General features: G+C 37.1%; 4 protein-coding genes across 8 annotated transcripts; 2 read left to right on the top strand and 2 right to left on the bottom strand.

The window, feature by feature from the left end:
• The first annotated feature begins 57,722 nt into the window (after positions 1–57,722).
• Positions 57,723–83,381, top strand: OSGIN2 (oxidative stress induced growth inhibitor family member 2). Its single transcript, XM_080801363.1, has 6 exons — positions 57,723–57,969; positions 65,587–65,741; positions 71,251–71,387; positions 71,966–72,157; positions 78,417–78,508; positions 80,656–83,381. Exons 2-6 carry the CDS (start codon positions 65,675–65,677, stop codon positions 81,686–81,688), a joined length of 1,521 nt encoding a protein of 506 aa, XP_080657489.1. The 5' UTR covers positions 57,723–57,969; positions 65,587–65,674; the 3' UTR covers positions 81,689–83,381.
• Positions 83,382–97,099: 13,718 nt separating this feature from the next.
• On the bottom strand, positions 97,100–147,489 carry NBN (nibrin). Of its 3 annotated transcripts, XM_080800849.1 has the most exons (17): positions 147,343–147,462; positions 146,317–146,378; positions 145,188–145,318; positions 143,881–144,029; positions 143,274–143,433; positions 140,835–140,938; positions 130,952–131,069; positions 129,771–129,964; positions 126,157–126,254; positions 123,174–123,297; positions 121,323–121,598; positions 119,172–119,601; positions 113,016–113,087; positions 111,672–111,827; positions 108,718–108,831; positions 100,187–100,236; positions 97,100–98,890 (listed from the first exon to the last, which is right to left on the bottom strand). In XM_080800849.1, exons 3-17 carry the CDS (start codon positions 145,218–145,220, stop codon positions 98,860–98,862), a joined length of 2,109 nt encoding a protein of 702 aa, XP_080656975.1. In that variant the 5' UTR covers positions 145,221–145,318; positions 146,317–146,378; positions 147,343–147,462; the 3' UTR covers positions 97,100–98,859. The 3 variants fall into 3 exon arrangements, with proteins under 3 accessions (XP_080656975.1, XP_080656973.1, XP_080656974.1); XM_080800847.1 differs by lacking the exon at positions 146,317–146,378 and having other exon boundaries at positions 147,343–147,489; XM_080800848.1 differs by lacking the exon at positions 147,343–147,462 and having other exon boundaries at positions 146,317–147,199.
• A 13,988-nt stretch (positions 147,490–161,477) lies between these two features.
• On the top strand, positions 161,478–200,790 carry DECR1 (2,4-dienoyl-CoA reductase 1). Of its 3 annotated transcripts, XM_080800328.1 has the most exons (11): positions 161,493–161,576; positions 175,119–175,162; positions 177,084–177,286; positions 179,916–179,973; positions 180,099–180,185; positions 181,131–181,278; positions 195,020–195,119; positions 196,644–196,716; positions 199,049–199,195; positions 199,687–199,749; positions 199,849–200,790. In XM_080800328.1, exons 2-11 carry the CDS (start codon positions 175,160–175,162, stop codon positions 199,906–199,908), a joined length of 942 nt encoding a protein of 313 aa, XP_080656454.1. In that variant the 5' UTR covers positions 161,493–161,576; positions 175,119–175,159; the 3' UTR covers positions 199,909–200,790. The 3 variants fall into 3 exon arrangements, with proteins under 3 accessions (XP_080656453.1, XP_080656455.1, XP_080656454.1); XM_080800327.1 differs by lacking the exon at positions 175,119–175,162 and having other exon boundaries at positions 161,478–161,576; XM_080800329.1 differs by lacking the exon at positions 175,119–175,162 and having other exon boundaries at positions 161,481–162,228.
• A 6,875-nt stretch (positions 200,791–207,665) lies between these two features.
• On the bottom strand, positions 207,666–228,499 carry CALB1 (calbindin 1). The gene is made up of 11 exons (XM_080802118.1): positions 228,212–228,499; positions 227,606–227,682; positions 223,548–223,622; positions 215,350–215,433; positions 215,182–215,238; positions 212,185–212,262; positions 209,792–209,847; positions 209,458–209,497; positions 209,276–209,329; positions 208,356–208,427; positions 207,666–208,019 (listed from the first exon to the last, which is right to left on the bottom strand). Exons 1-11 carry the CDS (start codon positions 228,288–228,290, stop codon positions 207,906–207,908), a joined length of 786 nt encoding a protein of 261 aa, XP_080658244.1. The 5' UTR covers positions 228,291–228,499; the 3' UTR covers positions 207,666–207,905.
• Between the last annotated feature and the right edge of the window lie 22,604 nt (positions 228,500–251,103).

The raw sequence follows: 251,103 nt of genomic DNA, 5'->3' as shown, positions 1-251,103 counted from the left end.
GTTAAGCATCCAACTTAGTTTGGGCTTAGGTCGTAATCTCAGGGTCATGAGATCGGCTCCCAGTCATGCGTTGCTTCTGGCATGGAGTCTACTTAAGACTCTCTCCCTCTACCCCACCCCACCCCTTCAAATAACTTACTAAGAAAGTAAGTAAGTAAATAAATAAATCTTTTTAAAGAGATGTTGAACTATTAATAGAGATGAAAGAAGGAAATAATCAGATAGAAGAAAAGAAAGCAAAAGGAGTAAAAGAACTCTGATAAAGAGAGCAGATGCGATGGGTTGTTGAAATGCAGCAATAAATCTGGGTATGCTTTTCACAGATGGCTGTGATTCCAGAAGATGAGATAGGATATCTATGAGCAGCATTTTACTCGGTAGTTTGATTTCAATGCAGCTATTCTAAAATTTAGAAAAGTTGAGGTAATATGGCATACTGTTTCTGGCTCATGAATTTACGCTTAAGGCTGTGATACAAAATACATTACTGAGTGTACTACAATGCCCCCACGCATTAGTGATACAGGCTGTGGTGATCACATTTGGCTAAAAAACTAGCTAGCTTATTGATTTCTGTAATGTTGGCAGCACTCAATGAATATTATAAATACCAAGAGATATTTTTATCTCCTCTTTCATAAGTTTATTAGAAGATTTGTGCTTTTTTACCTAAAGGTGTTTTTGTTTATGATTGGTGTTACCAATTTGAAATAGTGCAGTAATACATCCCGAAGCATTTCAATCCAGAAAATCGGCATTGGGAGTTAATATGTTTCTTAAATGTAAGGCACAGATAAAATAATTTTAGTTTTCCATTCTCTTGATGATTTTCATGACCAAATGAAGGTTGGGTTAAAGTATTAGAGATTACCATGGGCAGTCAAGAGTCATGTATTCCTGTGACTCAAATTTCTTGTGTTCAGGATTATCGCTAATGTCACAGATGGCTCTGAATTTGTCACTATGTTAGCAAAATTAATACTATAATTCTTGACCCACTGTTTTTATTTCTAACATGAGGTGCAGCCATGGGGTAGAGTAGAATATGGGAGACAACATGGCAACAGTTGTAGGCAACTTACACCGGGAAAATAGGGCTGGTGAAATTAAAAGCGAGTGTTAGAGAGGATAGGCCAATTGGTAGTTCCTGTATTTATATACTCATATATTTTTGTTTATATTATATAGTCATATATTTTATAACATATATTTTTGTTTTCTTTTATCTGTAGTTAAGACTCTTCCTCCCTGGGTACCTGGGTGGCTCAGTCGGTTAAGCACCTGCCTTCAGCTCATGTCATGATCCCAGAGCCCTAGGATTGACTCCCATGTCAGTCTCCCTGCTCAGTGAGGACCCTGCTTCTCCTTCTGCCCCTCCCCCAACTTGTGGGCTCTCTCTGTCTCTCAAAAATAAATAAATAAATAAAATTTAAAAAAAAAAAAAAGACTTCTTTCCTGTAGTTTATTGCTTGTGTACACTCTTCCTGGCAATATTCCCTCTCTAGGGGATAAAATCAACTCCTTAATTGAAATTAGAATTTATCTTGAATTCCTGCATATTTCTTGAGAATACATTTAACAGTAAAAAATGGTCTTCAAATTTACAAAGGCTATAGTAAGAAATACAAACTCAACATTCTTTCCATTGCATTCTGACTTGTAATGACACCCATGCAAACGGAATAAAAGTTTGTATGTGTAAAATGCTAGGACTTCCCTCTTTCACTTCCCTCCAAAATACGCTCACATGTATGCATCTAAAAGCATTTAGCAGTGTCTAGCACAAATCAGGCACTTAACAAATGTTACTTTCCCTTTCCTTTGTGTAGAACTGTGTTCATCACCAAGAATTGCCTTGGGGAATAATGGCTAAAGCAAAAAGCAGGGAGTAACTCAGCTGTTAGAAATGTGAGCTTTGGGGGGCACCTGGGTGGCTCAGTGGGTTAAAGCTTCTGCCTTTGGCTCAGGTCATGATCCCAGGGTCCTGGGATCGAGCCCTGCATCGGGCTCTCTGCTCGGCAGGGAGCCTGCTTCCTCCTCTCTTTCTCTGCCTGCCTCTCTGCCTACTTGTGATCTCTATCTGTGAAATAAATTAATTAAAAAAAAAAAAAAAAGAAAGAAATGTGAGCTTTGGTATCAGACCTGGTTTTGAATACTGACTTCACCATTTAGCAGTTCTCTGTCCTTAGGAAAATTAGTCAAACTCTGATTCTTAGTTCCCTCATACACAAAGTAAGGATACCACTAGGCCATAGGATGGTTGTTAAAAGTGATGAGCTATTGCATGCAAAGCATTTAACAGTACACCGAGCGCATAGTATGTACTCAATTATAAAAACAAAACATTTTAAATTTTTAAAACAGTAGTGCATACTTACATACTATTAGAGAAATGGAAAACAAACTAAATTTCTTTAGAAAGAAGGAAATTCTATCACATGCTGTGACACGGATGAACTCTGAGGACATTATGCTAAGTGAAATAAGCCAGTCAGAAAAAAAAAAAAAAAAACTAATTTTGTATGATCACACATATATGAGATGTCTAGAGTAGTCAAAATCATGAAAACAGAAAGTAGAAGGGTAGTTTCCAGGGACTGGGGTGGGCGGGTGAAATGGGGAGTTGTTCATGGGTCTAGGGCTTCAGCTTTGTAAGATAAAACTTCTAGAGGTCCGTTACACAACAATGTGAACATAGTAAAGATACTGTACACTTAAAAATGATTAAGAAGGTGAATTTTACATCATGTGCTTTTTACAATCAATTTTTTTTTTAAAGTCATACTGAAAAAAAAAAAAAAAAGGGTGTGTCTGTAAGGATATGCTCTCCAGTGTTTCTCCAATGCCAGAGGAGACAATAGGAAGTAGAAAGGAGAAACAGAGGTGAAGAAAAGAATGACCTTCAGTGCTATAAATATGTTTGTGGGCTTACTTCAGGTTAAAGGGAGAGGAAAGGCCATGTAACATAGAAAAGGCTGATCAGAAGCAGCCTTTTCCATCAGCTTCGGGGATACTCAAAAGAAGACATTGAAAATAACCCATTATGAGTAAGCAAGTGTCTGTGAATGTATTTGTATAAGTGCTTTGGCTCAGAATTGAAAGTAAGAAGTGTTGTGAGGAAGGACTCAAAGCTTTGAAAAGGAGAGAAGGAAGAAAGCATTGCAGAAAAAGCCTGTAGAGTGGTGTCAGGATGATGAGTTTGAATCTTCTTTCCACTGCTTGCTTATCCTCCCAGGGAATGACTTTATTCATCAGTAAAAATGGGGATGATCTTGCTTTTCTAACAGAAGCATTGTGAGAGTTAACCCATGACACTGTGCCTGAAACACTTTTTATCCCATGAGACAGAATACACATTTTAGTTGTGATTTTTTCAGGTAAGCAAACTCTGGCTAACAACTAGAATGGGGAAAAACAATAAATAATTCCCACATGCCTACTCACAGGACTAATCACTTATTATTTTGACATGTACTATTAGTCTTGTTTACAGATGTCAATATTGATACAGAAGGGAAGGCTGCTTCTTATAGTCAAAGTGACCATGTAACAAGTTGCTCATGTATTTCACAAGTTCCTGTTAAAACAAGGATGCATACCTATATCAAGGATATAACTATTGATCTTAAGGAGTTCATTAAGAGAACATTAATAAGCAGTTTTATAATCATGAAGTAAACAAGTTAACAGAAGTCCAGTGCCCACAAAAATATTGCTTATTCAGCAGCTCACAGCTTAGTCCACAGGGTCAGGGTTTTTTTTTGCCAATATTTCCTGAATGTAAACAATAATAACATTGTTCCACTGGTTTCCACTTCAATGATCTATTCTTGATTTATATCAATTGTGAAATTTTCACTTAGGTATCTCTTTGAACTTGCTCTCAACTTTTCCTCTTTCTGTACAGACAGTAGGAAGAGAAAAACTTGCATGTATATATGAGCAGAAAGAGAAAGATGATGAAATAAAAAGGCTATGAGGAAAAGTAGAAATTTCTATGACAATTCCAGTGCATTTTTAAAAATCATTCTAAACAACCTTCATGAGTCATCTAACCTGAGGGTTAGCTGTTATACAGCAAATTCTTTAAGATGAGGAACTTGAACACTTAAACAGAAATGAATGACAGATGCTTTGTCACATTTCCTTACTTTTCTAAGTAAACCAAGAGTACGTCACGGAGATTGTTCTTTGATGTATATTACATCCCATGATTTATTTATTTTATGACTGTAAGTTTGTATCTCTTGACCCCATAATGCTATTTTATTCATCACATTAATTAACTGTAAAACAAAAACTTTTATCTATAATAAGCAAAGAATTTCAGGATTTATATTCATATAGCTTATTAAGTTATACAGTTTGAAAGTAGTTTTTCATTAGGAAGAACTCACAAGTTTCTTGTATAGCTAATGTAATTGGAAGGATGTGCAAATGTTCTTGAAAAAAATGGGTTCAATGTCTTGGCACAAATATCTTCTTCTCTATGAGGCTTAACCTATCTTTTTTGTTTAATTAACATATAATATATTATTTGTTTCAAGGGTACAGGTCTGTGAATCATCAGTCTTACACAATTCATAGCACTCACGATAGCACATGCCCTCCCCAATGTCCATACCCCAGCAACCCTATTCCTCCCCTGCCTCACCCCCCATCAACCCAGAGTTTGTTTCCTGAGATTAAGAGTCTCTTATGGCTTGTCTAAATCCATGTCCCCATCTTGTTTCATTTTTACCCTCCCTTCCCCTATAACCCCCTGCCCTAACTTTCAAATTCCTCATATTGGAGAGATCATATGATAATTGTCTTTCTCTGATTGACTTATTTTGCTCAGCACAATATCCTCTAGTTCCATCCACATTGTTGCAAATGGCAAGGTTTGGGGCTTTTTGATGGCTGCATAGTATTCCACTGTGTATGTGTGTATGTATGTATATACATACAGATGTATATACATACACACACACACACACATATATATCATATCTTCCTTATCCATTCATCTGTTGATGGACCTCTAGGTTTTTTCCATAGTTTGGCTTTTGTGTACATTGCTACTATAAACATTCAGGTCCACGTGCCCCTTCATATCACTATGTTTGTATCTTTAGGGTAAATACCTAATAGTGCAATTGCTGGGTCGTAGGGTAGCTCTATATTCAACTTTTTGAAGAACCTCCATGCTGTTTCCCAGAGTGGCTACACCAGCTTGCATTCCCACCCACAGTGTGGAAGGGTTCCCCTTTCTCTGCATCCTTGCCAACATCTGTTGTTTCCTGACTGGTTGATTTTAGCCATTCTGACTGATGTGAGGTGGTATCACACTGTGGTTTTGATTTGTATTTCCCTGATACCAAGTGGTGTTGAGCACTTTTTCATGTGTCTGGTGGCCATTTTATGTCTTCTTTGCAGAAATGTCTGTTCATGTCTTTTGTCCATTTCTTGATTGGATTATTTGTTCTTTGGGTGTTGAGTTTGATAAGTTCTTATAGATTTTGGATACTAGCCCTTTATCTGATATGTCATTTGCAAATATCTTCTCCCATTGTGTCAGTTGTCTTTTGGTTTTGTTGACTGTTTCCTTTTCTTGTACAAAAGCTTTTGATCTTGATGAAGTCCCAATAGTTCATTTTTGCCCTTGCTTCCCTTCCCTTTGTCGATATTTCTAGGAAGAAGTTGCTGTGACTGAGGTCGAAGAGGTTGCTCCCTGTGTTCTCCTCAAGGATTTTGATGGATTCCTGTCACACATTGAGGTCTTTAATCCATTTTGAGTCCATTTTTGTGTATGGTATAAGGAAGTGGTCCAGTGTCATTCTTCTGCATGTGGTTGTCCAATTTTCCCAAAACCACTTGTTGAACAGACTCTTTTTTCCACTGGACATTCTTTCCTGCTTTGTCAAAGATTACTTGACCATAGAGTTGAGGGTCTATTTGGGGACTCTCTATTCTGTTCTGTTGATCTATGTGTCTGTTTTTGTGCCAGTACCATACTGTCTTGATGATTATAGCTTTGTAATAAAGCTGCAAGTCTGGAATTGTGATGCCGCCAACTTTGGTTTTCTTTTTCAACATTCCTCTGGCTATTTGGGGTCTTTTCTGGTTCCATATAAATTTTAGGATTATTTGTCCCATTTCTTTGAAAAAAATTGGTATTTTGATAGGGAGCACATTAAATGTGTGGATTGCTTTAGGTAGCATAGACATTTTCACAATATTTGTTCTTCCAATCCATGAGCATGAAACGTTTTTCCATTTCTTTGTGTCTTCCTCAATTGCTTTCATGAGTACTTTATAGTTTTCTGAGTACAAATTCTTTGCCTCTTTGCTTAGGTTTCTTCCTAGGTATCTTATGGTTTTGGGTGCAATTATAAATGGGAACAGCCCTTTAATTCCTCTTTCTTCTGTCTTCTTGTTGCTGTAGAGAAATGCAACTGATTTCTGTGCATTGATTTTATATCCTGACACTTTACTACATTCCTGTACAAGTTCTAACAGTTTTGGAGTGGAGTCTTTTGGGTTTTCCACATAAAGTATCATTTCATCTGCAAAGAGTGAGAGTTTGACTTCTTTGCCAATTCAGATGCCTTTTATTACTTTTTGTTGTCGGATTGCTGAGGCTAGGACTTCTAGAACTATGTTGAATAGCAGTAGTGATAGTGAACAGCCCTGCCATGTTCCTGACTTTAAAGGGAAAGCTCTCAGTTTTTCCCCATTGAGAATGACATTCCCTGTGGGTTTTTCATGATCGCTTTTGTGATATCGAGGTAGGTACCCTTTATCCATACACTGTGAAGAGTTTTGATCAAGAAAGGATGCTGGACTTTGCCAAATGCGTTTTCAGCATCTATTGTGAGTATCATATGGTTCCTGTTCTTTCTTCTATTAATGTATTGTATCACATTGGTTGATTTGTGGATGTCGAACCAACCTTGCAGCCCAGGAATAAATCCCACTTGGTCGTGGTGAATAATCCTTTTAATGTACTGTTGGATCATATTGTCTAGTATTTTGGTGAGAATTTTTGCATTCATGTTCATCAAGGATTTTGGTCGGTAATTCTCCTTTTTGGTGGGGTCCTTGTCTGGTTTTGCAATCAAGGTAATGCCTGACTCATAAAATGAGTTTGGCAGTTTTCCTTCCATTTCTATTTTTTGGAACAGTTTCAGGAGAATAGGTATTATTCTTTAAATGTTTGGTAGAATTCTCCTGGGAAGGCTTCTGGCCCTGAGTTCTTATTTTTTGGGAGATTTTTGATGACTGCTTCAATTTCCTCATGGGTTATGGGGCTGTTCAGGTTTTCTATTTCTTCCTGGTCTGGTTTTGGTAGTTTATATGTCTCTAGGAATGCATCCATTCTTCCAGATTGTCTAATTTGCTGGTATATAGTTGTTCATAATATGTTCTTATAATTGTTTGCATTCTTTGGTGTTGGTTGTGATCTCTCCTCTTTCATTCACGATTTTATTGATTTGGGTCCTTTCTCTTTTCTTTTTGGTAAGTCTGGCCAGGGGTTTATCAGTCTTATTAGTTCTTTCAAAGAACCATCTCCTACTTTCATTGATCTATTCTACTGTTCTTTTGGTTTCTATTTCATTGATTTCTGCTCTGATCACTACTATTTCTCTTCTCCTGCAGGATTTAGGCTTTCTTTGCTCTTGTTTCTCTAGCTCCTTTAGGCGTAGGGTTAGGTTGTGTACTTGAGACCTTTCTTATTTATTGAGAAAGTCTTGTATTGCTATATACTTTCATCTCAGGACCGCTTTTGCTGTGTCCCAAAGGTTTTGAACAGTTGTGTTTTTATTTTCTTTTGTTTCCATGAATTTTTTAATTTTTCTTTAATTTCCTGGTTGACCCATTCATTCTTTAGTAGGATGCTCTTTAGCCTCCATGTATTTGAGTTCTTTCCAACTTTTCTCTGGTGATTGAGTTCTAGTTTCAAAGCATTGTGATCTAAAAATATGCATGGAATGATCCCAATCTTTTGGTACAGTTGAGACCTGATTTGTGACCCAGGATGTGATCTATTCTGGAGAATGTTCCATGTGCACTAGAGAAGAATGTGTATTTTGTTGCTTTGGAATGGAATGTTCTGAATAGTTCTGTGAGCCAGTTCCATCTGGCTCAGTGTGTCATTTATTTTTTTTTAAAGAATTTATTTATTTATTTGACAGACAGAGATCACAAATAGGCAGAGAGGCAGACAGAGAGAGAGAGGAGAGGAAGCAGGCTCCCTGCTGAGCAGAGAACCCAATGTGGGGCTCGATACCAGGACCCTGGGATCATGACCTGAGCTGAAGGCAGAGGCTTTAACCCACTGAGCCACTCAGGCACCCCCAGTGTATCATTTAAAGTCTTTATTTCCTTGTTGATCTTTTGCTTAGATGATCTGTCCATTTCAGTGAGGGGGGTGTTAAAGCACCCTATTATTATTGTATTATTGTCATTGTGTTTCTATGATTTTGTTATTAATTGGCTTATATAATTGGCTGCTCCCATGTTCGGGGCATAGATATTTAAAATTGTTAGATCTTCTTGTTGGACAGACCCTTTAAGTATGATATAGTGTCCTTTCTCATCTCTTATTATTCTCTGGCTTAAAATCTAATTTATCTGGGGCACCTGGGTGGCTCAGTGGGTTAAAGCCTCTGCCTTCGGCTCAGGTCATGATCCCGGGGTCCTGGGATCGAGCCCCACGTTGGGCTCTCTGCTCAGTGGGGAGCCTGCTTCCTCCTTTCTCTCTGCCTGCCTCTCTGCCTACTTGAGATCTCTGTCAAATAAATAAATAAAAATCTTTAAAAAAAAATCTAATTTATCTAATATAAGGATCGTCATCCCAGCTTTCTTTTGATGTCCATTAGCATGGTGAATTGTTTTTCACCCCCTCACTTTCAATCTGGTGGTATCTTTGGGTCTAAAATGAATTTCTTGCAGACAGCATATCGATGAGTCTTGTGGTTTTTTTGTTTTTGTTTCTTTTTAAGATTTTATTTATTTATTTGACAGACAGAGATCACAAGTAGGTGGAGAGGCAGGCAGAGAGAGAGAGAGAGGAGGAGGATGCAGGCTCCCAGCTGAGCAGAGCGCCCAATACGAGGCTCGACTCCAGGACCCTGGGATCATGACCTGAGCTGAAGGCAGAGGCTTTAACCCACTGAGCCACCCAGGCACCCCTGAGTCTTGTTGTTTTGTTTTGTTTTGTTTTGTTTTGTTTTGTTTTAATCTATTCTGATACCCTGTGTCTTTTGATTGGGGCATTTAGCCCATTTACATTCAGGGTAACTATTGAAAGATATGAATTCACTGCCATTGTATTGCCTATAAGGTGACTGTTACTGTATATTGTCTCTGTTCCTTTCTGGTCTATGTTACTTTTAGGCACTCTCTTTCCTTAAAGGACCCCTTTCAATATTTCCTGTAGGGCTGGTTTGGTGTTTGAAAATTCTCTTAGTTTTGTTCGTCCTGGAAGCTTTTTACCTCTCCTTCAATTTTCAATGACAGCATAGCTGGATATGGTATTCTTGGTTGTGTATTCTTCTCATTTATTTCTCTGAATATATCATGCCAGTTCTTTCTGGCTGGCCAGGTCTCTGTGGATAGTTCTGCTGCCAATCTAATATTTCTACCTTTGTGTATTACAGACCTCTTAAACCGAGCTACTTTCAGGATTTTCTCTTTATCACTGAGACTTGTATTAGGTGATGGGGTGTGGACCTATTTTTATTGATTTTGAGGGGGGTTCTCTGTGCCTCCTGGATTTTGATGCTTGTTCCCTTTGCCATATTAGGGAAATTCTCTACTATAATGTGCTCCAATATACCTTCTGCCCCTCTCTCTCCTTCTTCTTCTGGGATCCCAATTGTTCTCATTTTGTTTCATCTTATAGTATCACTTATCTCTCAAATTCTCCCTCATGGTCCAGTAGTTGTTTGTCTCCCTTTTGCTCAGCTTCTTTAATCTCTGTCATTTGGTTTTCTATATCAATAATTCTCTATCCTGCCTCATTTATCTTAGCAGTAAGAGCCTCCACTTTTTATTGCACCTCATTAATAGCTTTTTTTTATTGCAAATTGGTTAGATTTTAGTTCTTTTATTTCTCCAGAAAGGGATTTTATTTCTCCAGAAACGGATTTTATTTCTCCAGAAAGGGATTCTCTAGTATCTTCCATGCTTTTTTTGAGCCCAGCTAGCACCTTGATAATCATCATTCTGAACTCTAGTTCTGACGTCTTACTAATGTCCGTATTGATTAGGTCCGTAGCCATTGGTACTGTCCCTTGTCTTTTTTTTTTTTTTTTTTTGAGGTGTGTTTTTCCACCTTGTCATTTTATCCAGATAAGAGTATATGAATGAGAGAACAAAATATTAAAAGGGTTTCAACAACCCCAGAAATATATACACTAACCAAATCTGAAGAGATCCAAAACTGTGGGGATAGAAGAAAGGAGGGGGAAAAAAAAAAAAAAAAAAATATATATATATATATATATATATATATATATATATATATAAAAGACTGGTGAATAGAATAGAGCCACACACTTGATTTTGGGTATATTTTGGTCTGTTAGAAGAGACTGTCTCCCAAAATTTTAAAGTAAGAAAAACTTATATATATACAAAAATAAGGGTAAAAAGGATGAAGGAATAGAATATGACTGTAAAGATGAAAATTAAAAAAGATTCTAGGGTGCCTGGGTGGCTCAATGGCTTGGGCCTCTGTCTTTGGCTGAGGTCATGGTCTCAGGGTCCTGGGATCAAGTCTCACATCGGGCTCTCTGCTCGGCAGGGAGCCCGCTTCCACCCTCTCTCTGCCTGTCTCTCTGCCTGCTTGTGATCTCTCTCTTCTCTCTGTCAAATAAATAAATAAAATCTTTTTTAAAAGATTCTAAAAAAGGAATTGATAAGATAAGAAGTTGATTGAAAAAGGAAAGAAAAAAAAGAGGAAAGAATGTGATCAGGCTACAGACTAGAACAAAGCCATGGGCTAGATTTAGAGTTTATTTTGAGCTGTTAGAAGAAACTGTAACCCAAAATTTTAAAGAAAGAAAAACCTATATGTATACAAAAAAATAAGGTTAAATATAATGAAGGGCTAGAATATGAGTATAACAATGAAAATTTTAAAATTTTTTTTAAAAATGTAACGATAAGATAAAATCATTTAAAAAGGTTAAAATAGAAAGAGGAAATTTTTTTAACTGAATAAGAAAAATAAAATTTAAAAAACTGTAACTTTGATAGACTAAAGAATCATGGGGAAAAAGACATGAATTCTGTGTTGCTGTCCTCTAGCTCTGGAGTTCTGCAGTTCTCATTGATCAGTGAACTTGGTCTTGGCTGGATGTTCTTGCTGATCTTTTGGGGGTCAGGCCTGTTGCAATGATTCTCAAATGACTTTGCCTGAGGTGGAATTTGCCATCCTTGCCAGGGGCCAGGCTAAGTAATCTGCTCTGTTTTGCTCTTGGTAGCTTTTGTTCCCTGAACGCTTTCCGTAGAGCTTTGGAGGACGGGAATGAAAATGGCGGCCTCCCAATCTCCAGCCCATAGGAGCTGAGAGCTTGGATCCCCACTCCTTAGTGCACCCTCAGAGAAAAGCAATCAGTCCCTCCTGTCTCCCTGGTCTCTGGCCACACTCCAAGCTCACCCATCCTGTGACCCAATGTTTCTATCTCTGATGCACAGCCCTGTTTGGAGTCTCCGAATCCAGCAGATTCCTGCAGTTTACTCCTGCTCCGCTCCTCCCAGAGGAGGAAGAGAGGGTCTTCCCGGATCTGCCACCTGCAGAGTCCCTGCTCAAAGACCAGTGGCCCGACTGTGCCTCAGATCACAATATAAAGTAACCCGAGCTGAAAACCCCCTCCTCAGCTCCAACTCTGCATCCAGCTTCCTTGCTCCAATACCTGGGAGCTCTGCTGCAGTCAGATACCCCCCGGTCTTTCTGTGACTCCTCGGGTCCTGAGACCACACTGTCCCTGCGAGGGCTCTACCACCTGCTTAGCCTCTGGAGTGATGTCCCTCAGTGGAGCAGACTTATAGAAATTCCAATTTTGTGCTCCACTGCTCTACCACTTGCCGGGAGCTGGCCCTTCCCCCCAGTGGTTTATCTTCCTGTATATTGCCTCGGATTCACTTCTCTGCATGTCCTACCTTCTGAAAAGTGGTCACCTTTCTGTTCCTAGAATTCCTGCTCTTCTTCTCTTCAATCTCCTATTGAGTTTGTAGGTGTTCAGAATGGTTTGATAACTATCTATCTGAATTCCTGGGACCAGGCAAAATTTAGGCCTCCTACTCCTCCACCATCTTGCTCCTCCTAACCCATCTTTTTTAACCAGACTTCCTCTCTTTGTCAAATTCTTAATCCCCTTTATCCTCTTCTTTACTGTTTTTCCACAGCACTTATCATTTTATAGCATTTGGCATAATTTACTTATGTTTACTGTCTACCTCCCTCACTGCAGTTAGCTGCAGGAAAGTAAGTCTTTTTCAGTTTTGTTCATTGATGTGTCTCAAGTACCTAGAACAGCATATAGCCCATAATAAATATTCAAAAATATTTGCTGAATGAATGAAAGTGGGAAGGGAAAGGACTCACTACCGGGGACAGATACAAGTTTTGTTAGACTTGATGCTTATAAAATTTGGGAGGGCTCTCTTTAAAAAAAAAAAAAATTAATATCTTTCTTCTGCAAATTTTACAAAAGCATGTTATGATTATGTGAACACAGTTGTAGCCTGTGCCAGTGTGTATAAATGGCCTTGAAGGATAAGTTTCATTAGTTCCACAGTAATGAAACCAGAGTTTTGAGGATTACCAATTTTATGTTTTAGATATTGATAGATTTAGATTCAGATTTAAATACTCTTATCAAAGGATAGTAACAGTACTTCTCTGTGAAAGAAATAAGTTACAAATGGGATGTATACTATGATGCTATTTGGTACAAAATGAATGGAAGAATATACAAAGTATATCTCTGGGTGGTAGGATCATAAGTGTGATTTGTTCCATGCTTGTCTGTATTTTCTAAATTAAATGAATATAGACTTTCATCATGAGAAAAAAGTTATAATTTTTAATTATAAAAACAGACCAAATTACAATTAGAAGGATGTGTTCTAATTCTTTTTAAAGTATTCATGTAGGGTTCCCTAAATTATTTATAGTTTTCCTTTTTCCTGATGAAAAAGTAACATACTTTTTTTAAAGAACTGATCAAGATTTGAGAACCCTTCTTGGTTGTAGCTACAACTTCTGTCTGCCCAACCCTCCTCCCCACCTCCCCCCATATCTGTTCCTACCTCTTATCCCCCCACACACTCTAAAAAGTTAACCCACTAGCTAAGTGACCCATGGGAAGGTAAATAACAACATTCATTTCAAATGAAATTAAAAAGTGTTTATATATATATATGGATATTAGATCTCCCAGATCTGACCCATTTTTGTTATTAATAATGGGGACAAACAGACTTGGCAGGGAGATAATGGTCTACTCTTTGCACATACCCAAGTGGTTCTTAGCATTTCCAATTACACTTCCTAGTTTTACTACAAATGGTTATTATTATACTGAATTGTATCCACTAATTTAATGTGGCAAAAAATTTTTAAATACAATTAGAAATAGGTTTAAGCAGATTTTAAATGGATTAGTAAAAGCAGAGTATTTCTGCCATTTGTTAAGAAACCACTTCTATTCCCAAATTGGGAGGGACTATCTCAGCACATTTTTAACCTACCAGGCTTTGGGTTGCTTTTCTTTTCTTTCCAATTTCAACTTTTATGTCGAATAACCTAAAAGTAAAATGTTTCTCACATGGCAATAATAACATACTGAGTTAAATAAGTTACATAAAAAATATCATTTTGGATGTTTCAAGCTTTTGCCTTTTCAAAAGAATTACAAGTTTTAATGCATGAAAGGAAGTAGAACCAGCAAAGGAGACAGAAGGACTAGAAAGGTAAGAGGAAAATCAAGAGAGTATTAGATTAATGAAGCTGAGGAAAAACTTTCAAAGAGAGGAAAAAGAGGTCATAGAAAAAGAGTCTGGGAAAGAGGGTGCTTACTCTAGTTTCCCAGCACCTTGTTCTGTGCCTGAAAATAGCCAGTTCCTCCCCTGGCTACTAACTTCCTCTTTCCTTTCAAAGAGTTGTTATGAGAATGGCAAGGAAATTGAGGTACAATAGCATGCATGAAAGAGCTTTGTAACCTGTAAAACACTATGTTCATAATTGGGTGAAAAGTCTGCGGGTCTAGATGATTCAGACATGTCTTCTTATGGAAAACCATTATTACAATACAGGTCTGAGGAGACTGATGGGATCCCCTTCTGTGGCAAGGAGCTGTTATATGGGAGATATTTCACCAGCAAGTTCTTCAGAATTCACTATTCATGCTGCCTCTGTTTCATCACCAATGATTCACTCCTTATTCTCTTATGTTTAGTTTCTCCCTTGACCTCGATGCCCCTGAGCTACTAACATTGTGCATAGAGTTCTTCCACTCAGACTTCAAAAGGACAGGTACAAAAAACAGCAGCAGAGGTATGCAATCAAAAGCAAATTCTGAGTTGTGGTCAGACCTCTATGAATAACGCCAGGAATGCTGAACCTTTAAATGAGGTTAGATTTGAGAAGAGAAAAAAAAAAAAAAGAAAGAAAGAAAGAAAGAAAGAAAGAAAGGTCACAGATAATAAAGACAAAAGGGATTCCTTATCCCTACTGATGGTGATGCAATGTTTAACAGGTTCGGAAAAAAAAAAAAAAAGTAGAATACATAACTTTCATCTGACTCTCTTCTTTCCTATCAAGAAAAAGATACTCAATGAAAAGTTCCAAATCCCTGAAAGGATAAACCAAACACATTTAACAGGAAACTGAAGTGTATCTGATAGGTGAGGAATGATAAGACCATTTAGCTATTTTCAATGTTCAAGTGAAATAGTTTCCAAAGCACTGAAAGGAGTTGTCAGTGTCAGCAAAGGACTGCTGTCAGTAATCTTTGAAAAATTGCAAAAAATGGTTGAGATGCAAGAGAACTGGATATAGATATGCCCTAATTTAAGAACAAAGAAAAAATTCTCTCTTCTTAGAAACCACATGCGGGGTGAGTTTGCTGTGATTCCCAGTAGAACTCCCTAAGGATCTGTTATGGGGCGGGGTTGGGTGTGGGGTGGTCAGCAGCTTCCTGCCAAAGCTGGATGACTAGATACATGCATTTACCTCTGTTCCCAAATCCCAAAGAACTGTCAGAAGAGTAAAGTTAAATCAAAATATATCTAAATAAGTTTCAGAAAACTCAGAAGGGGGTGACTAATAGTCCATCAGAACATAAGAAATTTCTGGAATATATAGATGCTGAAATGAAACAGAGCTAGTAATCCACAAGTCCAGACCATGAAAGAGAACTTTAAAAATACAAGTTTTCCCTTAAAGACCTAAATGTGACACCTGAAACCATAAAAATCCTAGAAGAGAACACGGGCTATAATATCTCTGGCATTGAACACAGCAAAAAAATTTTTTTAAAGATATGTCTCCTGAGATAAGGGAAATAGAAGCAAAAATAAATTATTGGGGCTACATCAAGGTAAAAAGCTTCTGCACAGCGAAGGAAACAATCAACAAAATTAAAGGCAGCCTACTGAATGAAAGAAGGTATTTTCAAATGACATATCTAAGAAAGGGTTAGCATCCAAAACCTATAAAGAGCCCAACACCCAAATGTATATACAATTCAACACCCCCCAAAAACAAATAATCCAATTAAAAAATGGGCAGAAGACAGGAACAGATATTTCTCCAAAGAGACGTGCAGGTGGCCAACAGACACATGAAAAGATGCTCAACATTAATGAGCAACAAGGAAATGCAAATCAAACCTACAATTAGATATCACCTCATGTCTGTCAGAATGGCTAAAACCAAAACCACAAGAATCAACAAGTGTTGGCAAGGATGTGGAGAAAAGGGAACCCTCAGGTGAGAATGCAAACTGGTGTAATCACTTTGGAAAACAGTATGGAGTTTTCTCAGAAAGTCAGAAATAGAACTACTGGGGCACCTGGGTGGCTCAGTCATTAAACAGCTGCCTTCGACTCAGGTTATGATCCCAGAGTCCTGGGATCGAGCCCTACATTGGGCTCCCTGCTTGGTGGGAAGCCTGCTTCACCCTCTGCCACTCCCCTTGCTTGTGTTCCCTCTCTCACTGTCTCTCTCTGTCAAATAAATAAATAAAATCTTAAAAAAAAAAATGGAATAGAACTACCCTATGATCCAGGAATCATACTACTAAGTATTAACCCCCAAAATACAAAAACACTAACTCAAAGGGAGACATGCACTCCTATGTTTATTGCAGCATTATTTACAATAGCCAAATTATGGAAGCATCCCAAGCATCCAACAATAGACAAATGGACAAAGAAGAAGTGTTATATATGTATAAAGGAATATCATGTAGCAAAAAAAATAGTATAATCTTGCCATTTGCAACAACATGGATGGAGCTAGAGTACAATGCTAAGCAAAATAAGTCAGAGGAAGAGAAATACAATATGATTTCACTCATATGTGGAATTTAAGAAACAAAACAAATGAACAAAGGGCGGGGGGAGGAAGTGAGGCAAACCAAGAAACAGACTCTTAGCTTTAGAGAGCAAACTGATGGTTACCAGAAGGGAAGTGGTTAGGGGGATGGGTGAAATGGGTGATAGGGATTGACAAGCACACTTTTCTTGGTGAGCACTGAGTAACGTATAGAATTGTTGAATCACTCTTTTGTATACCTGAAACTAATATAATAACATATGTTAACTATACCAGAATTAAAATTAAAAACTTAATAAAAAAAAGTTTTCCCACCAGAATTCTGCCTTACAATGAAAATAAGCAGAAGCTAGCGGGAAGAAGTGAGCCCTGGCCTGGGGGAGAGCTAACTAGTTAAGGCAGAGCTGGTCTTTGTGCCACCTAATGCTGATTCTGGTATCTGCCCCAGGCTATACACAGTCACTTTTCAGGTGAAATTCTCTCCAAATGAACATCAACTCCAGAGAATTAGGACCTTGTTACAGGCAAAGGAGAGCTGCATATTCTTTTTTCTTTTAAGATTTATTTATTTGAGAGAAAGAGAGTGAGACAGAGGTAGGGGAGGGGAGGAGGGAGAGAGAATCTCAAGCAGTCTCCCCATTGAGCACAGAGCTGGACACGAGGCTTGGACCCATACCCTGAGATCGTGACCTGAGCCAGTATCATGAGCCAGTTACTTAACTGCCTTAGCCACCCAGGTGCCCCAAGCTGCATATCCTTAAAACAGACCACACTCACATCTTATTGGAAAACCCACCACCGCTGAGTCAGAGCTGATTTTACTCTAAACTTGAGCTTCCGGCCAGGCAAACAAGAATTCTTACTGACTCCAGCCACCAATAATGTTCAAATTGAGATCTCATTTACAAATATGACCCAAACAACCAAGAATCATCAACCAACCAAGAATATGAGAAGAAAAGCCCTGAACCCAACCAGCAAAAATAACCTCTGGGGAAACACAATATAGAACACAGAATAAAATGCTAAAATAAACATGTCTGAGATCTTCAGAGACATTCTGGAGGCTTCTGATCTATAAAAAGAAATTAAGTACAGAGAGTTACTAAACATTTTGGGAGATGTTTGAGATCACTCAAATACTTAAAATAAGAAAATGAGGAGAAAAAAGGAAACAGCGATCACTCCAAGTCAGCATGAACTCATGAAGCACAAGTTGTCTCAATTGCTTCATTTCCTTCTTTTTGAGGTCATCAGACTGGTAGATCGGGGAATACCAGTGGCATGGTGTGTCTGTTTGGAATCTAACAGGCCATTAAATTGTTTCATGACACAATACCCTGAAAATAAATTATATCCTACCAGTGACTGACAATTCAGCAAGCTAATAGAAGTTCGTATCACCTATTTTTAAAATCCCTAATTTATTTGTATTTCCCTCCAGATTGCAAATTTCTTAAGAAACCATTTTTCTTTATTGCATTCACCCTCTCTCTATTGTCTATGGGATATTTAGTGAATGAAAGATTCTCAATAAATACTTATGGAATGATAATTAAATTTAATATTAACACAGAGCCTCTGTTTAAAAGTTTGTATGAGATGAAAGGGGAATGGCTAGCTTCTCTGAAACAATGTAGGGGTTTTACCTGATTGCTGACTTAATGTTGTCAACATTGTGGCATGGCTGACGAGAGAACCATAAATAAAAGTCTATAGTAATAGACAAATAGGAACAGAGGAGTTGTGGTAGATTGTATTTTGCAAAGATAGCCATAACAACATCTCTTACCCCACATGGTCTATTTACAATGTGACTTTGACTTTTGACACTCCACCCATTGAGTGATAGGGTTTATGTTCCCTCCTCTGGAATCTGAGTGGGTGCCACCATAGGACTTTCTAGGCTACGTCTTAAAAGACAATGTAGCTTCTGCCTGGTCCTCTTGGGACACTTGCTCTTAAAAGCCACGGTGTTCCTTGGAGAGCTCCAGCTGAGGTAGCTGAGGTCTCAGTAGACAGCCAGACATGAGTGAACAAGCTTTCAGGTGATTCTAGTCATAAGCATCAAGTCAGCCCAGTCTTCTTCCCAGCTGAGGTCTCACACATCGTGAAGAAGAGATAAACCATCTGTTTAGGAAAAAGTCAGTTTTCCTCCTTCTGCGTAGGGTAAAACCAAGTTCTTTCCTATGCTGTGTTTCTTCCCTGTATCTCTCCTTTAACACAGAGAACACTTCACTTCTGGTCACCAAATATGTGGAAGTTTTTCCTTATACCAAGCAATTCTCTGTGACACTAGCTGGGTGACTTATAATTTAATTCAATTCTGACTCTATCTACTTGGAGACAGTGGTGGTTTCCACAGGTTAAAGGCTCAGTCCCAACAAACTGCCCCCCGCCTTCTGATACCAGCTATAAGCCCAGGTTATCACCTGTCCTTCGAACCAACAAGCTATAGATCAGAGGTTCCAACAACCCCCTTCTTGGGGTCATTTAATTTGCTAGAGCAGCTCACAGAATGCAGGAAAACACTTATATTTACCAGTTTGTTAAAGGATATGATAAAGGATACAGATGAACAGCCAGATGAAGAGATGCACAGGGACAGCTCTGAGAGGGTCCTGAGCACGGGGGCTTCTGTCTCCATGGAGTTGGAGCTGCATCACCCTCCTAGTGTGGATGTGTTCGCTAACCTGGAAGCTCCCTGAACCCCTTCTTATTGGGATTTTATCAGGTTTATCAGGTTTCCTCATGTAGGCGTGATCAATTATAAATCGCAAATCCAGTCCCTCTCTTTTCTGGAGGATGGGGGACAGGGCTGAAAATTCCAAGGTTTTAATAATGGCTTGACCTTTCTGGTGACCAGCCCCCATTCAGGCGTCTACCTAGAGCTGCCTCATTAGAACAAAAGATGTTCCCTGTGTTCTTAGCACTTAGGAATTTACAGGATTTTGGAAGCCCTGTCAGACACGGTGAAAGATAACTATGAGAACAAGAAATGTTCCGAGGGCTGTTATCACTGAAGGAATTACAAGGGTTTTAGGAGCTCTATGCCAGGAACTGGGAGAAAAGGCATATATTTTTTTTCTATTATCCCACATCATCTTTCGGTATCCGTTTCAAATCTCCGACCCACAGAATCTGTGGGCATAACAAAGTAGTTTTCTGTACCCCTAAATTTGGGATGGTTTGTTATGCTGCTATCAATAACTGGAAAGATAAGAAAATGGATGTGCAATTTGTGATCATTTTACTGGATGGACTACTATGCTGCTTCAGTAAGGAGGCTTTCCTATCGAAACACAAGTAGAATGTATATTATTATTCAGTTATTCATTCAAGAGACATTTTTGAGCTTATTATGTCCTAAGGGCTGTTCTGAGGATACAACACTAAACAAAACAAAGTCTCTATTCAAAGTCTTCTGTCTGGCCTGCGTATTTTGGTGTCCCTATTGTTCAGTCCTTAATTCTCTTGGCTTTAACCTCTGATGATGTCCAGAATTCTATCTTCGGCTCTGATTTCTATCTTGAGCTCCATATTTATGTATATGAATACTTACCTGTTCTTTTCAATTGGATATCCCACAGGCTACCCAAACTGCTAGTTAATGGTGCTAATACCTACACATCCAATCCAGAACCAACAACCTAGAAATCAATAGAGATTTCTCTCTCACTCCTCACCTCCCACCACAGAACAGCCCTTGCCTCCATAGCCAGAGAGGCCACTGAGCCCACCTCCTGTAATCTGAGTTCATCCTTTGTTTCTGTCTTACCACCATTGCCTGGTTCCTGTCAGCATTTCTTCCTTGGGTTCCTTGATCTTTCTGCCACCCTATTACCTCAAGTTTACACTGTACAATGTTGTTGTGTTCTTTCACAATATAAGAATATGATTATGTTACCCTCTTGTTGAAATTCCTTCACTTATTCTCTTCAGAAAAAGGCCCAAGATTCTTATCATTGCCATGTAATGGTGGGAAGTCACAAAACAACATGCATGATATGATCCCACTTATATGTTTACACACATATAACCATATGTTTACATACATATAGAAAGATACTGGATGTTCAATAAAATGTCAATAGTTGTACTCTCAGAGTGGAGAGAGTGCAGGTGGTTTTTACTTTTTTCTTTGTACTTTTATGTATTGTTATAATACATATAATATCAGAATTCTTTTAAAAAAATAAAACATTTCACTTTTACAGAAATAATAGAACATTAAAGATATTAAATACAGAGACTTCATTATTTTGTCTTGAGTTATTCAACTTTCTCGTTTCTCTTCTCTCTTCTCCTAGTAATTACCTGAGCTCCTGCTTCATACTATATTGCTTACTTCTATTCACTCAGCAAACCATGCTTTTTTAAGTGTTCACACATCCAATTTCTTCTGCCCAGAAGGCACTTTCCTCACTCTGTCTTTGCCAATCTGATCTCTACTCTACTCGTTTATCAGGTTCAGACTCTTCTGGGAGGCTTTTCGTAACCAATTCCTAACTAATCTCTTCTCTGAGTTCCCATGCTGACTTCTACTAAAACTCCCCACACTGCCTCATAACTATCTTTGGCCTCCATCTTTGTGGTGAATCCAACTCCAGGTATCCACAGATCCTGTACAAGGCTGACACACTGAAATTATTCTGTACAATGCTTCCCAAGGAAATCCGTGAAGCACTCTTTGGGAAGATAAGAGCTCAAGGGCAAAGTTTTAGTATTTCACTCCCTGGGCTCAAATTTCCAGTTTTGTCACTTGCCAGCTGTGGAGATCTAGACAAGTTACTTAACATTTCTGCGCCTTAGTCGCCAATATCCATGAAGTAAAAATAATACTAACCATATCATAGGATTGTTGTGAAGATTAAGAAATATCAAGTGTAAAAAATTTTCACATAGACTGGGCATTTAAAAAATGGTTATTATAGTTACTATTATTTAATGTCCCTCATTGACCTGTAATCTCCTTGAGAACAGGATTGTGTCCTTCATAACCTTATCCCCTTGGATATAATAGGTGTTGAATGGTTTGATGAACAGCTATATGAACTCATATATTCTTGAATATCCTGAAGAATGTTTCCCCTTTATTTAAAACTTACTTCACAAAAGAAAAAATTAAAAAAAAATAAAAATAAATATTGCTTCACATTATTTTCTGCCTAGAATCAGTCTTCCACCAAGAGTAGCAGGAGAGAGTCTACAGAAATGGGAAACCCTCACCTCTTTCCCAAAGGATTCCTAATGCCCAGAAAACCACACCCAGCTTTGAGGGCTGATTGTGCCCCTTTCTATCCTTCAGAATGTTCTGTGCTCTCACCACTTCTGCGTATTATATTATCCTGAATTATATTATCCTGAATCTGGACATTGTCTCTTCATTCTTATGTCTTTCCTCCTCTGCCCATATTCCTCATCTTTGATGAGAGGTGTTGAAAACTAGCAAAAAGAGTTACATAGGGAAGTGCAGAGACATCTGAGCCAACCCTGGATTTCTGGAATAAGACTTGCCTCAGACCATTCAAAGGAAATAGTGATTCACATAGAGTCCTAATGAAAGGATTCCATTCAGTGGTCCACCAGGACCTTCAGAAAGGAGTTAAATATGCGTCTCCAATTCTCTCCCTGGTCCCTTAAAGCCCATTTGAAAAACAATTTTTGTGAATTTGTAGAAAAGATGAAATCAGATGACAAATGTGAAAGGGCCTTTAAAAGTTTAATGTATTCTTTTTTTTTTTAAGTTTTTTTTATTTATTTATTGGACAGACAGTGATCACAAGTAGGCCAAGAGGCAGGCAGAGAGAGCAGGGGAAGCAGGCTCTCCGCTGAGCAGAGAGCTGGATGCAGGGCTTGATCCCAGGACCCTGGGATCATGACCTGAGCCGAAGACAGAGGCTTTAACCAACTGAACCACCCAGGCGCCTTTTAATGTATTAATTCTTATATTAAATTCTGAGGATAAGTTATCCTGTTTGCATCTTCAGGTAATCAAAGTTGGTGATTTTTACCAATCTTGATCTTGAATGCCAAATTTTCCTAAATTAAACATAAGAAAATCTGAGAATAAGTTTCTTTGTGTCATATTCCTAGAAGTGTCAGGGCCTACTAATTTTGGCAAAATCAGAGACTTGGGAAATATTTAGATGGTAACCAGCAACCTCTGGTGAACAGTGAGCCTGGTGTCCTTTCCCAAACAGGAGTAACCGTAAGGGTGAAAGCGCTGGAATCTTCCCATTCTCCATTAAGGGGCAAGCCCGTAGGCGTGCTCTGCCTGAAATGCCCCAATGTCACACAAGTGTATTACAATATTAATAAGTTAATTACTGAGGGATGAATACAGTGTACTTTATACTCCACAATAATTTTCCTGAGTTAAATGTCTGCCAAGGACGTGGTGTTTTAGCTAATCCTTAAGGATGGTGACAGAGAGGATTGGGGTGCATGTTAACCTAGGAAGGAACAAAGAGAGGGGGAGAGAAAGGGAGAAGGAAGGGATGGAGAAGAGATAAGAGTATGTCGGAGGACAGTGACTAAATCAATTTGAAACGGTAAAGAATTTATATTCAAAATAGTGGGCTGTTAGGTTTGTAAAAGGGAGTCTGAGAAAGACTGCTGAGAAATTTTAGCCATGTGCACAAGAGTTTGACTCCATCGAGTCAATAGTCTGAGGAAGGAACCAATGTGGCTTTTGTTTTGTTATCGAGGAGACTCTAACAAACCTCATTCTTCACCCAGAAAAGTCCTATTTGAGAAAGATTGGTGATGAGAGACCTAGAAAAAATAACCAGCACAGGAATGGGCCTCTGCCTTCTTCATCAGACAGTATATCATACTGCTTGGGTTTTGCTGTATGTCAGGGGCTTATCTAGTCCCATGAAGTAGGTACTGTTATTATTTGTCCTCATTTGGCAGACACCGTTCACCGGCTTGCCCAAGATCACCCAGCTTGCGGGGGTCAGAGCCAGAGCATGAACCTCACAGTGTGAATCCAAGTCCCCAGCTCCTCTCACCGCACTGCCTCCTCCTTCAGGCCCTGTTAAGTAGGGCAGTAACAGGAGAAGGTGGGGCTTTTGAAATGTCATTCTGGTGCTAAGTTAGGGGGAAATAGCAAGTGTCCAATAGTTGTTTCTCTTCTAGTAATTATTTTAGCTTGCCATTTTCTTATACTTAACTATGAAATCACATTTTGAGAATAGTTGATATGTAAGATGAATTGTTTTGGTCTAGAAAATCAAAACTCACAACCAGTACCACATTGGGCTCTTTAGACTTTTTAAAATACATTAAAATGGCATGAGGGGCGCCTGGGTGGCTCAGTGGGTTAAGCCTCTGCCTTTGGCTCAGGTCATGATCTCAGGGTCCTGGGATCGAGCCTCACATCGGGCTCTCTGCTCAGCGGGGATCCTGCTTCCCTCTCTCTCTCTCTCTGTCTTCCTCCCTGCCTACTTGTGATCTCTCTCTCTCTGTCTTGCAAATAAATAAATAAAATCTTAAAACAAACAAACAAACAAAAGACCACGGCATGAACAGGCAGATAGTCTCGCCTTTGCTATCCCGCCTGCCGCTCCCTGGCAGTGTGTTCAGTAAACATCTCTATCTCCTTTACTCGGCCTTGGGTGAGTTCTTTCACCACTATGTGCTGGCCTCCACCCAAGCAGGTTGCCCCACACTGGGCGGCCTTCACAGGGAATTTCTGCTGGCCTGGGGCTTACCCCGGATGCTCCAGGAATTTCTTGGGACTTTCCCTCAATGGACAGACTCCTGTACTCCTTGGGGAACGGATAACCTCTGGCTGAGGTTACTCCTTGGTGAGGATCTGGAGCCCCAGAGGGAATAAGCTGGGCCACCCTTTCCTGAAAGAGTGAGGGATTTCCCCTCTTGCCCTTCAGAGAGCTCCTTCCCTCCCTCTCCTTTTTTCTTTTTGACCCTTCAGCCCTCTAACCCTAGTACTCCTCAAACAACAGGTTTCTAGCCAGGACAACTCCCCCCCCGTGGCCTAAAGGTCTGAGGGCTAACAGGCTGGACTGCCTGCACCTGTGAGGGTGAAGGGATCTTTTTCTCTCCTCCCCCTCTCCATCTGCAGTTTGTCCAAGGCAAACCTGCACACCTTAGGGACCGACTTGGGATCTTTTCCTAATGCTGGCTGACACTCAGCCATCTTGCTTCTCTCAGGCCTCTCCTTTTTGTTCTGTCCTGCGAATCCAGCCGCCATCTTGATCTGCAAACAAACATGTTCTTTTGTGTCTGGGTGAATCCAACTCCATACAGAAATGATGATTCAACAAGGTTTCCAGCCCATACCACGGGAGGGAGCGTTCTTTCCCCCTACATCCCATGGACCTAGCCACCAGGGGATTTCACTCAAATCGCCTATCAGCACATTAATATAATACCATACTCTGCTCTAAAACTGGACAGAACCTCTGATGGACTGACAAGTTTAGGTAGGGATAGCATGCCCTACCCCCTCCCCAATGCCCCCACCCTCCAACAAGAAGCAGCTACTGAAGATGAGACCCCAAATGCCAAGTATCTGTCATTGTTGATTGGAGTGGGGGTTAATACAGAGGCCAATTTTAGGCAACGGGTTTGAGCAATGGAAATCTGAGTAAGGGAAAAGGGCACACAGTGACCATCAGGCTGAATGCAAACAGGTTCATTAGGCGACCCACCTCAAAATAGCCATTAGATTCTAGCTGACCGGTGGGCTACTTATAACTAAGCACAGGTAGTAAAAAGGAAATTCCATAGGTTCCCATGCCTCCCTACTCTCCCCCTTAACTACAACCCCCCTCACTGCCTCCTGACAGTCTCTCCTTTGTTGTCCTGCCCACTGCTCCCTTGCTGTGTATTCAATAAACTTCTATCTCCTTTAAATAATAATAATTTAAAAAGTGGAAGAAGAAAAAGGCATGAACATAGCCCTTCTGGTGTATCAATAAGACATGCTTATGTGATCTCTGTTTTATTTTTCCTGTAGTGGTAACAGTTATTCCCACCATATCCATGGAGCAGTCCTCATCTTATTCTCAGCGTGCAAATGAAGGAGACCCCTGTCCCACAAATAGGGAAGGTGTTGGACATCAAGGTGAGTGTATTGGAATAGAGCTGGTGTGTGTGTGTATGTGTGTGTTGCAGGGAGAGGGCATTTTATACAAACAAAGTGAGTTGGAGTGTTGTCTTTTTTACGCTATGCTAGAATCACATGAAACATTTTCCCTTATAATGTCCATTTTTAGTGATCTGTTCAAATTATAGTTTTATTAACTGTTTCTCAATAAAATTTCTGGCTCAAGAAATATCTGTTGTGTAAAATTAAATGGAGTGGAAAGTAACAGAATTTAATGGAATTAAAGATAATTGAATCAAATTGTAAACTATGTACACTATTGAGGTTCTTAAATGCATCTCTCTTATGTCACTAGAGGGAGCTCAGCACTTAATTTGTATTCTGAAAGAGTCTCCCCCCCTCCAACCCCCATACTCCCCCACCCCCACTGGCAATCACACCGCCTGGGCAGACTGTCTTTCTGTTGGGCTGTGTGCGAAGGGGTGTCTAAACAAACCAATGCCATTCTTTTTCTTAGAAAATGAAAGTGATTGAAAGCATTAGCTCTCATGCTTTTCATGGTATCTGGGGCAAGTAGAAATGCCTGGGTCTCTGTGGCGCCACTGTGAGAATAACACATCCACTTCTTGGAATGCCCCTCTGAAATGCCTCATGCTCTTTGCCACAGTCCAAAATGGAATGGCTGAGTAAAGAATGGTGTATCGTGCATGAAAAGTGCCTCATCCCCCTGTCTCCGGAGGAAGGTCTCTGTGGGGCAGTCAGTCAATGCCCACGGAAACAAGGTCTTGCCCTCGCCCACCTTTAAATCTTATTATATATAATCTTATTATATATATGATCATAATGTGTGAACTGCTCATAAATACACATCTTATGAGAGATGCATTTTAAAAAATTAAAAAAGGGACGCCTGGGTGGCTCAGTCAGTTGAGCCGCTGCCTTCGGCTAAGGTCATGAACCCAGGGTCCTGGGATCGGGTCCCGCATCAGGCTCCTTGCTCAGCAGGGAGCCTGCTTCTCTCTCTGCCTCTGCCTGCTTGTGCACTCTCTCTCTCTCTCTCTCTCTGACAAATAAATAAATAAATAAAATCTTTTAAAAAAATAATAAGAAAAAGATTTTTAAAGAGGGATACCTCAATTTCATCACCATTATTTATGGCCAAAAGCCACTAAGCATTGTACTCAAACTATGAAAAAAAAAAAAAAAGATTAGACGAGACTCTTAGAAGACAGTAAGCATTCACCAACTCCTGCAGCTGAGGGATTTTGAACAAAAATAAAAGACAGTTCCAGGCCTCATAGAAATAGCTGGATGAGGCTTGTAAATAAGAATGAAAAGAATATTAACATCAAATGTATGTTTTCACAAGCTGAATTTGTAGTGAAGAAATAAAACCTAATGGGAGTAAGAGTTCTCGGTATTCTTTCCTACGTTGCTGGCAGGAGCCCCCAAGTCTCTCAGGAAACGGTTACTTGCACGTCCTAGGAGAAAGGCTGTAGTTCATAAGTCCCAGATTCTTCAATTTGGAAGGAACCCAGGAGCCTCTGTCTACCCCTCACACACACAGACGTCCTTCTGCTGCCTCTAGGCCTTGCAGGGCTCAGGTGCAGGGAGGAGATCCCCCCAGCCCACAAAGACCAACTTAATCTCTTACTGGATGGCCCTAAGTCTGCAAAAGAATCTCTTCCATCTTCAGAACTTCATTTTTCTGCTGTATAACATTATACTTTTATTCTGCTTCTGCCCTTTGGCTGAAGGTAAAAAGACTTTTTTCTTGTTCTCAGGAAAGGCATTGAATCTGAACGTGGACATTATGTCCTTTCTTCTTTCCCATGGCCACTCTCTCCCACCACTACTTCTTATATCCAGCCAAAATAGTACAAGCTTGTTTGCAACATTTGTTATTAAAATACATTTTTATCATTCTTCCCTTGGGATAAAACTCTGTAGAAGAGTTAGAAAATTCAGACATGCCAAACAAAGAAAAATAACCTTACTGCTCAGAATCTGTTTTTCTATGTCAATATATACCTCTTTATTAAATATGTTCACAAAGATAGGCTATCAACCATTTTGTTCCAAAATCTTTTTTTTTTCATGTAACCAATGAATAAATCATCCACAACATTTTTAAAGTTGAATAGCACTTCATTGTGTGCTTGTAGCATCTTTATTTAAATAATTCACCACTGTTGGATCTTTAGTAGCCTTGCATTTTGGCTATTAGAATAATCACTAAAAAATTCTCACCGACGCATTTTTTGCAGAACACTTGTGTAATTTTCTTACGTTTTAGTTTCTTATTTTTTAGAAATTAAGATCTTTCTCTTTTCAAAAATGATTGTTTCAAAAGTAAAATATGTTTACTTCCTCAATAACTTCCTATGAAGCATTATCCAAATCTGTCATCATCTTCACCAATCTTAAAATTGCGAAATTTATTTCTGTCTGAATGCTTTTTCTGAAAAGCCGTATACCTTTCCAACCAATGCCAATCTTTTTAGTTTCCTGAGTTCTTAGTCTAGGTTAGGTCTCTGTCGTAATGTCTCATGATACTTTTTACTAGTCCTTCATGGCAATTTTCATAATTGTAATTACAAGGTTCACTGTGTGAGGATTGATTTAACTCTGTTGGTCTGTTAAAATCACAAGAACAGAAATTGTGTTTGCTAATTCAGCAGTGTCTACAGTGACTAACACGGTGCCAAGCAAAAAACATGTACTCAAAACCCTTCTTGAATAAATGGAAAGATTCATAGATTTTAAGTGGCGGTGGACTAACAGTTCACCTCTCAGGTAGACAAGAAATATGATTTAAAATTCTGTATTCTGAGTCCTTACTCTACAGGGCTGTCAGAAAATTCACTGCAGCACATTGAAGGGTTTCTATATCTTGCCTACCTCCCCTGTCTCCTAAACCATGGTTACTGGATCCCAGACAGGGCAAAGGCTTTGAGAGAGGAAATGGTTGGTCGTCAGTCCTCTGTTCCTTTCTTCATGGCCTCATCAGGTGTCAAGCTCGTTCCAGGTCTGGGACATGTGAACCTTCTCATAAGGCCGCCTGCACAACTGTCTGCATTCCCAAAATCAATTTCTCAAACTCCATGTGCATAAGAATCATTCGAGGGCCATTATGAAAACGCAGCTCCCAGGACTCCACTCTCGGACATTCTAATACAGTGCAAGGAGGGACACTGAGGTACACTGAGGTACAGTGCAAGGGGCTGTCCTTTTCACAAGGACCACGTGCCCAAGGTGACCATAAGTTAGGTAGATCACAAGTTGAGAAACATCAATAAGGGATGTTTTTAAAAATATTTGCAGACATATCATTTCATCCCCTCAGTTACATTTTAAAGTAAGGAGGACCGAGAGTGTCTTCATTTTATAGACAAGGAACCAGGATCTCCAGAAGATGCAGGAGCAGCCCGGATCTCTCCTCCAGGATGGCCCTGTAATGACCAGAGAGACTGAGTTTATCTTAGACCTAAAATATATATGTGTTTACTCACTAAACTGTGTATTCTTTGAGGATGGCGAGTCTTACTCATTTTCATATTTCCAGTACCTAACAAAGCACAGTAAATATTTAATGAAAGAGCTGACTTCTGAATAATAATTCAAACAAAGCATGCTTTGAAACATTTTCAGTTTTTCTCAATCAACAAAAGTTCTGTAAAACAAAAACCAAAACCTTCAAGCTACAGTTTTCAGAAAATATAAACCTTTCTTTGTTCCTTAATAGCTGAGCTGAAAGTCACTTTCTCACAGTTGGGGAAGGATCATGAGGTCACCCAATTCCACCCTGGAATGGAATGCCCACTTGTTGCTTGTTCACGGAACTGATGATGCCAACAATCCTTTGTCTTTGGTATAATCAGACTCTGAGGTCCGTCCAGGCCTCTAGGTCCAGGCTGCCAATGCCAGCAGCCTCTCTTCCAGATAACCGACCTCAGTTCTGCTGACTCAGAGAGTCAACTCCCAGAGTCACACAAGGCCCCTATTCAGATGGGACCAGTTTCTTAACCTTTTGTTGCGCGGGAAGGGAAGACACGAAACCTCTTGAAATAAAAAGGGATTCCTATGAGTCTTGCCGCTTATGTCAATGGACACCTCAAATGAGATTGTAAAACTATTTCGCAAAACCGAATATTCTAGGATTACCCTCATCAAATATTTTCTACTGGAAATAATTTGTCATGGCGAAGGGTACAGCTAAGTGGCTTATCTAGTAAACTGAGAGACAACAAAGTGATTGTTGATGTGCATTATGACCCCAAACAGAGTTTGTCCAGCAGCAGCTCGTTCAAGGCTATTCTTTCCTTTCTACCGTTGGCTGTGGAACATTTGCAGAGAGCTTGTATTCCCATCAAAGGTAAACATAGCTTAAAATGGAAGGAAATTTGGTCAGGGAGGTTGTATAATGATAGTACTTATTGCAAAGAAAACTGCTCGATATAATTCTATTTTCACTGGTGGAGCCCGGCAGTATTTCACAAATTTAATACCTGAAGTTTAATGCGTAAAATGTTAGTTATCAAGGGGTACAATCTCTTCTCACAGGTAACAATACATACTGAACCATGCAATGAGAGCAGCTGGAGAGAGCTCCAGCTGCTCCTGGAGTCAAGACAATGTCAAGACAATGCCCGGCCCAGTGTTTTTGACTTTACAGTGTCTGCCACTACAAATAGCACAGAGCGTTCTCAAGCACCTTCTTGGCAAAACCAGTTTGGAAACTTTTATCTTACTGGTAAGGCATGTTTCTCTTTTGTAATTCAGAACCCTGTGATGATTCACAAAGGCCAGGAAGAATTGTACCCTATACGGAATTTCTAGGTCAGAGGTAGAATAACAAAGGACTATCAACTGATAAGGCTATAAAGATGTTTTATGGAGCTGTTGTTGAGTCAAATTGTAGTGATCCAACCAAAAGCCTGCTGCATCCTTTGATAAATCTCACCATTTTATCTAGTTTATACCCAGGGAAACCAAGCTTTGGAGAATTCAAATAACCTCCCCAATACTTCCCAGCCAGCTGTGAGGAAACAGATTCTGCCGTATGATCCCAGATCCTAATACCACACTAACTCCAACACACTTTCTTTAACTGAACGTATGTGAAAAATACTATTGTTTAGCTTACTCAGATACTATGGCCAGCAGCGTTAGTGTGAATAATACAGAGAATAAAAGACAAATTTTCTTAAACTTTGGAATGGGTTTCTATACCTGTGTTTGGATATGGGTCTCGCTAATATTCTGAAAATGGGTAAAACTGTCTCGTTCCCCAAAGCCAGGAGAAGTAATTTGCTATCTTGATTTTGAAGCAAACCTCATACCTCCTTCCCTTTCAATAACTTTTGGATTGGCATCGCACAAAATGAGAGGAGTGTAGTCATGGGTATAAAAGAACAGACTCAAAATCAGGATTATCTGAAATACCTGGTTGTTTTTTGATAACATATAACTTAGAATTACGAACAGGAAAGGTGATCATGTTAACAGGGGAACTGTTTAAACTGAGCAGATGAAAATGTCATAGGAAAGTTAAAGGCAGATTTATTTGGTAGAAGTCTGCAATTTTCATGCAGTCACAGGACCAGGCAGGTGATAAGTTAGCAACAACGTGCCTTGCTATTTCGAGATCACCGAGGAGACAGAAAAATGCTTGTAACTAAAAAGGCAGCTGAACTAATTAATTTGCAGTGGTGCTTTCAGACTGAAATGTTATAGTCTAAGTTTCTGAAAGAATGATACTTTGTGGTCAGCTGAAGATTTTGGAAGGAAATAGACATATTAAACATTCTGACAAATACTTTCCTATTTAGGGGTTTTTAAATCACTAAAATGCCTGCAGCGTGTGATAACGAGGAAAATCTAAACAGTGCAAATTGTTTTATACAATATGGGTTTGTGATTTTCATTAAATATTTTTCATTAAATAATAATAAAATGGGGCGTCCTGGGTGGCTCAGTCTGTGAAGTGGCTCAGGTCATGATCCCAGGGTCCTGGGATCGAGTCCCACATCGGGGCTCCCTGCTCAGCGGGGAGCCTGCTTCCCCCTCCCTCTCTCTGCCTGCTGCTCCCCATCTTGTGCTCTCTCTCTCTCTCTCTGTCTGTAAATAAATAAATAAATAAATAAAATCTTTGAAGAAATAAATAATAAAACATTATATAATATTAAGTCAACAATAAAAGTAGTTTATACTTTTAGAAAATTCAAAAAGAAATTTTAAAAAGAAAAATTTTTAAAAATTCAATATACTGAGAAGCAGAGACAAATCCCAAACCATCTAAAAATAGAAATAATGATAACATTTGTAAAATTTTTTATTTGAGGGGTGCATGGTTGGTTCAGTTTATTAAGCCTAAAAGGCTTAAGATAAGGGTTAGTTTAACAAGGTTGGTTTGTACAGATTATTGGCTCCCAATTCCCCATCTCTGATAATGTTTTCTTTCTTTCTGTTATAAGGAGGGTACTTATCTCATGGGAATTTTATCTCCTGCTTTCAGGGAGAAAAAGGAGGGTTGGGGTGTCTTTCTTGTACCTGCTATTCCTTAAGTGTCTATAACTTTAAAATACTCAATATGCCAAAGTGGCATATTCTGGGGTGAGAGATTCTGGTTTCCTTTACCATGCAAGTGTAGGAACATAAATACAAATGGCCAGTGAACATAGTTTAAAATACTTAACCTTACTAATGAATGGGAGCATGAAAATGTAAGATATTACTTTTATTTATCAGGCAAAAATTCAAAACATTACAGTGAAGAAAAGGATACTCATATACTATTTTTAGGAGTGTAAAATAATAGTACCTATCAAAAAAAAAAGTAAAAATACACATATCCATTGCCTCAGTAAATCCATTTCTTAGTATCTCTCAAACAGAAATATTCATATAAAATGGGCAAGGATAGTTGCTCAAGACTATTCTTAGTAGCATTTTTTAAATTGTTAAGAATTAGAACAAACTTAAAGTAAATCAGCTGAGGACTGCTTTTAAAAGTTGTGGCACATTCTCTCACTAGAATAAAATTTAGGCTTAAAATAATGAAGTAGATGTATAAGCAGTAGAAAGATACACGTGATATGTCACTGAATAAAAAAGCAAGTTTCAGAATAATATGTTAGTCATGATACAATTTGGTTAAAAAAAGATATGTATATCTGAATTTGCATAAAGAAAGGTGTAATAGGATAAAAACTGAAATTGTTAAAAATGGTTACATCTAAGGGGAGAAAGTTGTAGGGAAAAGTAGTTATGGAAGAAACATTAAATTCTGTCAGATTTGATCATATTTAATCATTTCCAACTTTTTAAATGAAAATATGTCATAAGTCAAAGGGATAAACATTTTAAGAACTGAGAGCAACACATTCTTCAAGAAGTTTTCCATGGGCAGAAACTGAGGAGAAAATCTCAACGAGCAGGTCAAACTCAAGCAGAGGTGGAAACCACTCATTCCAATCGTTTCTCAATTGAAAATTTTTCTTCCCACCCTAAAAACCTAAAGGTGCAACATTCTGTTTGCTTGATTTTTTTCATCTGAATTATTGAGGTACAATTTATATACCATAAAATTGAGCCAGTTTTAAGGACACAATAAATTTTGACAAGTAGGGGAAGCACCATACATTTCGTTTTAAAGCTCCTTATTTCAGGGGTGTCTGGGTGGCTCAGTCGGTTAACGGTCTGCTTCCGCTCGGGTCATGATTCCAGGGTCCTGTGATCTAGTCCCACGTGGATGCTTTGCTCAGTAAGAAGCCTGCTTCTCCCTCTGCTGCCACTCCCCCTGCTTGTGCTCATTCTCGCTTTCTTTCTGACAAATAAATAAATACAATTTTTTTTAAAAGTTCCTCATTTCACTCTAGCTAAGGACTGATGATTCATCATTCCAGGCACATTTACACTTTAACAGAAAACTGTTCAAGATGCTTTCATCTAAGGTGCTAAAATTCTTAATTATTAGAATTCTGCTTGTGTCAAAATTCATTAAACCATCAACAGAAACCATCAAAAGACATAATAAATCCTGTTATTTTAAGCCAAAAAAAAATTCATTAAACCAGGACAAATTACCCTTGGCTGTGCCCCAAGCCATTCATGAAAGCAAGATATAAATAAACATTTGTGAGGTATCTAGAGTTTAGAAAGTACTCAGATTCTAGAAGATAGACCACTCACTGGAATTCCGACCCATATCTTCCCTCTTTGTTCCCAAATCGATTGTGTCTGTTCCTTCTCTATGCCCCAGATGATTGATTCAGTAGCCTCGGTTTGATAACGCACTTTCGGCTCTTTGATTTTGGGTAATCTCTAACTCTTCACCCATTTGTTGTTTTTATCTTGGCACAGATCTACAGGACTTAGCTAAACTCAATTCATGAACATTTGCATCTTCTACTCCAACCTAGCCTTTTGGAATAAACTGTCTCACTCCCCACCATGGAAACTTGGAATTCAGCAGAAATTTAAAGGAAGAAAAATATTTACTGTGAAGAACTCTTTTCTTTTGCCCATGGTTAGCTTTGGTCCTCTGTTCTTCCTCTCATCTCAGATTTCAAAGTAGGTTTGCCTCTTAATTTTGAGTACGACTTTTCCCCAGTTTCCAGTCAAGCATTTAAACTTGAACTCACATATAAGGGTGAGAAATAACATTATAAACATTAACATTATAAACATCTATTTCATTTGACCATTTTTTCCCCTCAACCAACCTATATTACGTTTTAAAACTTCTTAAATTTAAAAATAATTTTAAGTCAAAAAGAATGAGGTAAGACGATGTGGCTATTTTAAGGGAATTATTCATCAAATCTTTATCTTCATTCTTTCCCAAGAGATCTTGATAATGGCTCATCTCCTTTTTTTACAAAAGTCTATCATGCTTCAGGTATGAACAATTCTAAGGTGGCAAAACAAAGGGAAAAGCGGAAGTATTAAAGTTAGTGCTGAGAAAGTGAATTATTCTGATGACTGGGTCATGCTAATTTTTGAGCTGTTTTCTAATTATTTGCTTTCATCAGAAGTGAAGGAAAGCCTAATCTAACTTGTCAGCTGATAGATCTTAAAATAACTTTTAATAATAGGTCTATTTTAATAATAGATCATTTTGGAGTTTTTATGTGTATACGATGTGAAAGACTTCAAAACGACATTGCTACTACAAACGTTTCACATTTGTATCTATTCACTAATTTAAATAGTTTCTCTGCACTAAATATATAAATATTAAAAAGTAGGGATATTTCAAAATACTCGATATTCCTAAAAATGGGAATAGAACTGATGAGACTAGAACCTTATCTCATTCTAGTAATTAATAATATCCATCTCACAGAGATACACTAATTTAAAGAAAATTAAAATGCAGATCCAACTCTCCTGAAAAGGCGTAAATCCAAAAAAACTGTAGCTTTTATTTATCAAAATAGCATACATCTTATGTAATATATTTATTTTATGTACAAATTATGATTGTATTAAAAACTCAATTGGGGAGACATATGTAGTAGTGAGAGCTTTAGGATCATAGAAAATAACTTTTCAAAATTCATTTTCTTTTTTTTTTTTTTAAATATTTTATTTATTTATTTGTTAGAGAGAGAGAGAGAGTGAGCACAGGCAGACAGAGTGGTAGGCAGAGGCAGAGGGAGAAGCAGGCTCCCTGCCTAGCAAGGAGCCCGATGTGGGACTCGATCCCAGGACACTGGGATCATGACCTGAGCTGAAGGCAGCCGCTTAACCAACTGAGCCACCCAGGCGTCCCTCAAAATTCATTTTCTATGACTATTATTGCAGAGAAGTATGATAGTATGATCAAGATTTTCAAGCTTAAAAATTACATTAAGATAAAACTATGTAGGAACTGTGGAATCGCAATGCAAATTCAGAGAAAAGAGAATTACACAGTATCTAGAAGTGCTGGGAGGCCTGGGTGGCTCAGTCGGTTAAGCATCTGCCTTAGGCTCAGATCATGACCCCAGGGTCCTGAGATCAAATTCTACATCAGGCTCCTTGCTCAGTGGGGAGCCTGCTTCTCCCTCTGCCTGCTGCTCCCACTGCTTGTGCTCTCCCTCTTTCTCTGACAAATAAATAAAATTTAAAAAAAATATTTAAGAGTGCTGAAGGGGATCTTGTTCTTCTGTACTAAAACAACAACAGCAGCAAAACTTTTCATTATGTAAAGGTTCAAACATATCCCCAAATAGAATGATTTAGTGAACCTTCATTATCCAGCTTGAACAATTACTAATATTTTGCCAATCTTATTTCATTTATACACCCACTTCTTTTTTTTTTGTTAACATTTTTATGCCAAATCTCAGACATATTATTTCGTAATAAATTGTGTATTGGTAAGGTGGGTAACAGTGGATATTAGTCTAGTATTTTACTTAGAGTTCATTAGACATTGTTGAAAAGCGGTATCACAGCTCTATTTCAAATGTCAATATTTACAGCTCTATTTCAAATGTCAATATTTACAAAATACCAGATATCCTTGCATTTCTTTATTCTAAGATATTTCAACATATCTGAAATTGGAAGAAAAAATAAATTTGACATTTATTTCTTTCCTCTTGGAATGAATTTGCACTAAAAAAAGCCCCAGTAACTTTTAAAATATGTGTTTTATTTTGGACAGCACATAGCTTATAACTAGAGAAAAATATAATATTTTGCCTTGTGGCATCCTTATAGGTCTACTGTCCCCTCAATTACAAAACACAAAAATTCTGAAGACTAAATGCTTTTTTCTAATTTTGGTATAAACTCACCAGACAGCAAAACCCACCTGAAATGATGTGAGGTTACTCGTAGTCTTTATTTATGTCACATAGCGTGAATATTTATGTATTTTGTTGTAAACATATTAATGAGTTTGATTATGGGGTGTTTTCTCAGACCCTAATAAGGTTATAATATGCATGATAAAAGGCATATGTTTAATTTTTTTAAGTTTTTTTTATTCATTTGACAGAGAGAGAGAAAGAGAGGCAGGCATAGGCGGAGGGAGAAAAAGACTCCCTGTTGAGCAGGAACCCTGATCTGAGACTCAATCCCAGGACTCCGGGATCATGACCTGAGCTAAAGGCAGATGCTTAACCAACTGAGCCACTCAGGCACCCGAAAGGCATATATTTAAAAAAGAGTTTGAAACACATATGAACCCAAGAGTTTCATATAAGGGATGGTGAACCTGTATTATATATTTTATTTGATTTAGCTGCAGACCACTTACCTTCTGTCTTTTTAATCCATTTATTACATTACTGACTTTGCGTCTGGTGGTCTTCTCTCTGCACAACATATTCCTATGGCTGAAGACCACAGAAGCAGAGAGAACTATGTTTATAATTAAAAATACCAGGATCTTTAAATAGAACTCAGCTAACACATGACTGAGTTTTTTCCTTTAGAATTAAACTTGTTTTTCTCCAAAATAGAATCAAATGCTAAAAGCTTGCATATATTATTAGAGCCATTTATGTTACCTCCCAAACTCGCCCTGATTTCATATCCTTCACACTCCCAGAGGCCCACAGTCCCTGCCCCAAATAGTATAATTGGGATGATTATGGATAAGTAAACAATGAAGTATATTTTGTCTTTTAGAAAAAAGAAACAGGACTGATTCTACAGGAATTCTACAAAACAGAAGCAGTATGTCTTCCTCACATTTGACTGATGCAAATGTTTTATTTTTACAGTCTGAAAAAAGACTGAATTGTCCAATGTAATCTCAGTGCACAGGAACCAAAACCATTGTGAACATCAAAAATAATCACAGCAGTAAGCATGTGAATCATAGAAGAATCAAATCATTTAAAATTTGTTTAATAAGGGGCGCCTGGGTGGCTCAGTGGGTTAAAGCCTCTGCCTTCGGCTCAGGTCCTGATCCCAGGGTCCTGGGATCGAGCCCCAACATCAGGCTCTCTGCTGGATGTGGAGCCTGCTTCCCTTCCTCCCTCTCTGCCTGCCTCTCTGCCTCCCTGTGATCTCTGTCAAATAAATAAATAAAATCTTTTAAAAAAATTTGTTTAATAAAGTATAACACTAAAAATAACAAAAATTAAAGAATAACTGTTTATGTCAGAATATTGGGTTTATGCTTTTTCCCAATGTTCAAAAAGCAACTTAAGAATTGTTTATGTTATAGTTTTATTTATGAAACTACCTAGAAAATAGATAATCTCATCATCAGACTGTTAATCAAAAGTTTTAAATTCTAAGAACAATGAAAACTGCAAATCTAAGGTTTTATCTTTTCCTTTGGCTGGCAGGAGGTCTGGGCATTATTTTAAGATAATTTACTTCCTCTCTCAGAACTGTTACAGTAACTGACAAGGCATGTGACCAGGAAGAGGGTAGGATTAGCTTCCTCTCTTTTCCCATCTAGGCTAATATTCTGGTTTGAACATGTATTCTTTAATTTTTATCTTCTGTGTTATACCAATTGTTAAACAATTTTTAAGTGACTTTCCTGTGATTCACATGCTTTCTGCTGTGATTTTGCTTTTGACTAAGTGAGTAAACCACAGTCAAGAGCAGAAGTTGTATCTATGCTGCTTCTAGATTATTCCTTCCCAGTGTACTTCCCCTCCCCCACCATCCGCACAACTGAACCATCTCTCCCCGCATTTATAACTTTTCATCATGTGTGGCACAGCAGAGCAGAGCAAAGGCAGAGTCCATGGCAGTCCGAGGTGTCAGGACATATGCAGTAGTAGCCACCTAAGAGATGTTGGGGCGCCTGGGTGACCCAGTGGGTTGTGTGGCCAACTCTTTTTTTTTTTTTTTTTAAAGATTTATTTACTGACAGAGAGAGAGAGAGAGAGAGAGATAAATAGATCACAAGTAGGCAGAGAGACAGGCAGAGAGAGAAGGGAAGCAGGCTCCCTGCTGAGCAGAGAGCCCGATGTGGGACTTGATCCCAGAACCCTGAGATCATGACCTGAGCCGAAGGCAGAGGCTTAACCCACTGAGCCACCCAGGCGCCCCACGGCCAACTCTTGATTTGGCTCAGGTCATGATCTCCAGGTGGTGAGATCCAGCTCCGCCCAGGGCTTCCGCTCAGTGCCCAGTCGGCTTGAGATTCTGTTTCCCTCTCTCTGTCTATGCCAACGGCCTCTCCTCCACCACCCCACCCCCACTTGTGCACTATTGTACTCTCTCTCTCCCTCTGTCTCCTTCCCCACTCTCATCAATAAACAAACAAACAAATAAATAAATAAATAAAATCTTTAAAAAATAAAGAAAAAGAACAGGAGATGAAGAGTACAGCCTAGGGAATATGGTCAGTAATATTGTAATAGCGTTGTATGTTGACAGACGGTAGCTGCACGTAAGGTGGTGAGCGTTTTGTACTGTATATGCTTGTCAAAGCATGTTGTACACCTTAATCTCATATTGTATGTCAACCACACTTCAATTAAGAAAAATTAAAAATAAATGAATTAAAATCAAAAGAATCAGGAGAAGGAGAGCGTAGAACAGTACTAAGCCGACCACCAAAGGCATAACTGCACTCCGGGGGTCGTTGACCGCACGGAGGGTCACCTCACTTGGTGCTGCACCTTCAGTAGATCAGGGCTGTGAGGGATCTCCAGCCCAGGGCTCAGCTCCCCAGTGTCATCATGACGTAGACACTGAAGCTGGCTGCAGAGTCCGCTCTGAGGTTCCACCACCAGTAAAAGGCAGTCCCGATATAATGTTAGCTTGAAAGGGAAATCGCACAACTGCTAGAACTTTACGCTTAGAACAATGAGAAACAACATCCTGTAGTGTCATTTACACAGTCACATATGTTATATCAGTTTTCGCTCTTAAACAACTTACTAAGGTGGGTAAATCAAGGAAAAGAAAACAGAGAAATTGAGAAATGCAGTGCCGTGTTCAAGCATTCACATCTGGGTGAGCAGAGAACTGATGTTCTCAGAGGACAGTGATTAAAGGGGTGGGTTGGAAGGCCAGACTTGGAAGGTTGGAATCATGACTTCAACACGTCTGAGCTGTGTGGTCTTGGACAAAATAGTTAACCTCTCTGTGCTGTGTGTGGGGATTTTCACAGGCCTGTGCTGTGGATTCCATGTGTTGATCTATGTAAAGCATTCTGGAAGGCTCTGCTGGTGTTTGCTTTTATTCACCTCCCATGCAATAGCATCTTCTAATCTCTTGATTTGTTTGTAAGTAAAAGTCAACATTTTTGCTTCTAGTTGATAGCACTTATGTAAACTTTCAGCCAGTAGCCAGTGACATTCTAGAGGAGGGGAATGACCTGGGAGAAGCAGCTGTCCTAGAAAGGCACTAATTGTAGAGGGTAAAAAAGTAATCACTCACTTGCCGCAAGCCAAAACCCATCCACGCTCGGAACATCAGTGAGCAGCCTAGTAACTTGGAGCTATTCAGGCCTCCTTCCCCTCTAAGCAGTCACCTATCCGCCCTTCTTAAACTACTTTTACACGCTTCCCAGTTCAAGATGCAACTGGACGCAACTCAAGAATTAGGTCTTCCTCTGTTTCACTTCTGTCGACTGACTGACGAGCAAAAATGACTTAGTATAATGTAATTAGAAATGAAATCTATTTTGTAATGAAAAAATTTCCTGGGTATTGTTATGTGGTTTAAATGCATTAGTATGTATAATGCTCTTAGAAGTGCCTGACAAGTGTTCTGTGTTAATTATCTTGTGCTCCCCTTCCCTATTCTTACCCGCTGACCCCTTAGGAATCATGCCAGTCATACATTCTGCATCCTGGCTTATAACTGTTTTCACCAAATTAACATAATATCTAAGGGGCGGCACCTGAAGTCCACTGATGGTTGAATGGATAAAGAAGATGTAGTATATATCTACAATGGCATATTACTCAGCCATCAAAAAGAATGAAATCTTTTTGCAATGATGTGGATGGAACTAGAGTGTATTATACTAAGTGAAATAAGTCAAAAGACAATTATATCATATGATTTTCACTCATGTGTGGAATTTAAGAAACAAAATAGAGGATCATAGGGGAAGGGAAGGAAAAATAAAATAAGATAGTATCAGAGAAGGAGACAAACCATGACAGACTCTTAACTATAGGGAACAAAGTGAGGCTTGCTGGAGGGGAGGGGGATGGGGGGATGGGGTCACTAGGTGATGGGCATTAAGGACGGTACCTGAAGTCATAAGTACAGGGTGTTATATGCAACTGATGAATCACTAAACTAATAATGTACTACATGTTAACTAACTTGAATTTAAATAAAATAGAATAAAAAACCAGTCAAAAAATATCTAAGGGGTAGCAGCATCCTAAGATGTGGCTCATTTAAAGGCTCATGTGAGGAAGAAGTCTGAGAAAGAATCACAGCTCTGCACTCTCCGGGCCTGGGTGAGGGACATCTGAATTATTTGGAAGTGGCTGTAGGTTCATGGTGTGAACCCAGTTTTTATCCTAATGGTAGAGGCCTCGTCCAGTTTCTCTGAGGAATGAAGAAGACAGCTGTGGGCTGTGGGAAAGGGAAGGCATGAGCCTTCCCTCAGTCCTGGTTCCCAGCCCACCCAGCCCTCTGTGTTCCTGTTACCAACTGCATTGCTAACTTTTCTTTCTTCCTTCGTCATTCCCTCCCTCTCTTTCTTTCTTCCTTTCTTTCAGGATTTTATGTATTTATTTGACAGAGAGAGACACGGTGAGAGAGGGAACACAAGCAGGAGAGCGTGAGAGGGAGAAGCAAGCTTCCTACCCAGCAGAGAGCCCAATAAGGGGCTCTATCCCAGGACCCTGGGATCATGACCCAAGCCAAAGGCAGCCACTTAACGACTGAGCCACCCAGGCGCCCTGCAGGGGCCCCGCATTTCTAACTTTTCATTAAGATTGTTATATTGTGGGGCGCCTGGGTGGCTCAGTGGGTTAAAGCCTCTGCCTTCGGCTGGGCTAGGGTCATGATCCCAGGAGCCTTTGCGCAGAGGGGAGCCTGCTTCCTCCTCCCTCTCTGCCTGCCTCTCTGCCTACTTGTGATCTCTGTCCATCAAATAAATAAATCTTAAAAAAAAGAGAGATTGTTATATTGCTGGCCGAGTTTAGCTAGCCATTAAGTTCTGTCTTATTTACACAGTTATGAGGTTGGTTTTTCCTGAAACGTAAGGTACATATGACCCTTAAGTTTTTTCCTTTACAATTGTATCCAGCTGATGTTTCTGAGTCTACATTTTCAGATCAAATCTGTTTTTCTTAAAATATCTTCTGCCGAAAGTACAACATTGCACCCTCAGCTTCTTTGATTCATTTCAAGATTGTTTGAGTTCAGATAAAGACCTCTGGTAAAGAATAACCTTTACCAGAACTTATCTTACTTACCTTAAAAGAACGTCCTCCTTAAAACAGTGAACAGCCTGATGCCTAATACAATCTGGGAGTGTGTGGCATCCTTTAGAACACAGCATGGTTTGCTTTCTCCTCTTGCTTTGGAAGAATTCCCTGTCCTACCCTGGCCATATATGGCGAGGAGGAAGAGGACCGTGATAGATAGGGCCACAGTGACCTAGCTGTCTGTAAACAATTAGATTTGATACAAAAAGACCTCAAGGCTCTCAGCCAACCCAAACTTACATTGCACTGGGGAATAAAAAAACACACAAAAGAACTCAGAATGGAACTTTCCTGGTTTAGATAATTAAGTCAGCCCCATGTTTTACGACCAATTATTCAGCGAGAGGGAATACTGTTAAACATGTTAGATATAAAATACAGAGTTTATCATTAGGAAACTATTACAGTATGATTTTCAAAAAAAAATCTAATGAAAGCAAGATCCCCATTTTAAAAGTGTATATATGTATGTATATATTATATATTTATATGGGTATATGTATTTATATGTCTGTATATTGTATGTATATTGCAGAAGGGAATGTCCAAAAATATTAACAGTGTTTACATTTAGTGGTATGATTCTTATAATTCTCATTTTCTTCTTTTTATAGAAATGTTTATTCTTTTCTTAACTTTATGTAATGACAAGGTATTATGTCTAAAGTAGAAATTTCAATATATATTTTTATTTATTTATTTATTTTTATTTGACAGACAGAGATCACAAGTAGTCAGAGAGGCAGGCAGAGAGAGAGAGAGGAGGAAGCAGGCTCCCTGCTGAGCAGAGAGCCCAATGTGGGGCCCGATCCCAGGCCCCCGGGATCATGACCCGAGCCGAAGGCAGAGGCTTCAACCCACTGAGCCACCCAGGCGCCCCTAAATATATATTTTTAAAGGAAGAAGTTTATTAGCTTAAACATATTTGAAAAATTTTTTAAATATAAATGCTTTTAAAACATTACAGATAATTTGATAAGCCCCCAAACATCTATTCCCCAAATGTTAATTTAATTAATTTATTTATTTAATTTTTTAAAAAGATTTTATTTATGTATTTGGCTGAGAGAGAGACAGCAAGAGGGGTAACACAAGCAGGGGAAGTGGGGAGGAGAAGCGGGCTTCCCTCTGAGCAAGGAGCTCCATGTGGGAGTTGATCCCAGGATTCTGGGATCATGACCTGAGCCAAAGGCAGCTCCTTAATGACTGAGCCACCCAGGCACCCCACAATGTTAACTTTAAAAAATTACTAAACTTCATGTATCTGAAATATTCTATTTTCCCCCCTTAATATTTGTCCATGTCTTTGGGCATAATATAAATTTATACTTTAACAAATTCATTCTTTTTATAATTTATATCAGTCATTTAGCTTATGCATTTATTTGTTGCTTGTTGACTGATTTACTCAGATATAGCTCCTATCAGCCTAGGAACTTTATGAAAAATACCAGTGACCCTGGAAATTGTTGCTCCCAAGTATTCCAAAATGTGAGCTCTGTGTCCCCAAATTATATCCATGCCTTATCTTTAACAAGGATCAACTTCAGCTCAATGTTCCTAAAAGTGACTAAAGTTGAATCCTACTTGCTATTCACTAATAGTGTTTCGAAGGAGGTGGTAGAAATTCAATGAACAGCCTTCTCAATTAGGGTACTTGAAATATCTCACTACCTCCTATTTTATACCGTGTCCCTGCTTCCTCTGGTACTGACTGTAGCACTTTGCCAAAGGACCAGAAAAAGCATACAGTGGTTGACAGTAACGTAGATACAGAGGCTTAGACTTGGAAAGAACATGAAAGACCAGATGGTCGAAGTTCTGTCCAACAGATTCCTTTCTACAACATGCTAAGGGCTGGTTGTCCAGCCTCTGCCAGAATATTACCTCAGGGGACAGGAAGCACCCTTCCTCCTGAGGTAGCACGCTGAATGCTGACCAATGCTACTGTCTACACCTATTTTTAATTTCTATCACTACTGCTTCTGCAGAGGGTCTTATTACTAATACTGTTGCAGCTGTACAGACCTTTCACATATTATCATCTTTACAAAAGTCCTTTGAAGAGAGATACCAACAATAATTATCCCCGTTTTATACATTAAGAAACAGAATGTGAGAGTTTAGGTGACTTGTCTAGGAGCGCATAGTTAGTAAATGCCAGCCCACAACCAAACTAAAATCCCCAGCTCCTTCCTTCTACATGAATTATTTTGCTCTTAGAAAGTTTCCCTGTGGGACACCTGGGTGGCTCAGTGGATTAAAGCCTCTGCCTTCTGCTCAGGTCATGATCTCTGGGTCCTGGGATCGAGCCCCACATTGGGCTTTCTGCTTAGCGGGGAGCCTGCTTCCTCCTCTCTCTCTCTGCCTGCCTCTCTGCCTGCTTGTGATCTGTCTGTCAAATAAAGAAATAAAATCTTAAAAAAAAAAAAAAAAAGAAAGTTTCCCTGTTCTGAACCAAAATTTTCTTCCTTGTAATTCTTCCCCTACATTAATGCAAATCACTTTCCCCACCACCAAGAACTCCACTAATGTTTCAAGTTGAACTCCTTTGATTTTGATATCAACAATTAGAAGGAAATTAATTAACCAAATTCTTTAGGAGGTTAAGAAGGAACAGGCCAGATACTATGATGTGTCCATTTGGATTGGTATCTAGTTCAGCTACTAGACAGAGAAATCCAAAGTAACTGTGGCTTAACTTATTCTCTCTCATGAGATGGGGAGATAAGCCATCTAGGCTTGATAGTATGACTTCCCAAGCAATTGCCCATCTTTATTGTTCCAGGGAATACTGACAGGAATTAGTGGAGTGGAACCTTATATAGAGAACCTCTATGGAAAGAACTTATATTCAGAATCTAAATGAGCATATGAAAAGATGCTCAACAGTATTAATCATTCATGAAAAGCAAATTACAACCTAAATGAAGTCCTACTTTATATACTACCAGAATATCTAAAACTAAAAAGACTGACAACACCAAGTATTGTCGAGGGTATTGAGCAACCAAAACTGTCATGCACTGCTGGTGGGGATGAAAAGTAAAACAGCCACGCTGGCAAATAGGTCTGAATTTGTTTCTAAAGGTAAGGATACACTACCCTACGACTCAGCAATCCCACTCCTACGTCTTTCCCAAAATGAAATGGAAACACACATCGACATGCTTGCAAATGTTTACAACAGTTTTATTTTTAAAATTTTGATCCATCATAACTGCAAACTGGAAATAACTACAATGTCCCTCAACTGGCAAATAGTTATAGTCATTTCCATAATAGAATACCATATAATGGAATAACACTCAGTAATTTTTTAAAAGAAAAGGTCATTCCAGTGAAAAAAGAAAGCTGGTACAAAGACTCAAGGCAAGAAATATCTTGGTGTATTACTATAACTACTAGGATTTGGAGGTCACCAGAAAGTTAAGGGTAAGATGTTAAACAGCAGTTAAAATAGACCATGTACCTTGAATGTTCTACAAAGGCTTAAGATTTATATTTTTGGTGAAGGGATGACTTTTACAATATGATTTGGACAGGAGAAGGAAAACAGGTATTGAGAGAAAATAAATAGAAAATATTTGTTCAACGGAGCATGAATTGACTTATTGTCAAGGAATCCTAACCTGTGCAGGTAGGCTAGGGAATCAAAGACAGGAAAGAGAACAGTGGCACCCACTGGAGTTTTCCAGAGTGTGTGATTGAAATATGTAGGAAAGGTGAGATCCGCAAGTGCGTTTCTATGTCATTCCTGTGTGTTTGCTTTAGATGTACGGTTCCTCTTTCAATGTTCCAGTTAATATATTATGAAACTCAGAGAAGCAGTAACTGTATTGCCACAATCGCAAATATGATATATTTTTCTTTATTTGAAAGAGAGAGAGAAAGAGCATGAGTGGGGGAAGGAGCAGCAGGAGAGAATATCCAAGCAGACTTCTGCCAAGTGGGGCGACCAACTCGGGGCTCAATCCCAGGAGCTATGAGAACAGGACCTGAGCCAAATCCAAGTAGCTGACACTTAACTGACAGAGCCACTCAGGTGCCCCAGAAATATACTTTTTTAAGTAATCAAAAGACTATAGATGGAAAAAGAAGATAATATTGCCTTCTGTCAATAGAGTAAATAAAGCTTTAACTGTTTTATTTCAGGTCTTGGCTCTAAATGATACCTTCACAAGATGAAGCCGAGAAGAGTAACACATCCATGAATGGAACCCATGGGGTTTGGGCCATTCCACAATGTAAGGAAGTAAAGAGCTTTGTTGAACAAAACCCTTCAGGATGGGTTGACAGTAGGAGCTCCCAAACAGATACATAAATCTGGAAGAAAATCTGGATTATGGCCAGTAGAGAAAAGCCGGAACAGAAGAAGTGGGAGAGGTAGAGAAGGCAGTTACCAGAGTTGTAATAAAGTCAAGCTGTATTAATGGAGGCTCATTGCCAACTGCTGCCTTTGCAACAGGTTTGTTCTTGCCAGTCCTGAGGGCTCTGCCTGGGCCTGGAGAGTCTTCAGAGGATAACAGATGATCAGGTTGGAAGGAAGGCATGAACAACAAATAGGGGAATGAAGAGGCAGTGGAACACAATGAACGCACTCCAGTAGCCTCTTCCCTGAGAGCTTATGACCCACTTGGCCTCACTTCATTTGTGTCTGTGCCATGAATGTCTAAGCTCAGCACACGTGTGGACTCTGCCTGACGTGTGCAGCTCATCCACCTCGGGACCCAGGTCTGGTCCCTAGATTCCTACTGCCAGCCAAAACCCTCCTGCCCATTTTGACTTAATTCAGATTGAAAAACAGGTCTGCTTTGTTTGCATGTGTTGGTGTCATTTTCTGTTAGTTTTCCTGTACTTCAGTCTATTCAGGATTTTCTTGGCTTTTGCTCGTCCCTCTGCCATAGAATGGAATCCTGACTCTGAGTAATGAGCAATTAGGTGTGAATTCTACTGCCAAAGTAGTTCTACTTGCTGTAATTAGATGTCAAATAACAATAAAGTATTATTCAGCATTGTACATATAGGTAGTAAATTCAAGTTCCAAGTACTAGTTCGATTCTTTTGAAAGAAAAGAACTATATTATTTTATCCTAGGAATGATGAACATTCAGAAACCATATAACATTTGACAAAATTCAGTCAATTATTTCAGGGGAGATGAAAGGTAAATTTATTTACCAACTTTGTATCCAGGATTCCCGTAAATGTGATTATGATAATAGGGAAATAGCTAACAGACTCAGCTGGGTCTCACAAGGGGCAGGGAGACTTGTATATATTAAGGAGATTAATAAATTTTCAGAATAAGTTGATATTGGAAGGACCCCATGCCCCTAACACAGACACATGGATCAACTCTAACAATGGAAGCTTGGGATGCACTATCAGGTTAGAAATTGACAAGAAGATCTCCACACTGTAGAAGTAAAGAAATGGAAAATGTGGGGCAGTGAGTAGTGAGTGGGAGCAGAAGCCAAAATAGCTTATACCTCAGAGTGACTATGGGTTTACCACACACGAACTAGTTTGCTAAGGACTGGTTTGTTTTGTACCTGCTGCTTCAATAATTCAAACAACGTCCCCTTCTTATTTTCAAAGTGTCCCGATTTGGATGCTAAGTTATAAGGTCCTCCCAGCTAATGGATATGTTGAAACTAGATATTATGCTTGAGACCAGGGTGCTGGGACTCTGAGAAACATGAATGAAGCATGTCATAGCCAAAAGACCTACCTGCAAACTTCCTGCACATAACCGGGAGTCATAAAGAGCGAGCCTTTCCACGAAACGGAAAAACTACAGCTACTGATCCTGCTTAGGAGACTGCAAGGAAGCTGGGTGGAAAAGAAGTCACCCAAGGAATCCAGCACCTCAGCGTGCGGGGAGCGGTCGAGTCAAACGTCATTCTGTTTAGCTCAAATGATCCCCAACCAAGATATTTGCACTAAAACTCGTCTAGGTATGGTAGGCCTCCATCCAGTCTTCTAAGCAGAAGCAAATGTGAAACTGGGCTGTGGTATCTACATCCCGAGTGTGCGGCATAAGCCCCCACCAAATTGACCCCTGCTGGAGATGTGTTTAAAGCTTGACATCGTATCTTCTTGATACGAAAGAGTATTAGTGGACACAACAAATAATTTGCACAACAAGGACTAGAAAAAAGGATACCGTCAAGTCTGCACGATAGATACTCTGACATATTTATAAGGAAGGAGAAAATATAAATCACAACGAAAGGAGAGACAGTACATTAAATAAGAGCAGACAGATTTGTAAATAAGCCAAACAGAATCTTTCTGCAATAAAATATATATATTCTTCAGAAAGAAAAGAGTGGAGAGATCTCAAAGGTCTTTATTTAATTAGTTTATGTAATGTTTCCGTGTCTTTTGTGAGTTAACTCTGGAGATTAAATCTTGCATGTGTAGGGATTTTAAACAGGGAAGGAAATTGATCCTCCTGTCCTCACTGGAATCGCTCATAGAAGCTACATGTGTTTTACATACTTTTACAGAAGTTGATTCCAAACTCTAGTTCTGAGCTCCGGATGCCACACTAAATTTCTAGCATACTTAGCATGAGTTTTTATGGCCTTCTATTATGGTTCTTAACGACAAAACGCAAATAAGCACATTCCTTGGCCACCTTCCCAAAGAACAACCCTATCAAAGATTCTAGTCATAGAGATGTAACAGGCAGTTAGACGGCCGATAAAATGATTAACTATGTGATGACTGGTCCATATTCTACCATAAAATTTAGAAATAACTATGTGTTCACATTTATGGTTAAAGCTATTATTTCTGGGATTTATAATAATCTTTTAAGATTGAGAACAAGGACAAATATATAGTTATTTGAGTAATACTACATATCTGATGATATCATTATTATATAAATAGAGGTTGTCTTATTTTAAAATAAGTTTATAATTATCAAATGCCTTAGGATGCCAGGTTTGCAATTCCTCTTATCGTTAAAACATATCAAGAAGAAATTATATAATGGTGGAAATTCAACTGTTCTTTCCAAGTGATCTAACCTGTGATGTATTTTACATTATAGTTCTTTCTTTCAAATCTATAGGAAATAAATGCAAAATAGCAGTGGATGTTCAATAGGAGTGAGACTCTTCAAATAAGTCACTGTTAAGTGTTAAGCAACTCAAAAGATTCCGAGATCCATACAGACAAAAGAACTGCTATATCTTGAAATACTTTTATTAACCCAGGAAGCCAGAGTCTCAAAAAATAGAAAAGAATAAAGTTAGGAGCAAAATAACAAAAATCTATTTTAAAGTAAAAAATAATGTCAATGTCCTTATGAAATTATCCTATTTGGTGGCATACACTGAAATTCTAAAGCCTCTGGAGGGAAATGTCAGAAATGGGTCCCTTTCCAGAAATAACTTTGCCAGGCATTTTAGAATTTTCTCTGATTTAGTGAGCAAAGAGTTATTGAAGAGGATGATTAGGTAGGAACAAATTATATTTGTAGATTAGATTAGAAACAAATTATATTTGTTCTAAGCCTTTTTTATGTGTAAAACTGATTGGGGGGGGGGGCGCCTGGGTGGCTCAGTGGGTTAAAGCCCCTGCCTTCAGCTCAGGTCATGATCCCAGAGTCCTGGGATCGAGCCCCACATTGGGCCCTCTGCTTAGCAGGGAGCCTGCTTCCCCCTCCCTCTCTCTCTGCCTGCCTCTCTGCCTACTTTGACCTCTGTCTGTCAAATAAATAAATAAAATCTTAAAAAGAAAAAACTGATTAAGGGAAGGTAATGTACTTTGTAAGATGTTGATTGGATCAGTTTGTATCAACAAAATATCAGTATTTAAATCAAACAAATAACTGATCTATTAAAAAACTAAAACAATCCCTTTTTCTCCAGTCAATATTCTTGATAACCTTGCTAATAAAGCTTAGCTACTGTCATCATCCAAATAGAATCTCCCAATCGAACTAAGTTGACTCTCCCCCCGCCCAAAGATTTATTTATTTGAGAGAGAGAGAGAAAAAAAGAGAGAGAGCAAGCATGAGAGGTAGGGGTGGGGGTGGGATAAGGGGAGAGGGAGAATTTCAAGTCGACTGTACACTGAGTGTGGAGACTGACTCTGGGCTTGATCTCATGACCCTGAGATCATAACCTGAGCTGAAATCAAGAGTCAGATGCTTAACCAACTGAGCCACCAGATGCCCTCTAAATTGACTCTTAACTTGAAATAACATCTAAAACTAGTATATCAAATTAATGAATTGAGTTAATTAAATTGTCCCCAGATTTAATATTATTCTGAGATATTAAAAAACCACATTCAGTGCAGGAAATTAAATTCTGACTGTTTTCTTATGAATGTGAGAGGCTGAATATGCAAACAGATGACGATCAGACCATATATAAAAATAAAACTTTGACCCACAACCTGCAGCAACCTGCTCAGGAATCCAACCTCTTTATCTACAATCAACAGCCCAGGAAGCCAGCTTGCTCAGTCTTACAGGAAGCTGGACTCCTACCTCTAGTGACAAACCAGAAAGCTAAACTACAACTTCTGTAATAATTGGCTCCAACTGTCCAAGATTTGCTAAATAACTGATAGGTCCCCAATTTTTTCTCCCTTTTCCTGACTTAGTACCCAACAAATATGCACCCCAAACCAATCACGTGGGATGCCTGCTTCTAGTTAGCTTGCCTACAACTACCCCTTGCCAGTAGCCTCCAATCAGGGCCTTCCTGAGAACTTCCCCTCCCACTAAAAGCTTTCCCACTCATCTGCTTGCCTTTGAGTGTCTGCCAAAATGCCAGTGATGGTGGCTGGCTCCATTCTACAGCAAGCTCAGAACAGAAATAGCCTTTGCTTTTCTCATCTGATGAGTCTTCATTTATTTCCACAAATAGAAAGTATTGCTAAGATGAATATTTCATAAAAAGTTAGTAACTAACAATTACTGAGCTCTTATCATGAACCATGCACTGTATTAAATATTTGACACGGATTATCTAATTTCATGGTAAATATAACAATGACTTCTGAAGTTGGTACTGTTAACGATATTCATTTTACAGAAGAAGGAGCTGAGGCTGAAAGACGTTTAATAACTTGTTCAACACATAGGTAATGAGCAACTAAGCAAAGATTAAAATAAGGACAGTCTGATTCCATGGAGGATAACATTTAACCACTATACTGAATTCAACTTTCAAAATGTGGAGGTTGGTGCATATTTTAGCCGCTTTCAAAATAAAATAGAAAGCAACACAAACTTAATGTTGTGTTTTGATCTCACCTCTAGTAATAAAATATTGTATGACAGAAGAGGAAGAGAACTTGGAATCCATTTATAACAAATGCTTTTTACAGATCATACAAGTGAGGCTCAGAGGGGTGAAGGTTACTTGCTCAATATTATACACCTACTTAACAGACAAGACTAAAGCCCAGGTTTTCTGACTCCCAGCTTAGATTTCCAGCATGCTTCACTGGAAGACAGAACTTTTGCTTGGGTAGATTTACAGCTCCATAAAGACATTATGTAACATGTTCCAAACATATTATTGTAACATGACTAAACACATATCTTTTTATGGAGATAATGAGCTAACTGATATTTAAGAGGCCACTGAAGTTCAGCAAATATTTGAGTTTTAACTCTACATTAGGCACTGTTCCAGACACTTAAATTTCATTTGTGAACAAAATGGAAAAAACCCTATCTTATTGGTTTCTATTCTAACGGGAGCAAATAAACATTGCACAGTGGATACGCTAAGCAGGCAAATTACATAATATGTTAGAAGGTAATAAGTGCTATGATAAAAAGAAAAGTAGAGTAAGGTGAGACTGGGAGTACCAACCTGGGACAAGGAGGCCAGATTACAATTTTAAACAGGGTGATCAGAGTCAGCCTCATTGAGAAAGTGATACTTGAGTCAGTGACTCTGAGGAGGGGAGGGAGTTAGCTATGGGGATATGGTGGAAGAGTGTTCCAGACAAAGGGAACAGCCCATGCAAAATCCTGAGGAGAAATTGCTTTGCTATGTTTGGAAAGAACAGCATGGGGGGCAGTAGGAATAAAAGGTGAGATGAGAACTGTAAACTTGTATGTGTATGTAGGGGGGCTTTTGACCAATAAGTTTACTCATGAAATATAAGCTACACGTTTTCTGTTTACACTGTACCTATGTATCATAAAGTCAAAGAAGTGAGTGTAGCTCTTTCTCAGACTCCTGTGAATATCAGAATGAAAAGTGGTTTGGAGCTCTAATGCTTTGCCAGTTTGATCAATTTTGCACACATTGCTTGTGAATTCAATGTTAATGATCTGAATCAGGTGCCCGAAGCCCTGTTACCAGAGACTTTTCATTTAATCAGTGGTAGGGAAGGGGCTATACCTGGGCATTGTTTCCTAAGTGGTTCTCAGTGATTCTAAGATGCAGTCATGCTTGAAAAGCGCTAATCTGCTGCATGAGAAGAGAAGGCTTTTCTCACTCCTGCTCCCAGCTAGTCGTCCCAGTACGCTCATCATGCCTGCTGCTCCAGCTCACATCAGTTTGCAACTCCAAAACCACAAGTCACTTCCACAGAAATCCTGGGACCTCGCCCAGCCCCCCCACTGGTGGAGAGAGGTAGGACAGGCACCTTCCTCCTTTGCTGCCTCATCCCCTGGCGCTCCACAACACCAACAAACAACACTGGGTATGGGTGTCAGATGACTGAAAATTCTGGCATTTCAAATTTCGGCATTGTCATGGTAGAAAATATTCTGTGTCCCCAGATCTTCTGTCTCATTCCTGTGCCTGGCACGTTTTTTTGGTACACAACAAATACTTGTGTAAATGAATGGATCGGTTCAAGTGGGCTGAACACAAAGCAGTGAGCCCCCAACCCATCCCTGCCCAAGCCTCCCAATCTTGCTCCCCAGAGGCAATCACATTGAGCTCATTGGTATCCTCCTATTTCTATGCCGCTAATTCTGGACATAATCAGTGTTAGGTCTTGCATACTCCTTTCCTGCCAATACAAGGAAGGATTTATTAAACCACCTCAAATTTTCCCTCCCTGTAATACCTAATAGATTGTACCACTAGTATTAGCTTTTCCATTAATCACCTTTGTGATGCTAAATGATAATCTTAAAATGGTATTTCTTTTCAAATTATAAGCAGTATTATAAGTCTCGATCACCTTGTCAAATAAGAATATTGTGTTCCATGCCTTCCTCTTTTTCTCTTTCCATTACCATGATTAGCTTTTAAAATATGTTTTGTTAACCATAGGTCAGAGATTCTTGCTTCATCTACCAGTGAGGGGTAAATTTGAAAATCAGTAAACAACTCCTTCTTGTTTACTCCGTTTTTTGTTACTCCAGGAAATAAAACGAAACCAGTAAACAACCCCTGCCCACATGACTTACATTCCGTGACTATGCCATACTCGTTTTTTGTATACTTTCAGTCACACACGCCCAGCCCAGCTTGACTTCTAATTGCCTTTTTACTTTTACTTAAATGGTCTGCCTTCATGGCATCATTAGAATAGGTTCTTCTGACACTTGCAGGATACTGTCACATGCAAGGACTCTCTTCTTTCCACGGGCAGTTCTCTTGCAGCCCTGAGGTCTCCTTTCAATCTGGATTGGGGTGGGGGGAGCTCTCAGGCCTGCTGCTCCATTGTCCTCCTGGGACTTGCCTTCATTGCTTTTCTGAGTTGGTCCTATTGTTCCTACAACCAACCTGCTCCAATTTCTTGGATAATTCCCTTGTTTTGCCAGCCCACATTCTCAAGTAACATCCTAAAACAGAGTATTTGGCAGAGAAAACTTTCTCAGTTCATGTTTTTCTTTTTCATTCTGCCCCCACATTATATTGATAGTTTGGCTTGGTTTAGAATTCCAAGTTCAAAATCCTTTTTCTTTTTTTTAAAGATTTTATTTACTTATTTGACAGAGAGAAACACAGTAAGAGAGGGAAAACAAGCAGGGGAACTAGGAGAGGGAAAGCAGGTTTCCCGCTGAGCAGGATCCCAGGACCCTGGGATCATGACCTGAGCTGAAGGCAGACATGTAACAGCTGAGCCACCCAGATGCCCCCCAAATCCTTTTTCCATAGAATTTTCAGGCTTGCTTATCTCCTGATATCCAGTCCTGTTGATGGGAAGGTAGCCTGTTGCCATCCAGATTCTCATTCCTTTATGGAGGGCCTATATTTGCTCTCTAGAAGCTTTTAGAATCTTTTTAATTCTTGTTATCCTTACATTTTAGGATATGCCTCCATGCAGACTTTTTCTTTTTCCTTCATAGGATTCAGTAGGTCTTATCCATTTGCAGACTCATGTCTCCCTTTAGTTCAGAACATTTTTTTTCTTGTAAATTTCCTCCAACCATCTTTTCTGCCCTCAATTTCTGGATATTCTATTTTAATATGGAAACCTTGATTAGTTCTGTTATGACTTCTCTTTTTGGTCACACTGCCTACTGCTCTCTATTTTCTGCTTTTCTTTTTTCTTATCTTGTAGTGCAAAAAGAGTCCATAAGTTGATCTTACAGGCAGTGAGACAGACAAATGAATTGTAATTCATGTTTGACCCTTCCATTTAGTTAAAGGCTTATCCAACATCAGCCCTGCTGGTTTACTGGATGAGTGCTACCTACGATGCTACGTGCTTATCCCCACTACAAACCAAGATCTGTTCTCAGAGCTGTGGTATATAACCATGACAAGAAAAACTAAGTTTCAGGGCACCTGGGTGGCTCAGTTGGTTAAGCGACTGCCTTCGGCTCAGGTCATGATCCTGGAGTCCCAGGATTGAGTCCCTCATCCAGCTCTCTGCTCCGCAGCGAGTCTGCTTCTCCTGCTGACCTCTCTCCTCTCATGCTTTCTCTCTCTCTAATAAATAAATAAATAAATAAAGTCTTTAAAAAAAAAAAGAAAGAAAGAAAAACTAAGTTCCTTTGTATGTAGAGGGAGACAGACAATAAATAAAGTATTGCAATGTCAGGTATGGTTCTGGAATCAGTAGCTGTAGCCAAAGCAGCCAGTTTGGCAGGCATCTTGGCCACAGATAGGCTCCCTTGGTGGTTTGCCCTTTCATTGTGACTATGAGTATTTTTTTCTCAGGTTCTACCTCTATGGTCTTCAGTCTACCTATGATTCTGCAACATGTTAATACCCTTTAAGAAATTCCTTTTATTCTTAATTTAGCTAGAGTGAATTCATGAGTTCCATTCTTTGCAACAGAACCTGACTGGTACAAAATTCACAAAAATAAACTGTATTTTTAGCAAGCAGCCTCTTTGGTATTTTTCTCTCTGTCCTACGTTCAAACTGCAGGAACAAACTTACTCTTAAGTCTCTAGCACCAGCTTCTGTCCCCAATTTCCTATGTAGTCAAGAAAGCATTCATATTATGCCATCAAAATAGATAATTGAATTGATAAGAACTCCAAACCGAAAGCGCAACAGAGGTATCCACTGTACCGAAAAGTATTGATAGGTTTGAGGATAAGAAATCTGAAAGATATCTGAGCTTCCCAGAGCTTCCATAAAGGAGAAACTGATTTTTTTAGAATGTTTTCTAGAACACTCTAAAACTGAGTATTATACTACCAAACTATTGCATGAGATGATCTATTGGTAGATAACCTAGTTTATGAAATGCAGTGGTTCATTTTGAATAGTTTACATTAAAATTTTTTATTTGCGTCTAGGAAATGCAAAGACATACTGTCTTAGTAAGGTTGGGCTGCCAGAGTAAGATGCCATAGACCAAGCAGCTTAAACATCAGACATTTTTCACAATTCCAGAGACTGGGAAGTCTGAAATCGAGGTGGATGCCAATGTGGTTCCTGGTAGGAGCTCTTCCTGGCTTTTCACCCTCTCCTGGCAGAAAAAATAAGCTCCTCTCCTTATAAGGTACAAGCCCTTCTTGATTAGAGTCCCATACTTACAACTTCATATAACCTTAATTACTTCTTTACAGACCCTATTTCAACATATAGTCACACCGGGGGTTAGGGCTTCAACATATGAATTTGGCAAGGGGCACAGTTCAACCCATACTTTCTAGATTTCTGCTTTAGAAAATGTAAAAATATTTTACAATATTATTATTGATAATAATGAAAACTTACATTTCTTCAGGGATTAACATGAGCCAGACACTATGATGAGTGCTTTGGAAGCATTTTCTTATTTAATCCTTACAACCGATGAAGTAAGTTCTTAATAGATGAATCAAAGCCCAGCGATGCAAAGTAACTTGTCCAAGATCAACATAGCTGGCACAGTAAAGAGTCCAACAGACAGTCCTTTTAGCCACTTTGTTACAATTAAATGTATGACATACCGGAGATATGAACACATTATATACCAGTAAGAAGAGTTGCTCAGTAAGGATTCTATAATCAGGTAATGCTGGGAGCCCAGAAGGTATTGTGGAGTTGCAAGGCTGCTGGTGTGAGGTAAGTGGCACCCTGGATGTGCTAGGGTGGGCACTGAAACGTCAACTGAGGTTCTACTATGCCGGTGAGGGAGTATTGGATTACATACTAATTTACATTCTCACCACCTGTATCTGAGTCTGCTGCCCCACAACCTCACCTACAATTTATATTTATTTTTTTATTATAAAACCTGGATTTTTATATTCAAATAAGACCTCACCTACAATTCAAAATAAAAGTACAAAAACTGGTTGACTCCTGGGTGGCTCAGTTGGTTAAACATCGGCCTTTGGCTCAGGTCATGATCCCAGGGTCCTGGGATAGAGTCCTGAGTCAGGCTCCCTGCTCAGCACAGAGCCTGTTTCTTTCTCCTCCTGCACTCGTGCTCTCTGACAAGTACATAAATAAATAAATAAATAATAAATAAAATCTTAAAAAAACAAAAACTCTGACGTGCTCCATTACCTGTAAGAAAAATCCTCTATGTAGTTACTGTGGTCAGATTTAATCATAAACCATTATACGGTGTAATCATGATAGTAAGATCACAATGCTTAAATACAAACCAGATTAAGCCTAAAATTTGATATGCCCACTTTACTATTTGATCTGAAATACTTCAAGAAAACTCAGAGTAAAAACAAAGCTATAAAGGAAAAATTACAGAAAGTACATATAAACATTCTTACAGTTTAAATATTTCAATTCTCTAGATTGGCATGCATTTTAGGAATTTAGGTCCTTTAAAAGAATAATGTTATAACTATTAACAGAAAAGAAGCGTCATGCTTCACTGTTTGAGACATTAAGTGGAACGAACGTGTCAGATTGTCAATAAGATGGAAAAAACAGATTTTCTTTTAATAATCCTGGAGGGAGGCTGAGTCCTTCAATTTTCTGTTAAGCTCTACAGAATCTAAAAAATCACTGCTACGTGAAAGTTCGTTCAATGGCGATATTCAGGAAAACTTGAGAACTTAAAAACTATTTAAAAACAACTATGTAGCTCACATTTTAACCGCAAAAATAATTGGGCTTTTCTGGAAGTGGGGATAGGAGGACATCTATGTCTAACTGCACATGCAGTTAATCACTTCTAGGAGTTTTTCCCGCCTCCATTTTTGACAACATCGCATAGGGACACTCATTACGCGGTTCCCTTCTAAACTTCTTGAATCACATTCACCTGAGGGGCTTACAACGCAAGTTCCCGCCCTTTCCCCCGCCCGGAAACGGACTCCGTAAGTCTTGGGCGGGGCTAAGCACCTGTGTTTTTAGCCAGCAACGCAGGTGATTCTCACACTAGTGAAAGCCACTTACTTTGGGGAGGGAGGTTCCCCCTATTCAGGAAGCGGGACTCCCACAATCGAAACAGTTGGGGGTGGAGACCGGGCACCTGTGGTTTGGTGTGTTCCCCACCCCCCCGCCCCACCACGCCCCAGGCGATTGTGATGCCGGGTCAAGAGCGAGAAGCGCGCAGCAGCTCCCAGCGTCTGCGCCCAGGCCAGCGCGAGAACAGGCGCTAAGGTGAGTTTCCTGGGTGGGACTCTCGGCCTTTCCCCGGCTTCCTCAGCCGGAGTCCCGCGCGGACGGACTCGGGTTACGCCGCGTCGCTCCCCGATCGCGGAGGCCGCGCTGTACGCAGGGTTTCCCCCGAGCCGTTCCGCTACCCCGGTTAGCAGCTTTCTCTTCCTCTCATCATCCGGCCCTCTCGACGCGCATCCGCCCCGCCCTGCTAACCCCCAGGCCGCGAGTGGGGTGCACGCGGAAGGGGCGCGGGGCGCAGGCCGAGGCCCGGGCCCCCGGTCGCCGCCGCAGCGGTCCGGTTGGCGCGCGGACCTCGGCCCCCGGCCCGCGCAGCCGCGGCTCCGTCAGGCCCGGCCCCTCACCCCGGCCGCGTCTCCGCCAATCGCCGGCCTCGCCCGCCGCCGCCGCACCTGCGAGGAGGAGCCCGCGCGCCTCCGCCGCAGCCGTCGCAGCCGTCGCAGCGTCCCCGCCCCGTTCCGCCCCCGTCGCGGCGCCCCCAGATCATCCGCCGCCGGCGTCTAGCTCCCCGCAGGCGAGGAGCGGAAGCCGCTATCCTGAGGCGGAGTTCGGGGCGCCAGAGACCCGCCGGCTGCTTAGCCGCAGTTTCCGGGCAGCCGCGGCAACGGCGACGCGCGGGGCCCTGGCGCCCCGCGGACCCCGCGACCCCGGGCGAGTGGGCGGGCACCCCGCACGGGCAGCCCAGCCGGGGCAGGCGGTGGCGGCGGCCGTGGCGGTCGCGCTCTGGCGCCCCGTGCGCCGCGCTCCATGCCGGTGTGGTGCTGCCGCTGCTCCCTGGTCGGTCATTTCAGGTGACTTCTCTGCCGGGGAGCGGAGGGGATGGGAGCAGGAGGAGGGTGGAGAGCTTTCCGGCTCCGCGGCCGTGCCGGGGCCGAGATGGGCAGACGCCGGGCGGGGTTGGGGTCGGGACGGGTCCAGCGTCGGGACCGGTCCGGGGTGGGGGGCGAGCGCCTGGACTGAGCGGCCTCCCGCCTCGGCAGCCGCTTCCTTCTGGTTCCTGCCTGATCAGGGTTCCCGCCTTGGCAGCCCCTGCTTGGGGGCACCTCGCTCCGGGGTTGGTGGTGGTGGGGGGGGGGGGTGGACAACATTCTCCTCTGTTGTCGCCTTTTTCCTCTCCTGGACCGGGCCAGTCACGGGGACTTCGAAACCGGCTAGACCTGGAGCGAGTCGGTTACTGCGACCTGAGACTTCGAAGTAGTGCAAAGTTTGAGTGAAGGGTTGCGAAGGTTCCTCCCTACCCCACTTTTAGATATTTATATATTTTTTTAAATAAACGTAATAGTCTAAGTTACTGCGTTTGAAAAGGAGATAGGAAACTGTTTTAAATGTGATGGTTTGGTTATAAGTAGGTGCTAACTTTGTTCTAAGATGCTTGTCATTATAAGAATATTATAGAAATTTGAAATAGGTGGCGATTCAGGATTCACATTATGGGAAAGTTCTTACGGATGATGAGGTTAGTGCATTTTAAAATAAAAGTGAGAATATGTTCTCTTGTACAGTTGGCAGACACTTAAAAAGTCAGTTATGGGGAGAAAGGCTAAAGGCACTTGGAAGTGGTTTTAACCCTATGGTGGAGAAATGTTAAACTTAGCGAAGACTTTAACAAATTACCTTACTTCGTTTGTATGAATGTGCTAGAATAATGATGAGTAAAATTTTTCTCAAAATACGACACTCAGATCAAGAGTTTTAAAATTGGAGTTCATAGAATTTAAGTGGCCATGAACTTGCATGTAAAGAAAGGTACAACTGATATTTTTGCTAAACTTTTAATGAAAATCGAGTATGTCCTTCAATTATGAATGTAAGCATCAAGTCAAATAGTATTTGTGACCTTGTCAACAGTAAAATTCACAAATACTTTCATATCACAGTTGCACATATCTAGAAATACTGTATGTTTATTCAAAATTACAGTAATTACACATCACCAGACTTGCTATTTAATACAGTAGAGAAATGTAAGTAAACATGTCATATGTTTACTTTTTATAATTCTATTTTAATGTAATTGGTTTCCTTGTAAATCCCATGTATCTTTTATGTGTGTAGTAATACTATTCAAGGAAGAGGTTCAGAGGTTTCACTAAATTACTAAGGAGTTTAAAGCACGGAGAAGTTTCAAAATTCCTGTTTTAATAGAGAGCAAAAGTCCAGACTTACCCAACTTCTCAGTGAGTTTTGTAGGGTATTTTAAATTGTGGATTTTTAAAAAAAATGTTTTATGTAATCAACTGCTGGATTTTAAGTTTTAGGCAACTTTGTTTGTTGACTGGTTTGAGAGTATCAGATCCACTTTGAAGAGTTTTAGAAAACAGATTCCTCCAGTGAAAACTTGTTAAACTGAAGCTCCTTGAGAAATAAACATGCCTTTCAGAAACTGCTGTCTAAACGCCTTTTGACGGCTTTTGGTATAGTTGAACTCTTAAGGACACAGGTTTGGGATTCATATCCATTCAGCTAACCCTAAGTTACGGCTACCATATGCTTACCACTTTGTACAGAAATTTGGAAGAGATAAATACAAAGTAGTTGGTATGTTTTGATCTTGAAGGATAAAGAAAAACAAGCCTTGCTAGCCAAAAGATAAAAATTTTGATTAATAAACCTTATTTCTGTTGTAAAAATAGCTATGTTGTAGCTCAGATTTAAAAAATAAAATATTTAAGACCTCTTCTTTAGGAAGGTGTTTATAATTTACTTGTGCTATTTTTTTTGAGCAATTTTATTAGGAACAAACCTGTATATTTTGACTCTTGTACAATACCTGAAAGGAATAGGTATTGTGATATCTGTCCACTGACTTTCCAACTGTCCACTAACTGTTCTATACCTACTGTTTTGGAAGATGAACAGTGTGACTGACTTCATTTGTGATGTTAGAACGTTTTTTTCATAGAGTAGTATGAATTTGATGACAATTTAGGATCATGCTTCCAAAGACTATAAAAATTCAGATAATAAACCATTTCATTTGAGTTTGAGTCATCATTAAAAGAAGTCTTGCTAGATGGGAGAAAGTCTTTTTGTTACCCAAAGTTTATGCCTGTGCCATTCTCTTAAATTTGTTTCAAGACTGGGTTCTAATATTTCAGGAACAAAAGGTGGAAGTTCTTTAAAATCTTTTTAAATATCAAATCGTCTTTATGCCTAATAGGGCAACTATTTTTGCATGTGTATAAAGTGCTGTTTACTATTTCCTGAAATGTAATAAAATGTTTTCTAACTTAGTATCCCAAATAAAGGAAAAGTAGATTTTTTATTACTCAAAATACTTGTTTCAAATATAACATTGGATCAAGTTGGATATCTCAAGTAGAAGTTGAAACTATTCAAAGACCTGTGATATAATATGAATGTATTATAAAACATGTGCAGTGATACGTGAATTATAACTTAGGCTCTGAATTATTTAGAAAGAATACTTACCAAGAGGCCTTTGTTTCATTGTTGCTTTATGCAAAACTAGTGAACCATACTTTGGTTTTTTGTTTGTTTCTCGATTCTGGTTTTCATCAATGTTAATCTGTATGAAACTTATACCAAATACCATGCAAGTTTATTATAAATAGTTTATACCAATATTTAGGTCATATACCATTATATACATACCAGTTTTATTATAGATTATATACATATTGTATATGTACAGATTATACTAATGACCAGTAGAAAATCAGATCTAGTTACTTACATTGTATGGAGAATTTAAATAAGCTAAAACTTTGGCTCTACTGAATGTACTAGAGTCTTGGAAGAGACTAAAGGTAAATTGCTGGAGGCCCACACACAAAACCTACTAGACTAAATGAATTAAGCAACATTGGAGAACACAAGATTAACATAAAAAATCAATCCTATTTCTACACAGTAACAATGAACATCTGACAGTGAAGTTAACAAAATTCCATTTACACTAGCCTCAAGAAAAATGAAATATTTATTCCTAAGTCTTAAGACTTGTACACAGAAAACTATAAAATATCATTGAGAAGAACTAAAGGCCTAAAAAAAAGGAATCCCATGTTCATGGATTGAAAAACAATATCTTAATTAAGATGGCAATATTTTTCAAATTGATCTATAAATTTAGTGCAGTCTTACCAAAATCCTAGCAGCCTTTGTTTTGCAGAAATGACAAGATCCTAAAATTAATATGGAATTGCAAGGGACCCAGAATAGCCAAGACAATTTAAAAAGAACAAATTTGGAGAATTCCCACTCCTAATTTCAGAGTTTACTACAAAGAAACCGTAAGCAAGACAGTGTGGCGCTTGCATGAAGATTAACATAGATCAGTGGAATAGAACTGAGAGTTAGAAATAAATCCTTACGTTTATGGTCGGTTCGTTTTCCATGGGATCATGAGACAAAGGGGAAATAACAGTCTCTACAACAGATGATTCCAGGACAGATGGATATCCACAAACAAAAGAGTGGAGTTGGACTCTTACCTCAGACATCACATGTGTAAAAATTAACTCAAAATGGATGAAAGTCTTAAATCTAAAAACTAGAACAATAAAACTTACAGAAAATAGGAGTAAATCTTGGTGATCTTGGATTAGGGAGTGGTTTCTTTTCTTTCTTTCTTTTTTTAAAGATTTTATTCATTTGTCAGAGAGAGAGAGAGCGCACAAGCAGGCAGAGTGTCAGGCAGAGGCAGAGGCAGAGGGAGAAGCAGGCTCCCCACTGATCACGGAGCCCAGTGTAGGACTTGATCCCAGGACCCTGGGATCATGACCTGAGCTGAAGGCAGCGGCTTAACTGACTGAGCCACCCAGGTGTCCCAGGGTGTGGTTTCTTAGACACCAAAAGCACAGCAGCAAAAATCGAAAAATTGAAACTTCTGTGATTCAAAAGACAACAAAGAAAGGGATAGACCACCCACAGAATGGGAGAAAATATGTGCAAATCATATATCTGAAAAGGAACTTGTGTTCTACATATATAAGGAATTTTTAAAGTTAATAAAAAGCCCAGTTTGAAAGTGGGTGAAGACTATTTCTACAAAGAAGAAAATACAGATGGCTAAAAAGCATATGAAAAGATGCTTACCATTCTTAGTCATTAGGGAAATGCAGGTCAAAACTGCAGTGAGATGTCATGTCACACCAGTGAGGGTAGCTAAAAAAGAAGTTGAGTGTTGGTGAGGATGTGGAAAAGTTGGAACACTCTTATATTGCTGTTGGGAATGGAAAATGATCCAGCTACTTTATTTTTTTATTTTTTTAAAAGGTTTTATTTATTTATTTGAGAGAGGGAATACAAGCAGGGGGAGCAAGAGTGGGGGAGAAGCAGGCTTCCCACAGAGCAAGGAGCCCGATGCAGGGCTCGATCCCAGGACCCTGGGATCATGACCTGAGCCCAAAGGTAGACGCCTAATGACTGAGGCACCCAGGTGCCCCGATCCAGCCACTTGAGAAGACAGTTCAGCGGTTCCTTAAGATGTTAAACAGAATTTATGACCCAGCCATTGCATGTACTCGTAAGAGATATAAAACTTTTATCCACACAAAATTTATGCATGAATGTTCACAGCATTATTTGTATAGCCAAAAAGTGGGAACAACTCAAATGTTCATCAGTTTGTGAATGAACAAAATGTTTTCTATCTCTACGGTGGAAAATTACTTAGGCATGAAAAGAAATGAAGTACCAATATATTCTACACTGTGGATGAAGCTGAAAAACATGCTAAGTGGACGAAGCCAGACACACAAGGCCACATAATGTGTGAGAGTTTCCATTTATATGCAATTTCCAGAACAGGCAAATCCAACAAGACCAAAAGTAGATCAGTGGTCACCAGTAGCTGGAGGGGAGGGAGAATGGGGAATGAGTTTTCATGAGTACAATAGTTTACTACTAACTAGTTTACTACTGTTATCATTTTTAGGGTGATCATATTTTTCTGGAATTAGTAGTGGTTGCAAAACCTTGTGATTATACTAACAACCCTGAATTGCACACTTGAAAAGGAGGAAATGTTTGTTAAGGTTTGAAGGAAACACCTCTTTGATGAACAAAAAGTTAAAGTGATGATTTTTAAATTTTTTTTTTTTTAATTTCCCGGGTTATATATATGGGAACAGCAATCTTTGAGGTGGGGATATCTGGAAGAGACTGAAGATGAGGTGTGCATCTTCTGAAAAAGAATTGTGGCCTTTACAGCCACCACAATATTAATCAGGTCTGGGTATCCAAAAGGACTTTGATCAGAAGCATCCAGAGGAAACCAGGGGACCTGTCCTCGCCACACATTCAGGAGAAATGTAAGAAATAGGCCCAAGTATAATACACTTGTTTGAGTTCAGTTGCCAAGAAGCAAAGCAGGCTGGGTAACTAGAATACCTTGATCTGCTCAGAGAAGTAGTTGGAATGATCTGAAAGGAATGCGTTCAGTGTAAGATGCTTCTTGAGGAGCAGGCATCAGTGTGAGGAGGGGCTTTCCCTAGTAGACCTATCCAAAGGGTATCTGATCTGACCCCAAAAGGCCACATATTATATGTTAGAGGAGTCCAAATATTTGGGGGTAGAGTTACTCTTCAGGAACGTTCTAGCCCCAAAAGGCCACGTATTGTTAGAGGAGTCTAGATATTTGGGATGGAGTTTATACCTTCTTCAGGAAAGCTGTCAGCATATCCTGGAGAACTCTACTCTATCCTAGGGTAGACTGGGACCTTGGGGGGTTATAGAGAAGAAGAAATTTTGGTCTCTGCCCAGTTCTTCCCATTTATCATTCTCCTCCAGGAACTGTGAGGCCTATGAAATAACTGATCCGTCTCATGTTTATCATTTTGTGAGTAGCAGTAAGCATACTCACCCATAGTTGGTACACAGTTTAATATTTCCAGATATTGGCCTGCTGCTGACTATATAAAGATGAAAAATAATTTGGGGATTCTGTTCTGAAGTAATCACTAGTGTAATGCCGAACATTAACTGTGCTCAGAGGCTACTCCATTTGTTTCATGAGCACGTCAGAATGCTAAAACTAGTTTCTACGGAGGCAACTAGGAAAGAAGGTAGATTGGAAATCAACATAAAGATATTTCCAAGTTTCAATATCTGAGAGCTAACAAGATGTATAAACCTCATTTCTTTTTACAAGAATACACAGTTTGTAATAGATAAGTACTATTAACCATTTCTTAAAATATTATGACTATTTTGTTCCAAATATACCCTCTAGTGCATTTACTTTTTTATTAACGAGAAAAAAAAAATAAAAGAGAAACTAGCCATTCCTAGGAAATCTCAGAGAATTATAAAAATCCCCAATACAGTGCTGTCTCTTTGGTCTTTAAAGATAGCTTCTTATTTAGAACTTGTGTAGACTTGTCTACATGGTACTACAGAGACATCAGCTAGCTCTTTAGGATTTCTGACATTAAAAGTGGTACAGGTTGACAGGTAAGCTAAGCTACTAATTTGAAAGCATTAATCAGAAGAATTTCTTTTTCTCATTTTATGGAACTATTCCATATTTTATGGCCTAAATAAAATCTGAATAAAGACAGGTTTTTATAAAGGTTGTACTGACTATATCTCTTCTTTTTGTTTCATGTTTCATTTTTTCTTTTTTTTTTAAAGAAACTATAGTGACACTGAAACCGAAGGAGAGATTTTTAATTCCTTAGTGCAATATTTTGGTGATAATTTGGGGCAGAAAGTTAAAGCTATGCCATTAGTTGAAGAAACTTCTTTACTAGAAGATTCATCAGTGACTTTGCCTGTGGTAATTATAGGTAAGTACTGCATTTTAACTCTTAAAATTATAATTCTGATGCTTACTACTACTATATATACATAGTTACATGGCACAAGTTCTTAGGATTGTATTGAGAAGTAGTCTTGGGTTTTTTGGTATGCTTAAGTAACCAAAACCAATAACCAGATCTTTGGAGAGAGTAATTGGTTTATCTGATAGTAGAGTCTGTGTTTGAATGTAACATTTTTTTCATTGAAGAATTGATACTGCCCTGTTGTGTTAAAAATACTGTCAGTTGTGTTAATTATTATGATAGTGTTATGGCAGTGATTATAACCAGGATTAGTAGAGCCCATACAGAGCATTCTGTGTACATTATGGGATTATGCCTTTCAACCCTAGAGCACTCTGTTGTGGAGTGAATACGGTCAGGGCAACTCAGAAGTTGAGTAACTTGTGCAAGCTAGTAACCGGTTCTCAGTTTAATGAATGTTACTGTGCTCTGCTATGGTGTGTATAATCATTATATATCCTTTGTACCACCTCAACATATAGGCATAGAAGATACTAAAAATTAAGCTATTAATGCAACCTAATTACTTCAGAATTATAGATGTTTTTATGAGTTTGTTTTATTGCATGTTTTTAACTTACTGTTACATACATCTTGCATCTAATATTCAAACTTACTAAGTCAGACAATTACTATGGTGTGAAGCAAGCTGCAGGAAAGAATTATGGGGCATAATATGCATATGGCATCTTTATTTTCTTTGAAAGCCCCCCCCCCTTTTTTTTAAAAGATAGATTTATTTGCGAGATTACTGTGCATGTGTGAGGTGGGGAGGGGCAGAAGGAGGGAGAATCTTCAGCAACTCGTTCTTTTAGTCTGGGAACAATGACCTGCTGAGCATGGAGATCAGAGTGGGGCTTGATCTCAGGTCCTGAGCCAAAATCAAGGGTTGAACGTTTAACTGACTGAGCCACCCAGGCGCTCCTGACGCCCGCTTTCAAAGTTAACAGGAAGGAGAGAAAAGTCCTGTCTTTTGACATATGAGGGATCCGGTAAACGGAGGGAGGGAGGAAAGGAGGCAAGCATGGTTTCTAGATTTGTCTTTAGGGGTGATGGTAGAGATGATTGTATGTGTAGTAGTTCACATTCAGGGTAACTTGGGACTAGACCTCATGTTCCATTTTCTCATTTTTGCTCGACACTGGTTTTTCATCCTGAGTGTGTTGGCATGAGTCAGGGAACCCTCTTTTATTCTAGCTGGCGATGGGTGGGTCAGAACAGGAAAAAGTACCATCATCTGTACCTGCCCACGTCACTCCCCCCAAAACAATCTGTGTTTTGCTTCAACTAGCCAAAGAGTAGCTTAACCCAGTGCACATAGGGCTGTGACTGCTGGCAAGAGCACTCCATCAGAGCAGAGAACTAATTTCCTTGATACATGTGTTTTCTGTTGCTGTCATAACAAATTTCCACAAACATAGTGGCTTTAAACAATGTACATTTATTATATCACTGTTCTATAGGTCAGAAGTTCAACCCTAGTGTCTGTGGGCTAAAGTCAGGATGTCAGCAAGACTGCATTCCTTTCTGGGGTCTCCAGGGTAGAATGTTTGTTTGCTTGCCTTTTCCAGTTTCTAGAGGTTACTCTCACTTCTTGACTGCTGGGCCCTTTCTCCATTTTCAGAGTCCACAGTGTTGGTTCTCTCTTAACTTTCTTTCATTTTTCCCTTTCCCCCTCATCAAAGCTGAGAAAGAGTCTCTTTTTTTAAGGATTTGTATAATTAGATGGTGTCCACCTTTATAATCCAGGTAATCTTCCTATCTCACAGTCCTTAATTTACTCATGTCTACAGAGTTATCTTTTGTTGTATAAGGTAACACTTTGAGCTGCTTGGGGTTAGGATGGGGACAGTCTTTGGGAGTGAGGGAGCATTCCATCCGTGTGTTTATTTGCCTGTGAACTGCCCGTTTGTGTTTTTTGCCAGTGTCTGTTGAGTGTTGTTTCTTTCTGATTTAAGGAACTTCTCTTTGCTTTGGATTCTAAGTCCCACTATTTTATATTTATTTAATATTTAGTTTAATTAATAGATTTTATTTTTTAGAGCAGTCTTCTACATGAAAATTGAATAGAAAGTACAGAGTTCTCAAATACTCTCCTTCTCCTGCCACCTCCAGTTTCCCATATTGGTGTGGTGCATTTGTTTTAATTGATGAACCTCTGATTATACATTTTATTAGCTAAAATCTGTAGTTTACATTAGGGTTCACTTTTTGTGTTGTACAGTTCTGTGCGTTTTGCTGAAGTGTTATGTATCTACATAGTATCCTATAGAATAGTCGTTTCACTGCCCCCTAAAAATCTTCTGTGCTCCATGTATTTATCCTGTCCCTCAACCCCCAACCCCTGGCAACCACTGATCTTTTACTGTCTGTGTAGTTTTGATTTATTTAGAATATCATATTTGTGGAATTACACAGTATAGAATTTTTTCATACTGGCTTCTTTCACTTAACAGCATGCCTTAAAGATTCATCTAGGTCTTTTCATGGCTTGGTAGCTCAATTCTTTTTTACCACTGAATACTATTTCATTTTATGGATGTTTGAGTTTGTCTCTGCACTTATTGAAGGACATCTTGGTTGCTGACGGTGTTTGACAATTATAAGTAAAGCCGCTATGAACATGCATGTGTAGGATTTTGCATAGCCATTGAGTTTTCAACTTATTTGGGTAAATACCTAGGGGTGTGATTGTTGGGTCATATCATAAGATTATGTTTAGCTTTTTAAGAAACTTCAAACTGTCTTCCAAAGTGGCTGTATCATTTCGCATTCCCAGTAACTATGACTGAGAGTTCCTGTTTCTCTAAATCTTTGTCAGTATTTGGTATTGCCTCTGTTTTTGATTTTAGCCATTTTGAAGGGTGTGTTGTCGTACCTCATTGTCTTATTTGCAGTGCTATAATCATACATGATGAGCATCCTTTTGTATGTTTGTTATCTTGTATCTTTGAAATGTCTGATCAGATTCTGTGTGCACTTTTTAATTAGGTTATTTTCTTATGGCTGAGATTCAAGAGTTCTTTGTATATGTTATGTTTTGCAAATATTTTCTCCCAGTGTGACTTTTCGCTCTCTTAAGTAGTGTCTTTACAGAGCAGAAATTTTAAATTTTAATGAAGTCCTGTTTATCTGTTTGTTTCTTCCACAGATGATCCTGCTTTTAGTGTTATATCTAAAAACTTAATATCAGACACAAGTCACCTAGATTTTCCCTCTTTTATGTTCTAGAAATTTAGAATTTTGTGTTTTGTATTTAGGTCTGTGATGTGTTTTAAATTATTTTTTTGTAAAAGATAAAAGGTTAGTATTCAGACTTCATATATTTGCATGTGGATGTCCAGTTGTTCCAGTACCATTTGTTGAAAAGACTGTCCTTTCTCCATTGGATTCCCTTTGCTCCTTTGTCAAAAATAAGTTGACTGTATTTGTGAGAATCTATCTCTGTGCTCCCTTCTGTTCCATTAATTTGTCTACTCTTTAATAATTTCCATACTGTCTCGTTGACTGTAGTTTTATGGTAGGACTTGAGTTTGGGTGATGTTGGTTGTGACTTGCTGCTTCAATATTGTGTTTGCTATTATGGGTCTTTCGCCTTTGCATTCAAACTTCAGAATTAGTTTGTGTGCACAGAGTAACTTGCCGGGATTTTTACTGGATTGCATTGAATCTGTAGATCAAATTGAGAAGAGCTGACATCCTAACAGTATCAAATCTTATTTGTGAGCATCTATTTAGATCATTGGGTTCTTTGATCAGAGTTTTGTGGTTTTCCTTGTATATATCTTATATGTGTATTTATCATCTTAAGTATATACAGCTGGATTCATATCCAACTGTGTGTGGTTGTGTGTGTGGGCACATGCACAGATTAAGCAGTATTGTATATTTAATTTCAGATGCTGCCTGGTCATTGCTGGTATATAGAAAAGATATCAGCTTTTGTATATTAACCTTGTATCATGCAATCTTGTTGTTCTAGGAGTTTTTTGGTCCATTCTTTGGGATTTTCTACACATAGAAATCACGGCTTTTTTTTAACAAAGAAGTTCTTTCCAAAGTCTGTATTTCCTTTTCTTATTGCATTAACTATGACTTCTGTCATGGTGTGTGTTGAGTAGAAATGATGGGAAGAGACGTCCTTGTCTTGTTCTTGACAAAGCATCTAGTTTTTTACCATTTAAGAATGATTGTTAGTTGTAGGTTTACTGTAGATACTCTTTACCAAGTTGAGGAAGTATTCCTCTATTTGAGTTTGCTGAGGTTTTTTATTTTTTTAAATCACGAATAGGTGTTGGGTTTTGTTAAACGCTTTTTCTGTATCTTTTATCTGTATTGATACTGTCATATAGTATTTTTATTCTTTAATTTTTGTCTCTGTTTTGATTCAGGGAAATTAACTCTTTGCCTCAGATCTTAACTTCCAATATTTCTCATTTGTTTTTAATTTTTATGAAGAAAATGGTTTACTTTCCTTTCTGTCTTTTTAAAGGCTTCCCACTTCAGTATTGTAAGTAGAAGTAGTAATCCATTTTCTGATATTCTTGGATTTTACGTTTCGTATTTACATCTTTGAATTGCTTTTATTTGGGGCACAAAATATTAGAGAATGGAACAGAATTTTCTTCCTGAGGCTAGCAGTTACCCCAGTTGGATTAGATTTTTGGTAGATGGAGATAATAGAGAAGTGAAAACCTAGACTAAAGGAACCACAGAAATGGAGCTAGTTCACTGGGGTTCAAGAAAAAAATCCAGTTTGGCTTTAGTTTAAGCATATAAAAATATAGGAAGACGCCATTAGGAGATGGGTCTAGAAAGATGATTGAGAACAGAACACGGTGAGCACCGGCTAGTCAGAAGCAAGCAGTTAAAGTTTTCCAAGTGGAGGGAGTAGTATGATGAGGACCTTGTTTTATCAAAATTCGTCTGAATGTAAATGTGAAATGATTTTGGAATAGGTGTATCTTAGGACAAACAAGGGACTTTTCGTCTTTTGAGAGTAGAGGAGTGACACAAAGACAACTGAATGGATATAGTGACTAAATAGATTTAGAATCGGAATCTGATTAATTTAGGATTTTGTTAGCACCAAACTTTGAGAAGGGATGGGATTTAAAGGAGAGGGCACCTAAATGAAGGAACTCATGAATAAGTGTTGTACACATTGTGATTAAATTAGTAGTAGTTCAACTAGGTGGAGTAAAGAAGTGGCTTATGGAAATGTGGGATGTATTTTTGGGCAAGAGGTCAGTGTACAGGTGTAATTCAGGGTCTGTAGCATAGAGACTTAAAGCTTCAAGTAGATGAGACTCCAAAAGAAAACCGAGAAGACAAAAGTCAGTATCTTATGAATACTTGGTTTTAAGAGTTTAGAGAAGGAAGACAAATAGGTAAGGGAGAAAATGCATCTTTGAGAAAAGCCAAGGAATAAGAATATTAAGACACATGATGCACCTTTTTTTTTTTCCAATAGGAAATGGACCCTCAGGAATCTGCCTTTCTTATATGTTATCAGGCTACAGACCATATTTATCATCAGAAGCAATACATCCAAATACAATCTTACATAGTAAATTAGAAGAAGCAAGACATCTTTCCATTGTTGATCAGGTATTTCTTACATGTCAATCTTTTGTTTTGTTTGTTTTTTAATACTCAAACAAGGTTAGTTTTCTACTTATATAAGCATTGTATATCTCAGTTGGAAGTCCTTTCTTCTAAATAATATTCTCTGTCATTTTTATTTTCAATTTGCAAATATATTCTGTCAAATTACTTCTGTTTATTTTACTGAATTGATGAGAGCAGAATTTCCCACATTATTTCCTCGTGGGAGTTTTAATAGGTGCTCTGTGTTCAGATAAGTTTTGGAAGTGCCGCTTTTGTTACTGGGACGTTACAGTAGACATACTAAGGCATATTAATGTATTAAATGCATCTTCAGGAGTTGCAGTAAAAGCAGTCTGATTAGTTTTGTTGAAATCCAGTCTTTTCCTATATTCATTTGACCAAGAATCTATTAAGCTCTCAAGAAACATCAGTGTTTTATAGCAACATTATCTGGGAAATGCTGGATTAGAGTAATGGCTTTCACTATTGCAACAGCTGAGGTTTTTTGTTTTTATTTTTTTGGTTTTTTTCCTTCAAACTCTGCCTTCTTTCTTTCCTTTTTTGAAAAATTCATTCAGGACTTAGAATACTTGTCTGAGGGCCTTGAGGGCCGATCCTCCAATCCAGTTGCAGTCCTTTTTGACACACTTCTTCATCCAGATGCTGATTTTGGTTATGATTATCCATCCGTTTTGCATTGGAAATTAGAACAACATCATTACATCCCTCATTTAGTTCTTGGTAAAGGTCCACCTGGTGGCGCTTGGCATGTGAGTATGTTTTTTTTCGCATTTTATAGTGTATGTGAGTTATATGTCATCTTGATAAGACCATTTGAATTTTGAAACATTATGATATACAATGCTGTCATACATTATGTATGTTTACCATACATTTATCTGAGAATTTTAATGCCATTCAATAAAATTTTATATTATCAGACATTATAGAAGTTTACCAAATTTTTATCTGAGAATTTTAATGGTGTACAATAAAATATGGGTTACTAGAAGTTAAACTGAATTTGATTACTAGTATAGTCTTAGAATAAGCTTCTCTATACTATTTTACAAGAACTATATAAAAAATATTTCAACGTTTTGCACAGTAAAAGTTTTAAATTCATATCAGACTATAAAATCTTACACAATATTTCATACCAGTATCCATTATTTATATCTTAAGTGAAAAATAGATTGTAAAAGAAAGAAGTATTAATATGCTTGGGCTGCTATAATGAAATAACCCTAGACTGAGTGCCTTAACAACAGATATTCATTGCATGATGTGGAGGCTGGGAAGTTCAAGATCAACGTGCCAGCCTGTTCAGCTCGTGTGAGGGCTCTTTTCCTGGTTTGCAGATAGCACCTTTCTTGGTGCATGCTCCTTCCTCCCTTCCGCCTCTCTTCTAATAAAGCCACTAATCCTGTCATGAGGGCACCACCCTCATGACCTCATGTAGACCTAATTACCTCTGAGAGGCCTCATCTCCAAATACCATGACACTGGGGGTTAGGGCTTCGGCGTATGGATTTTGGGGGTGACAGAAATTCAGTTCATGGCAAGGGTTAAACCAGAGAATTGATTAACATAAAAATTCAGTGCATTTTGTTAGGGGTCAGGAACTTAATAATTTTTCTTTTCTCCTGTCCTTAGCCCTTAGTATGGCATCTGGTGTGTAGTGAGCATTTGTTATACAAATAAATGTTAAATACTTTTTGCTGTTTTATGAGTAAGGATTTCATCTGAATTTTAACATTAAATATCAGCTCTTCTTTAACATTAAATATCAACTTCAGTTGAATATTCCTATATTAGTTCAATGCTGTATGTCTAAATAGTTATTTACATTTAATAAGTGACTGTTGCAGTGTATTTGGGGGACTTTCCAACTCCTTTCTTACTCTTAATTTCCTTAATGGTAAGGGATAGCAACTAACAGTATCTGTGCCTTTTGGTGTTTATATTTGTGCTATTAGTGAGTAGCATTGTTAAATGATATTTCTTGAAAAAGCCATAATGTATAATACTTCTCTAAATTCCTGATGATTTTTTGTACTTACATTTTCTTGCTTAGAAAAATGTACAGACAATAATCTGTTATTTCATTTTTTCCACTTATGTATAGGAAAGTTGAAGGATGGATAAGCCCTGATTACTAAAAACACATTTGAATCAGTGGCAAAGCTGAAATATACTTAAAACTCGCTGAATTTTTTTCATGCATCATATAGGATATCCATTAGAATAGGGATATAAATAAATGATATTTTACCTATTATCCGTTTTCAGGCATCACTTCTATGCAGTTACCTGACTTTTCCAGACATAATTATTTATTCCCTCTCACCTCTGCATTCCATGCCTTAATCTTGAAGCTCTTGACTGTGGTTCTATGTTTAGACAGCCCTCTCCCCTGCCATGCTTCACATACATGCTAGTTAACCTCAGTTATTACTCAGGATATAAGTTCCCTAAGTCATTTGTCCTCTTTATAGTCCTTTCTGTATAGTTTTCTACTTCTCTTGTGGTCAAATTTCTCACCACTCTCCTTACTTCCAGACTTTCTAACAGTGTACCCCTAAAACTCCATTTGCTAATAAAACTTTTGTTTACTCTTAACCATTTCGATTATTATATGCTGCTTTTACTCTCTTCCTTGAAATCTTGCTTTCCTGAAGATATTCTCGCTGCAGCCCCCTGAAGCGGAGTCTCTTCACTTCCACATGGCCCCATGTCCTGTCCTGTCAGGTTGAGTAGTGAGGTTAGGGTTCTCTTTATTCCCCATCACTCTTCTGTCAGAGTCCCTGTTCCTTTGAACAAGTTATGTCATCTTCTTGCTCCTTGACCGTTCCAGATTGTCCCCGTTTTTGAACCCGTAGAACCTAAGTCACGGTTTTCCATTGTATCCAAGTTTTCTTGTCAACTTGAGTACCTTTTTACATGTATGACCCAGAAGCAACACCTTAAACTTTTCATCTCTTAATGTGTTCATTCTCAATAATCTCCTCTTCCATTCCTCCTTAGATACTAACTCCAGTGACTGCTCAGTGAAACCGAAATTTTTAAATACCTTACTTGATGATCACAACTTTTTATTCTTCCAGCTGCATCATCCAGTTACACTGTACCTAGTCTTCAAGCACAGAGAGCTTGAGGCTCTGATCTTAACCTCCTTACCTACCCAGCTTAGGTTCTGTAGTCTCTCGACCCATTGTCCTGCTATCACATGGGCTTGGCCAAAAAAAAAAAGCAATTTATATAACTGTCTACTTTATCTTTTCCCATACTTAAGCTATTAAACATTGTCAGGAAAAAAAAAAAGTTGTACAGCTGTAAAAAGTATTCTTCAGCTTCATTTGGGTCCTGAACTCTACTTGGTAATCCTTTGCTATTTCCTTGTTAAATATTCTTCTCAAATCTCTATCCCCTTTTTTCACTTTCCTACTTAGAAATACTCTTGATTCTTAGAAAATAGTATCCATCAGGATTGAACTTCCATAATTTTATGCTAAAACCTGCAAATGTATCTGCATTCGTGCTACCTCTTTGTTTCTTATCCCCTGTTGCTGTAGAAGTGGTATGACTTCTATCTAAGACTAACCTTCCAGCTATATTCGGGACCCGTCTTCTCTAAGGATATCGCTTATTTGATTTTCCCCTTCTTGTATCTTAAGTTTCTCTGGCAGCTCCTGTTTATCAGTATATAAATATACTAAAATTATTTTCTGTTACTAAAAAGTTTTTATGTGTTAGCTTATCTGTATTCTTTGCTTTAGAGCCACCTTCTTGAAATAGTTACCTATCCATTATTATTATTATTTTTTAAAGATTTTATTTATTTATTTGAGAGACAGACAGAGAGCGATAGCACGAGCCGGGGAGGAGAGGGAGAAGCAGGCTCCCCACCAAGCAGGGAGCCCGATGCGGGGCTTGATCCCTGAACCCTCGGATCATGACCTGAGCGAAGGCAGACGTTTAACCGACTGAGCCACCCAGGCGCCCCACCTGTCCATTATTTTTATGCCTTTGCCTGCTGTTTCTTAGCTGACTTCACTATAGCTTCTGTCACTGCCTGCCTTTTCAGCTTTTTATAGGTTGGTAACTTTCTTTTTTGCTCAGTTTGATGGTCTTAAACTTTATCTTTCCTGACCTCTGCAACATTTGACAGTGATACTACCTCTCTTAGATTCTCTGAACCTTTCTTCTCCTGCTTTCCTTCCTGTTAGTCACTCCTTTTCGTTACCTTGTGGACTCTTCTGTAAACTCTGTGCCAAGCCATGGTCTTGGCTTTTTATACTCTTCATTCTCCCTGGCTTGTCTAATATACTTCAGTGACTTGCATATGAATGTTGAGTGACTCTCAAATCAAGATCCCTGGCCAACATTGCTTTCTCTTACATAGTCACCTAAATACCTTCCCTTTATTATCCCATAGGTGTTCTCAACCTCAGCATGCCTACCTAACTAGTCATCTTTATCATCAGATTTCTTCCTTTCCTTACCATGGAGTAATGGCACTGGAATGTAGTTACTTAAGCCAGAAACCTTCCTTGATTGTTCTTGCCTCAACTCCTATTTCAAACCAATTATTTTATCTTCTCCATTCTTTCTCATGAACGTACTGTGAGTCCTTTCACCCTACTTTGCCCCATCATAATTGTACTTGGCCATCATCTTTGACCCAATTACTGCAAAGGTTTCCTACTCTAGTCTTGTCTTCTTGAGTACAATCTCTATACCAAAGCCAGAGTTACCTTTCTATAATAACACATTTGAATGTTACAGCCATGCATAAAACCCTGTAGTTGTTTGCAATTCATCTAATGAATAGTATGCGCGCTCATTATTAATGTATTTTACCATAGCCTGGGTTATCTAGCCCCTACTTGGCTTTCTTGCTTTACTGCTTTCTCACATTCCATGCTCCAGAATATTCTTTCTGGGGTTCTAGGTTCAGGTGCAGGCTTGTAGATTCACTGGGACTCACAGGACTCCTTTTGTACTTATGGTGATAGTTTATACAGTGAAAGAATACAGATTGGAATCATTAAATCATTAAAGGGGAAAAATTTAGGGAATGTAGTCCAGGAGAAACAAGCTTCAGTTTCTAAGTGGTCATTTTTAGTGGAGTTGCAGGAGGCTACACTTAATTCTCCCAGCAGTGATTTGTGACAGCATGTGCAAAGAGTTGCCAATCAGGTATGCTTACCGACACCTTGGTGTCCAGGGTTTTCTGGGTGGCAGTTATGTAGAAAAGCAGCACCCATGTGTGTGACTCCTCTGCCTCCCAGAGCAAACACTGGTATTTACCATAAATCTCATTGTTAAGATAAATTTACAGTCACTGTACAGTTGCAGGTACAGCAGGGCCCAAGGCTTCTGGCATACAAAAAGTCACTCATCGGGTAGAATATTTCAAGAGCTCAGGGGTTTTTTCCTACGAAGCAGCCAAAAGCCACTCCTAAAGACAGACCTTTCTTAGTAATATGCACAGTTTAAGCAACCCAAGCCTGTTAATACTTTTTTGCATAAGGCTGAACTTTTTAATTTTTTGAAGGACACTGCTGTTCTTTCTCTTTGTAAAACTCACATAACATCTTTATTCTGCCTGGAATATTTTCCCTAATGGTACACTCCTCACAGCCCACTTGCGTCCTTTAAGAAATAGTCTTCTCTTTCTGTATGCCCTTAGTACTTCTGTCAGGTTTGTGTCCCTTAATATATTATAGTCTCCCTGACAGCAGGCACTCATGGCATAAGGATGACAAGGAAGACTAGGAGAAAAATGAAGAGATCCAGGGACTAGGGCTCGCAACTAACTGGAAGAGGTGGTGCTGTGGGAATAACATTTAGATTATTGAAGTGCAATATTAGTGCCTTAAGGTTTTTTTGAGTTTCAGATGAGACAGTTACGGCTCCAGGTAAGTTCTGTATATAATATATTCTTAACAGTTTCCCTTGTGATGTTTTCCATCTTCTTGGTTCACATCCTAGTATCAGGCCCAGTTTGCCTCAAAGCAAGTAGCAGCTTGCCACCTTCTCTCCCAGGGGTCTACACACCGTCACAAATAATAGGCTCCGTAAGGCCCAGCACATAGTGAGTGCTTGGAAATGTTAGTCATTAATAATAACTATAATAATAAGTACCATTCCCAGTACTGGGTTGTACTGAAGCAGGGCAGGAAGAGTTAAGAAAAAGCCATAGCCTAAGAGAGTTGGTTGAAAGAGATCATTGAGGTCATCGGGACAGGTGTTATTGGCCCTTGGGCTTTTTGTTGCTGTGTAGTGAGCAAAGCAGAAAGAAGTAGAACAGGGGAGATTGAAGGGGTCACTTTCTTAAAGGCAACATTAGCTTGAGCAGTGAGTCTGTTCTTAATCAGATAACCACTGCTTCTTTCCCTAGTTTTAGAAAATGATGTTATCCAGACCAGCTTAGACTTTGTAATTATAATTGATGGAGGGGGGAGAGCTGTTTTGCTCTGCATTTCTTTAAAAAAATCTGTTAATATTAAAATAGATGTATATCTAAAGTGTTAGAAATTAATGAACTTTTTCCTTTTGTTTAAAAAGTGAAAATACTAACTTGTTCCTGTAACATATTCTGTGTCTGGATTATATTATTATAGGCTGAAGCTATTAACATTGTGTAGGCATCTGGAAATACTATAAACTTGTTTTATAAGTATGTAACTTTATGAAAGGAATATAGATCCTACAGAATAAAAGTATTTGTAATTTACACAACCATTTAGAACTTCTTTCAGCTATCCTTATCCAGACTCTTAATTATAGTGAATGAAGGGGGAGGAGTCAAGATGGCAGAGAAGTAGCAGGCTGAGACGACATCGGGTAGCAGGAGATCAGCTAGATAGCTTATCTAACCATTGTGAACACCTACAAATCCAACGGGAAATCGAAGAGAAGAAGAGCAACAATTCCAGAAATTATAGTGAATGAAGATGGATTTGGTTTTTTAAAAATCCATGTTACTGCTTACATGTGTTTGTGCATTTTTTATTCAAACAGAATATGGAAGGTTCCATGTTGACAATCAGCTTTGGAAATTGGATGGAGCTACCTGGACTTAAATTTAAAGATTGGGTATCTAGCAAACGAAGGTAAAGATCAAACTGTTAGAGTTCTTTGATGTACAGTGGGAAAGTCTATCAGTAATTTCAAAATATTTGTGAATTCTGTCTTAGAGGAATAATACAGATTTATGTGTCTTTCAGATAAAATCTCTTTGTAGCAGTGATCATGAGCTAGTTTCCATTTAGAGATGTTACAAAACAGATTGGGTTCCTTTGCTTTTGTTAATTATGGATTTATCCCACTTTCCTATTAAACCACTGTTTAGTTTCTCATTCACTCACGAATCCTTTCTACACTTATTCTTACCAGTTGATATACAAGTTTGTATATGGATATCTCATGTATATATACCTATAATGTTTGCCTTTCAGAGTAGAAGAGTATATATGATTAATAATTTAGAATGATGGACTCAGCCAGAATCTGTGATGTGATTGGTTACCCTACTGGGTACTATAGAGGTAAATACTTATTAAGAAATGTGAAAATAGAAGTAAGTAAGACGAAAGCTCTACTTGGAAGAATACAAGTTTACTTGGGGGGAAAATACCTAAAATTTTAAAAAGAGAAATAATACGAAAAGCCTTATTTTCAAGGAGAGTAGTATTAAATTAGATAGGAATTGCTAATACAGAGAATCTGATTTGCTCAGAAACAATAAAGCAAAGCAGGAAGTTAGCCTTAGTTAGATTAGGAGTGCTTGACTTCCTGTTAGAAACTGTATTACTTCATAGAAATTATCCTTAATTTGAGAAGATTTAAGGAGAGCAAAATCAGGCCAGCATGATTGTTGAAATTAAACCTTTCAGATATTCCTTTTTTTTTTTTTTTTTTTAAGTTTTATTTAAGTAATCCCAACACCCAACATAGGGCTTGAACTCATAACCCTGAGATCAAGAATCACATGCTTTTCTGACTGAGCCAGCCAGGCCCCCCCCTTTTGGATTTTTTAAAAATGAACTTTATATGGGTTTAAAATGAAAAGTAGTAAAGTCAGGCAAGTTGTACAAGTTCTTGATTTTCATAAGCAAGCAAGTGAAAATTGCTCAGCATTCTTCCTTTTGTGATATGTGCAAAAAAGGGGAAGCTTTATGATTTTTTTTTTTTTTTGGTGCTAGAAGTGTTCATCATTTTACATTGGGCACATTGTATATTAAAGTAATTTGTGAAAAAGAATGTTGTGATTAAATATTGGCTTCACTTCCTGCCTTTGCATAGTGTTGACTTTTAGATCTTAAGAGACTGATTCTTGAATCCTGACACTCTAACTTCTAGTGTTGTGAACATGATCAAGTAACTTAAACTAGCTGTTAATTTCCTCATTTATAAATGAAGATTACAGTAGTAGTAACTACTACATAGGGTTTCTGTGTAAAGTGAGAGTTAACATTTTAAATCTTAAATTTTAAGAAAAACCTTTATGAACTTCTTCCATTTACAATTTGTAATGAATTATGTGAAATTATTTGATATGTCTTTACTGCTACTTATTTATAATTAGGGCCCAGGGTTTAGGGATACTAATGCCTATTGCTTTAAAGTTCAAGTAGAAAATGAAAGAATCTGCTCTTTATGAAGAGTACATTCCTGTATTTATAGATATCTTTATGAACAGGAAAACAATGTTTTATGTACTTAGGATCTGGTCAGATTAGCTACCTTTATGAATAAATAAATGAATTAAAATGTGGAAATACAGACTTTTACAGTCTATCTCACAACTGTATTCAGTCTACATACTATTCAGTCTATATCCTGTAACAGACTGCATTAGATCATAACAGATTTTGCATGTCTAGTATATATAATTCTTAAAGATAATATACATGGTCTTGACATGATTTTTCGTGACTTGCTATTTTCCTAAAGTCTGAAAATTCAGATCAGTCTTCTGAAAAAAACCATCCTATGTCTATCTATGCAAGGCACTGGGGAAACAGGTGCATTAAAATACAGTCTCCACCCTCATAGGACGTCTATTGATAAAACTAATTCTTTAACATTTTTAACTAAAGAAAAAAGCTTGCTTGCTTTGTAAAAGGATAATTTATAGCTAAGACAGTCCAGACGAATTAAAAAGGTCTCTATAATAGCTTACTAGATGGAGCAGGAATAATCATGAAAACTAATACAGTACTCTCCTCATAGGTATTTTTCCTTTTCCTTTTTTTAGGAACCTAAAAGGAGATCGAGTTATGCCAGAGGAAATAGCTCGCTACTATAAACATTATGTAAAAGTCATGGGTCTTCAGAAGAATTTCAGAGAGAATACTTATATCACCTCTGTATCAAGACTCTACAGAGATCATCAAGATGATGATGATGGACAAGACAGAAATATTTCAACACAGCATTTACAGATAGAGAACTCTAAATTTATCAAGAGAAATTGGGAAATCAGGGGTTATCAGCGAATAGCGGACGGTTCCCATGTTCCCTTCTGTCTCTTTGCGGAGAATGTAGCTCTGGCAACTGGAACATTGGATTCTCCTGCCCATCTGGAAATTGAAGGGGAAGATTTTCCTTTTGTGTTTCATTCCATGCCTGAATTTGGAGCTGCTATAAGCAAAGGAAAGTTGCGTGGCAAAGTGGATCCAGTGTTAATTGTAGGTTCTGGGCTTACTGCAGCTGATGCAGTACTTTGTGCTTACAATAATAATATTCCTGTGATTCATGTATTTCGCAGACGAGTAACTGACCCAGGCTTAATTTTCAAGCAGCTTCCCAAAAAGCTTTATCCAGAGTACCATAAAGTCTATCATATGATGTGTACTCAGTCATATTCTGTAGACTCCAGTCTTTTATCTGATTATACCAGCTTTCCTGAGCACCATGTGCTTTCCTTTAAGTCGGACATGAAATGCATTCTTCAAAGCCTCTCTGGATTGAAAAAAATATTTAAGCTCTCTGCGGCAGTAGTACTGATAGGTTCTCATCCCAATCTGTCTTTTCTGAAGGAGCAAGGGTGTTACCTGGGCCATAACTCAAGCCAGCCAATCACATGTAAGAATAATCCTGTGGAAATAGATGCATATACCTACGAATGTGTTAAAGAAGCCAACCTTTTTGCATTGGGTCCTTTGGTTGGAGACAATTTTGTTCGATTTTTAAAGGGAGGGGCGTTGGGTGTGACACGCTGTTTAGCTACAAGACAGAAAAAAAAGCATTTATTTGTTGAAAGAGGAGGAGGAGATGGCATAGCTTAAAGTGAGTTTATAAGTAATTTATATGGACAGTTAACCATTAAAGATTTTTCATAGTGGTTTTGCAGTGTACTAGCTTGAATTTTCTGGACTTGAATGAACTAGAAGAGAGCCTCAAGCTATAGTAACTAAAGTTACAAGAACTTGGTGTCCTGATTTATATTTTATCAAAGGTGTCACTGTCAGACAAATAGAAACACTGCCAATTTGGTACAGTTTAAGCTTTCACTTAACTAAAACATTCTTTTCTTCCAAGACTTACTTTTTGTGATCATTTGTGGTTATGTTTGATTCCAAAATCTTATAGCCTTGAATAATCTATAAAACCATACAGTATATTAGGCCCGAGAGCATCTCTACTATACTTTAGGTCACCTTGCTGCTCAAGGGTGGTCTAAAGACCAGCATTAGCTTCATTTGTAGCTTGCTAGAAATGTGGACCCTCAGGCCCCACAATAGAATTTTTAAATCAGAAACTGCATCTAATGAGATCCTCAAGGAATATGTATGCTTATTAAAAAGTTTGAGGCACACTGGTCCAAAAGAAATTGTGATGTAAGTTATGTATGCTGGGAGTGGACAGGGTAGGAGGCATTTATAACTCAGGTTTAATTTATATTGTATTATCAATTTCTATAAATCTAATTTATTACCAAATATGGTATTTTAAGAAAATATTTTTATTGTTGAAACCTTGATAAGTACTTCATATTCTTAGCTTCTAATAATTTAAACAGTCCAATAATGTTGGCATACACTTATGTATGTATCTTAACAGGAACCTGCCAAGATACTTTTGGAGATTTATTCTCTAACTAGCCTAACAATCTAATTTGCAATTCAATAAATTGTGAATGAAACTGCTTATCCCTGTGTGAATATTGAGTTACTTTCTGTCGTTAAAACTAACATTTGGGCATAAATACTTCTAATATTATAATACTGTTTGGTTATTGCTAGAATTATTTAAGGTTAAATCTTTTTTCTATTCCCATGCTGATTACTTGAAATCTGTTCATTGGAGATGACATAGTAGCTTATCCTATGGTTATTTATTGAATTACATGCCCTGTCTTCATTTATTTAGATGTGTTTAATGTCTCTATTTTCACAGAGGTCTCCAGAATTTGTAGTGTTAGGCAAAAAACTGATTTCTGAAGTTCTTCATGGCAAATTGAATTTCTCAGCCTTCTTTTTTTTTTTGTAAAATTTATTTAATCTGGAATGTGTTTATTGAATGTTTTTTTCCTTAATATAAAAAAAACTGTAATGTCCATATTTTGCTGTCCAGTTGCAGTGTTACATGCTTACAGGACCATAATTCACCTTAAAACATCAAGGTTTGTAATACTTCGACAAGTAGGTGTTTCAGATAAGTTGATGAATTCTTACACTCTTGATATGTGTCATGTCTGATTTAGTTTGGACTAGAAATGATGTAATCCAGTTTTAGTTAACTATAATGTAACTTTCAAATTTCACACCTATTGAAATGGTTGTAACATCCTCTGACTACATACGATTGAGCATACTCTTGCTTGTCCTTTTGAGCTCTGAATGAGTTGGGTTGGATCTTTTTCTTACTGTTACTTCTAAAGTGAAAAAACTGACATCTTTGTAAGATTGAGAACTGTTAAAATCCCCTTGTGTCTCAAAAGTTTGCTTTTACCCAGATAGCATTTCTGTAATGAAAGCATTCATTAAAAGAAAAAAAAAAAAGGGACAGTGAAACTTCAGTAGGGACCTAAATAAACCTAGTGAGTAATTTCACCTGTAGTAACCCCCACTTCTCCCTCCAACCTAGCTCTTCTGGGCTACAGATAACATAGCCTTTTCTCTGATGTACTCTTGTACTCTTAGCCAATTTCTGCCCCATAATTCTAAATCTTTTATTCAATATCAACTAGCTATTCAGGGGGTGGGGGAAGCATGAAATAATTGAGGATTTATTCATACCAAGGAGGTCTCCTTCATCCCTTTAAAAGTCTAGCTCTCAAAAAAATGTTAGCAGAATCTCTTTGGAGTTTGAAAAAAAGATTTACGCACAGCTCTTAGTGTTTTAGGTAGTCTGAGTATGTGAACTTAGTTCATCTTTAGAAACTATCCAAACTGAAGCATAGAGAGGTTAAAAGGATTAAAAAACAAACATGTAATATATGGGATAAAAATCAAGTGATCTAACATGTACAGCTGGAATTAAGAAGGACAGGAAGAGAGAGGAGAGGATGATTAGGGCAGAAAAATGTTGAGAAATAAAAATTGAAAATTTTCCTAATTTGATTTAAAAAGTAAGCAATGCACAGATCCAAGAAACTCAAACTGCAAAAATTAATACAAAGGAAATCACACCTATGCACATTATTATCAAACCGCTGGAAAACAAAATGAGAAATTTTAAAAGGAAAAAAGACACAAGGATAAATGGTAAGAACAAACAAATGACCAGAGGAAATGGACAAATATTTTCATAGTGCTTAATACTGTCAAACCAAAACTCTGAAATGCTGATATTTACATAAAATTTTATATCCTTTAATGAAAGCTGAGAAAACTTGATTTCAAAAGACCTGCACTACACAAAATAAGGAAATTCTTCACATTGAAGGTACATAACTGATGAAACCTGTATCTTCATGAAGGAAGGAAGTGCCAGAAATGATAAAAACTATTTTTCTAGTGCCTAACTTAAAATCCAATTAACTTTAAATTAACATATAATGTGTTATTAGCCTCAGGGGTACAGGTCTGTGAATCGCCAGGTTTACACTTCACAGCACTCACCATAGCACATACCCTCCCCAATGTCCATATCCCCACCACCCTCTCCCTTCCCCCCCTCCCCCTCACAACCCTGTTTGTTTCATGAGATTAAGTGTCTTAAGGTTTGTCTCCCTCCCGATCCCCCCTTGTTTCATTTAAAATCCAATTAACTTTACATTCAATTAACATTATTTGTTTCAGGGGTTTAGGTCTGTGATTAATCAATTTCTTTTTTTAATTTTATTTATTTGACAGATCTCAAGTAGGCAGAGAGGCAGGCAGAGAGAGAAGGGGAAGCAGGCTCCCTGCTGAGCAGAGAGGCTGATGCAGGGCTCTATCCCAGGACCCTCAGATCATGACCTGAGCTGAAGGCAGAGGCTTAACCCACTGAGCCACCCAGGCACCCCATCAGTCTTAAAATACCTAGTGTTCATTATAACACATAACCTCCGCAATGGCCCTCACCCAGTTATTCCACCCCTCCACTCTCCTCCCCTCTAGTATTCCTGTTTCTTTCCTATGATTAAGAGTCTCTTACGGTTTTTCTCCCTCTCCGGTTTCATTTTGTTTCATTTTGTTTCATTTTTTCCTCTCTCCTCATATGATTCTCTGCCTCGTTTCTTAAATTCCACGTATCAGTGAGATCGAAAGATAATTGTCTTTCTCTGATTGAGTTATTTCGTTTAGCACAGTGCCCTCTAGTTCCATCCAAGTCGTTGAAAATGGCAACGATGGCTGCATAATATTTTTTGATGGCTGTGTAATATTCCATTATATATATACTATTCTCAGACACACACACCTCATTATCCATTCATCCGTTGGTGGACATCTGGGCTCTTTCCATAGTTTGGCTACTGTGGACATTGCTGCTATAAACATTGGGGTGCAGGTGCCCCTTTGGATCACTACATTTGTATCTTTGGGGTAAATACCTGGTAGTGCCATTGCTGGGTCATAGGGTAGCTCTATTTCCAATTAACTTTTGAAAGAAAAATAGTACTGTGTTTGAAATAATTTAAAGCAAAATTTTAAAAAACTTAAGATTTAAGACATGTAGAAGTAAAATATTACACCATAAATAAAGGGGTAAGTGGAGTACACATTTATGACATACACATTATGTAGGTATAAACAGCATGTTATTTAAGGCAGGCTGTATTAAGAATGTATATCCTTCCAGCAAGTATTAAGAAAATGTAAATGGTGTAATTATAAAGACAACAGAAGCAGTAAGATGGAATATTAAAAAATACTTAATCCAAAGGAGAAAAAAAGAAACAAATGGGACAAAGAGGAAAAACATGGTAACAGACCTTAACCACAGCAGCAAACAATCAGGAAGGAACTTAAATATACTGCCGGAGGATTGAAGGGTGTGTGGATGCAACATCTAATGTCCCAATTTTTAAGACTTCCATCTGAGGGATGAGCCCTGAAACACCTAGGTTTGAAAGCCAACAAACCTGGTGCTCACAAGATCACAAGACTACAGCAAACAAAGAATGATTCTTAACTGGTTTGGACTTACTGTGGATAACCCACCAGAGGGAGCAGAGAAAAATGCCCAACTTCCTCTTAGTCTTTCCCTAAAAGAGGCTTATTTGCATATCTTATAAGCCACAGCCTGAAAGTCTGGTTGCTAATTTGAAAAGACTGCTATCTTCTCCAAACCCAGCAGGTGTCATCTCTGCATTGTCTTTTGCTCTGCTTTAAGTCACTCATGTCTTCCTTAAGGGCTGGCACACACATCTAGTGCAGTAGCTCCTGTAGCTGCCACCCAGAGGACACATGCCTTGATAGCCTGGCACTGGTGGTCAGCAGGGCTTTTGTTTGTGGGTTGAACAAGACTATGGCTAACAAAGAAACAGCTTTTAACCAGCTATCTGCCCAGGGCTCAATAAAGAATCAGTAAGCAAAAATGCCCTTATCCCAGTCTTTCCATTTCAGAGAGCTATTTGTACATCTTTGAAGTTGTAGTGTAAAGGTCAGGCTTCTAATTTATCTCACATCTAGGGAGAGACTGCCATCCTCCTCAGAGACCAGGGAAGCCAGCTGACACCATGGCTGCATTCTCCCTGTAGCCCAATCCTAATTACATCACTGGAAGGAGCCTGTGTTCATGGGTCACAGAGGACTGTAGCTAAACAGAAATAATTCTTAACTAGTTACTCCCCCAGGGTTCAGTACAGAAGAAGCAGACAGAAACACCTAGCTCACGGCTCCATGCAAGATGGCTACTTACATACTTTGAAAGCTTCTTTCTGCCTGAGGGTCCAGCTTCCAGTCAGCCTGAATCTCGATGCTAAGATCCTTTCCTTTAAGACAGTCAAAGAACTTGGCACATCTTCAACTATGTTATTTATGACTATGTTATCTAATACACAGACATCAACACAGGGAGTCAAGGAAAATGAAGAAATATAGAAACTTGTTCCACATAGAATAGCAAGATAAAAATCTAGAAGTAGACCTTGGAGATTAGTGATTTATCAAAAAGTTAAGAATTATGGTCATAATATTCTAACCAAGGTCAGAATAAAACATGTATAAAATGAATATTTTGACAAAGAGAAAACACGAACCAAACATACCAGAAGGCTGAAGAATACAAAACTGACTGAAAAATTCAACAGAGGGTTCAAAACAGACTTGACAGATGAAACAGGAAGGAAGAAAGTGAACTCAAAGGTAGAGCATGGAATTAATCTAATCAGAGAAGAAAAAAGAAAAAAAGAATGAATAGAATGGAAATAGCTTATGGGCCTCATGGGACCAATATTTGCATTACAGGGATCTTAAATGAAGAAAGACATAAGGGGGCAGAAAGCATATTCAAAGAAAAAATGTCTGAAAATATCCCTAATCTGGGGAATGAAACTGACATCCAGATCCAAGAAAACCAAAAAGTTTCAGTTAATCCCAAAATGCCCACACCAACACATTAAATGAATTGTCAAAAGTTAAAGACAAAGAGAGCATCTTAAAGGCAGAATAACAAAAGCAATTTGTTACTTACAAGGGAACTACTACTAGATTATGAGATTTTTTCAGCAGGAATATGGCAGGCCAGAAGATAGTGGAATGATATATTTTAATTGCTAATAGAAACAAACCTGCCATTCAAGAATAGCCTACCCAGCAAAGCTGTCTTTCAGAATTGATGGAGAGATTGAGTTTTGCAGATAGAAAAACAAGTTTATCATCACTCAACCAGGTTTACAAGAAATGTTAAAAGGACGCCTTCAAGCTGAAAAGAATGGTAACTAGTAACAGGAAAATACATGAAATTATAAATCTCTCTGGTAAAAGTAAATATGTAAGTTGAAAACACTCTAATGTAGTAAAGGTGATAGGTAAAATCACTTATAAATCTAGAATGAAGGTTAAAAGACAAAAGCAGAAAAGTAAGTACAGATGCAATGTGGGGGGGCGGGTTGGGGGGAGGTAGGAAAAGAAAAAATGAAAGAAGATGGGATTGGGAGGGAGACAAACCATAAAAGACTCAATCTCAAAAAACAGACTGAGGGTTGCTGGAGGGAGGGGGGACGGGAGAGGGTGGTGGGGATATGGACATTGGGGAGGGTATGTGCTATGATGAGTGCTGTGAAATGTGTAAACCTGGCGATTCACAGACCTGTACCCCGGGGCTAATAATACATTATATGTTTATTAAAATAAAAAATAAAACAAAAGTAAGTACAATAATTTGTTAAGAGTTACACAAGGTAAAAAGATGTAAATTGTGACCTCAAAAACATATGGCACAGGGGAAGAGTAAAAATGTGGACCTTTAGTATGCATTCAAAGTTAAGTTCTTATCGGTTTAAAATAGATTGTGTAACTGTAAGGTGTTTTATTTAAGCCTCATGGTAAATATAAAGCAAGTATCTACATCAGATATGCAAAAGATAAAAAGAAAGGAAATCTAAATATACCACTACAGAAAACTGCCAAATCACAAAGAAAGAGAGCAAGAAGGAAGGACTAAAGGAATTACAAAACAATTTACAGAAATTAATTAGCCAAATAACAATTAGCCAAATGAGCATAATAAGTTCACACCTATCCATAATTACTTTAAATGTAAATGGTCTAAATCCTCCAATGAAAAGACACAGAGTGGCTCAACAGATTAAAACAAAAACAAAACAAAACAAAAAAAGAAGACCTAACTATATGCTGCTTATGAGAGTCTCATGTCAGCTTTAGGGACATACATAGACTGAATGTGAAGGGATGGGAAAAAATATTCCATGCAGGTGCAAACAAAAAGAAAGCAGGAGTAGCTATACTTAAACAAAAAAGACTTCTATCCAAAGAGTATTATAAGAAACAAAGAAGGTCATTATATAATATTAAGGGTCAATCCAACAGTAGGATATAACAAATGTAAATATTTATCTACCCAACACAGAATTACCTAAATATATAGAATAAATATTAATAGATTTGAAGGAAGAAATGAACAGCAATATAGTAATAGTTAGGAGACTTAAATCCCCATTTTATGCAATGGATAGATCAGAGAAAATCAGGAACTATGGGGCTGAAGTGATGCATTAGACCAGATGAACTTAACAGATATTTATAGAACCTTCCATCCAACAGCAGCAGAATACATATTCTTCTCAAGCATACACAAATATTCTATAGGACAGATCATATGTTAAGACTACAAAACAAGGCACAAAACATTTAAGACTGAAATCCTTCCAAGCATCTTTTCCAATCACAATGTGAAACCAAAATTCAATTACAGAAGAAAACTGGAAAGCTCACAATATGTAGACATCAAACAGCACGCTACTGAACAATCAATGGAACAAAGAAGAGATTAAAAGAAAAATAAAAGTACCTTGAGACAAATTAAAATGTGAACAAAGTATACCAAAATTTATGGGATGCAGCAAAAGCAGTTCTGAGAAAGAAGTTCATATCAATAAGCTGCCTATACCAAGAAACACGAAAGATATCAAAAACAAAAACAAAACAAAACAAAAAAACACCTAAATTTATACCTCAAGGAGCTAAAAAAAAGAACTAAGCCTATAGTTAGCAGAAGGGAGCAAATAATAAATATCAGAGCAGAAATAAATGAGACTAAAAAGACAACAGAAAAGATCAATGAAACTAAGCCCTTTTTTTTTTTTTCTCAAAAGATTAACAACTTTGGCTAGACATGAGAGAGAGAGAGAAAGGGGACTCTAAAAAGTAACATTAGAAATCAAAGAGACATTACAACTGATACCACAAAATAGAAAGGATCTTAACAGACTATAATAAACAATTACAGGCCAAAAAAACTGTAGAGCTTTGCAAGAGTGGGTAAATGTGTAAGAACATATAATCAACATAGGTACAATCATGAAGAAACAGAATATCTGAATAGACCAAGTGTTACTAAGCAGATTGAATCAGTAGTCAAACATCTCCCAACAAAGAAAAGCCCAGGACTAGGTGGCTTCACTGGTGAATTCTACAAAACATTTAATAAGGAATTAAAACCAATCCTTCTCAAACTCTTCCAAAAAACAGAAGTGGAAGAAACACTCATTTTATGAGGCTTGCATTATTCTGATGGCAAAAGCAAAAAACAGCACCACAAAAAAATAAAATTAGAGGTCCAAATCCTTGAAAAACACAGACACAAAAAAATCCTCAACAAAATATTAGCAAACCAAACTCAACAATACATTAAAAAGATCATATACCATGACCAGGGCCACAAGGATGATTCAACATTTGCAAATAACTCAATATGACACCCACTTTAAGAAAACGAAGGTTAAAAATTATACAGTCATCTGAATAGATGCAGAAAAGCTATCTGACAAAATCTGACATCCATTCATGATAAAAACTCAACAAAGTAGGTACATAGGAAACGTACTTCCACATAATAAAGGTCATTCATGACAAGCCCACAGCTAATATCCCACTCAGTGGTAACAGGCTGGAAGCTTTCCATCTAAGATCAAGAACAAGATAAGGGTGTCCGTTCTTACCACTCCTATACAACATATTAGAAGTCCTAGCTAAAGCAGTCAGGCAAGAAAAAGAAATAAAAGGTATCAGCGGGTGCATGAGTGGCTCAGGTCAGGATCCCAGGGTCCAGGGATGGAGCTGCACACTGGGCTCCCTAATCAGTGGGAAGTCTGCTGCTCCCTCTGCCCCTTCCCTTGCTCATATTCTCTCTCTCAAATAAATAAAATCTTTAAAAAAAAAAAAAGCATCAGAATTGGAAAGGAAGAAGTAAAATTGTCTCTATTTGTAGACAACATAATTTTATAAAAAAATACTAAAGACTCAACCAAAAAATGGTTACAACTAATCAATGAATCTGGTAAAACTATAGGATACAAAACAAAATTAACTTACAAAAATCAGTAGCATTTCTATACAGCAGCACCAAATTTTCTGAAAAATAAAGAAGTAGATCCCATGTGAAATGGCACCAAAACCAAAATACCTAGGAACAAATTTAAGGAGGTAAAAGATCTCTACTCTGAAAACTACAAAACACCAATGACAGAAATAGAAGATACAAAGAGAAAAGTATCCTTTGTTTATGGACTGGAAGAATTAATATTGTTAAAATGTCAATACTATTAAAAGCCATCTACAGATTCAACATAATCCCTATCAAGATCCCAATGGCACCTTTTAGAGAAACAGAAAAAGAATTTCTAAAATTTGTATGGAACCACGAAAGACCTAAAATAGCCCAAAAAATCCTGAGAAAGAACAAAGCAGTAGGAACCCCATTTCCCTATTTCAAGCTTTACTATAAAGCTATAGTCCGGGGGGTGTCTGGGTGGCTCAGTGGGTTAAGCCTTTACCTTTGGCTCAGGTCATGATCTCAGGGTCCTGGGATCGAGCCCCGCATTGGGCTCTCTGCTTAGCGGGGAGCCTGTTTCCCCCTCTCTCTTTCTCTCTGCCTACTTGTGATCTCTGTCGAATAAATAAATAAAATCTTTAAAAAAAAAAAAACAATAAAGCTATAGCCTGGCTCTAGGAGGGGCAAGATGGTGGAGAAGTAGAAGACCCTGTTTCAACCGGTCCCCTAAAGTGAGCTAAATATCTACCAGAACACTCTGAACACCTATGAAAACAGCCTGAAATGTAAGGTTATACACTTCTGGATCTCTACGAAGGCAGAAGACATCAGTGGAGAGGGTGCACCTTGCCTGGATTGTGGTTGATATTTCAGCTATACATCCCCTCAAATACCTCTTACCAAAATGACTAGGAGAACACCAGAGGAAAAATTCAGAGACTGCACCCTCTGCCACAGAACTACTGGATATGGACATAAAGAGTATGTTGGAAAGGGAATTCAGGGTTACAATTATCCAGGCAATGGCCAGGCTGGAGAAGACCATTAGTGACAACATAGAATCTCTAAGGGCAGAAGTGAGAGCAGATCTGACAGAAGTTAAATATGCTATCAGTGAGATCCAATCTAATCTAAAAACTCTAACAGCTAGGGTAACCAAGGCAGAACACAGAATTAGTGATCTAGAAGAGAAACTGATAGAAAAGAAGGATCAGGAAGAGGCCTGGAACAAACAGCTTAGAAGCCATGAAAACAGAATTAGGAAATGAAACATTCCAACGTCAGAATTATTGGGATCCCTGAGGGAGTGGAGAAAGCGAGAAGATATAGTTGAATAAATTCTGGGTGAAAATTTCCCTACTCTGGGGAATGGAACAAGTGTTCGTGTCCTAGAGGCAGAAAGGACACCCCCCACGATCAACGAGTCTAGAAAGACATCCAGACACTTAATTGTGAAATTCAAGAATCATAATTTTAGACAGGAGGTCCTAAGGGCAGCTAGGGGGAAGAAATTCCTTATGTAGAGAGGAAGGACCATCAGAATAACGTCAGACCTGTCCACAGACACCTGGCAAGCCAGAAAGGGTTGGCAAGACATATTCAGGGCACTAAATGAGAAGAACATGCAGCCAAGAATACTTTATCCAGCAAGACTGACATTCAAAATAGATGGAGAGCTTCCAAGACTGGCAAGGTTTAAAAGGGTATGTGACCACCAAGCCGGCACTACAAGAAATATTAAGGAGGGTTCTATAAAGGAAGAAAGAACCCACGAGTGACATAGAAAAGAAATTTGCAGAGACAATCTATAGAAACAAGGACTTCATAAGCAACGTGATGTCAATAAAAACTTACCTTTCAATAATCACTCTCAACATGAATGGCCTAAATGCTCCCATAAAATGGTAAAGAGTTGCAGACTGGATAAAATGTCAGGACCCGTCCATATGCTGTCTACAAGAGACACATCTGGAACCTAAAGATACATCCAGACTGAAAATGAAGGGATGGAGAAGCATCTTTCATGCCAATGGGCCTCAAAAGAAAGTTAAGGTAGTGATTCTCATATCAGATAAATTAGATTTTAAGCTAAAGACTGTAGTCAGAGAAATAGAAAGACACTACATCATTCTTAAAGGGTCTATCCCATAAGAAGATCTAATAATTGTAAATATTTATGCCCCAAATATGGGAGAAGCCAACTACATAAGCCAACTGTTAATCAAAATAGTCATGCTGATATGAACACATTAATAGTAGGGGAGCTTAACATGCCACTCTCAGTAGTAGCCCATCCAAGCAGAAAATCAATAAAGAAACAAGAGCTTTGAATGACACACTGGACCAGATGGACCTCACAGATACATACAGAACATTTCACCCTAAAGCAACAGAATACTCATTCTTCTTGAGTGGACATGGAATCTTCTCCAGTATAGAACACATACTGAATCACAAATCAGGGCTCAACCAATACCAAAAGATTGAGATTATTCCCTGTATATTCTCAGATCACAAGGCTTTGAAACTGGAACTCAAACCCAAGAAAAGTTTGGAAGGAATTCAAACAGTTGGAAGCTAAAGACCATCCTGCTCAAGAACGTCTGGATCAATCAGGAAATCAAGGAAGAACTTACATAATTCATGGAAACCAATGAGAATGAAAACACATCAGTCCAAAACCTATGGGATATGACAAAGGCGGTCCTAAGGGGGAAATACATAGCCATTCAAACCTCACTCAAAAAAACTGAAAAATCCTGAATACACCAACTCTCTTTACACCTTAAACAACTGGAAAATCAACAACAAATTAAGCCAACCCCACGCACAAGAAGGGAAATAATCAAGATTAGAGCAGAGATCAGTGAGTTAGAAACTAGAGACACAGTAGAACACATCAACAAAACTAGAAGCTGGTTCTTTGAAAGAATCAGTAAGATCCAAACTAATCCAAAAGAAAAGAGAGAGGACCCAAATTAATAAAATTATGAATGAAAGGGGAGAGATCACTACTAACACCAAGGAAATAGGAATAATTATCAGAAATTACTATGAACAGTTATATGCCAATAAGTTAAGCAACCTAGAAGAAATGGATGCATTCCTGGAAACCTACAAACTTCTAAGACTGAAACAGAAAGAAAGAGACAGCCTGAATAGACCAATATCTAGTAACAAGATTGAAGAAGTGATCAAAAACCTCCCAAAAAACAAGAGCCCAGGACCTGATGGATTCCCTTGGGAATTCCACCAAACATTCAAAGAAATAATACCTATTTCTCCTGAAGCTGTTTCAAGAAACAGGGGCGCCTGGGTGGCTCAGTGGGTTAAAGCCTCTGCCTTCAGCTCAGGTCATGATCTCAGGGTCCTGGGATCGAGCCCCGCATCGGGCTCTCTGCTCAGCCGGGAGCCTGCTTCCTCCTCTCTCTCTTTCTGCCTGCCTCTCTGCCTACTTGTGATCTCTATCTGTCAAATAAATAAAATCTTTAAAAACAAACAAACAAATAAACAAACAAACAGAAACAGAAGGAAAACTTCCAGACTCTTTCTATGAAGCCAGCAGTACCCTGATCCCCAAACCGGGCAAAGACCCCATCAAAAAGGAGAATTTCAGACCAAGATCCCTGATTAACATGGATGCCAAGATTCTCAACAAGATCCTAGCTAATAGGATCCAACAGTACATTAAAAAAGTTATCCACCATGACCAGGTGGGATTTATCCCTGGGATGCAAGGGTGGTTCCACATTCACAAATCAATCAATGTGACAGAACAAATCAATAAGAGAGAAGAACTGCATGATCCTCTCAATTGATCGAGAAAAAGCATTTGACAAAATACGGCATCCTTTCCTGATTAAAATTCTTCAAAGTATATGAATAGAGGGAACAATTTTCAACTTTGTAAGATCCATCTATGAAAAACCCACAGTGAATAGCATTCTCAATGGGGAAAAGCTGACAACCTTCCCATTGAGATCAGGAACACAAGGATAACCACTCTTGCCATTGTTGTTCAACATAGTACTAGAAGTCCTAGCAACACCAATCAGACAAACAATAACAACAACAACAAAAGATATTCAAATTGGCAAATAAGAAGTCAAACTCACTCTCTCCACAGATGACATCATACTTTATGTGGAAAACCCAAAAAAAGATTCCACCCCCAAATTACTAGAACTCATATAACAATTCAGTAATGTGGCAGGATACAAAATCAATGCACAGAAATCAGTTTTCTTGTACTCTAACAATGAAACTGTACAAAGAGAAATTAGAGAATCGATTCCATTTACAATAGCACCAAAAGCCGTAAGATACCTTGGGATAAACCTAATCGAAGAGATAAAGGACCATACTCTAGAAACTACAGAATACTCATGAAAGAAATTGAAGAAGACACAAAACGATGGAAAAACATTCATACTCGTGGATTGGAAGAATAAATATTGTTAAAGTGTCTACGCTGCCCAGAGCAATCTACACTTTTAATGTCATCCTGATCAAAACAACAGCGGCATTTTTCAAAGTGGTGGAACAAACAATCCTAAAATTTGTATGGAACCAGAAAAGACCCCAAATTGCTAAGGAAATGTTGAAAAAGATAAACAAAACTGGGAAATCACATTGCCTGATTTCAAGCTTTATTACAAAGCTGTGGTCACCAAGACAGCATGGTACTGACACAAAAACAGACACATAGACCAATGGAATAGAGTAGAGAGCCTAGATATGGACCCTCAACTCTATGGTCAAATAATCTTCAACAAATCATGAAAAAATATCCAGTGGAAAAAAGATAGTCTCTTCAATAAACAGTCTAGGAAAATTGGACAGCTATGTATAGAAGAATGAAGCTCGACCATTCTCTTACACCATACACAAACATAAACTCTAAATGGATGAAAGACCTCAACGTGAGACAGGAATCCCATCAAAACCCTAGAGGAGAACATAGACAGTAACCTCTTCGTCATTAGCCACAGCAACCTCTTTCAAGACATGTCTCCAAAGGCAAAGAACAAAAGCGAAAATGAACTTTTGGGACTTCATCAAGATCAAAAGCTTCTGCACAGCAAACAAACAGTCAAAAAAACAAAGAGGCAACCCACGGAATGGGAGAAGATATTCGCAAATGACGCTACAGACAAAGGGCTGATATCCAAGATCTCCTCAAACTCAACACTCAAATAATCACATCAAAATGGGTAGAAGACATGAACAGACAATTCTCCAAAGAAGGCATACAAATGGCTAACAAACACATGAAAAAATGTTCATCATCATTAGCCATCAGGGAGATTCAAATCAAAACCACATTGAGATTCTACCTTACACCAGTTTGAATGGCCAAAATTAACAAGAAACAAGAGTTGGAGAGGATGTGGAGAAAGGGGAAACCTCTTACACTGTTGGTGGTAATGCAAGTTGGTGCAACCACTTTGGAAAACAGTGTGGAGATTCCTTACGAAATTAAAAATAGAGCTACCTTATGACCCTGCAATTGTACTACTGAGTATTTACCCCAAAGATACAGACATAGTGAACAGAAGGGCCATATGTACCCCAATGTTCACAGCAGCAATGGCCAAAATCACCAAACTGTGGAAAAGCCAAGATGCCCTTCAACAGACGAATGGATAAAGGAGATATGGTCCATATATACAATGGAGTATTACTGAGCCATCAGAAAGAAAGGATGAATATCCAACTTTTCCATCAACATGGATGGGACTGGAGGAGATTATGCTGAGTGAAATAAGCAGAGAAAGTCAATTATCATATGGTTTCACTTACTTGTGAAGCATAGGGAATAACATGGAGGATATTAGAAGAAGGAAAGGAAAAGTGAATTGAGGGAAATTGGAGGGGGAGAGGAACCATGAGACTGTGGACTCTGAGAAACAAATTGAGGGTTTTGGAAGGAAGGGGGTGGGGGGTTGGGTCAGCTTGATGATAGGTATTAAGGAGGGCGTGTATTGCATGGAACACTGGGTGTGGTGCATAAACAATGAATCTTGGAACACTGAAAAAATAAAAAATAATAATAAAAAAAGCTATAGTCCACAGAACTGGTACTGGCATAAAAACAAGTACACCAAGACAAATACAGAATTGAGAGCCCCAAAATAAAACCACGCGTATATCGCCAACTAGTAATTACCAAGGATACTCAATGGAGGAGTCTCTTCAATAAAATGTGCTGGAATAATTGGGTATTCACATGTGAAAAAATAAAGCTGGACCCATTAAGAAAACTCTGAATGACCAAAGCAGTGTTGAGAAAGAACAAAACTGAAGGCATCATACTTCTTGATTTCACACAGCTATATTAATCAAAACTATTTGGTACTGGCATAAAAAGACACATAGAGGAACTGAACAGACAAAGAGCCCAGAAATAAAGTCACGTTTATGGTCAATTAATTTTTGACAAAGGATACATGAGTACACAACAGGGAAAAGATAGTCTCTTCATAAATGGTTGCAGGAAAACTGAACAGCCACATGCAGAAGAATGAAACCGGACCACTATCTTGTCCCATACACACACAAAAAAACAACTGAAAATGGATTAAAGACTTAAATGTAAGACCTAAAACTATGAAATTCTTAGAAGAAAACATAGGAGATAAGCTTCTTGACATCAGTCATGACAATGATTTTTTTTTTTTAATTTGGTACCAAAAGCAAAATCAACGAAATAAAAAACAAACAAGTGGAACTAAATCAAACTAAAAAGCTTCCATACGTCAAAGGCAGCAATCAACCAAAAAGACAACCTATGGAATGGGAGAAAATATATGCATATTAAATATATCTGGTAAGGGGTTAATATTCAAAATATATAAAGAACTCCTATAATTCAACAGCAAAAAAAAAAAAAAATCTAATTTAAAAAAAGGGCAGAGGAGCTTAAGAGACCTTTTCCCCAAAGATACAAATGGCCAACAAACACGTGAAAAGGTGTTCAACATCAATAATCTTCTGTGAGGAGCTAGCAACAATACATATTAAATTACAATATAATTCTTCATGCTAGCCTATCTCTAACAACCTAAAATGCTTAGCTCGTTAGGGTGGCAGAACCTACATGAGACCATGAATACTTCATGTATAGATTTGAGTACAAAAAGCTTATTCTACGTCCCAGAACTTAATGCATCAGTCCTTAAGAGTTGATAAAAAGTCTACTATAATTCTCACGTACAGCCAAGTTGTCTACATTACAAAATTTGAAAAAAGACATTTTTTTCTTACCATCTTCCTTTAACAAAGACGACAATCTTAATTTCTATTTTTCAGATAGGAAAACCAGAACTAGCTCAAGAGATACACACCCAGCTCAGTAAGACCACCAAATAAGTCTTCCCATTCTAGTAAAATCTAACCACAAGCTTGATGAAGTCTTCCATATTGTCCTTTCTAGTACTAGAATATGTGGGTGACATCTACACCCCTGAAATCCATTTCACTTGGGTTACTTCAGCTTAAGGAAGACTATGGTATAATGGGGGAAAAAAATGTCTGCTCTGGTATGTGTAAGATCTTCCAACCTATTCGGCAAAAAGGAGCAAGGTGCAGAATACTGCGTATGTTATGCTATCATTTTTGTAGGAGATTAATGGAAAATAACATGCATACAAATTTTAAGAGGCAGCAAAAATCTCTATAAAGACTCATAAGAAATGAGTATCATGGATTTTATCAGAGGAGGGGAACCACACAGCTAGACCAGTGGTAGAAGGGAGATTTTTTCATTTCTTATCCTTCTAAACTTTTAGAATTTTGAACTGTGACTATATTAAATATTCAGTAAATAAAAAGCCACATTTAGAAATGAAAAAATTACCATAAGAGATAAGATGACAAAGACTGAAAACTCAATAATACTGTCACATACAAAAGAAATGGAGTTTTGTGCATTTTATTCAACAAATTTAGGTCATAAAACCTTTGTAATTTAAGTCCCCTCTATATACTTAATGAATGTATCCCAGAGGAAACTTGATGTAAATACTTGATAGGAAATATTTCTCTGTGAGCGGCTCCTTTATGAAATCCTCAATTATCGTCTCCTTTTTACATTAGGATTGTATCTGCAAAGAAAGAAATAAAGTTAAAGGGCTTTTAAAACATAGTCATACCTTGGCAAACACAATGAGAATGCCAATTTTATCCTTAGGATCCGGTATTAAGCACTGACATTTTTACTTTCATTTACCGTTTTGATGTTGGTTTGGTGAACATTTGGTAAAAATAAAACATCAGCAATAGAAAAAGTCCAGTAAAAGCATCAAAATAATTAATGGAAATGGTTTAAAAATACATGTTTATACCTATCCCAGTATGGATTCAAACTCCTTCCACTCCCAACTACATTATAACATTTGCATAAGATGATCCTAAAATAGATATACTTTATAAAATTTTCTCATATAGTAATTAACAAATTTAGCAACCAGATATTCTTAACTGCTTATGAAAAATGAGCACCATCTGTCGACATTTTCACCAATGATATACTGTCAATAATGAAATTAAAGAATCAGACTGGCTGCAAAACAGATTAAAAAATACAGTACTTCTTGGTTCTGCCTTTACATAAACTTGGGAAAATGTTATTCTCTCCTAGTCAGTACCTACCTATAAGTAGATAAATTAATTTTATTTTATACTATTTGTATTTGAGAGCTAATTATTGTTAAGGTTTGGGGCCTGCAGGAATGTTGGATATGTGTTAAATCAGAATTAAATTGTAACCACCCACTATAACTCCTCTAAACCTCCCAAAAAAACTTGATTTGAAACTCTAATCCAGCCTCTTGTTTTTACTCTGGTGCCAACTAAAACTGAGCAAATGCTTTGGTATTTTATTTGTCTTAACTCAAAACCCATTCATTCATAATTTAACCCAGAGCTGGAAATCTCACAAATCTATCAGCTAAATTCACTAGTCCCAAACCTCGAAGATACATGCAGCAAACCCAACTGAGAGGTACTTGAGTCGTAGAACAACAACAACAACAAAACAACAGCATTAAAAATGAAATATTCTTTAGGTGAAGGGACTAAGTGTCTATTTTTTTTAAGATTTTATTTTATTTATTTGAGGGAAAGAGAGAGCTCATATGTGTCACGGGAGGAGCAGAGGGAGAAGGACATGCAGCAGACTCCACACTCAGTGCAGAGCCTGATGCAGGGCTCGATCCCACAACCCTGAGATCATGTCCTGAGCTGAAATCAAGAGTCAGCTGCTTAACCAACTGAGCCACCCAGGCATCCTGTTGTGTCTATTTCTAAAGAAAGAAGACATGAATATTTAATCTCTAAGAATAAAACTAAATTTTATGTACATCTCAAAGATTCATGAGAAGGATGAAATTAAACTTTACCTGAAGAGATCATCAGCAAGAGACTCTTCTTTTGCATGCTGATTTTGCACCTGTCAAAATTTACATAATTTCAAACATGTGTTCAACGATGAATTACGGTTAATCAACTGCTATACGGGGTGGTCAGTCATCTTGGAGATTTCCACATCCAGGAATTCACCAGGTCTATGAGTTCTTGCCTCTACGATATTTCCCTTATTCACCAAATCCTCTCCATTTTCACTTCATGCCAAGATTACTGCAAAAGTCCTCTAATTAAACAACTTTCTTCAGCCAATTCCCTCTCCATCAAAGGTAATCAATATATGTATAAACTACTAGCTTGTTGAGTTTTTAAATATATTTTTCCAGAAGAACCCTTTTACTAAATGAAGTATCATTGTTTTGAGGTCATAGGACGATGAAGGGGCTGAGAGGGCAAATTCTACCTCACTTTCAACTATAGCAGCTCTACAGGTGAAGTGGTTCTCTTCTCCAAGGTCCCAAATCAGGGCTCTGAAGGTGCTGCTTAACTACTGCCCTGACAAAGTAATTTTAAACACAAACCAAACTCTTAATGCACGTCTGAGTGTTAGGACGAGAAAAACTCTGTGCTGGGTGCATCCTTCTAAAGCCTAGATCCTATCATGCCATTTAAAACATTACAATGATTTTTTTTTTTTTTTTAACCTGCCAAAGAAAACGAAGTCTTCAGTTTAACCCCTAACATGGGAAAGGCTCTTCATAACCTGGCTCCATTCCACCACCTTCTCAATCACTTCTCATGCCCCTCTCCACGAATACTGGATGCCAGTTAAAACTGAATTACCAACCAACCAACCAACCACACTCACCTCTTAACAAATACCGTTTTCCTCTGCTTGTGTTCACGTTTTTCCCTCTGCCCAGAAAATTACCCCCTTTTTCTCCTTTTTCTATCTCTGACAATCTTTCAGTGCACCTTCATTTCAATAATAATTTGTGCCTACTATGTGTCCAGCAACATGTTCTTCACCTCTTTACCAATGGTTTTTCAATCCTCTTCATTTAAAAATATAAAAACAGCAGCTACTATGAAGAACTCCCATAAAACTTCAGCTATACAACTCATAGATACATATTGATTTCCCTCTGTTATAATTCTGTATCTTTGCTAAAAGACCGTAAGTCCCTTGAATGTACATACTATTTATTTTTACTGTTAATAGCTTACATTTGTGTATTTCCAGATACAATCTTAAAACGCCTTCTAAATATATCCCATTTAATCTTCATGTAACTTCATTATTACTCTTAGACTATTATCCCAGTTTTAACCACCAAGGAAGCAAAAACTTATGTTAAGTAACTTGCAGAAGATCAAAAGGTTGTCATACGGAAGATCTGGGATTTAACCTGGTCTCCCTGAGTAAGAAGACCCCCACCAGGTCTTAACACCTGGAATTAACCAGGCTATTACAATGACTTTGAGTCTTTGGAAAGGGCTGAGAAGAATGACTTGCAGAGATTCGTATAGAATGATTTTCTACTCATGTGGTGAAATATCAAAATGACATTATATCTTTCCACACTGTGTAATACGTATAGCAGAACATAAATGGGAAGACAATGATTTTCAAAAAGCATCTGTCAAAAAAGCAGCTGGTATTATTATCGTAATTACTTTGACATGCTTCCCAGCAGAGGATGCTAATTTTAAAGTTATAATACAGTAAAGAAAAACCAGTAAGGGAAAGTCAGCTTTACTTTATGTGTCTTAGTAAAAAATATTAAGTAAAATAGTTTTAAGAAATAGAAATCCTCATATTACTGGCATTTTTTAAGGGTTGGGGAGAATTACATATCCAGTCTTTCAAAATTCAAATCAGGTTGGATACTGTCTCAAAGAATTATTATGTTTAACACAAAAAATGAAAATACCCTAAATTGAAGGAAACTTCAGGAATGGATTTGGTGATTATCAAAATGAAGACTGGTCTGCAGCAGAAGTAAAGAAAGAAAAACTGAAAAAGAATGAAAGGCAAAAAAAACCTCAAGAGTAGCTGGCATAAGCCTAGGGAAACAGGACATCAAGGCAATAGCAAACTTATATACAGACACTGTGTGCATGAGAAAGTCAACTCTATTTTTATTTTTTAAAGATTTTTATTTATTTATTTGAGACAGAGATCATAAGTAGGCAGAGAGGCAGGCAGAGAGAAAGGGGGAAGCAGGCTCCCTGCTGAGCAGAGAGCCCGATGTAGGGCTCGATCCCAGGACCCTGAGATCATGACCTGAGCTAAAGACAGAGGCTTAACCCACTGAGCCACCCAGATGCCTCAGGTCAATTCTATTATCTTAAAGAGTAAATCCTACCTAGTGCACCTAAAATTGCTCTAGCAAAAAGAGAGATTTGGTGTAATAAATCTAGAACACAGGCTCTCAACTAATTCTAATCAAATAAAAGACAGAAAAAAGTCATTAGCGACATTGTCATTCTCTCAACTCCTCTCTAGCCAAAAACAAACAAAACCTTACAGCCATGATAATCAAGAAGCCACCTACTTGAGAAAAGTAGCCTGCAGAGAACCAAAAGATTGCTGCAACATGTTCCTAACACTGCCCCAGACCATTAAACAAACTAAAACCAAATGTGAGAATGCTTAGTAATACTACAAATTTGGGGGAAAGTATCCTGAGCAGAAAAGAGAAAACACTGCTGGTGGACTGTTGGAAAGGGACAAATAGCACAGGAAAGTGAGTGGGACTGACACTGACCAAAGGCACAGGCTGCGTGCAGCCTTGACAAATGAGGTAAACAACTTAAAATGGCAGGTTGTTGTCTTCTGGGATAAGATACACTCCCGGTACACATTTCATACCAGTTCCAGGAAGGAGCAGCACGCAGCTCCAGCTGAGCCCTTCCTTTCCTGCATTCAAGGTCTTCGGACAACAGAAATTAGATGGGATATGCATATCGCCTCTGATTCAGCACACTGCCATACTAATGATATGGAGCCACCAAAACAATTCTGTTCTCTACCAGAACACTAAGAGCTTGGGTAGTAGTAATTTTGACTACAGTCACTTTTGCCTCACAAACTGTCTTTATTTTTTTTTTTATTTTTTATTTAAATTCAACTTAGTTAACATAGAATATTACTAGTTTCAGAGGTAGAATTTAGTGATTCATCAGTTGCATATAACACCCAGTGCTCATTACATCAAGTGCCCTCCTTAATGCCCATCATCCAACTACCCCAGTCCCCCCGCCCTCCCTTCTAGCAAGCCTCAGTTTGTGTCCTATAATTAAGAGTCTCTTCTGGTTTCCCTCCTCTTTGATTCATCTTATTTTATTTTTCCTTCCCTTCCTCTACATTCATCAGTTTTGTTTCTTAAATTCTACATATGAGTGAAATCATATGGTATGTGTCTTTCTCTGACTGACTTATGTCGCTTAGCACAGGACACTCTAGCTCCATCCATGTCATTGCAAATGGCAAGATTTCATTCTTTAATGGCTGAGTAATATTTCATTGTGTATATATACCACATCTTTATCCATTCATCTGGTTTTTTAAAAATTTAAATTCAATTAGCCAACATATAGTACATCATTAGTTTCAGATGTAGAGTTCACTAATTCATCAGTGGTACAAGTTGTCTTTAGATTGTAATCCCTGCACAAGATAGCATACGATGCTTCACAAGCAAACAGTACCTGGACATGGTATTTTACTCTAAACAGCTTCAAGATGAAAGAAAACTGCAAACTATTTCACATACCAGAGGGGGTAAAGAAAAGGCAGCAACTGGAATAAAACATGCAAGACAGATGAAAAACTTAGTCCATAAGAAATAATAACTGAAGGACAAAAAAATGAAGTTACTGAGAACATGAAAACAGTAAAATAAAAACCAAATAGTCAGATGACAAAAACCACAATGACAATGAAAAGGGAACAAATGCTAAACTGAGACTTATTAGTAACACCACTTCAGAATCAAATTGGAAATACCTAATAGTGACTGTTTGCACTGTTATAAATGCAGTTTACAAGTAGCATCTTATTTAATCCTCACAAAACTTCTGTGAAACAGAGGTATTATTATTATTATTATTATTCCCATTCTACAGGCATTCTACAAGGAAGAAATACAAGCATAAGAAAGTAATTTGTCCAAGATCACACAGCTGATGAGGTAACAGAACAGATACAAATGAAATCTGAATTTCTGACATAGTGAAAGAGCTCAGGAAAACCACAGTGAATGCAGAAGAAATGGCTGTGGAAGGCAAAGGTGATCTAATGAAAGGATAGTTACATCTTAAACGTAGAGAACTGAACAAATATAAAAATGCTTTCAAAGATGTACTGAAGAGTTCCTTGAAATAAAAAGATCTTCATCTGCAAATCAAAATAACATACTGCATTCCAGGAAAAATGAATGGAAAGTTGATCAACACCGAGACATACTCTCATCGTTACTGACGTGCAAGCCTAAGAAGGAACTGGGCAGGCATGCAAGTCACCTTCTAAAAAGGGAGAAAAGAAAGGACTGCCATAAGATGGTGGCATGTGGAAGGAGGGGGAACAGGGAAGGGAGGAAGTCTAATATTCTCACTATTTACAGCAGGGAGCCAAAAAATTTATCTAAAATCAAAGTAGGCAATTTGAAACAAATACTGATTCTAACCTGAGAGTGGTTTTTGTTTTGGTCTTATTTATCACCCCTTGGTCTTAGAGGATCCCAGGTAATAAAATACCATGAAAAGAAGAAACATGTCCAAAAATTCAGCAATACTTTCAGTTTTACTTCCTTCTATCAATCTCTCTCCCTCTCTTCCTACTCTGTCCCTGGCTATTACTCCTCTTCAATAAAGAGAAATCTGGAATAATGCACTTCATGTTTAAATGGGTAATTTCTGGGGGCACCTGGGTGGCTCAGTGGGTTAAAGCCTTTGCCTTCGGCTCAGGTCATGATCTCAGGGTCCTGGGATCGAGCCCCGCGTCCGGCTCTCTGCTTGGCAGGGAGCCTGCTTCCTCCCCTCTCTCTCTGCCTGCCTCTCTGCCTACTTGTGATTTCTGTCTGTCAAATAAATAAATAAAATATTTAAAAAAAAATAAAAAAATAAAAAAAATAAATGGGTAATTTCTGGACTTTAGAATTTTAACTTCATCATTCTTTCATGTAGTACCATAATTCTTTGAAATGCACATTTTAAATAGGGCCATTTAGTCTTCCAAAAAAAAGAGGAGGAAAGGATGTGACTTCCATTCTTTCATTTTTTGACACTAAGTATCGTGAGTGACCTTAACAACCCTACTTTTTTTGGTGACCTTCCTAACAATTTTTTGACTAAAAAGCATTTTTAAACACAAATTGCTGAAGACTACATTAACCCACAATGAGGCAAAGTAAAGCCTTGAGAAGTAAACAAGTACCATGGCCAGCTTTTGCCTTGCCCTCTGGGTTTCTGCAAAGGATAAAAAAACTGGGCTCTGCTTTGATGTCTGTATGGGGGATGAGCAATATGAAAGAAAATCAAAGATGGGGAAATCTAAGGAAAGACCCCAGCATTAAAGAGAGAAAGAGGAATAAACTGTACAAAACAAAAAGAAGGTAAGAAAGACACTTGCCTGCCTCGACCCCAACACAGGGTGAAGGAAAAATAAAAAAAACTCAAGTTTATAGTGACCAGCTGGCCTTCACTCAGGCTTCTGGTCCAAATACATATTAACTACCTAGGTGATCCAAAAAAGATCACAAGTGGAGGCTAAAGTGGTCTCATATTGGTAGAACAAGACTGGCAGACACAAAAGTATCTTTTCTAGAGGAAAAGAAACTTAAACTTAGGACTCAATGAATTCCCACAGATCAAATTCCAAGGGAAATGAGCAGTTCACATTCAACTATCACAGGACATATACTTGGAAACAAGACTCCATAAGAGAAGAGTAGCAGAAACTTATCAACACTTTAGGCAAAGAATACAGGAGGAGCTTAAAAATATCATCAGGGAACAGTAAGACCTAGAGATGAAGGAGACAGACAACCAGAACTGAAAAAATACAATAGGCTGAATGAAAACTCGGTGGATGGGTGGGAATACCAACCAGAACGAACAGAAAGGAAAAGTACCAAACTAGAAGATAATCTGGAAAATTTACCAAAGAATACAATCCGAGAAAAAAAGGGATAAAATGTACAGAAAATAAGATAGAGAAGAAAGTGAAATTTGACTTCTGTCAAACCAGAGTTCAAGAAAGAGGTAAGACCCCTAACTGCCCATTACTGAACAGTTCTACTTCAAATAGCCTGCTGAGAGGACCTATCTGAAGCCCACCTCTGTGTTCTAGGAGCACTAGAGAATCACACAACACAAAGGCTAAGAAGAAAACTTTCTAATCTTGGACAAGACCTTGGTTATCTCTCAATTCAACAGTCATGTGAAATCTTAACTTTCATTCAGTAACTTCCTCTACAGCAAAAAGTTGACACTTTACTGAATTTTATTAAATTCTCCAGTTAAAAATAAGTAAGGGGTAGAAAGAATTATGTTTTGCATAATTATGTTTTGCATAATAATGACTAGGACTCAAAACACCCAAGAAGAAAGTAAAAAAAGAGAAGCATATTTGTATAATCTTCCCTGGGAATTTTCATTACAGAGTATATGAATATATGCAGCTGATACATGTAAATAATGTATTCTTAAAAATCACATTCTAACATGGAGAGCTATAAAGCAGTTCATATCTTCCCAGGACAATGTTATAACTGAGATCTGGTTTCCTGAGACTTAGGCAACATATTACTTATAGATATGATTAAAGACATGCCATAAAGCAAGTAAGCAAAATTATGCTGCCGGTCCTAGTCTAGGATTTAAATCAACATGAACTGATTATGTAAGTATCCTACTATAAAAGTACACAGAAAAGCACACTCTAACATAATACATATTTGATCAGAAATCTGTGTATGTTTGAACATACAAATATAAGTGAAATGATAAAATGACTAGAATTTGCTTTAAAATATTCCAGAAAGAAAAAAAGTTGGGAAAGAGAACAGAAAGCAAGACGTGCAAATGCTATTATTTGTTGAAGCTGTGTTTTGGGTTTATTTCACTACTCTATTTTGTGTATGTTTGGAAATTTTTCATAATAAAAAGCTTAAGAATTTGAATTAAATAGAAATCGTTACTACTTAATAATTTAGCAACATTATTTAATATTTCTCTTACTTTCTTAAAACTTAAAAAGACTCTGGGGAAAAATGAGATAGCTCAGTAACTGCCCACGGGAGGAGGCATTATGGCGAGTTTCCCACAGCAAGCAGTTGTCAATAGTGTAACTGACTTAAGACTCCGCCCCCCCCTTCGAGATGGTGTGCTCATGAATCATTAAACCAAAGTGTAAAAGTATACCACAGAGAATGAAGTCAAACTCTAACCTTTTAACACCTATGGAAATTAACTCAAAATCAATTCAAGATCTAAATATAAGAGCTAAAACTACAAAACTCTTAGAAGAAAAAAGGAAAAACTTTCTGACATTGGATCTGGCAATGATATTTTGGGTATGATGCCAAAAGCACAGGTATCAACAACAAAAATGATAAACTGAACTACACCAAAATTTAAAATTTCTGTGCACCTGTAAAATACACAAACAGCGGAGTGAATAGGCAACCCAGAGAAAGTGAGAAAACATCTGCAAATTATACATCTGATAAGGGACTATTATCCAGACTACAAAAATACCTCTAATTCAACAACAAAAAATAAACAATCTGAATAATAATGGGAAGAAATTTTTGAATAGGTGTATCTCCAAAAACGATACACAAATGGCCAACAAGTGTATGAGAAGATGCATGACCTCACTAATCATTAGGAAAGTGCAAATCAAAACCACAGTAAAGTTCACACTAGTTAGAGGCCCCTATTACAAACAACAGAGTAACAAGTGCTGGAGAGCACATGGAGAAATCGGAACCCTTGCACACTATTAGTGGGAATGTAAAATGGTGCAGTTACTTTGGAAAACAGTAAGACAGTTGTTTAAAAAATTAAACATAGAAAAAAAGATACAAGAGAACAGGAAAAAGGTAGTAACTCAATAAAATAATGACTGAGAAATTCTCAGGACCACTGAAAGGTAATTTCCAGATCTGGAAAGCCCAGTACATTCATATATTATATAACTGATATTATCTGCAATAACCCCCCATATGACTGTACAACCATCTTTTGATTGTTATCCTTTAGCTTTCTTTTACATTTTTGTAGGTTAAGTCTCTTTTCTCCCCTTTATATTAGGATATAAACTTAATTCATTTGTTTTTTTTTACAAATTTAAAAGCCTCTTTAATAACTTTAATAAGTTTAAAAGTCTCTTGTGTTACAGAAAGGTACAAATTAATCTTAATTCTCTGTAACTTAGGATTCTTCCTGAATGAATGACCTTAGGTCAATTATCTTAAAATTTGGTTTTAAGGATTTGCTCTAAGGAAACCATGAGGGACAAAACCAAGCAAATTACCAGACCTCAGTTCCTACTAACCTCCATTTCCTGCCTTAACCATTCTTCTAATTCAGTATTCTTCCGAGCATGATGAGCTATTAGATCTGATCCTCCAATGATGTGTGGAAGTTTTCCTGCTCCAGGAAATGTGACCTGTTATATAGTAAAAGTAGTAAGATTAAATGCATTAACAAATTAAGACCATCTCGTTTTTTTAAAAAAGAGAGAGTGTGTAAACATGGGGGCTGGGGCGCAGGGGGAGAGGAAGAGAGAGAATCTTAAGCAGACCTGCCTCGAAGGCAGAATCCGACATGAGGCTCAATCTCAGGACCCTGAGATTATGGCCTGAGCTGAAATCAAGAGTCAGATGCCTAACCAACTGAGCCACCCAGGTACCCTCAAAACTATCATTTTCTAAAAAAGCTTAATAAAAAAGCACAGTATAAATCATGTATAACATAAGTGCCAAAGATGTTTATTCCTACAAATGGAAGTGAGAGAGTAGTAACTATGCCAGACCCATGTTTCTGCCCTATTTATTTTTGGCTGTTGCTATACCCAGATTTAGATGTCACTGTACCAAGAATTTAACTGAGATTTTTAATTGGGAGTTTTTATTAAAAAATGGCCTTACCTCATCATTTAGCAGTTAAAGCAACTTAAGGTGAATATAGAGACTGTAAAGTATCATATTTTGTTCTAAAGATTTCAAAGTTTAAGTCTTGTCTAGTACTCATGAAAATTTATGTCCTCAAAACTTTCTAATTTATAGATCTCTAGCAAAAGATGTTGGAGATAGCAATAGTTTATGTTTTTAATTAAAATTTTAATACATTATAGGGGCACCTGGGTGGTTCAGTCATTGGGTGTCTGCCTTTGGCTCAGGTCATGGTCCCAGGGTCCTGGGATTGAGCCCCGCATCGGCCTCCCTGCTCAGCAGGAAGCCTGCTTCTCCCTCTTCCACCCTCCCCCGCTTGTGTTCCCTCTCTTGCTGTGTTTTCCTCTGTCAAATAAATAAATAAATCTTTTTTAAAAAATAAATAAATAATAAAATTTTAATGGCTTATAAAGAGGTGTTAAAAATATTGTGAAAATGCAAATCAAGTCACTGTTAATATTGTATTTAGGAAATAATAAACCCTTAAAATCTATGGGACATACATTTAAAATGTCAATATATGAAGTGGAAAGGGAATTTTAAGACTTTTAAATTAAATTCATTTATGAGAGAGAGAGATGAGAGAGAGAGAGAGAGAGAGAGAGAGAGAGCACGTGTGTGCACGAGCAGGGGGAGGGGCAGAGGGAGAAGCAGGCTCCCTGCTCAGGGATGTGAGCCAATGTGAGGCTCAATCCCAGGACCCTCGTAATCATGACCTCAAAATCATGACCCTAGCTGAAAGCAGACATTTAACACACTGAACCATCCAGGTGCCCTGGAAAGGGAATTTTAAAATAGTTTTCATCACTGAATACTATTTTAAAAGCACGAATAGAGCCACATCATTAGATCTGGGCATATAAAGAAAAACACAAATTCTTTCACTAGAGCCAATTTAGTTAAATCATTCTGCCACAGAAATTTTGGTTTGAATTTCTTTTATAGTCTCAAATAAAATTCTTTAATCAAAGATATTAATATTTTTAAGAATTTTAAATTTTTCCAAGTTACTTTCCAGAAGTTTGTATAACTCTATACTCCTTCACCATGCCTGGGTCAACAGTGAGTATTACTACTTTATCTTTGGTAACTTCATTAATAACAAAAAATACTATGTCTTTCGAATTTTGATTTAACAATGAGACTCAGTAACATGATCCTCAACATGAAGTAACCATATGGTTAAGAATGACCCTGTGGTATTCATGAGCCACACCTTTCGGATGGAAAAGAGAAAGTGGGTGCCATCTAAGAGGGAGATATTTCCATCTTTCACTCCAAATACAAGAGATGGGATTTAGAACCTTTTACACATTGTCATAGTACGCAAAAAATTAACTGACAAATGTTAATAGTAGCTCACATTACAGAGAAAAACTACAATACCTCACAGTATAGCAAGAATCATACAGATTATACTCTAGTGAAAAGCAGTCTACCACAGAAATCACCTTGGACAAAATTACTGTATTCTGATTAAATGCTTAAGCAAAAGGTAGCAGTCAGTAATAAGAATGGGATAAGAAGCAAATACTCCAGAAAAGACAACAAAAGAATACAGAGCAGATCAAAAATATTCTTTTAACCATACTGATAAATTAAACATCTTCCCAGTTCCTAGAGAAGAAACAACTCAGGTCTGATGATAACACTCAGGGTACATATTTGTATTTTTTTATATATACATGCAGTAGTAAAATGCCTACTTTTCATTATTTAATGTGCTCAGCTATTTTCAACAAATCTCTTATCTTCATAAAGTCCTGAGTTAAAGAACTCCTTCAGGTAGACATAGATGATTATTAGAAATAGAAGACCCTATCAGTATAACCCAAAGCCTGCTGTTTAAGGTGGTGAAGGCCAGGTAAACAGCACCCTGTAAGAAATTCAGTCTTTTTTTTTTCTTTTTTAAAGATTTTATTTATTTATGTGCCAGAGAAAGAGAAATCACAAGTAGGCAGAAAAGCAGGCAGAGGGGGAGGGAGAAGCAGGGCCCCTGCTGAGCAGAGAGCCTGACGCAGGGTTGGATCCCAGGACCCTGGGATCATGACCTGAGCTGAAGGCAGAGGCTTAACCCACTGAGCCACACATGCGTCCCAGGAATTCAGTCTTAATGAAGTTTGTTTCCAAGTATTCATTATATATTCATCATACATTTACTCACATATTCATTACTCGTCAGTTCATGCCCTTCCTAGAGTAATTTTAACTGTTTTAAGCAGAAGAAATAACAGTTTTCAATATGAACTGCTTTTACTATTTGGCATCAGTGGTATTTCTAAAAACATTTCAAACACTGCCCTCTTGTGATATTTTAGTTAAAGGAATACCATACCTTTTTGAATTTCTTGAAATTCTTCAGTTGACCATAATCATTATTTACACAGGATGCATTTCTGGAGGGAGAGTTACTAACCACCAGTGATCTAAATTCAGTTAATAACACCTTCCTTGGAAGCATATCACCATCATCCTGAAGTTCATCTTTGATCTTAAATGGGGTTAAGATGGATACATAAGCAGAAAAAAATAAGGAAAAAAAAATTACTTGTCATTTGTGAGGCTACAAACAAAAGTTCAAATACATGAAAATAATAGTAAAAAGGGTTTATTTCTGGCACCTGAATTTTGCATTTGGAATCAAATAATATCTATGCCAAATAAGAAAATTATTCAAAAACTAATTTTAGAAACATTTATAACTTCTATGCTAAATGACTAAAAGCATATAGCATTCTAATTTAGTAGTTTATTCTAATACATATCATCTCAATATATAATTTATCTTCTTGCATATATTTTCTTAGCAAAAAATCTCAGTATTGTTTACTTTTCATTAAAACCATAAACTAACATTACAACGATCTGTTCTGTAAGTTCTCATCTAATATATTCAAGCTTTCTTGGATTTTCAGTAATTTGTGTTTTATTATTTCTGACACCTCCAAAAAATTATTAATTCTGGATACACTACTTCATTAACTGAAAGCCACTTTTTAACCACAGATTAATAGTTTTAAATCAGCCTCAAGATTCTTTCTTGTTGCTGGGTAAGTTTCTTTATGTCATTCACTACTAACTGGTTAGTTATATATCAACATTGCTACAGCTGCTCAAAGCTGACCATCTTAGTTTTTTAAACTCTTTTACTATATATTAAATGGCAAGTGGCAACAGGACTAAAATGAAGATGAAAACAAAGGAAAAAAGTGAAAAGTCAAAAGACAAGGTTCATCTACTAGTGACAGAATGTAATTAGGAACTCTTAATTAGTTAACAATGACCTGATGCTTTTGTATTGTGTTTTATCAGTTCCAAATATTTCACATTCATTACTCTATTTGATATAAACAGCAGCTCTGCTGGAAAAGTGTCAACTTGATTTCATAAAGACTTGAGGTTCAGAAATGTGAAAGTGACTTGTTCAGGAGCACACATCTATGCAGTGGAAGGCAGGAAATTACACTTAGGCTTTTCTCCATATTCTTTTTGTTATATCATGGTTTTTTTTGTTATATCATGGGTTTGATCTACCCATTTCCAGAGGAGGCATAATTATGAAACAGATAAAGATTACAGACAGAGAAATAATTAATCCTAAGAATGTAAACTGACAGAAATTGATGAGATATTAGTTCTTAAGTCAAATCTTTATAAAAATTAATAAAAATTTCCTCACAGATAGTTCTTCTTTAGTGGACCATAGTGAATCTTTCTTGAGCTCACATTTCTTCCCAATTTCATTTTCTTGCTAAAGAAATAAAAAGACTTTGTTCATAGAAATTACAAAATGGTACCTTTAAAGATATTTATGTTCTTGACCCCGTTATTTGATTTTCAAGTATCTTTCCTAGAGAAGCTATGAGATGAGAATAGAAATATACAGAGAAAAAGACATTGTAGTATGAGATACAAAAATAAAGATTTGGAAACAATCTAAGTTCGTGTAAGTTATTTTACAATATGAGAAATGATCATAAGCGAATATAAAATAGTACAGAGTAGCATTAACAGTGGATTCTAAGTTTGCAATATAACATTTAAAAAAGAAAATACCAAAATATTAATTATGGTTATCCACAGACAGTAGGATTATCAACAAATTGTTAGGTTTTTGTCTTCTATATTTCTACACAATTATGTATTACTTTATTTTTTAAGATTTTATTTATTTGACAGAGAGAGAGAGAGATCACAAGCAGGCAGAGAGACAGGCAGAAAGAGACGGGGAAGCAGGATCCCTGCTGAGCAGAGAGCCTGATGCAGGGCTTGATCCCAGCACCCTTAGATCATGACCTAAGCCAAAGGCAGAGGCTCAGTCCACTAAGCCACCCAGGCACCCCTATGTATTACTTCTTTTTTTTTTTTTTAAGATTTTATTTATTTATTTGACAGATAGAGATCACAAGTAGACAGAGAGAGAGAGGGGAGGAAGCAGGCTCCCCTGAGCAGAGAGCCCGATGTGGGGTTTGATCCCAGGACCCTGGGACCATGACCTGAGCGGAAGGCAGAGGCTTAACCCACTGAGCCACCCAGGCGCCCGTATTACTTCTATAGTCTAAAATAAAAAGTTGTTAAAAGATTCTATCTAAACTTATATTTAGTATTTAATTTTGAGTCACCCTTAATCCAGGAAAAAGGAAATAGGGTTACTTTAATTGCTCAAGATATTTTTCTGCAATAAAATGGAAATTGCTTTGTATACAGTCATACTATCCCTCACATTCATATATCCAGATGAGGTTCCAAGTGAAAGTGTAGTACATAGATAGCTTTCCAATACTTTCAGTAAAAAATAATCCCTAGGGATACAATAGGTGAGCTAATTGTTTTACATCAAATTTTCAATGATTCAGTAATAAAAATTTTAGTAAGAAAAACTGTAGTAAGAAAATTAGAAAGAAAAGGGCAGAAAAATAAATGTAAATACTTTGTGTTTGCCTAGGGACTAAGGAGAATTAATGTTTTCCTTTTTCAACAGTAAGATTAAAAATTTATACTCCAAGGACACCTGGGTGGCTCAGTTGGTTAGGCAACTGCCTTCGGCTCAGGTCATGATCCCAGCGTCCTGGGATCGAGTCCCACATCGGGCTCCTTGCTTGGTGGGGAGCCTGCTTCTCCCTCTGCCTCTGCCTGTGCTCGCTCTCTCTCTCTCCCTCTCTTTCTCTGACAAATAAATAAATAAAATCTTAAAAAAAAAAAAAAAAAAAATTTATACTCCAAGCCTATCATGTGCTCTTTCACTACTTTTATATACATCATCCTACAATCAGAACAGTTTACTCCCCACACCTTGTCTCCAACCTGCCCTACTCCCTCGAACTTGCTCATCCTCTTGAGCAAGTTATTTCCTATCTCAGAGAATCATATTGTAACCTACCAGGCCCTCAGACTCTAAGCCTGGGAATTATCCTATACTCTTCCCTCTCTCTTGGTGATTGACTCATGCTGAGCCAATCACCAAGTCCTGGAGATTCTACGTTTTAAAGGCCTATCAAACTCATCCTCTCAGACTGCCTTTCATGTCAGCATGCCCACTGCGTACAGTAACTGAATATATGACGCTCTGAGAAAGCTGACAAAAGGAACAGCCAAAAGAGCAGAGCAGTCCTTTGTTTTCATGCCAGTTCAAAACCCAGCTAAGTGACATCGCCAAGTTACTGAATACCTCCTACTGTCAGTTTCTTTTTCTTTTTCTTTTTTTACTGTCAGTTTCTTAACTGGTTCAATACATACAGTACTGCTGCTTCACTGCAGGGCTGCTGTAAAGAGAATGATGGTATCCAGTAAGTGGTAGGTATTACTACTAGGCTTTGGAAGATGCTATAGTTAAGAGAGAGGAGGAAACCTTAATTTAGAATAGGAGGGTGTGGAATGAGGTGAAGAAAAGATGTTCTGTGGACAGTGGGTGCATTTAAGAAGAGGAATGTAAACAAAGATGATGAGTCATATTTACATTTTATGGAGACTAGGAAATTTTAAGGCCAAGATTCAGGCACAGGGGTCATATTTTTTTAAAAAATCTATCTATATATATATATTATTTATAACATATTTAATTTCTATACATAATTATATATGGACATAATATATACCATTTTTAATATACTTCATTTATTTAATATATGTATATGGATATATACCTAGCAGGAGTATCTAGCCAACAGCTTTCAATTTCAGCTTATAGGGGTGCCTGCATGGCACAGTAGGATAAGTGTCTGATTCTTGGTTTCAGCTCAGGTCATGATCTCAGGGTTCTGAGATCAAGTCTCATGATGAGCTCCAAGCTCAGAGCAGGGAGTCTGCTTGTGATTCTCTCCCTCTTCCTCTGCCCTCTAGCCCCCACTCTCTCTAAAATAAATAAATCTTTAAAAAAAAGAAAAAATTTACAGATGTGCTAGAATCTATATTAAATCCCAAAATAGAAAAAGAGTAGTTCTCCCATCAACATATTTCAGGAATTAAATTTCTGAAATATATGTAAGGAATCCAATGTTAAAGGGAAGTATCACATTTTTGCCTTAAAATTACAAAAAGTTTTTTAAATGAAAGGACTGAGAATTTTTTTCCGATCACTTACAAAGCTAGAAAAATTAAGTGCAATGCCTTTAATCCATGAACATCTAGAAGGACTTTACAACAAAATGATAAAAATGAATTAAAAATAATCTCCCAGGGACACCTGGGTGGCACAGTGGGTTATGCCGCTGCCTTCAGCTCAGGTCATGATCCCAGGGTCCTGGGATCGAGTCCCGCATCGGGCTCCTTGCTCAGCAGGGAGCCTGCCTCTCTCTCCACCTCTGCCTGCCTCTCTGCCTGCTTGTGTGCTTGCTCTCTCTCTCTCTTTCTGACAAATAAATAAATAAATAAAATCTTAAAAAAAAAAAATAATAATCTCCCATTGTTTGAGTAAGACTGATGAACTGCAACAAGTTCAGTTTCCTGGCTGCGATAATGTACTGTGCTTACATAAGATGTTACAATTAGGGCAAACAAGATGAAAGGTATATTGGATCTCTCTATATAACTTCTCACAACTACATGTGAATCAACAATTATCTCAAAATACAAAATTGTCAAAAATTATCTTACACTGAAAGCAAAAATACTTTTGTAACAGGTTCTTACTAAAAATGTACGGTGCTAGAACAGTGATTTAACTTTTAGCATACCCAAAGTGTATCACAATCAAATCACTATTCACTCTCCGGTCTTCTGCAACACTTTTTTTTTTTTTAAGATTATTTATTTATTTATTTGACAGAGAGAGAAATCACAAGTAGGCAGAGAGGCAGGCAGATAGAGAGGGAGAAGCAGGCTCCCTGCCGAGCAGAGAGCCTGATGTGGGGCTCAATCCCAGGACCCTGGGATCATGACCAGAGCTGAAGGCAGAGGCTTAACCCACTGAGCCACCCAGCCGCCCCTGCAACACTATTTTTATTCAGAATGTTATTAATTCTAAAATAGTAAAATAAGGACAAAGGAAATTTATGCTTCAGAACCAGAGAGCAAAATAAAATGACTGTATTCCCTGATATCATTACAGAGCATGTAAACCTTGGCTATTAAATGAAAGGTCTTTTTAGATGACAAAAGACTGTTTAATGGTTTCTGTATCACTGGTGTATAACGCTCACTTCCTGGCTCTTCCACTCTGGGATCTAATGCCCAGTTGCTTGGGTGACCATTAGCCCTGGGAAAATGTATAGTCAATGTAGAGTACTCAGGAAGATTAATCAGCAGTCATACAGGAGGGATCGAAGAGTTCTGTTATTAGAGTCACAACCATTTCCAGACAGAACTGTAGCTACTATGAGCAGGGGACCAATCTGGGCTAGAACTTAAAAAAACAAAAAAGGCTATTAAAAGTTAAAGCAGGTAGTAGGACAAGAAAACTAGAGAAAGAAAAGAAGAACATGTCAGAAAAAACTAGAATTAAGTACAGGGAGAAGAACATGGCAGGGAAACTTATTTCCAAAGGTGTAAGCAAAATAATATAAATAGAGTCTAACTTTCTAAAGATTAAATGCTTGTAACATTAAGTGGTCTCAACACAGATTCTGGAATAGTCCAGACCTAAAATAACACCATCAAGTTGTAATACAAGCAGAGTAAACGTGACTTTAAAAAGAGATAAATAAATTTACTAAATTTATTAAATAAATAAATAAATTTACTAAACATAGGAAATCAACCCTTGGATTTCACTAAATCTCACATTAACTTCCACTATAGTAGAAACCGCTAAACTTATAGGATAGTAACTTGTAGGATATATAAACCCACTTAATTCAGTTTACCTCTTCTGTAAAGTGCCAGCTAATCTTTGATAATAAAGAATACCTCTTTCTCTGAAGTTCTCAACTGCCTTAAAGATATCTCAGTATCTGATCTTTCTTACTTATCTAATGCTTAGCTTGCTACGGACAGCAATGTGCCAAGCTTGAAACATTTCCCATACTCTCTTGTAGACTGAGGGTGAGGGATGGGGAATGGTGCAGGCCAGGACTAAATTCTGGCCAACAAGCAAAGTTATAAGTGGGGTTTCTGACAGAGCTCTTTACAAAGTGAGGAGGAACTCTGTGGAAAGGTCTTTACCCCATCCCCTCTCCACCCTGTTTTCCTCCCTATAAAGATGACATGATGGCTAGCGATGTAACCTTGTAGAGAGAAAAACAGATGCCTAAGAAACTTATACCACAGAACTTCTGAGCAGCTTTGGTTACCTACTTCTGGACTTCTTTTATAGGAACAAAATAATCCTATCTTCTTTAAGCCACTGATTTTAGAATTTTTAAAGACAGCAAAACGAATTATTAACCCATAAAATGAGGAAACTTTTTCTGGGAAAAAAAAACTCGATGTATTACATCAGGATCTTCTGGGGTGTTGTTCTGGGTATCTCTATTTTTAGATAAACTCACCAGCTGATTCTGACACAGCTGGTCCACAGAAGGGCACTTAGGATTCACTCAAAAGAAATAATGAGGATTCTCTCCTTCACATTAAGATGCCAATATTTTGGCTAAACAGGACATACACTTTGTTTTTTCAACAGTAGTTACAGATTTATAGTGCTTGATACATACTCAATTCTCAATAAATACCTACTGAATCACAGTACTTCCCAATCACTTAATCCTTATCCTTCTACTTAGTCCTGTCCTTATGCAGTAGCCATTTATAGGAGGGGATGACCACAACCATGAATGAGAGTGAAGCTAACAGACCTATACGAAAGATCAGAATATTACCTTTTAACTTCATGTGGTCAGTGCTCTCACCTAATGACCTAACTATTCTACAGAGAGTAGGCAACTTACTTACACATAAAATAGAAAATAATCTGAAATGGTAATACAAATTATCAACATTCAGGAAAATAGGATAGGATATTATATATCAAAATGAAAATAAAAATTCTTGTGATGTTACACCTATTTCATGCCAAAAATTTATTTAGTAGTTTGTTTTCCTAATTTTCTTCATTTTTCTGTGTTTCTTTTCCTCTATTAAGGCATCTCCTATACTTACCATCAAGGCCAAAGGTCTGATATAGTAGTACAATAATAAGACAGCCTGGAAATCTATTAAAACAATCATGAATAATAATAAGCATAAATTTATTTTTTGTTGCTTATTATATACTATAGAAGAAACACTGTATTTTTAACATTTACCTTATCAACCAACAAATTTTTATACTTAATACTGGGTATTGAAGATATTAATTTTTTCCTCAAGGAAATAGAATGAAGGCTTATACTGTCACAAATTTCTTTTTAACATTCTAAATTTCTATTTGTAGTACTTCTCATTAAAAAATGTTACTTACAGATATTCTGTTATTTTCTGATATTGCTTCATTAAAAGTGCCATTTGTTTCTATATCCAATCTTGGCTTTTTTCTAATATTGACAACTTCCTCTTTCACTCCAATTTCTAACTCTGATTTTGTGTTCTTGAATAACTGATCTAATACTTCATCTTCTATGGCTAAATCATCAATTTCTTTTCTTTTTTCTGATCTTAGTTTTTCTGTAGAAAGAGATTTATTGGCAAAATTTTTCACAGTGGATTTTAAATCTCTATCTGTAAGTAAATTATCTGGTTTCTTTTCCATAGGCTTATTCTGAGATAGATGCTGCTCCTTATTTTTCCATACTGAGGGTGCAGAAGGTTGTGTTTGTTCTAAAAGAGAACAAGACATTTCTATTCTTGCTGATTTGGGTGAAGAAATTTCTTGATTTTCTTCATCTCTTTCCCTTAGATTTAAAAAAGGAGAGAAGAAAGCAAAAACAGAAAATAAACAGCTAAGTAATTTTTTGGTTTGATAATATTCACTCCCCACTGAATTCACAACATTCTTAATTTAATTAATTAATATCACTGGAAATTAAAAAATGGGACATCTGAAACAAAAGCATAATTTGTATGGACACTAATGTTTTTGTAGGTCTGTCAAACCAATGGCTAAAACAATAAGGAGTGGTCTATCTTCTCTGCCAAGGCAGCAGTAGCTAGTAAGTCAATGCAGAGGAAAAGGTAGAAAAATATAAAAATACAAAGCACTTGTTGCCAGGAAACAATAGCTTACTTTAAAATGTAGGGAACTTGTAGGCAGGGAAAAACTACTTGGGAATAAAACCTGATGGATTAATGAGAGCTAGATTCAAGATAGTAAGTCAGAGCGGCTAAATCCAGAATACAGTACAGACTATGTATTGCAAATAATATATGAATATATGACTAAGAATTTTCTGTACAATATTGTTTCATTCATTAAGCACTGAATAAGTACTTTACTCATTTAAATTTCACTAAGGTCCAAAGAGAACATCTCTGCTCCAAGAAGTTAACCAAATTCATGTTAAATTGGAATAGTCAAGGTGATATTTTAATAATACTAATCTACTATCAGGGTGCTGGACAGACTGATTAAGAAGATTCTGTAATAATTCAGGTGGTCAGAATGAGTCAGAGGTCTGGCAAAACAAATAGATGAAAAGGGAAGAATTTATAAAACAATGAAAATAAGAATCACAGTGCTGTTTTGGGAAGGCAAAAGAGAAAGAGTCCAAGATTTTGACAAAATGAACTCCTAACAAAAATAATACATATTCAATGACAGAGAGGAAAAGGTTTAGGACTATTATTTGGGAAAACAGCAGAAAATTCCTGTAGAAAAGTAGAAGTGACACTTAAGAGGTAAGTTAGGACCAAATATATTGATTATCTGTAATAAAGTCATGAAACTCTGAAGGTACAGTTTATGGCATATAAAAAGTAGAGGTAGAAAAAGGGAAAGTCCCCAGAGGGGGCAAAGGGGAAAGTGAGAGAGGCAAAACAACCAGAAGAGGCCCACACTACAAAAACTGAGAAGACACATACAGAGAAGAAAGGTTTGAAAGAACTGAATAGCACCGAAAGGCCACTAGAATTGTCAACTATGTCAATGGCTACTTTCAAGGACATCATGTCAAGATGAAATATTGCTGGTTAAGAAATATTTCATACAGAAATGGGAGCAGTAACAATAATCTCCTTTTCTGAGAAGTTTAACAATGATTGTGAAGAACAAGAGGCAGTAGCTAGAGGAAAGAACCAAGTTTTAAAAAATAAAAGTGAGATAGAGCTTCTGAATAGAGAAGGACCTAGAATAATTAAGTGCTAGAAAAAGAGAGAATAATTAAGGGAGCATGGTCCTAGAGGAAGTGAGAGAAGTTCAAAGAACTGAGGTGTGGGAAAGCTCTTCAAAAGGAGTGCAGCAAAGTGAAACAACAGAGAAGCTTAAGGTATACAGGAAAAAAGGGATGAGGGAGATTCTATAATGACCTTAGTGAAGAAGGAGATACGGACGTTTCTGAGAGGGAATGAGGTCAAAGGGTACGTTTTCTACAGAAACCGTATCCAAGCAGAACACAGACTAAATGCCATTCTATTAATATTTTTCAGAGACACAGAGAGGTTTTATTTAAAAATATACCTTTTTTGGGTAGAAGGCTGAAAGTAGTTTTTGATGGAGTTGGTCTGCAGCTGCTGAAAAGGTTGATCTCTACTTTTATTTACACCTGAGAATTTAGTTGGTGAAAGCTGAAAGGCTGGGATTTTCATTCTTTCCGGATTATCTGATACTGCATTATTATCATCAGAGCTTATTTTGGGGGGTTCCTTCACAGTGGATGTTTCTTGTGAAGGCATTCTGAATTTCTGTTCCACTCTGGAGATTTTGATTTCTTTAGGTCTTTCACTAAAATCCATACTGTAACAAAAGAATGCAATGTAAAAAATCAGATTAATAGCAATTTTTATCAAGAAAAAAAGTCTTCTAAATAGTACTAATGTGATACAACTTTAGAACATAATTTATCTTTAGACAATAATTAAGGGGAATATATTTCACTATACCAAAAAAGTCCCTCCTTTTTCATCAAAGCTCCCTAAAGACAAATGATAACTTTTTCTTCTTCATTCTCTATAGCATACAATGTCTGGCATACTCTGCTATAAGAAACTGTCATATAAATATGGTGTGTCAACCTAGTATTCTGTAATAAATTAAACCAAGTGATAATCTTAGATAATTTTTGCTTTGTTAAAATTTTACAATTATTTTCGTGCAAAAAATTAATAAAAAAAGGAAAATAAAAAAAGAACAATCTCCTATAATTCCAGCATCATACATATTGAGATATTTAGATCCCATTTAGATCTAAATGAGATGATTTTAGATTCAGATGAATTGATATGGTTATATTCCAGCCAGATGGCAGGAATATAGAGGAACTGATACGGTTACATTTCAGCCAGATGGCAGTCCCTAGAATAGAATGTAACTCTCTACTAACAGAAAAATATTTAAAACATACACTCACACACACATACACATAGTTCCACAATGTATGGTTACATAAACTACCGTTAATATTCTTCATTTCACAAAAAACAAGTAAACTGGTCATATACATGACTCTCAAAACATTAACAGTTTCTCCTTAAAAACTTACATCTGAAAAAAAAAACAACTTACATCTGGCCTCAATATAAAAAAAAAAGTATTAAAAATTTAAATATGACCCAAAATAGTGATATCACAAGTATTTTTCAATGAGTAGTTCATTAATGTATTACTTAAAAATACAATACGCTCTCTTAAATGAAAAATACCACAGAATACAAATGACCTACCCCATTCCATGAAACCCTCAAAGAACAACAAAAAACCTCTTCGAAAAAAACCACTAGAAAACTAGAAAACTATCTTTATGAACAAATATTAGTTATTTAGATAGCCAGGTAGACACACAGAAAGTATCTCCAAAGTTATACTCAGATAAAGGCAATATTATAGTACAAATTTATTTCAAACTTGCTTCAACAATCACAAATAAAGTACTATAATTCTTTACAGTCTTCTATGTACATTTTTAAGGAACAAAAACAAAAAAACTTTATCATCAGACAGGGGTTAGGATAAACTATGGCTTACAGGCCAAATCTGGCTTGCCACTTGTTTTCATAAATTAAGTTTTATTGGAACACAGCCACACACATTCATTTACATGTTGTCTAAGGCAGCTTTCATGCTACAAAGGCAAAGCGGAGTAGCTATTAACACAGATCACTCTACTCACAAAGCCAAAAAGATTTACTGTCTGGACTTTTACATAAAGTTTACTAATCCTTGACCTACTGTATTATTTTCTCTGGCATCCCGTTCTCCCATGCTTTATCTCCTAAGAGCTGATCTGATAAAGACAATGACTTTACCTCTTGAATATACTATTAATTTACTGATATTATGAATAACAATAGTTTGTTAACAATAAAGCTTTACCATGTATCTGCTTGTGATTCCGTGTCCGCTATGTGTGTTGTGGTATTCAGTGGGGCACTTGGCATTAGGTTTTCATTGACTGACAAGCCTTGGGAAAGGCTTGGCCCTGGAGTCATCTTCAATGCTGTAAATCACACAAGTGAAAGGAAGAATCAAAACTGCTAGACACAAGATGGACATTCTGTCACTTAAAATGGCTAGACTGTGTCATGCTGAGGGAATTAAGTAGGCAACACAGCTACCTTCACTCAATGGAACCAACAAATATTTAATGAAATAGCTCTATAAAAGCAGCCTGTTGGCACCTGTAATGGAATCACTTAAATCAAATCATTTTAAAGCTACATCAAATCCTTTGTGAAGTATTACCAACTTAAATAAAAATAAAATCAACTTATGTTATAATTCAAATTATGATTTGAGTTAGGAGACAAAAACTGCATTTCTTCCCCACAGAAAGAGTATCAACTCAACTGCTGTCACAAATAAAAATTAATGTGAGTTTCACTTTCTGAAGGAATACTATTTGAAAAGAAGATATAAATAGTTTTAGGCATAAATTCCGTAGCCACTCCAGAAAACCATTAATGATTACTTCATCTTTTAGTTTACTAGAATAGCAACTTAAGTCAAGTGATATTCTTCTGGCATACTTTCCGTGAACCTCCCACACTGAATCAGGTATTCTTCATTTCAGCTTCCATACTACCCTTTACATCACTCTGCTAACTTTTAACACACTAATCATCAGCTGCATGCATTAAGTTATTTAACCTCTCCATACCTTAGCTTCCTCATCAGGACCATCTCGTTTTGAGGATAAAATGAACTGATAAATGGACAGCACTTAGAAAAATGCTTGGAACACAGTAAGTACAATGCAAGTATTAGCTGTTATCATCATCATCACTTTATACTACACTTGTTTACTTGTTACTTTCCATTATTAGACTTGGAATCTCCTTGAGAACAGGACCTGGTTCTTGTTCATTTCTAAATCTGCAGTCCCAGAGCAAAGTTTGGGACATGAGAGATATAAATAAGTTAATGGAATTAAATCATTAAATGAAAAATTTTAAAAGTTGACATTTACTAAGTATCTAAGCTAAATCATCACTGGTTAGGTCCTCATGACATAGGTTGTGCTTAGTAAATGTTTATTACTGATTCCAAATTCTGCCACTTTCCTTATGTGATCTCCTTAGAAGCTCATTGTCATTTCCTTAAACACACATATCCCTAGAATTCATTTCAGCTTACACAGAAGTTTGTAAAAAATAGTAATTACGAATGCTTGTATTGTCACTAAAAGAAACTGTAAGTTGGATTTAATGATCCCAGAATAAGGGATCTTTGTCAACAAAAGATTCACAATGTTCTCCTTGCTAAAAATATTACAGGGGCAGGGCTCTGATTTGCTCACCTCTTTATCCCAAGTATTTAAAATAATTACAGGTATGTAACAGATGTTCAATAAATGCTTGTTGAATTCATAAACAAACATAGACGGAAGAAAGTAAGGAGGGGAAAAAGGGAGGGAGAGACACATGCATTTATCCTATTCCCGCCCAATGGGTTATATTCTAAAACTGTTTATAAATCACATGTCTAGGAGTTGGAGCCTACACAGACCCATCTATAAGTATGTGCAAGAAGTAATACTACTAATTAAAATGTTGATTTTCACTCCTTATGACTCTGTTTCTATATGAAATGATACAGAAAAGGTACTGGTCTAAATGTTCAGAAAACTCACATTTTAGGATTGGGTTGGCCATGAATCATTTACGGAATCTTAACTGTTCTCAGCCTTACAAGCTTGTTTACCTTTTAATAGAAAGACAGATTAGATGATCTCTAAGGCCCTTTTGGCCATGAACACATTTCCAACAGTGGATGATAAAACTTTGTTGCTCCACACTGGCAAAGATAATCCTATGTGCCAATAATTTAGTTCAATTAAGCAAATATTCACACCCCATACAAACAAGTACTGTGCTTGGTGGTGCTGTCAGGGGATCCAAAATTAATTAGAGCTTATAACTCATTTAGCTGCTAAAAAGGCATGGAACCAACCACTTATATTTCAGAGTAGGAAGAAAGTCTAGCTAGAATGCAAAAACGTTATTGGGGTACAGAAAATAACAATTCTGACTTGGAGAAGAATTATGGGAGAGAAAACAACTTAGAAAAACTTCATGAGGAGGTGAGCATCTGCCAAACGAGTCAAATTTTGAAGAGCAGTGTTAGCATTCTAGAACAGGGACTAGGATGAACAAGACTGAGGAGTGTGGAAATTATAAATAATATGGCACATATAAACTGTAGGGAGATGTATTTTTAAAAAATAAAGACAGGAGGAGAAAGGCTAAACTGTTGAGAACTCAGAACTCTAGACGAATGGCTTAGGGTTTTATTTTATAAATAATGAGCTAGTAAAAGGTTTTAAGAAAAAGTAGATTCTGCTGGCAAAGTGAAATGTTAACTGTAGAGATGAGTATGGAGGCAGGACCATTACTGCCGGCAACTCTAATAGCCCTCAGGAAAGGAAGACAATGGAAAGTTCAAGTGCGGCAGTGGCTGTGAGAATGGATAGTGGAAGACCTCTTGAGCGGAAGCTGTACAAGGAGAATTTCAGGTCTTGTTTTAGCTTTTCCCTGGTGGCTGGCTTTAACTGAACTTACCAGTTGTGTCTGTTTGCCTATTAATTGCTTGAAGCCTGACCTTTAGAATATAAAGTTCACAATAACAGATATCTTGTTTTACTTTATTCACCACTGTATCTTCAGCACTTCTTTAGAAATAGTGCCCAGTAGTACATGGCAGCCACAAATGTTTATCAAAATAAAATGGTAAATAGATGAGTTTCAAAAGGTGGTGAAAATCGTTATCCCTAACAAGTACACAGTAATGTGCACAGAGCTTATCACCAAGTTACAATTAAAACTGTTAAAAAAAATCAATAAAATAATGTTTTCATTACCTGTACTGGGCTGGCCCTGAGGATCACAATAATTCTCCGTAGTCATGAAAATGACTGCCAATCCAATTTCTGCTTCAGGAATAGGTCTAAGCCCCTGCCTATGAGAATAAAATAGTTTAAGCATGATAATATATTAAAATTAACAACCTCTATTAACATGATGTCAAGTGAAATCTTTTTATTCCTTCCCCAAAGAGATAACACAATTTAATGGTAATGGAGAGAATTTCAAATACACAGAGTACTGGCCTACTCAACTGGGGAAATATTATACTGGGCAAGCCCACTACCTTTAGCAAGTCAGTCATCTCACCTGTAAAATATAGGCCTAGAGTAAAGGAGATAGAGCCTTCCACTTCCGAAATTCTTTAACTTTCAGAAAAAGAAAACAGTAATACCAGATGAAGCAATAAAATAAGTTTTTATAAGCACATCTATTACTAGGATCCAAAGATAAAACTTAAAAGACAGAAGAGGGCAGAAAGGGACAGAGACAGAAAAGTTCAAAGAAATATCATAAGCTGTATCTCTCTACATGTTTTGCAATTTTAAGTTTAGTAAATAAAATCATTTTACCAAACTTACATGTATCAAGGAATCTTCTTAAAGGAATCTTATAGTGAACCTACCTTCTGTTTTCTATTATGTGAACGAGACAAAGACAACTTAGTAACACTAAGTTTTTTTATATAAAACTATACCTCAGAGTTTAAGAACTACAAAACTCCTTTTTTTTTTTTTTGTTAAGATTTTATTTACTTATTTGAGAGAAGGAGTGAGTGACAAAGAGGACAAGCTGGGGAAGGCACAGGGGAAGAGGGAGGAACAGGCTCCCTGCTTAGCAGGGTACCTGATGCTGGGCTCCATCCCAGTACCCCAGGATGATGACCTGAGCTGAAGGCAGATGTTTAACCGACTCAGCCAACCAGGCGCCCCAAAACTACTTTAAATACTTATTGCAAAGATACTTTAAGTGGTTGTAGTAGTTTTAAAGGTATTTTTCAAATGCCTACTGTTTGTTTTTTGTATGTCCTGGGTTAATGTAACAGAACTCAACTATATGTGCAATTATAACATGAAAATATATTTTTAAAGTATTATAATCAAGTGATCACATATATACTTACAGTTTAGGCAATTCAAAATTGGTATTTTATTATCTTACTTTTTTAAACAATAAATATATTATGTAAATTAGAAAGAATGGCTCCATAAAATAATATATAATTTATATATAATCATATATATAATTAACATACAATTATATATTAGATATATAATTAATTTAAATATATAAGTAATAATATATATAATTATATATATAATTAATAATAATGTTATACAGATAATTACCTTATTCTACATGGGGAAACATTCTAAATGGGGAAACACAACCTTTTAAAATCAATAGCGAGATAAATGTGGCTACTAAGACTACCTCTACATAACACTGCTCTAGACGTCCTGGTAGGTACAAAACAGAGAGAAAAAGGAGAAGCATCAGAAGTACACGGCTTAAAAAAAAAAGGATAGAAACATTATAGATAATATGATTTTTACAAAAAAAAAGGACTATAGATACATTAGAAATAAAAGGGGAGTCTAACAAGGTGGCAGGATATGATTAATATCTAAATGTCTATTGAATTTATATACACTGGCAATAAACAACTAGAAAATGTGATTAAAGGGATAATATTATCTATTTATATTCTACCTATCAGATACATAATATCTACCACAGAATATATAGTACCTTGGAATAAATCTAAAATATACTCAAGATCTTTACAGGGAAATTATAAAAATTGTTTAATTCTCACCAAACTGATTTGTGATTTCAATGGAATTCCTAATAAAAATCCCAACAGGATCTTTGAAAAGATGATTCTAAAATGTATATGGAAAAATAGAGAGCCAAGAATGAACAGCATGCTTCTAAAGAAGACCAGAGACATTTGCCATACCAGATATGAGGACTCACTTAAAGTCACAGTGATTAAGACAATGTGGTAAATGTGGTGTTGGTATAAGGACATATTGACCAACAGAACAGAGAAAAGCCAAGAACACTCCTATGTATGTATGGGACATTGGTATAAAGTAGAATCAATTCCAAATAGATTAAAAGCAAATTTCAAAAAGAAAGTATCAAAACACTAGCAACAAATTAGTAAAAAATTAGGTGAGTATCTTTTTGATCTATGAATAGAAAGAGATTTCTTAAAATACAAAAAGCGCTAAGAAAGAAAAGGTTGTTAATTTTTAGTATATTAAATTAAGAACTTTCATGTATCACACAGTAAAATATTAATTATGAAGTGGTAAAAATTCTGCAACATATACGAGTGAAAAAAGGATTAATATTGAGAAATAGAAAGAACTTCTACAAATAAAAAAGAATACACAAATATATAATTAACATATGATCCAGGAACTGCACTCTAGGGCATTTATTCCAAAGAAATGAAAACTTACATTCACAAAGAAACTTGTACATGTGTGTTTACAGAGGTTTTATTTGTAACAAAAATTGGAAAAAAATGTTAAGAATGACTTAAAAACTAGTATACACACATCTATATATACACAATACTACTCAGCAATTAAAAAGGATGAATGATACAAACAACTTAGATGAACCTCCAAAAAAGCTTTGCTGAATGAGAAAAACCAGTGCTAAAGTGTATATACTATGATTTCATTTATGTAACACTTTTTTAAAAGACAAAATTTTAGAAATGGAGAATGAATTAGTGGTTTTCCAGGATTTGGGGACATGGAGTGAGAGATGGGGAGAGAAGGAGGGAAGTGGGTATGGTTATAAAAGAATAGGACAGATCTTTGTGGGGATGAAACTGTTCTTTATCTTGACTAAGGTGGTGATGTATGTACCAACAAGCGATAAAACTGGATAGAACTAAAACACATACACACACACACACGCACACAAACAGGGAAATCCATATAAAAAACTACAATTAGAAAACTGGGTAAAAAACATGAGCAGAGGGGTGCCTGGGTGGCTCAGCTGGTTAAGTCTCTGCCTTGGGCTCGGGTCATGATCTCAGGGTCCTGGGATCGAGCCCCACACTGGGCTCTCTGCTCAGTGGGGAGCCTGCTTCCCCCTCTCTCTGCCTGCCTCTCTGCCTACTTGTGATCTCTGTCAAATAAATAAACAAAAATCTAAAAAACAAAAAAAGCCCCAAAACATGAGCAGATATTTCAGAACAGGAAAAACAGACATCCATTAAATATCAGAAAAAATGTTAACCATCACTGGTGATGAGAAAAACAGAAACAAAAATCATGAGATATGATTATATATCTATTTAATTAGCAAACACTGTAAAGTCTAACAATACCAAGTGTTGAAAACAATGTGCATCTACTTGATCTTAACCTGTGACCCAGCGGTTCTAACCCTAAGAATATTCTCCAAAGAATATCCTGCAGAAGCACGATCATGAAATGTACAAAAACGATCTCAGTAGCAGTTTTTACACAATAAAATGTAATTCTTGTACATCCTTCTACATTATTAACTCAGTATAATAAAAAAGTTACAGATCAAATGGTCTTTATTTTTTTTATTAATAAAGATAATTCTGTACCTCTGGAGCTGATCCATAATTGAGTGAATCCATTTTTTCTGAGAGTCAGGAATTAGAGTCTGTGAACTTGTTATTCCTACATCAATGACGCAAATTCCAGGAGCTGAAAAGAAACTATCTTTTTCTTCATTTTCTTCTGTTATCAACCTGGCATTTCCTCCTCCAAAAATAATTGCTGAACTTAACTTTTTATGCTAAAAATCGAAATAGAAAAAATAAAATGAAGTAGCCACATTCAATTCCTTGAATACATTCTTTTAAATTTATTTTAATTCCAGTGCAGTTAACAGTGTTTTATTAGTTTCAGGTATACAGTATAGTAATTCTACATTTCCATATCACCCAGTGCTCATCACAAGTACACATCACAGACCCCATCACCTATTTCACCCATCCCCCCACCTCCTCTCCTTTGATAACCATCAGTTTGTTGTCTACAGTTAAGAATCTATTCCTTGGTTTGCCTCTCTTTTCCTTCTATTTGCTCATTTGTTTTGTTTCTTAAATTCTACACATGAATGAAATCATAAGGTATTTGTCTTTCTCTGAATGACTTATTTAGCTTAGCATTATACTCTAGCTCCATCCCCATCATTGCAAATGGCAAGTTTCATTATTTTTTATGGCTGAGTAATATTCCATTGTATATATACATCTTTATCCATTCATTTATATTAGAAAAGTAAAATAAAAGTAGAACTGAAATAGAATTGGTTCTACTTTTTGAGAAGACAATCCCAGCTTCCACTCAGAAAATCCCCAGTTCACCAGATATCTCTGCAGCCTTGGAACTGTTACATTCTTTGCATTTCCTTATCATACTTAAATCACAGTACTCTGTAGGCTTGCTTACATTTTCCACCTACAACATAAACTCTTTGAATCCCCATTTCAGCACACTGAAGACATTCAACACCTATTTACTAACTGACCAAGTAAGGACTTAAATTAGTTTTCTATCCCCACCCCCTCACTTATATATTTATATAAACTTAATTAATTGGCCAATTAACATATGTCAAAAAAAATATCTCAGATACATGAATACCAGGCAAGTTCTGTTGCCTAGACAGTTTCACTTCACACTTCCATATAAAATTTCAAAAAAAAACTATTGATAACAATAATAATTTATCTAGTTGATAATGTTTTCTTCAGCAAAATTTAGCTCATAAGATTACCTGTTTAGCACTCAAAAATACAAACGTTTTCCCTTTGAAGATTTGCTTTCTTTCTTGTCGTCCTGACAGATCAATGTTTTTATTTCCAATAGCTGGTTCATCAATAGGTGGGTAAAAGCTGTAAAAAAAAAAAATTTACGGTATATTTTAAATACATACTATTCTCTATGTATACTGTTATACTGAAAAGAGTGGCTATCTAGACAGGAAGGTTTTAATTTTCATAGTATCATTAATTCATCATTAAACTATTATTTTTTTAAAGTAAGGGTTTTATCTGGAACAAAATGGTGACAGATGCCAAACAGAACAGCATAACTGTTCCTTATTTTTGAAAAAAATATAATCCAAGGGTAGACAATCCTAAAGTACAGTTTAATATACAAGAGTCAAACAAGTTTTGTGAATTACAAAAGGTTGAAAGAGACACTGTCCACAAAGATCAAATTCTATTCGCATCTTGTGTTTCCCGGGAACCAATGTGTGTTAACAATGTTCACATCCAATTCTATGAACTACTATTTTAAGTGTTTTATTAGAGATCCCTTTAGAGAAGCTCAGGAAATTATAAAACTTAAAATATTTGTCAATTTAAATAAAATTTCCAAAGTGAGATTAGAAAACACAATCTTTGGGGGCACCTGGGTGGCTCAGTTCATTAAGTGTCTGACTCTTGATTTGAGCTCAGGTCATCATCTTGAGGTTGTGGGAGCAGCAGACTATGCACTGGGTATGCAGCTTGCTTGGGATTCTCTCTCCCTCCTACGCCCCCACCAAAAACACACTTTTAGCTCTTTAACATAATGCTGTAAGATAAGAACATCTTAATCATCCATGACAATGAGGGAAAAGAAGAAAATACATAAAATCAACAGGTAATTCTTAAGCCTCACATCAGTTCAGTTTCAACTTTCTGTATAATCAAACCTTCTGCTACAGCAATTTATAATTGATCAGTCCTTCAGCTTAACTCTCTACCTTCAGGTAAAAATTACTAGTTACTAATGCTCATGGATAAGAAAATTCAGTATTGTCAAGATTTCAGTTCTTCCCAACTTGATCTATAGATTAAATGTAACCCCAGTAAACCCCCAGCAAGTTATTTTGTGGGTACTCACAAACGGATTCTGAAGTTTACATAGAGGCAAAAGACCTAGAATAGCCAACATAACATTAAGGAAGAACAAAGTTGGAGTACTAATATGATCCAAATTCAAGATTTACTATCAAGGTACAGTAATCAAGAAGAGTCTGGTATTATGAAAAAAATAAAAGAGAATAGAGAGCCCAGAAATAGACTGACATAAATTAGTCAAGCGATCTTTAACAAAGGAACAAAGGCCGTTCAATGGAGCTCAGATAGTGTTTTTAACAAATGATGATGATACTGGGACGTTTCACATTAAAAAAAAAAAAAATCTAGATGCAGACCTTACAGTGTTCACAAAAATTAACTCAAAATGGATCACAGACCTAAAGTAAAATGCTAAACTATAAAACTCCTAGAAGATAACATAAATAATAGAAGAAAATCTAGATGACCTTTGTTATGGCAGTGACTTTTTAGATACATCAGGCATGATCTATGAATGAAGTAATTATAAGCTAGACTCACTAAAATTTAAAACTTCTAAAAAAAATTTTTGAACTTCTGCTCCATGAGAGACGTCAAGAAAACGAGATGTACAAGAAAGTGGGAGAAAATATTTGCAAAACTCACATCTGATAAAGGTCTGTTATCCAAAATATACAAAGAACTCTCAAAATTCAACAGTAAGAAAACAAACAATCTGATTAAAAAATGGGACAAATCTTATAGCAACTTCTTGCTAGACATGTCTCCAGAGGCAAGGGAAACAAAAGCAAAAATGAACTACTGGGACTTCATCAGGATAAAAAGCTTTTGCACAGCAAAGAAAACAACAAAATCAAAAGGCAACCTAGGGAATGGAAGAAGATATTTGCAAATGTCTTATCAGGTAAAGGGCTAGCATCCAAAATCTATAAAGAACATATCAAACTCAAGAGCCCAAAAAACAAAAAATCCAATCAAGAAATGGGCAGAAGACATGAACAGACATTTCTCTAAAGAAGACAAACAAATGGCTAACAGAAACATGAAAAAATGCTCAACATCACTCCTCATCAGGAAAAGACAAATCAAAACAAAAACAGTATCATCTCACACTAGTCAGAATGGCTAAAATTAACAACTCAGGAAACACCAGACATTGGCAAGGATGCAGAAGGGGAACCCTCTTATACTCTTGGTGGAAATACTTGGTGGAAATACAAATTGACAGTCACTCTGGAAAACAGTATGGAAGTTTCTCAAAAAGTTAAAAATAGAACTACCCTACAACCCACAATTGCACTACTGGGTACTTATCCAAAGGACACAAAGAAAATGATTCAAAGGGACACAGGCACCCCAATGTTTATAGCAGCAATGTCCATAATAGCCAAAATATGAAAAGAGCCCAGATGTCCATTGACAGATATATGGATAAAGATGTGATATAGATACACATACACACACACACACACACACACACACACACACACGATGGAGTATTACTCAGTCATCCAAAAGAATGAAATCTTGCCATTTGCAATAACACGGATGGAACTAGAGAGTATTATGCTAAGTGACCTAAGTCAGTCAGAGAAAGACAAATACCATAGGATCTCACTCATATATGGAATTTAAGAAATAAAATAGATGAACATAGGGGAAGGGAAGGAAAACAGAGGAGAAGGCAAACCATAAGAGACTCTTAGCTACAGGAAACAAACTAAGGGTTGTTGGAAGAAAGGAGGGTACCTAGGAGGATAAGGAAATTGGGTGATGGGCATTAAGGAGGGCACTTGATATAATGAGCACTGGGTGTTATATGCAACTGATGAATCACTAAATTCTACCCCTAAAACTATAAGACACTATATGTTAACTAAATTGAATTTAAGAATTTTTCTTTTGAAAGGGCCATAATCTTAACAGCTATGTGACCAAAGAAATATACTGATAACAAATAAACACAAGATGCTCAACACATCATGTTATCAGGAAAATGGAAATCAGAATGAGACACTATTACACATGTATTAGAATGGCCAAAATCCAGAACATAAATAACACCAAACGCTTGTGAGAATGTGGAGTGCCAGGAACTTTCATTCATTGCTGGTGAGAATGCAAAATCGTAAAGCCACTTTGGAAAACAATTTGGTAATTTTTCACAAAACTAAACACATTCTTACTGTATGATGCAGCAACTGCACTCCCTGGTATTTATCCAAAATAGCTGGAAAAATTAAGTCCATACTAAAACCTGCACAGATGTGAAGAGCAGCTTTATTCTTAACTGCCATAACTGGGAAGTAACCAAGATACCCTTCAGTAGATGAACGGATAAACCACAGTATATTCAAACACTGCAATTATTACTCAGCACTAAAAAGAAATGAGCTACCAAGCCATGAAGACATGGAGAAACTTTAAATGCATGTTACTAAGTGAAAAAAGCCATTCTGAAAAGGCTACCTACTATATTATTCCAACTATATGACATTCTGAAAAAGGCAAAACTATGGCAACAGTAGAAGTTCACTGGTGGCTGGGAGCTGGGGGAGTGGCAACGATGAATAGGTAGGGTACAGAGGGTTTTCAGGGCAGTGAAAATACTCAGTATGATACTATAATGATTGATATATGTCATAATATATTTATCCAAACCCACAGAATGTACAATACCAAGAATAAATCCTAATGTAAACTACGGAATTTGGGTGATTATGACGTCAATGCAGGCTCATGATACTTTGATGGAGGTACCCTGTTGAGGGAGGCAATACATGTGTGCAAACAGGAAGTACTTGGGGAGTCTCTGTACCTTCCTCTCAATTTTGAAATGAACCTAGAACGGCTCTAAAAAAAATCTTAAATTAAAAAAGTTACTAACATATCATGGTGATGATAAGGAAACAATGTAGGATAGGGAAAATACACAACCTGGACAATTAGTCACTAAACAATCAAGACTCAGCCATCTGCAGAGAACAACAGCTAATACAGTAAAAATATTTAGGTCATGAGGATCACTCTCCCACATTTTAGAACTAATTTCCTTACATTTTTTCCCCTCAGATTTCTCCTTGGCAACATACGTATTTCACAAAGTTAGCTAAGTCATGATTAAACAACTACATTAATTTTTAATTCTTATAACTGATTAAACCACAAAATGTATGTGTTTTAACCTACTACAATGGATACTGTACATCTATTCTAAGACAGTGATTCATAGAACCTGCAATCTCAAATAAATGAGTTATCTGTAGGCAACAGCTGACCTAACAGAGGGAAATGCAACCCACTGCATTATTCTGATTTCTAAACACCTGACTTTACAATTCTATTTATTTACTTTTAAAGACACAGAGAATAGTGAAAACTATTTCAACCATTTAAGTTATATCTACAATAAGAAAAGTTAGTGCTAGAAAATTAGTAAATATTCTAATTCATAAATAAGATAAATTTTACTATCTCTTTGAATGCCTTTTATCCTCTCCCTTTTAATAAGAATTCTCCCATATTTCACACTTCTTCAGTGTGAAAGGCAACTATCACTTCACTTACACAAAATGGCTAGTTCACGAATTAATGTACATAGTACTGTAACACCAGATGATGGAGCCAGTCCTAGGTAAAAATGGTGTGTAAATGTTTAGCACATACATATAGCTGAGTAGATGTGAATCTTACTGCCTTCCAATGACAATAAAATATGATTTTTAAATTACCTACACCACTGTTAATCACACTGTCATTCTTAATTTTATCCCAACTAATAGCTGACAATAGTTAATTATAGTTATGGTTAATTATAATTATAGTTAATTATAGTTTAGTTCAATGAAGACTGAACATTTGTTAAACCTTGAATCACGTTCCTAAAGATAGGAGCATCATATACCTTTAGTTTTTCTTGATGGCACTATCAGAGTTCTATCTTTAATGTGTGTCATTTTTAGTATTTGGCTCTTCTACCAAGAGCCATGAGGGCAGAAACTGCAATGCTTTTTGGCTCATTACTATATCCTCAGGTCTATATTGCCTAATTCATGGTAGGCATTAAGAAATATTTGGTAGTAAATTGACAGTACAAAATATAAATTAAAAGTAGACCAAAAAAAAATGTAAACATCCTTTAACTGCCCCTATATATAGATTTGAGCATTAAAATTCTGGGACTGAAAAAATATATTTTTGTTTTCCTCCTTTCTCTTTTCTAAAGATTTTATTTATTTGACAGAGATCACAAGTAGGCAGAGAAGCAGGCAGAGAGAGGTGGGGGGGGAAGCAGGCTCCCTGCTGAGCAGAGAGCCCGATGCGGGGGCTCAATCCCAGGACCCTGAGATCATGACCTGAGCCGAAAGCAGAGGCTTAGCCCACTGAGCCAGCCAGGCGCCCCTTGATTTTCTTTCAAAAACAGTGGTAAATTTGAGCCACTCAGTAAGACTGATCTTGCAAAAAAATACATCACTGTATTGTGAAGAATCTAACCAAATGTTGGGAGTCAGGTACACATGTGTATGTGTACATACATACATACATACATGTATGTATGTATATACATATATGCATATATATAATATATAAGATTATTGATAATACAGCAAATACACTAAGCTCTGAACTTTATATACCTAGATAAGCCTTCTTCTCTTTACTAGTATAAGGATGAGAACAAGAAAAGAAATAATGTGAGGAAAACATCATTAAAAATCAGTATTTCTAAAGCAGTTATGTTCTAGAAGTTTTAAAGCATTTCTGAGGCTCCAGTGATTTGACAGTTAGTAAAAAAATTTGGAAAAGGTAAATTAACTTGGCAGAGACCAAGGTTAGAGTCACACTGCCTAAGTAATTTCTTTAATTTATATAGAAACTTTGAGAGCTACAAATAATGTCTTATTATCTAGTAACAAGTACAAATAATTCACAAATTCTAGAAAATATTACTCTAGAAATACTGACTTTTTCCTATGTACATTTTTATGGCTTTTATTTAAATTCCTTACATCATCTTAAATAAATTTCATTTAATTCAAACAACATCATCTTATATCTGTCCACTGAATTTCATCTAATTCAAAGTACATCATCTTAATTTCTGTCCCCAAATTTTTCAAATACAGAATTTTTCTCAATTTATGTATAATTCTGGTCATGGAAACTATATTTCAAGCCACAACACTCATGTGATGTGCCCAACATCTGGACAGCTGTTTATTTCAATAGTCAGTCCTATAGCCCTATGTTCATGATTTGTACAAGAACTTATTATATGCTTCCTTTTGGTGATCTCTGAAAAGGCCCAAATTACAGTGACATTCAAACTTGTAAAAATATAAGGTTATATTGTCAGGAAAAAATTTCTGCTATATGTTAGATTTCTTTGCCTTGAATTTTGATTGATTATATACGCTCAACTCCATAAACTAAGACTGTTTCAGACTAATGTGTCTCTTGGGTCTGATATTTGACTATAAGCCAGTTAGTTAGCCTGTTCTTGTTTCGTGGATGTGGGCAGAAGACACAAGACTCCTGGATCAGAGACAATGTGAGCAGCAAGCCTCAGCATATCTGTGGTAGATTTGCTCCCTGACCAAGTCCTGTGGGGATGATATAAAAGGCACATACAGTAGGTTGTATTACGGGAGAGAGGAACAATGAACTTCAGAATCCATGAGTTTCACAGCAAACCATAAGCAGGCCTGCTCTCTGTCCCAAAAGGGACACTACCTCTTCCCTTAAGGCTTCTCACCACAAACCATAAGAAATGGCCTGGGTATATAGGGCAGTCAGGGACTTGCACTTTTGGCACATTCAACAAGTTATATTACATGAATGCCAAGATTAACCTTCTCCCAACAGTGTTTTCCCCAAAACAATGCTTGTTATTTGAAATACAGTAATTGAGAGAGCACTCCACAATATGAAACTGTAAAAATTCAAACAAGAGTAACTCCTTCTCTTTTTTAAGGAAACATTTCTTTACATTCAGAAAATATATAATTTTTTAATGAGCTTCCTTTAATAAAGTACTGATTATCAAAATAAATATTTTGAATGACATCTTCTAAAAATGACTTCATCTACATTGGTATTTTGATGACAGTTTAGACAAATGAGATATCATAAATCATGTCAGGTACATAAAGCTTAAACTCTGTCTTACCGTGTTTCTTGCTAATAGTGCAAGAGATGATGACACAACTGTACTAAATAGAACTAGACTTTTTGTTAGGTTAAAAATATCCCTTTTATTTTAAATACAGTGATAATGCTTTTTCAGAACTAGAAGAAGAGACTGTTACATTTTATTATAGAGCCATCACATTTATTTCATAAACCTTTTGTAACCCATCCTATTATTAATATTTAAATCGAATCCTTTTTCTATTTCATAGTTGAGTACATAGTCAAAAAAGACTTCAACATGGATATCAAAATGGATCCCAGTAAGATGAAGGCAAAAACTAATTTTTCAATGTAATATAAAATGTGATCATCAGTTGTCATTATCAAACACAGGCTAATGTAAATGCCTTTCATGGTTAAGACTGAATAAGAAGTTATTAATCTTATAGCAAAGATGTTTTAATATAGTCATCTAAGTTAATACAGTCATAAACTGAAGCTAGAAAAAATTATGTTGAACCTAAAGTAAAAAATAGACCCAGGTTAAACATACCGGGGAGTCTAAACAGTAAGTGGAAATCAATGACTAATTCCAAAACTTTTAAGACCATAAAACACATTATCATCATTAGTAGAAATCTATCAGACCCTCCACATCCAAGTAATATAGGATTAATAATCATTTATTATCTGTAGCAAGGATCATTATTTATGGTATTTATTGGCTTCCATAGGGAGGATCATGAATAGGCTTCAGAGAAAGATGTGATTCTCCTGAAATACTATGCAAGTTGGTAGCATGAAAGTTAAGTTTCTGGAGGAAAGACTAGTGTTTTCATGTTCTCACAGGAGTCTGGGACTCAAAAAAAGTTTACAATCATCTATTTTAAAATCTGAGGACCTCTTTCCAGAGTCCGAAAATATTACATTATCAGTTAGCCTGAATATAAAATGTAAGGAACCTCCCAAATGAAAAAAATAAAAACAAGAAGAAAAATCTGACTTTCAGTTACTTTTAAAAACAGACACATATTAGGCATAAATAGTACCCTCTCCCCCTGGAAAAAAAAAACCCAGCAATGGGCAAGATAGTTTATAACAGCTAATGATATTTTGAACTACTAATAGAATTCTTGGGGCACCTGGGTGGCTCAGTGGGTTAGGCCTCTGCCTTCGGCTCAGGTCATGATCTCAGGGTCCTGGGATCGAGCCCCGCATCGGGATCTCTGCTCAGCAGGGAGCCTGCTTCCTCCTCTCTACCTGCCTCTCTGCCTACTTGTGATCTCTCTCTGTGTCAAATAAAAAAAAAAAAAAAAAATCTTTAAAAAAAAAAATAAATAAAAATAAATAAACTTTATTTAAAAAAAAGAATTCTTAACTTGCATGACATTCTAGATTTTTAAAGCCTCAAATATTCAAAGCTGTCCCACAGAGATTAAGATGAGCTTATAAATACACAATCTACCTATTAGGTCATATAGACTATAATCTATTAACATATTTTAAGCAAGCATGTTCTTGTGCAAAATTGACTAAAAACACCCACCATTTTATAGTCACCAGCAATTTAACCATGCAATCCGAAAATAAAAATCTAAACATCTTTCTCTTCAACCATAGCTCATATTATTACTTCAAAGCATCACAAATACTATACAGTAGATAGATCCCTTAGTCTGGTGGTTCACAAATTCAGCAGAGTACCTAAAATCATCATCACCATCATCATAAAGCTACTGTGAATCTTACTCCATACTTACTGCAATCAGCAGCCCTTCTTTTAATAAGCACCTACTATAGTGCCAGGCAAAATGCTCAGACTTTGTATACTCTATTACTTAAAATAACTAATACTATTAAATACTTAAATATAGGACAGGTATTAGTCTCATTTTTCAAAGGAGGTAACTGATGCTCAAAAGAAATAAGCTCCTTTCCCAAAGCCACAGTGCTGTTAATATTCTGACCCAGGACTACGTGACTGCAGAACAGTGTTGCTGCACCAATTGCAGGACCAACAATTTCAGGGTCCTGCCTGCATGATGCGTGGCATTGGAACATGTGGCCTTTTGACTATACCTCTGTGCCATTTGCTGTCCTTTTTTTTGTTTAAATATTGGCACATATGGGGGCACTGGGTGGCTCAGTTGGTTAAGCATCTGCCTTCAGCTCAGGTAATGATCTCGTGGTCCTGGGATCGAGCCCCTCGTCAGACTCCCTGCTCAGTGGGGAGTCTGCTTCTCCCTCTTCTTCTACCCCCCACTTTGTGCTCTCTAATAAATAAAGTAAAATCTTTAAAAAAATAAATATTGGCACATATGTAACATTTCACTGAGATAAGGAACACCAACATACCCTTTTACATACTAACAACAAAAAAGCTTTGTTAAACTGAACACTACAACCTGAAACAGTCATTAAAGAGGAAATCAACCTAAATAAAATTAGCGCTATTGCATTCTGCAAGTCATGTTTTATTTAAAATACGTGATACAGAACTTCCAGGTTGGTGAACACATGGAGGTGCGGGGAGAGGGACATGACTGGAGTGAGCATGAAGCTCCATGCTCCTTCCCTATACCTTGCCTTATGTATATCTCCATCAGGCTGTTGGTTAGCATCCTTTATCGTATTCTTTAATAAACTGGTATAGGTTAAAAAAAATACAGGACATACCTTTCAATTTGTGGAGGCTGTTTATTGGACTTAACCGCTTTAAGAAATTCGGCAAAATATTCTGGCTTTACAATCGGACGTCCACAAATGAGTGCACATATTGTCTGGAAAGAAGAAAACGTATGTGAATACAAATAATCACGTGCTAGCTTTTCTTTAAAGGAAAGTTTTAGGTTAGAGACTACAAAGGGGCTGTTCTGTTTATTAGGTTTTTCCTTTCATTTCTCTAAATTTATAAAGGAGCCACAATCTACAAAACTAAAGTATCTGGTCACTGTTTAATTTTGGTATACAAATCTCTGTATCATCACTTAATTTTAAGGAGCCACATATTACAATATTAATTTAAAAATTGCTTTGGGGAGGGCAGAGCAATGTAACATAAAACAAGTCAATTTTAAAATGTATTCCAATTTAGAAGTTCTTACAATGTTAAAAAGTAGACCTGAGAATTAAGAAAATTTAACAACTACCCTAGAGAAGACAATATCAAGAGATACACATGAGCTATAAGATCTTTTCTGCCTAAATGCCCTTTGAACAGATTGTAACTATGGAATAAAGTATTTTCAAGAAAGTAAATAAAGAAATAACTGTTTGGGGTGGTATAAAAGCTCAAAATAAATACATGGAGATTGGGGTTAGATAAGAGTGGAGAAACTTCAACTAGCAAGTGAACTAAGCCATAAATATCAAATAAAAAGGTACCACAAAATCTGAAAAAGATTAGAAACCATCACTACTGGAGATGAAAATAAGGATTCAGCATAATTTTAGGAAATAATCCAACTGAAGAGTTTCTAAGTATGCTTCCAATAACATAGGGTATTACTTAAATATGGGTAAGCAATGTAGGGTGTCTCTCAAAACTGGAATCTAAATACAACAACCACGAATGTTGAGTGAAATAATTGGCCTCTGGCAGAGGGCAGGCTCCAATACATGTGATCCTAGGCAAAGGATTTAAGTCCTCCATGCCTCAGTTTCCTCTTCAGAAAATAAAAATTTAACTGAATGTTCCGTAAGCTTCCTTTTGGTTCTAACATTCAATGATTTTAAAAATATAAGGTAACCTGTACTTTTGGAAAATTTACCAAAACAAATAATATAGTAAGTTGGTTTTCTTTTTTGGCACATGGCTGATCAAAAATACTGAAAAAGGATTGCTGTGCACGTCTTTGCTGGTGTATATACAGTGACATTCAAATATCCAGTGCTGTTAGTATCTCAGTCGCTGGAATAGTGTGTACCTTGGTGAATGGATGCTAGTTCCAAGTCTGTCATGGACTCAGTAAAGTATCTCTCAAGACCGTTTAACTGCCTTTGCTCTTATTTCATAACCACCAAGCAAGTGCATGATTATCTAAATTTCATTTCTCAGGTACCTTAGTACCTTTAAGGGGATTGTATTGAAGTCTATACATAAATATACAGTCACTATGAGGTTGCAGCCCTACTATAAACTAATAAATGGAAGTTTTGATTTATTAGCATAAATTAGTACTCAGGAGGCCAATCACGCTGCTGAATTTATAACCTTCATAAGCTTGCGAACGATCCTTGATCAATGATAACCCCCCCAACATACAAGTTTAACTTGAGGTTCAACTGAGCAGCAAGTCTTTCTCTCTGACACTTGTTTAGCTGTAATATACATATTCTAATTATGTATTAAAAGATTTTTGTACCATCTAATAAGGGAATCTAAATATTTGTTGCTTTTTACTATAGATATTAACCTAAAACAATCTCACATATCTATAGTCAACCTGTTTAAAAGGAGACGAATCACCTCCCAATGTCATTCTTCAATTAGCTTTGGATATAACCAAATCTGATGAAGATGTAAAATCTGAAAACATACCAAAATATATCACTGTTTTAATGAGAGTTGGCATCGTCTAATGGTACATATCTACATATCTCTAGATGGTGAAGATACGGTACGGTAATAATAAACTATAAACTTAAAAGTCTTTTAAGGGCATTATACCAAATAAAAACTCAGTAAAGAGAGGATGAGACCATGAGTTGACCTGGAGGAAGACAACTTGACAGAAAGGACTAGAGATGCTAACTTTGGAGACTGGCAGTGGACTTCCAGTCTCTAAAAGCTAACTTTTAGACTGGAGATACCAACTACACATTGTAATAAACTTATTGGTGAAAATATAACATAAATCATTTTTAAAATGCTAAATTTTTAAAATGCTAAATATAATTTTATACGCTTTTGCTTGTCTCAAATAATAAACAGGTTATCTTAAACATTATAGCCTAAATGGTACATGAAGGCACAGACTGACACTATATAAACCCACAACTAACAGTTCTGATAGTTTTAAAATAAATGGCTTTAAAAATGTCTTGTGTATAGTTGGTGAGTAAGCTTAAATTCACAGAACTTATTTTAATATAATATCATGGCATTCAACCTACTTTAATGGTAACTTTGACTGATATCATGACAAGATGAGTACATTCTTCTGTCCAATTGTTTACAGTAAGTCCTCCAAGTTGCAATATAGCTTGATTTAAAGCAGTTTTCCCAGAAACATCTAAACAAGAAGAGCATGCAACCAAAGGCTCATATTCTACTCTGCAAATAAGAATAAGTTACATAAAGTTATATTATCATAGCTCCAGAGATGGCAACTTATAGTACTTTAAGCTCACATCACATGCTACTATTTTAATTTTTATGTATTATTAAACTTTCTAATTTATGAAATTATCACTTCCTAAGTCCTGAGTTGCACTTAAGAAAAAACAATGATCTAAGTTAACATTATACTTTAACTTATGTGGAATCAAACAAATGTAGCTCCCATCAAGGATCTCTGAGACCATTCCAGCTCTTAACTACTCTTGGCACTGTGACTGACAAAATGCACTAACCACATGCAATGCAAAGTGCACTAATGTAATAAGCAGGAACTAAATTAAATGGTTTTAAATTCATTATCCATAAATATTGTGTCCTTTAAAATTTGATCAGTGTAAAACAAAGCCATCCATTTTTAATACCAATTAAAAAAAATCTTACCTGAATTTACTTTCAAACACTCCAAAAGTAACTCTATCCCCTGTCTTCAAAGCTTGGGAAAGGCCATTGTGCATTTTTTCCTCGTTAACAAAGGTACCATACTTAGAATTATCTTTTATTGTCAATATAGGAGTCTCACCAGTTTGACTCTGAAGCAAATGAACAAAAAAATCAATACAATTAAAGTCTTTTACCACTCAGTAAATACAATTCCCAGGGGGAAAAGGTTTCAAAACAAAAAGCTGATTAACTTTTTGAATAGGTAACTGAATATATGGCCAACCTCCCAACATAGAAGGCAACAGTTACTGTTTCAGTTGCAGGCACAGAATGATCACTCAACTTGAAATTAATGGCAAATGTCTGAATTCCAGCATCACTTCTCTTAGAACATGCATTTTCTTTATTTTTGTAAGTCAGTGCAGAGTTTTCTAACCCCTTAATTTCACACATTTGAGAATTTCTTTGCTTTTGTGTAGTCTGTTTTATCCATGACAGCTTCATCCCTAAGTTTTTTTTTTATATTACCAAAATAACATAGTAAAAAAAAAAAAAAAGAAGAATGGTCCAATGAGAAAAGACTAGAGTGTCTGACTTAAAGTAATAATTTTATTTTTCCTTTAGGAATTTCAATAATAATCTTCTCTTATACCTAAAAGAATACAGACACCAAAGCTAAATATTACTGAACAGATCCGGCATTTGTTGGTATGCAGTCTTTGCTCAAAACAATGGCTTTTATTATCACCAGTATTATCATGAGCACAGCCATTTATATACACTATTATTTTTACCACCCACTGTTGTGATTAAAACTACTAACCAACCAAAACAAACTCAAAGCCATTCAAAGAACTGTGAGACATAAGCAACAGGTGTTTTTCCTACTAAAACAAACCAATTCCCACTGTGAAAACCTACATTACATGGTAAGTGCCTGTGTTCACATGGCTATAAGAACTCTTTAAAGCAGGAATGTGACTTGGGTCTGTTCACTGCTCTATTGCCAGGTTGGCACAATGATGGATACAGAGTAAGTGCTTAATGTTCATTCAGTAAGTATAAATGTATTCTACTTCCTTGGAGTTTCTAAATCACTACAAAAGAGTAAGACACTGGAACAGAAACTTCAAATATCAAAACAAACACCACTGTTACAACCACCAAAATTAGTATTTAATTTTAACATAAAAAAACTAACACCTTTATGGAATTAAAAATCCTACAAGCTCCCTCATACACACCAAAGTAATCTTGTAATTTCAACCTCCTCACTTTAAACTACTGAAATAAAATTAGTGACATACCAGGTTGGTTTCAGAAAAGTTAGCAGTTAACATAGCATGATTTCGACTGATTGACTGATCACCTTCAATTAGAATGCCACAGTTTTTCCTTCCAACAACGTATTCAACACCAGTCAAAAGTCTGAATGGTTCTAAGAATTAAAAAAAAAAAAAAAAAAGTAAATGTATAGACACACATGTATGTGTATATACACAGGTACAGCAAATATTTACGTAAAATATTTTTATTTTGCTTTTAAACTTTAATAATCAACTTCAGATAAATCAAACTTATAATTTCTATAAAGCCTCACTGAACGATGCAAGAGATTAGATGGAAAGCTCTAGCATTTTCTAAAGAGAAAACAATACTGAAAAGTGTTGGCAGTGACTGACTGGCTCAGTCCGTTAAGCGTCTGACCTTTGGTTTCAGCTCAGATCAGGATCTCAGGGTCATGAGACTGAACCCCATATTAGGCTCTGTGCTCATTGCAGGGTCCTTCGAATTCTCTTCCCCACTCTGTCTCCACCTCCTATGCATGTGTCCGCTGGCTCTCTCACACACGCTCTCACCCTCTTTCAAATAAATAAAACTTAAAAAAAAAGTCTTGCTCAGATCAACATACATAAATATACATTACCAAACAAATCACAATACTATGTTTGGAATCTGATTCAAGAATCCATTGGGAAAAATATAATTTAAAAAAACTGTAAAGAAAAATTTAAAATTTAGAAGAACTTTCCCTACCAGATGGTAAACTATGCCCTAATGCTACAGTAACTAAAATGTACGGTACTGAATCAAGAGTAAACAACATAGGTCAATGCAAGAAACGTTCAGACCTGATTTAAGTGTGTATTTTGGGGAATTTTGTTTTTTTGTTAAAGGTACCATTTCAAGTACATGTTTAGTTTCTAAAAAAAAAATGTTGAAAATCACAAATTGTTAACTAATAGCATATTTCTTGGAGTCTAGCAGTTTAGTATGGGAGCCCGGGACTCCATCTTCAGAGTGGTAGGGTAATTAGGACAGATAAACTAGAGAAGTAGAAAGGCAAGCTACGTTTGGATATTTTGTTATTCAGAAACTCTCAGCCTAGAGTGGGTTGCTTCGAGGAAAAAAAACATTGTGCCTTGGTTTACTTACATTTTTTCCCAGAGGAGTGGGCTCACAACGTCTGTTAGATTCTGAAAAGAGGTCACAATCTCCTAGAAGTTAAGAATGTTGGCCACGGATGATGGATGCATTTTTCTACTGTTACCTCCCTCTCTCTCTGTAGGAACCCAGAGCCAGCCACAGACAACTGTTCCTGGAAAGGAACTAAGTCCTGCTTCCCAGCAACAGCTTCTGTTCTACCTCGGCCCTGCTCCACGTCCACAGGGATGCCTTGATCTTTAGTCTTTTTACTACTCATTTTCCTAACTTCTTACGCCGTTTTGTAAATTTAGCTCTTTTGCCTATCAAAATAAACTTCCTGGGGGCAAGACCTAATCGTAGGCTACCACCTGCTTATCAACTAAAAAGGACTTTGACCAGGCAACCAATTAACAGGAGATTACCATCTGCCACTGCAGAAAAGTGCAGGACAGAAACAACAACAAAACAACAAAACCCTACTTTTTCAGTTGTTCTGATGACCAAAAAAAGACTCTAAAACAAAACTGAAATCATGCCTCTCCTGTGGCTGCCATTTACCCAACTCATCTCGGTGGCTTTTCACAAAATTAAACAATGTGCTCAAAACAAAGTCATCTGCTGCCATCGTGCGCCTAGCCTGGGATAACTTATTCTAGGTGTTTGGCCAAAAGCTTAAAACGCTGAAGGAGAGAGCAGGTGGCCGGTCAAGACTCAATTCCGCGGGCCTGTAAGCCGGGTCAGTGCGGGTCTCGCCAGAGGAGCTGGTCCCAACCACCGAGAACCTGGCGGTAGGCTGGGTGAGGGATGCAGCCGCCAAGGACCGGCCGGACGCCGCCCGAGAAGACAGCGCAGTCCCTACCGCTGTCGTACGGTGCGCGTATCCCCTTCCCGCAGCCTCCCGGGGCGGGGACGAAGGCGGCGCCGGAAGGCGGAGAGAGGAACGGGAACGGACCGGAAGCATCACTCCTCAGACCCTCTGCCCAACGCAGCTGCTCCCTGGAAAACGGTGCCGGGGTCTCTCCCCTCCGCCCTTACCTCGGGCCGGGCCCGCGACGGGGAGCAGCTTCCACATGGGCCTGGGTCCCCCGAGTCTCGGCCAACTCGCGGAGGCGTAACCGCGGCTGACCGACGTGCGCGGCCGCAGCTTCTTCAAGCGGCGTGGGCTCCGGAACGTGCGCGCTCCCGGGAGCTGGGCCGCCTAGGAAGAGGAGGGATAAGCAGGAGTGACACGTGGGCTCCTCGTCGCCACCAGGTGGTTAAGGAGAGGAACAGTGCGATCTGTATTGAAATGTATTGTATTGGGTTATGAACGGTGGATCCCATTGAAAGGTGTTCAACGAATATACATACTTTGAATTACGTTTTCTGGTCGTGAATAGAAATAATTTTTAAAATCAGCTACAAAGCAATGTAAGGAGATTTTCTAATTAAAGACATTAACATACTAGCCAAGTTTGTAATTCCATGCATTTGTGATTTCTAAAAAAATTGCAGTTACTCCTTTGTATGCACCCTACTGGCGGTGACAGTTAGGATGAAGGTAAAGATTTTACCCCAAGTCGATCTTCATCATTTGGTTCCCTTATGCCTCTACCCTATTTGGGGACCATAATAATACTCAGAGTTCTTAGGTATCAGTAATGACTGTGTCCAACAATATTAAAAATGTTTAGGCATTCTCTTTTCTTCAGTGTATGGTTTTCCAAGGGGATGGCCATAGGTCCCTTTGGGGAAAATTTGGGGGTGGGATTGGTGTAGGAGAAGTCATAACCATGTATTCTCATTACGGTGTTTCAGGGTCCTCCCTCCCGGCATTCCCGCCTCTCCTTTAGCCACTGGGTTATGGACTGATGAACTGGCACAAGTCAGGAAACTGGGCAAGAGACTGAAACTTTTTACTGAGAGTGCTTCTCTCAGCCTTGTGTTCATCCATCCTTGATTTTTTTTTTTTTTTTCATTGAGCACGCTCTTATTGGCTAGCTTTTATCTTTTCCCCTAGGGGTGCCATTTTCTATTAATCATCACAGCTCTACAGCTCTCTCTAGGTCAAGACCGTTGACGGCCACTACAATCTTGCCACTCAGTAGGACAGTTGTACCCTTCTGATGGTTAAGTGCTGCCACCTGGCCTCTATTGTTTTGGGATTCTATTATCCTTGTTGCTATCTTTGAACCTAGTTTGGTGACAGTATCTCTTATCATCAGCCATAATCCACGGGGAAAAGCCACACCTGAGCTTCTCAGTGATGGGGTACCCCTCTCACCAGAAAATTCCTAGTCACTTTGATAAATGGAGCATGTGAATCAGAACTTTGTCATCTAGTGGAATTCCCAGCTTTCCATAGGATAGCTAGCCACTCTAGCATGTCCCCTTCCCTGAACATTTTGCTCCCCTGCTTCCACTATCTGCCATGACAATTCTATTTCTACTTCTCTCAGTGTGGGCCACCACTTTCTCCAACTTTCTATGAGCCATCATGGAAGTATGATAGTCGTATTTTCTGGGATCGTTACCAGGACATTCATTCTTCTCTTCCTGATGAGTGCTCCCAAATCAATAAACTCTCCCTTATCCAAATTCATTTTCCATGTCCTCTTGTTCAGCATCCTCAGAATACAGTCCCAAAAGTATTCTCCTTGCTCCTGCTGACACATGTTGATGAGCCTGCAGCTCCTTTACTATAAAGTCACATCTTCCTTCATCAGTCCTTCCCCAGCGGGGTTACCCTATCTTAGCCCTTTATTTTTTGGTTGCAAGAAGAGGAGATGGGGCAACGTCAAAGTAATAAAAGAATATTTATTTGTTGTTTACCCATAGCATAGGTCTGATAATCAGAGGTTGGAAAATTTTTGAAAGAGAGAGCACAGGGGCGCCTGGGTGGCTCAGTGGGTTAAAGCCTCTGCCTTTGGCTCAGGTTAAAGCCTCTGCCTTTGGCTCAGGTCATGATCCCAGGGTCCTGGGATTGAGCCCCGCATCAGGCTCTCTGCTCAGCAGGGAGCCTGCTTCCTCCTCTCTCTGCCTGCCTCTCTGCCTACTTGTGATCTCTTGTCTGTCCAATGTATAAATAAAATCTTTTAAAAAAAAAGGCATATATTATTAAAAAAAAAAAAGAGGGAGCACAATGCAGATAGAGTTTTAGATTGGTAGCAAATTGCTTACTATTCCATGCCCCCCTGCTTTTCCTGTAACTTACTGGCGTCTTCTCTCACCTGCTGTTTTGTTGTAAACAAACCCTGCTAGATTGTTTAAGTCTTCATGAAAACTTCCCTCTATGTTTTGCTTTAAGTTAAACGTGGCTCTCACCCTAGAACAGTTTTTCTCTACTGATTCTAGGATAGTTGCCCCAATGCCTCTCCCATAGTTACTGACCAATAGGATATCCACCATATTTTTTGGCCAGGAGTATTATTCTTTCTCCCTAAACCTACACCTTCACTTTCCATTTCAGTGCCCTACTCTTCCCGGAGTTGCCAAATCCCTCCTAGACAGAATCATTATGTGTGAATAGCTACCCTTTATGAATCCTGTTCCTGCTGCCTATTGCAGATAAATCCATGTTACTTGTCCATATTTATTGAGAACATTGCCACCTGTATGAAAGCTTTCTTCTCCATCCCAACTTCTGCCATTATTCTCAAGTAACTGTAAGACACAAATGGAAAACTCATTTTACCCATTAGGCTCACCTTTTTTTGACTTTCTCAAATCCTGTGATTTTCACCTCTACTACATACACACAACCTCTTTGATGGCCACTCTTTAGAACTTTCCATCACCAGAAACTTCCCCATTTTTAATATCCTACTTTCTGACTGCAGCTGCCTAGGCTTCTAGGTTTCTTATATACCCATTCCATAATACCTGCTTCTTAGCTTCATCCAGTTCTCTTACCACTTGATCCCTCTACTTTACCTAGGTGATCAGTCTCCGCTCCTTCAAGATTCAGGCTGCATACCAGGATCGGAGCTTGAATAGTAATTACAGCTCTGCTTTCAGTACTAGGAGCAGCTCTCAGAACTACTTTTAGTCTCAGAGCTCTCATCTCTATAGCTCACTTGTCTATGAGCCCTAAGAAGCCCCAACCATGAGCCAATTAATTATACAACCACCTTCTGTACTAAAGCTTCTGCATTAAACTGCCTATCTTTGAAAACGTGGAATCAATGAAAATTCATAACCTCTAATATTAGTTGAACTATAGAACATGACTCATCAGCCCCATTTCCTGCTTTAAAAAAAATTTTTTTTTTTTCTGGGGAGCCTGGGTGGCTCAGTTGGTTATGCAGCTGCCTTTGCTTCGCTCAGGTCATGATCTCAGGATCCTGGAATCCAGCACTGCATTGGGGTCTTGGCTCAGTGTAGAATCTGCTTCTCCCTCTCCCTCTGCCTCTGCCTGTTGCTCCCCTTGCTTGTGCTATCTCTCTCTCTGTCAAGTAAATAGATAAAATCTTAACAAAACAAAACAAAATTCATTCTCTGAAGTTCTGAAGAGCTATCCCATACCTTTGCTAATATCTACTCAAATCTGGTCATCTCCTGGCCTCCTTCAAAGAATATGGTGTTGTATCTTACTGAGGAAATTCCTGTAAGGACTTCTTTACAATTTCTTTCCTACTCTGTCCTTATCCCCATCATAAGAGGAACTTCTTTTCTTTTAAAATCTATACCTACACCTCATCCTTACGTTTTTCTCTCTAGTTTCAGGGTATAATTTGACCCTTCGATTTGGGACCAGTTCCTCCACTTGTGTTCAATTTAAATCCATTCCTTCTCCTCATCTGTCCCAAGGCCTTGTTTTATCAGTTACCTCCTTCTCCTACATATTTTCCATTTTTCTCTTTGATTCCTTCACCTTATGTTAAAACCATTGAAAGGTCAAGTTGCAGATAAAACAATGGAACAGAATAGATAGAAAACCCAGAAATGAACACACAACAATGTGGTCAACTAATCTTTGACAAAGTAGGAAAGACCATACAACAGACAGTCTCTCCAAAAAAATGGTGTTTGAAGAACTGAACACCAACATGCAAAAGAATGAATCTGGACCACTTTCTTATACCATACACAAAAATAAGTTCAAAATGGATGAAAGACCTAAATGTGAGACAGGAAATCATTAAAATCTTAGAGGAAAACACAGACAATAACCTCTTTGACATTGGCCATAGCAACTTCTTATTATATAGGTCTGCTGAAGGAAGGCAAACAAAAGCAAAAATAAACTATTGGAATTTCATCAGAATAAAAAGCTTCTGCACAGTGAAGAAGCTATCAATAAAACTAAAAGGCAACCTATAGGATGGGAGAAGATATCTGCAAATGACATATCTGATATAGGGTTAGTATCCAAAATATATAAAGAACTTACCAAACTCAACACCCAAAAACCAAATAATCCAGTGTAAAAAAATGGATAGAAGACATGAATAGACATTTTCCCAAAGAAGACATCCAGATGGCAATAGATACATGAAAACTGTTCAATATCACTTGACACCAGGGACATACAAACCAGAACTACAATGAGATATCGCCTCACACCTGTCAGAATGGCTAAAATGAACAGAGGAGACAATAGGTGTTGGCAAGGATTTGGAGTAAGGAGAACTCTCCTACACTGCTGGTGGGAATGCAAACTGACACAACCATTCTGGAAAACAGTATGGAGGTTCCTCAAAAAGTCAAAAATAGAAATAACCTATGATGTTTACCCAGAAAATATAAGAACACTAATTCAGCAGGAGATACCCAGCCCAATGTTTATTTTCAACAGCCTTATTTACAACAGCCAAATTATGGAAGCAACACAAGTGTCCATCAATAGATGACTAAAAAAGGAAGTGATACATATGTATGGAATATCATGGATAATAGAATATTATATGTGGGATATATATATATATGGAATAGAATATTATATGTGGTATATATATATGGAATATCAAGGAATATTAGTCACAAAAAGAATGAAATCTTGCTATTTGCAACAACATGGAAGGAGCGAGAGACTATTATGCTAAGCAAAATCAAAGAAAGACAAATACAATATGGTTGTTTCATTCATATGTAGAATTTAAGAGACAAAACAAATGAGTATGGGTTGGGGGAAGGAAAACCAAGGAACAGACTCTTAACTTTAGAGCACAAACTAATGGCTACCAGAGAGGGGAATGGGTTAAATGGATGATGGGGTTTTAGGAGTATACTTGTTGTGATGAGCACTGGAGATTTTATGTAAGTGTTGAATCACTAAATTCTCCCCTGAAACTAATATTACACTGTATGTTAACTAACTGCAATTTAAGTAAAAACTTGGAAAAAAAGATAAATAAAAGATTATCTTGTTTTCCCTCAATTTCATTTATTTGGCCATTAATTTCTAACTAATGTTATGCTAAAACATAGTTGGTTTTTTTTTAAGATTTTATTTATTTATTTGACAGAGAGAGATCACAAGCAGGCAGAGAGGCAGGCAGAGAGAGAGAGGAGGAAGCAGGCACCCTGCCATGCAGAGAGCCTGATGCGGGACTCAATCCCAGGACCCTGAGATCATGACCTGAGCCGAAGGCAAAGGCTTTAACCCACTGAGCCACCCAGGCGCCCTAAAACATGGTTTTAATAGAGTTAGGATTTTGTTGTTTCAGGGTCACATACAGGTAACAACAAAGGGAGCTCAGTCTCCTTTTATAAGTGGGTTTAAATTATATCTACTTTGCAGTATTATTGTTAGCATTAATTGAGACACTACACCATACATCATGGATTTAAACAAATATTGGTTTCCTCTCCTGTCCTTCCTTTCTAGTTCCTTAAGGGTAGAGGCTGTGTCTAAATCACTTTTGGGTGCCTACTCTCTAAATCACTTTTATATCTCTAATATTTACCATAATGATGAACACCTGATGCAACTGTTTATTGAATTTAACTACTCATCGAAACACTTTTTGTACCTGTGTCAGCACTTATGCTGAACTGTGAAAGTTGGTGTGGTTTGGAGAAGTGTGAAGCATGTGGAGAACCAGTGATGACTCAGCATGCATCTTTTTCAGTCTAAAGATTATCAAATATAAAGAACAAATGAGTTCTATTTTTGTAGCTCAACCCTAAGTCTATTTTACTAGAATTATTTTACTGTAGCAATTCTATTTAATATTTTACGAGAATAAAAAAAATTAACTTCTATGTGTCTTGTTTTATCTTGATATAGGAGTAAAACCGTATATATCAAGTTAATTTGTAAATTATTAGTAGAGTTACCCAAAACATCAGTGGATTACTGGAATCAAATTGGCTGTTTAAGTATAATTTATTTTTTTAATTGAAAAATAAATGTATGTAAGGTTCCAAATTGCCGAGTTTAAGACTTGCATTTACAGAACGAGGGGAAAAAATAGTCTTTTTTTGGGATCATGGGTAAGCCTCCCTTCCAGAGGTCATTCAAGAAGCTAATTAATGATTGTAAAGCACTTGAAAATATGAAGCCTAATAGTCACCTAAAATGTGTAAAATTAGATGAGGTACTCAAACACCAGAAGTATACAAGAGCTAATATTCTAAATAAAGAATATTATCCATCAGGTTTTTTCCTAAATCTTAAGAGCATTTTACAATGACCTTCTTAGGACCACATCAGGTGGCTTATAATTACTCTGCCAAATCTAATTTATTTGTAATCACAGATTTTTAGAACAAGTGATTTTAGAGATAATTTACACCAACACCCCGTTTTATGACGAGGAAAATAAAGCTGGTGGAAGTTTACTTGCCCAGTAGCAGAAAGCCAATCTGTAGCGGAGTCATGACAAGCACGTCTTCTGCTTGTCAGTGCAGAATCTCTGTGGATCCCTTCAGCAGCAGCCTAGACCAAGTCCTCTGAGCACTAACTGTGCACTCAAACTGCACTAGGTGAATGATGTCAGCCTCCTGCGACCATTTCAAGTGTGCTCCAGGAGAAACCAAAACCAAGAAGAATCAGAAAATCGGTCAGGTGGAGGCACATGGGCTATATTTTTATCAGATATTATAGAAACATAATAAATATATTAAGATGACCTATGGGTCTCCCATGTGTTGGTATGGAAATCAATAAACCTTAATTTTTACAACTAAACAAATTATACCTTGTGATGGGCAGACCTTGGAGAACTGCTTGCAAGCATATCTACCCTTTACTTTTTTTTATACATAATCCCCTATAAACTGACAAGCTTTGGAGCAGTTCTTTCTACTGGGTTATATCCTCAGTAAGAGGATGAATAGAGCATTTACTAACCTACTTTGAGGTTGGCTTTTCTTTCCAGCTGATACCACCGTTTAACAATCCCCCTCAAGTTGTGCAGCCAGGAATGAATGCTGGATCGAAAACCAGAGGAAGGAACATTATCAACTGTTGTTCCCTTTTCTCAGACTCAGACTTGTAACTTTAAGAATGTTACTGGTCCCACAGCCGGTACCGCCCTCCTAATGAGGTCATGAGGTCCCCTTTCAGGTGAGCCTTCTTCCTGTTCTTCAGGAGTGAAACAGAAACCAGTCAAAGGACTTCTCCTGCTCTCTCCAAGACAATGCGAAACAACTCTCTGGCCTTTCCTGAAAGAGGTGGTTATTTATTTCCCTGGCAGTCAGGCGGAGCTGATGTATATTATGTGACTTTAGACCTGGGTATCAAGGGGTTTGCTGCAGCTTGAAGGTCATTGCTATAGGGAAAACTTAATTAAAATGAAATCTTCTGGCATCCCAATATAGAAGAGAAAGGAAACTGTTTTATTATTGATAAGCATAAAGCAGAATCCCAGGCAATCTGCTAAAGAGATTGGTAAGAGAAATATCGCCCTTTTAAATAGGCAAGGAGAGAAAACTCATTCCCTACATGTTCTCAAGGTAAGCAACAGCTAGGCCTTGAGTAGTTCATCCTAAATTCACTTGGCAATTGGAGTGACCGTCGTGTTAGCTAATTGCCGTTATCCAAAGGACAAATAAACTTCTCAAATCTTTATGACAGGAGGTAGTTTTGCAGTTTGAACTAGGAAACTATCTTCCTTGATGGTTACATTTCAAGGAGATGCCCCTAGGTCCTTGAGAAAGACATTGCTGGATTGTAAAGGTGGCAGAGCTTTAAAAAAGGATTTACATACATTTCAAGAAAGACTTTATAATGACACGTTTTCAAAAGTAATGTTCTAAAAAAAGGGGGGTCCTTTCCCTTATTTTCAATGGGGAGAATTTCTCTTACTTTAGTATTCCCACTCGTTAGGGAACGTGATCAAAAATAATGTGACTACCAGTTGACCTGTGAGCTGGACCAGGGCACTTTGAAGAATTTTTACCCCCTCCCCTGCCCTTGGAATGTGGGTTTGACTTGCCTTTCCTGCTCTCAGAGGCTGCTCTGAGGACATAGCCTTGAGATGTGAGGTGATGTTGAAAAGGTCTACAAGGTATACACGACTGAGCCCAATTAGGGTCTCTTTATAAGCTTTTAAGATTTGGAGGACAGGTGCAGGGATCCATCTGTGTTGCTGTCCATTCATCTAAGACAAACCCCTTATGTAAGTTCCCCTTGCTATTATTAAAATTGCTACCTACCAACGTGGAGTGCCCTCTTTCTTCAGTCTCACCCTGCCTCTGTGAGAGGGGGCTGGTTTCTGATCCACCCTTTAAGCTCCCTCAAGTGTTGGGAAGACACCGCTTAAATTACCAGGCTGACTGCAACTCACCATCCCCCTCTTCAGCCTCCTCCCCTGGGGGCAGAAGCGATGGGGCTTAATTTCACTGAAACACAACTTTATGAACTTATTTTAGACACTTCCTATTAGATGTCTGTAGAACTCTCTAAGAAAAATATGAAATAGCACTGAGTGTAATTTCTAGACAATGATTGAGCAAAGAACTTTGTAGGTCTTTCCTTTTTTTTTCTTCCATGGATCGTTTATCTTCTGGGTAATAATCTTGTTGAACTTGGGTGGGTGGGTCAGTTGGTTAAGCGTCTGATTTCAGCTCAGGTCATTATCCCAGGGTCCTGGGATTAAGCCCCCCATCTGCCTCCCTGCTCAGCGCGGAGTCTGCTTCTCCCTCTCCCTCTGCTTCTTCCCCTGCTCATGCTCTCTCTCTCTCTCTCTCAAATAAATAAATAAAATCTTTTAAAAAATCCTGTTGAATTTGCTTAATAGTTATGGCCTGTGGTTCCATTGGGGAAAAAAAAATTACATAGTTTTGATATCAGGGATTCCCCTTAACTCTGAATTACCTACTGCTCAGTCTCTAAGTGCAGGACCATAGCAAGCATTTTCTGCTGGTTTGTATGTGCCAGACCCTGTTGCAAGTGCTTTATTATTTTTTTTAAAGATTTTATTTATTTGACAGACAGAGATCACAAGTAGGCAGAGAGGCAGGCAGAGAGAGAGGAAGGAAAGTAGGCCTCCAGCTGAGAAGAGAGCCTGATGCGGGGCTCGATCCCAGGACCCCGAGATCATGACCTGAACCGAAGGCAGAGGCTTTAACCCACTGAGCCACCCAGGCACCCTGCAAGTGCTTAAAATATATTATTTCGTTTAAACCTGAGTAAAACCTTTTGAGGTTAGCACTCTTCATACCTTCACTTCACAGATAAGGAATTAAAAGAAAAAGTTCTTAACTGTCTATCTGTGACACATATATGAGCCTTATAGCTCTGTCTGAGGCCCGGCAGTCTGACTCCCTTGTCTATGTCCCCCTGACACAGAGAACAATGCAATGGCTGAGAGCTCCACCCCAGAGCCAGCCTGGGCTGCCTCTGACTCCAGCACTGTTAGCTATTAGCTTTGCAGTTTGCCTAATTGTTCTGTGCCTCAGTTTCTAAATGGGGATAATCATAGTACAAACCACAAATGCCTGTGAGGACTAGGACACACGTAGGATGCAGAGCACTGCCTGACACACAGAACAAGGTGAAAAATATTAGCTTTCAGGAGTAATATATCCTCAGGCATTGAATTTGAACCCCATGGCTCCTGCCTAGTTGAAATAACTCCTCACATTTGGAGTGGCCTCTTTTTTTCATGCCCCCAGTCTGTTCTTTAGTCATGCTTAAGAGTGCTACAAGCTCTCTAAATTATATTTACGGTACCACCTCTAGAAAATGGCAACAGCAATTTATTTTTCAGTAAAATTTGCAAAAGCAAGATATCATACCATTAGTGGTAAAAATACTGTTTTTATTCCTACCTACTTTTATTCATCTTTGTGCCCTGCACTCTCCTTCCCTCTCAGAATCATGAGAAGGGCCCCAGGTTTTATCAGGCCTTTGGGGAGACCTCTCAGGTTATTCCTTTCCCTTGATGGCTTGTTCTCTTGAAGTTCAACCCTCTGCCAAGGTGTACAAAGCTTAGTGCTTTAAACAGTTAAGCTGAGTGCCCAGTGTCTAGCCTGCCTGAGTGTATCTTATGGCTCGTCTCCTCTGACTGGTTGTAAAGTGTGGGTCTACCTAAAATGGGACCAATCGCCTTTTCTTCCCATGTCTAGTGTAGTGGTTCTGGTGGGAAGAATTTTAAGAGGTTCCCATAACCCCCGCCACTTGGTATTCATACCAGATATAATCCCCTCCCCTTGAATATGGATGGGACCTGTGACTTGATTCTAGCCTACAGAATATGGCAAAGGTGAAGGGATTTTGCAGATATAAGTAAGGTCCTAAATCAACTGATTTTTAGTTAATCAAAGGAGATTACGATTATCCTGGGTGAGCCTCACTTAATCAGGTGGTTATCCTTAAAAGAGGGACTGGATCCTCTCTGAGATGAAAAATTCTCCTCGCAAGCTTGATAAAATAATCAGTTATACTGAGGAAGTTCATATAGAAAAGAATTATAAGTGATGTCTAGAAGCTGAGGGTGGCCTCCAGCCAACAGTCAGCAAAAGCTGGGGACCTCAGTCATATGGGTACAAGGAAATGAATTCTGCCAACAACCTGAATGAGCTTGGAAGCAGATTCTTCTCCAGTTGAGTCTCCAGAGGAAAACATGGCCTAGTGGACAACTTGATTGCAGTATTTTGAGAGCCTAGCATACTTGGATAGTCCTAGAGTCTGTCTAGGACTGTCTAGGACCACATGTAGATTTCTGACCCATAGAAAAATGTGACATAATGGTTATGCATCATTTTAAGACACTAGTGTTATAATATCTCTATGGAAACCAGTTGGATTCCCACCCCAAGTTTAGTTTGGACGTCAAGACTGATGATGCCATACACACACACACACACACACACACATGCACACACGAATATAAAAATGCTTATTATTTATGCAGTGAGACTGTTTGGGAGGACAGAGCAGGCCTCCTGAACTGATTTAAATGGTTTGAGGGAGAAAGTATTATGGGCTAAATTGTGTCCCCTTCAAATTCATATGTTGAAGTCCTAACCCCCAATATCTTAGAATTTGAGCAATAGATCAAATCACCTGTTTTAGAGATAAGGCTTTAAAGAGATAATAAAGTTAAATGAGCTCATTACAGTGTCCCCTAATCTGATAGGACTGGTGTCCTTACAAGAAGGGGAACTTTAAACAGAAATGTAAAGAAAGAAGACCACGTGGAGACAGTGGAAGAAGGCGCCATCTATGAGTCAAGGAGAGAGGCCTCAGAAGAAACCAATCCCACCAACATCTTGATAACGGATTTCTAGCTTCCAGGTTGTGAAAAAAATAAATTTCTGTTGTTTAAGCCACTTAGTCTATGCCACTTTACTAAGGCAGCCCTTGAAAATTAATACAGTAAGGAAAAAAAGAGTGGCTTGGGATTTTTTATCGCTGTTGGATGTTGTTTAGGGGTTAGAGTGAGGGTATCCATGTATGAGAAGGGGCTTGGCTGCAGTGCCAAAGGAGAGAGTATCTGGGCTTTCCCGTCCACTTGCCTAGCTGACCCAAGACACAAGAGAAAGGAAGGGGTGAGGCTTAAAAGCTACCAGCAGTTAAACATCAACAAATGAAGACAGAATTTTGTTACTTGGTGGTAATTTGTTACATTCTAACAGGAAAAAAAAAATACAGTGGTAAAGAGCACAGGCTCTAGGGCTAGACTGCTGGAATCACATCCCAGCCCTACCACTTAAAGCCTGTGGATCTTGTGGCAAATTCCTCACCTAATTTGGTATATGCCTCTGGGAATAAGGGAAAAGAATAATAAAAACCTTATAGGGTTGTGAGAATTAAATGAGTGTTGGTAATGGAGCATCCCACTCTTAGATCCCTTGGGTCTTACCACTTAGAGGCAGCCCATACACCAACTACAGCGCCTGCATTTCTTTTCTTGAGGTCTTTCACTGAAGCCCTGATGCCAAGCCCACAGGAAAGAAGGGCTGGAGAATCAGTATCTACGCCTAGCAGCGCTCAGCCATTGAAAAAGAAGTAATGTGTAAAATACTCCAACTCCCTCATTTCTCATGTGAGAGTTCTCTGAGGCAAGTCTGCTAGTCCGTTCAGGCTGCTATAACAAAAGACCATAGACTGGGTGACTCATAGTCAGCAGACATTTATTGCTCTTAGTTGCAGAAGCAGGAAGTCTGATGCTAGCATGGTCAACTTCTGATGAGAGCTGTCTTCCAGGTTGCAGACTGCTGACTTCTTGCATCCTCACATGTCAGAAGTGATGAGCTAGCTCTCTGGGGCTGCTTTTATAAGGGCACTCATCTAATCTCTTCTCAAAGGCCCCACCTCTTAATACCATCACCTTAATGAGTATTCAGTCCATAGCAGCATGTTTTCTCCATTTTCTCCAGAATGTTTTCTCTGGCATTACCTCTAGTTGTCTGCGATGTCAGCTAGCTGAATAACTTACCCTGTATTGTCTGCCTCTCTTCCTTTCTGATGATTCCCAAAGTTCCCAAAGGAGTCACTTGCACTGGATCCTTGCTACCTGATCTGCTTTGGGGGTGCCTAAGGTGAGAAAATGAGTTGACACTGTAAGGGCACTGTCAATGCCCTATAACCAGAGTCTGCCAGTGACACATCTACAATTGAACCAATTGGGGTTTTTATGTAGCAAGGAAGGACACATACCATGGTAAACCATGGGGTGTCTAAGTAAAATGGTGTTAGAAAGAACCTGTTATAGGATTTGGACTTTGGTTGGACGATTAGAGAGATGGTCTAAGGAAGTAGGCGGTTCACTCTAGGTTAGATGCTGTCAGAAAGCAGGGGCAATTCTATGAAGGAAGCTCTCAGTAAATCTTATCTAGAGGGAGGGGATACCAGAATGAGGTAAAGGCTGTAACTGGTAAAAAAACAGTCACTCATTTTAGCCAAGAGACAGGTTGTTAGGTATAACAACGGTGTTCTTCTCTTTGTGCTTAGACGAAATTATAAAGTTGGCTTGCTTTGTCTCACCTTCTGCTCTCGGAGTCAAGTTGTGGGGTTGGTGTTCTGTGAGATGGTTTATATTTAAAAGGAGATTAGCATGGACTACCCGTGAATGGTTCTGAATGTCTGCTGTTTTTCTTTCTCATCACTTTGTTAACTCTGTCACCTACCATCAGGCTGAGCTTGGAGCTTCACATCCATCTTTCAATTGTCATAATAATGCTGAGTCAGGTATGAAAAGTCACATTTTAGAAGTGAGGAAGAAAATGTGATCTGAGTTTATGCAGCGTGTGAACATACATGACATTAAGATGCAGAATGACAGAAAAGTACCCCTTGGCTTCTAACGTGTGTGTTATTCACTCCCTTCTCAGAAAAGCAAAGGCGGGACCCCAGGTCAAAGCCCTTCTGCCTCTCGAAGATAGGGGGCGGCGTGTCCTGCGGAAAATCAAAGCCGCCCGGAAGCTGCTGCTTTTGCTAGATTTCAAGCGCTTCGCCCCCGGACAAGGGAGGCTGAGTTTTAAACCCAAGATGTTATTACTCTGATGATGTAAGATCCAGCGCCATACCAACTACGAATTAGACTAGGGGTAGGGGGCGCGGGGCGTCGCAGCCACGCAGAGCTATCCCGGCTCCCCTCTCCTGGCTCCAGCCTCCGCCCCGGCCCCGCCTCGGCCCCGCCTCCTGCGCCCAGCTCCCTTTCCGCCCTCCTCCCTGCGCGGGGCCCTGCTCCGGCCCCGGCCCCGCCCCCGCCCCGCCCTCAATCCTCGCCCCGGCCCTGGCTCCCCGCCCACCTCCGGCTCTGTCCCCCGCCCGCCCCTGCTCCCTACCCCGGCCCCGCCCCCTGACCCTTGCTGGTATCGGGACTGAGTCGTGAAGGTCCAAAATGGCGCTGCTAGGTCGGGTGTTCCTTGTTGGGTACCACGGTCCTCGGCGGGTAAGGCGACGCTGGAGGGACTGAGGGTCCGGCTTGGCTCCAGCGAGCGCCCTGCCCGTGCGGGTCTCCGCGACGGCTTCCGGGGGCGCGCACAGCGAAGGTCCGGACCCCGGGGTGCGGGGAGCGAGGACAGGGGATTCCGGGGCGCGGGGACGCGCGGGGACGCGCGGTGGGTGGGCGGCGGGAGCCGGGGGTTAGGGTTAAGAAGGAGCAAAATCACATTCTGCTGTCAGAGAAAGTGTGGTTCTCAGAGTTTGCATGTCCCTGGAAGCTTCAAAATTAATACAAACATACTCACTTAAAAACTTTTATAAGAAGAAAAAAACCCAAACCCAGCTATCTAGACTCCCCTTCCTAGAGCTAAAGCTGGGAGGGGTGTATCTTGGGCTGGGGGCAACCTCTATCTCCACCATGCTTTGGGAGAGACAACTCTTCGTTTGTTTTGTCAACTTATGTATGCCTGCTGGACCCAGAGTTCAAATAAAAAATGCAGGTGAAGACAGCTGGAGAGGATAAGAGAAGGAAGATATAGAAAAAAGCAGACAGTGCTTTCCCCCAAGCACGTTTTTTTAGTCTAGTAGAATGGGCAGCCATGGTGATTTTTGAGAAACGGAGACCGTAGTTCCAAATGTGAACATGAGGAAATAGTATGGTAAGTCTCTCAAGTAAGAGAACTTTCTTTTTAAAAGTGGTATTTGTTCAACACTAAGATTTTTTTTGATACGGTTTTCCTCTAAAGATTTTGGTCATTGCGAGAGAAGCCTGTGTTTTCTGGCCTCTTCTGGAACTTGCTTTGTGTTCAACAGCTCTGTGAGGTAGAAGAGTCTTCAAAGGTCATTCCCAGCCCCGCAACAAATCATTAGGACTGTAGTAATAAGGTCACACAGACCATATCCCAATTCTTCTGACACTATTTGACAATACAGTATGAGAGGGAGAAAATGAACTCATTTAAAAATTAATTGTAATCTGACAATTTTGAAATTGTTTTGCTTAAGAAAAATAGAAGTTTTGAGGATCAGGGTTCAGAGCCAACAGAGACCTCTTTTGGTGTGTTTTGTTTTCCTGGCACTTGCAGCCTTGGGTTTGAACTCCTCTGAGAAGCATCTTCACATCTGTGAGGTTGGAGGTTGTTCCCGGGAACATCATGTTTTTGTTGGCAAATACTAGTTATTACAATTGAATCTCCAGATTTTTGTTACCGAAAGAAATGTTTCATTTGTTAAAAGTCGTACTTACAAAGTGTTATATTAAAATTGTGCTGTTTATGGGCGCCTGCGTGGCTCAGTGGGTTAAGCCTCTGCCTTCGGCTCAGGTCATGATCTCAGGGTCCTGGGATCGAGTCCCTCATTGAGCTCTGCTCAGTGGGGAGCCTGCTTCCTTCTCTCTCTCTCTGCTTGCCTTTCTGCCTGCTTGTGATCTCTCTCTGTCAAATAAATAAATAAAATCTTTAAAAATAATTGTGCTGTTTAGCTAGTAGGCCTCAACTCAGTGCAACAAACATTTTGATCACCACAAAGTTCATTATAAAACAGTTTGCAGAACTGGCTGTGTGCCCAGCCTTGGGGTTGCAAAGATGAAAAAAAAATGACCTCTGTTCTCAAGTTGCTCTCAGGAAAATGTGCATGCATTCAGTTGCTTATCAGGAAATGCTAAATAAGTGCCTATTAAATGTTGGGCATTCTTTGGAGATATTTGGTTGAAAAGGTATCTGTACTATCATTAAGTCATATATATAATTTTTTTTTTTAGGATTTTATTTATCTATTTGACAGAGAGAGACAGATTGCGCATGCATGGGAGTGTGCACAAGCAGGGGGAACAGCAGAGGGACCAGGAGAAGCAGGGCTCCCCGCTGAGCAGAGAGGCCCATGTGGGGCTAGATCCCAGGACCCTGGGATCATGACCTGAGTGGAAGTCAGACACTTAATGACTGAGCCACCCTGGCACCTCAAGCCTCATACATATTTTTCAAGCTATAGATAATCATGAGTGGACATGGAAATCAATTCTGTGGAGCAAAATGAGTTTAAGAAAAATAAAATAGAATAGAATATGAAATACCAGAGTTCATCTTAAGTTTACTTTGTGAACTTTTTTTTTTTTTTACTTTACCATTCTTCCTTTTGTGGATTAATTAATTATTAAATGTCTGCGATGCACACTGCCATACTTCTTTTCCTTTTGTTTTTTATCAAGAGTAATAACTTTAGGATTTTTATAAAAATGATACCTAACTAATATAAATTCAGGTAATATAGTTTAAAAAAGTAGCATAAGACCCTAAACTGGCCACCCAGAAATAACCAGGCTTTCAATTTGGTGAACATCATTCCAGGTGTCTGTACTTGTAAAAAGGATGGCTGCATAGGCATAATTTTGCTTGGATATATTATGTTTATTTTCCCCTTAGAACTGAATTAACATTGTTTTCACTGTCTTCTAACACTGAATATTGTCAGGGAAAAATGGAAGGCCAGTGGGTTTTTTTTTTCCTTGTGTGTTTTGAGTTTTCTTTCCTTCTGAGCTTTCCTATTTGGAAATCTTTCTGTACCCAACCTAAAATTCCAGAATAGAAGCTTCTTGGAGGCAAGGATTTATATCTTGTTTGTTCACTGCTGTATTTCTATGCTTATAATAGTGCCTAGCATGGAGTAAACAGGTAATAAATATATTAGATGAATGAATGTGTGTACTGTGTTGCAATATAAAGTGTATTTCTTGCTGTGCTTTATAGAACATATAAATGTCTGAAAAATGGTAGTCTAGTAGGTCACACAGGATATGAGTAGACTGAAAATGCAGAGGTATGTTACAATGCATATGTAAACAAAATGGTGTGTGCCTGGAGGAGGCTTCATGGAGGAGGTGGCTCCCAGGGCTGACTTTTAAAGGCAGAGTTGGACTATATGGGGCCTCAAATGTGATGATACCTAAGGAATAGCATATATCAAGAAGTGAGGGAACTTAGCCTATTTCTTAAAAAAAAAAAAAAAAAGAAAATGTGGGTTAGTATTGTGGAGTTTAAAATACAGGATCAGAGAAAAAAAAGTACAGTGAAGATGAGACTGGAGAGGTTGCCAGGGTCAGGGCATGGTGGGCTTCACTCACTCATGTGACAGATTGGGCATTTACTATATGCTAGGCAGTGTACTGGAGATACAAGGATGAGAAAGAGCTGATTCCTTCTCTCTGGAAGCTTATAATCGAATGACATGGTCTAATGTGGTAAATATTATGATGAGTGTTCTTGATCTCAGAAGAGGTCCAGAAATAAAGCATCTCTCTTCTCCAGTTTGAAAAACAAGAGTAAAGACAGAGGCCAAAGTATCACTTATTACCATTCCACGTGAGAGCCAGCTGGCCCTGCTAACTGGACTTCCTGAATTAGGCAGACTTGCTGCCTCAACCATAGTGGAATTGTTCTCTGAAGGCAGCTAAATCTCAGGAGGAAGGCTTAAGGACTACTCAGGCCCAACTATTCTCTCAAAGTCGACCAGTCAGATAAACTATCTCTGGAGACTAGGAATCTAAGGGTGTGGGAAGAAGCCTAGAGTTACACTAACTGAGCTCCCCTGATGTGAAGGACACATCAGGATTGGGGAAGAAGCATTTCCCACTCCCAGAGGGAGGGGTGTACAATTTTATGGAATATATTTTGGGGTACACATCTAGACTGAGACCTGAAGGATGAATTGGGAGTTATCCAAGGGGAGGAATATGAGTAAGAAGGTTCTACGTGGGAGAGTGGTCTGTGTGAAAAGCCAGGCTAAAGTGTATAGGTAGAGAATAGGGAGATGGGTGGGGAGACTAATGAGCAGAAGCCACTGAGCAGCCAGTGGGCCACATTAAAGAGTGAGAGCTTTGGCCTGACAGCATGGGAGTGAAGGTAAAAATAGAGGCATGTAGTCAAATCTGGGTACTCCTCTCTCTGTGGTGGCCTCCCATAGGGAATGGCTCTGGATGCAAAGAAACTCAAAGTCAAGTGATACTTAAGAGGTAAATTCAGAGGCCTTGGTGATTGGTTGGTGGTGGGGTGAGGAAGGAAGATTGGGCCATATTGAGGTGCTATAATACCATCACAATTGTGAGCAGGGAAGTAATAATCAGGTAAGACTGACATAGGGAGACTAGAAGTCCAAACAAAAGTGATGAGTCTATACTAAGGGCAGCATTAGAGCAATTTAGGATAAAACAAACTGGACTTTGTGGTTTGGATGTACGGTATGAGATGAAGCCCAGATTTTTGTCTTTGGCCCTTGAGCTAAGGGCCATACCACTGAGAGAGGGCACTTACCAGGGAGAACTGGCTACAGGAATGGAGATGAGAACATTAATTCTGTCTGGGAGCATTAGGAAAGGCCGCAGAACTCTTAGAACTACCTTTGAATGATGAACGTTGAGTGATGTGGGGATCGAATTGGTAGGATAAGGAGGTAGGAAACAATTTATGTTTGGAGAACCCTGAGTATTTTGTTTTCTTGAGTGCAGATCTCAAGGGAGTAAAGCAGAGGGAATAGAGACTGGAGAGATGGATAAGAGCCAAGTTACAAGGAATTGACATGCTGCATGAAGCAAAGGAATCTGGAATTTATGCAGGTACCAGGGAGCCATAGATCAGTCTTAAGGTGAAAAGTACCATGAGCAGGTTTGCAATATTCTGGAGGGCAGCATCGCAGAGAAGTTGGAGAGAGGAGACACTGGAGGCCAGAGACAAGAGATGACATAAAGTAGGACCTCTGTATTTGTGGGTGACCTTGGAAGACCTTGGAAGTCAAGCAGTGGATGGAGAGGAAAGATACTGACTGGGAGGTTAAATACGTGGGACTGGAGATGGGTTGGATCTCTCAAGTGAAGAGAAAGAGGCCTTGAAGGGAGTCACTGGAAGGAATCCCATGGATCAATGGTGTCAGAGCTCAAATATGCATGTGAAGAAATTTCAAAACAAATTTCCTCCCAAAACTATAAAGCTAATTTTAGAATATTAAAAAAATACATAGATATCCACAAAAATCATTATAAAAACACATTGAAAGAGGAGGGAATTTCTAAAGTTAGGTTTGCCTATAGCCCATAATAGACGGCATTCCATCAAGGTTTGGCAACCCTTGGATTTAAAGAAAATTCCAGGTAGAAAATGATTAACTGTCTCAGCTATCCTACGCTGTTCTCTTCCTGAGGTGATGATTCACTTTGGAATCGGAAATGCCTGGGTAAATATAAGTAAGTTAAGTAAGGGGACAACTCTACTTTGGTCCCTTCCAGTATGGGGAAACTCCCACACTGCATTGCATCAGTGGTAGAACTGCAGGCTTTCAAAATTCTTGAATAATGTTGCCATGTGCATTTAGCCCTGAATTATTTTCTGGGCTCCAAAACTGTATTTCCAACCACAGGTTAGGTATATTCACCCGAACGTCCCACAGGTGTTGCAGGTATGGCATTTCCAATATGGAACTCATTGTCTTCAATCCTCCAACTTGGGTCTTCCCATGTCAATCCTATCATTTATAGCAGCTCCCCACAAAGAGCCGTGTAAACTAGAGAATTCGTTCATCTTCACGTCTCCCTTTTTTGCTCACCACTTCCAGCTGGTTGGCTTCTGAATTCAGGCTAGACTACGTGTTAAATATGTGTGGTAAGTGTTGTCTTTATTTCTGCTGCCCTCGTTACTTCTCCCCTAGACCAACACCTTCTGTCTGACTGATCTCCATTTCCTTCTAACTCAGCGTTAGATCTTTCTTTCTAAAACACAAAGGCAATGCAAAGAGTAATAGAATACTGAGGTAAAGGGGAGAGAGATGGAGAAGGCTCTCTCAGCTGAATGGGTTTGATCTTTTCGGGAAAGTAGGGGGCCTCTTACCTGCCTTTAGTGAAATAGACCAACATATGCTGAGGTGGGCTTTGAGGCAAGAAATGATAGTGCCAGATGATATTAAGTACAGTGATAATTTATTACACTCTTATTTTCTGGGCCCTTCCTACAAGCAAATAATTTCATTTGCTAACTTCCTGCCCCTTCTGATGATGGCATCCAGGTCTAAGCCATCATCACTTCTTGCCTGGCCAGCTACAGAAGCATCATCCCTGCTTCCAACCTTGCCTCCTACATTGCTTCTCAACATAGGCAGAACAGTATAGAGCAGTCCTCTAAACGCATGTTTTCTCACAGTGAATATTAGCTTTTAATATACTATATAAGCATATATATTATTTATTTATCCTTCTCCCTCTAAAAATAATCCCTCAAGGTAGAAGATTGTATCTCTTTTGCTCAGTGCTAGATGGCCATTTCCTAGAACAGTGCCTACGGCATAGGAGATGCTCCTTAAAAAACTTGTTAAAAATAGATAAATGAGTTAACTCCATACCAAATCATACTGTGTTTATCTCTGATATTTTTTCATATATATGCAGATTCCCAAATCAAAACAAAACCTTTCCAAGAACAGGGGTTCTATTTTTTGGTTCAAAAAAGATAGTCATATTAGTTATGACTAGTGTGATGGGCATCAATGAGGTTACTCAAATGAGAGGTAAGCAGGAGTGAAGACCCCGCTTCAAGATTTCAAACTGCCTGCTAATTTGTCTCCTTGATTTCATCTCTGTTTATTGGGAAGTATGGGGGAAGCATCTGTTTGGTCCACATCTAACTGCAGACAAGTAAGAACTGTAATAAAAATGGGAAGTATACCAGGAAGCTCAGAGCAACTACTTTTTCAGACTCATGTTCATTGCTATAAGGTGTATCATGACTTAAAAATGTAATTTCTGTGTTGCTCCTGGCAACAACTGCATAATTCAGCCTGGCCACTGCAGCTTGGGGTCCAGCTCACTTTCTTTTATATTTGCTCAGCCTTACCTTCAAGTTGCTGTGGCAACGAGATCTGTGTTCTGCAGAAGCTCAGAATATCAGTGGCCTCTGTTCAGTGCCCTGCTTTAAGTGAAGGAGAGGGTAGAGATACTCAAGCAATCCACACAGGCACACAGCTTGAGTGCAACAGGGCCTGTGGCAGAGTTTGGGCTCTTAAGTTTTTTACAGTTTGTAGGATCTCTATTGGTATTCGTGGGTGGGACAGTTCTTCATTCTGCAGCAGTGTTTCTGTGCTGGAGCATCACATCCAGCATCCTGCCCAGCTCCCTCTTGTAACTTCGAGATGCTTCTGGCTAAGAAACACCTCCACTATGCTGAAGTGGCAGTGGTCTAGCCATTGGAAAGTGCATGCAACTGGACAAAATATATCAGGAAGTAAGTTACTAGAGGCTTACTGTGTGCACGGACTATTGAGTTGCATTGGGAGTGCAAAAATACACATTTCCCGAAGACATCCTTTGAAAAACAAGATTGTCAGGTCTTTACCAAGCTGACATTTTTATATGACAGTCAAGGCGCAGTCTGCAAAGCTCTTATTCTGTGAATTTGAGTCAGGATAAATTTACTCTTAAAAAAATATTTGTGCTAACCTAAACCAATAGATACTTACAACCCCCCCAAAATAAATAGATATGGTCATGTTTCATTTTCCTTTTAAGTATAGCTCACACTTCTGTGTGGAATAAATAGTACTTACACTTTAAGTAACATCCTCAGAACACTGATCATATGCTAGTATTCTTCTTGCTGTAACTTTGTTTTCCTTTATACCCTTTTTAGATCATGTGCTTGCAAATATGATTTGATCTTGTGTTAACTATTTTTTAAAAAGATTTATTTACTTATTTTAGAGAGAGTGCACAAGCTGGGGTTGGGGGGCAAAGGGAGAGGCAAAGGGGAAGCAGACTCCCCCCGAGTGGGGAGCCCTATGCTGGACTCTTGATCCCACAACCCCAAGATCATGACCTGAATTGAAAATAAGAGTCAGACACTCAACTGGCTGAGACATGCAGGTGCCCCTATGTAAACTATTTTTAATAAAATTAATTTATGAACGTATCCAATACTCAACAGTACAAAAGGATATGCAGTGACTGTATAGAAAGTCCCTCTCCTAAGGGGTTAGTGCTATGAATAGTTTCTTGTAGATCATTCCAATAATTTTTGTTCATATATCAACATATGTATGAAGATATTTTCATTAAAAAACACCACACAGATGGGAGTATTTTATAAATATTTCCCTACCGTAGATTTTTTCTTTAACATGTGATGCCTTGTATTCTTGGTATTCAACAAATATTTGTTGAGTGATTGAATAACCACATATTGTTATTAGAATAGAATATATTCTATTAAAAGATACAGAGTATCTTGTTGTATGGATGTGCCCTAACTGGTTGGGTATATCCCCTATTGAAATGCTGATAGATTGTTTTCTAGTCTTTTTGATTACAAACAATCTTTTGTATCCTATATGTTTGACTCTTCTGTATCCCTTGCATTTCTGAGTCTCTAAAAGTGAACTTTGAGATATGCTCATCAACTTCTGCAAAAAACCCAACTGGGATTTTGATAGGAATTGCATTGAATCTGTAGATCAGTTTGGGGAGTATTGCCATTTTAACAAAATTAAGTTTTCCAGTCCGTGAACACAGGATGTCTTTTTATTTATTTAGGGCCTCTTTAATCTCTTATAATGTTTTATAGTTTTTAATTTATAAATCTTATACTTTTATTAAATTTATTAATAAGCATTTTATTCCTGTTGATGTGATTGTGAAGAGAATTGTTAATTTCGTTTTCATCTTAGTGCATATCTTTGAACATAGCTTCTCCCTCCATACCCAAACGAGTGAGTATATCTATCGGATTAATTCCTAAATGTAGAATTGCTGGGTCAAAAGGTGTGTATAGTTTAGATAATATTTTGATATATTTTACCAAATTGGCCTCCAAAGAAGTTGCCACCACTCGTATCAGCAGATTTTAGGAGGGACTTTAATAAGCTATTTTTTTGTATTATGTATTATGAGATTTTGAACCTTACCAATCTTGTGAGAGACAAATGATATCTTCTTTGTTTAATTACATTCACTAGGTTATAACAATGGTTGTATTTTTTCCATGTGGACTATCTTTTTAAAGCCTTTGCCCAGTTTTTCTATTTGCAAATAACTTGTTAAGATTTATGTATCAATAGTTTTTTTGGGTTAAACTAACTTTTGGGGTTAAACTACTTTTTGAGATGGCATAATTTAGAATCATGGCAAGTGACTGTTTCAACTTGATGAAACGAGTGACAGAGAGCTAGGTTTGTATTCATAGCTCCATTAAGACTCTACTTGTCTGCACTCATGCACTTTTGATGGCATTGGAGCCTGGCCAGTCAGGGTTACGATCAATGAAACAAGCATTTACTGAATGTTTAACTGGTGTTAGAAACCCAGTTATAGTAATGAATGGCGACTATTTTGTCTTCCTGGGTGCTCACAGTCTGGTGTGGAAAACGGAGATCCTGTTGGAGGGAGGGATTCATTTGGCCCATTTGTAACAAAGGCACATGTTCAAAAGTGTCAACAATTTTTGACACTTTGGCTTGTTTTTGAAGGCTGATTCTGCTAGGTTGACAAATAAAGTGGGTAGTTCAGGAAGACAAGAAATCAGGAGCAAGGCCAGAAGGAGAAAGTTACTGGCAGGTTTCAGGAATGTTAAGGGGTTGGTGAGCATAGAGTATACCTCTAAGTGATAGAACTGGTTAGAAATAGGGCCAGGAAGGTAGGTTGAGGCCATGTTGTCCAGCTTGAGTGTTATGCTAAAGTGTTTAATTTTTGCATTTTTGACTCTGGAGGACATCAGTGGTCTTTTGTTTTGTTTTGTTTTGTTTTTGTTTTTGTTTTTGATAGACAGGGATCACAAGTAGGCAGAGAGGCAGGCAGAGAGAGGAAGGGAAGCAGGTTCCTTGCTGAGCAGAGAGCCCGATGCTGGGCTTGATCCCAGGACCCTGGGATCATGACCCAAGCATAAGGCAGAGGCTTTAACCCACTGAGCCACCCAGGCACCCCGACATCAGTGTTTTTTCTTGTTGTTTTTTGTTTGTTTGTTTTAAAGATTTCATTTATTTATTTATTTGAGAGAGACAAAGAGAGAATGGGAGTGGGGAGGAGGGACAGAAGGAGAGGGAGAAATAGACTCCCTGCTGAGCAGGGAACCTGAGGTCGAGCTCAATCCCAGGATCCAGAGATCATGACCCGAGCTGAAGGCAGATACTTAACTGACTGAGCCACCTAGGCACTCCATGGGCATCAGTGTTTTTGAGGTATGGGATTTTAATGTGGAAGTCCAGTCAATTAGTAATAGTGACAATGATGGTAAGATCTCTAAGAGTTATTTAAATATGACGTTCCTTAGCTCCATGAATTCTGTGTGAGGGTATGTTAGTAATGATTTTTACAGATTTGAAACTCAATTTTCTTTATATTATACCTAGAACATTAAACAATTATTTTTATATTGATATTAAAAAAAAGAAAAAAATCATTTTCCGCTTTCTAATTTGTATTGGATTCTTGGGTTTCATTTAGATAAAGGGTTATGTACTCAAATGCCTCAAGTTTTGGATGGTCCTAGAAATGACAGTGGTAGCCCAGTGAAAAGGATTCACTTTACCTGTGTGTGTGGGGACTGGACAGAGCTCAGGCCTTGTCTCAAGGAGGTATTAACTGAGCCTTATTAGAAGCTGGACCTAAGTGTTGGTAGAGCTTCTGATTTTTATCTGAATATCCAAATATTGGTATCCAAATATTGGCTCAAAAATTTTAAAACATTGGGCAGGCCTAACAAAACATGTGGTGTGGGTCACCAATCTGCCTTTGTTGTAGGTATTCATTCTAGCATTTGAGACCAGCCAAAATACTTAGGTAATTTAAGATTAAATCTCAATGGTATATAGTCTTCATTCTCTAGGAAGGAGACAGTCAAGACTCTTAAAAGAATTGCCATTCTGAGGGATTAGAAGTATGATCACTTTTTATTAGTTTAGATGCCATCATTTAGGACCACATGAAAGAAGAAAATATTGTTTATATGATGTGGGAGAGTCATATGGAGGGGAAGGCAGATGATAGCTGATTTTTTTAGGGGGGAGGGAGATTTTAGAACTTCTAATAAGTAAATTTGTTTGCCAAAATTGAAGGTGTTTACGAATTTTAGATTTTAAAGCTGTCCAGAGAAAGACAAATACTGTATGATTTCCCTCATATATGGAATTTAAGAAACAAAACAGATGAACATAGGGGAGGGGAAGGAAAAATAAGATAAAAACAGAGAGAGGCAAACTATAAGAGACTCAGCTATAGGAAACAAATTGAGGGTTGCTGGAGGGGAGGGGGTTGGGGGAAATGGGGTAACTGGGTGGAAAAATAAAATAAGATAAAAACAGAGAGGGAAGCAAACCATAAGAGACTCAGCTATAGGGAACAAACTGAGGGTTGCTGGAGAGGAGGGGGTTGTAGGGAATGGGATAACTGGGTGACGGGCATTAAGGAGGGTACTTGATGTAATGAGCACGGGGTGTTACATGCAACTGATGAGTCACTAAGTTCTACCCCTGAAACTAATAATATACTACATGTTAACTAACTAGATTTAAAAAAAAAAAAAAGTCCTGAGAAATCAATCTTGATACGAAAGGTGTTATATCTATTTTCAGAAGACAACTTATTTCTAGAAAAAACACAAAGCAAGATTTGAAAACTTTAAAGTCTATTTTGTAATCTCTTTTTATGACTCAAAAAGAAATGGCCAAAATGCTATCTCAGGTTATTCAGGATTTTCCTTTTTAGAAATAGGAGACCGAATACAACATGATTCTGTGAGGTCTGTTCATCTCTATGGGTCTTAATATTGAAATGAAAAACTTGTTTTTAGGCAAACGGATGGTTTGAATTTAATATTCAATAGCATATATGCTATGAATTATCAGAAGGTAATATGATTTAAAATAGCAGATCAATTTCTTCACTTCTGGTTTGGTGGGAAAAATCAGTATTGATTAGGTCAAATAAAATACAACAGATAAGCCTGTGCTATGTAGTAACCTGATACCTTATAGACACTTAGTAGGAATTATTATCAAAGTGATTTATTATTTGGGAGGTTGGGAAAATGTTTTAAGATAAAAAAATGTTTGTATATACAAATATTTTATTTAGTTACTTAACTTATCTTTCATAAAGTACTACATCGTATTCCTTATACAAATCAACACTAAATAAATAAAAATTCACTTTAGAGCCTTTGAAAAATTAGAATACATTTTTTTCATTATTAATGGGAAATGACTAACTCACCAGCCTACTTGTGCAAATTTCCTGATTCATCATCTTAATGTAATAGTCCTGGAGGTGGCGGCAACCTTAAGTAAAACTGCCATTTATGTAGAGAAAGATTATTATTGTAGGTCACTTGGATTATTATGCTCTGGCAAAGGGATACAAAAGGAAAATGCTTTGTCAACATGAAGTTAAAGGAAATACAACAACCAGCATGGAACATAATCAGATTTACAGATTTATCTTCACCAATTACTTTATACATGTTTTCAAATTTTTGTCTTTCAACAATGGTTTTTCCTGATTGTAAAAGCAAATCATACTTCTGAAAAGATCTTGAAGATACGAAACACCAACCAAACAAAAAGCAAAAATAATCATCCATAATCTCATCATCTAGAGATAATAACTGTGTAAGGTAGGTAATGGATGGACTCTGAAGTCAGACACATTTTGGATTTGAGTCGACTCCTTTCAACTTGTTATTTGTATTTAAAAGATAGTTACTTGACCTTTCTATGTTTCAACTTTTTCATCTATAATTTGGGGATAATGTTAGAATTTACCTTATAGGATTGTTGCAAGGTAATGCATTAAAAGTCTTTAGTAGACCTTGGCATATGGTAAATATTGAATCTACTACTTACTGTTGTTATTTTGTAGTCTTTTTTTTTTAAAGATTTTATTTTTTTTATTTGACAGAGAGAGATCACAAGTAGGCAGAGAGGCAGACACAGAGAGAGAGAGGGAAGCAGGATCCCTGCTGAGCAGAGAGCCTGATGCAGGACTCAATCCCAGGACCCTGAGATCACGACCTGAGCCAAAGGCAGCGACTCAACCCACTGAGCCACCCAGGCGCCCCTGTAGTCTTTTTTCTAAACATATATTTTTATTTATAGTTCAGAACATATTATATACCTTTTTATTCACTTAACATCATATCATATGCATTTTCTTGTATACTACCTGTTGATAAACAGCCTTCTCTTAAATCATTGACTACATTGCCAGTTGTTTCTTTAGTATACATTTCTAGATATCCTAGACCAACTGATGGAAGCCCACTTAGCATACAGGAATATTCTATCAGGAAATGATAAGATTCTGGAGTTTTAATTTCCAGCCATGACCTGGGGAATATCATGTACCTCTTTGGTGTGATCATTAAGCTCTGTAAAAGTTCAGTGAGTAGTGAGGAAATACACAAGGTGATGATGAGGGAGGGCTCTGGAGTATCAGACCACATTGGAATCTTGGTTCTGTGACTTGGGCAGTATAATTAACTTCTCTGGGTCCTTCCTGTACAGTGGGGTAAAAATAGTATCTATTTCATAGAGTGGTGAAGATGAACTGGTTTGATAATTGAAGCCTGACACATGGTAAGCATTTAATGAAATTAACTCTTTCTTGTTTGCTATGTTCAACACTTAAAAGTCTGTTTTTAGAATTAGATGTGAGAGTGGCAGTGTTTTTCACAATGTGAGAATGTGAATTGTAAGACTTATAAGATAGGGCAATACAAATATTTTTAGTGTAAAATATTATTTTTCCCCTATTTCAAATATAACAAATAGTTATCTATTCTAAATTTACTATCAGGAAGACAACATAGGAAGAGACATTTGATTTAATAAGCCTTATGAGGAAATTTGAATAATTTTTTTCAGTGATTCAAAAATGAAATGTGATTTTTATCCAGATTATTCTTGTTAAAAGATGAATGTGCTTTATGTTCTTTTTTTTTTTTTTTGCAACTTTTATATGCATCTTTCAACTAGGATCATTTTTTACTTTTTTATTAGCTTCAGTGGTAGAATTTAGTGATTTATCAGTTGCATATAATATCCAGTGCTCATTACATCACGTACCCTCCTTAATGCCCATCACCCAGTTATTCCTTCCCTCCACTCCCCTCCCCTCCAACAACCCTCTGTTTGTTTCCTAGATTTCAGTGTTTCTTATGGTTTGCCTCCCTCTTAATTTTCATCTTATTTTTCCTACCCTTGTGTTCATCTCTTTTGTTTCTTAAGTTACACATATGAGTGAGATCCTATGGCATTTGTCTTTCTCTGACTGACTTATTTCACTTAGCATAATATCCTCTACTTCCATCCGTGTCATTGCAAATGATAAGAATTCATTCTTTTTGATGGCCAAGTAATATTCCATTGTGTATATATACTACTACTTCTTCATCCATTCATCAGTCGATGGACATCTGGGTTCTTTCCATATTTTGGCTATTGTGAATGTTGCTGCTATAAACATTGGGGTGCATGTGTCCCTTTGAATCACTAGTTTTTGTATCCTTTGGATAAATACATAGTAGTGCAATTCCTGGGTCTTAGGGTAGCTCTATTTTTAAACCTCCATACTGTTTTGCAGACTGGCCGAATCAGTTTGCATTCCTACTAACAGTGTAAGAGGGTTACCCTTTCTCTGCATCCTCACCAACATCTGTTGTTTCTGGAGTTGTTAATTTTAGGCATTCTGACCAGTGTGAGGTGGTATCTCATTGTGGTTTTGATTTGTATTTTCTTGATGTGGAGTGATGTTGAGCACTTTTTCATGTGTCTGTTAGCCATTTGTTTGTCTTCTTTGGAGAAATACCTATTCATGTCTTCTACCCATTTCTTGATTTTTTATTTTTTTGGGTGTTGAATTTCATAAGTTCTTCATAGATTTGGGATTTTTTGCATACTAGCCGGTTATCTCATAAGACATTTGCACATATCTTCTTCTGTTACATAGGCTGCCTTTTAGTTTTATTGACTGTTTCCTTGCTATGTTAGTGCTTTTTAAAGTTAAATTTAAGCAGAACCCCTGTAAATAATAATACTAGCATTTATAAAGTGCTTGGTATAAACTAAACAATGGTCTTGGTATTTTACTTATATTTACTCATGTAAATATAAATACCCTTATATTTACATGAGTAAATATCCTTACAATACCTTACAATATCCTTTGAGTTAGGTTCTGGTATTGTCTCCATTTATAGAAGAAACTGAGGCACAAAGAGGTTGAATCACTTGCTGAAGGTTATGCAACTAATGGGAAAATTCTGTCCTTTGTAGTCTTGCTCCAAAGCCCATGCTTTTAACCATTCCACTCTGTTGCTTAACATTTCAGTAAAAAAAGAATCATAATGGATTAAATATAATACCGATATGTTTACAGTGGGTTTGTTAACCCAAGAATTTGGTTAATAGTAAATTCCAGAGTAAGTTTTTTGAAAATCATCTATTTTGTGGAAATGCATTTTTGAAAATTTCAATTAATCTTTTTTTTCCCTTTCAGTTTTTCAGTTATGGAACAAAAATACTGTATCAAAACAATGAAGCTTTTCAGTCTAAATTCTTCCAACCCCTTCAAAAAGCCTTGCTACCACCTAATAGTTTTCAAGGAAAAGTGGCGTTTCTTACTGGGGGAGGTACTGGCCTTGGTAAAGGAATGACCACTCTTCTGTCCAGCCTGGGAGCTCAGTGTGTGATAGCCAGCCGGTAAGTCATGCTCAGCGAGTTGCTTGGCAAAAGCCTATTATAGAACAGTTCTGTGCCATGATATTGAAAACACTATTTGTCGGAGTTTTGTTTTTCGTCTTAATTTTCTATGGCATATCCTTTAGATTATTTAAATAAATCTCCTTGGAAAAACCAGTTATAATTTGTAATGATAGAAATACAGATGGACCATGATTTCCATTGATTCAGTTTAGGATTTTTCGACTTCACAATGGTGTGGAAGTGATACACATTCAGTAGAAACTGTACTTGAAATTTTGAATTTGGAACTTTTCCCAGGCTGATAATATGCAGTAAGATGCTCTTTCTTGATGCCGGCAGTGAAGTGCAACTTCCAGTCAGCCGCTCAGTTGTGAGGGTGAACAACCAAGAACACAGTCATTTTGTACCCATACAACCTTTCTGTTTTTCACTTTCAGTACGGTATTCAATAAGTTTACATGAGAGATTCAGCACTTTATTATAAAACAGGCTTTGTGTCAGATGATTTTGCCCAACTGTAGGCTAATTTAAGGTAGGCCAGGTGAAGCCATGATGTTGAGTAGCTTAGGTATAATTAAATACATTTTCACATTATGGTATTTTCAACTTAACAATGGATTTACCAGGATGTAACCCCATTGTTTGATTGAGGAAGATCAGTAATGATTGATTGTGGAACTGATGGTCTATACATTTCCCAAATTCAGTGATAGAATTTTTTTTCTTTTTCCTGAAGCTTAAGTTAAAAAGCACTGTATTGAGGCTGCTTTCAGTAGGAGTGATTATAGTTACTGCTTCAAGGGATAATTAACGTTGTATTAGGATAATGGATATAATCCTTCCATTTTCTATAAGACAGGCAGATGTTTCAAAACATTTATTGTGATAAATGTAGGAAGGATAAGGCCATGTAGATGGAATTTCTTATTTAGGCCTATCCTGGATCCTGTAACTGTGTAAGTCTAGAACTTCAGAGACTGAACCTTAGAGACCAGAGACTGGTCAAAAAAATCTACACCTTCTTCCTATTTTGAACAGTGTCAGATTTTTAGATAGGCTGAATAAGAATCTGAATGACAAGTCATTATGTAAATTACAAAGGGCCAAAGGAATTTCTTTCAGATATTTCCTTTAATGCAAATTGGCAAGAACATTTTATGTTTTTACAAATATTAAAATATTTTCTTTTTTTTTTAAAGATTTTTTTTATTTATTTGACAGAGATCACAAGCAGGCAGAGAGGCAGGCAGAGAGAGAAGAGGAAGCAGGCTCCCCACGGAGCAGAGAGCCCAATGCAGGGCTTGATCCCAGGACCCTGGGATCATGACCTGAGCAGAAGGCAGAGGCTTTAACCCACTGAGCCACCCAGGCGCCCCTAAAATATTATTTTCTTTGTAATACTACATAGTATATGTTTATGGTTTATTTTTCATGTTTCTTTCAAGGGTATGAAACAATACATATGATGCTTTTATATTCTTAAATTTGGTCTAAAATCTTCTAACATAAATTTTATACATAACAGATTTTATATAGTAGAAGTTTATATTATATCATGAATGTGTTTTCTTTCTAAATCAGGCTTGGGCAAGAGAACAGAAATTATTGTAATTAGTGAAATAATTTTATTTGTTTTTTTTTTCATGTTTCAGATTTTATTTAAATTCTAGTTAGCTAACATATAGTGTAATATTAGTTTGTGGAGTAGAATTTAGTGATCCATCAGTTACATATAACACCCAGTGCTCATCACAAGTGCCCTCCTTACTACCCATCACCTATTTAGCCCATCCCCCACCCACTTCCCCTCCAGTGACCCTCAGTTTGTTCTCTATAGTTAAGGGTCTCTTATGATTTGCCTCTCTCTCTTTTTTTCCCCTCACCTATTAATCTGTTTTGTTGCTTAAATTCAACATGAGTGAAATCATATGGTATTTGTCTTTTTTGACTGACTTATTTCCCTTAGCATAATACTCTCTAGCTCCATCCACATTGCTGCAAATGGCAAGATTTCATTCTTTTTTTTTTTTAGATTTCATTCTTTTTGATGGCTGAGTAATATTCCATCATAGACACTCCTTCTTTATCTGTTCATATATATATAGATAGGTATCTATCTATATATCACATATATATCACATATAGATAGATAGATACCTATCTATATATATCTATCCATTCTTTATCCATATAAATGTGTGTGTGTATGTGTGTGTATACACACTGCATTTTCTTTATCCATCAGTTGATGGATGTTTGGGCTCTTTCCATAATTTGGCTATTGTTGATAATGCTGCTATAAACAGCAGAGTGCATGTACCCCTTTGAATCAGTATTTTTGTATTACAGAAATAACTTTAAATCTGTGTGTAGATATAAAACAACTAGTTTAAAAGTAAATAATTCAGTAATTGAGTATTAGATATTTAAAAATTGTACTAATTTAACTTGTAGAAAGTGAATTCATTCAAACTGATTTGTTTGTAGGTACAGCTTTTGTATTTTGTCAAGACTGCATCTGTTTAAGCTATAAATGCTCTTTGTTTTTTAATTTATGGAATTAAAAAGAAAAAATAATATGAAGTCATTTCAGAACTCATGCAAAGTACCATGCATTTATTTCTAGGAAGATTGATGTTTTAAAAGAGACTGCAGAACAAATTTCTTCTCAAACTGGAAATAAGGTATATTTTAAAAAGTTATTTAATTTAGATTTAGGAATTAAAACATGCTTTAGTAACTTATTCATGTTTTTGGTTTAAGAAGTCTAAAAAATTGAGGATTCCTTTTTCTCTCTGATATTTTTCAGGTTCATGCGCTTCAGTGTGATGTGAGGAATCCTGAAATGGTGCAAAACACTGTGTCAGAATTGATCAAAGTTGCAGGACATCCTGATGTAAGTGTAATGGTGATGAGGCCAAAGTATGGGGCCTTTGACGTTGATGACACCCACCAAGATGTGCTGAGGATGCACTAAGGAAATAAAATACTGATGTGAGCAAGGATGTGTCCCTAGGAAAGATCCAGCTTTGCTCAGAGCAGGGAACAGATTAGGTGAACTGCTACACCATTGCCTTTCGGAAATACTTTAAAAATGCGTTTACAGTCAAACTTGATTTCACTTTCTTTAATAAGATCATGAAATAAGAAGAGCAGTTATCCAAGAGCACAATATCTAGTTTAAATGATTCATGCTCTTTGCTTTTCCTAATAACTTTTGATTATATCTATCAGTAGAGGAGAATGATTCAAGTAAAGAAATCTACAAGATACTCCAAATTTTTCTTTTTAAGACTTGAGATGTGCATGGGTATTTTGCTGTTTTTTGGATCATGTATCGGAAAGAAGCCATTTCCTCTGGTAGTCTCAGAGCACTGTTCTAAATTAAAGGTGTTTTCAGACAGACCAATAATATTGAATCTGCTAATAGAACTAGGTAGAATCTTTACTGATAGTGAAGAAACATGTTATCAACCAAGAATTTCATTAGGTAAATTAAGCCAAAATATCACCAGAAATTGAAAGACATTTTGAGATTCCTTGAAATACAGTATAGACAGATGGTAGATATGCTTAATCTGTATTTGTTTTCGTAATGATATATTCTACCCTAATATTGACAGGGATTAGGATTCTGAAATTTGGTAAATAACATGGGAGATTTTCACAGGCTCAGAAAAAGTAAAACCAAACCAAATCTGATGGTATTATTTTATAGCAGACTATCAGCTTTACCTTTATTGTATTATTTGGAATAATAAGTTTCAGAAGTAAAAACTCTTCAGGGAAAATGTTATTCCTTATCTAAAAATTTCTGTAACTTGCCTTATTCATTTATTAGATTGTGATAAACAATGCGGCAGGGAATTTTATTTCTCCCACGGAAAGACTTTCTCCTAATGCTTGGAAGACCATAACTGACATAGTTCTAAATGGTACTGCCTATGTGACACTAGAAATTGGAAAGCAACTAATTAAAGCACAGAAAGGTATGTTTATTAATTTTTCATGTATTTATCATGTTCCTACTACACACAGGTTCTGTGTGATAAATCCTGGGATATTTTTAAACATCAATAAGGCAGTGTCAATAGCTGTACAGCTCATGGTCTAATGGAGAAGAAAGATACTTAAATAATTACCACGTTATGATGCGAGCTATAATAAATACTTATTTCATGTATATTGGAAACCCAGAGACAGGAATGACTAACTCTCCCTAAGGATGATTATGAGGTTGAGGAACAAGATGCAATTTGAGCTGAGTTTTCCAATATCTAGATGTGGAGAAGTGGGGGTAGAAGGAGGGTGGGGAGTAAATGTAAATGTCCATGGAAAGAGGCCTGATGGAAGAGAAAAACGAGGGTTTAGGGATTGTTGACAAATTTCATGTGGTTAGAGATGCAGAGGGAGAATGGTAGGAAATGACTATTGGTAGGTGGGTTGGGTGTAATTGGGAATGTTCCCAACACCAAAGTAGAAAATTGGATTCTAATTCTGAAGGAAATGGGGAGTTATTTCCTTATGGATTTCTCTTGAAGGTGTTTCATGAAGAATGTGACTTGATTGGAAAGGATACTGGCGACAACGTGGGGGATAGAAAAGAGTAGGGAGACCATTCCAACTTTTCTTTTGGCATGATGTGAGGGATAAATTAGGAGACACTTAGCAGATAAAATCAACAGGCCTTTCTGATTAGATGAGAGAGTTTATGCTGAGTGAATAGTTTGGATGATGATGACATCAGTGTGGTTGAGAACACTGCTGAGAGTAGATCTAGAGGGAAATTACTAGAACATTTTTGTTTAGTACTGTGTACAAACCTTATGAAAGTTCATGCAATATAAGCAGTAAATATACATATATACACACACACACACACATATATATATATATATATGTTTGTGTGTAAATATATATGTTTGTGTGTATATACTTATATGTCTAGAATCAGTGTATATTTGTTCAGTTAAGGGACACTTACTGATAACTTTTGTGTAGCAGGTCCTGTGCTGTATGCCCAAATGATAGAGGTGAATGAAACTCTGTCCCTGAACAAGTGGGATGGGTTCAGACTTGAAAGATAGGGGTATTTCTCAGGGTGGAGAGTATTCTGAGCAAGGACAAGAAGGAAGAGTCCTTGTTTTCCTTGAAGGATGTCCTTTGGGTTTTGAGGGGAGAAGAGAAGGCATGGAGCTGGCCAGTTTCCTTCCTCTAGTTCAGAAGTTTTTGCCTCATTAGATTCAATTTCTTCTTTTTTTTTTAATTTTTAAAAAAGATTTTATTTACTTATTAGAGAGAGAGCACAAGCAAGGGGAGCAGCAGACAGAGGGAGAGGGAAAAGCAGACTTTCCACCGAGCTGGGAGCCCCACTGTGGGACTTGATCCTAGGACCCTGAGATCATGATCTGAGCTGAAGGCAGAGGCTTAATCGAGTGAGCTACCCAGGCGCCCTATCAATTTCTTCTTCTTTACTGTGTGGATAATTCTCAATCCAACTGGAGAAAGGATATAGAACAGGCAGAAAGCTATTAGAGAGGTGCTAGATGTTTCTGTGCATGTATAACCTCTATCCTTTCTCCATGCACTCATTGAAATCGAAGTCCTAGGTCACTCATTCCCCCTACAGCAAAGTGAATATCAATTCCATTTGGAGTTTCCATGATTTTTTGTTTGTTTGTTTGTTTGTTTGTAATTTTGTGGTTTTTACTTGTTTGTTTGTGGTTGGTTTTTGTTGTTGTTTTCCAGAAGAGATGGATGATTGGGAAGAGAGACAGAAGAATGGGTTGGCTCTTCTTTCTTCCTTTTTGTCCAAGGATCCTTGACTCTGTTTTTCTTCTCTCTCCGCCTGTCGCTGTCTGATTTTCTCTCTCCTTATCTGTTACTTATTTCTCTATTTCTTTCTCTGTCTCTCTCTCTCAGCTCTTCACTCTTGATTCCCTATTTTGCTTGGTCTTTCTCCTCTTTGTGTTTCTTTGCCTCATTCTCTTTTCTATTCCTTCTGCTGACTCTTGATTTCTGTCTGACTCTCCCTTTTCTCATTATTGTCTTTCATTTTAACAGAATATGATCTATTTTTATTCATCACATTGGATTAAAATTCTATGGGCTTCATTAAAAATATATTAGCTAAGATTTTTTAAAATATGGAAGCCAGTTTTTATTCTTCCAAGATTCCTGTCAGTTATTGATGCCATAACCTGACAGAGTTTGAAGGACTTAATACCACTGGGCTCTAGAGAGTATAGTGCACAGGGTCTGTTCTGGTATTAGAGCAAGAGTTAAGAAATTCAGGTGTTAATGATCTCTGAAGTAGGTCAGAGAAGTCAGTTCAGGGGGCAGGCAATCTGTGGTAATCTGTGGTGAGAAGTATGTTTGGTGGTCTGGAATTTAAGAAGTCAGTCAAGGTAAGATATCCAGGGAAGTCAGACTACAGAAGATAAGGGTACCCGCAACTGAAAGATAGACATTTGCTTGCAGGAATTGTTGACGACATACACTCAGAGAGGGGATAGCAGATGATTGAGGATGAAGAGAGAGCAGTGGCCATAGCTAGAGAAGCTAAGAATTAGAAAGACATTATTAAACTACGTTTTAAGTAGCATTGGTAAAAATTAGTAATTATGAACAAATAAAAGATTTAGGAAACTCCTAAAGACGTTAGCCCAATGTGCTTTTATAACCACAAAAGTCAATAAATATGTGGCTGATCCTTATTGGGAAGGCTTTGAAAATATTACGCAGAGGTCCATTCATCTCTAGGATGTCATGTATCAATGTAAAAATTAGTGAACAATATGAAAAAGAAGACCTAATTTTATGGAAGAATGAGAGAACTTGCAATGAGAAGAGATCAAAAGAGAGACTAATATGGGGTTTTATTTAAATCTATTCACAAAGGATAGGATAAATATTAAATTTTTCCATCAAACCCTAGATCATTAGAAACAAGAGATACCTCTTAAAACTCTCAAGGGGTGATTTTAGGACATGTAAATTTTTTTAAAAAAGATTTATTTATTTATTATTTTAGAGAAAGAGAGAGAGAGCATGGGTGGGGAGGGGCAGAGGAAGAAGGAGAGAATGTCAAGCAGACTCCCTATGGAGCATGGAACATGACTTGGGGTTCAATCCCAGGATCATGGTCCAAGCTGAAATAAAAAATCAGATGTCAAAAAAAAAAAAAAAAGTCAGATGTCTAACTAACTGAGGCATCCAGGTGCCCCCAGGACATATAAGAAATACTTTATTAGACAAATATCATATGATCTCCCTGATATGAGGAATTTGAGAGGCAGAGTGGGTGGGGTTGGGGGGTAGGGAAGGAAAAAATGAAACAAGATGGGATTGGGAGGGAGACAAACCGTAAGAGACTCTTAATCTCACAAAACAAACAGGGTCGCTGGGGAGAGGGGGGTTATGGTGAGGGTGGTGGGTTATGGGCATTGGGGAGGATATGTGATATGGTGAGTGCTATGAGTGTGTAAGCCTGATGATTCACAGACATGCACCCCTCGGGAAAATAATACATTATATGTTAATAAAAATAATTAATAAAAAAATACTTTATTGAGGTAGCACTAATAATACTTTATACCACTATGGTACTTTTTAATTTACAAAGTACTTTCATACACCAGGATGCAAACAGTATGAAATCAAGATTATTACAAGCTTCTTAAAAGAGTAAATCAATGCATAACATAACTTGAATGTATTAATTTTAGTTTGCTAAAATTGAGATAAAATTTATATATAGTGAGATCCACAGATTTTATATATTCAGATCAAAGTTTTGCTAAACTTAAACACTTAGGTAACCATTGTCCCAACCAAAACATAGAACATTTCCACAGCCACCAAAGGTTCCCTCTTGCTATCTTCTACTTACTCCTCACTATATATACATATATATGTATATATATCTATACATATATAATAATAATAATAATTATTATTATTTTTTGAGAGAGAGAAAGCATGAGAAAGGGGCAGGGCAAGGGAGGAGGAGAGAGAGTCTTAAGCAGACGCCATGCTGAGTGTGGAGCCAACAAGGGGCTCAATCTTATGACCCTGAGACTATGACCTGAGGCAAAATCAAGAGTTGGATGCTTAACCAACTGAGTTACCCAGGCACCCCCCATCTTAGTTTTTAATCCATTTTTATCTGGTTGTTCGTCTTTTTTATTTCTGATTTTTAGAAATTATTTGTTTAGTCTGGACTGAATATTTTGTATTTAGAATGTGTTTAGAATATTTTCTCCCAATCTGCTGCTTGTCTTTTCATTTCCTTATCACTGTCTTTTGGTGAGTAGAAGAAACTGCATTTTGACAAATCCACCCAACTGTTTCCCAAATTGGCTAGGAGTTGGCATTCCTAACAGCGATTTATAAGATGCGTTTGTGCCACATTCTTGCCCACACCAGATTGGTTCTATTACATTTTAGCCTTCCTCAGTTTGTGTAGTGGTCCCTCATTTGTGATATCCCCTTATATTTCCCTAGCGACTAATGAAGTTGAGCATCTTTTCATGTGATTATTCATCAGTTGTATAAATTCTTTGAAGTGTCTGTTCTAATCTTTTGTCCAATTTCTTATTAGGTTGTTTGTCTTCTTGGTATTGGATCGAAAAGTTATTTTCCATATTCTGAATATAAATCTTTTATCAGATACATGTTTTGCAAATACTTTTTCTCAGTCTATGATTTGTCTTTCATGTTCTTAACAATGTCTTCTGAAGATGAAACGTTTTTAATTTTGATGTTGTTAACTTAATGAAATTATTCTTTTATGACTCATGCTTTTTGAGTCCTAAGAGATCTTTCCTTAACCCAAGGTAATAATTAAATTCTCTGTTGTTTTCTTCTGGAACTTTTATAGTTTTCACTGTTACATTTAGGTTATCCATTTTGATTTAATGTTTGCATTTGGTATGAGATAACAGTCAAGGTGATTTTTTGCCTCTAACTGCCCATCCTTTCCTCAGCGAAATACTTTGGTCCTTTCATGGAAAATCAGTTGGTGATATAAACGTAGGTCAATTTCTGAGCTCTCTATTCTGTTCAACTGATACATCTATCATTATTTGATGACGTAGCTTTATAATACATACATATATCCTATATAGCTTACTTTAGCTTTATGTTAGCTTGACATCAGGTATTGTGAGTCACGACCTGAGCGGAAGGAGGATGCTTAATGACTGAGCCACCCAGGCACCCCTGTTTAAAGCATTTTCATTATAAATTTAGAATTCAATAATTTTTACAAGAGAGTCTACTGAAATTTTGATGAGGGTTGTGGTAAATCTATAGATTATATTGGGGAGAAATCACATTTTGACAATATCATCTTTCAGTCCTTCAGCATGCAGTGTCTTTCCATTTGTTTAGGTCTTTAACTTCTGTCAGCAATGTTTTGCTATTTTCAGTGTGTAAGGTCTTATATAAATTTTGTTAAATTTCTGCCAAATAATTTTATATTTTTGGTGCTATTTTATTTTTTTTAAAGATTTTATTTATTTATCCAACAGAGAGAGATCACAGGTAGGCAGAGAGGCAGGCAGAGAGAGAGAGGGAAGCAGGCTCCCTGCTGAGCAGAAAGCTCGATGCGGGACTCGATCCCAGGACCCTGAGACCATGACCTGAGATGAAGGCAGCGGCTTAACCCACTGAGCCACCCAGGCGCCCTTTTGGTGCTATTTTAAATGATATTCTAATTTTTTAAATTTTTTACTTCTAGTATTTAGAAACACAATGGGCTTGTTTTTGTATATTAGCCTTTTTTGTGTAAGCTTGCTAAAATTACTTAATAGTTCTTATACCTTTTTCAGTAGACTCCTTAGGATTTTCTATATTTTCGATAATTGTTTGTGAAAAAAGACAATTTTTATGTCTTCCTTTTCTAATCTGTATTTCCTTTTCTTGCCTTAAGTTACCATCTGGGACCTCCAATGTTGAATAGGACAATGTTGAATAGGAGTGGTGAAAGCAAATGTTTCCTCTTGATAGCAGGAGCAAAGCACTCATATAGTCATCATTAATTAAGAGTTTACCTGTAGGTTTTCATAAATGCTCTTTTTTTTTCTTCATAAATGCTTTTTATCAGTTGAGGAAATTTGCTTCTGTATCTCATTTACTGACAATTTAAAAAAAAATTATGAATAGGCATTAAATTGGTCAAATCTTCTACCTTTATTGTGTGCCGATTTTTAAAAACCTGGTAGTATGGTAAATTCCATTGATTAATTTTTGAATTTTCAAACCAACATTGCATTATGAATAAAAATCTTGCTTAGTTATGATATATTGTCTATTTGTATATTGCTAGATTTTGTTTTGCTAAAATTTTCATAAGGCTCACTTTTTCAGCTTCCAGATATTACTTTTAATTGCGTTTCTTAGAGCTGTGATAGTGCTGATTCAGTTTGGGGATGAGCAGATATTTGAGGTGAATTTATGTGTAGATGTTGCTTCCTCTTCCCTACCTGCTCTGGCATTCTCAGCTCTGTTTTTTGTGAACAGATGATATGACGTGCTGGCTACAGCCCTGCCTTTTGAAATTGATATCATGTTTAACCTACACCCAAAAACTGTCTCTTAGGCCTCTGTCGAAAACATACTAGAAAAGCGTTCAACACGGCATGATATACGTCCTATTTTGCCGTTTATCAGAATCTTAAATGACTTGACATTAAAGTGAAAATATTGGCCACCTATCCATGGTTGTCTTTAAAAAACATGTTTGTATTCTATCTCAATAAAACAAATTTTTATTAAATTTTATTATAGGATAGACTACCCAGATATTATACTTGATTTTGGACTAGCTTAGGTAACACGTGGATTACTTCATACCAAGAAGCGAGAATTCCTCCCACATGAGATCATATGAGTATTCTGTAGTCATTACTGCAACTTCTATAATTATTAAATAAAGATAGATGACCCAACAGGTGTTAGAATACTGAACAAGCAAAAAACAAAACCTTATTTATAAGGAAATGTTTTAATTTCAACCAAATTTTCTCTCTCTTTCTCCCCTCCTTTCCTCCTTCCGTCTTTCCTTTCATCATTCCTTCCTTTTTTTAAACACCAAACATTTATTGAGTACTTATTCTGTATCGGGTTTTGTTCTAAATGCTAAAGATTTATCAACTCACTTAATGCTTGCAATTACTCTGTAAGATATGACTTATCTTATTCCTGTATAGTTACAGGTGGCTCAGAGTTAGTCTTTTTTTAATATATGAGGTAGATATTTTAAATTCTCAATTCTACAGTTAAGAAACTGTGGTTTATTAAATACCTAATAAGCATTAACTATCATTGTTAAAATTGACAATTGACTTTTTTTTTTTTTTTAAAGAGATAGAGCACACAAGCTGCAGGGAGGGGGAAAGGGCAGGTAGAAAGAGAGGGAGAGAGAGAATCATGCTCAGCAGGGATCCCTACATAGGGCTTAGTCTCAGGATCCTGAGGTAATGACCTGAGCCAAAATCGAGAGTCAGATGCTTAACTGACTGAGTCACCCAGGTGCCCCTACAATTGACATAATATTTTTAAAGTCTAGTGAGAAAAAAGAGGGAACTGTAGTTTAGTTTAAGTCATAGTCACCTAGTTTACTCTGAACTGATACTTGGACACTTAGGGAGTCATGATATTTTTACCTTTACTCAGCTTTCTCATCTGTAAAACAGATTGCATAATTAATTACTTCTCCAAGGTTTAGTAATAAAACAAACTGATAGCTACAAAAGCTTCATGGAAAATATAAATTGCTTTACCAATGTGCATGTACTTCTTCATGCATGTGAATAAACATATGGTAGCCTAGATAATTTGAAGAATTTGGTGGGTGTCTAAGCGTTGGCATAGTCAGAAGCAGGCCAAGACAGCTTAAACCATGTGAATCCCTTATGGGGGAAAGGGAGGGAGTGAAAGGTCATGTTTAGGCAGATTAATCATATAAAATGAGGGGAAAGAGGAAAGCAACTAAGAAATGTGTCCAAAGGAAATTGTGGTTAGATGGATGTCATTGGAAGTATTCCTGAGGTAATCTTACCAGCAGCCTTGTGTAGAGGAAGAGTAAATTGAGCAAATTCACTAACTGAAGAAAGAATAAGAAAAGAGAGCACCCTTTTGGTCAATAGATATGAGAAATAGTAGAATATTTTTAACTAGGTGAAATACTTTATGCCTTTCATATGCTGTTTTAATAAATTATCAGAAAACCCAAGGTTTTTAGTGATCTTGCTGTCCTAGAATCGTGTGAACTATAAACACAGAAATAAATTTTAAAATATTTTTATTTCTAATCCATTGATACTGTCCTTGGCCAGTTCCTTTTCCTTCCCTCTCTGTCATCCAGTGCCCTCAGCCTGTCCAATCTCATCCCTTCCATAACCACCCCTTGTTTGGCTGTTTATCTCTAAGCCACACGGAATCTTCATGCCCAGCTGTAGTTCCACAACTCAATGAAAGAAACCCTTTCAGAGGCCATTACGGACACCTTAGCATTTCAAAATACACATGCTGCATGTTGTTATTACTCCCTGTTGTAACTTCTTGTCCCATCCGTCAAGATTGGACATGCTTTTACCGAAAGAGATACACGACTCATATCCCATGTGCAAACCCTTTCAGCTCTGTCTCCAGTCCTCTCTCCACGAATTCCTAACTCATTACTAAGCACAAAGGTGATGCTTTGTTTATGAAATGAAACATTTTTGAGACCCACAAAAACAGGAGGAGTTGAGGGCATATTTAACACTTCTTTCAGTTATGTCTGTCAGCTTCACTACTAGAAGAGATGAACAGTCATTTTGACAAAATCAAGTAGTATGGAAGCAGTGCTCCTTGCTTGACAAGCAAGGAATCGTAGAGCAGGAGTAGAATATGGTTTTCCTATCTTTCAGTAGTATGCGTGCAAGTTAAATGCTGTTTAGATTTTAAAGTATAGTAGGACCATATGAGTATCTTTCTGTGTATTGTGTCCATGCCTTCCTTAGAATAGTGGGGACATTTAAAGAATGTTTAAAAACATTTCTGGTCATCAGTTGGACTTTATTAGGTTAGTGTTAGTATCCTTTTTAAAATTACTGTTTGCTAGAGTTATCTTGCTAGTTTGATGGAACATTTAAACTTCATTTGTTAAATTTCTTGTAGCAACCATATATTTCTTACATTGATGTATTATGAAGATAATATAAAGATGGAAGGGGCAGAAAGATCAGTTGGAGAAACAAAGACTGAAAATTTTCCATATTTGGCAAAGACTACAATCTATAAATCCAGGGTGCTAAACAAATCCTAAGCAGGATAAATACAAAGAAAACCATAACAGGGCATAATCATAATGAGTCACTCAAAACCAATGATAAAGAGAAAATTTCTTTTTTCAACAACATGTTATTTTAAGTAATCTCTACACCCAAAGTGGGGCTTGAAATTATAAGCCTGAGGTCAAGAATCACCTGTTCTACCAACTGAGCTGGCCAGGCACCCAAAAGAGAAAATCTTAATAGCAATCAGAGGAAACAGAGAACAACATAAATAAGGGAACAGTTAATAAAAATATTCACTGACATCATCAGAAAACAATGTTAGTTAGAGAACAATAAAATGATATCTTGAAGGTGCTGAAAGAGGAAAAAAACAAAAACCTATTAGCCCTGAGTTCAGTACACAGCAAAATATTCTAAAAAATAAAAGCAGTATTTTCTGACAAACAAAAGCTGCAAGAATTCAATGCCAGCAGATGTGCACTACAAGAAATATTGAAAAGTGTTCTTCAGGCGAAATAAAAATGATACTAAATAGAAACTCAAATATTCAGATGGAATGATGTCTGTCAGAAACAGTGAATGTATCAGTAAATATTTAATTTTTTTGTTTTCCAAACTGCTTTTGAAAATAACTCACTGTATAAAACTATATTAAAAAAGACACCAAACTTAAAATAATCAACAATGCTTGGGACATAACAGGTTCTCAGTAAATTGAATGAATAAATGAAAGTTTAAAATAGTAATCTTTAGCTGCCAAGAAATCAGTGATTTCCTATTTCTTATTTAGCTGGTACATTAAAAAATATTACAAGTTTAATATTTGCAAAAGGATGAAACTATATATTTTATAAAGCGGTACGTACTTTAAGAAATTTTAAGGATACAAGTTTGAAAGATAATAAAAATAATTTGAAGAATATTCAGAGACATTTTATTCCTTCTCCAAAAATATTTAATCTCTCTTCCCCTCTGCATTTTCCAAAGTAGTAACAAAACTCAGCATATCCTGGCCAACATGAGGGGTGAAAAGGGGGGCCATTCTGAGAGTATGAAAGATAAGAATGGTTAATCATTATGGTAACTCCTTTTGTATATCAAACTCTTTCTCTTTCAGAGTCTGAAAATACTTTGCTTCCAAAATCACTCTGTGGAAAAGGAGGGATATAGAACAACCTTGTGTATACACAATTGTGTATACACAATTACAGAACATTGACAGCAGATGCTAACTGTGTCGCCCTTAGAGCAAAACCATAAAAACTACTTTAAAAAGTGATATTTACTTACATAAAGCAAATGCTGCCGTAGAAAGTGCTCTAACTTCTGATTCAGATTTAACAAATTTTGTTCAGGTGTGGGAGAGGAAGAATTAAATCATTTTATATAATTCAGAAACTGAAAATGAAAGATACTGTCCTCTTCTTTTTCCCTTTAGGTTTTATTTTCTCAGCCTTGAAGAGCTGGGTTGCCCACTGCTTAGAATGAGACAGTGCTGCCCCTGAGTGTAAGGAGGGGGTAAAATTCTACTGTACTATCCTAATTAGGTTAATGCTGCAAAGTAGAACAATACAGCTGGACTTTAAAGAATGAACAGTGGTGGAGTGCCTGGGTGTCTCAGCTGGTGAACTCTCTGACTCTTGATTTTGGCTCAGGTCATGATCCTGGGACAAAAGCCCCATGTCGGGCTCCATGCTCAGTGTGGAGTTTGCTTGAGCATTTCTCTCTCTCTGCATCTGCCCCTGCCCCACTCATGCACACTCTCTAAAATAAATGAATAATTCTTAAAAAAAAAAAATTAACAGTGGTGTTAAAAACTCGAAAATAAAGAATTCTCAGATTCCCAGGGTTAGTTATTGATATATTTTTCTTTTTGCAGAAAGGCCAATTCTTTAATTTTTTAATGTTTTTATTTTTTCATTTTTTAAAGATTTTATTTATTTGTCAGAGAGAGAAAGAAAGAGCACAAGCAGGGGGAGCAGCAGGCAGAGGGAGAAGAAGGCTCCCCACTGAGCAAGGGGCCTGATGCAGGATTTGATCCCAGGACCTTGGGATCATGACCAGAGCCGCAGGCAGACGCTTAACTGACTGAGCCACCCAGGTTTCCCAAGGCCAACTCTTTAAATTAGAATAACTTCTTATAGAAGAGGTTTGGAAATGCCAAATTTCTAACATCCCAGTGCAGACAAGCAGAAATGAATCTGTTATTTATCGAGGTCAAGTAAATGAAGAAAGGGAGCAATAGCTTGTCATTTTTTTTTTTTTTGGTAGAAGATGGTTTATTAATTCCATTTTTGTATAAAACACACAGAGAAACCTAGCAAATTGACATGTAAGTGCTGCCACATGGAAAGGTACTGTATCAAACTTTGAGCCTAAGAATGTACAAGTGTCTCTTATGTGCCCACACTAATTGTCTATGCTTTTCTATCGGCCTCTTATAAAAATTCCACAATCCCCATTATTTCTTCTGTCCCAGTTACAGTGCAATGACAGGGAGGAAGGGGATTGGTTAAAACAATGCTCTAAGGGTCTCTGTTGCCTCTTCTTTCCGATCAGAAAGACTTGTGGATGTGCAGGATCACACCACCCCCAGGGATGGGGGCCTTCGTAAGAGAATCCAACTCTGCCATCACAGATTGCGAGCTGCAAGTGGCTTCATTACTTCCAAATGGGAAAAAAATAATAACAAGGAAACACTACAAGTCACAGTCTAGAGGCACAGTCGGTGGAGCATGTGACTCTTGATGTCCCCGTTGTTAAGTTCAAGCACCACGCTGGGTGTAGAGATTACCTAAAAATAAAATCTTTTTTTAAAAAAATCACATTGTTATTAAAAATAATAAAATATAAGGTTATGTCCAGTTTCAAAAGACTCAAATGTTTTAAAACCTAGTTTCAATCCAAGTTATGAAAACTAAAATAAGAAACAATTTTAGTTCCCATAACCAACAGAGGTAGAATAGTATAAAGATATCTGGGCCTGAATATGGATTCTACTGTTTACTAGTTGTACAACTGCTGACCTTGACCAAGTTACTTCCCTGCTCTGGGTTAAGGATTTAACATCTGTAAAATAGGAAAATAGGGTGTCCAGCAAAAGTCATTAGATCAGCTCGAGCATTTCAGTGTTCATTTTTAGCTTTATTTGGGTACATCTAGAGTAGCCTTTATTTTTGAGCTAATTTAGCTCTCCTAATAAGGCATGGCCTTTCTGAATTCTCCACTGAAAATCCTGGATGTTCAGTGAAGCTGCCTAGAACTCACTTATCTCCCCGCCCATGTGAGCTCTAGGAATTGCTTAGCGTACAGCTCTCTGACGGTTCTTTGCCTGGTCTAATGAAATCTCCCCCTAAACATGTATAGCTTGATTTTGGCCAAAGACTCAAGGAGATACTATGCAGATTTATGGAACTCTGTCTTTGTATCCTTCCCTCCTTGAGAGAACTCTTCTCACAAATTCCAACTTCCTCAGTCTCCCCAAACTCTGAAATCTGTTTCCTCAACTCAGTGAGAATGCTATGTTTTACTTGTATTTCTCCTCCTTATTTCATAGTCTGTTTAGTGTACAGTTCGTGTGTGTGTTTGTGTATAATGTGTATATTTGTAGTATGCACCATAGTATATTGTATAGTATATTGTGTGTGTGTGTGTGTGTGTGTGTGTGTGTGTATATAGTAACTTTAAGCAAAAATCTGGGGTGACCTTAGGGCTCATTTCATTTGTCTTCTCTCAGGAGTCATTGTCTTTCCCTGCTTGCTATACAGTATCTGAAAATAGTTTTATCATATAATTATGTATCTTATACAGTTTTCTTGCTATTTACAAGGAGAGGGCAAGTCTATCATGGCTGGAAGTCAAGTCCTTGCTAATATAGTTTTGATTCTATTTGTTCTTATTTTTTAAAAAGATTTTTATTTATTTATTTATCAGAGAGAGAGTGAGTGAACACAAGTAAGGGGAGCAACAGAGGGAAAGGGAGAAGCATGCTTTCTGCTGAACAGGGAGCCTGACATGGGGCTCAATCCCAGGACGCTGGGATCATGACCTGAGCTGAAGGCAGATGCTTAACCCACTGAGCCACCCAAGTGTCCCTGATTTATTCTTATTTAAGTGGGTGCTTAGTTAATGGAAATCCCATCCAGCTGATTATGCAGGGGGTTATATGGCCATGCCTCTGAGTTTTGGGTCATCATCTGACTCACCTGCCATAGAATTTCAAGTAAGCACAGACTGGGTCATCTTGCATGACAGCAAGATTACTAGCAAGATGTAGCAAATTCCATTAGGTTACTCTCTCATTAATTTAGGGCTACTGAAGTTTAAAAGATGCTACATTTTTGTTATATCCTCTTGAATCAGATCCCATTCTTTTAAATCATGTTTTCCTAATGTGAAATGACTTAGCTGTATTGTTAATTACTACATCCTTTTCAAATTTCAGGAGCAGTATTTCTTTCTATTACAACCATCTATGCTGAAAGTGGGTCAGGTTTTGTAGTACCAAGTGCTTCTGCCAAAGCAGGAGTGGAAGCCATGAGCAAGTGAGTACTACTACATTAATCCCATCAGCTAATAATTCTCTTAAGACGTGAAGTTGCTACTTCCTTAGCAGTTTGGAGCAAGTGCAGTACAAGTACATGCCAAGGGGAGGTATGGTCATGAATTCTGTCAAAAGCATCACTCAGAAGCAGTTTTGATGTATGATTTGCCTGAAAGAGGTGCAGTCCATCCATTCTCTAAAATGCACCCGTGGACTAAGATAGATTAGCAGATTGTAGTTGGAGCCCTTGCCCCCTATCCTGTCGAATGAGTTTTGCTGAATTGGCCTTTGAAGTGATCTTGTCAGACTGTATTAATTGATATCTTATAGTTTCATAAGACTTATCTCTTTGTATCTATTGCAAGGATACAGTATTGTGTTGCTGTATTACACATTTTCCATCTTAGAAGTCTTCTTGAAAGAAATGCTTTTCTGATTTTTTTTTTTAAATCAAGAACAATTGTGCTTTTCCTGAGAAATTAACTTGCCTTTCCCTTATGGGCTCTGCAAAGTGTGTAATTGATTAGGGCTTCTCAGAAAGAGTGAATGCAAATTTGTGACCAACCTATTGTGATTGTATAGAATGCCACAAAACATTTAGGTATTAGCTCCTTTCTTGGTTCCTTTATCTTTCCTTATCCATTTTTCGATTCCTTTCTCCTTCCTTGGTTCCTTCTTTTTTCTGTCTCTCTTTCCTTTCAACGATTTTATCTTCCTCATTTGCATTGTATTTTTTAAAAGTCATTACCTTATGTCATTTTTAAAAGCTAGACTCAGTGTATATACACAGGGAAGTACATATAACTATAAAGTCGTAGAACGAGTTTAGAAAGTGAAAGTTAGACCTGTCTATCAAGTAGGCTTTTAAAACAGATTGCTTCAAGTTTCCATGTTTGCTATTATTGTTATGTTTTGCTTCATGACATTTAGTAAGATTTTGTTAGATTCCTATTTCCCTTGGAGTGCAGTGCAGCAATTGTATTAAAGCCTCATTAAACACAGATGTGGTTAATATTTTATAACTATGTAATCCATCTCTTCCTTAAAAGTACTCATGATGTTGCAAACATTATAATTCAATGTACTATATATAAGTAGCACATGTTGCACTGAACTCCAGAAAATGTGGCGGAGGGGCATGATTCTCTCACCTCTTTATGCTGAATTATGATACTTACTCTAATAATGTATTTTGATATTGGACTTGGTTCTAAACTATAAGGAGTAGGTAGTACAGCATTGTGATTAAGAACACTAAAATGCAAATGGTAAATATTATAGCAGAATGCTTAAAGGCACAAACCTGGAGTTATACCACTTGAGGTTTTCACTAGCCATGTGACTCAGAGCAAGTGATTTAAATCTCTGTGCCTCAGTTTCCTTGTCTGTAACATGAGGAATGATAATAGTACCTACTTGTTGGGGTTGTGGTCTCTGGCATATAGTAAACATGCAGTGAGTCTGGATTATTATTTTTAACATATAGTATAATATTTTAGAATATTAAAATATTTTTAATTTTTAGGTCTCTTGCAGCTGAATGGGGTAAATATGGACTGCGATTTAATGTGATTCAACCAGGGCCTATAAAAACAAAAGTAAGTTTTAGTTTGCCTATTATCTCCTGTGTGATTAAGGAATGAAACATTGACAGGAATATTCTGATTGTTGTGTGCAGGACTTGTCAGAGATGCCTGACTTTGGAGCCCTGGTGGTAGGGAAGAGGGGTTTGCCATTTGGATATATATATTTTTGGAGATATATATTTTTGGAGATATATATTTTTGGATATATATATATATTTGGATAAATATTTGCCATTATCCAATATAAATAAGGAGGTGGGCAGGAATACAACAGCTGTGTAACTTCTTGATAAGAACTATTTCAACATCTTAATCTGGGATCTTTTGTGCCATCCATTTTGGTATTTCGTCTGATTTGCTTCAGTAATCTGATATTAACCTATATTTCTTAATCCTCACCATATTTTATGGACTCTTAACTTTGATTGACATCTCTTTTTTAGTTCATGGAAATGTAAGTATATTTTTATTTTAAGAGATGTTCTGGAAAGTTATCATAGAGGCTTGGTCTTTCTATAGGTAGCATTTTCTTTGACTCATGTCTGTGCCTTTCATTTGTAAACATTTCATTATGTATGTCATTTAACTCCCATGTCTCTCTGATTACAAATCTTTCTTATGGCAGGCATTTCTCCTATAATCAAAAATGCTTACAGATACTCATTGCGACTCACAGTGACCACTAATTCGGTTACGGCCAGAAGACCCACAGGTTCTGTGTTCTCTCACATTGTCCCAGATAACTTGACTCTCACTCTATGTTTCTATGTAAAGCAAGAATTTACAATCCCGACCATCCTGTAGCTCCAAAGGCCTACGTGAAGTATGATAGCTTGTTCTGGTTGTATAAATACATTAGAAAACAGTGCTAAGGAGCATTTTGGATTATAGGTGGTTCTGGGTACTAAATGTCAACATGGACATGGCTGCATAGTTTATTTAGTTGTTTAAAGGGTAGAAAATAGAAGAACTAGTTGAGTGAATGAAACTTGATTATCTTGTTTGACACTCCAATAATAAAGAATCTAATAAATTAATGGAAAAATAACTCAAAAGCATACATTAAAACACATTATTCAGGGCAGTCCTGTGCTGAACACTCTGTGAAGAGAAACCTGGAGTCACAGAAGCTTCTTTTTAGGACCTCAATGCCTAAGAAAGGTCACCTGCATTTTATTTATCTATTTAAAATATATTTGAGTGACTGCTGTGTACAAAGGTACTGAGCAAGATACCAAACATTTGTGACAGAGTATTTGCCATCAAGGAGTTTACAGGGTAGCAGTAGAAGTATTAGTTTTTCACAAGGAACAAGTATGTAGCTTTAAAGAGATGAAAAGAAAACAAAGTATAGAAACTCCACAGTAGGGGCACCTGGGTGGCTCAGTGGGTTAAGCCTCTGCCTTCGGCTCAGGTCATGATCTCAGGGTCCTGGGATCAAGCCCCACATCAGGCTCTCTGGGGAGCCTGCTTTCCTCTCTCTCTCTGCCTGCCTCTCTGCCTACTTGTGATCTCTGTCTGTCAAATGAATAAATAAAATCTTAAAAAAAAAAAAAAAAAGAAACTCCACAGCAATCCCGACAGAGCCAGAATTGGGACCTGTTGCTGCCCTTTGTCTCTGCTGGGTTTTACCTGCCCAGGGAGGGCAAAAGGGCTGGAGGGCTCCCAAGGAGCCTCCTGAGAGCAACCTTGCTCTGTCTCTCATCTGTTTTACTGAAGAAAACTGTCACCTAGACTTCTAGGCACTGATATAGAGAAATTCAGTCTTCTTCTTTTTTAAAAAATCAGTGCCCATGCATACTTCATCTTGATCTGCACCTTTGCTTCATTAGTAGAAGGCAGACATTGGTTGACAAATTTAGTTACAGGGTTTTTTTTTTTTTCTCTAGGAGCTACTTCAGTTTAATATTCCTACATACTTGTTTTCTTCCTTTCCAGTTATTTTGAGAAGAAAGAGGAAAAGGAATTTCCTTTTAAAGGTTTCCCACTTGAGTCACTCTTCTGTGATTATTCAATCAAACATAGTACCATGGCGTCCCCCACACTAAGCTTGTACAGATTTCAGAGTACTTTCATATACATTTTCTCATTTGATGCTTACAACGGTTTTTCTCCTCATTTTATAGATGAGGGTAAAAAGGTCATATTTTCTGGTGATTTTTTTAGGTCAGTATTAGATAAAATGACCTGTTTTGAGCTGAAGTGACTTTGGAAGAATTTGACAAAATTCTTTGTTGTTTACAAGGCCCAAGGTATGAACAGGCTGCCTAGTAATATTCCATTTTGTGCAAACTAGTCCTTAAATTCTTTTTAATGCAACATAACTATTTTCTCAATTTCTAAGGGTGCCTTTAGTCGTCTTGACCCAATGGGAACATTTGAGAAGGATATGATTGCTAGAATTCCTTGTGGTCGGCTAGGAACTGTGGAAGAACTTGCAAATCTTGTTGCTTACCTTTGCAGTGATTATGCTTCTTGGATTAATGGGGCAGTAAGTATTGTTTTCTCTTGACTTTTTGGCGTGGTGTATTTGGGGTGGGAAGGCATATTGTGGAACCATTCCTGACAATATTGAATATAAATATGACTTAAAAACAGTGAATCTTGGAACACTGAAAAAATAAAATTAAGTTAAAAATAAAATATTTATTTAGCTGTAACTAATATTAAAATATTAATATAGATTTTTAGTCTGTGGAGTTTGTTCATTGATAAATTAATTTTATTAAATGCCAATTACTCTGGTAGACATGCCTTTAAGGTGATCTTTAATATTGGGTAGAATTTGAAATTGTTGAGATGGGGGAAAGAGGTTCTAAAATTAGTAAATCAGATTGGGTTTAATCATGACTTTTGTCTTCAAACTTTGGGTTTTGATTGAAAGTGCCAAGGAGATGTTACATCCAGTTAAGATGGGAAAATGGCTAACTCAGAAACTTTTCAAAAGGAGTTAGTTTCAGAGTTTTTGTTATTTTTTTTCAGGTCATTAGATTTGATGGTGGAGAGGAAGTATTTATTTCAGGGGAATTCAACAGTCTGAGGAAGGTAATGCCATTTTGTGAATATAATATATTAGCAGCTAAGATACCAAGCTTTAAAAATACACAAGAACCACATAAAATTGCCTTTTTCTGTTTGTGTTAGGTTACCGACGAGGAGTGGGACACAATAGAAGGACTCATCAGGAAGACAAAAGGCTCCTAAGACCACTCTTGCCTTCATCTTGGTTATAAGGGAAATGTTATAGTTTATGATATTTTGAATTATTTTCAAGTCTAATAAATTGTTAATCAGCAAACCAGGACTGAGTGTATATCATGTGCCAGGCCAGTGATAAGTAGATACTGTATACTAACAGATATGTAAGATGGGATATTTTCCCTTCAGAATTTTTTTTAATAATTAAAAAAAAGGCAAGTAAGAGAAGGCTATGGTAAAGGTAAAATGCTTGGAAGTGCAGTGAAAGAAACAGATATTATAGCCTGGAAAAATCAGGAGAATCTTAATGGTCAAAGTAGCATTTGAGTTATGTATTAAACCATGCCTATGATGATGGGGCCTTAAAAAAAGAAAGTGATGGTATACAATCAATTTAATGGACTCTGATTTATTGGACTCTGCCTTTCCATTAGATTTCCTTTTCACTGGACTTGTGAATTATTTTCTTTAGATAGCTCAATATTAATTCAAACAAACTTTTTCCGGGACCTATCTTACAGTCCACCATTTTATTTGGTACTGAGGATACAATATGAACAATCTACAGCCTTTGCCTTCTTGAAACATTATCTAGAACGGTAGAGAGACCTATAAATAATTATCTGTGGATGCAATGGGATAAATACTATTCCAGCAGTGTAAAAGTATGGAGGAGGAAGTAATTCATTCTGTCTCCAAAATGTAGAGAAAGTGACACCTAGGAGATAGCATTCCATCTCAGCTTTAAAAGAAGACTAGATTTCTCTAGGTAGAAACAATGAACAAGCTTATAAAATATTTTTGTGTGTCATTTCATTTTGTTTCATATGTGGTTTGACTAATTTGTCATCCTGAGAATCAAATAATAAATCCACAGTCTCAAATGTATATAGCTGTAATTTTGAGCTTATATTAAAAAAAGGTCTATTTTGCTTTCAAAGGAATTACTCATAAACATGATCTCTATAAACTGACTGTCTCCATTGCTCAAATTACCAAGAGAAGGAACTAACTTCCATCTTAGCTCCTCTGAATAGATCTGCCAAGGAATCTAGTTTTCCTGTTTGAATATATATGCTGTAAGTTCCACATGGAAACACTTACCACATTCACAGTTAATTGAATACATAATTTACATTAAATTGTGTACATAAATGGGTAACATTGTAGATTTGGAATAAGTGGCCTTGACATTCTCAATCATACTGAGCTTTTCTTCACACTCTCACAGTGCAGGCACATTCTGCATTTTATCCTTAATGCTAACCCTCATTTTCTTCTTGTCTGCCTACATCTTCTTTTTCAAATTATTAATACCTCTTATAGTGTAGGGGGAAAAAAGATGCCAGTAAGTATATAAATGTGCTTGTATAAGTTTCATTGCTTTTTATTTTCCTCCTTATAAAATTCAGGATTTTAGTATCTGCTTCCTGGGGTTCTCATGAGGAATAAGGGAGGTGAAAAAGTGAAAACACTGTAAAATGTAAAACACACAAATGAAAGGTGGGCCTTTCTGTCATTCTATCCCTTCACTTTAAGACTTGGTTATTATAGAAAACTTGAGAATTGAATAGAAAACATTTAAGACTAACTTCCTAAAGATGTTTCTGTTAATACTTTGGTATATTTATTTTTAGTCTTTGGCTTTTTTATTTAATTTTATACTTTATGAAGGTAATTTGTTTATATAATTTGCACAGAAAGAACATCACCTTAATTCTCCCTCCAAGCTCACTTTCCATATAGTAGGCTTTTCAGCTTTTTTGAGTTCATTTTTGTTTTTTTTTTCCCAGAATATACTCTTTCCCTCTACTAAATCTACCCATAAAACCATATCCTTAATTTTGGTTCAATTAATATTCAATGTTTACATTTTTTATAACTTTATATTTTTCCCAGTGTTTTTTCAACTTTCCTCTTTTTTTTTTTTTTAAAGATTTTATTTATTTATTTGACAGAGAGATCACAAGTAGGCAGAGAGGCAGGCAGAGAGAGAGGGAGAAACAGGCTCCCCGCGGAGCGGAGAGCCCGATGCGGGGCTCGATCCCAGGACCCTGAGATCATGACCCGAGCCGAAGGCAGAGGCTTAACCCACTGAGCCACCCAGGCGCCCCTCAACTTTCCTCTTTTTTAAAACAGTTTAGATTGTATGACAAATCAGATACTGTGTTTTTCATCAATATGTTTTTTTGTATTTCATGGTTTACATATATCATACTTTACTTAATTATTCTCAGAATTAGGTTTTTATTTTCAGTATAATATATTAAAAAACTGTGATGAACATCTTTGGGTGTGAAACCTTTTAGAATTTGGAATTTTTTCCTTGTGACGGATTTCTGGAAGTAATATTAATCAAAGGTTATAAAGCTTTTAAAGACCCATGAAACACATTTTCAAATTGTTATTCCTAAGATTTGTATGGGTTTAGAACACCCTAAGCTGTGTGTGAGAGTGTCAGTTTCAACAAATAGCTACCAGCATGGAGTATTCTCATTTTCAAACTATTTACTAATTTCATAAGTAAAAAATGATAGCTTCTCTTCAAGCATGTGTTTATTTACTGGGGCTCTAGAATACTTTTCTATACTTGTGAACTTCCTGTTTGCTTTTTTTACCTATTGGTGTCTTAATTGAGTCTTGTAAAAAATTTGTCTAAGTCTTTAAACACATTTTTCTTCTATTATTAGAGTTTGCATCATTATTTTATATATATATATAATATATATAATACATATTATATATAATAATATATATAATTTTGTGTATATGTGTGTGTGTGTGTATATATATATATTTAAAGCTCTATTTATTTAAGAGAGAGAGGGAGAGAGAAACTTTAGCAGACTACTGTGCTGAGCGTGGAGGCGGATGCAGGACTAGATCCTAGGGCCCTGTGATCAGGACCTGAGCTGAAACCAACAGTGGGATGCTTAGCCGACTGCACGACCCAGGTGCCCCCTCATTGTTTTTGTTTTTAAGATTTTATTTATTTATTTGAGAGAGAGAGAGAAATCACAAGAAGTAGAGGGTCAGGGTGAGAAGCAGACTCCCTGCTGAGCAAGGAGCCCAATGTGGGACTCGATCCTGGGACTCCAGGATCATGACCTGAGCCAAAGGCAGTCGCCCAACCAACTGAGCTACCCAGGGGCCCCATCATTATTATAATCTATTACCAATGATGAATGAGGAAGAAAAGCTTGTAAACATGGAAGAGAAGGCCAGAAAAGAGAAATTATGAGAATATCAATTAATTGAAATTTTTAGGAAGTCTGAAAGAGACATTATTGATGAAGAGTTACTATATATAATGACCTACCACCTTGGGGCTGTAACCATATCAATGTTTCACCTTAAGAATTATCACTTTGCCATTCCATTTGGTGCCATTTTGAAGGGTCTTGCTTCCAATACTGGAAAAGTTAATATTCAGTAAGTTAAAGGGAGGGCTATTGGTAGCAATATCACCAATCTTACAATCAGTATATGAAAACCCCTCCAGGAAATGTTTCAGGTATGGAGTAACAGCTGTTGTTATATTGTTCTTGTGACAAAAACTAAAGCAGCAAGAATTTAAGCGACTTTGAATAATGGAATTTTGGAGCTGGGAAACCTTAGAAGATATGTCTTAACCCCTTCATTTTATAATCAAGGACACTGAGAGCTCAGGGAAGTTACGAACTTGCCTTAGGTCACTCAATTAGTCAAGGTCATTTCCTTCCCAATTTGACTATTTGTTGGAATCATAATTTAAAGCCAAGAGGCAGTAACAGGGTGTTGATGAGATATAGTTCTCTTGCAAAGGCTTTTGAGGGGGAAAGCTTGTAAATTTCTTTCGTTCTTGATCAATTTTACTGTTTATTGGACATAAAGCTATTTATTAGGCTTTCCTAACTTCATTCTCAACTTCAATCTCTTTAATTTGAATTTTCTTCTGACATCTTACATTTCTCGACTGTGAGGTAAAATAATTCTTATGTTTGGAGACAGAATAAATGGCCCTTAATTATAAAATCTCAATTTACCTTGGCGGTGGAGGAGCTGCCTGCTCTGCCTCAAACACACTCTCCCCTGAACCCAGGCTCTGCCGCGGCAGCTTTCTTTCCATTCCTTGGGGTTGTTTGACCTAGAACCCTTTGCACTAGGTGCTTATTTGTCCAAGGAATGTGCTTTTCCTGATTTTGGGGGGCTGGCTTCTTCAAAGAGGCCTCCCTAAATTCCTGCTCACACATCATTATTTCTTTAAACTTTTTATTTGATGTTGGATTTCTTAATGTACACAAATCATGAATTATCACAAAATGGATACACTTGTCTAACCACTACCTGGGTAAAAAACAAAACCACCAGGAATCCAGAAGCCTGACTTCGCTTTTATGAAACTAGTCACGATCTTGACTTCTAACAAAAGAGCTAAGCTACTTTTGTTTATCTATGTAGAATCACACACTAAGTATTCTTCTGTTTCTGGTTTTTACCTGTATGACAATTGTTTATGTATTCTCCTTGCTATGTAACATTCCATTGCATGAATAGACAACAGTTTATATATTAGTTTGGCTCTTGGAGGACATTTGGGTTTCTAGTTTGCAGCTATGCCAAATACGATGCAAGATGCAACTGTAAACCTTCTTTTCTTTTGGTGACCATACAGACCTTTCTCTGTCGGGCTGATAAAACCTAAAAGTGAAATTGCTGGGTTATAAGGTGTCTGTATATATTCAAATTTGGTAGATACTGCCAAAGACCTTTCCAGAATTATCTCAATTTAACTTTCTACCCAGCAGTAAGAATTTCCACTGTGCTACAAACTCACCAGCATTCAAAATCTCTTTAACTTTTCTGATGAGTGCATAGCAGTATCCCATTTGTTTTAATTTGTATTTCTCCTGAGTACTAATAAAGTTGATTGCTTTTATTTATTTTGGCTATTTAGAGGTCTTTTTTTATTTGTAAAATGCCTGTTTAAATTTCTCACACATCTTTTGGGTTATGCTTTTTAAGATTTATTTTTAGAGTAATGTTTATATATTTCTGGATTTGTACCTTTGTCAATTATGTGTTACAAATTGATGGGGGAGGTCATCAAGAGGACATGACCACTGGTTGACCCAAGAGCTGCACCTGCAATCAGAGGTTTCTCACCCATCCCCCATCCTTGGAATGTTGGTTCCACGTGTCCTCCTTGGTTTCAGGCTGGAGCGGTTTTCAAGGATGCAACCTGGAGACAGCAATGCCTTGTTGAAACCACCTGGACCACATACTACGTGACTGAAGCCGGTTAAGGCCTCTATATAAGCTTTAAGATTCGGGTGGATGGTGTGGGCATTTACTGGTTGTGGGGCTGCCCGGGACAAACCTCCGAAGTAAGTTTCCTTGCTTATTAATCTGGTACCTGTAATTGGGCATGGCCTGCTTCTTCAGTCTCTCATTGCCCTCTAGCTATGGTGAAAAATTTCAGATTTCACCTGGAAAACTCCCAAGATTTTGAGCCAACCCAAATATCTTCTCACACTCTCATGTTTGATTTTTTCACTTTCTTAGTAGTGACTTTTTTGGGAGTAGAGTTCTTAAGTTTTTCCAATCTGTTTTTTTCATAATTAGTTGTTAAGGAATCCAATTTTTCAATCTGTTTTTTTCATTATTGGTTGTTAAGGAATCCTCCTATGCATGAGGAGTGGGAGATATCCTAATAGATTGTTGTCTGTGTACCTTTTGCATTTGGATTGATATAACACCTGGAATGAATTTTGTCTGTGATATGAGATAGGTGCGTATGAGCTATCTTACATTTGTCCTGTCAGAGTCGTTTTCTACTTTTCTGTTTCCTGCTCCAGGAAGCAGGCCTGTCACTTACAGGTAAGGGTGACTGATTTAGCTGAGTTATAAGAATTTCTTTCCCTCACAGTGCTCAGGTGTTAAAGTTCACCATAACAGGCTGGGTGCTGGATTCATGACCATTATTATTGTTATTAGCTTTCTAGGAAGTCCCCCCAGATTATACTCCTATCAGACTTCCTGTGGCTGTTGTTTTTCTTTCTTTCTCGGTGCTACTCATTTTGGTGTACCTGCTCTCTATTTTGGCGTACACTTCATAATGAACAGCCATTTCATCTGTAACGAACAGATGACTGTAGGAAATCTGTATATCCCTCCTATTTCTGTTAAGGAAATCTTTCACCAAGAACTATTTGATCATGTCAGTTGGGCAAAGGACTCCCAATACTTGGATTTTTTGAGATTTCTTTGTAAATCTTAATGTCAGAGGCTCCTTTAAGGCATTCAGTAATTCACTGAATCAGGCAGATTGACATTTATTTAGATTTCTTAGGCCATAATAACTTGAGCATCCTACATTTTCACCTGGATGGATTACCAATTACATGTCAATTGACTTTTTTGAAGTAGAAACAAAAATACAAGAGATTAAAGTTATTTTCCTCTTTATTCTTAGTTGTTAAATTCAACCTAAGGTCAGTGCTTCCATGTACACACTAGAAGCAAAGCCAATCTAACACATCATTTGTTAAATTTTATTTTTTGGCAAGTCTCTTTTCTGTTCATCCTTGGGGGAAAGAGACACTTCACTTTTATTTTGTTTGTGATTTCTATGAATTGAGAAAAGTAGTGCTGAATTTATAGAGTTGGGGACATTTACACTGACCCATAGCCATTAACTCTTTGGCGGTAACTTTATAAATTTCATACAGACACATGTCTCTTAGCTCTTTGCTTCACAATCAAAGTGTCAAATTACCACCCATTACATGTCAAGTGTAACCAGTAACAGGATGTTCTAGCTACAGATCTATGAAACTGACTTGGATGTAGGTCAAAAGACCATAGAATCTCCCTTGCTAAATAAGTTAAATGATTACATTAGTATTTCTCCTCAGATGTTATTTTTAACTCATTTGAAACTATTTGCAGATAGAAATAGAGCTATCTTGAATGCTGATCACAATACGAAATATATAGAATTCACAGAATACACAAAATTATTGATGATATAACATTCAACAATCAGGGTGCTATGAATTTTACATTAAAATTTAATTATGTAGTAAAAAATAGAGTTGTTATAGCTAGAAAAAAATATTTTCAGAGGCAGCAGATACCCTTGGTGGAAATGGACAGTTCTACATAGGAAGAAAATCCAGGAAGTATGCAAAGTAGACACCAGGATACTAGGCATATATAATTTAATCAGAGATCACACAATATGACATAAAAACAGCAGTTGACTAGAATAATTATAATCTGCAACACGTGAAAACAGTTTAGAAAATGGATTAAGGTGATACTCTCTGACAGTAGGCTTCTTGGAAATACAGATGTAGAATCAGACAGATTTGTGTCATCTGTGCTACCTTTCCTTGTCATCAGATTAACTTGAACCAATAGCTTGGTATGGATTCAAGCAGTAGACGTGTTGTTGATTAATTAACTAAGTCTTGTCTAGTGAGACTGTTAACCTCATAGAGCCACAAATAACTAACTATTGATTGATATTTTGGTATTTTAGATGCAAAAGCACATTCTTCCTAATAACTGGAAATACAGCTTAAGACTATTTCGTGGGACAGACCTATGATTGTCTGAAATGGTAACTTGTTAGGTATAATTCTCCTAATTAGTGACAAATGTGCATTTACACATCAGAGACTAGAATTTTAGAGATTAATCCTAGTGGAATTTTCAGGGAAATCTTGTCCAACTATATTTATGAAAGCAAGAATATGTTCAGTTATTTTTTTTTTTTTCAGTTGGGTCTATTGACTGGCTTAAGCCGAGACTTTCTCCTTTTTCAGTCATGTAGTTACAAAAACTGTACATTACAAACAGTGTAGAAACAAGCTGAAAAGAATGTGCCACACATCCTGGGTAATCATCTATATGCAGTTAAATTTACAGATACAAAAGAAAATACAGCCTACTCCCTTATAGTGCACAGTTATTGTTAGATACAATGTATCGCTAGTAAATGGTCATGGTCACCAACTCTAGTTGTCTCCAGCAGAGAGAATGAGAGCAAGATCCGTTCGGTACAGCTTCCCCCCATCTGATAAAGCCATTATGCTTTTCTTGTATGTTGGAATATTATTAATATCCAGATCCTGTATAGAATATAGATAGCATTGTTACCCAGCTAAATATGGAAGTTAATTAACCACTGTCAAGTGATAAAATGTAGGATGAAAACTTCTTGTTACATCAATCCGTTAAGAGGTAGATTAAATTCTTCCACAAATATGAATAATCGCAAGGTTGTTTAAAAATCTATTTATCACAGTTACACAGTTTTAGGCCAGTACCAAATCAGGTTAAGAATTGAATTCTACTTCTGCTGCTCTATAAATCTTTAAAGTAGATTTCCAAAAACGGATGTGTGGTGCTTCTAGATGGATCCTTACAGTCTGCTTAAAAAGTGAGTGGCATGGTAACTAGATTACCTGTTTATTCTTCTCACACAGATCCTTCAGTAAAGCATCCAATTCATTTTCATCTATGTATCCATTTCCATCCTGAGGGAGCAGAAATAAACCAGTATACAACCCACTGCACAATAACAGGGGGTGTAAGAAAACGGAAATAACTGATTCTTCAGAAAGTCTCCCTACTGCATACTTCGCAGATATTCCAACATCTTAATGTCAGACCCTCCAAATTCTTCATTGCTCCAAAGGCCCAAAATACATGTGAATTGCCTCTCATGCAACACCTTACATTTAAAAAACACTTGGAACTTTTTGAAGTACTTTTATATATAACGTCTCACTCTATGTTAACAGTACCCCTTCCTGTTGAAGTAATTAAGTTGTCGTTAAGTGTGTTCGTGTGAATATGGACCCTGAGACCTGGGGAAGCTGCGGGACTAGGCTGATGTCACACCAGGTAGTGGCAGAGATGTGCCAGACCCACAGAGGAGTGATTTGATCCAGGAGTAGGGAAATTAGGAAAAAATAAATGATGGTAACTACTGACATCACCAACAGCCTTTCCTCATATACATGATGTTACCATCTATTATATGGGGAGGATTCTCCTGAATATTTTCAACTAACTTAATCCTCATCCCACCCTGGAAAGTAGGTATGATCTCCTGTTTACAAATGAGGAAAGTGAGGGTGAGAGGAGTTTGGTATCTTATTCAAAGCCTCAAAATAGATCCATTGTAGCATGGGCCTTGAATCAAGAATCATCTAATTGCGAACACCATATGACAAGATACTATGACAAGAGTAAATTGGCTGAGTAATTTTAATAGCTCATGTTTCTTGTAAAATGGACCTTGAGTTTTAGGGTTTCTTCCCCGTGAGCATTTTCCAAATTTTTCTAAACAACCAAATTATAGATAAGAAAGAACTTTTACCTGATCATATAACTCAAAAGCTTTATTGAACTCTTTCCCACACATTTTGACTCCCTGGATGATAGAGAAGAGAGCAAAGGTTAAAGTGTTACTATTCTATTTCATTGTGTTTCCCTCGGCAAATCTCCCACAGTCTAACTTTTCAAGGGAAATATTGTTTATGGTAGGGAAAAGAGAAATACCTGAAATTTAAGAAGAAAATTCTCCTGTACAGGTAGTAACCTTTTGAGAGAGAAATAATAGATTAGATTTTTTGGATAAGGACCAATTTATTATAATACCTGTGTTCTTTTTTTTTTCTTTTTTGAAAATATTTTATTTATTTATTTGACAGAGAGAGATCACAAGTAGGCAGAGAGGCAGGCAGAGTGAGAGGGAGGAAGCAGGCTCCCCACCGAGCAGCAAGCCTGATGTGGGGCTTGATCCCAGGACTCTGAGACCATGACCGGAGCTGAAGGCAGAGGCTTAACCCAATGAGCCACCCAGGTACCCCACCTGTGTACTTCTTAAACTCACCTGGCCATCTCAGTTAATTCCAGCTTCCCATCATTATTTGAATCAAATAATTTCAGCTGAAAGACAGAACGTTATTATTGTAACCAGTAAAGAATGATTTATTGTAGGAAGGAGAAGAAAATTCAAAGTAAAGTATTTGGAGTTATCAATTACTCATATAGACAGTAAAATTCTAGAAACTAGCTTTTATTAAACTTCTAGTGCAAAGTTTCAGTTCTATAAGTTGGGTCAATTGCCAAAGTTTATCAGGATAATATAGAATAGTCAAGGTAATAAAGATCTTAGCTAGATTATGGAATACTGTAATTTATTTTTCTTGCAACTATGTGTATGTGTCAAGATGTGGGAGAGTTGATGTCTGGCAGTGTAAAGTATATTCTAAAATTTTCCAAACAATAATATGAAAATAAATATTGGTCTCCCTCTTTTATAGCATAAATCACAAAGAGAAGCAATAGGCAGATAGTATGAATAAATTCTTAAGAGAACAGAATTTTTGACTAATTTTCAATTATTTTCCTTGGATAGTAGATACCTCCTCACCATACTTACATTCACATCATACACCAAGACCCATCCAGATATAAATACACTCATACTCTTATTCAGGAAGCATGAATGTTTTTAAAAGTAGCAACTATTGTTGTACATGAGGGCCTATCGACGAGATATATTAAAATATATAAAGTTTGCATGCTACATATGTGAAAAAGCGACATTATTTTTGTTTTTTCAAAAAATGTGATCGGGTCATAATGGTTATAGGTTTAGTGAAGTCTCTTTACGGAGAAAAAGAACAGTGTATGGTTTGAAATGTTCTAAGAATGCTTTGTAGGAGGCAGATTTTTTCACAGTCTGATACTGACACATTTTATAAATTGTTGACCATAAGTTCTGATATCAACAAACTGTCTCCCAAGACACTGGACACCTGAGCACACAATTTAGTGTCCATAGGGGACTATTTCCCTACATATATATTTAAATCTTAATTAGTACTTGATTAATTTGCCTCTCAGATTTGAACTGGTTTATGACATTGAATGAGATATGCCAGGCCAGTCCAACAGGGGGAAAACTCCCATCTGAGTAGTTTTTAAAAGACTGCTTCAAATTTCTACCTGAAAGGAGTTCTTACTTTAAATAGACATCCCATAAGGCTGGCACAAAACAGAAAATTGATAAATGTAGGTTATTTTCCATTTCCCATAAGCTATTCAGAGCTTAGATGTACCCACTGTGACACATTTGTATGCTAGTGCTATGGATTAAAGGAGATGCTTTCTTGCAATGAAAAATTTTTAATTTTGAAATTAAAGATTAGTCCCGCTTTATAATATCATTCTACAGTGAATAAGACAATAGTAAAGTTCTAGTGTTTTTTTTTTCCCCTCTGCATAAAAGTAGGCTCACAGTTTGAAAGTAAACCTCATAACTGAGGTTTATAATCAAGCCTTGTATAAGATGACTTCCCAGGGTAACTAAAAAGCCTAGAACATAATTTCTATAACATGCACTATTGTGGGGGTATTTATGTAAATCTGTAAGGTAAGAATTCACTGTACCTTTACAGTACTTAAAGCATGTAAAATATATGTACTGATTTGGACAATTTAAAAAATTTTGCCTGAATTTCAAAAATTATAATGTTGCCAAAATACTGACCCATAGCTGAATCAGTTTGGCAAAGACTTTTCCTCATAGTTCTAATGCTATGAGTCAAATGAGGAAACTACCTACTTGAAATTGATGAACTCCATGGGCATTGGATTATTCTATCTAGAACTTCATAAACTTGTTCATTCCAAAAACATTAAGGTTCTATGTGTAAAGCAGTTTCCTTAGCTCATTATCAACATTCTATAAGATATCTTGGTTACACTGTTTTTCATAGCATCAGGCTCAGGGTACATTTGGAACTCCTCACGCAAACACCAAGACAGTATTCTAAAATACACATTTTTTTTTTTTAGTCGCTCAGTGAATAAAGTAGTTGTAAGTTCTGTTTAAACTCTTACAAAATTGATGATTTTGTGAGTCATGATAAAAACAAATTCAGAACCTTCAAAAAATGTTTTTAGTTATCTGATTTATGTATTTACAATGTAACTTACATGTGTATAAATTACATAATTACACTGGCTTTGTAAGAAAAATGATCTTTTGATAGATATAAATTACCTACCTCCAAAAGAAAGGAAATGCTCATGTGTTAAGCCTTAAACCAATGATGACAGCACTCCCTCGGCCTTACTTTTCAAGTGAAATGATACCTAAACGCATGTGATGCCCACATGGTTTATTTATCTCATCCTCCATAGCCTTGAGAATTAACAAGAACACAGTAATATTTCATAGGCTCTTGGCTACTATCTCTCCAAGATCAGTCTTACCATTAGGTCTGTATACTCAGCTAGTTTTGTATCATCGACAGTCTTGTTTGCTTTTTCCAGCAGGTCCTTTAGAAAGTTCTGTTAAGAAAAAGAACACTCAGGTAAGTGTCATAAGTAATGTATAATCTATTTCCATTTCAGCCTGCCTTGAAATGGAATGTCCCGAGAATGCAAAGAAAGCCTCCTTTGGAGGATAGAACTGGGTGAGGAGAGGACCTCAGAAGGGAGATTATGCCACTTGGTTCACTTGGCATTCCAGCCACGATGTTGCCTCTGACAGGTAAGATATCTGCCTTTTACTGAGACCTGATCTGTTGTGGTCTATGTTGCACTGCTTTTATGACTTCAATGAAATGTGTATCTGGATTGTACACTGTGTAGGAATCTGAGTACAAGCTTGTATACCAGCCAGCCCAATGGCTGCATTTCTACATAATGATATCTTCATACAAGCTCATATGGCTTTCCTATAAGAAACACAAGGGCCCCTCTCTCTGCCATTGTAACAGAAGTGAAAATTATTAGCAAGTCAGAGGGAGAGCTATCATTTGAAGTGCATTTTCCGTGCTCACAAACTATGAGGTTTATAGATTGTAGGAAGCTTGTTTCTCTGAAGGGCCAGTCATGTAGCTTTGGGGCTGAATGCAGTCCCAAACACCTTGGTTAGAAAGCTTCAGCTGGCTGTTCAGACTAAGACAGTTGGCCACAGATGACGTTCTCTAAGCCTTGAAGGGTATGTGAATCATATTAAAATAGAGATTGTGGGAAGGATGAAAAAAGATCATTATTAATTTGACAGTTGGAGTTTAGGAGGGAGTTAAGTTTTTTTAAACAGAAATAAATTAGAAGTTTTCCCAAAACCACATAAATGACAGTGTTAACACTTAGGCATATAATATTCATTTTGTCTAGAGCTGTTCATTTGCGACTCTTATTTTTTTCCAAAAATGAATTAATGCAGTCATGGAAAACTAAGCAGATACTGTGTTTGGATATACTGAAGGATTGGGTTTCTTTGGTTCTGCAGTGGTTTATCTTCTTCCTAAATGTACGAATTCTGCTGGGCTGGTTTAACTTTATTCTTTTTGAGGAAGGAGACCTTTTTCTTGGTTTGATTAAATGCATTTTCATTTCAAGCATTCCATTTCAAATCCAAAGTGAAGCATGGAAAATTCAAAGTTATGTATTGGGGGTGAATTTTATTTTTGAGCCTTATGAGTCTTTTGTCAGAGATTAATTGGGTTAAAAAGCTTCATCAGAGACTAAAATGGTGGTCACAAAAATAGCCTGGGAGAAACCTGGGGCCGCTGAGATTCAAAGTCGTGTCTGAGAGCAAGTGATGTTTTACTCTATTATGGATCTTAAAATTAGCTTTCATGAGAGATCCATTAAAAAAGAATACCAACTTATCTTCAAAATTCCCCAGAGAGGAGGACTTCTATTTAGAATCTCTTTCTGAGAATAAAATGTAGAACAAAGAAGGTCAGTATTAGAAATGAGCTAAGGTTTTCATGATGAACTTGAAATGATTTTTAAAAGATTGTTTTTTTTTGTCCTATAGAATAAAGACACAATAGCTTAACTGTTACCTCATGAGTTCTAGGTTGTTGTGCTGCAAGTCTGTATAAAATATATTGTTTTCACATTAGAAATGTTTATATTTCCAAGAGGGTGCTGTTGACTCTGTTTGAGCAATTTTACAGTGGTGCAAACGTCCTAGTTCCATCTCTAAAATTGTCTGTGACTCAAGCCATGTTAAACCATGACAAGGAAACTGAATTTGATATTCCTATTTCCACACTTGACAAGAATCATTATCAGATAGTCTAGATTCTTTCATGAGCAGCTAGGTAAATTTGAAAAATCGAATCTCTCTAACTTTGTTTCTCTGTATAATGGAAATGATAATACCTGTCTTGCAGGTTTTCTGAGAGGATTAAATCTTAAAATACATTGCAAGTACCTCATACTATACCTGCCACAAAAGTATATTAATTTGCCTCCTGTTTAGTTACTCTCTATCCTGGAGATTGACAAAATAGGGTCTCTGGATTGAGAAATCTTGGGGTTGATTTAAGGAAATGACAGAAAGAATGTTGCCATACTTCGGAAAGACTACTAAATTATTGAGTTAATGAGTAATACAATGTATTGTGCCATGTGTATTTCACAAAATCTTTCATATACAGAATTTCACTCGAGCTTCACAGTAAATCTGAGTGAAAAGTATTATTATCCCCATTTAAAAGAAGAAAAAAGCAGACACAATAACTTGATTTTAGATCTTTTTGGCTTCTCCTCCGTATCTTTTCCTCCCCCACCAGCTCTTCTGTGTATCTGGGAGAGATGAACTGACAAATTCATTTTCAAAGTTACAATTTTTCAGAAGTCTGATTATAGTAGGACTTTGTTGTTCTTGTTGAGAGGCAGGAGGTTTTATGGAATGGGTAGGGAACCTGGAGGCAGAGGAGTTTGGGTTTAAACATTGCAGCCCAGCATCGTGTTTCTGTGTGGCCTCACTATATCACTAAACTCTTAATCTTTTTCCTCATGAAGGTAGTAGTGATTTCTGAACTCACATGAAGATTCGAGAAAATAATGTGCATACATATTGTAGGTGTCCAACAATTGTTTCTTTGTCTTTCTCTTGAGAGAGAAATCTGTTTATATTAGTTTAATTTATAAAATAAAATGGCAAATTTCAATGAAAAGGAGCATCTTATTTGGCTTAGAATATTATTGTTCTATCTGTCTATCTAGTATAACAACTTGTTTATATCACAGAAAATGCTAATTTTTTTGCATTCCTGAATAGAATTAGAAGAAGTACTTGATGTCTCTTTTTTAATCTGGTACTTCATTAACGATGTGGAAGAGTGGGTGAAAATGTGCCATTGCTCAATGTAAGTTTCTTTTGTGGGAAGTTTTTAAAAAGTTAGAGTTCATAATTCTGTTCAAGAGAAAAAAAAAAAAACAAACAGGTTTTTATTTGCTTACCTTAAGTTCCTCAGTTTCTATGAAGCCACTGTGATCAGTGTCATATTTTCTCCATGTCTGTAAGTAATTTTGGATAAGGAAAACCAAACACATTAAAAAATACACAACAATTCTCCTACGCTAAGTAACTTTCTGAAGACCTCACTCATGGACAGAGCTCTATTTTACCTTCATGAATTCCTCACAGGACTTGAGCTGCTGGCATCGGAAGAGCAGCAGGAAGTTCTCTTCTGTGGGTAATACATGAGCCAACTGGAAAAGATTCAAAAAGTTGTAAGCAAGCCTTATCATTACTTCCTGCTTGGTTTTCTTGAATATATTTATTAGAAGAAGTTTTATTGCCTAGAAAACCAGGAGAGGAAAAACGTTAGGACTGACCTTCCCTTTCTAATACTTTGTTCCCACAGAGAACCATTGTCTTTTCTAATGCGTGGGTGCCCCTGAGTGATGGGGCTGCCTGGTCAGTGAGGTGGCTGCAGCAGGTGTGTTCAGAAAGCTCAGGTAACACAGGTCTGACCACTCCTTATCTGCTGGATATCCAGGTAGATTCATCCCGGTGGCTTGAACCCTTCATCCCTTCCGTGCCACAGAGCACCGCTGCTCTTCTCAAGGTGCAAGAATGTGGTATGTGTAGAGACATACATGACACGGAGAAGCAAAGAAACTATGAAAAATGCGACTGGAGGGTAAAGGAAGGAAGGAAAAAAATGCATCCCCAGATCTGAGGAGAAAGCCTAAGAGATGCAAGATGAACTGAAGACGGGAAGATAAACTGAAGACGGGGACGCCTGGGTGACTCACCTGGTTAAAAGTCTACCTTCAGCTCAGGTCATGATCCCAGAGTCCTGGGATCACACCAGTGTCAGGCTCCCTGCTCGGTGGGGAATCTGCTTCTCCCTCTCCCTTTCCCTCTGCACCCCCCCCAAATAAATAAATAAAATCTTTTTATTTTTTAAAGGATAAACTGAAGACTATTATAAAGCAGTGGAAAGAGAGGTGGAAAAGACAATTCACGAGGAAAAGTGAAAATGGAACAGTAATAGGAAGAAACAGTTCTGAAATTGTTGGTTTTAGCTAAGAGGATGTCCACTTCGGATCCAGGGCTTGGGTTTATGACCCTATATCATGACCCTATGACCTGTCTCCTTAGATCTCATTTTATAACTTTAGAACCCTCCGCCTCCTCTTTTTTTTTTTCTCTCTCTCTTTAAAAAAAAACAGGGCTCCAGAACCCATTTTAAGATGACTGTAATCTGTTATGTGCAGGGAGGGAGGGAGCTGGATTGATGGCCTCACTGCAGGCATGGGTTCTATTCCTGGCTCAGCTGCTAATTAGCTGTGGTCCCCAGCAACTCCCTCAGCCACTTCCGGAACTTAGTACCTTCATCACTAAAATAAGGAGTTACGAAGTAGAAACCAATGCCTCTTAAATGTATTGGGTTCAAAATGACTTTGAGACTCTGTTAGAATCACTACATCTTCACCATTAAAGAATGAAACTATACATACAATGTTTCACCTAATTTCCTTGAAGTTCAGGCATGGACCCTCATCCCTGGGCTTTAGACCAAGCACCTTTATATGGATCAACCCTAAGTTCAGTATCCATTCCAAAATTTCTACCAAATCATAGGAAAATCTATCTCTGCATGACCCTTTAAAAATTTTTTTTAAACATTTAGGTATATTAAAGCTTTTTAATATAAAATGTATCTTTTCAAATTTATGTACAAGTCCTTTAACTTGTTTTTATGTCTTTAAAATAATACCTCAAATTAGATCCATTCAGCTTATAGACATTACATATGGAGGTGAAACTAAGGAACAGAGCCATAAATCTTATTAGAATGTTAATATGACTCCTCAGAAGACCTTTTCTTATTTTGAAACAAAGGTCACTAGTATAGTTGTGCATTTACATAAGCATTCATTTGGGAAATAGGAAATAGCTAATGCCAATTCTTTTAGTTATCGGTATGTAACTTGTCAGATACCACTTTGTAAGCTATTGTTGGACCATCCATTTCTGGAGGGCAGGGACCATGCTTTGTCTGAATCTCCTATTTGCCTAGGGTGGTCCTCAGTGCGTTATATGCCTGACCTAAATGCTGGGGAACGGTTGAGAATTTTACTTCATTAAAACTACCTACTTAACATGATTTGTAGTATTTGTTTTTACTATCTTCATTGCAATTTTCTATATTGCTTGAATTTTAATAGCAGTATTTTCACCGAAACATAACTCTTCTTAAAAAAAAAAATTACACACAGAAAAAAATAAAAGAATGAACTAGTAAGTAATTACTAAGTGTAAAATAAGGGCAAATTTAACCATTTTTGTCTCAAAAATTAAAGTTTGTATGACTGGCATAAAATTTAGAGGTCTCTAGAATGTCAAATATAGAGATGGTAAAATTGTTCTGCATATATAGTAAAAATGTGTATTTCTTTTCCCATGCCATTTTGGTCCTCCTCGGTTTCATTTATTTAAAAAAAATACCATATCTACATGCACATTTTGAATCTATTAGTTTGAACTGTTAATGTTAAATTGAATATATAGCCATCCTATTTTAATCATTAGAAATGCATCTCAAACATGTAAAAGATTATAATGAAACAAGCTAACCATTAAAAGAGAAGCAATGAATATGTGTGGATAGGATGTAACTGTAGTGAACATAAATCATCTTTTTAAAGGTATGTTTCACCTTTGGTCCTTCTGTTGACGCTTCCATCAATATACTGGGAATCAATGTTCAAATTTCAGAGCTGGGTGCAGTAACTCTCCAGCACTAGTGTCTTAGAGCATTTCTACAAAGTAGGAGAGGTCTTTTATTGAAGGTGTCAAGTAAGGCGGCTTTATTCTCAGATTTGCTAAGTCCCCGCTGTCCATGGAAATAGTCAGTATTGCCTGATCCAAGGTTACTGGTTCTTAATCCTTGGGCTGCCTGACTGTTCTTTTATGAACTCTCAAAACTTCGTTATGGTTTGGAAAAGAGGGAAGAATATCAAGGCAACAATGAGAAGGCGGATGACTGTAACCAGAATTCCTCAGAGCTTCAGGTGTGAGAACTGATACCTGTCACTGAGATGGGGAAGTAAAAGTTGCCTGTCTCTCCTAGATATATGAAAACTACATACATCTTGAGGATAGCGTCTGTGTCTTATTACTGTTTCTTTGCCCAGCACCTGCAAAAATGTCAGTAAATACCTTATTGAATTTATGAATGAAGGCAATGGACTATGGCCTAGGGTCATCATAAGCTCTAACTCAAGTTCCTTTGGAGATAATTCAAATAACTTATTACTGAATTGTGGAAAGATTTGGGGTGGATATTGTGATCCTCCTTCAGAGGTTCCTGTAAAAGGTGCTGGGAGGGTTACTTTGGGAGAGCCTCTGGGGTGCCTTTGGGAGATTATCTAGGCTGAAGAGAGCTGCCTTCCCAAGGATACTGTGTCCTATGACTGATCCACATGAAGAGAAAAAGGCACAGCCCTGTCACTCAATTTGGGACTTCTGTGAGGAGCCGTTACAGTTTTCAAGTCTGCTGTAGGGTCAGCTGAAGCCTCTGCTATATAGTCCGAGACTGTATCACGGGCCACTGTCTCCCTCTGCCCAGTCCTGCTCTTTTTATTTCCCCTCAACAGGTATTGGTCCTAAGAGCACCTCCTAATAAATTTACGTATTGCTCATTTTCGACTTAGATCTGCTTCCCAGGGAACTGAACATGTCACAGGGTTTTTACACTTTTTTCTATTCCTAGGCATAATGTAGAACCCTCTTCTTATATCTTGGAGCAGGCTGAAGTTCTTTGCTATAGCTCATATAGCTATGATTCAGAACCTCCTAGGCACTGTGCTAGATACTGGAGATTCATAGTCACTGTGGGTAAGGACCTCATAGGGAAGCAGATAATTTCAAACATTATTCCCACAATTTCAAAAAAGGAGATGTAGTGATAAATTTCAAGTATTAGTTACAAAGAGAGCACACACAATGGGCAATTTTACTAAAAACATAAGTGACCAAGCTACATAAGTCAAAGCACACATGAAGCACAATTCTTAAAGACACTGGTGGTGCATGTTAACCTCCTTCAACACGTATTAACAGAGCATTCAGTTCTTTCATTTGGAAACCAGAGAAGTATTCTTCCTAGGCAATTAAGTGATTCTAAGAAATTTGGAAAGCAAATAATCTTACATAAATTTAAGGCCAGTTGAGTTTAATAATTTCAATATGAAAAATTATATAAGAAGTTGTTAAAAGTCTTGGTCTTCAGAAGAATGATGTAGATTTTCAGTTTTTTTTTTTTTTTTTTTTTTTAATAATGATAGCAACTACTACAGTGTGCCAGGTTGATGTATTTGTTTGACTTGCTTTCTCACATTTGATGTTGGTACTTATATACCGTCCTTCTTTACAAAGAAACAGGCAGAGAGGATAAATGAATTGCTATCATTTAGTGTGAACCAGATTTGAAAAATCTGACCATCTGACTTTCTTGACTTTTGAAGCCTTTGTCTTTAACCATCATGCTCCATTAAAATCTCCAATCAAAAACCTTTTCCAAATCATTGAAAATTATTTATCTGGAGGGAACTTTTTAATCTGATTTTACTGTTCATCATTTCCCCAAATTCTGAGGTGAAAAAGTAGTCTGTTTTGAAAAATTACATTCACTATAGCTAAACTTACATGCTCAAATCCTACTGTGGAAGAAAAGAGGGAAAATATTGTCTGCCTCCCTGGGAGAGATGTTACAGTTTTAGGATTAAAATAGCTTTTAGATCTATTTTTTTTTCCACTGTATGCACTGACCTGGACAAATTAAAAAAAAAAAAAAAAACTGAAGAGAATGGTAGTTTCCCACACGTTGCCCAAGGGATTAGGTGGAAAAACTCAGAGAGTTGATATCCTACTAAGGGAGATTATCTATACTTACTAGAAATTTCTTCTCCGGTACTTATCTGCTGAATCATTCAGTATTCCTTTCTAATTATTTTAACCAGCCTTCCCTGCAATAAAGCTATTAGCCTGAATAAATTTAGAACACTTTTCGACTGTCATGGTGTTTGTTAAAGTATCTCAGAATTTCAGTGCTCCTGTTTTGAGTTCATATGAACAATCTCTTTATAAATGAACTGTATTTGTGTGAATTTTAAAATCTAAAGACATGAAATTTTAAAAGTTCAGAAGAACGACATCTATATACTACCCTTCATTTTACATATTTCTGGACAGCAAAAGCAGGTTGTTTGCAAGGTCAGTCCATTTCAGGATAGAACTCTGAAAATTAATCACTATATCTTCTGATCTTTTGAACAACACATTTCAATTAAAGTCAAATCACTTTCGCTCATTTCCAATAGGAGAGCAGACTACCACATGAATATCATTTGGTTTGCCTTAATTAGATTTTTGAGGATCCCATCTGTATGCCTAAATATATAGGAACAACTAACTTCTTTTCCCTTTGAGCAATAAAGCGACATTACCTTGATGTGACTAGGTAGATTATCATAAATTTGGAAAACATGGGGTTTCCCATTCCATCATGGCTGGCTGGAGTGTGTGTATTTGTGTCCCATGTTATATATAGGATTTCTTAGCAAGTGATATATGTCCAGTTGGGGGAAAAAAAAAAAAAAGATGAACTTCATTTTATTCAACTTCCTAGTGGACACGCGAGGATGTGTTATAAATTTGGGCATTCCCACTCTTCCTCTCCTCATTTATGACAAATAATCTCTAACTTTCAATTTCTTCTTTCCAATGATTTTCAGAACCTCTCTTTACTCTCTTCACTCCTACTTACCCACTCTAGACCTAATCGACATGCCGATGAACACCTGCAGTGGTCATTCTTTCCGCTCTCCCATTCTAATGCTCTTCTCTCCAACTAATCCCCATTCTACCCCTCCTCTTGCATGTGGCTGATAACTCAGATTAATGAAAAGAATTTTGGAATCATGGTCAGGTCTAGGCTTGCATACACATGTTGTCACTCCCTGCCACTGGGACCATGGATACAGCATTTAAGCTTTCTGGGTTTCAGTTTCTTCATCCTTAAAATGAGGAGTTTGGGCTAGTTTTCCCCAGGAGTCCCATCAGGCAAAAAATTCTGTGTCCTGGGATAGTTAGTTAAGTGAGACACATAAGAATTTATTTGAAAGTTTTTCTCCCTTTAAACTCTGTCTTCTTCAGCTGTTCTGTAAGTTTTGCCCAAATCATGTTTCAAATGCTTTGACTAGATAACTCCTCTGTATTTCATGCATCCTGTTCAACCAAGCTAAACATAAAGCCTTTCCCTAGGTAATCAACCAACTGAAGCCTGGAACTATTTTCTTTTAATGCTGAAGATGCACAGATTATTTATTATTTAAAAAAGGTAGAGTAGTATAGAGGAACACGACTGGGTTCTGGCTGCTTCACCATTTATTTCTTATTTTTTCTTTGGTCAAATTCTACTGAAGCCACAGATTTCCCAGCTATAAAATAGGTCCTTATGCTATAAATTAGACTTCCTTTATTTTGTCACAAGGATCAAACGAGAGAATGCATTTTAGAAATTGTATATTGTCATATTATGGTAAATTTTCTTACTGTGATTACTATAAAATTTCTCAATTCTTCATTTTAGCCTTCATTACCTTCTTTATCCTCATCTATTACCTATCTTTTCTCACACATAAAACTTTTCTATAGTAGTTTATTATCTCAAAACTTCTAGAGAAATTTCTTTCCTCCAACTTCTAGGACAATGCATCTGCTAGTGGCCCCCAGGCTCTCATTCAAATATGGCTTCAAATTATAATTCATAAGTGGTGATACTCTACCATGTATAGTAAAACCTGGATTCAAACGGATTCATCGAGTCCTTTTGAAAGTGTGAAATGCGTGTGAATTGGATCACAATTTTTTTTATACTGTTGTTTAATTTACTCTCACTGAAGAAATTAAGTAAAATAAATAGCTGAGACCATTGGAGTCCTTTAAGGTGAAGTATGTTAAATATCAGATGATGGTCCTTCCTCTACTGGAATTATAAAGTATGTCAAGCTTTGAAATAACCACATCTATAATTTCACTGATTTTAGATTTTCCAATTCACTTTGAATAGATTTACCTCATCTCATTTATGGTCTTTTAAAAGTTATTTTCTTTTCCTTAATGATTTCATATCTTGATGAGTTTACATCTATGTCAATCTGTAAGTCCCAGTACCGTTAATTTATCTATTTATATTGTAATGGGTTATACAAAGGCAAAGGGGAAAGTGTATACTCCAGGGAAATGTTTTAATTACAAAGGTAATAATAGTATGTCCTTTCTTAACTCCTTTTGTAGGTAGCTGCTTAAAAATAAGCATTTCACATTGAATGACAGATGTCCTGTAAGATCAATTAATTGAAAGCCAAGTTAATTCTCTGAATCGAAGGTAAATTATGACTACATGTTGTTGACGGCCAGACTACATCACAACCTAATACACTAAGAATATTATAATAATATAATTATACTTTTGATTTGGCATATTTTAAAATATCACCTATTAATTTTTCTGGACAAAGCTGTCCACTCAATATCTCTAATAGGTTGCAGAGATCAAGTAGCTGAGACACCAGAGCTTCAGAAAGTACAAGTAAGGAAAAGAACAGCTCTTGCACAAATCTGAGAATGCTGAAGAGCTGATGCATAGTCAAAGTCTGGCTTCCTTGACTCATAAACAAAATTTTCCTCCATAGGAATAGTCCTCGTCAGAAGATAGGATTTGACACCCACAAATTTATCTTTTAGAGACTCAGAAGAAATCCTTACCTATAACACATCATAAAATATTCATTAACTTTAGTTCTTTGTTTTTACTAAGGTCAACTGCCAATCTAAAATAGAATTTCAGGAACCAGGATGCAGCTTTCTGCCATCGTCATAGTGATTATAAATACACAGAAAACTGTATGCTGTTAAGTAAGAAATACCAGTGAACCATGTACTTTGTTGGTGTTTTATCCAAGTGAGGCAGGGTAATGTAATGGCAAAGGTACTCGTCCAGGTGTCTGGGACCTGGGCTTCTAACTGTACTGATGCCAGCAAATAGGCACATAACCAAAGGCAAATCATTTCACCTCTCCACATTTTGGTTTCATAATGTATTATATTTAGGCTCTGGATTAGGCAAACTCTAAGGTCTCTTTCTTTTTGAGCATTTTGATTTTATAATTTTGAATAGAAGATAACATTTTACTCAGGCAAAATAAGCCTCTCCAAATTGATCTTGTCATATTCTGTCTGAGTTGGATTGAAGTACAAAATAAAGCTCATTTATTAAAAAATATCAGAAAAATACTAAGTTCCTTACCTCTACAATTCCTATTTTACCATCATCTCTCTGCCCATACTGATCCACGAAGGTTTTCATCTCTGGTGATAACTCCTAAAATTATATCAAAAGGTAAGAAGTTTATTTAAAAAAAACTACCAATTATGCTTCTGATATGTTAATAACTTCTGCAAAGAAAAACTGGAATTAAAACCATTTAGAATTATGCACACTGATGAACTACTCTCATGAAAACTGAAGATATAACTGATACACAGTATTTACTGGTTTCAAATGAAAGGGTTACTATTATCATTTCTGAATCAATTACTGATTTATCTTCTTTAGTTTTGAGAATATGCTATCCTTTGAAAATGTAGTCAGAATTACTCAGTTCATAGCTGTTAGCGAATTTAAATATAATGTACTTTAAACATTGCTTCCTTCAGGAAATATTCTTATTTTTCCCTATAACATTTTCCTTATTTTAACATGTTTATCCATGGGAAGTAATAATAGGTGTTTTCAGTTTGGACAAGCAAGAAATGTGAATGTTGAAGAGTGCCTCACATTGTCACTCTTCAATGTTTCTAGTATCTTCAGGTTCCCAACACAGAAGTGGCATTTACTGATTAAATACATTGAACAATTAAATTAAAAAAAATTATTCAGATTAAAAAAATGACTTTACCAATTTGTACTTTCATTAGAGACAGAAAATTTTGATGATCTTATTGAAAGCTATTGGTTATATGTTCAGGATCTTTGCCTCCCAGAATAACTTAGAGAGTAATTTTCCAGTGTTTCCATTTTTTCCTGAGATGGTTTCTTTCCCATGTATTTTAGTACAAGAAGATATGTTTAAGAGGGACAAAATGAATGCTTTCATCTCATTTGAATTATTTTGTCCAATCTATTCTATTGCTTACATAATCTCTTCACATATTGACAGATTAGAGGGCTATGAACTGTAAACTAGTGATCTGAATATAGAACTAATATTCAGGAAGTTGAATTTATACCCTTGGGTCTCCAACATAGCCCATTTTAGATAGCCCTGTTGCATCAACTGAAGCCAATTTAAAATAGGTCAGCCTTTACTAATATCCTATTCTATGTCCTTGGGAAAGTATATTAAGGTCTCAGTTTTTATCATAACAAGATGATGGTATTATCTAGCCCATGAGTTTGCTTTAGGGATAGGTAGGTTAATATAGTTCAAGAGTCATATCGAAGCTGAATATCATTACTACTAGTTATTGCAGAATTCTTTTTGAACCAAAGTAAATATTTTTAGTAGAACTGAAGTAACAAATGGTAATCAAACAATTTAATTATAAAGTAGTCTTCGAAACAAAACTGTTCTATGGTTTAATTGTAATTTGCATTTATTAAATTTTATTACAGCAGTAAGAGAAGGAAAGAGTTCATCCCTTGGCATTAGTGGGATCTTCAGTTTTGTTTTTTGCACATACCTTAAAGTAAACAAAAACAAATAATTTGATTTTAAATCTCAAAAATCACATAGTACCACTAGTTTAACTAGCAGACATGACATTTAGTTTGTGAACTTCTTGGGTGGTAATTATGTCAAAATCTAGGTTTTAAAGAGTACAAAATGTAATGACAATGATAATAATAAAATCAAGCTTCACAAAAATGCAAATTTAAAGACAAAATACCATGTTTAATATAAAAGGGTAGCTTTGAGAATATTTTGGGTTTTTATATTTCATTAATGTTATATTCAGTTGGAGTGCCTGAGTGGCTCAGTAGGTTAAGCATCTGCCTTCTTTACTTAGGTCATGATCCCAGGGTCCTGAGATGGAGTCCCATGGCTGACTCACTGCTCAAGGGAGCCTGCTTTGCCCTCTCCCTCTGCCAGTCCTCCTGCTTGTGCTCTCTCTCTCTCCCCCTTTCTTTCAAATAAATAAAAGCTTTCAAAAAATGTTATATTCACTTATAATTAGTGAAATTTTTAAAATTTTACAGTAATAATACGACAACCCAAATAGTGCTTCCATGAATACAATGAAATTCGTTATCCTGTGGCCAGAAATGAAAAGAAACCTGGTTTTTAAGATTAGTCTTTATGTTCTACAAAAAAAAGAAGAAAGGGTTTACTACAATGAGGCCAGTAGTATAGGGACGTATTTGTCCAGTACATGAACCTCTCAGTCTAGATCTCAATTTAGATTTTAACTATCCAAAGCCTATACACATAACCCAGAAAAATACTCAACAATCAACATAATAAGCAACTTAATATAATCTCATACCTGTGCTCAAGTCTGCTATTTTTGGATTAATACCTAATAATTAGAATTTCCAATAGCTTAAAATTGGAGCCCGGACAGTAGAAAAAAACTTTTAAATCTTTAGAACTCTAACATGAAGTTATTTGTTTACAAAACAGTACAAATATTTAAATGGGAAAAGAAAAATCTCAAAAAATATAGTTTCTAAATATCTGAATTTCTAAATAAATAAAATAAATAAAATAAATAAATAAATAAATAAATAAAATAAAATAAATCACATATTAAAATTCTAAAACAATAAAAATATAATCATTTAGCTACTAGAAGTGTCTTTCAGTGTTTTAATTTGAAACTATATGGCAAGTAAGATTATTCCAAACAGATATTTTAAATGAAATAAGGAATTGTTTTTGCTTTATTAGTCAAAAATATATAGAACTATAATATTACATGAATTTATGATAATATATAAGGAGGGGAGGGTGTAGAGAGAGAGTAAAAAACATTTCCTATTTTATTTGATCCTTTCAGGTTTATATAATATTAAATCTGGGTAAAACAATCCCCAGAGTGTTATCTGGTTTTAAATCCATTCAGTCCATGATTTTAGCAACTGATAGTTCTGTAATACATTATAATACATTTTAGAGTCCTCTGATAGTCTTTTGAATATGTTGTACAGAGATGTATATTACACAATTTTCAGTTTAGATAGAAAAAAAGTATAACTCTGTTAGTAACATATTTATAAAATATCTATACATACGTCAGTGCTTAAGGTGATCTGCTAAAGATCACATACATCTATGTTTTCCTCTAAAGACATAAAAGTTATATATAATATGTAATGTAAAATCTCTAGCCAGTAGTTAAAAGGCCAAAATCATTAACCTCTAACTAGCCCAAATCCAACACAGTCTTCTGAAATGTAGTCTTACATAAACCCCAGTATACTAGTAAAATTCTTGTCCTATTTTCCTCTGTACGATCATCCCATCTATGTTCTAAACCCGGGTATACTTTATTTTTATGCTGAGAACATCTTAACAGGTAAATTTAAGCCCACAGGAAGTTATTCATAATTGGTAAGAATTGTCATTTATTTAATTACCTAATGGCTTAAATCACAAATATACCTTGCTTTCAAGACCCCATTAGTTGTTTTCAATCAGAGTATAGCTTTGCTTTTTAAAAATATATGAAATTCTTAAAATTGTTTTACTTTTTACATCTCTGACTTTTGGGTTTCTCCCTCTTAACAGAAACGAACATCTTTCTTGTTAAGTTCTTGCTCATTATTATGTTACAAATTGTCCAACTTTCCCCCAGTGAGAAAGGTCAAGATAGAACATTTTCTTATCTGTCCAACCACATCAAACCTCAAAATAAGTAGCAATAAAACAAGAGATCCATAATCTGCAGATCTGTTGCCTGACCACCAAGGGGCAGAAATGTATTTCTCCGCCCCACCCCCCTTCTCACGCAGTTAAAGAGAAGTTAAAAATTACCTTGTAGAACTCGATCGAAGAGGAGGTGATCTGCTAAAAGATCTCGTGCACCCACACTTTTAAGCATTATTAAAGCAAGTACAAGTATAGAATCTATATTTTAAAAGCTCTGATTTCATAGTGTAAGGTTTTTCCCTTTAGGGGATCTCTTTCTCTCCCCTTCTCATCCCCCCCCCCCCCCCATTCGGAAAGGTGCTTTTCCTCTCCTTTCTCAAGTCAATAAATCTGCATTCCCTGGAAAGATCTCCGATGGCTCATTATGAAAACTTCAGAATATTTCTGTTTTAAGGTTGAAGGTCTTTTTCCTTGGTTGCAAACTTAAACCTACCAATCCAGCTTTCTTTCGTGCTTGCTGGAGTTCCTGAATCAAGTTCTGCAGCTCCTTTCCTTCCAAGTAGCCACTTCCTGAAAAGACAAAGAGGCACCCAGGTATCAGACATCTCATTCTGAGTTTCCTCCCCTTTCAATTTCCATAACAGCTATAGTTCTGGCCACCTGAAAAGCTCTCTCGCCCGTACATTGATTAACTCTGAAAGGATGCGGAACGAGTAGCGCAGCCCTCTCCTTGTGTCAAAGTTTGGACCCCCTAAGGGAAAAGAAGGAAGGTACAGACGTTAAGTATAGCCAGAGAAACTTTAGGGTGTGGTGTCCCCTTATCTCCGCTCGTTCTCTCTCACTCTCCTCCTCCCCCGCCTTCCTACTATTAGCATTCTTGGAGAGAAAAAAAAAGTTGAAGGTTTTGGGCTAACATAGAAAAACACATATAAACTTTCAAGTTGATGGTTTGAGAGGAAGCGGGAGAGACAAGATTAGGGAGGTGGGGGAAGAAGTAAAGAAACGAGGGAAAATAGGATTAGGAGGCTCAGGGGAGGGAAAAGGATAGAAAAGGGCAGGGACGTGGGGTCTTCAAACAGTTAAAGAGAGAGATAATCACCGTCTGCGTCGAAATGAAGCCAGATCTCGAAAAACTGTGAGGCTGTGATCAGGGAGGATTGCAGGTGGGATTCTGCCATTGTACAGCCGAGTGTGTGCGTGTATGAGTATGCGTGTGTGTGTGTCAGTGCGAGTGTGGGGTGAGCAAAAACCTCAGGGTGTGTGTGTGTGTGTGTGTGTGTATGTGCGTGTGTGTGTGTGAAAGAGCTCTGCGGAGGAAGACGGGGGCGGGCGCTGCCGGGAGCTGTCCTCGGTGCTGCTCTTCTCAGGCGGTCTTCCCGAGTTCTCTCTCCACACCCCGCACCCAGTTCTCAGTATTTATCCTGACAGCGGAGCCGGGCCACGCCTCCTCCTGCCTCCCATTCCTCATTCCCGCCTCTAGCTCACATCAACCTTTTTCCCCTCCCAGTTTTCTCCTCTCCTCGCAGGAAAGCTTGCTGGAGCAGGAGTTTTAGAGTGTAGGAAGCAGCAGGTGGTGGGAGATCCTTAGCTCAGAGACTGAAGCCTGAAAACAGACACTCTTTCCCCCACATTCTCCTAATCCATAAACTATCTTCGTTCCTGAATATTATAGTGAAATAACATAAAGAGGTTTTGATTTTCAGATGCAAGGGGAAAGCTGATAAACAATACAACCATACAAATGGGGGGTGTGTGTGTAGTGCGTGTGAGAGAGAGAGAGAGAGAGAGAGAGAAGAAAGGAGACTTCTCTGAGACATTTTGGTATATGTTTGAACAAAGTCAGGTGAAAGCTTGGCAAGTATTAGGTTACTTTGATTAATGTGTACAATTAATTTATTGCTATCAACCACTCTATTTTGTACTGGAGCGTCATCCTAGGAATGTTTCTTAAGATGGTTTAAATGAACAAGACCTGCTAACATGATGAAGTAGGATTATGTGGGTTTTTCTTTTTTTTCAACTTGAAGTAGACTTATAACTGGAAAGTGATAAAATTATAAAATCTTAAAATGTTACAGAAAGAAGTGATCTTAGAAATATTATGGTTTACTTCCTATGAGCTTAGAAAGAACAAGCCCAAGCAAAGAGAAACCAAGATTCTGGTCTAAGTTTATACCTAGGTGAATTACTGACCCAGCTAACACCCTATTCGGAGGCCTTAACACATATATCTCTTCTTTCCACGCCAAGCAATATTTGTTGAAGATTTTTTCGGGAACTGGAAGTGACCATCGGAGTTGGAAAAAAGAAAAACCTACCTAAGTGAATACATGTTACATTTTTAATATGTAATAAGTATAGATAATTTATTAAATAAATACTTCTAAGTGTTTGGCTTTGAATCTTTTGAGATCTGGAGGTCCTCTAAAGGCATACCCTAAGTATCTGATTTACAATGGTACAAAAGCAAAATGGAGGAACAAGAGAAAATCCAAATGCAGCCAGTGTAGACTTAAAGTGAATTAAAGTGAATTTACCAAGCTCTATTTTTGTAACCTTCTGTAATTAAGTACGAAAACCTTCAAATTTGTGTTTCTTGGACTACAACTCTACCCAGTAGTGGATTCATGGAATATTTTATGTGGATCCTTTTCAGAGACCCATTATTTGAAAGTTGATCTCTTTCAATAAACTTCTCAATGGAGTTCTCTTTTCTATAATACTTGGCAGTACACAAATTATTTTCATTTTAGTTACTTTATCTGATTCTCACTTTTAGTGACTGAGAGTGTTATGTGGAGCGATACTATTATTCTTATTTTACACAGGAGGAAAATAACTATTCTTGGAGTAAATAGGGTACATTAAATGCTCAGTTATTTGTATTTATATTCATCCAGTGAACTTTTATTAATACTTACTATGTCAAGCACTCTGCTGGACATTGGAAACCAAACGACATGGTGGCTGCCTTCTTGAAGCTTGGACTTATGGGGATATGGTTACATGCATACAGATGACTGTACATACAGATATAATAGAAGAATGCATAAGTTAATATGCCTGCATGAGCCTCCTTGTTTTTCTGCTATGAGAGTTGAAGCTTAAGTTATCTAGCTTTACTTAGATAACAAGCACAGAGAGAACTTTCTTCCATGGAGGGCACTTCAGGTTATAACGTGAAATGGTCATGAGAGTGAAAGACCAATTAGTTGATGCAAGCAGTTGATAACTCCTGGAAAACTAATTCTAAGAAATTTCCTGGTTGCCACCATATTAGCAGCAGAATCTTTGTATGAAAAATATGGTATGTGATCTTGGAAGCAAATACTGGTAGATAAACTTTGAAAGGGAAGTGAGAAAGTATTGACTATGGAATGACTTGAAGAAGCACTCCGACCCTTTCTGGTACTGATGCTAACAATGTCTAGACTCTGGGTACAGCTCTGAGACAAAAAGGCTAGGAAAAAACTCCACGTGAATTAAACAAGCCAATGAAAAGAAAACTAACGTTTATATGCTTTTTGTTAATTACAACTAATCTCCTTCCTGAAACCCACTTCTTAACCCTCTGATGGGTGCAAAGGCACACACATGCACACACGCTAGTATAAATTCTTCAATAGTTCCACCACAACTTTTTTTTTATGAGTTTCATTTTAAAATATTACATGGATTTTAAAAAAAGATGTACATGAGAAGGCCATCTCTTTTCCATTTCATTTCTCTAAAGCTATGATGACTTTAGAAGTTCCATGTGGCAATGTTTAGGTGTGGTGATTTCAGGGTGGGAGGGTGAGAAAGGAGTGGGTGTCTTTCATGTAGCTGTGTACAAATAGCAAGCACACTTTTTACTTTTTATGTTCATGTGGAGTGGCTTTTAAGGGAACTAATGTAGATTATGGAGATCTAACGCTCCCTTTTAAATCACCTCTTAGTACTGTCACTACCCTGAGGTAATCAGTATTAAACGCCATATGCTTATACAAACATCCAAATACACATATATGGGTTTGTTATTGTTTTTATTTGGTTTCACAGAAAAGAGGCTATATTCTGTATATCACTAAATTTCACTACTAATTCAAGGACATCTCTCTTATATTAACATCAGCATCTAACTCATACTTTCTTAACAGTCTAATATTTTTTATTAACCATAATTATAGATGTGTAGATTATTTCTTTTTTTTTTACTGTGACAAATAATGCTATGACAAACACCTCTATCCATTTATCTTAGATACATGTGTTCGTAATTACAATAGGACAGAGTCCCCAATAGTAACATTATTAATGAAGCAGTGTATTTAAATTTTTATCACATATTTCCAAATTATGTTCCCCAATTTGTAGCAACTCATAGTCAAATGAACAGAGTCTGAGGATGACTTAGACTCATTAGTAATGAGCATTATTGCCTTTTAAATTTTATGCTAATCTAATGGGTAAAAATAGGTTATTATTTCCCTTAATTTGCATTCACTATTATTAAAATTTACCTTCTGTTTTTCTAAGGGATAAAAATTCCTCTCTTGAAAAAAAAATCCTCTCTTGTACATGTGCAGCTCACTATATATACAGAACTTTTTAAATAGGAGAAATATATAATTCCATAGACAATATTTTTCCTCGGGATTATTATTGGTCTAAGGTCCCAGACTATCACTTCAAAAGAATATCTCTTTTCAGACTATTTTCAGCCATTTCTAGATTAAATTCTACTTTATGGTGCCAGTAAAGAAGTGCATGTTTTATATAGATTTGAAGAAATGAGAAATTCTTTTTACTACTGTTCCCAAATTCTTTGGTTCCTTAATTACGGTAAGAAGGATCTTCTAAAATGCATGAGAATCCTTTCATGTCTAGGATTTTTGAACTACAAATGGTTTTAATAGTAAGAGATTTTTCCATAAGATTGGGGTTTCTAAAGTCAGCATTGCTCACAGAGCATTTTTATGACTTGCTTTATAGTCCTCGTTACCCAACATTAAGGTGAATGGGTTCGTGATCCGGTATTGTCATAAAAGTAGAAGTAATTTATTTGCAAAAATATTCTCCAGGGTAATTAAACTGCATTTCCCATTTCATGTTACTGAATTACCTCATCTCCATTCATATTCAGGCTACTGCAGTTCCAATTCACTATGCAGATTGGAATACTCAGAACTTCCCAGGTTTAATGAATGCACTTAGCTTCCATTCAGAAAAGAAAATTCCCAGAAATCTTTTAGTGTGGATCCAATTGCAAGGGAAATACAGTGCATCACTTTCTCTTTGCGTTCTACCCCCTCATAGAAGTGTCTTTAATAAATGAATTAAACCTTGCAGGGAGTTCATGGTTTTACCCACTTATATTCTCTGAAGGACACCTCATCAGCATCATCTTGCTATTTGATGTGCTGTCCCCAAGTATTGCAGGCTTTTGCGTAGATTTAGTCATGGAGAATTCTGTGCTTTGGGTTAGCTAGGCGACAATGGGAAAGAACTGTATTTCATTCTGGGTGCTGCAGTTTCAGAAAAAGAAGTGATCTGAAGTAGCTCATATAGGGGACAGTAGAATGTTTTGGAAACCATGGTAGGTGGCAAATTGTGGAATGAAATAGCAAAATTTGGCTGGGAGAAGTCACCTGTAAGTATTTGCAAGGCTGACATAAGGAAGAAGGGACAGACTTTACCAGAAGGCACCAGAGGTGGCTTTTAGTGCAGTTTCAACAGACTTCTCTTTCGATTGGAGCTCTCCCCCAAAGATGGGCACTGGTACGTGGGTGGCACAATTCCCCCACAATAATACTCACTTGTTCAGAAATATTTACTGACCTCAATATATGATTCAAGAGGCTACAGTGGTGAGGATGACAGTGTCTGTCTTCACAAGGGTTACAGTGTAGCAGGAAAGAATGTGGAGGTCGAAACTGATTGGCAGGCTGTGAGGAGGGTTGTCCAGGGGATATATGCACTGGGGAGAATTTTACTTTATAACATCTGTTATCCTTCCCAACACTCTCATTGGTTAATACTGTGCTTCTGCTTGGCCTGTTGTTTTTGTGGTTAGTAGTGTGCATTTTCAAAATAGATACCAAGTGAGGAGTATAGGCTATGGCCTTGAGCAAAAATGATTTTTCTTAGTGATTAACTGGCCTACTTAGGATAATTCTGAAGTCCATGGCCTCATTAAACCCATTATTTAACCACTTGAGCTACAAATATTAGTAAATACCACTCAAATATTTTTATTTTCATTAACAGTCTTTTTACCTTTTCAGACACAGAATCCTTTGATTTGTGAAGAGAAAGGGATATAAAATACAGAAGATAGATTTTATCAAGTTTTTTTTTCCCCACCTAGATATCTAGAGTTATCAGGCTTCAGCAATTGATAACTTACATCAATTCTAAACTTCATATTTTTTCACATTTTAATATCTCTGCGAGTATTCCACAATTGGCAAGTTGAGACATGATAATCAGGTACCTTAAATCAATGTATTTTAAAATTGATGAAATTTAATTTCCATGACACAATTTTAGTGGGTACCTATTTACATGAAGGATAGAATTGAAATCCCTCAGCCTAGAATACAAACATTTATACAATATACTCCAAGTCTTATTTCCAACACCATTCCCATAATATCTAAACTCTCCAGCCACAAAAATCTACATAGTTGGAGCATATCTTTACTCATGTTATTCTCTTTTTGAGGGAGAAATCTTTTCCCTTCTTCAGTATTTCCCTGTTGGAGTGCTGCCCATCAGCAGCTCCCCACAGCTATACAACTCGCTGGGCTGCTCTGTCCTGGTCTCTCACCAAGACATAATACTTCTGTCTGTAAAGTAACTTTGAGTAGCTTACTGTTCTCTATCTTCTCTGCCTGGCCTCTCAACTGGATTAAGCAGTTATTTATAAAGTGGTTTTAAAGGCCCAGATAAAAGGAACTATATTCAGAAACTACATTTGGCTACTAATAGGCAGGAAATTTATCACATCTTGATTTTAATCTGAATTAATACCTGACTAGAAGAAAGCTATTATATGTTAATATCTTTGAATTTATAATTGTACTTTTTCCCCCAACGGACCTTTGTAACATTTAAAAGTATGCAAGGTGGAAAGTTCTCACTACATGCAATGAATTAAAAAATTAGCCTTTAAAAAGTGTCCTAGGAAATTGAAAATGGATAGCTAGTTAATCAATGAAATGAGTATGTACTGTTCAAGAATTTCAAAGTCATTAACCACATCTGATATCTGACTTTTTTCCAGAATAAATTTCTTTCCAGCACACTTGTTCTATTATGTTCTGTGCCCCATCTGTGTTGAATCTTTTCTAGTTCGTCAGGACTCTTTTTCTCTAGGGTATTTGCATACGTGCTTCACTCCTCCTCCAGGTCCTGCTCCTTTGCACCCTTCCCTTTCTTCTCCTTTTCTTCTATCTCCTTCCTTTCTCCCTCTCCTTTTTTCTCTCCTTCCACTCCCCCTTACCTTTGCCTCCCCCTCTCATTGCACTCCTTAGAATCTCCAGCATAATTTGAATCGATCTGGTGACAGCAGATATTTCTGCCTTGTGCCTTAGGAGGAAAGTGTTCAGTATTCCATTCAGTATTCATTCAGTATTCCATTCGGTATTCCGTTAAGTATGGCAATAGTTACAGATTTTTTTCACAGGTATCTTTTATCAGTTAAAGTAAGTTCATTTTTATTCCTGCTGTGATGAGTTTTTACAATCATGAATTGGTATTAGGCAAAGAAGATGTGGGGTATGTGCGTGTGTTGGAATATTATTCAGTCATAAAAAAGATACCTTGCCATGCAACAACATGGATGGACCTAGAGGGCATTATGCTAAGTGAAATAAGTCCGACAGAGGAAGACAAATACCATTTGATTTCACTTATACGTGGAATCGAAAAAAAAAAGCAAATGAAAAAGCAAACAAAAAAATTAGAAACAGACCCATAAATATGGAGAAAAAACTGATGGTTATCAGAGGGGAGTGGGAGGTGCTAGCTTCCTGTTATGGAATGAACAAGTCATGGGGGGTGAAAGGTACAGCATAGGGAATATGGTCAATGGTATGGTAATAGCATTGTGAGGTGACAGATGGTAGCTACATTTGTTGTGAACATAGCATGATGTGTATAGAGTTATCAAATCACCATATCGTGTGAAACTAATGTAACATTGTATGTCAACTATACTGCAATAAAAAAAGTCACGAGTTGGTTTTGGATTTTGGCAAATACTTTTTTGTCCGTCAATTGAGATGACCCACGTAGACACATAAACCACACATATGGTTCCTAGTCCTTTTTCATTAATATGAAATTTATGTTAATTGATTTTTTGGATGTTAAACCAGTTGTACATTCTTCTCCTCCTCCTCCTCCTCCTCCTTCTTCTTCTTCTTCTTCTTCTTCTTCTTCTTCTTCTTTTTAAGAGAGCACATGCATGAGAGAGAACGAGAGAGAGTGAGAGTGTAGGAGCAGGGGGAAAGGAAGAACCAGACTCCCAGCTGAGTAGGGAGCCTGATGCAGGGCTCTATCCCAGGACCCTGGGATCATGACCTGAACTAAAGGCAGATGCTTAACTGATGAGCCATCCAGGCACCCCACCAACCTTATATTCTTAGGATCAAATCAAGTTGGTCATATTGTATAATTGTTTAATATATTGTTTAATTCAGTTTGCTAATTTTTTAAAAAAGTATTTTCTTTATTTATTTGACAGAGAGAGAGGGAACACAAGCAGGGGAGGGGGAGAGGGAGAAGCAGGCTTCCAGCCCAGCAGAGAGCCTGATAGCAGGGCTTGATCCCAGGACCCTGGGATCATGACCCCAGGTGAAGGCAGACGCCTAATGACTGAGCCACCCAGGTGCCCCTCAGTTTGCTAATATTTTGTTAAGTTTTAAAACCTTATTATTTTATATTTTTGTGAATGTTTTTGCATTTATATTCATGAACAATATATTTTATGATGTCTTTATTTGTCTTAGGTATCAGAGTCCTTCTAGCCCTATCAGATGAGTTGGGAAGTATTTTCTCCTCTGTTCTGGAAGAATCTGTAAAGGATTGATATTATTTTTTTATTTAAATATTTTCTAGAATTTATCTCTAAAGCTCCTTCTGAGATTGAGATTTTCTTTTGGGAACACTTTTTCATTATGGATTCAACTTTATTACTTATTATAGAACTATTCAGATTTTCTGCTTTTCCTTGATAATTTTTTTTTGTAATTTGTATCTTTCTAGGAATTTGTCTATTTCACCTACATTTTTAAATTTGGCATAAAATTGTTCATAATATCCTATTGTAATGCTTTTAATTTAGGTAGGAGTGCTAGGAATGGCCATTTTTATTTATTTTTTGTAATTTGGATCTTCTTCCTTATTTTCCAGATTTGTATAGATAAAGGCTCGCCAATTTAGTTGATATTTTCAAAGGACCAACTTTGGAATTCATTGATATTTTTCAATTGGTTTTCATTTTATAGTTTAATCTAAACTAATCTTTATTATTTGTTTCTAATTTAATTTTTATTATTTTCTTCCTGCTTGCTTAATTTGCCTTTTCTGGTTGTTATGGTAGAAGTTTAATTTGAGATTTTTTTCTAATTAAATATTTGTTCTTAAAGCTATAAGTAGGACATGTGGGTGGCTCAGTTGGTTAAGCATCTGCCTTTGGTTTAGGTCATGATTTCAGGGTCCTGGGATTGAGCCCCACATCAGGGTGGGGGGTGGTCCCTGCTCAGCAGGAAGCCTGTTTCTCCCTCTCCCTCTGTCCGTAGTGCCTCCTGCTTGTATTCTCTCTCTCTGTGTCAAATAAATAAAAATTTTAAAAGTTAAAGCTATAAATATCTCTCTAAACACTGCTTTAGCTGTTTCCCAGAAGTTTTGGTATGTTGTACTTTCATTTTCATTTATTTCAAAATATTTTAAAATTATATTTGTGATTTTTTTATCCCATGCATTACTTAGAGTGCATTGTTTAATTTATAAATATTTTCAGTTTTATTTTATTTGTTTTTGATATCTAATTTAATTGTATGGACATAGAATATATATTGTATAAATTCAGCCTTTTGACAATTATTGAGACTTGTTTTATGGCCCATTAGATAATCTATCCTAAATATTCCATATGCATTGAAAAAACCATGTATTCCACAGTTGATGGATGGTCTGCTTTAACATTGTAAGTTTGGTCAAGTGGTAGATACTGTTGTTCATATCTTCTGTATATTTGTTGAATGTCTATATAGATGTTCTTTCAATTACTGAAAGTGGGTTATTAACATATTCAACTATTTGTGTTCAGTTATCTTTTTTTCTTTTTAACTTTGCCAGTTTTTGTTTCATGTATTTGGACAATCTCTTCTTATGTGTATTCCTTTATGATTGTTATATATTCCTGATATATTGATGATTTTATCATTATAAAATTTCCTTCCTTGTCTCTTGTAATATTTCTTATTTTAAAGTCAATTTGAGGGGTGCCTGGGTGGCTCAGTGGGTTAAAGCCTCTGCCTTCGGCTCAGGTCATGATCTGGGGTCCTGGGATCAAGCTCCGCATTGGGCTCTCTGCTCAGCGGGGAGCCCGCTCCTCCCCCTCTCTCTGCCTGCCTCTCTGCCTACTTGTGATCTCTGTCTGTGAAACAAATGCATAAAATCTTTTAAAAAAAAAGTCAATTTGATGTTAATATGTTACTCCACCCTTATGGTTACTTTTGCACATTATACGTGTTTTTGCACATTATACGTGTTTTCTATCCTATACTTTCAACCTATCTGTAGTTTTTGAATATAAGGTATTGTTCTTTTGGACAGCATATTGTTGGGTTTTGCTTTTTTAGCCAGTCAGACATTTTTTTTTTCCAGTGTATAGTGAGATTTAAAAAAAAGATCAACTTCTTTTTCCTGTTACTTCATTATTCTTTAAATGATAACATATTCCTTATGAGGAAAAGCACAGCCTTTGCAGTTAGGAAGACTAGCTTAAAATCCTGATTTTACTACTGTTTAATTTTGTGACTTTGGTTAAGACTAGTTCTAAGATATGTAAAAATGGTGATATCTATCTCATGGTATTGTGAGATTAAAAAAGAAACCACAGATAAAGAGCCTGAAAGGGTGCTGGCCACATCAAGTAGTTAGTAATTAATGCAGTTATAATAAGCATCTATTAAGGTTAACATATTAATGTGTTCAATTAGAGTCAAGATTCTTATCTTAAGATGCATTAATCCTGACCCATTATAATTGACTGGGGAAACAATTCCCATGTCCTTTATGACAGCAAAATTCTATGGCAATTTTATTGGTGCATGATTATTAGATGGTCATTGTTAATTTCCACTCATGGGCCACAGTTCATTAACTAGAGGTGCTGTTTTGAATGATCTTTTGATTTCTGCATTGCAGACAATGCCAGCATGAAGTAAACCATGAAAGTGAGGGCAACTGATCATGATAAGAGCTCTTCATGTTTTTGAGGTACTTAGTGATTATTAAGGTTGAATGCAGTCTCAGTTACTCTGAGGATATCCCCTTCCAGTTAGCCATGACACAAAAATCAAGAAATCTCCCAGGGAAAAATGTTTTCATGGAAGAGGAAAAAAGAAGTATTTTAAAGCCCCCACAAAAATGAGAGTAAAAAAAGATACTCAGTAATGAAACAAAACAAAAGCAAACAAAAAGAATCCACCTTACACAAAACAAATTTTATTCTAGCACCTTGCTAGTGTATCTACTAGAAAAGATCATTAAGAATGTACTCTAACAGCTGGGAAAATTTGAAAATTGAATTCTGTTTTGTTTCTTGGAATAATAGAGCTTTGGTATAGTAAGGGCTAAATCAGACTGAGAGATTTTACATTATGGTCTTAATTTCCTCAAAGAAAATGCTGTTAAAAATCCCCCGCTCCCCCAAAACATTATGTATATGCCCAGGGAGAGCAATGATGAGCAGTAAACAAGTATTTTGATAGATAGATGGAAAGAAATTAGAATATACTTAGAGATACTATACCCACACTATGGTTTTTGGTCATGAAAATGCAAATTAACTAAATCACCAATAATCATAATGTTAATGATGATGAGCATTGTTTAAAAATTATTTGAAGATGAGTAGACAGAGTTTTATCTATAAATAGGCACTAAGTATGTATGTGTGTGTGTGTGTATGCAAACATATGTAGTTAAAGAGTCATTTTTCTCTTTATGAAATATATTTGTGCTAATGAAGTTGACTTAAAATGATTTTCCATGAAGCAAATCCTATTTTCTAATCTATCCCATATATATAATTGGAAATGTTTTTCCATGGAAAATAATGAAACTGAAAAGCAAATACTGGCCTGTAATTTGTTAATAAAGGTTTTTTTCAAATATCATTATGTGCCCTCCACTGTGTAGAAGCTGGGATGCAACGCTAAGTCATAAGATCTCTATTTTCAAGGAGTTTTTTCTTTAGTTAGAGACACAGAAAAGTAAACAAGGAATTTCAACACAATGTGTGTTATGAAAAGATAATGCTAAGTACTATGGGAGAGTACAGAGTGTACCCAATTCAGTCAGTTGGGGCAGAGAAAGTTTCCTGGAGGAGATGTGTATAAGCACATGAATGAAATTACTAGATAAAAGTAGAATTGAAGGTAAATATGGGGGCCTAGTGATGGTGGTGGATGCAGGGGGATGGTGGTGTTGGTGATGGCAGAGGGTGTCCTAGGCAGAAGGAACAATATGTATGAAGGCTCAGAGGCAAGAGGGAGCAGTACAGTGATTATTGTCTAAAAGTTTACTGTTTTTCTAGGCAGTCCCCCCACCTTTTTCTTCTGCTCTCGTTGGTATTTCTGGATTGCTGGATTCTTTAGCCCTTTAAATGTCCTATTCTATCCGCCTGCCATCTTGCCTTTATTAAAAACTTACTTTAGAAGGCCAAATGGATAGAAAACTTAGGAATTTTAAAGTGAGAAAGATATTAAAAGTCAAAACTCTCCAGAAATGGGATTTTGGTAGGTAGGTGTTCTATATCACGGGCCATTGAAGACGAAATTCAGGAAACAAAAAAGGGGTTGGACTAATTGGCATTTAAGGTACCCTCTAACTCTAAAATTCTATGATATTCTGAAACTAGCAGCTTGGAAAATCTTCCCCACTGAAGGGGATTGTGACATTGGAGCCGCACAACTTGAATGTCCATTCCATGATCTTTCCATATGGAATGTTCTTTTTTTTTTTTTTTAAGACCTATTTACCTTTATTTTATCTTATAATTTGAATTTTCAAGCATAAATTTTAATTTACCCACATAGTCCCTATAGGAGTAAGCGGGGGAAGAGGGTGGTGAGGGAGACAGAGAAGAGTATTCTTCATAAACAGAGAATGAATATATTTAAGTAGTGTTTAAGAACTCGAGACAGGGTTCTGTTGTCAGCATGTTTACATTATGTTCAGCTTGCTGAGATCACTGTGACTAGTTATAAAAACATTCCTAATATTTAGCCCAAATAAATTTTGTATATACTAGATAATCCTCAGGACAAAAGAAGGCATTGGCCTTTATGTAAAATAAATGTGTTTGTTAATTTAAAACCAAAATTATTTCGAGTTCAGAACATTTGGATCTCAACTAATGAAATAAAAAATTTTGCTTACATGTACGTAATTCCATTAATGTATTTGTTAGTATCCAAGAGGTCATAATTATCCCTTGAGAAAAATCGTCATTTTAGTAACACATTGGAGCTAGAAGGATCTTTAATAAGGAGTAACAGCCCTGAAATGAATACTGGAAATTCTGGATTGTGTAATTCTAAATGCTTCTACTATGGAGATAGGTCAATTACATGTGATCCAAAAACAAATATATTATATGACGGGCATCTCAATAAAGTGTTACATGGAAAAAAGCAGTAACTAAAGTACAGATCCTGAAAAGGTTAACTAGTTCATCACTTGACCCCTGTGAACTTGAACTAGGTCTGTACTGCCATGGGGGATGATAGGGAAACTAGTTAGCATAATTAGAATGTGCTAGTGCAAATTTGTTATTCAGCTGTGGAGTTACCGCCAAAAGATTAATTTACCATGTCATCACCTACACTTATTTTCAGCTAGCCACTTTGGGGGCTCCAGTAATACGACAAATTTGGCATTTTCATTAGCATTAGTGGGTGTAAGTGTAAATAGTGAAAAATCATTTCCTTTTGCAGTTATCAGAAATTGTAAAATGAGAGCCCTCACAAAACAACTGAAATAGATTTCTTTTTATTTGCTGAGCTGGAAGAGTTTTGTTTGTTAATAGTTAAAAGACTAGATTTTTCCATATTACTTTATACCCAAACTGTGAACCTTTTATTATTAGTAGTAATGTTTTTTTATATAGGCAAAGATCAAGTGACCAGAAATCCTAGCCTGGTTAGGAATTTTGTTGGTTATTAAGTGTGTCCTAATAATATAAAATTTAGGATTCAGTGAGAGAGGATTGACATGTGATGAAAATTAGAATGAACAAGATTTATGTACCTATTTAATCTGTACACACATATGAAGTATGTATGTTTATGTATACAAATATATATATCCATATAGAATCTACATATACATGTATACCCGTAAGTATACATGCATATATATGAGTGTGAATTGTTAAAATGTAAACTGAAGCATTAACAATTTTTAAAGATTTTTTTTTTAAATTTATTTGACAGAGACACAGTGAGAGAGGGAACACAAGCAGGGGGAGCAGCAGAGGGAGAGGGAGAAGCAGGTTTCCTGCGGAGCAGGGAGCCCGATGTGGGGCTCCATCCCAGGACGCTGGGATCATGACCCGAGCCGAGGCAGACGCTCAACGACTGGGACACCCAGGCACCCCATCATTAACAGTTTTTAGAGTTGGTCAGACCCTCTAAAGGTCTTGGGGTTGGAATAATCTTTTGGTTTTTCAAGTTCCCTCTTTGTCTTGGGTCTTTCCTACAGCCTGTTCCTGGAATTTGTCAATTTCTCCCAGATCAGCAATGGGTTGTCCAGTATGATAAATATCTTGTTCCATGACTGGGCTCAGCACAGATTGGCATCCCATACTAGGTGGTAGGAGCAGCTGACTTTGATGAGAATTCTTGCCCTTTGCTGGCTTCTGCCAGTTTTCTCAGGATCTTGTCTGCAGGCTTTGGAGTGATTGGGGGTGTCCCGGTAGGTCTCATCCCAATTCCCAGAAACCATAGAGGAGGAAAAATAAATTTCCTTCCACACTTTATGGTGAGTCTTTGGCTGAGACTTCCTTTTCTCTAGGGTACCTCATAAATGGATAAGCTTATCTAGGTTAAAAGTTCTCTACTGTGGCCACTGTAATTAAAGATTTTCTTTGGTAAAGTTAACTTGCTCACTTGGCCTTAAAGTTTTATTCATCCTAGGCCTCACACCAGATAAAGTTCAGCTTAAATTGGACCCATTCCAATTTCTAAGTTGGACCCAGTCTGACTCAAGGCCCAGTCCAGTTTCCCAGCCAGACCTAGTCCATCTTTGGATCCAGTCTGATTTCCAAGTTGGACCCATTCTATCCCTGGACCCAGTCTGATTTCTAAGTTGGCCCAGTCTGACTCCAGCCAGTTTCTGGACTCCGTTTGGAAAAAGAAGTGCTCCATGTCCGATGTTCATAATGCAAAAGCTGTGGAGCTAGGATCTGAATGGGACTTACCCATGACCTTCAGAGGCAGTGAGAAAACAGCGAGCTCAAGGGGCTCGACAGGTACCTACATCTGGTTACTTGATGTTCCTGGGGACCTTCGAGAGTCCTCTTTGGTTCCCTCCTCCGATACCAGAACTGTTAAAAGATAAACTGAAGTATGTTAAAAATTTCAAGAATGTATTTGAACAAAAATTTACTTGAGTCAGGCAGCATTCAATCTCACAGACAGAAAGGAGCTCTGAGTTGCTGTACAAAGTGAGACTTACAGGGAGAAGGAAGCAGGAACCAGGAAGTATACTACATAAAAAAAGCAGGTTGGTTATTGTAAGATTACTCTCCTTTAGAGGATGGCAAAAGTCTATCAGGGAGATTAGCTAACTAATGCTGATTGGGCAATTCCTGAGTGATTCGTTTAAGATTACATTTTCAGGAGAGTTGAAACTATGATCAAGTTAAGTCTTGGTTTGGCGACATGGGCTTAACATAAGGATTCCATTGTGGGCCAGTAGTCTTGTTTCTAACAGTATACCTATGTAACTTTACACATATATAAAACTTTCACCTGAAGTTTTCTTCCTGTTAATTTCTCACTTTTGCAGTGAAAATACTATTTTCTTGTTGTTGTTGTTATTACTTTAGTCTTACATGTTAAAATAATTTTGTTTCTCCTTGTGAAGTTCTGTCATAAAAGAAAGGCATACTTTTAGACTTTTTTCAGTTTCCCATTTCCACTGCTGTGAATTTTACTTCAAGAGCCCTTATTAGATGAATTCCTCGATAGCAGTCTGAATTATTTTTATTCCAAATAACAACATGAATTCAAATTTAGATTAGATGAATCTTATTGCCAACTCTTTTAGGGACCCGTTCATCAAATTAGAGACAAAATCAACTCTTTAATTTAGCTCTAAAAGTTAACTTTAAAATTTGATGAAGTAAAAATTTGAAACCTATACTTTCATATGTCTTTAAATTTGGAATTCAAAGTCATTTTTATTTAACACAAACTCCTAAATTCGAGCACGCTATGCCAGTGGCATATGATCAGGTCTCTGAAGAATAAAGGTTCATATAATAATACTAACAGGAGTAATACTTGTGTAAAGAGAAAAGGGTAAAAACAGAAGTATACTTTCAGTATTTCCTAGAGTGATAGAACATTGTGATTTTTCATCAACTCTCCAACCCATGTTCCCCAAACCACAAGTTTATTTTTTGTCAACTATAACTGAAAATGTGTTTTCCAAGTTTGACCTATGAATACTAATTCATAGTGATTCTCAAATTAATGGTATGGTCTTGAGCGGTCATTTCATCCCTCTGTCTCAATTCTCTTGCTTATAAATTGAAGAAATAAGAATGGTCCATTCTTTATGTGTTGGTGCAGACTAAGACTTTTTAAATTTATAGGAATTGATGGTTCTTGAACCATAACTGAATCCTTCCAGGGGATAGAAAGCCTATTCTGTAGTTAAAACACCTCTTTGTTCTATTTTGACCTTTTTCCATCCTTATTCCAGCGTTTAATGACCTTCACTTAAAATAAAACTTTTCTTACAAGTAGAATTTAGATCTTTTTCCTTCTGTTCTTGCTCTGCTGGAAAAAGAAATGCATAGACTTGAAAATCAGAGAGTCTCACATCATTGCTAGAAAAGATTAAATGGTTTAAAGTGTCATTAATACTTGGTGATACTTCGCTATCATGGCACAGTTAGGGCAAAGGGCGTCTATGTAAATAAAGTAAGCAATTGCTGAGAAAAAGTACATTTAGTGAAACAGTATCTTCAAGTTTTAATCATGTTTGTTTATATATCTTCCAATCTACAAAATGTAATTGTCAATTCTCCCCATCATCATTAGTGCAAATTAGCAAGTGAGTTTCTCCAATCTGTGATTTCTTATTAATGGAAAAAAGTTGAGATTACATTGCTTACTGGGAAATAGGCAGAATACTGCAACCGTAGGAACTTAGAATAATAGAGAATACAGTACTGTTATTCAAAAAGTTCAAAACAAACCAGTGTACTCAGAGCAGTAATTAGGGTAATGGAAAAACAGTTCCCTATAACAAGATGCAGTAGCTTCTTTATGCCAGTAGGGTATTAATAGTGCCCTGGAAGAAATAGCAATAAAATGCTCAATATTTTATATCCTTTCTTGCTGAGAAAACTGAGTCTGAGGCAGACAAGGCAATTTTTATCAGCCTACTCGGAAGCTGAATCGACTACCTGATACACCTGAAACAGGAAGTTTTATCTTCTTAATATTTTGTTCTTTTTTGGTTTTTTGTCACTATAATTTAAAAGATTATTAGCTAACTGGATGGAAGAGATGGGTTATTATTTCCAAATCTTATAGTCCAAGCACCTGGTTGGCTCAGTTGGTTAAGTGTTGGCCTTTAGCTCAGGTATGATCTCAGGGTCCTGGGAGAAAGTCCCACATCAGGCTCCCTGCTCAGCAGTGAATCTGCTTCTCCCTCTGCCTGCCGCTTACCCTGCTCGTGCGCTCTCTCTCTATTTCAAATAAGTAAATAAAATCCTTTAAAAAATTAAAAGTAGGGGGGCGCCTGGGTGGCTCAGTGGGTTAAAGCCCCTGCCTTCGGCTCAGGTCATGATCCTGGGGTCCTGGGATCGAGTCCCGCATCGGGCTCTCTGCTTCAGTGGAGAGCCTGCTTCCCCCTCTGTCTCTGCCTGCCTCTCTGCCTACTTGTGCTCTCTGTCTGTCAAATAAATAACAGAAAAAAAAAATTAAAAGTAGGGCTCCACCTACTTGTACTAGTTTTTTAAAATAGAGTAATTCGTATGTAACATTCAAATAGCTTTGGAGATAAAATAAATTTATATTGCTGAACATGTCTACGTTGTACTTACTGACTGGTTTGATCTCTGTGGAGAAAGCATGGTGAAGAGGGAAAAGCCTGGTTTGGGGTCAGAAACTTGGGTTCTAAACTTGAATCCAGCATTTATCACCTTCGTGGATTTGGGAAAATTATTCTACTTCTCTTATGCTTTTTTCCTTATTTGTGATATTTCTATTCCTCCACAGTGTTTCTTAATAATTCAACCTAATTAATCATTTTATCCTGAGACAATTAGAGTTAACCAATGTGAGAAATTTGACAGTGGAAATTTACTCAAGAACCGTATTGTTTTGGCTTTTAAAATCGAGTAACTGTTAGTTGATTTTTTCATCAAATTGGCTGCTTTTTCCACTTTTAATCAAAATGACAAATAGGCACTTTGGTTATTGAGTAGACTTAGGCGTTGGGAATATTGCTTCTGTAACCTGGGGTTGCATCTACAAATTAGTTTCCTAAATAGAAATCATCAACTAAGAGTTTGTTTATGGAATTAAATTGTTCATCACACAAAATGAATTCAAACACAGAGTCCCATATCTTCTAGATAAAAATATTCTACTCAGTATTTCTGCTCTTGGAGAACGTGTGGTAAATATACTGTTTCAAATAGATATTCTTTATATTTGTCACAAAAATCCCTTTTATTAGTCTATCAAGATGAGACCTGAGATTGATTTAAAGGATAATCATAAAACTATGAACTTTCAAAAACCGTAAACATTATTTACGTAGCACAGTGCTCTTTTTACTAACTGTTGTGTTTGAGGAGGTAAGTGTATGTTTGGAACATAAAAATATTTTACACTGCTAGGCATAGAATATTTATTTAAAAGATGCACTTGGTTGACTGATTGGTTTGATTTCATAGAATTGCATAAAGGTTAATATACACTGTGTTAAATGTATTCCTTTGTGTATGAAAAAATTTGCATACCTTTTTGTTGTGTTAGTAAGATTTTATTGTGAATGAAAATGTTACAGTATTGTCATAATGTATGAGCAGACTAACAAAATATAGTCACTTGGCATACAGATGTTATTCTTTCTTTCTTTTTTTTTTAAATTTAAGTAATCTCTACTCTCAATGTGGGGCTTGAACCCATGACCCTGAGATCAAGAGTTGCACACTCTTCCAGCTGAGCCAGTCAGGCCCCCCTTTATATGTGTTCTTTCCGTTAAAACTAATGTGTGTCTTTGCCAGTGAAAACAAATCCAGCTGCTTTTGATAAATCTAATGAAAATTCATCTTTTGATCTTGTAAATTACCTCCATGAGTAGCTAGAAGATGTAAATGAGCAAATGAATAGTTATGCCCAAACTAGTTGACAAGCCTCTAATATTAAACTCAGTCATTGTTATCTATAACATATTAAGTCACTGATTGTATTTTATCTTCTGCCAGTTTTTGTTCAATATGAATCATCAAATTCATCAAAAACATAAACCTGATTATTTTTTCCTCTTGTATATAGAGTTTTTTTTGTAAGAATTTCAGATAGCTTGCAGCTATAGAGCTTGCTTTGTTAGAAGTTTTTTCTTAAAACCATCAAAATTCTGCTTTATTGTGGCTCCAGTATTAAAAGTTTATTTTGCTTTAAATCACAATTTTATTCACAAGCTCTAAAAAGCCATCTATTTTACTGCTGCTCATAGATGATATAAATATTTATTTAGGTCAGTGACTTCATTGGAAAGACAGGAATAAAAATGTGAGTCAAATGACTCTGTTCAAAATATTAAAATTTTATATTTATTCCTCATTTTTGTTTCAAAATGGAAAATGTTTTCCTAGTAATGTAAATCATGGTAAAAATTATGAAATGGAAAAATTTGAAGTTCTCCTGTGATCTCACTTTATAAAGCCATTTACTATTAATGTTTTAGTATATTTCCTTCCATCCTTTAAAATTATACATATATATTTACATATAATCATAACTATACATAATATGTATATAAGGATGCATGTACTTATTTAACTTAAAGGTATTTTGTGGATTTCTTTCCAAGTTAATACAGAAGTGATTGTTTTGAGAAGTTATTTATTATTATTTCCATGATGAACATTCCATTTTTTCTTTACTATTGTAACATTTCAATAAATATCTTTGTACTTACACCTTTGTTCTATTATTTCTTTGAATATTTTCTCATATATTGCTGAGTCAAGTAGTATATAATTCTGAAAGGTAATGAGATGGTTCTCTTGAAAGAAGTTTTCAAACTATGTATCTATCAAAAATATTTCTGGGGCGCCTGGGTGGCTCAGTTGTTAAGCATCTGCCTTCAGCTCCGGTCGTGATCCCAGGGTTCTGGGATTGAGCCCCACGTCGGGCTCCCTGCTTCGCGGGAAGCTTGCTCCTCCCTCTCCCACTCGCCCTGCTTGTGTTCCCTCTCTCGCTGTGTCTCTCTCTGTCAAATAAATAAAATGTATTAAAAAAATATTTCTGTGTCTATTGTCTTACACCATGCATCTTAAAACTTTAAAATTGCCAATCTAGTAGGTTAAAAGACAATATGGTCTTATTATTTTTATTTGAATTTTTAAAATTAAGGAATTTTTCATATTTCTTTTCTTTTTTTAACTGAGATTTAATTGACGTAACATTGTATACATTTAAAGTATAAAATGTGTTGATTTGATAACATTTGTATATTGCAATATAATTTGCCACCATGGTATTAGCTAACAGCTCTATCACAGAACATAATTATCATTTCTTTTCTGTGTCAAGAAACATTTAAAATCAAGTCTCAGGCTCTTTGAATTATATATAGCCAGAGTACTTTTGTCTCTAGTCACCATACAGTGCATTAGAACTCCAGAACTTCTTCATCTTTTAACCGTAAGTTTGCACTTTTTAGCAACATCTCCCTGACTCCCCTGTCCCCCAGTCCCTGGTAATCATCATTGTACTGTCTGTTTCTATGAGTTTGGCTTTTTTAGATACTACATATAAGTGATATTATTCAGTATTTGTCTGTCTGGCTAATTACATTTAACATGATGATCCATGTCACAAATGGCTGGATTTCCTCTTTGTTACAACTGAATAATATTCCATTGTGTGTGTGTATGAGAGAGAGAAAGCAGTCACTCTTTATCCATTCATCTGTTGATGGACACATAGGTTGTTTGTTTCCATGTCTTGGCTATTGTGAATAATGCTGCAATAAACATGGGAGTGCAGATATCCCTTCTAACAGGTGTGATGTGAAAATCTCATTGTGTTTTTGATTTGCATTTCCTTGATGATTAGTAATGTTGAACATCTCTTCAGGTATCTATTGGCTATTTATATGTCCTTGGAAAAATATCTATTCAGGTGTTTTGCCCACTTTTAATCAGGGTTTTTTTTTGTTATTTAGTTGTACGAGTTCTTTATATATTTTGGATATTAACCCTTTATTGGATGTATGGTTTGCAAATATATTCTCCCATTCTGTAAGTTACTTTTTCATCATGTTGTTGTTATTGTGTTGTTTTCTTTGCATAAACATTTTATTTCCTTTCTTTTTTTATTGAGGTAAAATTAACATTACTTTCATATGTGTAACGTAATGACTCAATATTTGTATATATTATGAAATAATCACAATAAGGCTAGTTAATATCTGTCACCATACATAGTTACACATTTTTTTTCTTGTGATGAGAACTTTTAAGATTTATTCTCTTAACAACCTTCAGATAAACAATACATTATTATTAACTATAGTCATGCTCTGCATTACATTTCTCTTACTTATTTTATAACCTGGAGGTTTATACCTTTTGACCCTCTTTAGTCATTTTGCCTACCCCTCCCATCTCTTACCTTTGGCAACCACCAATCTATTCTGTATTAATATAACATAATACAAAGGCACATAATATTAGAATCTTATATGCCAGGGATATTGCTTGTTGATTATGTACATTGTGATGTATTTCTGCTATCTTTTAATTTTGTTCATAATGTTTTTGACTTAAAAGCTTTTAAATTAATATACGGTTATATAAATTTATAGTTTTGGATTTCTTATACCTAAGCAATATCTCATCTTTTTTCTTAAATATTAAAATAATATACTCCTCTGTTTGACTATAATAATTTTATGTTAAAAAGAACTTAAATGTTAATACATCTTTTTTTTTGTCTGAGGCAGAGACTCATATTTTTCCAAGTGTTTACCCAGCTATGCAAAAGTATTTATTATATTTATTCATCTTTTTTCCAGCCGATTTGAAATGCTACATTTATAATATGAAAGTTTTCATATATTTATGGATTTAGATCTTATTTAGTCTTTTTCATTTCTGTGTTTATTCCTATGCCAATGATATGTTGTTTTAATAATTGTAGCTTTTAATAAATTTTGCCCAGTAGAACAGATCTTCCTTATTTTTCTCTCTTGAAAATTTCTTATTTTCCGGGTGACTGGGTGGCTCAGTCAGTTAAGCATCTGACTCTTGATTCAGCTCAGGTCATGATCTCAGGGTTGTGAGACTGAGACCCACATCGGGCTCCATGCTGGTCATGGAGTCTGCTTAAGATTCTTTCTCTCCCTCTCTCTCTGCCCCTACTGCCCTTCTCCTGCCCCCCCCCCAATTCTTATCCTCATAAATTTACCCTTTTTCATGAGATTTAACCATAGTTTTGGTATATTCCATACCATTACTACATTTCATTTCTATTAGTTCTTTAGGAATTTAATTAAAAGTACATTGAATTTATAGATTGTATTGGAGAAAACTGAAACCTTTACAGTACTGAGTTCTCCCATCTGAGAATCTGGCATCATCCACTTTATTTAGAAAGTCTTTATTAAATTCTATTTAGAAAGTCTTTTTATGTGTGTCAGTAAAGTTTTAAAGTTTTCTTCACAGGGGTTTAATATGGTTCTTTTTAGGTTTATTTCTATGAATAATATAGCTTATATTTCAATAGGACTGTGACTACAGTGATTTCATTCAAACATCTAAACAATTATTACTAATGCTTAGGATTTACTAATTTTGTGTATTAATATTGTAATTTAGTCATTAAATTTTGTTATGGATTTCAAAATTTTTACTCTTGCCTTTTCTTGGCTAGAAAATTATATCATTTGCAAATCATGATAATTTGCTTCCTTGCTTATCTATGTGTACCTATCTTTTTCTTGTTTCATTGTATTGACTAGAAACTTCAGAGCAATATCAAATAATGGAAATGAGAGCAAATATCCTTATTTATCTCTGACTTTAGTAGAAGTGCTTTTAATTTTTTCACTGTTATGTACAATGATACTAATTTTTTTTCCTGTTAGACTGAATCACATTAAAGGAAATTTTATTCATAATATAGGAAGAGATAAATTACAAGTAATTCTTTTTTAAAAATTATTTTTAGAAATATGTGGTTTTAATCTATGGATCTGTCAACGTAATGAACTTAGAATTGAAATTCTTAAGTT

The sequence above is a fragment of the Martes martes genome (assembly GCF_963455335.1).
Source record: "Martes martes genome assembly, chromosome: 4".
Lineage (NCBI taxonomy): Eukaryota > Metazoa > Chordata > Mammalia > Carnivora > Mustelidae > Martes > Martes martes.
Note: the sequence above shows the minus strand (reverse complement) of the source record. Positions and strands in the feature narration are given on the sequence as shown.

Bases quoted from the DNA above. Each gene is read 5' to 3' on its own strand.
- OSGIN2 (XM_080801363.1), top strand. From the start codon at position 65,675: ATGCCATTAGTTGAAGAAACTTCTTTACTAGAAGATTCATCAGTGACT. The intron at 65,742-71,250 runs GTAAGTACTGCA...TTTTTCCAATAG, and splicing joins TTTGCCTGTGGTAATTATAG to GAAATGGACCCTCAGGAATC. The intron at 71,388-71,965 runs GTATTTCTTACA...AAATTCATTCAG, and splicing joins ATCTTTCCATTGTTGATCAG to GACTTAGAATACTTGTCTGA.
- NBN (XM_080800847.1), bottom strand. From the start codon at position 147,379: ATGTGGAAGCTGCTCCCCGTCGCGGGCCCGGCCCGAG. The intron at 143,434-143,880 runs GTAAGATTTTTT...TCTTATTTGCAG, and splicing joins GTGTTTGAAAGTAAATTCAG to AGTAGAATATGAGCCTTTGG. The intron at 113,088-119,171 runs GTAAGTAACATT...TTATTTCTTTAG, and splicing joins CAGAAAATAACAGAATATCT to CAAGAAAATGAAATTGGGAA.
- DECR1 (XM_080800327.1), top strand. From the start codon at position 161,526: ATGGCGCTGCTAGGTCGGGTGTTCCTTGTTGGGTACCACGGTCCTCGG. The intron at 195,120-196,643 runs GTGAGTACTACT...TTTAATTTTTAG, and splicing joins GGAGTGGAAGCCATGAGCAA to GTCTCTTGCAGCTGAATGGG. The intron at 196,717-199,048 runs GTAAGTTTTAGT...TCAATTTCTAAG, and splicing joins CAGGGCCTATAAAAACAAAA to GGTGCCTTTAGTCGTCTTGA.
- CALB1 (XM_080802118.1), bottom strand. From the start codon at position 228,290: ATGGCAGAATCCCACCTGCAATCCTCCCTGATCACAGCCTCACAGTTT. The intron at 212,263-215,181 runs GTAAGCAAATAA...TTTTCTTAACAG, and splicing joins TAGAAACTGAGGAACTTAAG to AACTTTCTAAAGGACCTGCT. The intron at 209,848-212,184 runs GTAAGACTGATC...TCTGTCTTTCAG, and splicing joins CTGAGTATACAGACCTAATG to CTGAAATTATTTGATTCAAA.